A 245,226-nucleotide genomic window follows, 5' to 3' on the forward strand; every position below is an offset into this window, starting at 1 on the left:
GCACCTTGTGCAATCAGTTACTTTGGCACACGGTATCAGTCTTTACCAGTTTGATTCGGTAGTACTTTATACAAGTATAAGTAACTGTACAAGGTGTAGGACAAAGAAGAATCAGACCCATCAATTTAGATTAGGAGGCTATAAAGGAACAAAACTATAATTAATCAGGGAGTTATGAAAATAAGGGGTGGTTATTCACTGATCTTCAACTCTGTGTCTATAGCATCACTAAACCAGAACCATCCTCACCAGCACACAGAATACGCAGTTGCATAGAGCACCCAAAAATTTGGGGTACCACTGAGTCTTAATGTCAACCCATCTACCTCTTCCTATTATGTGACTTAGTTTCCTCTGGAAAGAGGATCTAGTTAACTTAAAAGTGAAAAAGCCTGCCAGACCTATTAGCAGAATGTCGGACCTTTGAAAAAGCCATTCAAGTAGTATTGAAGCCATTTATCCCCAGGTATATACTGTTGGTTTCTGAGTGTACTGTGTTAGTCTACATGACTTTAGTTTAAAATTTGCTTTAAACATGTTTCATTAATGCATTGCTGAAGATTACAAAAATCACAACTCTTAAAAAATAGTCTCCTCTACGCCAGCCGCCACTGGGCACAGGGGCACTAGTTTAATAGTACTGTGTAGGACCCCATAAATCCTAAGGATGGCCCTGACAACAAATGCCATAACAACCAGAGACACCCTTTTTAGAAAATGTGTGCGCACCATGTATAGCTATGAGATGAAGGGATTCCACACTAATTCTGGAAAGCAGGGGATCACCACCCCAAACATCCACTCACCCTTGTTTTATACAGCCGGTCCCCGAGTTGCGAACAGTTGACTTATGACCATTCGCATTTACGACTGAAGCTGTCATAAATGGTGGACCCCGAGTTACGAACGTGATCCGTGCTTACAAACAGCGCAGTCACGTGTAACTCTATGGGGTCTGACTTACGAACAAACCGAGTTATGACCAATTGCTTGGTCCATAACCGGTTCATAAGTTGAGGCGAGGCTGTACTAGAAGGGATTAAGTACATGTCTACACCACATGAATACAGAAGAGCTGTTTGCCTGATGGGTGTGTATATAAGGTTTCACAATAGAGAAGAGAAGAAGGAAGAAGCCAGAATCCTGAAATAATAGTAGGGATTGGTCCCTTGCCACTTCAGCCTGAAAACCTTTTCCCTGTCCCCTAGGGACTTTGGCTGAAGGAGGCTCTCTCTGTTCCAGCCTTAAAGAATCAGGCTGGATCAGTGGTCCCCAACCATTTGAGGTTGCCAGGTGCTAGGGGGTGTGGCCGTTCGCCCGCTGGGCGCCAGAGGGCGGGGATGCTTGCGCGCCCGGGGGCGGGGCCCCCCCATAGCCGCACGCCCGGTGCCGGGGCTCCCCCCAAGTGCAGAGCGCGGGCGGCCAATCCGTAGCGCTCCCGGGGCTGGCGCTCACCGTGCGCTATGCGCCCGGGGCCGGCTCCGGCACCATGCCTGCGCCACGTGCCCGGGGCCAGGCCAGCCCCAAGCACTTGGCAGGCAAATACAAATGCCCCTGCAGGCACCATGGCACCCACGGGCACCGTGTTGGGGACCACTGAGCTGGATTGTTCAGTTATGTTTGTTTAAGGTGTTCAAAATCTCTTGCTTATCTTACTGCTGCTTCAACCTGTCATCTAGTAATAAATGCTAAAAGGCAGACAGGGCTTCCAAAACAGCAAAGGTATAACAGTTTCTAGTGTTCATTATAGGAGCAGATTCACTACTTAGATCAGAAGCTGACTGTTTAAGCTGAAGCAGAAATGTAATGAACATTTCTCTAAAGTTTATGTGCAGATTTTCCAGATTGCTAAACACATGCTGTGTTTTATAACCCTGGTTTGTATCGAGACAGAACTGTAATTTAAAATAGATGGTTCTGTATTCTTCATGCCCCTTTCAAATACAAACTCTTCCTTCATTTGTATCTGAAAGTATTCTTTTTGTACTGTTTTGCCACTTGTGAAGGATTTATCCTGGATATGCAGTGTGGGACTGTTCTTAAAGCTTTTTTAAAGTAAAAATACATAAAACTATAATTGAATGAAACTGTTGTGACCAGTGCTCTGCACATGGTAAGTTTTCTAAATGATAGCTCTGATTCCATTTAATGTATTCATCCCAAGGGAATCTCTTTACAATGGAAATAGATGTAATCATCTCAAACTCACTCAATTAGCCGTAAGTGCTGATTAAACTTACAGTACCATAGCTGTGATTAATGAATGAATTAATAAAGCCATGGTTAATTAATTCCATGCATAATTAAAATTTCATTAAACTAAAGATGCTGTTATTGTTGCATTGATGTGCAGTTTGAATATCCATATAGACTGCAGCTAGCTTTTGTACGTATGTGTCTTTGTTTGTTCTCCCACTGACTTGTGTGTGTTAAGGTTCATGTGAAACCGGACTAATACTTCATCAGGGAGAGAAATGGGTATGTGGGGGCCTTCCTCCTCCTCAAACTTCCCATCAAAGGTTCACTTATACTTTTCCAGCTAGCTCCTATGGTGGGGTGGGAGGGCACTAGTCATACCCTATCCCAACACATGGCAAGCATATACAGCCAGCTGTAAGGAGACTGTGCTGCACCCTCTCGCATTGAATGGGCCCATGTTGCCTGGGTACTGAAAATATTCATGGCCTGGGGCCCAACTTAAGCAAAGTTCAGAGCTGGGTCTCTCCCCAAACCCCACCTGCTGCTTCCATGCACTCACATGCTGTCCCTCGGCAATTTAAAATGACATGGAGCTAAGGCAACCACCACCACCGGCAGCTCAACAGGTGGCTTCCGGCTGCTTGCTCTACACAGCTGCTGGCATATCCCTGTGGCCCTTGGGGGAGGGGTATCTGGCAGCAGCTCCAAGGTGCGAGGCACCAGGAGGTCTCTGCATACTGCTGCTTGCAGGAACAGCCTCCAGCCTGAGAGACCCTACAGACAATAGGAAGCTGTGTGGGCCATGCCTGCAAGTGGCAGTGCATGGAGACCCCTTGGTGCCCCTCGTCTAGGAGCTGCTGCCAGTGGGGGTGCCCCAGGTAAGTGCTGTACCCCTACTGTCTCCAAACTCCCTCCTGCACCCCACCTCCATCCACACCCATTCAGCCCCCAAACTCCCTTCTGGAACCTGCAACCTTCACCCCCACACCAGTCCAGAGCCTGCACCCAGTGCTCAGACTCCTTCCCAGAGCCTGCGCACCAGATTCCCTTCCACATCTCCTCCTACCCTCTGCCCCAGCCCAAAGTCTGCACCCAAATTCCCTCCCAGAGCCTGCATCTCTCCTGCACTAAGCTTCTTCCCAGAGCCACAGGCAGATGTGGGGGACAGTAAGGGAGGGTGTGGGCTCCAGGAGTTCTGGGCACCACCAAAACTTTTGCAAATCTGTCACCCCTGCTTGCATGCGGTACACTGGTGCTGCTGCCTAGTGGGGAGTTGATGTACTTTCCTGGCCCCTTGAGTGGTTTCACTCCACACTGCCCCAGCAGTCTTCCTCTTTCCTTTAAGAGAAGACTAGAGCTCATGTGCAGCTGCTGAGGCCAGAATTTCACCCTGAGATGTGGAAGGCGAACTAGCCTTTGCAAGATACAACTTAATATGATCTAAATCACATCACTCTGTCTGGTGTCCATATGTTCTAGGGGCACTTCCTGCTCACTAAATCATTAACCAGTTAGCTTTCATCCCCACATGCGCTGCATAGCTTAGGGCTCTACTACAGGAAAGTATCTCCAGTTTTTGGCCTAACAGGTTTAATTATCTCTGCTTTGTTTTCTTTCAAGTGGAATGTTCTCCCATTGTTTATTACAGTAAATTCCAGAGGCAGTTGAGTCATTGACTGTATTTCCTTTTGTTTAGGGGCTAAATGACGTTGGGTCATAATGTTGCTTTTCCTGCCTCTCACCAAATAACTCCTACGGCTGACTGGAGTAATGCGTGCCCTGTCAATTTGACATTCACTGGGAATATGTTGACTTATAAGCTATTCATGGCACTGATAAGGATCTTTAACTGTTTCAAATACAAATTGACAGCTACGTTGCTCTTTAACAATGTCGCCAGTATACTGAAGTCACCTCTACTGCACTGCACACTCTGAATTGAGGGATCTTGAAAGAGTGTGATATAACAGTTGATGGGAAAGGAGACCAAGGGCAGGAATACTGGTTAGAAACACCGGAGCAGAGCCAAACATCCTAATAAAGCTACCCAGGCCAAAAGTTGTTAGCACTGTTCTATGGTCCATGGCCAAAAATCTTCAAACTGGGAGCTGAAAATGAGGCTATGACAGCTGTATTTGGAGCTTCTTAATAGAAATGGCCTACTTATCAAACTTGCTGTGCACCTGCAACTCCCATGCACTTTGGAAAGTAGTCCACTTCCAGTTTGGTGTCTGAATATGGTTTTAAGCACTTTGTACAATGTGGCTTCTCTAGCTGTTTTCCCTGTGTACTGTTAAAGTCAGTGTTGTTATAATCACTGGTGTGTGTCACTTCCTTCTGGGTTTGTACGTAGCAGTACTGCCACCTCCCTCAGCCCTACTTACAGTATGAGGATAATATGTTCCCATTCCCAAGACTTGTCTTCTGCTAGAAGCTGTTCCGATGACCTTTTTTATATGATCTCACATGCAAAGCAGATGGGGTTGTAAATAATTTGGCTCTTCGGGGGGGGAAACCCACTAGGTCTGTGGAAGTCTGGATGATACATGAAGAGTTTGCACTCTTTTCTGTCAATACTGAGCCCCTGTGCTGCTAGACAAATCTCCTTTTTGGCTAGGTGTACAACTGAGGTCCTGGAAATTGGTTGTCACTACATTTCTTGCTGCATTTTTCCTAAAGGTAGGAGTATTAGCCCAATTTTCCTTACTGAATCTCAGTTGGGGCACATCTATGCAGGAGGCTTAACTCAAAATAAATTACACAAATTGAGCTACATCAATTGTGTGGCTTATTTCAAAATTTGGAAGGTCTACAAAGCACCTATTTCGAAATAGAGCACTCTTCCTCCAACTTCCCTTACTCCTCCTGCAATGATGGTTACAGGAGTCAGAGTAAGAAGTTCTCCAGCTTGAAAGTATTTCGACATTATTTCAAAATAACTGCCTGCCTGAAATAACACATTAGTTATTTCAAAATAATGTTGCTGTGTCATACCCTTGGGGAAATGCATTTTACCTATTTAAATTTCCCCCTGTACTTTCAGTGGCACTAGGCATTCCTCCCTTCTTGTGTGTCTGGGGTTAGTGAATGCTGTTAACCCATTGTTCCATTTCAGTATCCAGGAGCCTACATCAACGGCAGGTGAAGTGAATTCTATAAAATCAGACTGTGAATCCCATACTTATACTAGGGAGCAATTTTTCATACCATTAATTCTATTGCCTTCATGTGGAGGCCTCATGTGAGTAACTGCTCTCAATCTATCCCATAGTTTATAAACCATTTTGAGGTCCTCTTCGATGAAACATGCTCTGCAAGAATAAGACGAGCAGTAAGGATCTTGTCATATTTTCCATTCTATCTTTAAATATCTCTCCCTGCAACAGTGCTTCCACAAATTCAGTCACCATATCATTACACAATGATCACCAAGTTAATCTAAAATAGAGCAGTGAAGCAGGGCTCAAAGCAAAATCTTCTTGGCCTTTGCATGTTAATGATGGATTTGAAGATTACACACACACTGTGTTGATATAACCAAGAGCACTTGGGGAGCAATCAGTGCATTAACTGAGAAGTGTGCAGTAAAGTTTACTTATTCCTTGAAACGGTGCTGAACATATCTTTGCTTGAGTGAATGCACCTTCTACCCCCACTGGTCATTTTTCATCATGTCATTTGGATATACATACATGTGTTTTTAATGCGATACTAATCCCTGAGCTGCAGTGAAATGATTAAACCTTCACCCCAGAATGCCTAGTTAGTACATATGTGGTTCCTGTGATATTAAAGGACCAGTCTTCATGGTAAATATGAATGCTTCCTACCTGAGCATAAACAAATACAAAATGCAGCTACCTTTCCCTGCAAATAGATATTATACATATAGTTAATGTGGATTGCTCCAGCCTGAAATTACTCTGTTTATCAAACGGTTTTAAGAATAAATGCTTTGCAATTTGCAGCTTTGGTTAATGCAGCCCAAGTTATGAATTGCACATGAGTGAAACACATTCTTCTTTGACTTGGCTCTGTTTAGTCACTGATGTGGTCTGTGCAGACATATACACATTATCTCAGAGAGCATGGGTTTATGCATTCAACTTAATGGGAATTCTAAAACCCTGTATTCTATGATGAGCATAATCTATCCTCATTCCTGGCATGGAATTCCTGTTGATATCAACAGCCGTTTTGTAGAAAGAGTTAATATCTACTGATTGCCTAAGAATTGCACACTCATATAGTCTGCACAGAGGGTACGTCTAGACTACCGCGTTTTGTCGACGGAAGTTTTGTCGACAGATACTGTCGACAAAACTTCCGTCGACAAAGAGCGTCCAGACACATTCAGTTCTGTCGACAAAGCAAGCTGCTTTGTCGACAGAACTCCGTAGTCTGGACGCAATGTTACAGGCAATAACACCTTCTGTCGACAGAGTTCTGTCGACAGAAGGTGTTATGCCTCGTAAAATGAGGTATACCAGTGTCGACAAAACTGCTGAGTTCTGTCGATGTTATGTCGACAGAACTCAGCGGTAGTGTAGACGCTGGTATAGTTTTGTCGACAAAAGTCCACTTTTGTCGACAAAACTAGGTAGTCTAGACACACCCAAAAATACCCAGTAATACGTCTTCCCCTGTCCTCTAATGCACATGCCCCACCACCTGTTTTGGCTCATCTATAAGTTATTTCTTGTGTGCTTGAGTGGGAGTTCTTTGGGGCAGGGACTGTTTTGTTATGAATGCCATAATTCAGGACAACTGTAGCTGTATTTGTCTTTTTGGTCCAGCAAGGACACCCACACTCAGGCTTCTCTCACCTTTCTTTGGTGGATACATCTGTCTCTCTCCCTCCTAACAAGGGTATTACTGAACTTGATGGTTCTGTTCTTATACACATTGTTACTCCCCAGCAAAACACAAAGACACTACCGATAATTCTACAATATTACAAAAATATTAGCATTTTAATATAGCAAACTCCTAAGATACTTAAATTAATCCGAATTAAGTTTAACTTAATTACTTATGGTTTGTTCAGGGCTTTGCAAGAAATTGCCATATCTGTCACAAACAGTACTTAGTACAATGGATCCCTGACTTGATTAGGATTCTAGGTGCTACTGTAATCACCACCAGGCACATATGAACCTGGGACTTCTGAAATGGAGTATAGGAGCCGCTATGCTCTGAGCTAAAAGCCAGTTGGCTCCCAGCCCGTGCGGTAGAAGTCTCTTGGTCTTAACTGTGGCTGTGGTCTTGGTACCACTGCATGGTAACCACACTAGGGCTATATCTACACTGTAGACTTCTTGTGCAAGAACAACTGTTCTTGCGCAAAAACTTGCCGGGTGTCTACACTGCATGCGCATTCTTGCGCAAGTAAATTTACAGTACAGCATCAGAAAACAGGGCTTCTTCTGGAAGAGTTTATTCCTCTCCCCACAAGGAATAAGCTCTCTAGCACAAGAGCTCTTCCACAAAAAGGCAGTGTAGACAGGCAACATGAATTTCTTGCGCAAGAAACCCCTATGGATGGTGTGCCCTGGAGGGCAGCGACACAGACTAGGGGCTGCTCTTGGGCACCCTGCCTCCTCACCTAGGACAGGTGGAGGGTCTGGGGCTTCCCTCAGCTGCCTAGGTGGCATAGAAATAAGTACAGAGAAAAATAATTGGTTCAATGTTCTAAAATGTGGCTATCTTAAAATTATCCCCTTATAAAAAATTGTTTGGTTCTGAATTAATAACCTTGTTACTTGTGACTGTAGTTTTGGAGCCAGTAGTTCAGGTGAGTGCATGTTGACAGCTGCAGCTGCTGTACACATAATATATCGTTATTCCAGAGAGCTCTGCCTAGTGAAAATATTGTAATAGCTGAGACATGAGGTGTTTGTTTGTTTGTTTTTAAAACAATATCTAGTGTTAAGCGTGGAAAATTGGGAGTCCGGACTCTTCAGTTCTGTAACTAGCAGTGATACATGATTGTGCTTAACTGTTGGCAATTCACTCAGCCTCTGTATATTTCACTGTACCCATGTATAAACTGGGGGAAGGAGAGGTGCTCAGGCTCAGCTCCACACAGGAAGTAAGGGTTTAGGGCAGTAGCTCTGCACGGGAGGAATATGCTCAGTGCTCATCCTACCACAGCCCCTGCATCTATCCTGGTCCAACCAGGCCAGGGAATGAGGCCTCAAGGGTGAAGAGGACAAGAAGCACATTGGAGTTTGGGGAGGGAAGAGAGATGGAGAGTGGAGGAGGGGTTCTAGCTTGCAGGGGAAATGGGGGGATGTGGTAATCCATCACTGATCCTGATTTACACCAGCTAAGGATCTGGCCCCATTCTGAGACATGGCATGGCTGTAATAAAACTTTGAGAGTATTTATTTTTTAGCTTCTCCCTTTCTCCTTCAGTGGCAACCTCCAGCAATTGTATTTCTTGCAAGATTCATAGTGAGTGAGAATATAGTCCTTTTTAAGCCTTGATTGTGCATGTGCTTAAATGCTCTCCTGAATCCGGGCCACTCCTACCAAATTTAATTTCAACTGCGATACTTAAAACCACAGAAATGTGTGTCTCTAGATACTATTCCTTAACATAACTTTGATTCTGGCTAAGTAAAGTAGCTCTGCGAGATGTGTTATGTTAAAAAATACAACAACTTTTTACTGGGTTAAACTAATATTTTGTAATTCATTCTTAATATTCAATAAAGCTCTGCGCAAACAATTCGTCCCACAGGAGGAATAGATGCCAGATGTCAAACACATTTGCTTCTGATACCAGAGTTCATGACCTTTTATGTCTGTTAATGTGATGCCATGGAAATTATTTTTAAAAAGGATTGCAGGGTCAGGTGTTCGTATGGGCAGTTTTCAATTATATAATAATCTTTCCTGGAACAGGTCTTTCCTGTTTTCTTCCTAAGCATTGAAATATTGGGAACAATTGTAACCTTTCTATTGAACAGAGTCCAACTGTACTATGATGCACACTGAAATAAAGACAAAGTCAAAGACATCTCAGGTTTCCAAACTTTCCTCCTATGAAGTGTAGATTGCCACCTCCTACTCGGTTCTCCTTTCTCCTTCCTTAGTGATCGTAAATTGTAGCACTACTTCAGAAGTGAGATGATAAAGTGTCATAAAAAAAACCTGAACCCAACTTGGATTATTTTTAGAGCATGTTTTATAGCTTTTCATAAAAGTTTTCATGCTATCACTGAAGGCAAGGAATTGCAACATTAAGACAAAACAAACCACCCCAAAGACATAGATAACCAAGACTGCTGAATGGGGAAAAGCAGAGTGAAGAAACTGCTCCAAACAATACTGGTGTATCTTACTATTTAATTTGGTGCTCTGCACTCTCTAGAGACTCATCAGATAGATTTATATAGATAATGGATTAGATGTGTGTTTCAAAAGCATTGTAATATTGAATATCTGGCTGCCAGTGCAAATAGTAACTATTAATCTCAGCGAAAAATATCAGGAAAGTATAAAGTACATGTCAGAAATTTATGAAAAAAGGAAACTCAAATGTAATAGCCACTGGTTTCATTATACTGAGCAGTTATAATTCAGAGTATGGCCCGCACCCTGTGCTAGGGAGAAAAGGTTTTAACTCTCAATGGGCAGAGAAGACAAGCCAGCGGTCTGTTAAACTGCATAGTTTACACTGGCGTGGAAAAGGCAGAATCCTGCAGAGATTATTCTTCATTAGGACAGGAAAGGTGAAGGGACACAGTTTGAGGTTCCTTCCAATGAGAACTCAAGAGACAGAATCTGACTGAAGAAGTTTTTATGAAATTGAAACTGGCTGCAGAGGTTGGCTGAAAGGAAGGTATATTAACTCCTTATTGGCTCTGGCTGAGAAGAATTTATGTTCTGTTATATAAAGACGTTGCCTGCAGGGTACTTTTCTCTTGCAGAAGGCTATGGATAAGACAGTCAGCTATCTTTAATGGCAAGCATGGACTTGGGACAGGTGCCCATTGCTGTGTATTCCCATAGAGCTCTAGTTTTAAATCCTGAAAGCTGGACAAGGAACAAAAGCTGATAGTTGTCGGCTGACTATGGCAGAACATATAGGAGTGTAGTTGGTTTAATACACATCATCAGTGCGACATCTTAAATATCTCTTGGAGCTCAAATATTTCAGGTACATTAGCTTTTCAGATACTGTATTTTAATATGGCCACAGGTGACTTGTGATAACACTCATTGTGCACCACCCTCATAGGCCCCCACAAAAATGTTAATTGTTAAATGGGGTGCCCCCATTTGTCCCCTCGCTCTCCTGGGTGGCACTCTCTGCATCCCTTCCCCTACAGGAACCAGTCATCTATGCATATGGCTAAATATAACTATATACAAAGGAGGTAAGCCACACTAATAGGTGGGGGAATTCTATCTTAGGAAACAGTGACTCAGAGATTTGGGGCCCATGGTGGACATGAACATGATCTCCCAGCGTGAGCCTGGTATGCATAAAGAGAAGAAATCTTGGGTAAACAGAAAAGTTATTTTAGCTCACTATGGGTACGTCTACACTAGCTGGCTAGTTTGAGCTAGGTAGGGTAATGAGGGCAAGCGGAGTTGCAAATGAAGCCCGGGATTTAAATATCCCGGGCTTCATTTGCATGATCCCAGGTGACGCCATTTTTAAATCTCCCTTAGTCTGAACTCCGTGCCCACGGCTACACACAGCACGGAGTAGGTAGTTCGAATGAAAGAGCCTTGTGGAATGAGGAGTAACGTTAGTTCGAATTAGGATCTTTAATTCGAACTACCTGTCTGGGCTGCATGTAGCTGTGGGCACGGAGTTTGGACTAAAGGGGATTTAAAAATGACGGCGCCCGGCAACATGCAAATGAAGCCCGGGATATTTAAATCCCGGGCTTCATTTGCAACTCCGCTTGCCCTCATTACCCTACCTAGCTCGAACTAACGAGCTAGTGTAGACATACCCTATTTAGCACTGGTGTGGCCACTCTTGGAATACTACCTCTTGTTCTGATGTCAACAGTTCAATAAGGATGTCGATAAATTGGAGATGGTTCAGAGAAGACCCTCTTGAGCACTAAAAGATTAGAAAACATGCCTTACAGCAGGACTACTCAACACACAGTCTGTAGGCCGCATGCAGCCTGCAGCCCATTTGTTTGCAGCCCACAGTGTGTTTTGGGTTTATGCTGGGCTCAACATGTGGCCTGCAGGTGGGATCCTTTGAACATGGCCTCCACTGGGAATACACTCCACAATGGCGAGGCATCTTCCAGGCAGTGTGAGCACTGAAAGACACAAGTGGATGGGCTGGCCGGAACAGATGGGTACAGGGTATTGGCGTTTCTAGCCCGCAGGGAGGAAGTGCCAGGAGCTCTATGCCATTGTGGCAAGTGCTTTGTATTCATGCCCATCAGTGTGAAAGAAGCTATTTGAATATATTTACATATATATTTGCATGTATATGCAACCACACTTAAGTTGCAGCCCTCAGCATGTGCTGTATTATTGTGGCCCCCAGGGCTTCCAAAGTTGAGTAGCCCTGTCTTACAGTGATAGATTCAAGGAGCTCAATGTATTAAGCTCAATGGAGAAAGTCCATTGGCTTGACTACAGTGTCTAAGTACATATATACAGAAGTACTATCTAATAATAGCACAGGTGCCAATTCTGTGGGTGATCTGGGGCAGGAGCACCCCCGGAAAAAAATGTGCAGGTGGTGCATAGCACCCGCTGCCAGCCTACTCTCCCTTCTCTCATAGTGCCTTCCATCTACCAGTGGCCCCACTGATTATCTTCTCCTCTACCCTCCAGCCACCTACAATCAGTTGTTTCTCGGTGTGCAAGAGACGTTGGGAGGAAGGCGGAGAGCAGGGACTTAGGGAAGGGCTGAGGTGGGTGGGGCCTGGGGTGAAGCATCCTATGGGCCTAAAGAAGCCCGTGCCCATGAATAAGGGGCTCTTCAATGTATCTGACAAAGGAATAGGATGATCTAGACAATACTGGGTCCTGCCGTGAGGGAACCCTCGATGACCTCTCAAGGTCCCTTCCAGTCCTAATATTCTATGATTCTATGCTCCATCCAGTGTCTAGAAGTTAAAGCTATAGAAATTATGATGGAAAAAGGAAAAATGTTAATGGTGAGAGTAAATAACCATTGTAACTATTGTAATTCTTCATCACTGACCATTTTTAAATCAAGTTTGGTTAATTTTCTAAAAGATTTACTCTAGGAATTATTTTGGAAAAGGTCTTTGATATGTGTTTTACAGGTCAGACTAGATGCTCACAGTGATCTCTTCTGGCCTTGGAATATATGAAATAGCTACTCATCAGGAACATTAAAATATATGCTCAACCAAATCAGTTAAAGTGATGCCTTGAAAGATTTATTTGAATTAAGCTTCAAACAAACCCACATATTTTAGAAACAGTCGCAAATTACTACTAGGTAGTGTGCCCTCTGCTGGAGAAAATAAGAGCTGCTCAACCATGTGGCAGTTGGCTCTGTACTGGCGACAGACATGCTTTTGGGGTATGTCTAGACTTCAGAGTTTTTCCAGGATACCTCTGGATACTCTGCCACGTCCAGAGAACATGTCCGCTTTTTCGGAACAGTTTCTGAAAAAGCGGGCATGTTCTTTCAAAAGTCCTGTATTCCTCATTTTGTAAGGTATAAGGGCTCTTTCAGAAGAGGAGGCTTTTCCCACATTTGGCTCCAAGTAGATGGGCTAAATGTTGGGAAAGACTCTTCTGAAAAAAAAAGTAGAAAAAAGGTATGCAAATTGCATACTGCAAACTGAAGTTTCATGTGGCTCAACCAAATACCATGGTAACAGACATGATATTCTTAATTGGTATCAAATCTATGACATTATGAATTCTAAAATATTCTAGGACTTGAAGAACCTCAAAAGGCTTTTAGTATGAGCACTCAACATTTAGAGCCTTTTTTGAACTTTCCAAACTTGTAGACTATGTGGAATCGAGTGCTTTTTGTCTCTGTTATGAGTAGAATCCCTCAAGAATTTTGTCATTTTTAATTTGGGACTTGCCAGAACTGGAAGGGAGAAAGGAGAAGCGGGGGAAAGAGGAGACCTATATAAATACATGTAAACATTTTGGAATCTCACAAAACATTCAGTTAGCGATTGAGTCTAGAAATGAGCAAATGTTCCTGGGGAAATTTTGAACTGCTTCACTGTATAGATCAGTGATGGGCAACTTAGGCTAGTGAATGGCCCTCTATCTCAGTCGGCTGCAAGATGGTTGTAACCCACATTAGGGTAGTTTTGCTAACTGCATTTGCATGCCTAAAATTTGCAGGGTGTGCCAGTTGAATTGTAACAGCACTGTAATTAGCAGCAGAGGGAGCACATGGCTCTTACAGTCAATGTTGTGTGCAATCAACATGCACTGTATTTGTGTGCTCTTGCTTTACATGTGTATCACTTTAGAAATACCAGTAGGAAAAAAACTATGCAAACAGAAACCAGCAGAACCTGGCAACCCTCTGCATGGGCAATGGTAAACAAAATGAATTGTGGGCCTCACACAGAACCCCGATGGGCCACACATGGCCCTCAGGCCACAGGTTACCCACCAGTGGTAGATTGTGAATTATTTTATAGACTTAGGGGCTTTCTTTCATTATGTGCCTTCATAGTGCCTAGGACAAGGGGAGCTGTTTCCTGATAGAGGCCAGGCCTGGCCTTTGGACAAGGTGAGTGAGGTAGTTTTCTTGGGGTCTATGCATTCAGGGCCCCGCCCACCCGGCCGCTCACTCTCTGCCCTGACTGGGAGCCACGCAGCCGTGCGGCTCAGCCAAACACAATGTGCTGCCTTGGGCCCCCGCAAACTTTTTGGCTGAGCCTGAATGAGGCCTCTGGGCATTACAAAAATATAAATTAGGGGCAGGCAAGATACAGCCTGTGGGCCAGATGCAGCCAACCAAGCCTTTTAATCTGGCCCGTTGCCTGCCCCTGAAGCACAGAGCAGCTCCATGCCACTCAAAACATCTGGTTCCTCCCTCTGGCTCTCTGTGCCGTGCCAACAGGAGTTGAAAGATTGTACTGGGGCTGCATGCGAAGCCTCCCCACCCACTCTGGCAGTGCAGAGGGCCACATGGAACAGCTGGTCTGGGGCTGCTGGCAGGCAGGGAGCCTGCCTGAGGGTTCTATTGGATTGCTGGCTAGGAGCTGCTTAGGTAAGCACCTCCAGGCCGGAGCCTGCCTCTGGCATCCCACCCTCCTCTCACATCCCTGCACCCCTTCCTACATCTTGCTCCCAAGGTCAGAATCCTCTCCTGCAGTAAACCCCCTCCTGAACCCTGCATCCTTGTCCCCTATCCTAGGTCACAACCTCCTCCTTCACACACACTCCCTTTCAGACCCTCTCCTGCACCCCAGTTCCCTACCCTGAGCCCCGTTCTACACCCCGCCTCTGTCCCAGACACACACACCCCTAGAAAAGTGCAGTCCTTGATAACTTACCAAAATCTTGGCATGCCCCCCAACAAAAATTGTCTACCCCAATATAAATAATAACTCACCCCTCCCTAAATAGTCTCTTCTATAGAGGTTTTATTGCACCCACCATCATAGCATGAGGCCCAATCCAGATAATAGGGGCCTAACCCCAGTCCCAAAGAGTTCATTGCGAGGCTGCCACAGTCTTCAATGGGAGCTGGATAGCCACCACATGCCACAGTGAAGGGAAGTTAATTTAATTAAATTCGTTTCCTGCGTTTTGCCCCTTCTGAGAAATCCCATAAGCGGCCACTCCTGGGAAGAGCTGCGGTCAGCCCCGCAAACGGAAAATTACGAAGTGAACCAGCTCCCTCTTCTCCTAACAAGAGCGATCGATCACTAATGAAGAGGAACCGCTGCACCGCGGGAGGACACCTGCGATTTACAGCCGGCTGGCAGAGCAAGCTCGGAAAGTCCTGCGTTGGCCGCGGAGAGCTGTCAGGCGGCAAAACCAGAGGGAAAGGCGGCTGCAACCCTGGGCGGGTGAGTAACCCAGTGCCCGGGGAGACACACGAAGAGGGAAGAGCTGCAGCCCTGGGGCGCTTTCCGGGGTGGGCAGGTGGCGAGGGAAGCCCTGGCTGAAAATCTTAGCGGCAGCTGAGCACAGGAAGGGCCGGGAGGGGCTCTAGCTGGGAAGCAACCGCACTGAGCCTGCAGGTGGCTGGGGCAAGGTCCAGGAGCTGCGTGCCTAGAGCCAGCTGCCTAACGGGGAGGAGCTTTGCAGGAGAGGCTGGGGACAGACGCTGGGCAGCGAGGCTAGAGCCAGCTGCGTGCAGGGGAGGGGGCACCAGGAGCCAGCTGGGCCCGGGACAAACCCTGGGGAGATCTCGTGGTTAGAGCCCTGTGTGTGGAGGGCGGGGACGGGAGCCAGCGGTGTGGGGCAGGCGGGGGAGGAGGAGGAGAGGAGCCAGCGGTTTGGGGCGGGACTGGGCGAGCGGCTGGGGAGGGCAGGTGCAAGCGCCCTCCGCTCTGCAGCATGGGGAGGCAGCCTGGCACCCCGCTGCCAAGGGCGCTGTCCAGCCAGCGGAAGCCCCGTGCCCAGTGAGGAGGGGCGACGTTGGCGGTGAGTGTCCCACATCAGCCTGGCCCCTGCGCCCCGGGGAGGAGTCAGCTGTCTCCAGCGGGGCTGCTCCCGGCGCCGGCCCTGAGAGGAGGATGAGGAGCCGCGCTGCCCAGGGCAGGCTGCCGAGGTAACCAGCCCGTTCCCAGCGGCTGCGCACCAGGGTGGGCGCTATCGGACGGGCTCTGAGCCCGGGCCGGGGGTTCCTGCAGGGCGGAGCCTCTCTTGGGGTTTCTTGGTGAAGTGGCTTCGGAGGCTTTAGCCTCCCACTGCGGGCTCTGCCGCGCCCAGCCTCGCCGGCGTGTTACAGCGGTGCTGCGGCTGCGCTGCTCGGACACATCCCGGCTGCGAACCGGGCAGGTGCGCTCGTCCAAACACCCCTTCGGCCCTTCAGCGTTAGTGACTGTCCTGGGCAGTGAGGCTAGAGCCGGCCCTGTTGCGTTAGGAGCTGTGATGCTGCCTGAGGGTCCCATTGGATTGCTCTCTCTGGCGAAGGGCGGGAGAGAGTTGGCCAGGGCGCTGTCTAGCGGGTAAAGCACTTTGCCTGACGGAGTGTCAGCAGCCCCCACGGTCACTGCTGGGCTCGGGAAACAAGAGTTCGTGCCTCCCCCATCCTTTTGTGCAATCGCCACTCTGAAGGCTAAAGTATAGCTCCGCAGTTTCACCAGAACTGCGCTGTGGTGTGGTCCACGCACCCACTCTGTCGCAGCACTGTGCTCTGGCATTCGCGCTGGCTCAGGCCGTTGCAGCCAGTGGGACCTAAGAGCGACTAGGGATAGAGTTACAAGAAACTGTTGGAGAAAGAGCTTGGCCTGAGTCAGCTAACAATAACTATTTGGTTTGTTGGTATTTAAACATGTCCCTATTAAGAGCTGACTGAGGTGTGCGCTGACATCCTGGTGCACACACTAATGAAGATGGAAAAATCTTAGAATGCAAATTATAATTCTGTCTTGGGATATACAAGGTTCCCGTAAAGGTAAAGCAAACAGGTGCCCTGATCCTGCTTACCTTTACCTGCTTGAGTCCTCTCATACATAAAGTTAGACATACAGAAGTGTTTGCAGGATTATAGCATTAATTTTAATAACAGACTCTTTATCACTTTTGCTTATGGGATCATTTGTGTAATTTCAACCGGCAAAATGTCAATTGTTAAAGTTGGCAATAATGAACAGCCTGTTCATAAGAGGTGCTGAGTATCCACAACTTCCATTGATGTGAGCTGAAGGTCAAATTGAGTCAGTGGAACTCTGCAAGGTGGAGCTTTTGTTCTTGTTACAATAATATTAGTTTTGAATTGACAGTGTCCCATTGAGAATTTGCTCTCAACAGCTTTCCTCTGGCTGCAAACAGCCAAGAATGGAGGTGGATGATAGAAGTGGTTACTACATTCAGCTACAGAATAATTAACTTTGCATTAATTATGTGATCATCCATATATTCAGAACTCTTTCACCAAAACAATTACTAAATCATCATTATTGAATGTATCTGTTTGTCTCAAAATAATTTATGTAAACCAAGACTCATTATGATCAAAATGTAATTGGGCATTGTTCATTCTTAAGCTCAGACAAGGAGTAGTGTAGCTAACAATCACTTGCAGAGGAACTCTGTATCGAACTGATGGCTTAAGATCACCATAAATAAAAGTAAAGTATAGTCAACTGAGGTATCCTTCCCTTACGTGGCAGAACATATCTCATACATACTTATTCTGCTCTTCTAGCCCTGATCTATTAAATTCCTAGTGTCATCTGTGAATTAGAAGTATCTATAAAAACATCCCATTCTAAAGCCAGGTTGTACTTTTGCTAATGAATTCTGTATGCTTGGGTGGTGTGTTCACGCACTAATCATTACAATAGCACTGTAAAAACAAAGATTAATTGTAATTAAGCTCATGTTGTAACTGACTTTAAGCATTAGGCATGCTGCCATACTTGAAAGCAGCATGTTTCACTAGTCAAGAATGAAAGGGCAAATAACGTGGCACTGAATCTCCTTCAACTTAAACTGGTATAAATTGGCAGAAACTCCACTGAAATCAATTGAGTTGTAACAATGAGAACTAGGCCTTGGACTTTCCTCACTAACAATTCTAGTAACCAATAGTGCAAGAAGTTTGTGTTTAAAGATGTTCATTGCTGCACTCTGGCTTAAACTGACAATAATACTCTTTTAAACTTTGACTTTGCTTAGTAGATTGAAATAAACAATGTCATCTTAATCAGTGGGTTTTGTCTGACCATCAACAAAACCTCTCATTACTTTTTTAAGCGTTTATTTAATTTTGCAACCTAGATAACAGTATTTACATCAAGCTGCTACATTTCTTGAGATGCCTTAAATTAGTAGATATCCCCACTCTAATCTTCCTCAGACAAATCTTTAACTCCCCCAGCACAGAATTGGAAACTGCTCATTTTGAAGTCAATGCTCACAACTCTCACTACCATCAGAGAGCAGGTCTGACTGTGTTAAATCTTGTTATCCTCCCAGTGAATAGCATACTCAATTTCCTTTGCAGCCTAGTGACTGCTCCAATGAACAAGCTCCCCCACAACCATCTAGAAAGTGAAAAAACTGTTAATGATAACAGATGCTAATTTTTACATATATAGCAAACAACATCCTTGTTAGTATGCACAGTGACACTTAGAGACCCTAGTCAGGGACTAGGGCCATGTAATGAATTCTGAATACATTTTATGTAAATATGAGAGGCCATGTGACATTGGATGTGAATAAGAATCTGCTTATGGATTTCCTTCCTGATCCTGCAAACAGTTATGCACATGGATTTAACTTTACTCATAGGAGGTTTACTCAAAGGTTCACTAGTGACTATAACATGAATGTAAGTCTGTGTAGGACTGGTTCATAAACTGGGAGGAAAATAAGATGCTGGATTTGGTTACACCCTATCTGTATTCATAACTCCTAGCTATGTTAGTTGGCTCATCAGAACATACAAAATTAGCTAGAGCACATCTCTTCTGCTTAGTATGTGTGTTTGTCTGCTTATCATCACTGCTAGGTTTTATCATAAGTCAAAGCTTAAAAAAACCCTCAGATCACTTCCACTGTAAATGCTGATGGCTTATCTTCCCTCTGCATTGCACCCTTGACTTGTTCTGAAATTCTGTACTCTAGTGAAAATGGGAATTTTTTTACTAGCTCCAGTGACATCTCCAAGTTCATTTCTGTGAGCTGTCCATCAATACACCAAAAATAACTTGTGTGTCTTAAAACTGAAGAGATCTGGGTTCTATTCGGTGGTCTGCTTAGTGTAAAGCTTAAGAGGCACCTTAGAGCAGTGGTCACCAGCCAGTACATCAGATCTACTGGTAGACCTTAGAGCCTCTGACAGGTGATCTTGATGGGTTTGGACAAGAGGCTATCAAGTGCAGCACTTTAGCTGCCCCTCCTACCACTGCTGCACACCTCCTGCCCTTTGTGTTGGTGCTGCCCCTCCCCAGGAGCCTCCTGCTTGAGGTACAGAGCAGGGAAGGGAGAGCAGTGGCACTGATGTCAGGATGCTCCCTCTCCCTCCTTGTGTTCTATCTCCACACAATGGAGGTACAACAGGGCTTGGGATGGAGGGAGTTTTCTGGCTGCTTTTGAGATTGGTGCAGGGCCAAGGCAGGGATGAGCCTGCTTTATCCTCACTGCACCCCCCCCCCCCAGGTGTCACCTTAGGTAAGCAGTGTCCAGCTGGAACCAGCCCCAGTCATGAACCCTCTCCTGGCTCCCAAGCCCCTGCCTTAACCCTGAGCCCTTTGGACCCAAACTCCCTTACAGAGCCTGTGCCCTGAAACCCCTCCTGCACTCTGATTGTCTGCCCCAGGCTTAGCTCAGAGCCCCTCTCACACTCCAAATCCCTTAGCCCAAGACCAGAGCCTGTGCCCCTGCCTGGTGTAAGGGAAGGAGAATGGGGGAGGAAGGGAGGACGGAGTGAGCAGGGGCAGGGCCTTGGAAAAGGGGCATTAAGGGAGGTGGGGCAAGGGTATTTGGGTATGAGGTAGATCCTGGATTGCACTTAAATTCAAAAAGTGATCTTGTGCTTAAAAAGGTTGGAGACCACTGCCTTAGAGTCTAACAGATTAATTCAAGCATAATCTTTTGTAGGTAAAACCCACTTCATCAGATGAATTGGAGTGGAGTTTATAGAGTCATGAGTGTATATATAAGGACAACAAAAGAAAGGGTGCTTGTGTAAATGAGGCTAATCAAGTCAGGGTGGAAATGGCTCACTCACAGCAGTTGATGTTGAAATGTGGCTATCAAGAGAGGAGAAATTGCATTTGTAATATGTTAACTAGTTAAGATCTTTATTCAGTTCTAAATTGATAGTATTGAATTTGTAAATTAATTCCAGTTCAGCTGTCTCCCTTTATAATCTGGTTTTGGAATGATTTTGTAGAAGGATGGCTACTTTTAAATCTATTAATGAATGTGTCCAGGGAGGTTAAAATGTTGCCTTATAGGTTTATATATGTTACCATTCCTGATATCTGATTTGTTTCCATTTATCTTTTGGGATAGAGACTGTTTGGTTTGGCCAATATATATAAGGCAGAGGGGCATTGGTATGTTACTAAGGGACAAATATTCCAAGCTGGGCCCTCCAGTCTAGTCTGAGACATCAAAGTGATGTCTTCTGCTTGCAATATCCTCTCCTGGTTATAGTCTTTGTACGGTGCTTACAAATAGCTCCAGTTCTTCAAGTATCTAAGGCTTAGCAGGATAGTTGATGGTTCATTTCTCAAACTACTCTTCTCCTTCATGTAAAAAGAAGAGACTTCTGCATCCTAAACCATCTTGGAATCACAAATTTAGAATGTTAGATAATGTAAATCCTTTATACTCCTTATAAAGTAACCATTGATTATGATAAATAGTATCAATGTCTTGGGTTAGAAAGGATGAAGCCTCTCCTCTTGGACATACTGCTTCATTTTCACTGAAAGCACATTCTTATTCTTACAAGTTTCATTCTCAGAACTTTCTTTCATTGTCAGCCCACAAGATCTGAATCAAATGCTAATGCCATCCAATATAATAGATTCATTCATTTGCATTAACCACCTCCACAACTTATTTCACTGTACTTTCTTGTCCAGGTCAGTGGCCACAAACTTGTTCCTGGAAGCTGAAGATATCAGTACAATAATTGCAGTGGTACTTGCCTAATGCTGGGTTAGGCACATAGATATAGTACCTCTAACAGCTATTACATGTGCTAGTCCTGAGGGGGGTTCCCAGTATATTAAAAAATAAATTTTAAGCTTGCATTGCACTACTGTATAATATCACTTCATTTATATTGGAGCTAATATTTCATGTGAAATTGGCTCACTTCTGGATATTATGCATTTTGGCCCCTTTAAAATTATATTAATCATCTAGTGCCTTGGATTATGACAGCATTTAAGAACTGCAGGTGCAAATACAAAGTGACTTGGAAACAAGCAAACAGCTGCTCACCCAACTCACTGGAGGCTCCTCTTGCTGCAATGTTTCCCTCCAAGGGACTTTCTTAAATATCTTAGTTTAAGATGCTCTTTCACTTTATTCAGTTACTTTTTGCATCTCCAAAGCATGCTGGCCTAGCATCGGGGGAAGGTTACCTCCTTTCTTGTGACTACTGAGGAGTGGGATGGGGTCAAAGTGGACAGTTGTCATTTGGGGCCATGTCGTAGGAACAACTGCCAAAAGTTTCCTTCCTTCTTCTCTAAGGGATGTCTTAAGAGCTGAGGCAATTGTTCCTACAGCTGCCAACAGTTCAAAGGCATGTTTGCTGCTCCATATTATCTTTGGGGAAGGAGCCAGCAATACCTGCAGTTTTACTTTGTTCCTTATTACTTTGCTGGTGGTCTGTCCCTCAACTCTGTGCACAGATATATTGATTGCGGTGAGTGGGTAAGGCATCTTTCTCAGCTTTCAAGATCTGTGCCTGATGAAGCAGCTGCTAAAGCCACAGAAGCTAATGCAAGATTACACAAGTGCGTGTCCTGCAGAGTTCAGTTAAAGGCCTCTATGGGGGGGGGGGGGGGGGAGATGTGTGCATAGATTTTTATAGGGGCAGAGACATCTGAACAAATTGCTTTTGGCCAAGCCTGGCAGTCAAGTGGTGTCAACTATTCTGCTGCAGGCAAAGTCCCATTCCATGGCAACTGCAGTGGTTCAGCATACCTATAGTCCCAGAAGCGTGTGAAGTGAATAGTGGAACCACAGTGAACTGCAGTTCAGTTATCAATAAGCCAGCTTTCTGGGAGGGGAGGGGGCTTGTCTGCACATAGATGTTACATCAGAGTAACTTCAATTTGCCTCACAGCACCTTGTATCCACATGCATGTATTTTTTAAAAAAGTTAAGAATTCTTCATCAGAGCCTGCAGCAAGTAATCCCCCTTGGAACACGAGAAACTTTACTGTCACATGAGGTTCATTCACTTTAAGGTACATGTAGTCCCTCTCCTAACTGTTTCACTGTCAGAAGTGTGTGCAATGCTATACCGTGCAGTTTTGTCATACTTGAATCAGCCTGCCTGTGTGCCCGTCACTACTCCAAGTGTTACTTAATCAGGTGTATGTATCCTCTCTCTGTTAAACGCTAGCACTCAGCCAGATATGCCCCTCATGGATACCAGGTAGTTGTGAGTTCACACAACCAATTTACCAGTTATATCAGCTGCCCCTGCTTCCATGTAGACCTTTGCAAAGCTCCTGGAACTGATGCCCCTCTTTGCAGAGCTGCGTGTTCAGTCCTGTCTGGAGAAGTCCTCAAATGCAGACCTCTCCTTGATGTATTTTGAGCAAATGAAGTTGAAGGGACATTTCTGGAGGTGGTGCTAGTGCTGATGCAAAGCCAAGTACGCTGCACAAGGGAAAGGATCTCTGGTAATGTTCCTGCACAAGGGAACGGATCCGTGGTAATGTTCCTACTGCCTATCCATCGCATTAGTATTTGGACTGCATTTTTCAAAGGGATGCCACAATGCCATTATATGCAAATGTTGTGATGAAAGCTTTTTGAAAAGCAACCACAATCCACAAAAGATGCTTTTTGACTGCCCTAAAACTAAGAGGATCCAAGAAGGAGACTTTTCTTTCCCCATGGCAGGCAAGAACTGTATTCCAACAGAAAGGACAATGAAAATATAAGTACAGTAATACAATTTTATATGTGCATGTATATCACTACATAGGTGAGGATGCACTTAAAATAGTATATATTATTTTTATTTAGAGGCTCCTCATAATTTGAGGCTCTAAACTGTAGCTTACTTAGCTTGTGCATAAATTTGGCATTAACTTGTCACCTGCTGAAAAATAGACAAACCTCAGGGAAAAAGGCAAAAGGAAGTGTTCAAAAGATGAATGCTTGCAGCCCGCCAGAGGGCTGGAAAGGCCAGAAATGTGGAAGGAATGCCTTTCTGGAGCACACTTGGGGTATGTCTACACTACCCTCCTAGTTCGAACTAGGAGGGTAATGTAGGCATACTGCACTTGCAAATGAAGCCCGGGATTTGAATTTCCCGGGCTTCATTTGCATAAGCGGGGAGCCGCCATTTTTAAAACCCCGCTGGTTCGAACCCCGTGCAGCGCGGCTACATGGGGCACGAACTAGGTAGCTCGAACTAGGCTTCCTAGTACGAACTACCGTTACTCCTCACTTCACGAGGAGTAACGGTAGTTCGAACTAGGAATCCTAGTTCGAACTACCTAGTTCGTGCCCCGTGTAGCCGCGCTGCACGGGGTTCGAACCAGCAGGGTTTTAAAAATGGCGGCTCCCCGCTTATGCAAATGAAGCCCGGGAAATTCAAATCCTGGGCTTCATTTGCAAGTGCGGTATGCCTACATTACCCTCCTAGTTCGAACTAGCGGGGTAGTGTAGACATACCCTCAGATGCTCAAAAGGGAGCGTGTGGTGCTGAAAAATAAGATGCAGACAAGGCAGAGGTAATAAATGCAGTGCAGCACATTCGGTTACAAAGGTCAAGTACAGTGCCTGATCCTATCACTGTCCTGCAAGCTATGGGGACCATGTCAAACTGGGACCACCTTTTAATCCACCACATTTCAGGCTTTTCCATCCCCCTTGGAGGTAATGGCTTACAATGCCCTATATACGGTAGTGTGTTAGCACTCTACACTTTGAGCATGCCACAGTTCCATTGGTTGTGGGTTTGTACTATGTTCTTGGGGGGGTGGGGAGGGGTTTTTTTGGGAGGAGGGGTTTGTAAACTCAACCATGGTTATCTGTTATCTATGAAATTTGCAAATTGACTTTTGGTGTAACTCTGCTGAAAGTTTTGAGGAATAGTTCTCCACATCAGTCACACATTGCTGTCTGACTGACAATACACATGCACCAGCTCAATCACCGAGCATATCTTTCATGCTGCAAGATGCCAATTCAAAAATAGACCTTGAAAAATACAGATGCCAGGAAAGGCACAATGGGAGTTAGCTTGACACTACATCCCAGAATTCTTGTTAGTCTTAGTGAGCATTCCGCAATGCACTGTGAGAGTACCACTGTACACACCGAGTGGCAAAATGTGGTAATCATTGGCTATCTACCGACAATACTTCATAGGTAACTTGATGCAGGACTGACTGTATGAAATTATTTGACCTATATTATAATAAAGGGTAAATTTAGATTATGATTATGTCCCTTTTGGCCTTAAAGCCATGATTCTATTTTAAGAGAGGGTGCTCCTTGTTATAATTGGGAAGTATTCTGGAGAAGAAAGTCTGGTGTCTGACAGAGAGGTCACTCCCCTGCTCCCCAAGTTTCAAGCAGAGGAATCACCAGTGGAAACATGATGGGTGGGCTGTATGCTGGCTAAGAAGATAAACAGAATGGTGGACATGTTGAGGTGATCAAAGCTTTGTCCTGATGTGCAAATGGGAAATGCAGCTGCTTTCTAGCCCCAGATAGCATGCCATTTTATGCTTCATATTTAAATAGGAATTTTTAAACTCTGCTATGCGGCCTGGCTCTTGCTATATTTAAAAGGCAGAGCTGCTGCAGTGGGGGGTAGGTCTGGCACCTGGTGTGAACCGGGACTGAGCAACCATGGCTCGTGCTAGGTTCCTGACCTACCCCTGCTGCAAATCTGTCCCCTCTCCCTTCCACACAGTGGAGGCTTTTAAGTCAGCTCTCCCCAACACCTACTCCCCCTCTTGCAGCATCTGATACAGAGGAAGTAAGGCTGGGTAGGGGAAAAGCGAATAGTCAGTAGTGACTCATGCTTAGGCTTATCAGATAGTCAGCTACTCAACTAGTCATTTACATCCCTAGTCCAAAGTTGCAATATTCAAGGGGCAAATGGCCAGCTGGCATAAATGCTCCCAGGACCAATGAAGTCAGTGGAGCTATGAGCACTTACGTCAGCCGAGTGTTTGCTCCTGGATGGTAAGCACTATTCCTCCAGATTATTTTGCTGAATGCTTCTTAGAATGGTGTCCTGACAAAATATCTGCAGTGATTCTGTAATGTACTTGTGGAATGGAGGTCTGAGAACAAGTTTTATGTATTTCAGGCTAGAAAGAAATCACATAACTGTTTTGGCCTGACTTCTAAATGTAATCCTGTGGGAAATTGCAGTATGGCAAATCGGATCAGAATATGTATGAACACCTGTCTGTTTCCAAGGATGCAATGATCTTACCAAATAAACAAGCTGTCCAAGTTCTAATATTTTAGAACAATATATTTTGCATCATGGGACAATAACAGATCTGACATTTCTTTAGACCACTTCCAGCCTGAATATTTATACTACATTCAGTTATTTCCAATCCTGTTTAATGAGCTGTTGAAAATATCGGCTTCCCTGTCCAAACATTTGTATCTCATTTCTTGCAATTATTCAGAAAGCATCTGGCAGTAATGTCTTTGATATCCAGTTTAACTGATTTGAACTCAATTACAATTTCTGTCTGAGCTGGAAAACCTTAAGGTAAATATCTTCTGTCTAAATTAAAATAGCAGCAATTTTAAGTCTCTGGATTGTGTGTGTTAAAATATATTCTTTCAGATTGTTTTCTATGCTGTTAGGAGAATAATTGGACTTTCCCATTCAGTTTTGTAGAGGACTATCACTGAGTTATATCTGATCATCCAAAGGTTGGATGGTTGGCGAAGATTGATGTTAAGATGTGCTGGGAGAAAAGGTTGGGCTCTGTAAATAAGGCACTGGACAGTGCTCAGGATAGCTGGGTTGAGTTTCTTCTCTGCTATAGTCTTTTTTGGTGTGACCTTGGGCAAGTCACTTAATTTCTGTTCCTCACCAGTATATTTGGGAGAGCACTTTTTTCCCCCTCCATCTTCTTCATTTTGTCTATTTTTACTGTAAGCTCTTCGCAGAAGGGAATCTCTGTTTACAGACCTAACAAAATGGGGCTCTCGCGTCAGTGATTGGAAGGTAAAGCAGAGCAGAATTTGTGAGGCTGACAAAGGCTTTCTTTGGTGCAGTGGGAAACATCAGTCTCCCATGTGTACTTAAAATGTGTATTTGCTATTTTATAGGTATTTGTTTTCATTGGGGCTAAATACAGATTGCCCCTCATTTTTATGTAAGCACAGCAGTGACACTACTAGAAATTTGTAACCAGATCTGAGCAAAGGGTTCTCAGAATCCTTCCTTTAGAGCCAATATCTCTAAATCATACAGAATTTGATGATAGTTAGAACCTATAGGAAAAATCCTATTCTACTCCCCAGCAGGATGTTTTTTTTAAAATAATCAGTGTAAAGGTTGAACCTCTCTCGTCTGGGACTCCCTAGTTCAGCAACATCCATAGTCTGGCAGGACCACAGATGTTGCTAGACCAGAGAGCTCCGGCCGCAATGGTTGAGAGCATCTGGGAGCAGAGCCAGTCTGGTCCGCATCAGAGTGCAGGGGCTGTGACTTGGGGGTAGAGAGGCCCAGAAGCAGCTGTTGCCTTACGCAAGTCCTGGGAATCCTGGGAACAGCTGTTCCTGCTTAACATGCAGGGCTAGAGTTGGGGAACCCGGGGAGCAGCTGCCCCTGCCATGCAGGGCTGGGGTCAGGGAGAAAAGCCCCAGGAGTGGGCTGGGGGCAGCAGACTTAGGCAGGTGAGCCACAGGAAGTCAGGCCTCTGGGTTCTTCAGAGCAGCAGCAAGGAGGGGAGTCACTCTAGACCCCGAATGTCTGACTTTCTCTGGTCCAGCAAATTCTCTTGTTTGGGACCACTCTGGTATGAGGGTGCCAGTGACTAGGGAGGGTCAACCTGTATACAACAGAACTTCAATATTGCCAATTTTAAGAGAAACAAAACCATGAGTCAGAACCTTCTAATATTGAGAACCCACCCCCATACACACACACAACCCCCCCCTCAGGATTTACAAACACAGCTCTTCCTCATGTGCCTAGGCCTGAAAATTGTGGGATAAAATATAGGGTTGCCAGGTGTCCGGTATTGACCCGGATAGTCTGGTATTTTCGCCTCCTGACGGATTAAAAAAAAATCAGAAAATACCGGACACCTAAAATGTCCAGTATTTTTTTTCTTTTTCCCTGCCAGGAGGCGAAAATACCAGACACCTGGCAACCCTTCCATACTCAGCAACCGGGTGAGTCCCAGGGCCTCTCCCGGACACCCCTCCTCCCCCCGCACCCTCTCCCCAAGCCCTTCCTCCTCCCCACTTACTTCATTCTGCAGGGGAGCTCTCTTCCCACACAGAGTAAGAAAACAATATGGCTGCTGGCAAAAAACCCCAAAGGCCTTAAAGGGGCCATTCTGTGGTGGTTTTTTTTTTGTTTTTTTGTTTTTTGGTTTTGGGTTTTTTTTAAACTACTGTTGCGGGGGAGGGTGTTTGGTATTTTTGGTTAAACCATCTGGCAACCCAAATAAAAGGAGCTACTCACATGATCACAATACCTGTTCCTGCAGGTGCCAAAATACTAGGACTTGCAATCAGTTCACAGCATTGGCTACCCTCAATCTAGGAGAGCTGAACTCCCATCAGATTTATATCACTGTTCTCTGCCTCCTATACCTCCTTGCACCCCATTCCTCTGCGATTCCATGGTCACCACCCTTGGTTCTCTCCATATTGCTTTCAGTCTCTACTATTCTTCACAGCGCTGGTGTCCTGTCTAGCCCTATAAACTCTGGAGTGGCAGACATAGGTGCTGGAACTAGGATGAGAGGGGTGCTGCAGCACACCTGGTTTGAAGGTGTTTCCATTGTATACAGGATTTACAGTTTGGTTCAATGGCTCTCCATACTCCGACTGTAAACATTTTCTCAGCACCCTTGGTAAGAGCCATTTTGCCTGCAGGCGTGGCTTCAGTCTCCTTAAAAACAGTGCAAGGTCTCAGCCAATTTTACCTCTGGGAGCCTCTCTTTCATGTGCACATAGACTATAGGGAAGTGTCAGACGTTTTGTTGTTCTCAGTCCCATGGGCAGCAACATAAAATATTTTCAATTTTAAGTAAGAGAGGATTCATGACTTAGCAGCTTTTGATCAGGTTTTCAGGAGAGAACATGCCAGAATTGCTAGAGTCCTGATAAGTGTGAGAATTGGCAATGCTACAATCTGTTAAACTAATCTCTATCCCACATAACTTTTTTACCATTAGATGCATAAAGTCAATGGCAGTTATGTGGCTAATCCTATATGACTCTGAAAATGTGGGAGTGAAAAGGTAAATGTGCTCAGGACTGGTAGACTAAATCATTTAGAATAATTTAACTGCTACTCCGTTTCTAAAGTGGAAACATGGGGCTTTAACATCTGAATGAGTCTGAAACCTTTTGCTGTACTCGATAGTTTGTTCATGGTTAGTTTTAAAAGTAGTTTTTAGAAAGAGTATCTGTGTAATTCAGGTTCCATGTCAGACACGCCAAGCAACATAAGCTGGAGCCATGTTTTAAATGATCAGTCCATCAGCAAGGTTCAACATGCTTCTGTAATGTGCTTGTGGCATAAGCAGAGGCTTCAGAATTGCATTCAGAACATGCCACTATCACTTTGTTCCTTAACACACAAAGTGCTAGAACAGGCATAGCTTTTAGTTAGTTACCCATTTGCTCTGGGAACTTTTTTTCTAAAAAGTCTAATTTAAGCTAATGCTATGACGTAGCCGCTAAGTTCATGTCTATATACTCAGCAGCTCACTGCTGATATTTCTATGCCAGTAAAACATTAATGTGTACACAGCACTATCTCGGCATGTTTGTTTCTGTACAGTAGATGATGAATTACACTTACACACCTACAGAATGGAAATGTGTGGCTGGTCACACACTGGCCTTGACTTCCTGTTTTCACTAATCAAATAATAAGATCACAGTTGGTTTTAACTTTAACAGGATATGGCCTGCTTTTATTATTTAAAACAAAAAAAGTCTGCTTAAGATACAGAAATAAGTTACTACTATTAGTGTAAAATCTGCTACAACAATGTCTATGCTCTTCTCTTCCCTGGGAAGGGATGAAAAGCAAATAATTTGTCATTGGGCTGATGAATAGTGCATAAGTATTTCTCTAGCACAGTGAGCCCTATTCAGTAATGTTAGGGGTATGAGTTACTAAATCTGCTCGGTCATGTAGTGAACTGTTTCTGGTACATTTTTTGTGGAAAATTAGTTTTCCTGCCCTTAGAAGCCTGGGGAAATTTCTGGAGACCAAAAATCTTTCAGTGTTGGTGATAAATTCAAACCAGTCATTCTGAGATAGAGAATGCTGTTGCACCTAAGAAAACTGACAAGTTGTAGATACTATTGTTACAGAGGTTAGGACAAAATTAATAACTATTACAAGCCCAGTTGAAATACTGTGGGGGAAAAAAAGTAAATATTTAACTCCAGCTGTGTACTGACTAAAAACTGGGAAGGAAAATCAGTAAACTCTAATTACACAATGCTTAGCTAACAGGTTGCATGTGCCTGAAGAGAAGGGATAGTCCAGTGGATTTAATGTTACATTGCATCTCACTTCCCTTCATCAGCCATATAAGCAATTAAATTCTTACACGTTTTTAATCAATACTCTGATAAGAAGTGTCCCTCTTTTAGAATGGAATATTAAACCACAGTCTTGTTTGATTATCCTTGAAAGTTAAAGATCCCATAACAACTTTTGCAAAGGAACAGGATGTTTTCTAGTTTCCTGGGTAGCATTCTGCTTTGCAGTTAAACACACCCATATTTCAGACTGCCAATAATGGTGCCATGTTTGACTATATAATCACAGGGCTACTTTTGGATTTTAACTTTTGGCCCACAGTGAGATCTTGAGCATGCCATGTAATAGATAAATAAATTAGAGGAAGTCGTGGTCTCCTCTCCATTGATAAAGAAAACTACAGTCCTTCAGAGGAACACTGCTACCCCTCAGAATCCTTCAGAAAAGTTAAAGTAAATTAAAATTTTCATAGGCTCTTGCAGAAAAAGGGGGTTTTGTGCAAAAAAGAAAACGTCCACACCGCTTATTTTTGCACAAAAACGGATTGGCAGAAAATATACAAATGAGATTGCAACTCATGCAAATGAGTCCTGCTTTAGCATATTTTTTTCAGAAAAAACTCGTAGTGTAGATGTAGGCTTTTTGTTAATTCTATTAACAATTAGCAATAAAGGCACTAGATCAGTGTGGGGGGCTCCCTAAATGCCTTTTTCCCATGCCAAAAATAGCCCAAACAAAAACCAAACTCATTTAAAGCACATATGGAAGTCTTTATACTGGAGCATGAAAACTATCAGCATAATTTTCTGTGACAGAGATAACCAAGTAACCACAGGTCTGAGTTTTTTTGTATAACTCCCATCTTTCCTCTTTGTTGTCTTTCTTACCCTTTCTGCTCATATTGATGTTCTGTTTGGTCTCATATTGTAGTTCCAAAGGGAGGCAATGGTGTCTTCATTATGTTCTGTAAAGGACCTCACATTTGAGATGTGCATAAATATTATGGCAGCTAGATTGTTTTTGGATGGGAGGCTGTGCAGCTGTTTGTCTCTCTGAAAAGTATAAAGGAGACCTTTAAATATGAAGCCAGTTATTACTGTTATAAGGTACTTTAAATGTTCACCAGGGGTTATAGGCCTGCATTGATTCCTCTCCTCTTAGTTTTCTAGAAGATGTCAGCAATCTCTGCTCTTCTGTGTGTGAGGAGGACACAATCGTATATGAAATAGGTCTTTCATTCTATACATAAACAACTGAAAGAGTAGTTCCACGGGAAAAATACTTTTTGTATCATTCATGAATATCATATGTTAAAGTGTAAAACATGGAATTTGATGTAAAACATGGAATTTGATGTATGTTTGTGGAAAATTAGACTATAGGGCTGTGTGAACAAAAGAAGTTGGAGGAAAAATAAACAACTTGTAACTCGCTTTACTAACGCTAATGAGCTCTATGGAGCCAAGTGGCTCATATAAATGTGAGGCAAGCATTAGCACTCTTAAAAGGAAGAATTTTGTTTATCTTCACTGACTTTGCCTTAGAAACACAATCTTTTGATTTTTTTTTCTCCACCTCCATGTTTTATCTAGAAGAAAAACTAGCTAAAATAAGATAAACCTCATAGTGCTTATCCTGCTTCCGTTGAAGTCAATAGTGTTGACTTCAGGACATGATGTAGCAGTCTTAAAATAATGGTGTTAGAATTTAATTTCTGCTGTTGATGTGTGGTGTATATGTTTTCAAGATTCATTTCAGCACTGGAGCCTTGCCTATGTTGAAATAATAGAAGCTATGGCAAAAGAATGCATAAAGAACTGCTGCAAAGGGTGTTTCTACGTGGAGAAGGAAAAGAATGACTGTGAGTTCCACACTATAATAATAAGCATGCAGGTTAATAGCTTTTATATTGAAGATTAATTAACAATAATACTTCCTGGCAATCAAATATAAAATCATCAACTTCTTTTGAATCTGTTTAGAGCACCCAAAATTCTTATTATAGTCTTATTTTCAAAATTAGCATTATTAATCAGGAACTGAAAATGACAGTTATCCAAACTCTGGTGCTTGTTGTATTTGGTTCTGGAATACTGGCAAAAACAAACAAAAAAACAGTTTACTTTCTGGAAGCTTGTAATCCCAGCTTTCAGTAGGTATAATGTATTAATCACAGATGCTTATTACAGTAAAGTTTGGGTAGCAAACTGGTTTGGATCAGTACAAATGCTTTCCATAATGAGTGCACTTTCCAAGTACTGGTCCTATTTGCAATGAGGGTAAGGAAACCCTGTGAAATGTTGATCCTGTTAAACACACGACATCTATTCAGACTCTTGTCCAAGATTGAGTGCACTTACTACTTTACTTTATTTTAACAGTTTCCATGGAGAAGGAATCTGAAGCCAAAAGCAAAACAAGCATTGTGGAGAAACCTCCATTGTCTGCTGTGTCAGTGAAGCGTCAAGTGGGCTGTTCCGAAGATTATCTCCTTGCCAAGCTGCCATCAGATGGCAGGGAGGTCCCGTTTGTGGTCCCTCAGTTTAAATTAACTTACATACAACCCCAAAATCTTGGCAGTTTATCACATGTTGGGGAAATTCAAGGTAAATTTAAAAATCACAATTGTGAAATAGCACCAATAAAAAAACTGCAGAAAAAGGACAGGATTTCATTAGATACGTTAATTAGCTATGTGCCTAACCAATGTAAATCAGACCACTCTCCGGATGTTAGTTTGCATTCCAATGCTTCCCAGCATCACTGCCAAACCAAAGTTTTTGAAGGTATATTCATAGATTTTGGTTTTGAACAATCTCTGTTTCTAATGTTTATGCTATTTTTATTCTGGCATTCTAGCAAACTGAAGAGTTTTGGATGTTTTTCAGGTTTCCCCCATTGTTAGTAAAAATTCATGCATTTAAAAATTAGGTAATACTTAATATATCGGTCCCAGAACTGCTGTTCAGCTCTCATTTGGGGAAACCAAAGATGCTAAATGTGTCTTCTGTAAATATTCATGGCCGATTTTGAGCTTAAGAATTTTTCTAGAAGCCCATACTTCTGCCTTTACTTCAGTCACTGTTCCCTTGACAGCCACAAGAGCGGCTGTGACGAACACTTTCAATGGAACCCACTCATTCTGCAAGATGAGAAATGCTCAAAGTGGACAAAGCCCCCAAGTCTCAATCAGAATAGAGGAGGACACCTAGGGGAAAACAAGCGACCAGCAAAAAAAGCAATGTGAACAGTTGGTTTTGTAAGGTCTTGGAGTCCAGAAAAGGCCATAAAGCAGCCAAACAGCCCACAAAGAAGAAATGGGGTGCTGTGACCCACTGGCAACATGGAACATTGCCACTGAATCACCCCTGTAAGCTGTGTGCCACTTATGTTAAAGGCAAAATGTATTTCTTAGGAAGATTTATTGCGTTTAGAGAAATAGGCTGCAGTTCTTCCTTCACTAAATTTTACTAAAGCACTAGTACTGTTAGACTTCGTGGTTTTCAGACGGTTGGTTAACAGCCCAAATTGTGCTTTTAGTGCAACACCATTTTCTGTATGTGTGATTGTGTATCTTCTTTAAATAGGACATGCTTTCAGAATTGCTGTTTGCCTCTTTGCTGATTGTGTTCTGGTAAATTTTCTTTGCAAGGCTTGTAACAGTTTATCCATGATTTTACGTGACAAACTAGGCTAGCACAAAAAAGTCTGCGTTTCTAACTCCGTGGCTCTACACTTGTGGCTTCATGCACAAGAATGGCTGTTCTTGCGCAATAATCCACAGTGCATCCACACTGCCCACCTGCTCCTGCGCAAGACGATGTACAGTACAGCGTGGTAAGAGATGGCTTCTTGTAAGAAAAGAGCGTAGCTCTTGTGCAAGAGCTCTTGCCAAGACAGCTTCCACTTGTAAGAAAAGAGCATAGCTCTTGCACAAGAAGCACAAGTGTAGACGCTTTCTAGCTATTTTAGCTATAGAATTTTATTGTGCAAGAACCCCTGCCGCGCATCCACACTGCCATGGACACTCTTGTGCAAAAGCACATCTCATACGTGGCAGCGTGGACATGTTCTTGCGCAGGACTCCTTGCGCAAGTTCTTGTGCAAGGAGCCACCGGTGTAGACATAGCCCGTGTGTTTAATATTAGCATAACGTTCCTCTAAATGGCAGACTGCTCTTAATGGAATTAACTTCACTTTCTGTGCTTCCATCACACTTGAATTCCTGATACTAGGACCTTAATATTGTACCTGAACTCCTTAAAAGGAAAGGAAAAACAAAAGTAGGGCAGCTATGTTGTAATGGACTAAACATCCAGCTGAGAGGCAAGCTTTCTATGGTCTATGATTCGGCCAACAATTTGAATGACCTTGACCAAGTCATTTTATCTCTCTGTGCTGATAGGTATCCTATGGAAATTAAGCAAAGCGTACACATAGCCACAGGCTACATTATCTGTCCTTCCTAGATCCCCCTTGAAGTTGCTGGGGTTACTATAACCAAGTGGGCTGCCACTCTGAGATATAGCCAATGTGGAAGCACAGGTTCTCTGCACATGCTGGTCAGTTTTCTGTGAACATTTGTTTTGCTCAGTCTTTGGAACTATCTATGTATAAATCACATTCAGTTTTTATCAAAGAACTCCAAAGTATGTGTGTGTGACTCAACGTACAATTTCATTTTTGTGCCACTAATTTCTAAGAGTGCTGAAATCTAATAGAACTTGTTAGTTTTTCCTCAACAAGTAGCAAAGTGTCCTTTGCCTGAAAGGCACGTTGTCTGCTTTATGAACCATAGCGATACATTCATTAACTGCTAAGACTCTGACACGTGGTTTATGTTCTGCTTCACAGGCTTGGCCAGTGTCTCTATTCGTGACAGGAAAGCAGAACTTTCCAATATATACCAGCAAGGACCCCATGGTGATACAGTGTACAATCCATTCTATAGGCAGCAGCATATTTCACCAGATTTGACTAGACGCTTCCCAGAAAAATCAGATGTGAGGTTGTATGGATCAGGTAAGAGCTGATCCCATTGTATTTCTCTCCTCTGATTAAAATGCTTAAATGCAGAAGGATCACTCACTGGGAATATAGAAGGTATGTATGAATACCACAATTCTTACACTGTGGTCTGTTGACCACAGAACTAGCTGGTCTATGTGGTCCTGCTCCTTGTTCCCAACTTCTCTGCTTAAAAGACCCCCCCCCCCATATGTGATCTTTGGTCCACACTAAGAAAATATTTTGATACTTAGTCTTAATATCCATAAATCTGTGCAGGGATCAGTAGTGCCTGATCTCACTTAAGCAAAAGATTGAAGACAATATATTGGAGCAACTTCAGCTTTCAAGCCTGCTAGTGCTCTTAATCAATGCTGTAGTCCTGAAACCTTGTCTTTTTCACCAATAAATGATGCCAACAATGAGGATTTCCAGCTATCCAGGAGACCCTACCCATCCTCTCAAATGAGGACCTTGCTATGGTGACATCATGCCTTTGTCTCCCGCCAGTTAAACTATTGCAACTTGACTTTCCTAAAAATAAATGTAGATGCAACATAAAAACGGCATTATTTATGAATTTTAGATACTTTTCCCTTGTAAGGTTTCTGCCATCTTTCATAATCTAGCTGGTAATCTTCTAAGGCTACTGTGCTGCACTGGGGCGGATATAGGGCAGGGCGAGTGGGGCGGCCGCTCCGGGCCCTGCGCTTCAAGAAGCCCCATGCATGTGCCGTGGTGCCACCGCGCATGCACCATGTCAAAAGGGGGACGCCGTGAAATTGTGCTGCCCTGGGCCCCGCAAAATCGTCATCTGCCCCGGTGCTACAGCATGTAGAAGTGTCTCTATTGCATGCATATGATCTTATTACTAGAGTTGGCTTAAAAATGTAAGGGCGGGGGGAAATATTTTTGAAATTTTTCACTTCATGGGGTTAAAAATAAACAGTATTGAAATATAGGTTAATCCAAATTTTGCATTTTGAAAGCCTGATATTACCTGGTGTTTCTCAGGTCCTTCAGGGCAGGGGGCTGCAAGGCATTGGGGGCAGTACTTTAGGGCAGGTGCTTGGGGATGTGGAGGGCTCAGGACGGGGCTGGGGATGTGAGGGGTGAAAGCATTGTGGGGCTTAGGATAGGGGGTGGGGAGTGTAGGAGTCAGGGCATGGAATGGGAAGTGCAAGAGGCAAGGCAGAAGATGTAGGGTTCAGAGGAAGAGATGGGGGGAGGGCTTAGGGAGAGAGACTCAAGCCAAAGGGCTGAGGGCAGAGGTCTAGGAAGTTGGGGGTGGGGGATTACTGGCAGTGTTCCCTCTAAGATGCCCAGCAGCACAGCTTCACAGGTGATAGTGCCTCTGATTGGGTAGGGCTGATTAATCACCTGTGACGCTGTGCTGCTGCAGTTTAGAGGGAACACTGGTTACTGGGGCTGCCCGTGGTGGTGAGGCTGGCTGTGCTCCAAGGCAGCTCCTTCCGGGGGGGTTGGGGCTACACTGCCCTTGTGGTCTCTCATAAGGGAGGGGCTGGGGCTGTGCTGCCTGGTTCCCCCAGTGGCTCTCTTCCTTCTTCCCCCCTTGCCACCCCCGTCCAGCTCTGGTGTTTACCTGGGCTGGTTGCTGGCAAAGTGAAGACCCCCAGCCCTAGCTGGCCACTCTCTTCCCAGTGTAGCTGCCCTCCCCTGCCCCACCAGGGTCCCTCTGCCGTAGGACTGTCCCCCATGCTTGCTGCCCCTTGTGGTCATATTGGAGCATAATTGTCCCAACTGTTTATGGAAAACAATTGAAATCCTGGTATATCCCATTTTCCTGGTACAACCAAACCCTGACTTTGCTTTAAGTTAGGATTAGAGGAAGCTGCCTACCAAATTTGGTTGTCCTAGCTCTTACTGTTTAGAAGGCGTTCTTGAACAAATGGACTCACAGATGGACAGACAGACAGATGCACAAACTCTCGAAAATATATATATAAATAAAATGAGAGATTTTAAAAAGTGGTTACCAATTTTTTTGAATATTTTTGGTTTTAGAAAAAGCCACTCGTCAGTCCACTCGTTTGAAAAATGTCAACCAGCTGTACTAGAAACCTACTACAAATATGCCATTTTCAAAATGTCCAACTGATTTATAATCCTTTTCTTCAACTAAAAGAATAAACAAACGGATAAATTTTCCAATAGTCTGAGTTCCTTTGTTTTGCATATGGATTATATTTCTGTAAATACCATTTCACCTTTTATTAAATCAAGTTATGGGCTTGCCTCAGCTCATTTTGCTTCATTACATCAAAACTGTGTTTCCAGAGTTTGCATGTTTTTTTTGTAATCCAGTTAGGGTTGCCAATTTTCTAATGCCAGAAAATGGAACACTCCTTACCCTACCCCCACTCACTCCATTCCCCCTTGCCTCTGTTGCTTGCTCTCCTCCACCCTCCCATGCTCATTTTCACTGCAAAGCCTAGGCATATACACATCTGCAGAAACCGATTCCCACATCTACATGCAGATACACACATGCATTCATGTGCACGCATCTAACATGCACTAGCATACATACTTCCACATTATTTAATATTATAATTGTTGTTTCAAGCCTAGAAAACCCAACTAAGATTAGGGCCCCAGGGCGGAAAGTGCTGGACACACACACAAAGAATCCCCAACAAAGAGCTTATAATGCAGCTATACAAAGGAGGGAAAAGATGTAGGATACATTGGCTCTTTCAGCAAATACTAGTAATCAACACTCACTTTTTAAGAAATAATAGATTTCTTTTAAAGTTCTTTTATCTTTTAAAAATTCATTATGAAATGAGTACATACACATTTTGTCATCAATTTTTGTGCGCAGGCCAGCAAAAGGAACAAAAGTCAGGCTGCAAATTTTGTTCACAAAGGTATACACGTGTGGCAGTACATTCACCTAATAGGCACATATTGGCCTACACAGAGACACGTTTTTTTCATACACTTTCCAGGGACAGCTTAACTCACCCAACTGGTGGGGAGCTTAGCTGGGTGGAAAAGATAGGGGTGGGAGAGAGGATGGAGAAGGAAAGTGGCCAAGGATAAGACCTGGGTGAAGGTGTGAGGGGGCAGTGAAGAGTGAGGAGGGAGATGTGAGGAATATGTAGAGTGGATGAGCGAGCAGGGGGAGGCAGAAGGCTATTGGTGCATGAGGATGTGGAAGGCACGCAGGGACAATGGGAGTGAATGGGGTGCAGGGCTGTTGGCTGTGAGGGTTGGAGGGTGGGAGCTCTGAGAGCTGGTGAGGATGGGAGGGAGAGTGCTATAAGACACATGGAGGCAGGGCAGAATGGGAACTGGTTCTAGGGATTGGGACGGGAAGGGATGCAGTGATGGGGGATGAGGTTGAGTGCAGCCTTGTTCCCAGCACTTGGAGACGGGTATTGTGACAGGGTCAGGTCAGAGGCTTACAAAAGAGTGCTAGAAGGAAAGTATGTGAGCCTTAGACTAACTAGGTCTCTGTTCCTTGGGTAAACTGGCAGGGGCTGGCCTAGAATCAGCAGGAACTTTCTGGAAGCACTCTGAAGCAATCAGGGCAGTTAGAACACCTGGAGTTCATTAGGAGCTTTCCAGAGCAAAGGGAATCAGGCTAATTAGACTTACCTGGGCCAATCAAGAACCAGTTAAGACTAGTTTAAAAGGGCTCCTCTTCTGTTAGGTGGCATGCAAGGAAGAGGGAAGGAAGGAGCCAAAGTGCTGAGAGTGAGGGGAGTTTGGCTGAGAGCTAGGAGCTGCAAGGCAGGAAGAGAGTGGTGGAGGATCAGGTACCAGAGGAAAGGCACTGGGAGGGATCATTTGGGGAAGTAGCCCAGGGAAGTAGTTGCAAGATGGGCAGTAGAACAAACCTGCTATCTTAGGGTCCCTGGGCCAGAACCTGGAGTAGTGGTTGTGCCCAGGTTCCCCCCAACCTTTCCCATGCCCATACAGAGTCCCTCCTGGATAGGGAGTCTGGGATTAGAGAGGGGGTTTCACTCCCATATTATGGACTAGCCTGGGATGAGTATGGCTCAGTATGCCATGAACCCTGCCTCTAGTAAAAAGGAGGAGGCCATGTGGTGGACACATTGTGCCTCTGAGACTGAAGGTTACTGGCCAGGACCCATGGGCACAGCCAGAGCTCTGTCACAGTATATGCATACATTGTGCCAGTGATGGGATGACAGGCACACAACAATTCACCACAGTGCATGCACCAGAGCTTGAGTCCAGGAGGAGTGTGAGGAAAAGAGTGCCAGGCAGCAGGGAGACAAGAGTGCACCACACAAACCCTCAACAGCTGCCTGGTAAGCACTTGCAAGTTGCATGAGTTCTTCCCTTGTCCTGCATAGGAGCTGTGCCTAAGAGCACGGGGTGGAGCATGCATCACGCCGGCCACCCTTAGAAGCTGGACATACCAGTTGTTGCCTAACCCTGCCAGCTCTGCTGTGTGGTGTAGCAACCAAATAATCAATGGCCTGGACAGCTGCACTGACCAGACCCACCAGGATTCCTGTTTGACCAGATGTTCCAGTTCAAAACCGGGCACTTGGTCACCCTAAATCTAGTATTTCTGCATAAGCTGCTGTAAACCGACCAGAAGCCCTGTTGCTCTTTTGCAAAGAAAGATAGATAATTTGGAAGTGGTCTCAGATCCACAAATGATCACTGAATGCTCTTCTTGCTTTTCCCTCCTTCTTTCAAGTCAGAACTTTGCCTCTTTCTCCCTCTCAGGAAGAGCATTATGCTGTGATGACAGTTCATACTAACAAAATTATTTTCTTTTGGGGGTAGTGAGAAGGCAATTGAAAATGATAACATCTAAATTCTCATTGTGCCCTCCTTTTGAACTGTGAATAATGAATGTCCCTTGACTACAGATCACTTAGTAAGGAAAGCATTGCAGTGCGGCAAGTGGCCTTCTAATAGGTTTAAAATTGGAGATGAGTCAGCATGGCGGAGTTAGAGGTCTATTGAAAACTGGTGTTGGGAGGGAGTTGAAAAGCTTCTGTAAACAGTGACAGTAACTCACCAATATGAAGATGTATTTTCTGTTCTCAATATTGTAGTGTTTGGCTGGTGCCCAGCCTCTTTCACTGCTTCTGGGGAAACAAGGATTCCAGGCGCGATAAGTACTTCAACCATCTCTAGCTAGCCAGGAGATTCTGCCCTTCCCCTCAAATGAGGACCTTGCTATTGTGATAGAGAACAATTTGTCACCTCCTCGTTAGCTATTACAACTTGATCTATCTGAAGTTAAATATAGACGCAACATGAAAACTGCCCTAGACAGCAGTCTGCCCATTTAGCAAGAAAAGTTGTTGATCAATTACCTTACTTCTTCTCTTTGGCACTATGGCCTCTAGACTGACTTTATCACTCTAATTCTAATCTACAAAACTCACTAGGAGCTGGATGTTGTGACCAGTTTCCTACCTGTGACTCAGCAACACAATTATGATAGGCGTGCTGCTGCAAGCACAAGGGTAAGACCCCTGGGTGCAGAAAATTAATAATTCCTGGTGAAGAAACCCTAGTGGAAAACCTTATCTAAGGAGGTCAACCTGAACCCAAATCTGAACCGAATTTGAAGAGAAGACCCATGTCTTTGCTAAAGCACTCCATAAGCAATGCCACTTCTTGCCATTCAGAAGAGAGAAGTGCACGAAGAAATAAGGAGGCAAAGGGGAAGTCTGTTTGATATTTGGCGCACAGATTTTTCTAAAGCATCTATCAATTTCCCTTTTTCTGGTTACATGTGTCATTCCGTGTATTACAGTTTGATCTTATAAAATATGCAGGATGAGTGCAATGCAGCAGAGTTAACTTAGCTGCTGAAACCTTAATTCTTGCTCTTCCTTACTACTTGCACTGAACTGTGCACCCCTGTCATGCACGTAATCTGACTGGTTTTGCTGCACACCTAATGGCTTCTTGAACTTCATAGTTAGAAAGCAAACCTGCAAAAATGTCTGAAAATTCTCATTTGCTTATTCCTCTTTCTTAGTGATTTATTCTTAAATTATAAATAGAGCTGGTCATCCTTTTTTCAAATTCTCAACCAGCAATGGGCTTTTTTCACCCTAAAACAAAACTAATAAATCACTGATACAATGAAAACTCCATGTTCATTAACTCTCTTTAGTAAAAATGCTGATTTAGAAACAAAACTAAAGGGAGCTTGATCTTACGTTTTCAAAATGAAAACAATGTTTCAATTTTTCGTGATTCCTCCCACTCCCAGGTATGTTTAATTCTAAATCTCATATTAGTGAACAGTCTCTTATGGTTTATTTTTTAACTTGTTCAGCAAAAACCACAGTCATGTCTGTCCCCCTTTTCAAGTTCATACCTGCATCTAACCTAGATGCTGTTGTCCATCAAAGTGTATTATTGTATGTTGTAATAAATAGCACAACAAAAATTGTTTTTCATGTCCTTTTCAATCAGTGTGACAAACCTGTAGTTAATGTATTTAAAAATGCAGTGATTTGGATATGGCTCTGGCATGCGTGTGCTCTACCATGCAGAATAGCCACATGCATCTAAATAGTTACAAATGGTTTTAAACCCATATTTGGTGTGGGACTGGGTGAAAGAAGCAAGTTTTGGGATGGACAAACATCTGGTTACTGTAACTTGGTTTTGAATCCAGTTTTATGAAGACCTACTTTCTCTTTTTTCCTGCCAGCTCAACTGTTAGTCATTTCAGCTGCTCAGAGTAAATATGTTTGTCCCTTTCTGTTTCAGTTTGTGATTTAAGGAGTAGTACACTTCCTGGGTCATCTGGTTTAAGTCATTCTTTGTTTGATCTCTCAAATCCTCCCCACCGTGTCATTCAGGTGAGTTCTTATAATAATTTATGACACACCCAGAACTCATTTTCTTTTGTGTACCAGTGTGATACCATCACATTTCACATTTTAAGAGCCGATCTGATGTGCAGTGGAAGAAGTTCAAAACTGTAAAAAATTTCACTTGGTTCTTTCCTAATCTCCCTCCCCCCATCATGCCTTCCCCACAGCATAGTGGGGAAACTTGAGTCAATTGGTTCGGAAAAGTATAAGTACTTGTGGTTCCTTGTCTTGCATATCCCTTGCCAAATATAAAACTGCACAGGGGGTTAGTTTGTCATCAGTGCAATGGAAATGAAAACCTTGCTAACTCATGACAAATCTTCATGCGTCAATGGGGGAAAATCAATGCCTACTGGCACTGCATTTTATGTTCGTTCCCAGCTCCAAGGAATCCCAGACTGTCAGCTCCATGGGGTTAGTAATGAATGAGAACTTCAATTTACATCCTCTCAGTTATCAGCGTGTCCCACCTTTTTACAATCCGAACTCTCCTGGCTCTGTCACACTCACGACTCTCTGACTAAAGAGGCATTTTCTTTGCAGAGATATGATTCCGTCTCCAGCGTACCCAGCAGTACCTCCTCGAAGAAGGATTCACAAGGCAGTAACAAGAGCCTGGGTAAGAGGTGCTTTTTTAGTTTAGCAATGAAACACAGTGAAGTCCAATGTACATTAAACTGCGTTACTGCAGACAGGTGATTTTATGGAGTGGTATTGAGAAGCAAATCCATTGGTAGCTAGTTTGTAATGTGCAATGTAAGATGCTGTGATGGGGCAGCCCCGCCCCGCACTCAAGCCCAGGGAAACCACCTGGTGCCAGGGGCGGAGAGGGCCCCACCCACACAGCCCTACTGGGCACGCTCCAAGGGGAGCATAGGTATAAAAGGCTGCTGGCCTGCTGAGGAGGGGCAGACTGCGGCCCGAGGTGGAGGGAGCACCCAACTGCCGAGGAGGGAGTCAACGGGATGGCTGAACGCGCCGCTGCCAGGCCCAAGCCGGGCCCGACTCCAACGAAGGAGCCGCCAGCCGACACCCCGGGACCCAGGCACCGAGCCGGACACTGCCAACCCCGACGCTGACTGGGGAAGTGCCGCTACAGCCACCCAACCAACGCCGACTGGTGGGGCCGCGACGGGCCGGGGGCAGGAGGTAGGAAGTGACCCAGGGCAGGGAGCTGGAAAAGCCCCTGAGAGCTCGGTGCGTTGCGGGGAGGAACCCCCGCTGAGCCAGTGGTGGGAGCCACCCGCCACTGATAGGGCCCTGGGTCGGGGCCCCCCTACCCCTCCTGCCCAGAACCCCGGCGAGTGGGAAACTCAGCCAGAGGACTAGGCTGCAGAGCAGGCATCCGGAGGACTAGCCCAGGAGGCCGTATTTCCCCTAGGAGAGGGGCATTGTACTTTGGGGGCTAGGCCCACGTGGGCCGAACTATGCCCCGGATGGGGGTGGCAACCCCAAACCCAGGGGGAGCCCCCCGACACATACCTACTTATCTTGGGCTTCCATCTGCAGCTTTTCTATTGAAAAAGATGGAACATGGGATTTTTAAGACCACCTTAGTGACCTAAGGTCTGGAGATGCTGTAATTGCAGCTTGTGTGATTCAAGTTAGCTACATCACTGCACGGCGATGCAAGGTTTCAGTGTGGGCTAGCCCTCTGAGTAATTACCCGGAATTGCGGGCTTGCTCGTAGAGCCCATGCTTCCTGCCCCAGGATCTGCGCTAGCTAAACTCAGATATGTCAACTCAAGCTGGGGTCACACCCAGTAATTACAATATAGACCTACCCATAGGAGGACAAGCTTCAATGCTCTGGAAAATCCCACCATGAGTTAACTAGCTAGTTAATTAGGATATTGGTCAATTTGTGGGAGAGCAGAAAAGGGGAAGTATCTCAGTGATAGTTCTGGTCCTTTCTCTTCCTTTCCTAATGGAGAAGCTTGCAATCCAATACCACTATTATTGTTGAGACCTATTAGTAGAATATTGCATACAGTTCTAGTATAAACATTTTTTAAAAGGTTGAAAACTTAGAGAGTGCAGAAAAGAGTCATAAAAATTATTTGAAGATTAGATAAAATGACTTTATAGTGAGATACTTAGAACCCAATTTGTTTATCTAAAAGACTGAGAGGTGACTTAATTATAGTGTATAAGTAATGCTATAATTTTGTTACGGGCTGTAGAAGTCACAGATTCTGTGGCTTCCAGAGACCTCCATGACTTCAGCCCCAAGGTGGTGCCCTGCCTCAGCTCCTTAACCACAGTGGTGGACCTCAGAGCTCCAACAGCAATGGGTGCTGAAGCCTTCTCCCTTCCCGTTTTATCTCAGATACATTTATTAAAAGTCACTAACAGGTCATGGGTTTATGTGACTTTGTCTTTATTACCTGTGACTTGTCCATGACTCTTTACTACGTATATCTGTGACAAATCTTAGCCTTATGTAGAAGTGCGTTTATGGGGACAAAATACCAGCTACTAAAATGGCTCTTTACTCTAGCAGAGAGAGGCATCACAAGAGTCAATGGCTGAAAGCAAAAGCCATACAAAATCAAGTTAGAAAAAAGACACGCATTTAACAGTGAAAGTGGTTAACCACTAGTGGAATCTCCATCTCTTGATGGCTTCAAATCAATACTGGACCTATTTCTAGAGGATATGTTTTAATTAAATATACATTATTAGTCTTAGTGCAGGGCAACTGGATGAAATTTAATACCCTGTAATTCACAGAGGGTCAATTTGAAGATCTGTTGGGCCCTCAGCCTTAAAATCAGAGCTGAAATATTTCAAACTCAGTTTGAGAGAGCTTTAAATTACAGGCAGTCCCCGGGTTACGTACAAGATAGGGACTGTAGGTTTGTTCTTAAGTTGGATTTGTATGTAAGTCGGAACTGGTACATATTGTAGGAGAAACTCTAGCCAAACATTTCTCCAGAGCTCAGTTTTATTCTCTCACACCTCACTTCCCTCAGTCCTTTATTCTCAAGCTGAGGTGTCTGCTGAGAAAAGCCGCTCCGCGTCTCCCTGGTCTGCTGGGGAGTAGGGGGTGCTAGCTTCGCGGCTCCCTGGTCTGCTGGGGGGAAGCAGCTAGTGCGGGGTTGCCTTACCCCATTTGTAAGTAGGGATCCGATGTAAGTCGGATCCATGTAACCCGGGGACTGCCTGTATGCTAGTCAAAAACTGAACAGTATCCTGGCTTTTCAGAATGATCTCCAAAATATTGGAAGGCTTTTAAACAGCTTTTTTGGCTTTTTCCCCAGATACCATTACATTATCAGGGGATGAACGAGACTTTGGACGAATGAATGTGAAACTGTGTTATGTTCCTTCTGCAGAACAGATCTGGATCACAGTCTTGCATGTAAGAGAATATTGCTTAGCTAAATAATGGATTCAAGTGGAGACTTTATTGTACTTAGTTTTACAGAAGCAAGAAGTCCAACCTAGCTGAGAGAACTGATGATACTTCAGTCTAGAGACCATCTGTATCTCAATATATGCCCTTACTTTGGCCTAACTGTGATATACCTTTCATTGCTTCTTTCAAGATGTTGCCTATTGAATTTTTATTGTTTTAATCACTAATGAATGTCTGTCATGCTTTGTAGTATGACTGCTTTTGGAATAAGGTACTGTTCACTCTGTACAAGAGTGGCAGAATCAGGCCCTATATGATAGTTTTGCACTTGAAATAAGATGCAGTGAAGTAATGTTGAATTGTGCCAATATGTCAGTGACAAAACCGTAATACCATTACACAATATTTTGAGTTGTAACTTCTTGTGGCTTTTCTGTTTGCATAAATTTACACAATTCCATGAACTGTAAGTGGTTTTGTGGTAGTAGAATTTTGAATAGCAAGGGATCCTGTGACGCTTGAAAGGAACAATATACACTGCATTGGGGCATTTTCCTACTATTGGAATATCATGTAATTCACTAAAGTTTCCTAAGTAACTGTTCCACCCTGCTGCAGAAATGGATTCTCTTGTACTCAAAAATTAAGCTCTGAAATGACATGGACATCACACTATCTCTGATTTACCTTAAAAATATTCTTAAAATGTTTTCCTTACATCATACAGTAAACAAAAATACATACTTTTGTGTTAGCCTAAAGGTAGGGACTCGCGCTCTCTAACATGACTCTCTTTTCAATATTGTAGTGCAAAGATCTGAGCTGGCCGTCCAGTTGTGGAGAAAATCCTTATATTACCGTCAAAGGAATTCTCACATTGCCTAAGCCGGTGCATTTCAAATCTTCAGCCAAAGAAGGTTCCAGTGTAAGTGGTGGTAGGGAAAAACATCTTTTTTTTTTTTTTTCTGCAAACAAAAATTATTTTGACCCTGTTTCTATTTAATTCATTTTCTCTTGCACCATGTTTTCCATAAGAATTCTTAGTGTCAGGACATTATTATTGGTTTCTAAGAAGTTAAAAAGGGGACACATCTTGTTTATCTCACCAATCCTTTCCTTCGTCCTTTGCAGGTATAGAACATCATGAAAGAGCAGAATTTTTGTGGTCCTGCTCCATTGGAGATGGAGAGTTAGTTGACAGGGGACTAGATCATAAGTGCCTTTTTCTGCAACAGTTCAGAGGGGAGGTCAGGGGAGGTGAAGGCACCTGGCCAGTGGGTGTAGTTGTTACATATGTCTAGTATTGAAAGTAATTTAATTTTTTTACAAGTAGTATCCTATTCAGCTCTTTAAGTAGCTCCCTGCTTGCTTTTGCTGCAGTTCAGCCAACTCCTGCCAGAGCTGTGCATCTGTGTGTAACCACTTACTTTCATGTCTTGCATATATCCACTGGCTAAGATCCCTGGTAACTGCCTTGGAGTATGTACACAGTTCTCACATTGGCTCTGGCTTAGGGAGGAAAGTGGAGGCTTCTGGGGTAATATGGGGGAGCAAGGCATGAAGAGTCGTGTGCCCCCTCAAATGCAGTGGGGAAGGGACAAGGGGTCAGCAGGCAGAGCTGTCCCATCCATTGGGTAGTTCGAGGCAATCATCAAGAGCCCTATGAGGGTCCAGTGGGCCAGTGTGGCACTTGGCACTGGCAGTAGAGATTGGCTATGGGGAGGGGGCTTTTGGGAAGGGGTGGAACCGACTCCCGCGCTCTTTGGCAACGGGAAATGGAGCGACGTCGCTGGCAGCTGGGTTGCTCTGCTTCCCACCACCATCGGTGGGAGTTGCATTGTGAGGGGAACACCTGCTGCTGTTGCCAGGTGCTCTGCCAGACCCCCAGGCCACATCACTTGAGGGGGCTGGATGGAATGAGAGTGGGGCTAGGGCAGGAAGAAGCGGGGCCTGGGGTCAAAGAGGGTTGTCCTGGGCTCCACACCCTCCTAGTGATGGTCCTTCCTTGGGCTAGATGTGGAATAGGGAGGAGTCGTGGGGGGGGGGAGAAGGGGGGAGGCTGTCACATGACTGGTACTGCCTTGTGTTACTCCCCAGCAATTGCATATGAAGGCTTCAGTTCATCTTCATCTCTGCACAGTCCCTGTGCAAACCTGTTAACTCTGCTTCTATATTAAGAAGAAGAATCGGGCCGTAAGTGTGATAATTAACAGTGCACTTTGGAAAATATAAACTATATTTGGGGGGAAGTGGATGGGCAAGACATGATTATCTTTGTAGGTAGTTTTGTCATAGTTGTATCAGTCCTAGGATATTAGAGGGAGAAGGTGAGTGAGTAAATAGCTTTTATTTAGTCCTGGGGGAATTCTGCTCCATTGTGCAAGCACAGAATTCGTGTGTTCCACAGATTTCTTTGTTTCCTCAGGTAGAAATGACTTTTGATGGAAGAGAAGGAAAACTGCAGGAATAGTCATGTACCCTTCATTGGCAATGCAGGCAGGGCCCAGAGCAGTTTGGTTTTGGTGCCCAGAGCAGTTAGTGATGTAAATCACCATGGGGTAGGGAGGAAGAGGAGGAGGGAAAAGGCTGGGCGGGGTGGGGTGTGTGTGAGAGAGAGAGACATTTTGTCTCTTGCTTGCTATTGTGGCATTCTCTACATGAGAGAGGCAGGTATGGGGCAAGGTCTATCCACACACACAAAGCAGAATGTAGCAGCCTGACTGTTTAGTGAATTTTTCCCAAAAGTATAAAGCAGGTGTAAACGTTTTTAAAGGGTCCTTTGCATTGCCAGAGTGGTGTAAAGGAGCCTTCTTGTAAAAGACTCTGTGGCCTTAAAAATGCTTATGGTGCTTTAGTGATTAGAACTGGTCCACATTTTGGAATGGAAAAATATCCTATCAAAATATGTTCCATGTCCTGTTTGCTACTGACCTTTCTGCAGATGCTCAGTAGCCAATATAAATTGAATTTGATTCCCCAGCACTCACTTGCTCTTTAGTTGCTTACAAAGTAACACTGAGCATATGGTGTCATATATTTGTTGACTAATAATTATCAGTAAAAGATCATATGTTACTTTTAGGCAAAAGGGGGTTGCAGATTTCCTCCTATGCTCCCCACTCCCATTCATTATTGTTAGGCATTTGATATGGTCTCGCATGATGTTCTTCTCAATAAACTAGGCAAATGCAACTTAGATGGGGCTACTATAAGGTGGGTACATAGCTGGCTGGATAACCGTTCTCAGAGAATAGTTATTAACGGTTCACAATCATGCTGGAAGAGCATAACAAGTGGGGTTCTGCAGGGGTCTGTTTTGGAACCGGTTCCATTCAATATCTTCTTCAACAATTTAGATGTTGGCATAGAGAGTACGCTTATTAAGTTTGCAAATGATACCAGGCTGGGAGGATTGCAAGTACTTTGGAGGATAGGGTCATAATTCAAAATCATCTGAACAAACTAGAGAAATGGGCTGAGGTAAATAGGATGAAGTTTAATAAAGACAAATTCAGAGTACTCCACTTCGGTAGGAACAGAATGGGAGATGACTATGTAGGAAGGAACACTGCACAAAACGATCTACAAGTCATAGTGGACCGCAAGCTAAATGAGTCAACAGTGTGACGCTGTCGCAAAAAAAGCAAACAAGGTTCTGGGGTGTATTAACTGGAGTGTTGTGAGCAAAACATGAGAAGTCATTCTTCTGGTCTACTCTGTGCTGATTAGGCCTCAGTTGGAGTATTGTGTCCAGCTCTGGGCACCACATTTCAAGAAAGATGTGGAGAAATTGGAGAAGGTCCAGAGAAGAGCAACGAGAATGATTAAAGATCTAGAGAACACGACCTATGAAGGAAGGCTGAAAGAATTGGACTTTAGTTTGGGAAAGAGAAGTCTGAGAGGGGACATGATAGCAGTTTTCAGATATCTAAAAGGGTGTCATAAGGAGGAGGGAGAAAACTTGTTCATCTTGGCCTCTGAGGATAGGACAAGAAGCAAAGAGCTTAAACTGCAGCAAGAGAGGTTTAGATTGGAAGTTAGGAAAAACTTCCTAGCTGTCAGGGTGGTTAAACACTGGAATAAGTTGCTTAGGGAGGTTGTGGTATTTCCGTCTCTGGAGATAATTAAGAACAGGTTAGGTAGTCCTCTATCTGGGATGGTCTAGATGGTGCTGGATCCTGCCGTGAGGGCAGGGGACTGGACTCGATGACCCCTTGAGGTCACTTCCAGTTCTAGTGTTCTATGATTCTGTGATTCTCCATCCATTGCATTGTAGTTAAAAACATTATCAAAGTAATTGAAACTGATGTGAATGTATTGTTAGTTTGATAAATATGCATAGTTTTCAAATATTGTGGTCAACATTTTTAATTTTTGACACAGAATTCCCCCAGGAGTATTTTATTGGACCAGCTTCTGTTGGTGAGAGAGACAAGTTCAAAGGAACCCTGTACAACACTTAAGATGAGCCTTGGAACTTAAATTAAAAAATCTTCTAGATGCTAACAATCATGGACTGAACAGGGACACAGGATTTAGGGCTTATTACAGCCATCTACTGTATTACCCACTAGAAACTCCCTCATCTCCATCTGCTTTTCTGCTCCCTTGCTTTCTCCCTTATGACTGGAGGTGTGAATAGTCCCTTGATATGTATGAACTACTTTGTTAAACAACCTGTTCCACCTTTTGTGTATCTGGGACGCTCGGAGTACTTTTCCCAGAGCTCAAGAAGAGTTCTGTATAGTTCAAAAACTTGCCTCTCTTACAATGACTATCTTTGGTGATATTTTATTATTAAAATTGGACATACTTCTTTGTACAAACATGAATTGGGAAGTGGATCGTTTGATCCCTTAATTTTTACTGTGTATTTCTAAAGCTTGGGGGTCCTACTGGCTGACTAATGACTGAACATCTACTTCAGTAAGGAGGGTTTCTTTTTTCTTTGAGGGTTACATGAGAATAGAGACAGGTGTAGATTCACCTTGCTTGTGCAAAGGGGTAGAAATCTTAAAGTAAGGGGCCTACCTTATGGAAGCCAATTCCCACTGACCTCTGTGAGAGCACAATGATACGGTACAGTGTAGAGGCCAACTGAGAATAGATCTCCACTATACAGGGCAATGGATAGGCAGAGTAGTAGATAACCCCTGTCCCAAAGGACTCTTGGCCTACAAGAAAAGGCCAGACACCTGGAAGAAGCCAGAGGTGTAACACAGAAGCTAAGGAATGGTTTGAAAACTTCCATGTTGGTATCACCATTTATTTGTTTTGTTTTGTTGCATTTTTGGGAGTTAGCTATAAAGAAAGTCACCACAGATGGTAAAGATAGGTGGGACAGAGAAAAGAGAATGGCGGGCAGGCAGAGGTGAGGCTGAAGTGAAATAATGAAAGAGATGGGTGGAAGCAGACAGCCAATCAGCACAGGGCAGAGAATGTCCTGACTGAGAACTTTGTAAACCTTTATCTGCTCTGCCAAAAAAGGCGTGTGTTTACCATGAGATGAAATTCTAGGAAACAAAAACTCTTTGGTTTACAGTGAGTCTTTGTGCATGTGTTTTATTTCAGAGTTTCACATGATTGATCTCTCACATTCCAATCCTTGCCTAGTTACACTGCAGAAAAGAGTCTAGAGAGTTGTCACTACTAGGATTTTACACAAGATAGTTAGTCCATGATAGTTATCTAGCTGTAAAAATACACTTTTTTTTATCCATTGAAGACACGGGCCAAGTCTACACTTAAAACATTAAGTAATGCTGCAGCAGCACTTTAATGTGAAAGTATGACCATGACTCCAGCCCTGGGAGACGGCTCTCCCAGTGCTCCAGGTAAACTGCCTAAATGAGCAGAGTAGCTAACAGTGCTGAGAGCCCCCATGTACACTGGTGCTTTACAGCATTGTAACTTGCTGCACTTAGGTGGCAGGGAGGAGGGTTTCCACAGCTCTCAGCCAGAAAGGTGCGGTGCAGTGTAGTACAGTGGCAGTGCAGACATGGCCACAGCCTAAGAATATTTCCAGTTATACCTACTGTAGGACTTAACCTATGTTTTCTGGGTTTCATGCTGTATAGGGCTTTTCATTGTTTTGACTGTTTTGTACTGCTCTATTACATATGTGTATTTTCTTCCAGGACATTGAATTCATGGAAACGTTTGTGTTTACTATCAAACTGCAAATTCTGCAGACTGTAAAACTAGTGTTTAAAATACAAACTCAGGCTCCCCGGAAGAAAACAATTGGAGAGTGTGCCCTGCCACTACGAGAACTCAATGCACAGGAATCAGATTATTGGTTGGATATAATGCCTCCGTCCAAAGTTTCAGTAAGTGACAGATCACTAGTTATATACCATATACCGTGGTTGCTACTGTTATCACATACACTAGAAAGAGAGATGAAAAGTCAAATAACAAGTGTAAGATTAATTCTGGAAATTGGAGTGTTATACTAAATATTTTCCACCAGTTTGTATTTGTCCCCCCCAAAAAACCCCCCAAAAAACAAACCCTTTACAACAGAACACTTTTTATAACTAAACTCCTGAAATTCAGCTTCTTGTGGGGTGCAGCGCTGCAACCAGCTGTTGGAAAGCACACCACACTCTGGCAACTGGGGAAATTTATTGTTCATGCAAAGTAGACAGGGCCTGAATTGTTATGGATTAAAAGTACTAAGTAGTATTAGTAATTACTTGCTCCATTTTGATGTTTTGACCATGTAAATGGTATGTATTCAAACTACGTGCTTTGGAGCAATAACTCAGGCAGTTAACTGAGCAATAAACAGCAGCTGGTGGCTCAGTGTTACAGGAAAGAATAATAAAACCTGTGTTAATTTATAGGCCTGATTAAATCAGAAACTACAATAAAGCTATCCTTTGAGAAATGTAATAAAAGGTTTGTTTTACTTATTGCTATTACAAAGCCCAGTGTGGTGACATACCCACAGCATGACAGTTGTTACAGAATTGTGTGTCACAACAATAGAGTCATCTTAATTTTCATTGTGGGGAGTTCCCCCAAATATATCTCTGATGTGAAAATGTGCCCACATGCTCATATTTTTTATAAATCAAATTTTAGTTAATACATTTGGAAGCAAACTACATCTGAATAAATCAGTAATGTTCCTTTGTAAATGATACTTGTAGTTTGCCAAATGTAGATGTTGTTGAATAACCATAAATGCTTCTCATTCATCACCTGAAGCTATAATCCTCTGTGTGACACTAGACAGCATTACATAACTAATGGTAGGATTCAGATGAATTCTTAAATACAAACTAACTCATAAAGAGCCAGCTCCTGAGGTTTTGCATTTCAGGAAGAATTCTGTGGCAGTTTGCCTGGTTAAAAGTCTAAATTTTGCTTCCAGATTTTGTTCATGAAGTTCCATCCTAATACTTGAAAATAGGGGGTGAGATACTGGAAATAATGTATAATCATTCATTACCATTATTTTTATAGAGCTTGCTAAGACACAGCAACAGGTCTCAAAATTTGTCCTGACCATTTCACTTGTGCAGTGTTTGTTAAACTCAGACGTCTTATTATATTTACACTATATTTGTTTATGGAACAAATACATTTTACATAAAAAAGCTCAAAGCCCATAAACACATTGGGTAAGAGTCAGGGTATTCATGGTATAAAGTATTGTATATCTGTCTATACCTCAGCATTCAGAAATTTGGCATCTGTTTATTTAAATATCTGTATAAGTAAATTAATGTTTCTTGAGTGTTTATATGCAACTTAATCCAGACAATAAAGCAAAATTCTTCTTTTTATAGGTGTGCAATGCAGAACTTCAAATAGGAGTCTGTTTTCAAGCTATAAACAGCAGGATTCAGTTACAGATTCTTGAAGCCCAAAGCCTCCCAAGCTCATCCACACCACTCTCTTTAAGTACGTACGTCAGCTGTCTCATACCTCCTGTCTAGAAGTATTTGTAACAGGTAGAGTACTGCTTGAACAGCTGGCAATTTATAGCATTCCGCACAAACCTCAGGTTAATATTAAATAGCACAGTAGATTTCCATTGCCAAGATTTGTTTCCTTAGATGTCAGGCTAGATTAAATGTTTGGTTTGATTCTATGTTTGGGCTTTTCTCTTCTCCTAATATTAACATGCAAGAGCATTAGCCTGCCCTTACGATTTGGATGCTATGTTAATCTTTTCAACATTATTGAATATATTAGGCATGTCTGTTTTTTAATGAAAGCTATTGTATGGATCTTGTAATGTTTAAGTAAAGGAACACATTTGGCTCAGCTTTTAAGTAATTATTAGACTATTAACTACACACATGAACCTTGTCAGGATTTAGTGGGCTAACCTCTCTGTGTCACATTTTTCCTTTATCCTAGATTTCTTTGTGAAGGTTTCAATGTTTAGTACAGAAGGGTTGGTTTATAAGAAAAAGACTCGTCTACTGAAGCCCACCAATGGCCGAGTGAAGTGGGGAGAAACTATGATTTTTCCAGTCAGTCAGAATGAACAAGGAATTAATTTTCTTATCAAACTCTACAGCAGGACCTCAGTAAGAAGAAAACACTTCCTGGGACAGGTTAGTTTTTGTTGTTCCCCCAACCACTGGTAACTATCATGAAATCCAGAGGTTAAAAATCTACTTAATATGAGCTAAATAGCAATCCTGTCAAGCCCTTCACTAAAGTAAATGCTCTTCATATTTTTGAATTGTATGTTGAATGAAATGGTTGACACTCAGAGATTAAACAGCTAGTACCAGCTTTGGGCCCTGTTCTACAATGATGTGAGCATCTCCTGAGTGGTGCTGAGCTCCTACAAGGCCCATGCAGAGGTAGTTGAGGGTGCTTATTGCCCTTCAGAAGGCACTTAATACCTCACAACACTATTGATTATTCCCTCCCCTTCTTACCCTGTAGAATCCCACCCTGTGAAATACCAGTCTTGTGCTCTCTCTCATGCACACATACATACAAACTCCTCCTTGTGGAATACCTAACCAACTAAGGCTTTGTCTACCTTACTACTTTAGTCAGTAAAACATTTGTCAGTCAAAGGTGCGAGGAAAAAAATCCTCCTGATCCATGAATGTTTCACTAATGAAAGTGCTGGTATGGACAGCGCTATGGCAACTGGAAATGCTCTCCTGCCAATAAAGCTACCATTGATGTTAGGAGTGAGTTAATTATGCAGCAGGAGCATAAGTGACATGTGGGACACAAAGGGGCCCCCCTCAAACCATGGGTAAGAGGGCTGACCAGCAATCAACAGGGAGAGTAGCGGGGAGATACACCTCTCCCCTCGCTCTTCCTGGCAACAGCAAAGCAAGTGGTGCCCTCCTTCACCAGTCTCCTCTGGGCAGGACAGCTCTCTTCTGTTAGCATAATGTCTATGCAGGAGATCTTACCACAGTGCAGGTGCAACTGTACAGCTGTGCTACTGTAAGGTCTGTAGTGTAGACAATAACTTAGACTGTCTGAAGTTAAACTAATGAAACATTCACAGGAGCTCCGCAACTCTGAATAGCCTCTACAAAAAAAAAAAGGGTATATCAGCTTGCAGTGCTCTCACATGTATGCATAGAAGGAAATGTCAGGAGCTTAAATGACTGCCTTCCCTCCCTTCCCCTACAATTCAGAATATTAAATGTTACCTTTGTTTCCTTTTCAAGTCCCTGAAAGGGAAGCAGGAAATTCAGAAATCTATTGCAGTGGTTGTTGAAACTAGCACAGTTTAGAGTACACGAGACTTAATCAGAGTTCCATGGTTATCTTGATCCTCCATAATTGTTTGTTTGTTAGATAAAATGCTTGAGTGGAATGCACAGTATTTTATTTTATGCTGGTGATTTCCTTTACATCATCTTGAAAGTACTGGGTGGCCACATTTATTTTACTAGTGAAGAGTTTAGTTTTTTAAAATCTCCCCTCCCAACTTCCTGTCTATTCCCTCCTCCCTTCTTGCTTTAATGCCCAACTGGTCAGGCCTGATAATCCACTTCCAGTGCTATCTGACTTTTAGAACCCAAATTATCTATTTGAGAGCTTTGCTACCTTTATAATGTCCCTCTGAAGTACCATGCAATTTACATAGTAAACATGTAACTTACCATTGTATCGGTACACCTTGTTTTTATGACATTTGAAACTTACACAGTTACTGGAGTGCTGTATATGCTATCAAGGCCATATCTTAGCTTGAGTAAGATGAATTCCCCAGGCTGGACAGAGCAGAATTCCACACCTGTGCTGGATCTCATTGTGATCCTGTCAGTAAAACTATATTTTTTTTAAAAAAAGGGCCGGAGGATAGACACATCCTTTTTAGCTATTTTAATTTGGGATAAATAATATCTTGGGCATGATACTGCAGTTCTCAAGCTTTGTCACTTTGTCTTGATTTGCAGAGCTGTTCTCAATATCTTATTTTTTTCCTAAAAAAAAAAAATGCACCACCTCTGCTGTTTAGAATTGATGTGGGAAGGCTTGTTTATACTTAAACGGACACTGCTATATAACACAGGCGACATGAAACATGGCCACAGAAAAAAATGATTTGCAAACAATTGGCTGTAGAGCTGAAAAAAGATGACTATAGCTGAAGCCAATAGCTTCATTTTTTTTTTTTTTTGAGATTGTGGTGTTTAATTGGATGGCATTCTAAGACAAAGCTTAGACTGTGCATATTGTAGGCATGTCTTTGATCATAAGCATGACTATTTTAATGCAGAAAGGAGTTATTTTGTGATATTAGGTATACAAAGGACCTAATCCTGTAGTCTCCTGGGTTGTGAAATTCCCACTAACTGTCCTGAGAGCCAACATTGTGTATGCATGGTGTATTTTAACAACAATTATAGTGTAATCCATTGGGATTTGTATTAGATGGATTAGTCCTCTGAAGCATGGAACAAAGAATGAAAAGTTTTATCTGTTTTATCCCAATAACTTTAGTTAATAGAAACTCTTTGTGCATATGGAAGGGAGATCATTAAACAGAAACTTCCTCCTTTGCGCTGCTCTTCATTTCCTTGTTCTGTACCAGCTGTCTGTTACTTGAACACTGCTGATAACTGATTTTTCTTGCGTGACTATACGTGGTATGGGCACATTCCTTCACTTGTTATTCTGGCCACTTCCCCTGGAATGGTCTCCTAGAATGTGTGTTGACTACTCATGATAAGCAATTTGTTCCACCAAGGGCTGTCCCTACCAATACACAAAACCTGCAGCCACATGGGGTACCACAATTTTGTGGTGCCCTATGCAGCTAAATGCAGGACAATGTAGCACTTTAAAGACTAACAAGATGGTTTATTAGATGATGAGCTTTCGTGGGCCAGACCCACTTCCTCGGATCAAATTTCTATCACTATGCAGCTAGATTCTGCATATGGGCTCCAGTGGCCACAGCTTCTCCCTCCAACTTCCCCTCACCCCTGGTAGTCTCAGCACCAGCCCAGCAGCCCTCAGCCCTGTGTCTCAGGTGGGCTTCCCCCAGGTGGGCTGTTTCAAGCCCCTGTTCACCAGGTGATGCAAGTGACACAAGCATTGGCCGGAGGACTCAAGGAAAAGAGGGTGGCCCTGCAATTAGCAGCTGGAGAGAAGCAGTGGTTTCTCCTACAAAGCACTGCTTTTCTGCAGCTGGCTGTGCAGCCGCCCACTGCTCCTCTTGAGTCCTCCAGCTCACAGTCACACTTCTGTGGGGGTGAGCCCCCCTTCCTGCCCTGCTCCAGAGTAGCTAACTCTCCTGGATGAGATGGACCAGATGCCATTGTAACAAACTGTGTCCAGTCCATCCACTCTGGGCGAATTGGCAACCCTAGCTTTTTGCCTCTGAAACAACCACTCCTCCTTTCATGGTGCTGGTCCTGGGCTATGTAGGGTATCAGCATTGTTAGGGATGGCCCTGGTTCCACCTTGTGTTTAGTTATGATTTGCTGAGTTCCTTTCCCAGACCTGGAGCAAAGCCCAAACCTTGTGTGTCTCTCCTCAATAGAAGTCTGTCCAATACAAGATATTATATCACCCATTCTGTCATTCAGGCAAGAAGTCCACTAAGGTCAAGGAAATGCACAATTAGGGCATATCTGATTTTTTTTTTTTTTTAAACTGTGAATTTGAAATGCATCATGCAAGTACTGTAGAGCCACCCGCAGTCTAAAGTTCTGAGACTCCTCCTGAGCGTTGACTTGTAGCACCCGTGGAATTCAGAGATAGCAAATGGTGCTTAACTGGCAGTTTGTTGCAAAGTAGAAATATGTATGTTGTTCCCTGTGATTCCACCACACTCTAGTCACTCTCTCTGAGGCAGAAATTGAACTCTGTTCTTATACCCTGTGTTCCCAGCCCTCAGGTTGGACCATACAAACTTTGACAGAATTTTGTTATACTCTGCAGATACATGCTAGCTTTCATTATATGCATGCACAATCACTGGTCAGAAGTAATGCTAGGGGATTGCCTGAGGCTGCTAGTAACGTAATCTCTGACAACTCAGCTATTGCTTTTGTTTCTTACCACAGGTCTGGCTAAGCTCTAATAGCAGTAGTAATGAAGCAGCAAATCAGTGGAGAGATGCAATTATAAACCCTGAAAAGGTTACCATTAAATGGCATAACATTAATCCATCCTGAAGATGTCAGAGATGAATTCAGAGCTGATATGGACTTGATACAAGAAACTCCACACTCTTAAAATGAATTAATCAGATAAGAGGGAAAAATACAGCCTACTTCAATGCTTGTTTCAGGAAGTCTGGACTTGTATCTCATAACTGTTAACGCACAAAAGCCAAAAAGAAAAGGGATCAGAGCTACAGAATACCCTGGTAAAATACTGGTATGACAACAGGTCGGAATTAGTGAAACTGTACACCTGAAGTAAAAAGCCACCTTGAAAAGTGAACTGTTGTTGATTATTTTCCAAGCAGGATTAGTTGTTAATCTTTATGTAAATTAAAGCTTATTTTAAAGATGGGGTGAGGGAACTGAGTTCATGCCCTTTTGCAATTTATACCTCTTTATAGAAGTCTGAAAAGGGGTTGCACATGTGTTTTTGGTTTTGGCCTTTTCCCAAAAGTTTTCTTTCTGAACTTATTTAGTTACAGTAGAAACTCAGTTCTCCTCTTCCCCGGATGTGTCTGCGGATGACTGGAGAACTGGCAAAATTATGATCACTTTGACACCAAACAAATGAAACTGGACTGAAAGGAAAAATGTTAGTTATGAAGTCTGACTAAGCATTTTTGTAAGTAACTGCTAAATAAATAGAAGAAAAGATGCCTTTATTAAAGTTGCAACATCTCACTTCCATTTAAGGGTTGAGAGTACTCTATTCCTCCTGAGACCTGCACGAAAACAGGGAAATACAAACATGGTATTCCTGATTATTTCAAATAGAAAACAATTTAAAAAATAAAACATTGTTCTCTGGTGTGGGCCTATATGTGAAGTCTTTAGTAGGGCAGGCTCACACTGAAGGCAGGCGGCCACTAATATTCAAGGTATTTCCATTTTGGAGCCCCTCCATTAAAATTGAGGGGTCATATGAGCGTTGACTGTATTTGAACATCTCTATGAAAGAGCAAACTTCATGGGGTAGAGTCTCAGCTGAAGCCAAGGAGCGCATAGCACTGCCAAGGAGTGGGATGCTGGGATCACCCCAAATAGTAATTAGAGGCCAAAAACTGCTCTACCCTGTGTTAACTAGTAGCAGTCAGCCAGGGATAGCTGCCAGGAATGGATTATCTCTTCTTTCAGTTGCCTCTGCTGTTCTGACACAGGGAGTGGAATGGCACTGTAAAAGTTACTATGGCTACTCAGTGTCATCCAATGATCTCCCTATGGGCTGGATCTGTTGGCTGCTTTGTGTCCATGGAATGGGGCAAAATGGCCAGAACAAGACCTGGGATTGGGACCAGTATTAGCGGATACATGTGTCCATTTGTATTTTTTAAAACCTAGACCACTTCCTCCTATCTAATAAAAAATGTGGTAGCTTACTTACATTTTATTAAAACCAGACTAACGTACTGTGGAATGAGCAAAGATTTACTGATATAGAAGTGCTTATTGAATATTCAATAAAGAATGCAGTACACTGTAGTACTCAGGTTTTATTTGAGGCAGGCCAAAAGTGAGACTACATTTTAATAGTTATAAGAAACTGAAACAGATTGAGAGAGATTGTTGCAAATGGTACCAATATTTATTTATTTTTGTGGTGCCATCTTGGCATGCCATTGCTAAATCTAGCTTCTTTTTCATTCCATATCTTCAAGTACCTGTTTATTCAGAACAACAGTAATTTTACTTTGGTCTTTAATCCAAAAATAAGATGCATGTCTAATATATAGACATCTAAATTCCACAAACTTTTTTGCTCTCTGGTAATTATTGGAATGTGTTTAAAAAAAAAAAACACCACCTTTCACTTCTCTCACCATTTCATTCTACAATATTAATACAGATCGCACAGATACTGTCTGCTTACTCTAAATAAATAACCAATAAGGAATAGGTAAAATCATTTTGTCTAAATTCAATCCTACTCACCCATGATGAGTTTTCACATTTGGATTGGAATGAGTGTGCTTTTGGAATGAGAGTGGAGGGAGGGGGGAGAGAGGCGCGCACTGGCTGTGTGAAGGAACAACTGAGGGGACAGAAAAAATTCTAGTGGAAAAACATATATCTTACTGATAGTCCTGTAATGTTTAACAGTTTGATGCAGGGAAGGTTCATGAAATGTCTTTCTATTTTTTTGACTGGCTATATTGTTGGCTGAAACTTTCCAGCTTTTAACAAATTTTCATTGACATTTTGACCAAAAATATAGGAGAGGGAGAAATGCAATGAGGTATGTGTGTGTTTCACCTGCTATAGAAAACGGAAACAAGATTGTAATATTTTATCCATGGATTCTCAGAGTTAGGAAACAAAAATGTAATCCTGCTCCCATTGATGTCAATTACAAAATTGCTATGGAGCCCAACTCATCGTAGGCTATACTGATTTACATCAGATGAATTTGGCCAGCTGATTTTTAATGAGAACAGGATTTGGCCTTTACAGAAAAAGCAGTGATCTATTTTAATATGTCCAAAGTATCTCCTTTCATGAAAACAGCAGTATTGTAAAACAGCATTGTTGTTTACATCTGTTGCTTCCTACAGTCCTGGTCAGCACTGCTAATAGGCGGAGGGAAAGTGAAGGGCAAGAAACTATTCATTACAAAGTCTTCTCTAAAGAGAAGAATTAGTAGCATTTAAAATTACTTAAGCTTGTCTTCTGACACTGAGCCTTGTTTAAAATATAGCTGGTCATGTTCTCTTATATATTGACATTTTAGTATATGTTTAACATCTATTCTAGATACATCGGTAATAAATAAAAATGTGTGTTTACAACTAATTTTGTTGTTGGTTGTGGTTTTTATAATGTTTACCTGGTCCTCTTCCTTGAGTACAATTCTGACTTTTTTTTTCTACGACACTCCTTTTCAACTTAGTAATTGGTGAGGTGGTTGAGTTCTTTTTAACTTAAAAAAGTGTATTCTATTAAAACTGGGGTTGTGTGTGGTCTCTGAATTTGAGCAGGTGCTCAGCTATCACAGCAGTTGTGTAAATGCCTATGCAGAACATACTGACCTCCCTTAGCTCAATCTAAAAGATCCAGAACTTTCAAGAGCTATGTTTATGGCTCTTTGTGCCATTATGTAGAAGTCACATGTCTTCCTACCTACTAAGAATATACAACAGAGCAGTGCACTCCACTGTGGAATGTTACTTCTCTGAAGTCACATAACCGTCATGGAGCAGAGGTTTTACAATATCAACTGTGCAGAACTGACTTGGCAAGACTCAGAAATTAACTAAAATACCTCTATCTCTTGCCAACACAATTTATTTACTAGGTCCTCAACAGCTTTCAGATCCTTAGCATACAGAACAAAGATCTAGGACTGGTTTAAAAAAAACCCAAAAAACAAATTGTTGGTTGGATTTAAAAAAAACAACAACACCTGAGCACCCACAGTTCTAATTGAACTTAATTGGAGCTAGAAGATTCAGCAGCCCTGACATTCACAATCAATCCCCTATATACCAAATTGTTTCTAGATGAAGCTTCACTATGCTGTGAACTATTTTATGCATTTCCATTCAGCAATGCTTTTTTCTGCTCTGTTCTTCATAAGTGGAAACTAGAAGATTTTAGCAATGTTACACATGTATTCTTGTGGTTTCTTCATCCATTGTAGAACTGTCCACTCTATTAGCTTTGAGAACAAAAGGCCAGGGTGCAAAAATAATGATCAGATTCCCTTTTGTAGCATAGGGTAAAGAGGACTCTCTGCAAGTTTCTTGAAAGCAAAATGTTCAGAGAGAGGTATCTGGGGGAGAGAGAGAGAGAGAGAGAGAGAGAAAAAAAAATCAGTTTTTCCCCTGCCTAACCTGGGGGGCCTCACTTGAGTGCAATATTAAAGGACTATTTGTTTGGGCTGTTTAAAAGGTCTATTTAAAATTTGACCTTAATCTCTCATCATTGTCAAGATGGTCTAGAAAATATGACCAATGCAAATTCCCTAACATCACAAGGAATTGAAGGCACCATGATTCCTTTGCAGGAGGTTGATTGGTGAATGGGAAGAGGAGGAAGGGATGAAAGGCCTCTCTCTTTCTCTCTCTCTCGCATTTCTGCATAAAATAGGCCAGTTGAATTGGAAGTGTACCCTCAAGAATTGTTAACCTAGTTTATCCAGGTAGGAGAGCTCCTTACCCAAGGCAAGCCAGAGAGTACAGGATGAGCCACTAAACAACACTGTTGATGGTCTCCAAGAACTGCTACCAGGTAAGGGAGTTGCTGATAGGAGATTCCATGAGGTATTGATAATGGGAAAGAAAACAATGGGTTGAAAGGTATGGAAACAGGTTTGGGGTAAGAGGGACTGATGGATTTGGAAGTATGGGGTTGATTTCTATTGTTGGAGAAGAGTGGAACTGATTGGATACTTGGAGAGTGGAGAAGTATTTTACACAGGGAACAGAACACTCTGAAATGGAGTTTTTGAGACAGACCTCTTTTAAAATGAAGCAAAAAAGTTAGCAAATTGTTGAATTGTAAATGCCTATAATTCAGTTGTCAGATGGTGATAATTAAGACAAGGTCCTTGGAGCAGATGCGGCAGCTAATTCATGATAAATCACGAATCAGCTGGGAGGTGGCTGGTGAGGGACTCCACCAGTAAAATAGACTAAATGGGAAGTCTGTTTTAGGGAGGCAGCAGGGGGTTGGGAAATCAAGGATTAAGTGTGTGGAGGCAGGATCATGAGAGAGAATCTGCATGGAAAGGTTCAATATGCACTATGAAAGTTGAGCAAAATTTTGGTGCTTCTGGATCTGACCTAGATCCTGAATTTCCTCCCACTGAAGTTAACGATAAAACTACTATTGATTTCAGTGTAAGCAGAATTTAGCTCTCTTCATTCAGACATGGCCTCAAAAGCATTCAAAAGTTATTCCGATGTTAATGAGAGCTCAGCTGAACACTGAGGTAATCTCTCTCTCTCTCTCTCTCTCTCATTTATTTATACACACACATGTACACGTGTTGAGCTTCCGAAAGCTTTGGCTATTTGCAGCAATTTGCTATGAAAGAGCTACTGGGGCTCAAGCAATTTTTTTTTTAACCTTAACATCTGATGCTGAATGCCTTGAAGTGCTGGGATTATGAATGGCCAACCCTAGAAGTGCTGGAACTTACCCTTGGCACAAATGGAAGCATTGCTTTTCCAGGAGACAATTTCTTTTGCATAGGACTTAGAACATAATACCTAATGGGTTTTTAATAAATCCTCTTCCTCAGCTTGTGTTGTATATTGTAAAGAAGTTAAGGTGAACATAGCCAGTTGCTGAGAGCTATGTGTAAGAGATGAGGGTTCTGGAACAATTATTAGTGTGTTGTGGAGAGCCATTGAACCAAACTGAAAACTCTCTATATAAAGGGAACCACTTCAAGCCAGGGGGCGTGGAAGCACCCCTACCCTTCCCCACACCACTAGTTCGAGCACCTATGGTAAGGGACCCTGCTTCTTATCTCAAAGATCCTTTTCTTCAAGAGCTGGTAGTTGCAATGCTATCAAGATTGTGTGAGATGCTGACCCCATTGAAGTTGATCACAAATCTCTCTCTGATTTCAATGGGGCCAGGTTTTCACGAGGCATAAGGGAGTGGTCGACAAAGGCTTCCCTTGTCAACTGATCTGCGTCTTGACTTGTGCGTTGTGCCGATAATCAGCTGAGCTGTCACGGCGTGGCAGCCATTTTTATTTTAATGAAGCCGGGGATATTTAAATCCCCCGCTTCATTGACTGTCGGGTAGCCTATTTTACATGCCTCTGTCGGCAGAGGCATGTAATCTAGACATACCCTAAGAGAAGAAAAGCCATCAGTCTGGGAGTGATTTTCTGAGCCCAATCAGTGAAGTTGCATGTACATTTGATGTCTACTTCTGACTACCAAAAAAAAAATGGAGACAGGAAAATGCATCAGAGACTTTTCTAAAGGGACAACCTAAAGAAATCACTCTTGTATGTTAACGTTTTTAAACTACCTTTGGTTACAACTAATATCCAAGCTTATCACTGAAAAGGCTGGAGAAAATATTTTTTATTTAAAAAACAAAGCAAAACCAGGCATCTTGCAGCACCTTAGGGGGGAGGGATAGCTCAGTGGTTTGAGCATTGGCCTGCTAAACACAGGGTTGTAAGCTCAAGCCTTGCAGAGGCCATTTAGGGATTTGGGGCAAAAATTCATCAGGGATGGTACTTGGTCCTGCTGTGAAGGCACAGGACTGGACTCAATGACCTTGCAAGGTCCTTTCCAGTTCTAGGAGATAGGCAATCTCCATTATTTTATAATTTATAAACCTTAGAGAGCACTACACATTTTTTTAAGTTACACATGAACATGGCTACCCCTGAGACTTCTTATTTGTTAGTTTATTTTGTGTATGTGGCAGAAGGTAGTGTATATAGTCACTTTCACCATTTCTCCTTTCATTTGTTTTTCTCTCCATCTTGTTTGAGAGAATCTGTTTTCAAAATGTAAGTGCGAAGACAATATTAGAGCATGTTGGAGGATACATCAGGGATTGGCTTAGGGACCGTTACAGCTAGAAGCATGAGTTTTCCCAGTGCCCATCTCTGTAGTCCAGCAATGGCACTTGCTCTCAGATGTCATCTGTTTCCTTTCTTAGATAGAGAAGAGTGTGTCTTCGTTCTCAGTGGGTTATCTCCAGGTATCCCTGATCAGTTTCCTGGCCTTCATTGTTCTCTTGCCAGCAAAAAAGCATCTGCCTTGGCTGATCTGTTTCATTTCTCTCTTCAGAGATGGTAGGCAGCATGATTGCCACAGTTACAAGATACCATACATTGTTTCCTATGCATGCCTATTTTATTAAGGTAAAAGCACTACAAAAGAAACATACTGAAAACCATAAAAGAGCCTACTCACGTGCTAATGAACTTATCAGAGATCATCCCTTCCAACATACATACTAGAGGGTGCAGTCCTTCCAAATCCCACCCAAGGGTTTTCCTGTGATTTCATGTTTATCACACCCTTTTCTCAGAACAAGAAACCAGTCTTATGAGTGCCTCAGCCAGCCAAAGTCCTTCCAGATCTTCCCTAAGTATTGAGACCCTTTATGGACCTGAAGTACTTTTCATCTCCTGTGTTGGAAAGAAGGTCAGGTCCTGAGTCAGCTTAAATTTAGTCTATTTATTCAAAAGTCCTTTCTTTGTTTCTTGCTTCCTGGAGAATCTAGTTTGAATTTTTGAACAGTCTTTATGTAACAGGTGGTCAGTAGATAAAAGGTCTCCTTTAAAAGGCTGTTGATAGGTGCATAGGGGTTGCATTCCAACTCTCTCTCTTCTCCCCCCCCCACCTCCTCCCCATATTGTAAGAATTCCACTTCACACACACTGTCCCAAAAGACAGCTGTGTCTATGTTGCTGTCGTTTTGGGAAGTTTGCAATACTCCCCAGATATTACATGAATCCTTTCTTCCTCCAAAAATAGTTCCATATATCCCATAATAGTATATACACATGTACATTTTAATGGGATGGCTACCAAAATACATAAATTGCATTTAATAAGATTCAACTTACCTGACTAAGGTTTGTCCAGGAAATTGCCCTTCCTCACAGAGATAAGGAGCCATAGTTTGGTAGCTGTCACTATAGCAGACCCATATCATCTGTAGGTTAGGTATACAGGGACATGTTTACAAATGCACTGAAAAAGTATTATGTACCTTCTCTGCACAAAGGTCGTTCATCTAAAGGGTCTGAAATCCATAGTAGCTTTGCTCCCAGACACACATTCATTCCTGCTGTGGATGAGCAGAGAGATCTATATTATGCATTGACCAGTGGGCTACAAGTGCATAGCCTTGTCTTAACACAGGGGGTGTGTCTAGACTACAGAGTATTTTCGAAAAACTTCCCCCGTGTCTAGACTGCTGCCGTGTTCTTTTGAACATAAATTGAAAGAACCGTGGCAATTTTTTTGACTACAGAAAGCTTCATTTTATGAGGAATAGTGCCTTTTTTTCTAAAGTGCTCTTTTGAAAAAAGGTGCTATGAAATGCAAACTGTGCTTTTTTGAAAGAGAGTATCCAGACTGCCTGGGTGCTCTCTTTTGAAAAAAGCAGTTCGCTTTTTCTAAAGTACTGGCTGTAGTCTAGACGCTCTCTTTCGAAAGAGGCTTGTAGTCTAGACGTACCCTGGTAGCAGCAGAACAACTTAAATCATCTTGAAAGCAGACTTAGTTGAATGGGCATAGACACTTGCTTCAGCATACTTCCTCAGTTTAACAAGCGCTATAAACCAGATTTAAACATGGAGTTTCTTAAAAGTCTATGTAAAGTTGCACCAATTTAACTAAATCAGTTTATTTTAAACTTTTAGATGATCTAAAGGTAGAGTTGCAACTAGACCAGGCCCGTGAAAATGCATTTAACTCTCTAGATTTCAATTTGATGGTATTCCTTGAGGAAAAAAATTTAAGATTCTTATAAAAATGGGTGACTGTTGTGTTGATCTTAGAAGTGATATTCAGTTATCCCTTTAAATCAGTGGTCACCAACCAGTTGATCGGGATCTACCAATGGATTTTGGAGCCTCTGACAGGTGATCCTGAATGGTTTGGCCGGGAAGGTATCAAGTGCCTCCACTTCAGCTGCACCTCCCTCTACTGCTCTGCTGCTCCTGCCCAGAGCCTCAGTGCTGCCCCTTGGGAACCTCCTGTTTGTTGTGCAGGGTGTGGGAGACAGAGACAGGGGGCATTGATGTTGCTCTGTCCCGCTCCCTTGTACCCCATCTTCAAAGAGTGAGGAGGGCGGGTCCTCGGTGAAGGGGTGGGGCAGGTGCAGGGACTCATAGAGGGGGTGGGCCAGGGGTATTTGTGTATGAGGTAGATCCTGGACTGACTTAAATTCAAAAAATGATCTTGTGCTTAAAAAGGTTGGAAACCACTGCTCTAAGCTGTGTGGCAGCATGGCTTCACAGGTGATTAATCAACCCTGCCCAGTCAGCAGCTCAGGGCTGAGTGCATAGGGCTGACTGAGTGGGTGGGCTGATTAACCTCCTGGGAAGCTGTGCTCCTGCACAGTTTAGAACTGTGGTTCTCAACTGGTGGTCCATGGTGACTTTTTTGGTGGTCCACAGGAACATTGTCCAAAGTCACACAGCATGAGCAGGCACCGCCGTTAGGCTGTTTTATGCCGTGTTCACAAGTAGCCAACGATACTTTCCAGAGGTGGACAGGACAAGGGATGGATTCTTTCATCAGGAATCCATTTACAACAGATGTTAATAGTGTTCCAGAGGATCTACAGGAGGAATTCTTGGATCTGAGAAATGATTTTGCAGCTCAAGATGTGTACCAGCAGTCTTTCATAAAGAGATTTTGGGCCAGCGTGATCGGGAGTTACCCAAATCTATCAGCACACGCAGTCAGATTTTTTTTTTTGCCATTTGCATCAACTTATATGTGTGAGACTGGATTTTCATGTTTGTTGCACATTAAGTCCAAACAGAGGAATCAGCTTGCAGTAGAAAGCAATATTCATTGTGCATTATCAAGTACCACTCCAAACACTGAAAAGCTTGTCAGTGAGAAGAGAATCCAAAAATCTGTTAGTAAGAAATACATTTCAAACCAAAATGTTCGTTGTCTACTCATTTCTATTGTGTCAAAAAGGAAGTGGTCCATGAAAAGTTTTTGATTGGCCTGATGGTTCGTGGACTGAAACGAGTTGAGAACCACTGGCTTAGAAGGACTCATAATATATTATTTTAAAACCCTCAACTCTTTAAGTTATCATATTTTGTGTATTTAGGGCAATAATAGTTGGTAATGTTCTGCTCTGGAAAATCCATTCAATAATACCAGCTCCTTTGTTTGCTGGCAAGACACATGTATTTAACAAGGTAATTTCCGAACATTAAAATAAATACACATGCTGTGCAACTTGACATTGTCTGACACACATCTTTAGCTCTGTGTTATGAGTTTGTTTTGCAACTAGAATATACAGTTGACTATAAACTGAGACCAAGGTTTCCTCCTAGTTGGGTTTTTTTCTGGCAAAATTTGCATTGCATAGTTACTTAGGGCAAGTTTGTGGAAAGCCTGTCCACTGTGATTTATACTGAGTTACCTTCCTTGTTTTTCCAGCTTCTGCAGTTATATTACAGCACAATGTAAATACGGCCTTGTACATACTCTGATGTTTGGAAAAAGCCATTGCTAAGAGCAGCACTGTGTTCTACAAACATTGCTTCAGATGGCTTACATTCTTTTACCTAGCTTATACTGAGACCCCAGTCTGTCTCTCATCAAAAACCTTTACAAAACTTTCATTGCGTTCAAAGGCTATTTTAGGTATCACAGCATCATTAATATAACTTCTCACATAAAATAACATTTCTCCCATATTTTTATATAAATAGGACTGTAAAAAGGCTTCTGTTTTCAATTCTATTTCTATAGAAGTAGATCAGCTATATAATTTTACAGACAATGACCATGTTAAATACCTGCTCAAACTCCATTTCAGTGCAGGCTTAGATCCCAACAGTCCACAGACAAATGCCTTGTGTGTGAATTTTAAACATCCCAGTAATGCTGCTTTCACCCTTTTCATTGAGAGAACATTACACATCCCCGTAGCTGTCTTTCTGGTGCTACATCTAGACTGCAGGCTTCTTTTGAAAGAAGCTTTTCCAGAAGAGATCTTCAGAAAAAAAAAACTTCTTCTGAAAGAGAGCACTCACACTGCCAAAGCACATCAAAAAAACAGTTAATTTATCTGCAGAAAGATAGCATCCACACTGAATGGACGCTATCTCACGTTTAAGCTGTGATTACTATGGACACAGTGGCCACCAGGACACCTGTGCTTTTTCCTCTTTCCTCTTCCAAAAGAACTACCTCTTCCCCATCCACACATGCCTTTTTCTGAAAAAGCTCTTTCGGAAAAAGGCTTCTTCCTCATAGAAAGAGGATTACTGATGCTGGAAGAACCCCTCTGTTCTTTCTATTTTCTTTTGAAAGAACATGTTTGCAGTGTGGACAACCGTTTTCTGAAAAAACTCTACTGTAGACCTACCCTGTAGACCTATCCTGAGTGTGAGTTAAAGCCTATTGACTCAGTTGGACTTTCCACTGACTTCAGTGGCCTTTGGATTAGGTCCATTTTACCTACATTTTCTCATTGCTTCTACAAGCTATGTAATCACTTTCCTTGCTTTAAATTATTTGTAGACTTTTGTGCACATTCCTCCACTTCCTACCCCCTTTCTCTGTATATCACTTTGTAACCAAGCTGTTGTGCATATTTAAATCTCCATTTTTTCATCTAGCAATCTCATCAGTCCTTGATCAATTCTGTTACTCTGTTCTGAATTTCCACTATTTGGTCAATATCTTTGCAGATTTGGGGAGCTGAGGAGCAGCTGGTCTCTATGGCATTTTCCTTTAGAGTCCAGCCTGAGCTCCAGTGTCAAACCTTAAAGTCAGAGCTGCAGTGACCAGCAATAATCTATCCTGTGTACCTGCAAATCTCTCTCTTCCATAGGGTCTATTTTTTTCTGCTACTGACAATAGGAATCCAGGATAGCTTGATTTCCAAGACCCATGTTGCCATACTAAAAGGGAGAGCTAAAGGAACTGAGCTGAGGCCTATAGGCAGTTGTTTGTGTTCCGTACAGCAATGTCTCCAAATCCACATGCTTTTTGGCTGCTTTCTAATTTGGAAGGTAGAACTCCTGACACGTGCTGAGGGATGAGCAAGAGGAGCTCTTATGATATTTCCAGGAATCTACATAAGGAAGTCCACGTAGGAGTAACATGTGACTCATAGATTTCTGTGCAGTGAGAATTCAAAGCATGAAATGCATCGGGACTACTTATATTAAAAGTATTCTAGGAATCCAACTTTTCCTGATTTAGACAGTGTTTATCACCAGCTATGACAAAGAAATGAACTTTGTCCTGCTAATTTGTAGCACTAAGGAAATATTTCATATCGTTCCCCAAAACAGACATGGAATCAGTGACATGGGAACAAAACAAACCTAGTTGCTTTCTCATCTTTCTTGTCCTACGTGTGCATGCACACGCACACATGCACACAATGCAGGGTAGGGAAATTAGTGCAGGAACAAGTCTATTTTATTGCAGTGAGTTAATGTTGGTGTCTTTAGCTGTTTATTTAGGAACTTTTGGTAATTTCTCAGCTTTAAATGCCACAGTCTTCCTAACACAGGCGATTCATGGTAGCACCCAGAACGTTTTGTGCCCCTGTGAGATGGGGTAAGTCTCCCCCACACTAAGCCAGAAGTGGTAGACTCCCCTCTGAGGGCCAGAGAGGCCACACCCCCAGTAGCCTGCTGGGCATGCTCCCACTGCTCAGGTATAAAAGAGGGCTACTCAGGGCAGATGGGGCTGACCACTGGAGAGGAAGGATCCCAGGCAGGAGCTCCTGGGCAGCTCCTGCAACCAGAGTGTCAGGAGCAGCTGCCCCTGGAGCAGCAGCAGGCGCCGTAGCAGTTGTAGCCACCTCCGCAGCAGCACCAGGCACCACAGCAGACACAGTGACAACGCCGGGCAAGGGAGTCGCCAGACTGGGAGTGACCACCGGAGCCACACGTGGAGGACAGTGCGGTGCACCGGTAGGGGTAGGAAGTGGCCCAGGGCAAACGATTGTCCTTCAGGAGCTCGGCGTGTTCTGGCAAGCATCCCCACCGAGCAGGCACCGAGAGCATTCGCTGCCAACAGGGCCCTGGGCTGGGACCCAGCAGAGTGGGAGGGCCCGGGTCCCCCTACAGCTCCACCAAACCGTAAACCAGCTACCTAAATTTAGAGGAAGCTTACATGGCAAATAGGCCGTAAGCCTGTTTGCACCCGGAGGGAATGAAACTGGGTCTGTGACTAGGCCTGAGGGGCCGTAATTACCTTAACGGGTACACTAGGCGTATGACTAGGTCCCAAGGGCCGTAAATAGCCTAATAGGGGCTGTTCTGTTGTGGTGTTTTAGACGCTGCTTGTAATTATTAGAACTGGGAGCATTGGCTGTTGGGAGTCTGGAAGCACAGGAAACAGGAAGGAGGGGGGAGAAGATTGGCATGGGCTGAGTGAGAGCTACTGAGGGATGCAGCAGCTTTGTAAAGAGGCTCCACTTTTGGTAAATAAAGTCCTGTTGAAGTTTGTTACTACCTTGCTTGCATGATACAACATCTGTGTGGGGGAGCAACGAGGGGCGCCCTGGCATTAGGGCACCCCTGTGACACCCTGCCAAATTGTGGACTGCTAAATGAAATGCTTCCTTATGCCCCCTTTCTGTTCCTCTGGGTAGCCTTCCCTGCACCTCCCTTTCCCCACCCCCCCTCCTTGCAGGTACCAGTTACCTAAGTTTGATGCTTCAGTTTGAGGCTTTCCTTGGCACCTATAAAACAAATAAAAATGACAGATGATATCACTTTCTACTCTTAATTAGACTGGACTGAATTAGCTGAATATGAATATTCAGTGGGGTTAGAAGCTAGGATACATTCTTCCAGAGTCTTGCTGATTGTACCATCTATTTTATAAGGGCCAGTGGGCAGAAATATCGATACTGTAACCCTTACTACACTTCTTATGCATCGATCTCAAAGCATTTTACCGAGAGAGATGTGTCATTATCTAATCTTATATTAAGGATGAGGAAGTGCCTAAAATACCTATGAACTTCAAATCTAACATGACAAGTTTTCTACTTTTCTCATAAAAATAACTCCTCTGAGATGTTCTCAAATCTTAATAAAATGTGGGGTGTTAATTTGTGTTGGCTTGCAAGAAATACTTGATAAATTTGGTTAGGTAATGACCAATGGAAGCATTCACAAGAATGGCACCATCACAATGCCCATGTATATTCTGATCTGATATGAACATCTTTTAAAGTCCACAGTTAGCCAGGAGTGATAACTTTTTTCTTTGCGCGCCACCTATGTCACATGTAACTCAGTGAACTGAAGGTAAAAAGTGCAGGATAAACCAGTCCTCTCCAGTCTAGCATGTATCTATATTAAAAGACAGCTGCAGACAGAATTCAGTGCTGAAGTGGTCTTTGTTTTTGGCACTCTCCAACTGACAGTCCATCTTCTGCTATGCTCCTTTCCTCTGTAATCCTTAGTCTGTGGAAACCAACCCTTGACTAATTAAGAGTTTAACTTGGAATTTCAAGTTATACAAGACAAAATCTTAACTTTTTACAACAGCTTCAAGACTTAGCTTGGGATCAGAACAGAACATCAGACATTCTATCTGCACTATCTGTATAGCTTGAGGCAATAGTTTGTTTTTAGAGCACTCAGCATGCACTTCACTGGGATCTGGCGCACAAAAAAAAAAAAAGGCCTGGGACACATCTTTTACAACAAGACCTTTCTCAAGGTGCCTGATGGTGGATTGAAGTAAGTTTGCAATAAGAAACTAGACTGACTTAAAAATCAAGTTTTTAAATGCAACACATATAGATATTGGTAATCCTGGATGGTGATGTTTCAACACGTTCTTGACATTATGATGAAATACTCCTAGTTTTCAACAGCAAGCTGATACATCTTTGTAAACAGGGGAATGCCTCAAAGTTCCTATGAAAGAAGAACATGTGAAATGGGATAGTGGCGCACTTTCAAAGGTTTGCAAAGTCATGAAAAAATGCGGATAAGCACATTATCCTTCTCAATGTACAGATGAAGAAATTGAATCTAGGAGACATTAAATGACTTTCCCAAGCTCTCTTATTAAGTTGGGCCACATCCGCTCATGGGATGAGGAGGGAGGGAGGCAGTTGACCTGGGACTTGGTGATTTTTTTTCAAATGGGCTTGGAGTTTGAACCCTTGGCCCTTTAAATTACCCCTGGAGCCCTAGGAAGAGTGCTCCAGGCAGTACTGGGGGCTGGGTGGGAGGGTAGGAGTGCGGCACAGTCTGGGTGGTGCTGAGGTCTGGCTGCCTCAACCACACCCCTTCTGCTCAAGGTTTCTGGGAGCATGTCCCCAAACCTTGCACAGGGGCCCAGCAAATCTGTCAGCCCCCCTGTGTCAGGCTGCTGTTGAGAATAAAGCTTCTGTCTACTGAGGTACAATCCAGTCTCTAGGCTTAGAGACGAATGAGTTCTCAAATCGGAGAAATAACAGTTTTCAGTTGCAAAGTAAAAACCATGTGTATACCAATGAATGCATGAGTCGCCATTCCTTTATGCATCTAGGCTGCATTAGAAGCTCTGAAATGGGTATTATGGAATGAAAGTGCAGCTTCAAACTTCTAAGTAGCAATGAGGAAGGAGATTGATGCTGATTATTCTTTTTCTTTCCCCTTTCTCACGAAGCTCCATGTACTATCCAATCTGGATATTTTAAATAGTGGTAGTTAGAATATGGTTTTATGATCACTTCATAAATCCAGTTCGCTTTTCTTAACTTGCTGAACAAGATTTCTTGAAATTGTTTTGAGGGGAGGGGCATATTGTAACATTTTAATGGGATACTTTGATGATCAAACTTCTGTCAAAAGAAATTTTATGTCAATGAGCTGTGGGTAAGTAACAAAAAATACCTGGGTTTTATTCTTGGCTCTGTTCTACTTTCTGTGACTTTATGGAAACCACTGAATTTTTGTGCCTTAGATCTCTGTGTGTAAAATAGAACTAATTCATTCTGGACTCTCAATGATGTTGAGGCTAAATTCATTGAGAAGTGCATGGATAAATGCTATAGAAAATGTTACCAATAAATACATTTGGAATTACAGTAAATATTATACTGTATTAGTGTATTTGTACTATTTTAAATTTGTTTTGAAGTCCTAACCTGTTAAAGAACACTTGAGATCATTCAAACTGGAAGATTGTAAATTTTCCCCTTGCTATTTATACTGTTTGTTAAATTTTTGAATTTCTCTGAGCTCAATAGACCAGTCAACTTTACACCTGAGTGAATTTCAGTTTTATTCGTACATTAACAGTGTTGCAATGTTTGAGCTCTTAGATGTGACATTCCCCAAGGTACAATCTGGACTGTTGAACAGCTCCTCAACTCTCCAGTCTGGGAGCACCTTTTACAGTGCTTGGCTGCCAGCCACTCTTGGCCTCTAGCATGCAAAACCACTCCCAGCTGAATAAGTGCTTCTAACCAACCACTCCTGATATATATATTATAGAGCGACACCAGCAAATTCCGAGTCCCAGACTTGTTCCCAGAAATGTGTATTTTTGTATTGCCCAGCTTTTTCCATCCATTCAGGCCAAGCTCAGAGCAAGTCCATCATTTCATTAGAAAAAAAGGGTATTCGCAAACTCCATTTCTCAAATGGAGGTTCCCAAGCACTTCAATCTAAACAAAATGGCTTAAATAAACCAATGGAACAAATGTATTTACTACAGATAGATTTTTAAATGATTATATGTGATAAGACATAAAAGTCAGAATTGTTTCAAAAAAATAAAATGTAAAACACAAACTAATACCTAACTTATCAATATCTAAGTGAATTCAAAGTGAAGATTTCTCTCTCTATGGGTTACAGAACTCTAGTTGGATCTTTCAACCAGGACCACTCTCCCAGTTCAATTATTCATTATTTTTCAAACACTGATGTTGTAAATAGGGATGACAGGAGAGAGGTGACTTGTTTTCTCTGTTTTACCTTCTTACAGCATTTCTTTTCTTTAATAATCCTCTCCAGCTGTGGTTCAAGGGTCAGCAATTCTGTAGGCCAAGATGTAAATTTTGCACCCACACCCTTTCTGCTCAACCTTGCTAAGGTGATGGCTAACCTTTTGTCTCTGAGGAACTGGTCTGTGCCTGCTTTGCTGACCATATTTCAATATCATACAGTAAAATCTACTAACTTTACATAGTGTTCCTACTCGCATTTTTCTAGTAATGCTCCGTAGATTGAGTTTTCTGATGATACTTCCCAAGGTATACTTTGTACAAAATGTACCATGGTCTTGCAAAAGTGGCGAATGTAAGGGAATTGTGTATGATACAGGTGCATGTTTATTTGTTCAATAACTGTTTCATAGGGTTTTTTTTAAAAAAAAATTCCAATCACGGGTAGGTTTTGTGTAAGTTTCTTCCAAAACCTATGTTGGATTCAATTAGACATTTCACTGGTCATTTAACTGCAATGAGCCAAATTAAGTATGACACGAGCATGAGTAATGCCTGTCAGAAGCTGGGGAAGCCTATGCTGTGTGGCCTCACGCCTTTTTTTTTTTTTTTTTTTTTTGCCTGGAAGGCCCTCTGCTGTCCTGCCCTTCCCCTTTGGTCCCATACCAGGCTGGCTGGCTGGCTGCTCCTCTTCAGAGAATCATGCTGGCTAGGAATTGGGCATAGGGCTAGGGTGGCTACAGCTGACAAGGGAGAGACCTCAGGTGGCTGGGGCTGCTGGAGCCATGTAGCTCAGTGCTTGGATATTAGTGGTTCCTGGGGCTGTCTCCCTTATGCTCCCTTTGATTTGGGGGGACCAAGCACTGTCCACCAGTGATCAGATGTCTGGAGAGCTGTGTACCACCCACCTGGAACACTAGGGGGAGGTCTGGCAGCTGCAAGGGTGTGTGCACTCTGGGCTCAATCGGGGGTGGGGGTGGAGACTAGCCACCCCAATCCAATGGGTCATCTGCCATCCGTGGATGTAAGATTGGTCAGATGTGAAGCTGGATATTAGTCTATTTTGATGATGTGACTTGGTTAAACCTTGTCATGGGTTCAGTTAAACCACACTGAAACTGATGGATGTGAATGTGTGCTTCATTTAAGACATCTATAAGAGACAAAAGCATAATGGAGTCTGCCCAGAGATTTGCACTGCTGGGCAGAGGGGCTTAGCTGAGTGTTTGTATGGCTAGGTGGAACAGACTCTGCACAAGGAATGATGCCTAGTGACAGAGAGAGCGTGTAGAGATAAAATCAAGCAGAGACAGCCTGAAAGCAAAGCATCATGGCCCTTAACTTAAAACTTAGATCAATCTAGCTATGTCACTCAGTGTTGTCTAGCCTCATAGTGTTAAGTCAACCTAATTCCAGGTGTAGATGCAGCTGAAGGATAGAAGAACATGCAGGGTGAATAACTGGACTACAGGTCTATTTAAACCATATTCCTTTCAAAATGCAGCAATATTTCCAAATCTATCTATTAATAAGCTAATCTTATTGCTGAAATCTATAGTACGGATGTAGGAAAGCAAAGAGGAAAACAGTAAAACACTAAATCTATGGAGCATCATGTTTAAAACTCCTTTGCAGTGGACCTTAATTTTCTTCACCTGCCTTTACCCTACCTAATTTTGTGCTGCTCATCATTCTCCCACCTAGCATGTGTTTCTTCTATGTAGTTAGCAAAATAGTACTTCACAACATGAGGAAAAAAATCAATATTAGAGGGATACCTCTTAGCCAGAACCTAAATGATTTTAATGTGTAATAAAGCATCACAGCTTGGTTTAATAAGGAAGGACTTCACCTTTGTCAGAGATTCCATGAGACTGTTGGTTTCAGAAGCCCAACCCAATATGTTCTATTTGCAGCAATTTTCCCAGTTTCCTTTACAGATGGGACACACTAGAGTAGTAGATTGACATTACTACATTGTTCGAGGATATAAAAAATCCACATGGTAAAGTTAAGCCAATTTTAATCTGTGTAGTCTGTGCTAGATGGATGGAAGATTTCTTTGGTGCTAAACTCTTGAAGGTGGATTACCTCAGAATAATTCATTATTGCAAATGTTCTTTGTTCTACTCTTTCTCCCTTGCTTCTTTCCAGATCTTGGTACTACAAAATACACTGGGGAGTCTGTATAGCTTGCTATAAATATTTGAAGGGAACAGATCCAATGTTTAAAAGCCTACCTGATCATATATAAAGGAGCACTTCAACAGGAAAAGAAAAGCAAAACTGCAACCCTTAAATACTTTGTGTTAATGAGGTACAATGTAATGGGATCTTCAGATCTATAACTCAGGCCATTCACTGAGGTATCTAATGGATTTAGGTGCCTAAAATTAGGTACTTAATTTTAAACAGTGGTTTAGGAGACTAGTATAAGGCCATATTGTCTAATTTGCAGGAAATTCTTTACCACTTTCCTATAAAAGTTACATGATTTTATCAAATGCTATTTTAAATAGGTTTGGCTATTCTTGCCTTGATGTTCACCACATAAATTAGTTTGAAACGCTGAAAAAGACACACAAAACAGGAAAGAACTTGAAAAATACATCATATGAATTTAAAAAGCTATAGATATTGTAAATGTAAACCTTTTGGCTAGGTCTACACTGCACTGTTTTGTGCAAGAAATATGCAAATGAGGCAACATGTGAAATATCGACATGCCTAATTTGCATAAATAATGAGCTGCCGCTTTTTGCACAAAACCCCCTCTTGTGCAAGAGCCCTTCTTCCACTTTTTTCAGGAAGAATGGCTCTTGCACAAAAAGTGGATGCTCATTAATTATGCAAATGAGGCGCGGTGATATTCCACGCTTCGCCTCCTTTGCATATTTCTTGTGCAAAACAGCACAGTGTAGACATAGACCTAGGGAAGAATTTAAACTAGAAATTCTGGAAGCCTGAGGTCTTCATATGGTATATCGATGTAGGGTGGAATGCAGATATTGGCCTTAGCTATGCACATTAAAATAAAGGCAACACTAAGTCCATCTGTGATTGCCGTTCACAAATGAAAGTGTCACCTCAAACGTATCTGCTCCTAACTTCGCTCACCTCTCTATTCTGTTACAATATAGTATTTAAACAGCTCAGCAATACAAATGTGTTGGTTTTACCTGAATGACACCAAAAAAGCTCACTAATAAGGAATAAAACCTATAAAATCCTCCCTTTGGGAATTTACATTCTGCTCAATACAAGTAATTATCAGTCTGTTAAATAACTTTAACACTACTATTACTGTAGCACAGTGTTTCTCAAACTGTGCTCCGTAGAGCCCGAAGGCTCTGCGAAACATCTCCAGGGGCTCCGCGAGGTTGACAAACTGGAAACATCAATAGATACAACACATACAATCAGTGGATCGCTGTGGCTCCACAAACATTTTCATGCATGTAAATGGCTCTGGAGACCAAAAAGTTTGAGAACCGCTGCTGTAACACAAAGATGTTGAGTATGCAAGACTCATGATATGGTTTTGGCCCACAAGAGAGGTTTAGCTTTGCATCACCAAAGAAACGGGTGAAAGTTTAAAATTGATCTCTATTGAATTTCTTATTTTGGGCCCTATCCTATCTTCCTTGTCACCCCTCCTCCCTCCCTGATTTCAGAGGGAGTTTGAGGTGTGCAGAAAATGCATTTTGGGCCCCTTTTGCATTAATATGCATGTACAAAGAGCTAGTGAACATTTTGGAAAGGATTTATTGAACGTCACTTTGAACTTGCTTTGGAAGCTTTTGTATTTATTTCCACTGACTCTGTCCATCCTCATCTGCTTAGCTGATGATAAAGATCTTTAATAAGAGGATAATTGTGTCTACAGTAAAGCTGCTGTGGTATGCAACTGAAGGGGGATTTGTTCCAGCAGCATGAGTTTTATTTCCCGGCTGCTTCCTAGAGACATCCAGGACTGCATAGAAACCAGTGAGAATGCTTTCATTTTTTCCCCCTTTGAGAGCATGTCTCCGGCTATACTACTATCATTTTCTTTGTATTCAACAGCAGGAATCTGAAATCTCTAGTGCTATGCATATCTGTGGGGATTGCAACTATTTAATCATGGAGACAGGTTAAGTTCCTAATGTACAACACAATAAAAACAACTGCTCTGAATTCAGAGCGGAAGTGAGAAAAATACAAGTTGTTTTAGTATGCTGAATTGGTGGTAAGTTTAAATCTGGCTTATTAAAATTCCAAGTGTGATTCTTGGGTAATGTATTATCTGAAATGTTAAGGTTTTGGAACATTTTCATTAAGGGACTTTCAAAAAAGAGTTTGTGTTGAAATGTGTTTTTATTGTACTTTTGGTAACACAGAGAAGAAAACTCTGGAAGCCCCATGGCACAATGGTATTGAGCAATTAATGCCTAATATTTATTGTTTCCTTTTCAATCTTGCTTAAATGTGTTTTTTGAAATTTAAAAACATTGTTGACCTAGTCTATATGTCTGTTTTATATATATCTTTTAGGACCTGATATTATGATCTTTGTTTCAGGTAAAATCTTCCACTGACTCAAATGGGACACATCGTTCACTGCCCCAGCTCGAAGGGGTGCAGGTCTAGGCCTAAAGTGTCGCTGTGTTTACTCAAGTACGATGATACTTTTATTGCACCTTTATGACATAAGAAAACCTTTTTCCTTTACAGAGCTTCCTGATGGCACACGAGGTTTTCTGAAAAGACATAATCTCGGTTAGTTATGTAATATAGTGCAATCTAGTGCCAGCTCTTTGTTTAAAAAGGGTGTGAAATGATTTGACCAATGAGAAGGTGATGCCAAATGTTAACTGCAATGTCATTCAAGCTCCTGCCTCATGAATAATCCCGGATCCTCTCACAGATGTACAGTACACTTGGAACTCTTATCAACCTCAACATATGAAACCAGCCATAAAATCACATAACTCCTTTTTATAGTTAGTTACTACACTATATAAGAGTTCATTTTTTTTCCCTACATGAACCATGAATGAAAAGAACTTTTTAGCAGACATTTAATACTAATCAAATTGCTTTAAATCCATTCTGGACAAATTCCAACTTCAATAATTATGTTTTGCCATTGTAAATTTCTCCTACTACAGGCAGTCCCCGGGTTACGTACAAGATAGGGACTGTAGGTTTGTTCTTAAGTTGAATTTGTATGTAAGTCGGAACTGGTACATATTGTAGGGGAAACTCTAGCCAAACATTTCTCCAGAGCTCAGTTTTATTCTCCCATACCTCACTTCCCTTAGTCCTTTATTCTCAAGCTGAGGTGTCTGCTGAGAAAAGCCGCTCTGCGTCTCCCTGGTCTGCTCAGGGGGAGGCACTAGCTTCGCGTCTCCCTGGTCTGCTGGGGGGAAGCAGCTAGTGCGGGGTTGCCTCACCCGTTTGTAAGTAGGGATCCGATGTAAGTCGGATCCATGTAACCCGGGGACTGCCTGTATTTCATTTTGGTATTACAAACTTCATTTCCCATTTTAAGCTATTGTAGGGTGCTGCTACATAACTGTGACCCACATTGGGGTGGCTGTATTTCATTAGTTGTCAAAGTTATTCCCATATGTCCCTTTCTTTGAGTAAAAGATTGTAAAGAGCTTTGGTTGTGCTTTACCCATGCAAATTTTTCTAGCAAGGCAACAGCTGAGAGGCTTTTTGCAGGATGAAAATGAGTACTGATTAGTCAAGAGATTTTGGCTAAAAATCTTATTTTCTAATAGTTAAGTGTGCTCTTCTTTTGCATGCTCATATTTATTTAGGTTAAAATATAAATGGGCCAAACCTGCTCTTAGTTACATTGGTGTCTCTCTACTAAGCTCACTGAAGTATGACTGAGTGAATTTGGCACAATGAACAAACTTCAGGTTTTTGTAAGTGTTTGTGCACATATGGAGTGAGTACTTTTTTTTAGCAATTTTTAAGATGAAAAGCACCAGGTGAAGGCAAGAAAACAGTACTGATTTTAGAGGCTATACTTCTGTATTATCCATCTTGTCAGGGGCTGGTATTTTTAATGTAAAGTTTAAATATGAACAAGAAAAGGGATTTAATGAAACATTGAGTGTAACTATAGCTGCTTTTTTAAATAGCTGGCTTAGAGCTCAGGGTAGTGTCCTTCTATGAATACAAGTACTGCCTTCACTATTCAGTGGTTATGAATCATTGAGAGTTGTCAGTATGCTCAGCTATGTAGAATTCAGAGGAAGAGGGCCCTTGTTGAAAGAGATGTCATTTTGTAGCACCATCATTTTTAAATCCGATTTATAACAAAATGACATTTTTAAGATGGGAAAATATAATATAGGTGTGAATTAGTGAAACCATTGTCCCCTGCTACAACAGGTAAACATGCTTCAAAGAAGACTTAGGTTTATCCTGTAACTTCTGTGTTTACACACACACGTACCCTTCTTTAGTGCATTGCGCATGTAGGACACTGTAGAATACTCTGTTATGAACCTCTTTGTATTTATAAAACAAAGTTATAGATAGGGCTGTTTTTTTCCCCTATCATTAAGGTTGGTTGCTTCCCATTATAAGACCTTGTTCTCAGTTGCTTATAATTTTTGGTAACTTTTTGTGGGCTGGTCTAAAACTTTCTTTGCTGGGTGTTTGCATCAGGCTGAATTTATTTTGGAATACTTCAGCCAAACAGTTGAGCTGGTTACAAGAAGAAGGCCAGGAAAAAATATATTTTGTTCATATTACAAAAAATGGAGACCTTTTATCTGAAATGCTATAGGCCCTCTGATTTAGAGCAAGGACTTGATGGGAGAGACCATTGAATCCTGGACATGCCTTCTGCCATCCTCCCAAAACATAAATCCCAATTTGGACAAGATATAAGCTTTTGAAAAATTATAGTTTGGATATGCCTAGACACTTTTTACCTTTTTAACAGCCTAATATTTCCAGAGTACATCTTTTCTGCCCCATCCCTTCTGCTGATCTCACAACACATGAACAATTGATTATGCTCCAGATCAGGGCACCAAAGACAAAGCCGGACTTTCTCTTTAGATACTGCTACCAGCTGCTCCAGACAAGGAGGAGCCAGGCACTGGAACTGAGATTAAGCAGCCTGTTGGCCCTGAGCTCTCAGGGTGTGTCTGCACTGAACCATAGCTCAAAATAAGATACACAATTTGAACGATGCAAATTGCATATCTTATTTTGATCTTATTTCAAAATAGCTTATTTCATATTTGGCGCTGTCTTTGCAGTGCCAAATCTCGAAATAACCCACTATTCCAAAATGTCCCTTATTCCTCGTGGAATGAGGTTTACAGGAATGTCGGAATAGTGAGCCCATTATATTTTGAAATAACAGGCTTGCTGTGAGGATGCGGGATAGCTATTTTAGGATATTCCAGTATCCTGAAATGGCATTGCTGTGTAGACATAGCCTCAGTGATGCACTACCCCTGCTGGCTGGACCCCCACCAGCATCATAGAGGAGGAAGTCGTTCACTTCAAATGCCAAAAGTCAGACCAAAGGGGAAGGAAGGAATTCAATTTAGATAGAAAAGGAGTCTGAGATGGGACTGAAAGGAGAGGAAGAGATATGGTTGACAATTTTAGTTGGACCTATTCCTGGAGGTTCATGATCTGACACAATCTTTAATTAAGGAGTAAGTCCTGGAGACTGCAGGACTACCTGAAAGAATTGGTAATCTTAGGGAAAGAAACTGACTGACAGTTGGAGGGAGAAAACTGGTTCTGGCTGGTCAGGGAGACTGGAATCAGGAATTAGTGGGAAGGAAAAGTAGGGTGGGCAGCTAGTCAGAAATGGAATTGGCTGGACAAAAAGACTGGTATTGGAGAAGGGAGAACAAGAGACTGGATGGAGGAGATTAGGGTAGACTGGGACAGGACGCTGTTGGGGGTGGGGGGACAGACAAACCTAAGACAGGGGCAATAGGAGGGGATAGAATAAAAAGGGTCAGAATTGGACAGTCCTGCTGATAAGGGAGGGGAAGAAAAGGTATAGTTGCCCTGGGACCTGGCGATTCAAAGGCTGGCATCCCAGGCCCTTTTAATTGCCACCAGAGTGTTGTCCTATATGCTCTGTGCAGCTCTTGGTGGTGAGGAAGACTGGCTGCTCCCAGTCCAGCCCCTTCCACCTGAGCCCCCACCCCTTCCAGAAGCATGGAGCCAGCCCTCCCTCCTTGTCTAGGAACCTGCAGTGGCTGTCAGCTCCCCTGAAATTGAGAGACATGGACAAAAAATCTGTGTTTAATTAAAGCATACTCTCACTAGATCCTGGGGTGGGACCCAAGATGTCAGAGTCATTCCTCTGTTACGAGCAAATATCTGTGAAACACAGTGGCAAAATGTGTATCCCATCCTCTATTAGTGTGGATCCACACAGAGGAAGACAACCATTCTAGCTGCCTTTTTTTCCCTTTGCTCAAAATCTCAGCAGAAGTCTGTGCCTTGGATCTAAAGAGTTGAACCCAGCTGATGAGCCATGTAAGTGTCAATAAGATGCTACTTGATGGAATTCCTGTGTTTTTCAGTTTGCTATTATAGAAATTGAATTGTTTCACAGGAAAGAAATGTTAAAAGAACATGAAGGTTGAAAATTCAAGTACTAAAAAGTTAGGAAATACTGTACAAGAATTGAGATTGCCCATGTGCATTATATCTACTTCAGTTATGTGATATACTATTTTCCCCCACAGATCCCCCACCTCCTTCAGTACACAAGGCAGACCTGCTTTAGGGATGGATCAAGTTTGTGTAGTGAAGTCACTGTTGTTTGAACCCTTGCTTTATTTATTGTGTAAGATGGAAGCTGTGTAGTGAACAAGTCAGGAGATGCAGAAAGAAGAAAATATGGTCTCATAGTTAAGGCAGTCGAATGCTGCTCTGGAAAATTGGATTCTAACCTTGACTCTGCCACACTGTACCTGTGTGATGCTAGCTAAGTCCCTTAAATCAGACATTTTCAGAGGTGGTCATTAACTGTATGTTCCTCATTTTATGTGTGTTTCACTTTATACTGGGGGGGGGGGGGGGAGAGGGAGGAGCTCATTTGCAGGAGTGCTGAGCACTACTTAACCAGTTTCTAGGTGTGTGACATTAGGAACCCAAAATTTGTGAGTGCCTAATTTCTTTGTTCTTCCAGTCCTCAAGAGGACACCTGAAAGGACCTAAAAGAAAAGAACTCTAATGAGGGGAGAAGCTGTTAGACCCGTCAGGAAAAAGAACATCTCTGACCTGAAGAACTTTGCCTGAAATTAGAACTAGGGTGAGAAACAGATTTTGTAATCATTTCTCCAAGCCTGTGTTTATACTGCAGGGTTTTTTCGAAAAAAGTAGCCTTTTTTCTAAAAAACTTCACCTGCGTCTAGACTACAGCCGCGTTCTTTCGAAATTAAATCGAAAGAATGCGGCTTTTCTTTCGATGATGGTACTCCTCATTTCCTGAGGAATAACACCTTTTTTCAAAAGTGCTCTTTTGAAAAAAGGCACTATGTAATGCAAACTGTGCTTTTTCAAAAGAGAGCATCCAGATTGCCTGGGTGCTCTCTTTTGAAAAAGCAGCTTGCTTTTTCGAAAGTACTGATTGTAGTCTAGATGCTCTTTTTCAAAAGAAGCTCTTTCCAAAGTATCTTTCGAAAAAGCCTCTTTCGAAAGAGGCTTGCAGTCTAGACGTAGCCTTAGTGTATTAGGCTTAGCTGGTGTGTTTTTGTTTGTTTTAATTTAGTAACTTACTTTGATCTGGCTCTCACTATTTGCAACCACTTGACTCCCACTTTTTATACTTAATAAAATCACTTTACTATCAAACCCAGTGTAAATTGTTACCGGAGGGGGAGAGGGATGACAAGAGCTGTGCATATTTCTGTCATTGATAAAGAGCAAACTTTATGATTTTTTTCTCTGTGTAAAACTTTCATATGGAGTAATATGGATTTATTGGAGGGGTGGGGGAAGGTTAGTCCTATTTGGGGATGTGCTTCTGAGTGCTATAAAGTCCCTATAACTGAGACCTCCCAGAGCTGAGCTGCTTTCTATGTTTGTGTGACTCTGCTGGGGGCTGTTATCCCAACTCTGTGCCTTTGCTGTGGGTCACCAGAGCTTCTGGCTCAACAGCACAGATGGGCTGGCTCAGTGATACAATCAGCCCATAAGATGACAGTCTCAAGGTGATCTTTGTGATCCAACCTGTCACCGTGATCATGTAATTAAAGACCATAATGTGCATATGCACAAGAGAGTGAATTAAAGTTTCAAGGTAATGTTAATTCTGACATTTCCTAACTTTTGAGTGATTGACTTTTCAACCTTAATGTTTTCAACATAGCATTTCATGTATTATATGAATGTGCAGACTATATATGTGTGTAAAATATATAAAGCTCAAGAATTTCAAAAGTTGTTAGTGATTTTTTTAGTCTCAATTTTGATTTTTTTTTCCAGAGCATAGGTGTTCAGCTCTTTCTGTATCACAGACCCCTTTAAAGTGCCAGATCATCTCAAATAAGCACCCAAAGTCATTCTTTAGCATATTTGGATTTGTTTAACCTTAACTCTGTATTGATCATGTTTGATTTTGTTATAATTACATAATTGTAATGATTTTTACCCTAAATTATTGGTCTATTTGCTCAATATACCAGTATCTTAATGTTTTTTTTGGGGGGGGGACTATAATTGCTTGGGTTGGTGGTAAGTTGTCTGTTGAAAGTTTTTTCCATCAGAAAATGGGCTTTTTGACTAAATCCAAACTTTTTGTGAAAGTTGTCTTTTTGTGGAAAATTTCAACTTTTAATTGAATAACCAAATGGCCCAAAGCTGAAATGTATTTGATTTCTGGCCAAAACTTGAACCTTTTCTATTTGGAAATGCCAATGTAATATCTTATGGAAGTTGTTCATCACTCTCCTCAAATGAATTGGATTTCCCAGCCAGAGTACGTTTCCCATGATACATGTCAGTAGATCAGGAAGATGGGAGACTGCAGCGTATCTTGGCAGATGTAGCATAGCTAAGGAGGCTTAGAGAGGAGAATGGGGACATGAGTTATCTGAACTACAACTCCCATGAAGCACCATGATAACCTATCCAAAAATTCTCCATTGGTGGGTAGGATTTCTAGCCACCCCTACAAATCGCTGTGGAAATACTGAAAATAATTGTATCTCCCTTGCTGTCTCTCATCCCACTAGCTTTACTCTTTCTTTATCTATTGTTTTCTCTGATGTTGTAAATGGCCTTCATTTGTATGTTTTAATGTTTTGGTTGAAAGGAAATCCCTTGTAAAGTGTTAGCATTGAGGGTACTAAGCACTTTCAGGAATGATGCCTCCAACTGACAGTTTAAATACTTGAAAAAACCTACTGATGAGAGTTTGATACTTTTGATTATTTAAATTGCTACCTAAATTCTAAGCAATGTACAAACATTATCTAATCCTCAGAACATTCATTTTTGACTGGTAAACAAATAGTCTTGCCCTCATTTTATGCTATCCTCTTCATCTACCAGACTTTCACACTCAACATCTGGTTTCATTTGGGAAGAACAAACTTATGGTAACCACTAGAGTAACTTGACTCTGATACAAACAATAATTCATGACAGAACATCTGCCTCAGAGAGACTCCCCACACTTGATGATGGATGTTTATTGGGACTTAATATATCTTTTAATATATTTCCTCCTAAGTGTTATTTAATCTCTCCCAAAGTATTTCATAGACCTAATTCTCCCATTCTCCAAATATTAGGTTTTCTGATTTTGGAGAGGGATTTACAAGTATATCCATTACGAAACAGCAAAACCAGGACCAAGATCCCCTCTACCAGAAGCAAACTGGAGCTATATTTTGCAAAGAGAACATAAGAATGACCAGACTGATTAGGCCAATGGTCCATCTACCTTGGTATCTTCCAACAGTGGCCAATGCCATATTCTTCAGAGGGAATGAACCAAACAGGGCAATCATCAAGTGAGCCGTCACCCATTCCCATCTTCTAGCAAACAGATACTAGGAGGACTTCAAAATCTGCATTCTGGTAAGATGCAATACAAATTCTACTGCAGCATTTAAATTTTAAAAATGGGAATTTTAAAATTGTATACAAAAATGAATAAAGTCACAGGGATGTCAGTCATTTAGATAAGGGATTCCGCACCATGCAAGGAGCAGTTTGGGCTAGAGATAGGCACACTTGATGCATACAGCTAATAAAATGAATGCTTGTTCCCAAGACATGTTTCTTGCTGCAATGTTTGTGGATCAGCAGCTTTTATGTTGCTGAGAGAATGACCTTTTGTTTTTTTAGGTCTCAGCATTTAATTTTACTTATTATACTGGCCTGCACTTCCCCAAGTTTTGTCGTCTGCCCTCTTTGGAGACCATTGCATTTAATTTTTTTTTCCAAGACATTTTTTAGTTTTGCTTCTCTGACCAGCCACTTCTGACATATCCACCATCAATTCACGTGACTGGCATGCCTAGAACTATCTTCCCAGCACAACCATTCTCCTCCGCCTTCTCCAAGTTCTTTCTTGAAATATACTTCTTCAATGAAGCTTTCTAAAACTATAGCCATAAATGTAAAACAAACACTTCCCCTGCTTTCCCTGTTGTAACGGAGGCTCAAGATGTGGGAACTAAGTTAGCCAAGCAGCTGCATAGACCTATTGTCTTCACTCTCCTCCTCTACACACACCGTATTCTGGTTGCCTGCTCATGGAGTATCTGTCTTACTAGTGTAACACTGAAATGTTTTTATTGTCATAGTACCCAGATGTCTGATTAGGAACGCTAGTGTTTCCTGCTCCTCACCCCACCTTAACCACATATAGAAAAGATGGTTCCTGCTGACAGCCTAAGTCCTGTCCTATATATAAGACTGTCTGTTGAAACGTTTGACTTCTAGGGAGGAAGAGGAAAAGTTGTACTCTACTGCTGTATAGTGGCTGCTGTGAAAAGGAATAGCGACCAAGGGTCACACTTCACTGCTGAGATTATAAAACAGCTCTGCATAGCACTTGGTGTTTGACAACATTTCCACATTGGAGGACATCCACAGTTGTCGGGACTGGTGGAGCGTTCCAATCGTGTCCTAAAAACTGCTTTGAGAAAAGTTGTAGAAACTTCAGGCAAGCAGTGGGATGTACATCTCCCATTAATCCTAATGGCAATCAGATAGACTGTAGGAGCACATAGTTATACGCCCTACAAAGTCCTCTTTGGCCGACCGATGAGAACACCGGAGATTTGGTGGGTCAAAGGATGGGTGCCACCAGATGGCTTCCAACCTCGGATAAAAACTTCCGAATAGAATCATAGAATAATAGGACTGGAAGGGACCTCAAGAGGTCATCGAGTCCAGCCCCCCGCCCTCAAGGCAGGACCAAGCTCCGTCTACACCATCCCTGACAGATGTCTATCCAACCTGTTCTTAAATATCTCCAGAGAGGGAGATTCCACCACCTCCCTTGGCAATTTATTCCAATATTTGACCACCCTGACAGTTAGGAATTTTTTCCTAATGTCCAATCTAAACCTCCCCTGCTGCACTTTAAGCCCATTACTCCTTGTCCTGTCCTCAGAAACCAAGAGGAACAAATTTTCTCCTTCCTACTTGTGACACCCTTTTAGATATTTGAAAACCGCTATCATGTCCCCCCTTAATCTTCTTTTTTCCAAACTAAACAAGCCCAGTTCATGAAGCCTGGCTTCATAGGTCATGTTTTAGGAATACCTAAAACAGTTATTGGAAACGTTAAGTCAAATCCAACAATCAGTGGCTGTAACCTTAAAGAGTAATATTCAAGAGATGGATAAGAGATTGGCGGAAGAGCTGAAATTCCACGAGTGGAGTGTCGGTGATAAAGTTCTCTACCGACACTTCAATGAGAAGAGTCACCCCTTATCTCCAAGAAGGATGGGGCCTTGTTATATTATTAATAAAGATGGCCCGATGGTGTATCAAATTGAAATACCAACTAAAAAGAACCGAAAGATCGCAAAGTGGTTCCATTTGAGTCAACTTAAAGAATGGAAAGGAAACTAAATAAGAACTTAGTAGAACAAATAGATAGATAGGAGGGGTAGGAAGAACATTGAAATAATAACATCTGGAAAAGAAGGAAATTAAGAGATGGTGAAGAATGAACATTAATGACTTTGTTCTTATTTTTGTCTTTGTCTAGGATTGATCAACAAAAACATCATCTTTTATATAATATGTGTACTTACTGTAGTGGGAGTAAGGAATAGTGTTTCTAGTCCTGTCCCTGTACGGACACTTGAGACTCACAAGGGTGACCAGGATTAGAATGGGCAGATTTGGGCAGACATGTGTTCAAACAAAAGGACGGCTCGACTATCGGGGCATACTTTAAAGGCCTAACCTTTATTCAGGACGAATTATGGCACTGTCGCGTGGGCGATCGTCCTTTGAATGAGTGGGATATAAGACCCTTGCCCAAAGAGGTTTATGAATGGATGGTTCCACGTATGTTCGTTTGGACACAGGCTGAGTCACGAGATCCAATTTATAATCAAGAGGTGATCTCTTCTAAGACCTATATGCCTCAATTATCCATTAGCAAACGTTGGGAGATCAAATTACCTATTTTCCGCAGCCAACTGATTACGATTCTAGTTAAACAACACCAGAATTTTTGCCATCTCGTTATTCGAGATGAGCTGGAGGGAAACATCCTATTGTATTTTGTCATAGATAGAGATGATAGTAAAAAGAACGGCCTTAGTATAAATGGTTGGCTGAAGATGGAAATATATTCCAGCGTGTCCAAAAAGTGCATGTGGATATTTGTTAATCCCCATCTATGTGTTAATGAGTATATGGCGCATACTCCATCAGTTGAGCATAATAGGCGATGTTTGACCAATTGCCAATTATTAGTCCCTCGATGGACGGGCTCAATCTGTGTTTATTTGGATGTTTTATACTATCCAATAATAAAACCAGGACAAGTGATGTGGGTGATTTAAGTTTTATCATGACCACCATGTTACGGAGACTATTCCAGTTAAGGTTGTATCTCCTATAGGGGTTATACAATCTATACCCTTAAGCTGCACTGAAAATCAGAATCCGAATAGAGTAAGCACATTTGTGGCTTCTCCGAGTTGCAAGTTAGAACCGCAACCAGCTCGTTATGTATGTACAGGATTGTTCGTAGACAATATTACCGAGTCCGGTACCTGGACAGTGCTAGGAGTTTTTGGAGCAAAATTTCCGGTAAAAATCCTAGTAGCCGAACAACCTGAGAAACTTGAGATTGGACCATATGTTGTGAAAACAAATATGGCACGGCAAGTGTTGATCGAGCCAAAATATCAAGTAAAGTGGGTGCACATACCACTTGTGACCACCACTGTTGATATCAACAAACAGTGTGAGCCTTTCATAGAACCATTATTACAAGGCTGGGAGAAATGGTTATGGTCAATCATCCCCTCTAAACAACCTAATAGAAAGAGGCGAGACATAGTGGCAAAAGTTCTGGGTGGAGTTAGTCCTGGCTTAGGCATTGCATCAGTCATCGATAATGCTTGCCTAGCTAAGAATTTAGCAAAATTAACTTCAGGGACTGAAGATCTAGTCCATCCCCTCGAAGAGTCATTATTGGGCTTGGATAAAGTCCAAGTAAAATTGACCGATTTATTACCAACATGGGCACATTATCAGGAAGAAGATCATCTCCGGATGTTAAAGGGAATGCAGGTTTTGGTTAACGAAACTACATTGGCCTTAGCCTGTGTACAGGTGCAAAATATGCTTTTAGAATTATCGCACGACATTATCCACGATGCACTGGCAGGCACCCTTCCTATAGAAATAGCGGCCCTAATTAGTAAATTATCCACACCTTTTGAGAGGGAAAATCAGGACGTGTGGAATGTTTTGCATTCCGAATATGATCCCAGACGCAATGTTTTGCATATAGTAATACTGACAGTCTTAAGTGCACAAAAAGACATCGTATATCCAATTGTTACACTAGGCATGTTTATTAATGGCTCAGTGATGATGCTTATTACTAACAGAGCCTGGGCCTATCAAAATCAAGAAGATGTAGTAAACATGCAAGCATGCATAGCACAAAATCATTTAGGATATGTGTGCACAACCAGTCTGTGGAATCAAGGCCATTTATGTCTAAATGAGGCCGAAGGAGAATGCAATTATGAATTGCACCTGACACCTCTGGGTAATAACCATTCTGTAGTGGTCCAAATAGATCAACATTGCATATGCATACGGAGTTTGTGTCCTGTGTTTACTGTGAATAAATTTTACACAGTAGTCATGCCCAATTTTACTAACTTGTGTCTCTGTAAAGTTTTTGAGATACGTGGGTGTGATGTAAATGTTAAGTTAATCAACGCTGAGTACGAGGACATTACCGTACGTTATGCCATAATTGACATTATAACACCGGTGTCATTGGGTCCCAACATTGACTCCATAAAAGCAATGATGGTCCATCCAGATTTGACAAGCATTATAAAAAGCATTAAAAACATCAGTGAATGGGTTCATATAGTAGTTCAACATGCAGCTGACGATATCATCCACATTGATAAACGAATTCATGTTACACCTACTTGGTGGACCAAATTATTTGGTGACATTTTTGGAGATCTGTCAACCATCAATGTAAAATCAGTACTAACTAACCCATTGGGCCTGTTGTATATCTACATAGCTGTCCTAACCTTGCTTACATTACTGTTATCTTGTTATGTGTGTTGCCCACGTCCGCGTATAAGAGATGAAATATTTGCATTTAATTCTGCCATGTAAGTTGATGAACATCTTCTGTTTCCACCTCAGTTGTCCATCAAGGAGGGGAAATGTAATGCAGAATTACTATGTAACATCAATGTCCATGTGTTATAAATGTAACAGACAGTTATGTAGCAACCACATGCTTTAAATGTAACTGTAACCAACCCAAAGAGTCTGAAAATGTAATATCCTGTACAGTGGACTTGTGAATATCTAAGGACTAGTGTGTAAATTCATTGTTAATATATATTAAAACACATGATATAGGTATAATATAGTCTTATTTCAAAATGGCTTCTCCGACTCCATTTTGAAATGGTAAAATTCTCTTGGCACCCATTAAGAACCCAGGTTATGTCACGTCCAACAGGTATGTCTGTTAGAGTTTAATATAATAATATGCATACCTGTTAGGATTTGAATATTTATAAATATGTATGAGCTATTTGTGTTCTCATCTATCAGCCAATCAATTTAAACATATGCAAATAGAGCATCATTGGAGAGCCAATCAGTTCAAACCTTGAGAACTTATGAATATTCATTAGCCTATGCTATTTAAGTCTCTGCCACGCAGCAGTTGTTGTTGCATCGGGTCTTTCTAGCGTTGGGTCTAGGTTAGCATAGGTCTGTTCTTGTATGCTTGTATATGCTTTCAGTCTTAGTCCTAGATACTGACGAATGAATGTATTTATTTAATTCTAGACTGATGAAACTGGGCGGAAGGCCTGTAGTTTCACCAATATTCCCCATAGGGTAGTTTAGTTAGATTAGGATTAGTATAGGGTAGACATCGTCGTCGTGTCTGTCCGTCAGGCTGCGTCGGTACGAGTAATTCGGCCGTCTTCGAGTCTGTTCGGCGGGTGCGTCGCGATTTAGGTTAGGTTTTATTTAGAGTAGTTAGGGTAGAAACAGAGTCTACAATCGCCTGATCCTGTTGCTCCGAAGTGCGAGAAGAGAGGTTGAGGCCAGACAATTCGCAGAAGGTGAATCTACCGCCGTCGCACTCAACCTGTGCTTCATGGGATCATCTTGGTTATTCCTCGCCCGAGGCTTTCCATTAGCCAGAGGCTTGAGGTCGCCAAGCACCGGATCATCTGCCGAGGGACGCCTAGCTGTTCCTCGCCTGAGACCCTAAGGGACCAAAGGTCGCTAGCATCACCACCGTTGCCCTTGCACCACCAGACTTTGTAAGTAGGTTTAGGAACCTTGGAGGGACTGCCCCTCCAATGTTCATGTAGTATAGAAAGGGGACTGCCCCCCTATTTTATTCGAGGTATATGTTTGTTAAATTTAATATGTAAAATATAGTCTTGTGGTCTAAATTTAGTTATTGTTGAGTTTTTATTTACTGCAACCTGTCTCTGAGATAGACAATCTCCAGGTGATTAGACACTGGTGGACATCCCGCACCTGAAATACCATCCCGAAGCGGATGCGTACAGTTACTAGGTAACTGTCCAGAGAGCTACTCCTAGTAGTTCCTCTGAATCTGTTAAGCAACAGGTAACAGGCAATCATTTGTGAGACTTCTCTAATCTTGGCCAATTTATGTAGCTGGTGATAGCCTTGCTTACTGTTTAGTTCTTCACTGTTGTTTTGTGATGCCACTTTTTTATACCCACAGCTTGTTTCTGTTTGTGCTCTCCTTGTGCCTTCCTGGCATAGGATGGGATGAAAAGCCACCAGATTCATTTATTTGAGTTCTCACAGTGATGTTGTGGGCATCTTTACAGAAAGGTGGCATGTTTAGAGGAAAAATGTTAGAGACTGTGTTTACATTTCACTTTTAAAGGTTCTCATTTGACATGAGGTACAAGAAATCACTCTGAAGTCAGTAACTTTCATAAGCAAATCAGGAAATACAACACCTCGTACCAAGTTTCTAAAAAGTCATTAGTACTCTTTCTCTCTCCTTTTTTTGTGTACTGGGGAGGGGATGCTTTTCAAAATTGATTTAATTCTTTAGAGATTCCAGTCCCAAACTAATTCTAGGTGTCCCTTCTTCCCAGTGAGAAATTTTACTTCTTGAATTCATGAGTCTCATGGATCAGAGTAAGGGGCTTTGAATGGGCAGAGAGAATAGGGTCAAGAGAGATATATGTGGTGAATTTTGTCTCAAGTTTTTAGCTGTCTCTGTCATGCTGTGTCTGTTTTAATTATAACAGGAAAGAAATAAGTACTGGCCTGGGGCAGGAGCATTGTGTGTAACAGGATAAGAACCAATGTATATGTAAGCAGGGGAAATGGTCCCACTATTGTGGAGAACTTTCCTGGCTCCTACACTATCCCGGTGAAATGGGCTAGTGAAAGGATATGAGTCTCCACTCCCACTTCCTTTTCTCAGAGACCTCTCTGACCTCAAGGGCTTCCCTTCCACTCTCCTGCATGGCACAGTATCTCTGGATGCACAGTATCTCTGGAATGTAAGGACAGTTCTCAGTCTGTTCCATGTAGGTCGCAGGCCTCCTCCTCAGGCCCTGGCTGTGCTGCAGAAATGCTGCAGATCAGACACTTGCTTTGGGTAGCAGGACCCTTCTCCCTCCCCCAGCAGTAGCCTTCTACAGTTGGGGTTAAGATCCCTCTTGAAATCTGGCCTGCAAGGTCTCTTGGCTGGTGGAGTCCCCCTGCACTGGGTCTCTACCCAGGGTCCCCCTGATCTCTCCTGCTGCTGACTGCACCCAGCTCCAGCATGCTCCAGCCCCAGCCCCACTCTCTGCTGTACTACTGCCAGTTCCTGGGCTGCTTCTCTGACCCGTCTGGCTCTGTGGCTGCAGCCCCGCTCCCAACATGGCTGTGCTTCTGCGCTGTGTCTTTGGCTCTCTCTGGACTCAGCTCCCCTCCCCAACTCAGCTCAGGCACATGTTGTCTCCTTAGCTCAGCCCTACTCAGTCTGACCTAAACAAAAACTCAGCTCACATTGGAGCACGGAGGACGGGACTTCCCCTAGACCTCTCACTCCCTCATTGGCCTGCCCGCCCTGGCAATCAGGCTGATGTGGCATGCTGGTCCCTTCCCATTGTTCCTGGGGGCTGACACACTCAGGATCCTGATTTCTCATATACCTTCATTTTGATAGTAGGAGCTAACTAGGAGTTTTAGTAAGGGGCCAACAGACCCCTTACATGTAGGTTAGCCTGTACTCTCTCAGACTCAGTAATAAAGACATTAATTAAGACAGCCCTGTGGATAAGTATGTGTATCTAGGGGCCCCGGGGATCTGCATTACAGTTCTCACTGGCAGGGATTTCTGAGCCCTGTGCCTGCTGCTTGTTGGAGCACCTGAGCCGCCACTCAGAAGTCTGAAAGGACAGTTGGACAGGCCAACTGCCATCCTTCAGAACTCTGAAGCTGGTTCCGGGTTAAGGATCTGCTGATTGGCCGCTGCGGAAGATAGGCACAAGAGCACAGCCAAGCAGATGGGGAAGGAATGGTGAAGAGACCAGCGTGGTATTGGGGTCTGTTTTGCTTGCTGTGTTAGAGCTGTCCTCAGAGGAAATACAGTGTCTAGAAAACACAACAACCAACAATAAAGTGAGCCAACTGGTGACAGCATAAAGAGAAAAAAAAATCAAGACAAAAAAGGGAACTATCAAGAGTTAAGAAATCATGATCATTCAGTGCTTTGTATTTAGAGAACATCTTCTACTCCAGGGGCTCAAAGTGGTTATAAATATTAGTTATCACAATGCCCGCGTGATTTCCCATTCTACAGTGAGGAAAACTGAGGCACAGAGAGATGTAGTGATCACAAAGCTAGTCATAAGAACGGCCATACTAGGTCAGACCAATGGTCCATCCAGCCCAGTATCCTGTCTTGCTGACAGTAGCCAATACCATGTCCTAGAGGGAGGGAACACAACAGGTAATCCTCATGTGATCCTTCCTTTGTCACCCACCTCCAGAGAAAGAGGCTAGGGACACTATTCCTACCCATCCTGGCTATTAGCCATTGAGGGACCTAACCTAGTCAGTGGCAAAAGTTAAACATAGACTCTAACTACCAATTACCACTGCCTGTTCTACAGCAATATCTCTACAAGAAAGAACTGCATTGTGAAACATTACAGGATGGGCAGCATAATCCACATTATAAGGAAAAGTATAACTTACAGAAGCTAAGCGATTTGTCAAGAAACCAGTGGTGGATCAGGGAGTAAAAGCCAAAAGTCCTACAAGTCTTCAGCATGAATTTTTTTGTAAAATGGCCTATTTATATAGAACTAGTAGAATTATTGTTCTTATTCGGGGATGTCCCTGTGGGTGCTCCACTATGGGGTGCTGGGTTTGCCCCGGAAAGCCCAGCACCCCCCATAGTGGAGCACCCGCGGGGACACCACCTCGAAGAACAACAGTTACTGCACCGGAGGTGAGTAACTTCGCTTTTCATAATACATTGCTAGATTATAAAATGTTTTTTGTTTTCTTTAAACAGATGGACTCACTTGTTTTATATATTGCATTTGGAGCCATTTTAAAGATGCCTAATCTGTCTTCAGGAATCACTTATAATGTGCAAGGCAAGTTGTAATTTAGTTCTATCAGAGTACTTTCAAAGATGTTAACTTGCTGGTAGTCAATTTACCTCAGGGCTACTCAACACGCGGCCCATGGGCTGCTTGCAGCCTGTTTGTTTGTGGCCTGTGCTGGGGTATGGGTTTATGCGGGGCTCAACACACAGCCCACTAGTGGGATCCTTTGAACATGGCATCCACTGGGAACATGCTCCACAATGGCGAGTCAATATAATGGTCTTCTGTTGATATGCATTTTAGTAGTTAAATTCCTGGACTGTCATTGCTCATTAAGGGTATGTCTACAGTGCAAGCTTATTTCAGAAAAAGCCATTCTGGAAAATATCTTCCAGAACAGCTTATTTCAAAATAAAGCATCCACATTCCAGGGAAGCCTCCAAATTAGGCCAAGGCACGCTCCCTTAATGTGGATGTTCTATCTCAGTTTAGAGCCCCAGGAGGCACTGGGGAGGAATAACTAAGAATGGCTCTTGTGGGGAGCTATTTCAACATAGCAGCAGTGGAGCATCCACACACACTCTCTTCCAAAAGAGCTTTTTCAGAAGAGGCATTATTCCTTGTGGAACGAGGCTTACCAATGCTGGAAAAAGCCCTCTTTTATTTTGATTTTCTTTCGAAATAGCACAGTTGATGTGTGGACACTAGTATTGTTTTTCTGGAATAACGGCCATTATTCCGGAATAACAGTGCAATGTAGATACACCCTAAAAGTACTGTCATATGGATGGAAATTGATTAAATATTGCATTTTATTAATATCAGCAGAACTGACTTAAATTGGGCCTGTGTGTTTTGTAGTCTTGCCTTAATCTTTGTATTCTTGCCTGTCAGTATGAAAGAAGTCCATTTGCAACCACACTTAAGTTGCGGCCCATGGCATGCACTGAGTATCACTGTGGCCCCTGGAGCTTCCAAAGTTAAGTAGTTCTGGTTTACATGGTGTGTAGTTATGGACTCACATTCAGAAATTCAAAATGATCATATTGAAACTAGTAGCATGCTACTCTTAATTTTTTTTTTTTTTTTTGAGACTCATGTTCCCATGATGACATACAAAGCACTACATTGCATCATGCAGTGAGGTAGAGTTACATTTTTATACATATTGGGCAAAACCATTCCTTTGCTCTGTCCTTTTGATCTCTTTCCCATGGTCCCCACTACAGCATTTGAGCACCTTATAAAAATTCTATAATACCAGAACTCGTAACTAACACTGAATGCCCAGACACTGACACAGGGGAGATGCTTTCTTCTACTTTCAACTTGCTAGAAGTCCATTCCTTGAAAATGAAGACTTGGCAACAGAAATCCATACATTTGCCATGGCCAGTCTAATTACTGTAACAGTGCACCCAGAGCTCAAGGTAGAAGTAATACAGACACTCCCACTTCTGCAGAATGAAGTAGCCTGTCTTTGTCAGTCAAACAAACCATTGAGATCACAGGGCAGATTTCATCATTCCCTTCTCCCTCCCAATTTGTTTTCAATGCCAATTTCTAGGCTTTGGCATTGTGTTACAAAGTCATCAATGGATCACAACCCAATATTGTTATGAAATATCCAATGATCCACAATAGCCTGTGTGGCAAGGGCCCCTCTTCTCCAAGCCACTACTGGGGTTTTGCAGCGGGTCTCAGTGGTAGGGAGCCCAAGCCAGGGGCCCACAGGCTCCCTCCCCTGCTGCCTTTACCTAATGCTGGTCCAACTTGTTCTCTCCTTTTCTTCCTCTCTGCCTCTCCACCACCTTCCTTTCGTCCTCTCACTCCTCTCCCTAGCCTCCAACTGATGAGGCTTTTAAAGGCCCTCAGAGAGTCAGCAGAGAAGTCAGCTGGCCCCAATTTGCCTGAGCCAGCTCCCTCCCAGCTGCACCTAATTGTGCTGCAGTTCTCTGCTTTTCTAACAGGAGTTTTTCCCTTTTGGGCTGCCTTTTCGCCTCTCTGCAGCAGCTCCCTGGCCTGACCCTGTCACACATCCCCCCCCTCTGCTCAACCCCATGGGGTTGGGTTACTTGGGTCGGACAACAATGCACCCTTGACAACCCGTCTGCATTCCCATGCTGGGTCCCTGATCTGTGTTGCACACGGAAGTGGAAGGGCTGCAGGGACAGGAACCATCGGGTAACCCTCGCATTTCTGTCCTTGTTTCGGTGCATCCACTGCAGAGGCGCATGATCGGTGACCAGGGTAAACTTCCGCCCGAGAAGGTAGTAGCGAAGGCTTTCCATGGCCCACTTTACTGCAAGACATTCTCTTTCTACCACGGCATAATTTTGTTCCCTCGGCAGAAGCTTCCTGCTGAGGTACAGGATTGGGTGCTCCTCTTCTCCCACCATTTGAGACAATACAGCTCCCAGTCCTACTTCGGAGGCATCCGTCTGCAAGATAAACTCCTTCTTAAAATCAGGGGCTATGAGAACTGGATTGCCACAGAGGGCATTCTTGAGATCTTTAAAAGCTTCTTCCGTTTCCATGGTCCACTTTACAATGTCGGGACCACGTGCTCTAGTCAGGTTGGTCAGAGGGCAGGCCCTGGAGGCAAAGTTGGGGATGAACCTGCGGTAATACCCCACCAACCCTAAGAACGCCCTGACCTGCTTTTTCCGGGTTGGTCGGGGCCAATTCTGTATTGCATCCACTTTGTTGAGCTGGGGCCTCACTACCCCCCTTCCCACAATATACCCAAGATATTTGGCCTCGGCCAGTCCAATTGTACACTTTGCGGGGTTCGCCGTAAGTCCTGCTCTTCTTAATGTCTCCAATACTGCCTCTACTTTTTCAATGTGTGTGTCCCAGTTAGGACTGTGGACCACAACATCGTCCAAATAGGCAGCTGCGTACTTGGCATGAGGCCGCAACAGCTTGTCCATGAGCCTTTGAAACGTTGCAGGAGCCCCATGCAAACCAAAAGGGAGGACTGTGTACTGAAAGAGACCCTCCGGAGTTGAAAAGGCTGTCTTTTCTTTGGCCCCTGGTGCTAAGGGGATCTGCCAGTAACCCTTAGTCAAATCGAGGGTGGATAGAAATCGGGCCTTGCCCAGTTGGTCAATGAGTTCATCCACCCTTGGCATGGGATAGGCATCAAATTTGGATACTTCGTTTAATTTTCGAAAGTCATTGCAAAAGCGCCGGCTTCCATCTGGCTTGGGCACCATAACAATAGGGCTAGACCACTGGCTATGGGACTCTTCAATGACTCCGAGCTTCAGCATTTTCTCCACTTCAGCTTGGACCTCTTTTCGTTTTGCCTCAGGTATCCGGTATGGCTTAACGTGCACCTTCACCCCGGGGTCTGTGATGATGTCATGGTAAACCTCCGTAGTTCTACCCGGTTCTGTCGAAAACACATCCTGATTCCTCTCAATCATGTCGGCTGCTTCAGCCTGTTGGTCTGGGGTCAGTTCGGGAGATATTCCCACCTGCCTTGGTGGGTTTTCCCCTTGGGGTGGTGGCCCCAGCACAACCAAGGCCACTTCTCTGTCTCGCCAGGGTTTTAGCAGGTTGACATGATATACCTGCTCAGGCTTTCGCCGGCCAGGCTGGCGAACCTTATAGTTTACCTCTCCCACTGCTTCTATTATTTCATATGGCCCCTGCCATTGGGCTAGGAGCTTACTCTCCGCTGTCGGCACTAGCACCATCACCCGGTCTCCCACCTGGAACTTCCGGGCGGTTGCTCGCCGGTTGTAATAGACCTGTTGGGCTTCCTGTGCCTTTTCTAGGTGCTCCCGCACTATGGGGGTGACTCTGGCTATCCTGTCCCTCATTTGGAGCACATGATCAACTACATTTCTCCCCAGGTTAGGCTGTTCCTCCCAGGCTTCCTTAGCAAGGTCTAGTATGCCCCGTGGGTTACGCCCATACAAAAGTTCAAACGGGGAGAAGCCAGTCGACGCTTGGGGAACCTCCCTTACTGCAAACATGAGGTAGGGTAGTAGCATATCCCAATCTTTGCCATCCCGGCTTACCACTTTCTTGAGCATACTTTTTAGTGTCCTGTTAAACCGTTCAACTAGACCATCGGTTTGAGGATGGTATACCGAGGTCCGCAGGGCCCGTATGCGGAGCAAGGTACACAAGTCTTTCATAAGCTTGGACACAAAGGGGGTCCCTTGGTCCGTTAGGATTTCTTTAGGAATCCCTACCCTAGAAAATATTTGAATTAGTTCCTTAGCGATGGTCTTGGATAGGGTGTTGCGTAGGGGCACTGCCTCTGGGTATCGAGTAGCATAGTCCACTACAACTAGTATGCTCTGATGGCCCCGGGCAGACTTCTCTAGTGGGCCAACTATGTCCATAGCGATCCGTTCAAAGGGGATTTCAATTATTGGTAGGGGTACTAATGGGGCCCTCAGGTGTGGTCGGGGCCCATGTAGTTGGCACTCCGGGCAGGAAGCACAATACCTCTGGACTTCTACATAGATCCCAGGCCAAAAGAACCTCCGAAGAATGCGGTCCAGGGTCTTATCCACCCCTAGATGTCCTCCAAATAGATGACTGTGTGCCAATTCCAGTATTGCCCTCTGGTGCTTCCGGGGTACCAAGAGTTGCTCCACCTCTTGGCCCTGTATATGAACTACCCTATAAAGAAGATCCCCCTTGATTATATAGAAGGGCCCCGTGCCCTTGTTCCTCCCCTCCACTGGGACCCCATTAACTTCAACCACCTCCTTACGGATATTCTGATACAGTGGATCATTGGCTTGGTCCTGCCCAAAGGTCTCCCTTGGGGATTTCACCTGCTCAGGCTCCAGGGAACCTAGCCCCCTTTCCTCCCTTGATGAGCTGGGCCCTGCTTCAGGCTCATCCTGTCCTGGGGCTTCGGCTCTAGTAGTTGGGTAGGCCTCCCCTTCTACCCGTGTCTGTTTCCGACCTTGGGTCAAGATCATGGTCCCCAATTTCTTTGAGGCCCTCCTCTCCCGTCGGGTTTTCCGGGGCTCCCCAGGCACCGAGAACAGGTCCTGGGAGAACTCATGGAAGGCTGGGAGGGAGCTATCCTCCTCCTCCCAGTCCCGTGGTAGTAGGTCACTAAACCTGGGGAAGTCTCGCCCAATGACCACCGGGTAGGGGAGCCTTGGGACCACCCCCACGGTTACCTCTGTAACCCGCCCTTGTACTTCTATTTCCACAGGGATGGTGGGGTAATAACTAGTATCCCCATGTACACAAGATACTCCAGTGTACTTGGCTCGAGTCAGCTGATTTTGCCCCACTAGCTTCCCTGAGACCAATGTAACCGCACTCCCGGAATCTACTAAGGCAGTGGTTTCTACCCCATTCATTTTCACGGGCTGGGTATACTGATGGGGGCCCACTGCTACCCCTACGAGGTTAACTAGAACACTTTGTAGGTTCCCCAGGTCACATTGCATAGGTTCGTCTATGTTAGGGCACTGAACCGCAATATGCCCTATCTCCCCACAGGCATAACACCTATAACCTGGGCGGGACAGCCCCTTTCGTTTTGGGCTGTTGGGTCTTGATCCCTGGCCCTCTCCTGTCCAGACCCCAAGGTCTCTTGCCCGTCCCGGCCTCTCTTCCGCCTCTTTTCTTCCTGTCTGGACTCGGTCGGAAACTTCAGGGGCACGGGTCCTTGGGAGGAAGGTGGACCTTCTGCTCTGCTGCACCTCGACTCTGGGGCTGCGGGAAAGTCCCTTAGCTGTCAATCGCCTCTCAACGAGAGCCACCAGTTCATCAAATGTCGTGGGGTCATTCTGGCCCACCCATTCCCGAAGGTCTGGGGGTAAACCCCTCATGTACCGATCAAGAACGATCACCTCGATAATCTTGTCGGGGTTGTGGATGTCGGGCCGCAGCCACTTCCGGGCCAGATGAACCAGATCAAACAACTGAGTTCTGGGGCCCTGGTCATCTCGATATCGCCAATTGTGAAATCTCTGGGCTCTCACTGCGACCGTGACCCCAGCCCGTGCCAGGATCTCTGCTTTCAGCTGGGGGTAGTCGGATGCAGCTTCCTCTGCCATGTCAAGGTATGCCTTCTGGGCTTCCCCGCTCAGAAAAGGGGCTAGAATGCTGGCCCACTGAGCTTGAGGCCAGGCCTCCCGCAAAGCTGTCCTTTCGAAGGCCAAGAGGTAGGCCTCAACCTCATCGTCTTTTGTCATTTTCTGTAAGTAGAAATTGGCCCGCAAGGGTCGAACCCCATCTTGATCACGTACCTGGACTGTCAGGGCTTTCAGCTGGGTCACCACCTCCTGCAGGGTGGCCCTGTCCTGGGCTACTTGACTCATCAACAACTGGTTGGTTTCTTGTTGGAGCCGCACCGACTCCTGCTGGGCAGCTGCTTGCACCCGAGTAGCCTCTTGTTGAGCCGCCGTGGCCTGCACCAGTGCTTTTACCAGGTCCTCCATGGGTACTTTGCTTTGCGAGGGGCCAACTTAGCTAGATTTGGGTTGCTGTGAGACCTCACAGCCAAAGATCCCACTCCTGGCACCACGTGTGGCAAGGGCCCCTCTTCTCCAAGCCACTACTGGGGTTTTGCAGCGGGTCTCAGTGGTAGGGAGCCCAAGCCAGGGGCCCACAGGCTCCCTCCCCTGCTGCCTTTACCTAATGCTGGTCCAACTTGTTCTCTCCTTTTCTTCCTCTCTGCCTCTCCACCACCTTCCTGTCGTCCTCTCACTCCTCTCCCTAGCCTCCAACTGATGAGGCTTTTAAAGGCCCTCAGAGAGTCAGCAGAGAAGTCAGCTGGCCCCAATTTGCCTGAGCCAGCTCCCTCCCAGCTGCACCTAATTGTGCTGCAGTTCTCTGCTTTTCTAACAGGAGTTTTTCCCTTTTGGGCTGCCTTTTCGCCTCTCTGCAGCAGCTCCCTGGCCTGACCCTGTCACACCTGAGACAATTATATTCTGCAGGAAGAAGACAGACAATGCCCACAAGACTGGCTAGTAAGAGATTCCAAATAGTGGTTGGTTGGGTTCTGAGACTATTTCCTGTTTGCTCATTATAACAGAAAAGTTTTTGCAGAAAGATGCATCTGCCAAAGTCCTTTCAAAGCATTAAGACTTTGGTTCAGTTCAGTTACTTCTGGTATTTCATTCAAAAGCAGTGCTCTTGCACTCTTTCACATACAGCCAAACCAAGCAGAGTTCCCAGAGTGACAGAATAGACACAATATGAAGGTCTGTTATGGGCAAAAATATGAAGCTTTAATTTACCATGTTCATCAAGATGGAGATGTGTAAAAGTCGAATGCTGTAGATTTTTTTCTAATTCATACCAGAAAATCAGAAGACACTCTGGAATTTGTCAGAAACTAGAGCCTTAAATTGCTTTTAATTGGGGTTACCATGTTTCTCTATGCGGAATACGTGACATCTGATAAAATTGATCACTTACTCAAATGAGTTCAAAGGCTGTCAATCAGAAGTATGTAGTTGGAGTCTTTGTTTGTAGTTGGAGTCTTCTTACCTTTAATGTTTGCCAAGGGAATGGTGGCACACATACTCCTGTGCACCCTCATAGGGTTGAGGGTGACTGATCTGACCCAACCCTCTCTGTCCAGTGCTCTCCACCCTCCATGCCTGGCTAGGGCCCCAGGATGGACCCACCTCTTCTGGTACCTGGTACTGCATCTTCTCAAGGCAACATGTGGGGGATCATGCTGCTTTGCCTGATCACTAGCCTTACACACGCATCCTCACCATCAGCCGCTGGACAACCCTCCCCATAGCACCACCACTGGTGGATGGGTGAATGGTAAGCATGGATCTGGCCAGCAGTAGGACCCACCAATACTGATGGAAGGGGAGAGACCGAAAATATGGAACAATTTGCCCTCTTCTTTTAAAAGGGCATGAAGTCTTTCATATGGGGCTGTAGCTTTAAAATGGAGCTTCTGGTCACTCTACTTTTAATTATCAGGGTTAATGGGGTTACAGTGTTATGATGGACCACAATCTAAATGACCCTAGGTGGGTGCTTAACTCAAAATAAGCTACTCAAATTGAGCTATATCAATTGTGTAGCTTATTTTTGAATTGGGAGCATCTACACAGCACTTATTTTGAAACAGAGCATTCTTCATCCGACTTCCATTACTCCTTGAAATAATGTTACTGTGTAGATGTACCCTGTGAGTCAACAATGTAATACTGTACTACTAGCAGGACTCTCTTGTATGCAGATGAAAGTAATAATTCTTCTACTCTATTCAGCACTGATAAGGCCTCAACTGGAGTATTGTGTCCAATTCTGTTTTTAAACACAGGATGGGCAAACACTTATGGACTAAATCACCTATTGAGGTACTTTCCAGCTCTACATCTCTATAACTCTGTGGTCAGGTCCCTGATAGATGAGTGTACTTATTTTTTTAATAACGTGCTTGCTAATTTTCCTTATTCTTTAGTACAAATTAATACATTATCCTTTTCCTTTCCAAAATTAATATTTAGTTTTAGCAGACATTTCTGCAAAGGATATTTCAAACATTAGACTATATTTTTTTGTCTCTTTCAGTGAAGGAGAATTCAAGTTTCTCTTGCTATACTGAACCATTAGATGATACAGGCACAAAGCCCAAAGTCATTAAATTGTACCTTGGTTCACAAAATTTGGTAAGTTCCCAATTAAGCTTTATATTTGTGATTGTTCACTGTGTATAGATAAAACTACATCACTGTGGTTTACTATTTTAATTCAGGATCGTGAATTAATTCCTCTTCATAGTTGAAAGTGTTACCTATGTGTAAATTTGTCATGTATAATAAAGACTTTAATTAAAAATGAAGCTTCAGAGGGGTAGCCAAGTTAGCCTGTAACAGGAAAAACTTAAACAACAAATAGTCTAGTAGCACCTTAAAGACTAACAAAGCATGTAGATGGTATCATGAGCTTTTGTGGGCACAACCCACTTTTTCAGATAACAGGAGTTTTTCAGATGAAGTAATTTTCATTAGCTTGAACAATGACCTCAAGGTAACAAATTAGATTTGAGAGTTGACCTATGACATTGGAGAGTATGGTGATTTGACATAATTCAAAACGATAATTTTCTCTACATTTGCTTTGAATTACTACTTTAACCTAACATCTCTATGACCAAACAATTTGGAAATTGTTCATGTGCCCATATGTCATTCAAATACTTTTATTAATAGATATATTTAACAATAGACAGGAATTGCCCCAGGTAGCTATCCCCTTTCTACGGCTATACATACTAGATAGATGTAGAAGCAAATTTTAGTCACAAACATGATACTAAAAATGGTTCATTGGTATATTGAACATAACGTATATTTGGTCTGATGCACTTTTATATCATAATATGCATTTTCTACTTTTGCAGCTGCAAAAGCTACTTAGCCAAAGTTTGATATGCACAATCAATTTCAATTAATTAAGCCACCATCTAACTTGTGGGGTGTTTGATTAAGCCTGTGGGGTGTTTGATTATTTTTGGTAATTGCAGCAAGTTGGAGAAAGACAAGTGTTTCTGTGCTAAAAGTCTGTGGATTTTTTCTTCCTCAAAGAAAATCAGCTGTCATCTATATAATGTAAACCAGGAGGATACTTTGGAGAACAGAAAAAAGCTTCTACTGTTATATACCTCATTAGGGCTTGCTCCCAGCATTCAGATCTTCAACAGTACCTATTCTGGGATCTTCTACTTCAGAATGAAACTGGTAACATTTTGTTCTTTTTCAGTGCATGTTTGATAAACAGTAATTTGGTAAGCATTGGACAGTATATGAAAGCAATTTTAGCCCGCTCCTCTAACTTAACCTTTATCCCTTCATACCAGGCAGTTAGATTACCTTTGGATTTCTGTCAGAATTAGAGATCAATGCAAAAGAATTGCATTTAAATAAGGTTTTGTCCAATTTAATCCCTTCGTGCCTATTTTTTTATAGTTCACAAATGAAGCAGGGAGAAGTGGTGGCAGCAGCTATTTCTGATGTATCAGATATAGGATTTGGAGAAGTAAGGACTGGACTATCAGAGTTAGGTAGAGAGAGAGGACACCAAATAGGGAGGCATGCACAGAGGCAGAGCAGCTGACAGACTTTTCCAGGTTTCTGGGCAAGATGGGGGGTCAGCTCCATGCATCTGGAAAGAGCTGGGCCTTAGGCAAAGGGACAGGGCTGGGGCTAGCTTCCCCTAACCAGTCCTTCAGTGCTGCCTGAAGTGCTTCGACCGGGCTGCCAGTGGCAATTTAAAGCACCTAGAGGATCTCCAGATGCCACCACTGCTGCAGTAGTGGTGGTGGTAGGGGCCAGGAGACCCAGGCTCTTGTAAATCACTGGGTCCCAGGGAATCTGCCCCTTCCTCCCTTGCCATCAGTGAGCCTGAGCAGAGGAATGGCAGACAAAGAAGCAACATTCAGGAACAACTAAGGATGTTAAAATGTGATTATCTGCCTAATTGATTCATCAGTAAGTACTGCTCTACAGAACCATAGCAGGGGTAGCTCCAGGAGACTACTCGAGCTGGGACTGAGCAGTCCTGGCTCATGCCAGCTCTGGAGCCACCCATGCTGCAGCTCTGCATTTTAAATGTAGTAACAACCCAGCCACTCTAACTATATTTAAAATGCAGAGGCGCAGAAATCAGCATGAGCTCGGACTGCTCAGGAGTGTTTGCCATGAACAGGCGCTGGTGTGGGACCCCTGCAGACAGGGACTGCTGCACAGCAGCATCCCCTATCCCTCCCCCAAGAGGCAGCAGGGATGGCAGGTGGCACCCTAGAGACTTTTAAGCTGGCTCCCCTCAGCACTGGTTCCTACAGCGTTCTTGTCCATTTCAAAAGCAGAAGCACCCGCAGTGGGAACCGGCATGAGTTTCCTCACTGTGCCTCTGCTTCCCCTAGCCCCTTTGGAGACGGTGTTGGGGGGAAACCTGCTTAAAGCCGGTTCCTCCCAGCACTGGCTCCTGCTCCCTCTTCCCCAGCTGCCTCTCTCTGATAGAGGCAGCAAGGGGGGAGGAGCAACTTGTCGAGTGGCTACTCGACTATCTGATAAACGTTTGCTTATCAGATAGTCGACTAGTCACTTGCATCCCTAGGAGAAACTAGAAAAGCTACAGGCCAGCAGGTCAGAACACTAGCGAGCTAAAAACCAGTTCAGAAGGAAATGCACTGTCTTGGGATCTGGATGGTGCGACGGAGCCTTATCTGCACAGAGAAAGGAAGTGCTGCAACCTTTCAAAGTTTCAAGCTGGTCTGAATGTACTATTTTAATGGTGAGCAGGAATTAAAGAGTTAAGCCCAGGACAAAGAGAAATTCATATTCCTGATGAATTTAGCAAAGCTTTTGATAGTCACCCACAATATTCTTGCCAGCAAGTTAAGGAAGTATGGATTGAATAAATGGACTGTAAGTTGGATAGAAAGCTGGCTAGACTTTCAGGCCCAACGGGTAGTGATTAATGGCTCAATGTCAGGTTGGTGGTCTGTTTCTAGCAAAATGCACCAAGGATCTGTTCTTGGACCGGTTTTGTTCAACATCTTTATTAATGACCTGGATGAGGGGATGGATTGCACCCTCAGCAAGTATGCAGATGACACTAAGCTAGAGGGAGAGATAGATACACTGGACGGCAGGAATAGGGTCCAGAGTGACCTTGACAGATTAGAGGATTGGGCCAAAAGAAATCTGATGAGGTTCAACAAGGACAAGTGCAGAGTCCTGCACTTGAGAAGGAAGAATCCCAAACATTGTTACAGGCTGAGGACTGAATGGCTGAGTAGCAGTTCTGCAGAAAAGGACCTGGGGCTTACAGTGGATGAGAAGCTGGATATGAGTCAACAATGTGCCCTTGTAGCCAAGAAGGAGAATGGCATATTAGGTTGCATTAAGAGGAGCGTTACCAGCAGATCTAGAGAAGTGATTATTCCCCTTTATTCGGCTCTTGTGAGGCCACATCTGGAGTATTGTGTCCAGTTCTGGGCCCTGCACCATAGAAAAGATGTGGACACGTTGGAGAGAGTCCAGCGGAGGGTGACCAAAATGATTAGGGGACTGGAGCACATGACCTATGAGGAGAGACTGAGGGATTTGGGTTTGTTTAGTCTTCAGAAGAGAAGAGTGAGGGGGGGATTTGATAGCAGCCTTCGACTTGCTGAAGGGAGGGTCCAGAGAGGATGGGGAGAGGCTGTTCTCAGTAGTGACAGATGACAGAACAAGGAGCAATGGTCTCAAGTTACAGTGGGGGAGGTCTAGGTTGGATATTAGGAAAAACGATTTCACTATAAGGGTGGTGAAGTACTGAAATGGGCTACCTAGGGAGGTGGTGGAATCTCCATCCCTAGAGGGTTTTAAGTCTCATCTTGACAAAGCCCTGGCTGGGTTGATTTAGTTGGGATTGGTCTGCTATGATTCTATGATGCCACCCTTATTCCCACACTTTGTTCAGGCTGTGCCGGCATATCAGAACAGTGGGTTACAAGCCAGAATAAGTATGACATAATCTTATGTCTTCCATTTTGAGACCTGAGTTGATGATGGAGTCTGAATCGTGCTAGTCCTGCTCTGGCTGCCTATTCGAGCCATCCCTAGAGTTTTAACTGAGGCCTTATCCACTCACACAAGTTGTACTGCTGCACAGTAACTGTACTGGTATATGCAAAAGTCTTTGTGACCTCCTGAAGGAGGGCCTGTTGTCATACTATAACCTGTCCCAGTAAGGCAAAAGGGAATTCTCCAGGCCTGCTTACTAAAGCTGCAGGGAAGAATCCAGTCAGAATCCAGCATGCTCAAATAAAAGGAGCTGCAGGACTTAACAGGCCAGTTTCTGGCTGGGAACAGAGGGTTGGGAAAAGATGCTCCTTTTTGGCCAACGAAACTTGACTGGATGCATCTACTAAAAGTGATGGAGAGAAAGAACTTGAGAACTTTAACCTTGTAGAAACAGATGAAGACAAAAAGACCAAGTAAGAAGAGGTCAAAGGAAAATAGCTGCAGCTAAGTAAAGGAGGCCATGTGGGGCTACTATGGATAGGTTCCCTGGGAGGGAACCTGGAGCAGTGATTGTGCCTGGGTTCCCCAGCTGGCAAAGTATCCTAAGGCCTAAGGGAACTAGGCTCCTTTAGAAGCCCAAGAAGGGGGCTGGATTTAAAGGGTCCTGAGATGAGGCTAAAGACCCCTGTGAAGGCAGGCAGTTTAATGAATTCTTTGCTGCCGCAAAAGTTGGGGCTTTTGAATGTGGGACTTTGGCCCAACAAGGTCGGCAACCTACATGGGGTGCCAAGATCAGGAAAAGGTTATAATACCATGCCCAGCCACCAGGACTCTCTCAGGAAAGGAGTGTCTCTCTTATCGCATTATAGTTAAAGCAGGGGTGGGCAATAATTTTTGCAAAGGGGCCACTCCAAGAATTGGTAAGTGGTCACAGGCCATACTTTTCTGCTATATTAATACAAGTTCTTGGATGGAGTTTGGGTACACAAAGGAGCTCTGTGCAGAGAACTGGGGTGAAAGGTCTGGAAGGAGATTATGGGTGCAGGAGGGGTTCTAATCTGGTGCAGAAGTTCAGGAGGGGGTCTAGGGTCTGAGATGGGGTTTGGATGCAGGAAGGGGATGGTGGTGACGTGGGGAAGGGGGTTGGGTGCAGGAGGGGATGTTAGGTGCAGGCTTTGTCTGGGAGGGGGTAGTAGGTGAAGGCTCTGGCTTTTGCACTCACAAGCACTGTCTCTGCAGCTCCCATTGGCCAATTTCCAGCCAACAGAAGTTTGTGAGGATAGTGCTGAGGGCAGGGACAGCGCATGGAGACCCACTGCCCTCCTCCTGCCAAGGGTCACGAATGCAAAGACACACTTGTTTTGCAGCCAACTGCTGTGAGTGACATGTTGGACCATGGCAGGCAGGCAGCTTGCCTGATCTCCCCACCGAGCCATTAGCAAACTGGAGGGTTATAGCGGACCAAATTGAAATGTCTGGTGGGCCAGATTTAGCTCGCCCCGAGTTAAAGTGGTATAATTCCCCCCACTGTTAGATGCTGTTATACCAGTATGAAAGTGTTTTATCTGGGAATAATTTTATTTCTGTACAGGAAATAAAATTATTTATACTCCTATAAATTACCTTTGTCTATATAACTGTATCATAGTAGGGGTTGATACAATTATATTATTTTAAAAAATCACACCACCTAAATGATCACACTGGAAGAATCTTTGAATTTTACATGAGACTATAATTTTTATTTTGAGTTCCGGGGGTGAGGGTGCTTCAGAGGCAGCCGCATCAGGCACTAGCTGTAAAAAGCAGTGGGCAGTTTGTCACTTTTGAGCAATCTCTGACTGATAAAGAGCATGCACTTTAAGGGAGCTGTTGCATCCTACATTCTTCATCAGAAAGAACTGGGTTAGTGTGATACCAAGATTCAATGAGGTGGAAGCAAAAGTTAAATAGCTCCCAGATATGAGCTAAATATTTTCTGGTGTATCACCATTAACTTCACTCTGATGTAAGCTCAGGGTAAGCCTGCCATACAGTCAAAGGATGTGACTGTGGCTTTAGCTGATTTACTCAAGCTAGTTTTAATTAGGGTGACCAGATGTCCTGATTTTATAGGGACACTCCTGATATTCTGGGATATTTCATATATAGTTGTGCATTATTCCCCTCCGCCCTCCCCCCAGTCTCATCCCAATTTTTCACATTTGCTATCTGGTCTTCCTAGTTTTATTTTTGCTAACTTGGATACTGGAGCAGTAAAGCCATAGCAATGTATGCTTCAGCATCTGGAACCCAGGCTTGCTCTGCCATGGTTTCACTATAAGGAATGGAATCTTGTTTATTTTTTTCAATTACTTTTATGCAGCATCCACATCCAGATATAAAGTGTGCATTGTAATGAACAAATACCATGAAAGAGAGACTCTGACAGTAGCTTGTGTGATTGCATTGCTTCTGTTTCATCATAGATGGATTTAACCCAATGTTTTTGTGCTCTTTGAAAATATTGGGGGCGGGGGAGAAAAATAAAATATATGATTTAAAATCAGACAAATAAAATATTCCATTGGTATTTTTAAATAAAAGGGAAAGAATCAGTCAACCTGGACTATTGATATTCCAAGAAGAAACATTACATATAATACAGGTAAAAACTATATTTTAATTGCATATATATCACTGTCTGCATGTTTTCCCTCAACTTCAACTGAAGTTTTCCTATTCTTAATTTCATCCTTTATTACTAGGTTTACGTCTTTGTACTAGCCTATGTAATTCCTTTTAGTTCTTGGCCTCTCTCATAAATGAGAAGTTCATGTCCCTGTACAGTAATCTCTTACCCATTCTGTAAATAGTTAGCCTTGTTAATCTTTCCCTACATATCTAATAATTTTGATTTTCTTCACCTTCAATTTAATGTCTTTTGATATTGAGTTGAGTACCTTCAGCTATCATTGAAATTTATTCAGAATTGCATATCGCTTAATAAATCAGGCCAGACTTCGTTAGGTACCCAATTTTAGGCACTTATCTTTTAATATACTTTGCCAATGACTGTTCCTTGCTTGAGATTTCTTGTTTTTGTAATCAAACTTACTCTGGTTTATTGTTTTGGAAATTCCTGTTTGTTGTCCTGTCACCTGTTTCTTATGGAATTAGTGCTTTCCATGTTCATTCCCTGCCTTGCATATCGGTCTTTCACATTGTTTTGTTTCCTCTGTATTGGTTTTCATTTTCTCAGTCTGAATCTTATGCGATGTCTTCCTTTTTAACATAGCTAGATAGTTCTCTGTTGTGACTGGTATTCACACTTCCTTCCAAACTTGTTAATGTCACTATTTGATTTGCTTCCACTTCCACTTGCTTAATAAAGATGTGAAATAAACCCATGTCATACTAGATATCCCCACCGCATTATACACTACATATTAGCAGTTACCTAGTTGGTGGTCCTTCAGCTCTTTTTCACGGTGTGCAGCAATGTTTCTATCTAAGACAGTGCAGATAAATATTTTGACTAGGAATCAGTGATAGGCAGTATCTTTTTAGCTCTTTAAAAATCCAAATAGACTACATCTTTTTCTCTATATTATGTTACCTTATTACGTGAAATGTGGCAAAATGAAACCACATAATGAATGATTTTTGGACCAGATCCTGATGCATGTTACTCAATTTTTATTAAGCACTTATTTAAGAGATCTTCCATTGACTTCAGTAAGAATTTTGGCTGAATGAGGGCTTCAGAATTGCTTGGTTCTTTTACAGACAAGAAAATTAAGGGAAGTTATTCACTTTGGATAGATTAAAGTAATGGGAAAACCTCTATATGAAGGGAGACTGAAATATGAAAAAGAACCTTTTTGTGTGAATCATTTTTCTGTTTTGTTTTTATAAGGCTCTAACCATTGTCAATGTTGTATTCACTTCATGTTCAACTAGATATTGCTCCAATAGAGGAATGGTTTGTAAGATTCACCATGCATCATGGATTAAATATGTTTGCTACTGAAGGAACATTACTGGATGTTCTGAGGGGTAAGAATCATTCAGAAACACAGAATTATTTAGAACAAAAAACTGTTAAGATGAGTTAAAGATAATATTGGTCCAAGTTAAGATTACCCTTAAATCTAAACATTTTAAGATATGGAAATGTACTGCCAAGGCATGCAAATAACCTTAACTCTGCTCTATAGTGGAACCATTATGGAAATTTTAAAAAAAATCTTTAAAAATCGATCTCTTCTAGTCTTGGGCTACAAATGCTAAAATAATTTATTAATCATATTCATATAGTTATTGTACAATATTTCTACAGGACAGAGTTTATCTAAAAAGTTCTGTGGAAAGATACATCAAAATGATGAATACTCCTTTTTCAGTTAATTTTATGAAAAACTATGTACCTTACCAATTCCTTGATCAAATCAGTTGATTGGAGGAGCTGGCAGTGCTGTCCATATTTCCTATGGAAAAAACTCCTGCTTTCAGTTGCTTATAAAACTGTGTGAAACTTCAGCTTTTTGGGCTGAAGTTTACCGTGATTCATGCTGATTTTTTTTCCTAGCCAAGACAGCTGACCTGTTTCTAAAAATAAGGCTGGGAAGAAAATATGTTTTTTCCAAAATTTAAAAAAAAATCAAATGATCTATCACTCTTTGATTTGGAACAGGGACTTAACATTTGGCCTTTTTGTCAGGCCAATCCCCTTGCTTTTTCCAGTCCCTGTGAAAAATCGACCCAAATTTGGCCAAGTGTCAAAGTGCCTCCATCACTACCTGGTGAACCTCACTGGCTGGCTAGTTCACCTGGTTTCACAGTCACAAAAGCATACCATGCTGTTCATCTTTCATCAAGGTGTGAATTTATTTGGCTACAGTGGGACATTCTAAGATTGGACAGGAAGTTGGGGTAGAGAAAGTAGGAATTAATGAGGGAGGAATGAGGAAAGGGGATACAGTTTTGAGAAGGAGCTGGGATGTAGGAAGAGAAATGAGACTAACTAGATGGTAGCTAAGACAAGGAGCAAGAGACTGGGTGAAGATCATGGAGATGGAGATTAGAACTGAGAGTTACACTGGAGGAGGGTAAACTGATTGCATAAGGAGTCTGGATGGAACAGCTGTGGCTTGATTGGTAAGGAATTTGTGGAGACAGGAATTGGGGTGCAGAAAATGGGAACTGGGACTGGCTAGAAAATGAGGCAGGATCAGCATGTGGGGAAAAAATAGTATATGAGCATGTAATTAAGACTGTCATACTGCATATACACCAGGAGGATGAAATAAGGTTGTACAGGCAACCTTAATTATGGTATTTCCTAACTCTTGAATGTTGACTTTGCAACCTTAGTAATCTTTTAACATTGTTTTATGAGTGTAATTTTATTTTAAGCGGCAGTATGTACAGGCAGTCCCCGGGTTACGTACAAGATAGGGACTGTAGGTTTGTTCTTAAGTTGAATCTGTATGTAAGTCGGAACTGGCGTCCAGATTCAGCCGCTACTGAAACTGACCGCCAGTTCTGACTTACATACAGATTCAACTTAAGAACCCCAAGTCAGCTGCTGCTGAAATTGATCAGCGGCTGATTCCAGGAAGCCCGGGGCAGAGCAACTGTGCCTTGGGTTTCCTGTAGTCAGCGCTGGTCAGTTTCAGCAGCGGCTGACTTGGGGATGCCTGGGACAGAGCAGCTGGGGTGCTGCTGGGTTGCTCCAGTAGCGCCGCTCCTCGGCGCTACTGGACCAACCCAGCAGCACCCCAGCTGCTCTGCCCCAGGCGTCCCCAAGTCAGCCACTCCTGAAACTGACCAGCAGCGGCTGAATCAGGACGCCTGGGGCAGAGCTGCTGGGGTGCTGCCGGGTTGGTCCAGTAGTGCCCAGAGCGGCGCTGCGGGACCAACCGGCAGCGCCCCAGCTGCTCTGCCCCACGGTCCACAACAAAAGCCTGGTCTGCTGGGGGGGGGCACACTAGCTGGGCCCCCCCCCCCAGCAGACCAGGGACAGGGGGAGCAAAGCCGCAGCGGCGGGGTGCCGCGCCTCTGAGGCTTTGCTCTGGCGTGGGACCCCGCCGCGGCTGCGGCTTTGCTTGCTGTGCCCCTGGTCTGCTGGGGACCGTCTCCAGCAGACCAGGGACACTGCGAGCAAACCTGCCGCGGCTGCGGCTTTGCTCCCGGTGCCCCTGGTCTGCTGGAGACGGTCCCCAGCAGACCAGGGGCGCCGGGAGCTGCTTTTCTCGCCCCGGAGTTCGAGGTGGCGGACCGCTGCCTGCGAGCTCCGGGGCAAGAAAGCCCCATTCGTACCTTCGTAAGTGCGGATCCAACATAAGTTGGATCCGCGTAAGTCGGGGACTGCCTGTACAGTTTTCATAAGCTGCATGCAAATGTATTTTCTTATTACATATTGTTTTTCATGTACAGGTTGGACCTCTTTGGTCTGGCACCCTCAGGGAGGGAGGAGGGCTTTTGCCAGAACAGGGGAGGTCATTTCTGGCCCCTCTGCTGCTGGCCCAATTTTGTGTCCTGCTAGGCTACCTCGCTCCCCCCAGCAGCCCAACGTACCAGGCTTCCCAGCTCCTGCCCCTCATCCCCTCCCCACACTCCCATCAGCGCTATACACCAGATTCCTGGCAGCCCAGCTGGGTCATGTGCCAGACTCCCACCCCCACATTGCACCAGGATTCTGTTATCCTACAATAACCAGGGGCCTGATGGACCACAGACATTGCTGGACTAGAGTGTCCCAGTTTATAGAGGTGCAACCTGTACCTAGCATATTTTTGTTGTTTAGTGACACCCTTTATTTTACACTTGGTCTACACCTAATATAATATATGGAGATATACCATCTCATAGAGCTGGAAGGGACCTTGAGAGGTCATTGAGTCCAGTCCCCTGCCCTCACAGCAGGACTAAGTACCATCCCTGACATATTTGCCCCAGATTCCTATATGGCCCCCCCAAGGATTGAGCTCACAATTCTGGATTTAGCAGGCCAGTGCTCAAACCACTGAGCTATCCCTCACTCTAAAACTTAAACAATTACCAATCTGTGTCACTGGGCGGGGGAAGTGAATAAAAATTCTTCAGTCAACCTTCCGCTGAAGGAACTGTATTTACCATAGGAATGGGGGAAATACTTTCTGTCACTGTAACAAGTGTCTATGCTATAGCAGCACAGCTTCAGTGTCAGAGCCCTGCCACTGTTAGGGTATGTCTAGACTACATGGCTCCGTCGACGGAGCCATGTAGATTTGTTTTTTTGGCAAAGGCAAATGAAGCCGCGATTTAAATGATCGCGGCTTCATTTAAATTTACATGGCTGCCGCGCTGAGCCGACAAAAAGCTGATCAGCTGTTTGTCCGCTCAGCGTGCTAGTCTGGACGCTCCCCTGCCGACATCAAAGCCCTTTGTCGGCAGCCCCGGGAAACCTCATCCCACGAGGAATAACGGGGCTGCCGACAAAGGGCTTTGATGTCGGCAGGGGAGTGTCCAGACTAGCGTGCTGAGCGGACAAACAGCTGATCAGCTGTTTGTCAGATCAGCGCGGCAGCCATGTAAATTTAAATGAAGCCACGATCATTTAAATCGTGGCTTCATTTGCCTTTGCCTACAACCCTCATCTACATGGCTCCATCGATGGAGCCATGTAGTCTAGACACAGCCTTAGTGTCTGTAATGTAGACATGCCCGATCATATGCACTTGGCCATGTGCACGTTCTTCCTCTATTGTTTCTTTTTTGGTGTACTTAGCCTCTCATAATAAATTATATTTGTCTTCTTTTTATCCATGGAATGTAAAAGTGATAAGAATAGTTAAATAAACATGCAATGTATTTATGCTTTGGATAATTTTAACCTCTAGACTTTTTTTTTCCACAGAGCCTCTTCTTCAATGGCGTCTTGGCAAACCAATGCAGTCTGCTCAAATTAATGCTCTAATACCTTATGTAATAAATATCACAGTGTCAAAATGCCCCTGTGCTAATGATGTGGCGGTAATTGCTCTCATATGTAATGAAACAGTGCATGGTAAGTTGCATATCTGTATGTTTGAATATATGCACCAGAAATCTGAAGACCAGTGCAAAATAATGTACATTGAATCAAACAGTTTGTACTATTCACATACTCTCTCAGGTTATGAAAAGATAGAAGTTCTTGCATTGCCAGCTTATATAAACATCTGTATCTTCCTTTCATAAATTAGAGATGCTATCCCCCAGCCCAATGCATCATGCATCTAGACAGATGCTAATCATCATTTGGTTTCAGAGAAATAATTCCCATTATGATAGTGTTGCAAACTTTGTTGATTTATGAACATTTTAAAGCTTCCATTAAAGAAGCCAGAAGTGAACCCTTGCTGGAGATGGAAAATGTAGCAGGATTTGTCTTAGTATGGCCTTCTATTATTAAATGTCTTATTGGTCCTGGCAAACCTGTTCATATTTAGAAAATGAGCATGGTGAAATTGGCTTTAATATCTCAGGTTGACTAGGACTGAGATGCAAATAATAGTGAACACTGCCATCTAATGGCAGACAATGAATATTGGAAAGTTTAAAAACCATCACAAACTTGCTTAACATAAAATTAAAAAAATAATAAACAAACAAGAAATATTTAGTAGCTTACTGTTGTTTAGCGATATCTGTCAGAAAAAGCAGAAAAGCTTCTGTGTAATCTGATCTGTCACCTCATAGGAGGAACTGCCAAACCAATATTAATCCATTTTATAGATGGGCAAAATGGGTTGGTTTGTTTATTATTTACATAGCACCACTGATACCAGAGGTGCTTTATAGATATGTAAAATGATAAATTCCAAGATCCAAAGAGTTTAGAATCCAAATTAACAAAATAAAGGCAGGACAGGAGGGAAGGGAAACAGAAAAGCAAAATGATGGAGCAATTGTTTTTAAATTGTCTTAGTTCACTTCTTGAGATGCGTGAGTGTTCTAAGCCTGAGTCATCTTTGAGCCTGCATGTTCTGAGCCTCACAAGTCATCTGAGATTATTATGACAGGACCAACCACCTCAAATTCACGGAACTAGACTTGATGACCTCTCAAGGTTCCTTCCAGTTCTAGTATTCTGTGATTCTATAATTATCTGTGAGTCCTGTGTGTCCAGCTAATCCATGAGGAAAGGTGTAATTAGGTGATTACGAAGCAAGTATAGAGGCTGCTAATGAAAGCAGTCATTCCCATCTGTTCAGCATCACTACTTTGTTGGGGATATTCCCAATTGCCTGGCAGTTCTGACAGACTGCTCCACAGAATATCTTACTGTCCCTGTATAAAACTATGGTACGTCCACATCTTGAATACTGTGTACAGATGTGGTCTCCTCACCTCAAAAAAGATATTTTGGCCTTGGAAAGGGTTCAGAAAAGGGCAACTAAAATGATTAGGGGTTTGGAACTGGTCCCATATGAGGAGAGGTTAAAGCGACTGGGACTTTTCAGTTTAGAAAAAAGGAGACGAGGGGGAATATGATAGAGGTATATAAAATCATGTGGAGAGGGCAGATCAAGAAAAGTTATTTATTAGTTCCCATAATAGAAGAACTAGAGGACACCAAATGAAATTAATAGGTAGCAGGTTTAGAACTAATAAAAGAAAGTTCTTCTTCACACAGCGTGTAGTCAACCTGTGGAACTCCTTGCCAGAGGAGGCTGTGAAGGCTAGGACTATAACAGAGTTTAAAGAGAAGCTAGATAATTTCATGAAGGTTAGGTCTATAAAAGGCTATTAGCCAGGGGATAGAAATGGTGTCCCTGGCCTCTGTTTGTCAGAGGCTGGAGAAGGATGGCTGGAGACAAATCATTTATTCATTGTCTTTGGTCCACCCTCTGTGGGGCACCTGGTGCTGGCCACTGTCGGCAGACAGGCTACTGGGCTAGATGGACCTTTGGTCTGACCCAGTACGGCCATTCTTATGTTCTTATGTAGTATGCTTCTTTTTAATAAAATGGGCTTGAATCCTGAAATTTACTCACTTTGACTCCATTGGTATTCAAATCAAACTTCTGTTGACATACATAGCAGTTTTGACTGAGACTTTGTGATGGAGTTCATTTGCTTAACCCATAATATGGAGTAGATGAAAGGATTATGAAGAGAGGTATGAGAAGAGAGATGGCTGAAAGACTTGCAGAAATAAATGCATTCTGAGTTGGAGGAAGGTGACTTTGCAAGATCAAGTAGATCAAGTAATCTAGGAAGAAGCATGGAAACAAGTGATAGCAGATTAGAGGTGGTTCTTCGCTTTGTCTACGCATATTCCACTGTTGGTTTTTAAGATGAATTATTTTGGCCTCCAGTGTCTGTTGGCGCTATACGTCCACCTTATAAGGTTGTAGCGTCTTTAAACTATGGTCACCATAGATGCTTTTGTGTTTAAGGGAAGGGCACATCACAGCAGAGATGTCGGCTCATGTTCAGGAACAACCAAAGAATCAGGGAAGCTCAGCTACAACTTTTTCTGATGCAGAGATAAGTTCATCCTTCATCTGGTCCTGCCTTGAGGGCGGGGGGCTAGACTCGATGACCTCTTGAGGTCCCTTCCAGTCCTATGATTCTATGATCTGATCATACATATTGGTTTTCCAGAACAGAAACATCTGAGCACCTGCCATCTCTTCCACAGATGTTTCTCAGCACAAGCACATTAGAGACTTACTTACTTTCTCTAGTAAAACATTGGATGGCAGTGGGAAGAAGGAGCGTATAGGGAGAGAAGACTGAGATCTCCTTCTCTGAGTCCTTCCACTTTTAAAGCCCAGGAATCTTCCTGAGCACCAGAGGCCAAGGACAGCTCAAGACACAAAAGGGTTTGATTAAGAAAAAACAGAAAGCATATAAGGAGTGGAAGATGGGAGGGACCAGCAAAAAAAGCTACCTTATTGAGGTTAGAGCTTGTAGGGACAAAGTGAAAGAGGCTAAAAGTCATGTAGAGTTGGACCTTGCAAAGAGAATTAAAATCAATAGTAAAAGGTTTTATAGCCATATAAATAGGAAAAAAACAAAAAAAAAAGTGGGACCGCTAATTACTGAGGATGGAGTGGAGGTTAAGGATAATCTAGGCATGGCCCAATATCTAAACAAATACTTTGCTTCAATCTTTAATGAGGCTAACGAACAGCTTAGGGATAATGGTAACATAACAAATGGGAATAAGGATATGGAGGTAGATATTACCATATCCGAGGTAAATGCCAAACTTGAACGGCTTAATGGGAGTAAATTGGGGGGCCCAGATAATCTTCATCCAGGAATATTAAAGGAACTGGCACATGAAATTGAAAGTCCATTAGCAAAATTTTTTAATAAATCTCTAAACTCAGAGGTTGTACCATTTGACTGGAGAATTGCTAATATAGTTCCTATTTTTAAGAAAGGGAAAAAAAGCAACCCGGGTAACTATAGGCCTGTTAGTTTGACATCTGTAGTATTCAAGGTCTTGGAAAAATTTTTGAAGAAGTAGTTAGGGACATTGAGGTTAATGGCAATTGTGACAAATTACAACATGGTTTTACAAAAGGTAGATCGTGCCGAACTAACCTGATCTCCTTTTTTGATAAAGTAACAGATTTTTTAGATAAAGAAAATGCAGTGGATCTAATCTACTTTGATTTTAGTAAGGCATTTGATACTGTACCACATGGGGAATTAGTGGTTAAATTGGAAAAGATGGGGATCAATATGATAATTGAGAGGTGAATAAGCAACTGGTTAAAGGGGAGACTACAGCAGGTCATACTGAAAGGTGAACTGTCAGGTTGGAGGAAGGTTACTAGCGGAGTTCCTCAGGGATCAGTTTTGGGACCAATCTTATTTAATCTTTTTATTACTGACCTTGGCACCAAAAGTGGGCGTGTCCTAATAAAGTTTGCGGATGACACAAAGTTGGTAGGTATTGCCAATTCAGAAAAGATAGGGATATCATACAGGAAGATCTGGATGATCTTGTAAATTGGAGTGATAGCAATAGGATGAAATTTAATAATGAAAAATGTAATGTTATGCAGTTAGGGATTAACAACAAGAATTTTAGTTATAAGCTGGGGACACATCAGTTGGAAGTAACGGAAGAGGAGAAGGACCTCGGAGTCCTGGTTGATCATAGGATGACTATGAGCCGCCATTGTGACATGGCCGTGAAAAAGGCTAATATGTTCTTGGGATGCTATAGGCAAGGTATTTCCAGTAGGGATAAGGAGGTGTTAGTGCCGTTATACAAGGCATTGGTGAGACCTCATTTGGAATACTGTGTGCAGTTATGGTCTCCCATGTTTAATAAGGATGAATTCAAACTGGAACAGGTACAAAGAAGGGCCACTAGGATGATCCGAGGAATGGAAAACCTGTCTTATGAAAGGAGACTCAAGGAGCTTGGCTTGTTTACCTTAACCAAAAGAAGGCTGAGGGGAGACATGACTGCTCTCTTTAAATATATCAGAGGGATAAATACCAGGGAGGGAAAGGAATTATTTAAACTCAATACCAATGTGGACACAAGAACAAATGGATATAAGATGGCTATCAGGAAGCTTAGACTTGAAATTAAATGAAGGTTTCTAACCATTAGAGGAGTGAAGTTCTGGAACAGCCTTCCAAGGGAAGTAGTGGGTGCAAAAGACCTATCTGGCTTCAAGATTAAGCTAGATGGGTTTATGAAGGGGATGGTTTGATGAGATAACATGATCTTGGTAACTAATTGACCTTTCACTATCAGTGGTAAATAGGCTAATGGAGGGATGATAGGAGTTACTATAGAGAACTTTTCCTGGGTATCTGTCTGGTAAGTCTTGCCCACATGCTCAGGGTTCAGCTGATCGCCATATCTGGGGTTGAGAAGGAATTTTCCTCCGGGGTAGATTGGCAGAGGCCCTGGACGTTTTTCACCTTCCTCTGTAGCATGGGGCACGGATCACTGCTGGAGGATTCTCTGCATCTTGGGGTCTTTAAATCATTTGAGGACTTCAATATCTGAGATATAGGTGAGAGGATTATTCCAGGAGATTCTGTGGATTGTGCAGGGGGTCAGACTAGATGATCATAATAGTCCTTTCTGACCTGAAAGTCTATGGGCCTATGAGTCTGAGTGCTCAGACACCATTCATGATCTCTAACCCCTCATCTCTGGCACTGCAGAGACCACCTGGTAATGACTGCTCTGTGCTAAGACTTCTGGTACTGAAGTCCCCAGTATTGACTCTCTTTGCAGTATCTACTCAGTACTTGACAGCTTGCTTATCATAAGCACGGTCATATTCAGTACCAAAGATTTACTTAGCATCCAAAGATTTAATTCTTCTTAGCAGTGGGCTCCCCATTGTTAGCAGTGGTACAGTCACTCTGCCACTACTGGCAACTGTCCCAACTGTGGCACCCAGTGCATCCTCTGCAAACTAAAACACATTCTGTGGTGGCTCCAAGCATACCTACTGGTACTGTTCTGCCTCTTAAAGAGGAGTATTCTTTTTCCTTTCTAGCTCTGATGGCAGCAGAGACCTAGCTTCACTAGCTAGATCATTTAGGTCAAGGTATTTGTGCCCATTCACCCCAGGAGAGGATCTAGAGCTGACTCCTATTACCATAAGCATTGGTATAGACACCACTCCATGGTGCCTTCTGCCTTGGCTTACCAAGGCCCCTTATGCTTATAAGTATCCCTGGCCATATTGAGGGTTTGTGCCGAATACCTTGAACAAGATTTGAATCAGCTGCCCAATCCAGGGCTAGACCCTTCCATTATGCACCTCAAAAGGAGCATATACCAACAGCCAATCTTATGCTTTCATCACCCAATCTCACTGTTTGAACTTCAGATGAGGTAATTGCCCCCAGATGAGAGGTGATCTCACTTGCTATGTGGAGGTCCTGTGGTTCCATTCACCACTGACCCCCCATGTGCAAGTACAAGTTACAGTTGAGAACTTCCCATTTAAAGGGTGTGATGTCTTCAACACTAAAGACTCACAAGGCCTTGCATTTCCTAAGGACTCACACAGACAATACCAAGATCCTAAAGGGATTTATACTCTTGCTCCCAGATGAAAACATTGCAATGTCAATTTGACCCACAATAGAAGCAGCCTGAACCAGCAAGGAAACCTCAGAAGTTTCCCAAAGTGAAATCTCCTGTTTGACTTGCAGTGGTGACTCACTAGCCTCTATCAACATCAAGACAGAATATTTTCCTCTGTCTGGAAAATGTTTGTTTCAATTTTGTGGGTCATGTAAATAATAGAGGTGATGTTGCAAAGTGACTCACCAGCTAGCGCATTTCCTTTGCTAGTGCACTGCAGGGATTTCTTTCTCTCTTTAGTCCTGCCCATGTGTTACCAGATTGATTGGTGGTCTTTGTTGTGTAGATTGGCTGTCTGACATTTGATCTCAGCCTTTTTGTAGTAAACTCAGATTTTCATCTGTAGTCCCAGGACCTCACACTATGTCAACAGCCCAGGTCCAGGCCCAGTAGTTCTTGCACCTTTTGTTTGATGTTTCATAGGTTGACTGGCCCCTTAAGGCATTTTAAGCTTAGTTTTGCCAGTGATAAGAAGGCTGTCTCCCTGCTGAGTAGGATGACAAAGCAGACGAGGTTTTTTTCGGCATCCCTGTAAACCTCATTCTACGAGGAACAAGGGCTGTTCTGAAAGAGGGTTTTTTTCTGGCATTTGGCCCCTTGTAGGTGGGCCAAATATTGGAAAAGTCTCTTTCAGAAGAAAAGCAGAAAAAGATATGCAAATTGTGAACCGTGATTTGCGTATATTTTTTCGACTTCTCTTTATAATGTAGACATGGTCTTAATCCCAGCTACAGGGGATCAGAGAGAGGACTGTTTAAACAGATCTGTGAACTCAGTCTAAGGGGAGAGAGGAGCAATGAGAGTTCCTGCTCTGAGAGGCTGGAAAGAACCTCAGAGGTTCTTGTAAGAAGACCTCTGAGGTCCATGGACTCTGGCAAAGTCCATGGGAAAATGAGGCATTGGTGGAATCCTTCTGGGGAAAAAACAACATAGAAGGAATTTTGCAGGGGCTTTGGGTAGGCGCAAAAGCAGAAAATTTTAAAATAGCACAAGAGGGACAGAAGGATTATTTGTCTGGGTGTATTTGGTCTTATGGTTGAACCTTTGTTGTCAGAGGAGATAGAACTTTTAAGTTATGTGGCTGGTTGGTGAAAATCCAGACAGAGATCCCCATGGGGTCAAGGAAGTGGCCTCCAAAAGGTGTTAGAGATGAAGTCTGCTAAAGTGTAGTAACCTGGCACCCAGGGAGTGCTACAACAATAAGAGCAAGTGCTTACAATGGTCTTCACACTACAGCCCCACTAAAACAAAAGACAGAACTATGTAGCACTTTAAAGACTAACAAGATGGCTTACTAGGTGATGAGCTTTCATGGCCAAACCCACTTCCTCAGATCAATATGTGGAAGAAAATCAGCACAACCATATATACCAAAGTGATACAATCAAAAAAAATGAACACGTGAAATTGACAAATCAAATTTTAGAACAGAGTGGGGGTGAGGGGGGAAGGTTAGTTTCTGTGAGGTAATGACATAGGGGTGATAATAGGGGAAGTTTCTGTGAGGTAATGACATTAGGGGTGATAATTGGGGAAGCTATCTTTGTAATGGGTGAAATGATTAGAGTCTTTGTTTAAACCCATACATAAAGTGTCAAATTTAAGCACGAATGACAATTCTGAAGCTTCTCGTTGAAGTCTGGAGTTCAAGTCTCTTTGAAACAATATGCATGTTTTAAGGTCTTTGAGGGAATGGGCAGTCTGGCTGAAATGGCAGGCAACTGCTTTCTCTTTGTGAGAGAGTCTTATGTCTGTTTTGTGTGCATTGATTCTTTGGCAAAGTGTCTGAGAAGTTTGTCCAATGTACATAGCAGACGGACACTTTAGGCACATGGTGGCATAAATTATATTTCTGGATGAACAGGAATATGTGTTCTTGATCTTATAACTCACTTGGTTAGGTCCAATAATGGTGTCAGCAGAGTAAATATGTGGACAAAGCTGGCACCGGGGTTTGTTGCAAGGGAAAGTTCCCAGCACCTCAAATTCTTAGGTGCCTGTGACGGGGCGAGGCAGCCCCGCACTGAACCTACAGGGCCCCCACAGCCCTACCGAGCATGCCCGGGCTGCAGCAGGGCTATAAAAGCCTGGGCCAGGACTCAGTATGGGGAGACAGCCGAAGGAGAAGGACTGGAGAAGGGAGCTCTCCCTCAGCGGTTGCCAGGGACTCCGGGAGAGGCCGGAAGGAAGGCGGAGGTGAGTTGGTGCCACCCGGAGACTGCCTGCCGAGGGGACGCCGGCCTGGAGATCGCAGCCAGCTGGGCAAGTCCAGGGGAAGGAAGCCCAGGAATCCAGGTAGGAAGTGGCCCAGGGCAGGAGCGGGAGCCGCCCCTCCTGGCCCGAGAACCTCGGCGCATTTCGGCTGGATAGCCCCACCGAGGGAGTGACCCGGTACCTGGTCGCTCACAGGGCCCTGGGCTGGGACCCGGTGGAGTAGGGTGGGCCCGGGTCCCCCTACCTGGGGTGTGCCCCCGCTACAACGATAAACTGCTTTGTGGACTCGGCCTTGCTTAAAGGGCCAGTTATAAACTGCTTTGTGGACTCAGGCCGGAGGGCCTTAGCCCTGCTTAAAGGGCCAGCTGTAAACTGTCTTACAAGGGTGTTGGGGACCCAGGCAGGTGGGGCCCACCACTGTGCCCTCCTGGACGCCAGGGTGGTGAGAGCACTCTTCCGCAGAACCAGGTTTCTGTCCATAGTGGAGCTGGTCTCCGAGTTAACCTGGTTCCCCATCACGACCACCCGGGTCTGCTCGAGGCTGCTGGGACATATGATGGCATGTACGTATGTGGTACACATGGCAGCACGTATGCTCGAATGAAGCTCAGGCCTCTTCAAGCCTGGTTGGCAAGTGCATTCAACCAGTCCAGGGGTCTCTGGGACATGGTTTTCACAGTGCCTCCAGAGGTAATAGCTTCCTTACAATGGTGGACCCAGGAGGCGGTGGTGTGCAGCGGGGTTCCGTTCACTGCACCTCCTACCTCGCTTACACTGGTCACAGATGCTTCAGACCTGGGTTGGGGAGCACACCTGGCTGTCACAGAACCCAGGGTTTGTGGTCCCCTGCAGAGTGGGCTCTGCACATAAATGTCCGGGAGCTCAGGGCAGTCAGGAGAGCCTGCGAGACTTTCCTGTCGAAGCTCTCTCGCCGCTCTGTCCTAGTCCGCCTGGACAACACGGCAGCTGTGTTTTACCTCAACAGGCAGGGGGGAGCCCGGTCGCCTCCCCTCTGCTGTGAGGCTCTATGCCTCTGGGACCTGTGCATAGCGCACAACATAGTTTTGCAGGCAGAGTACCTGGCAGGGTGCAAAACTTGCTGGCCGATGCTCTGAGCAGGTCCTTGGGAGCCACAAATGGTCTCTCAAGGATTCGGCCCTTCGTCAGGTCTTCCACAGGTGGGGTTGTCCCCTAGTAGACCTGTTTGCCTCGGCACGCAACACCAAGTGCTGGAGTTACTGCTCCCTGTTGGGGCTGGGGGAACACTCCAGGGGGGATTCCATGACTGTGCCATGGCCGGTGGGCATCCTCTATGCTTTCCCTCCATTTCCCCTAATTCCCAGGGTTCTGACCAGGGTCAAGACCTTCAGGTCCACGGTCATCCTGATTGCCCCTCGGTGGCCCAGGCAGTTCTGGTTCCCTATCCTAGTGGATATGCTCAGCGAGGAGCTTATAATGCTCCCGACAGTTCAGGATCTCCTGACCCAGCCTTGGGACGGGGGCCTCATGGTTCACCCGAATCTCAGCTCTCTCCACCTGATGGCCTGGTTTATCCGTGGCTGACCCAACCGGAAAGGGAATGTTCCCAGGAGGTACAGATGGTGCTCCTAAGCAGTAGGAAATCATCTACCAGGTGGTCATACTCAGCCAAGTGGCGGCGGTTCTCGTCTTGGGTGTCCAGAAGGGGAGTGCACCCATCCTGTGCACCTGTCCCGTCCATTCTGGACTACCTTTTTGAGCTTAGATCCGGTGGCCTCTCTGCCTCCTCTATCAAAGTCCATGTGGCATCTCTCTCCGCCTTCCATGTTGGTTCGTCAGGAGTCTCTCTGTTTTCTGACCTTGTGGTCAAAAGGTTCCTTAAGGGTTTGGACAAGTTGTATCCCTCAGTTAGACCCCCTCTCCCCGCTTGGGACCTTAACCTCGTCTTGTCTAGACTTGTGGCCCCCCCACTTTGAGCCGCTGGCCATGTGTTCTTTGAAGCACCTCTCTATGAAAGTTACATTCATTGTGGCCATTATGTCAGCACACAGGGTCTCTGAGCCGAGGGCGTTAACTGTAAACCCACCCTACCTAGTGTTCTCAGACAATAATGTGAGGCTCCGCCCTCATCCGACCTTTCTCCCCAAGGTGGTATCACCGTTCCATTTGTCCCAAGAAATTTACCTTCCAGTTTTCTTTCCAAAGCCCCATGCCTCCCTTAAGGAGCAAGTACTCCATTCCCTGGATGCTAGACGTGCGCTAGCTTTTTATATTGATAGGACTAAACCCTTTCACAAATCTACACAATTGTTTATTGCTGTCACTGACAGAATGAAAGGGCTCCCCATATCGACCCAGAGATTGTCCAGTTGGGTCGCAAGGTGTATCAGGGAGTGTTATGCCTTGGCCAGTGAGGTCCCGCCCCGGGTTATAGCACATTTCACCAGGGCGCAGGTGTCCTCTGTAGCTTTTGGGGCACATGTTCCAATCACTGAAATCTGCAGGGCGGCCACGTGGCTGTCGCTCCATACCTTTATGGTGCACTATGCGCTGGCACAGCAGGCTAGAGAGGACGCAGGGTTGGGATCTGCGGTCCTCAGCTCCGTATTGTAAATGTTTGTTTTATCTGTACCACATTGCACTTTTCTACAGTTTTTTTGCATTTGGTTAGTTGAATAAATTTTTTGGGGTTGTTCAACTTTCATAAACTTCTCTTTCTAAGTGCTCTGACCCCTCCTCCTGGAAGTGGGGTTGGCTTGGAAGTCACCGAATTCGAATGGACATGAGCAACCATTTGTAGAAGAAAAGAATGGTTACTTACCTGTAACAGTTGTTCTTTGAGATGTGTTGCTCATGTCCATTCGATTGCCCCCCCCCATCTCCCCTTCGTCGGAGCGTCCAGAAAGAAGGAACTGAGGTGGGGGAGCCCCGCCATGGCGGCACCATTCCAGGGGGTGCCCTGCCGGTGCTACGAGTACCGCTAGGGAAAATGCTCCAGAAGATGTGGTGCACGCAGTGAGCACACCTAGTTCGAATGGACATGAGCAACACATCTCGAAGAACAACAGTTACAGGTAAGTAACGGTTCTTTTTGCCTTGGTATCAAGTTCTTGTCCCAGTTAACAAAGCAAAGGAGACTAAACTAACAGAAATGAGTTACAGGAACAGCTCCTCTGTCTAGCCAAGATCCTTTTGCTCTCTGTGCTCATAGGGAACCTAGGCTAAGGTAGCTTGTCTCTTTCTTATGCTCTTTTGTGGGAGCTGAGGATTAGAGGTCTGTTTACCTCAAGCTTCTGAATTGGGTTTGTTTTTTTAAGGCTCCTCTTCAAGGCTCCCTTTACCTAAACCTGCTTTTTCACTGCTCCTTGCTGGTGCAGGGTTTATGCATCAATCCAGTTGCAGACCTTCCTCTACCCTTCCTCCCTCACCTTTCCTTTCCTCATTCAAGTATCCTTCTTATGACAGCATGGAATTTCAAGAGGTGCATTCACTTCTCACTCTTGCAGCAGTTGTGGAAATGTCTCAAGACTACAGGGGAAGGGATTTTAATCTCATTTTTATATTTCTATAAAAAAAGTTTACTCTGGTCCCAAGGCAATCAAACCCTTTATTCAAAAGCTCAAGTTCAGAATAGTGTCTCTTGCCTCTACCTCATCTCTAGATCAGATCAGTTAGTACATTGCTCTTGATCTTCAAGATGCCTATTTTCATATCACGATTCACCCAGCCCTCTGAACATATACAAGGTCCAAGTGGACAGTTGCCATAACTAGAGTACATACAGCGTCACCCAGAATTTTCACGGAATGTCATGTGTTAGTGACAACTTTCCTCAGAAATCTAGAAATTAGTGTCCCCATGCCTGGATGACTGGATTATTCAGAGGAAATTATGCCAACAAATTGCAAATGCCAGTCAGCAAACTTCATGTATGTTTTGCCTGAGAATAGACAAAGACAAATCAATACTGACTGAGAAAAATAGATTTCATAGACTGTACTCCACAACAGTAGTGGCTTATTTACCATCAGATTCCAAGCCATTCTAGACCTATGTTACCATCTCATACCAGGACATCAGTAAGAACTTGCTTCAGACTGCTAGACCACGTGGCTTCCGGAATCTTCATGGTGTGGCATGCCAGATTTCCCCAGCAATGCATGCAGGGATGATTGAAGTCTATATATCAGCCAGACAAACATCAAATGGACATGCCACACACATTCCACGAGTCCTGCCATCATTTAAAATGGTGGATGAACCCAATAAGCTTCTGTAGTGGGATTCTGGTCTCCCTCCTGTTCCATCAAAGACCGGTGATGGATGCCTCCATCTTTGTATCAAGAGCCCTTCTGGTTGACTACATATACAGGGTTTATGGACTTCTCAGCAAAAGAGGTCTCCACATAAATTTCCTGGAATTAAGAACCACTTGACAAGAATGGTCTGTTTTTTCCTTTCAATCCTCAAGAGTCTTATAAAAGTCATGAAAGACAATATTTTATATAAACTAGCAATTGTGGAGCAAGATCCACTGATTATATCTGTGACGGGGCGCGCCGCCCCCACACCCCGTCCGGCGGCCCGCCCCGCACTCAGCCCGCGATCGCGCTGTCCCTCCTGGGCGCCACCCAGGGAGCGCGGCGGCACTGCGAGGCCTGTTCCCTGGCCGCGGCCCGGATAACGGGCGGCGCGGCGGAGGCGGGGCTACGTCCGGACAGCAACGTAGGGCGGGGGTGGAGCCTCGGCGACGTGACGGCTGACGTCACCGGGCACGCGCGCACGGCGGGGGCGGAGCCTGGTGACGTGGCGCATTGCGTCACCCGGGCCGGACGCCGGCGGGGAATTCAAAAGGGGGAGGGAGCAGAAGGAAAGGGGGAGAGCACGGAGGAGCAAGGAGGAGAGGAGGGAGACGGAGAGCGAGTGAAGGAGGAAGGAGCGGACAAGGAGGAGAGAGCGGAGGCGGGAGAAAGAGCGGAGGAGGAGAGGAGAGGGGAACAGAGGAGGAAGGAGGCACAGGGCACTGGAGGAGAGGCACGCAGCACGAGGAGGAGGGGAGCGGAGGAGCACAAGCGGTGAGAGGGACGTCAAAAGGGGGGCAAACAGATTCACGGCGGGGAGCAGGACGGGCTCCCGCGTTACAATATCAAAAACCTTCACTACTTTGGAACTCCCTCAGTTACTAGGAAATCACCACAAGGGAATGCATCTATCAGGAATACACACAACATGATCACATATTGCCTCAGCAGACAGTGTAGACAACCACAAGTACTCCACAGAGGACAATGTGATTTGAAATAAATGATGTTCTCTTCATCCTTTTGCTACCAGAGAGAACAGGAATTATCGTCACTTCTTCTCCAGATGAGGGTCATAGCCTGGGATCTATTTCAGAAGAATTTCTGATCCCATTCTACATATTCTCCCAAATTCCATTAAAACTAAGAATTTTCAGGAAGCTCAAGCTGGACTCAGTCAAGATAATCACTGTTCCCAAGCAGTTTTGGTACTCAAAAACCTCTCCATCTAAATGCTGATATGCTTACTTTTACTGTCAAACCTAATTTTCAGAATTTTAGCCAAATCCTGCCTACCAATCCACTATTTTGCGGCACGGATGTTAGGTGGTTGACATCATCGGCACTTGTTTGTTGGAAGCCCCAAATAACCTCTTCTATAGTATAAACGATTTTGCAAGGCAATCATGTTCTGCTAAGTGAAAGATTTATAAAATGGGCCTGTCGGGGTTAATTTTCACCTTTCAGGACTCAGATTTTAGACTACCTTCTGGAATTAAAAAGTTCAGGACTATTGGTGAGCTTATTAAGAGTTTGTCTTGCAGCTATTTCAGTGCTCCACCTTCCAGTTGATGGAAATGTTTAATTCTATCACCGCTTCATGACTAGGTTCTTAAAGTGGCTTATGAGGGTCTACCCTTAAAGAACCTATCCTTCTCTGGAATGTAAATATAGTCTTAGCAGGGCTGATGGAATCTCCATCTGAACTTACAGCCACTTGCTCCCTGCTTCATCTTCCTGTTAAATCTAATTTCCAGGTAGCAGTAATATCAAGTAAGAGGATGGGGGGGAATTGCAAGTTGTAATGGCAGGCCATCATGTACAGCTTTTCATAAGGATAAGACATCATTAGGACTTCACCCAAAAATTCTACCAACAGTGATCTGTGATTTCCATTTAAGTCAGGTTATTCACCTTCCAATATTCTTTACAAAACTATATTTGAAAAAAGGTAAGGTGAAACTGTATGCATTAAGTGGCCTCTTATTCTACATAGATAGATCTAGGTTACTCGGCCAGACTATACATAGAGCATAGAGATAGAGTTAAGAACCATGTCTTTTCTGCTCCAAAACCCTCAAACTGGAATTTGGTCTGTATCAAACCTGGCTATGAGTTGGCTTCTGTAATCCCACCATTAAGGGTCATAGCCTACTCAGAGCACAAGCAACTTCTGTTGCCTCTCTGAGCAACAGACCAATCATAGACATCAGTTCACATGATTATCAGTTCACATTCACCCAACCCTGTTCTGTCATGGAGGCATTGAACTCTGATGCAGACTTTGGCAGAGCTCTACTACAGTCATTATTTAGGTTGTATCCTACCTTTTAGAATTTAGATCACTCCTGAGTCACTAGCAATGGAATATCTACAGTAAAATTCCAATAGTCCAGCATCCAATAGTCTGGCACTCCTGATAGTCCAGCATCAAAATGTCAAGAGCCTAGTGAGTGAGCTTCAGCAAAAAATGAGTCACAAGGTAACAGCAGCAGCAGCTGCTGAACTGAGCAAAAAGGGTAGAAAAGGCTTTAAAAAACTAAAACATTGCAGTATACTGTATACAGTATGTACAATAAAAAGGGTTAAGAACACTTTATATACAGTATATAATGTATACAGTGTATATATATAACCATTTTATAGTACCTCCTGATAGTCCAGCATATCTGATAATCCGGCATCACCTAAATCCCATAGGTTCCGGATTATCGGAAGTCTACTGTATAAAGAAACAATTGCTTACCCTACTGTAGCTGTGGGTTTTCAATATGTGCCCATATACATAATTAGATTAAAAACACTCCACAGTCTGCCTCAACTTCACCTCCATACTCTGTGCTATTCAGTCTGTGAACATCAAGATTCCATGGGGCAAAGGATCTGAGGTGGCTGGGGCAGCTCCATTCTTCACTCACTCAGAGGCCATAAAATCACAAAGTGTACAGGCCTCCAGCAGACATTGCTGGCCAAAAGCATCCATCTAGAGTGCTCTTGATGCATGTGCTCAAAAAGTGAAATGTATATGGACAACACATCTTGAAGAACCACCACTAATGTAGGGTGAATAACCTTTTATTTCATAAGGTAGCAAAGTCTGAAACTTCTCCCACAACTAAAACAAAACTACTTCTTTACAATTTTTTCTTTTTAAAAATTTCTGTTTTCTGTTCTGTCCAAAAACCAGGAAATGAGGAAAAATGGAAATCTCATGACCATGATCATTAATATCACAGCATTACAGAGTCAGATGATATACTGGAATGCCAAGAAAAGCCAGTTTTATTAAGATTTGCACATTTTTTTCAGAGTTTGTGGTAGCAAGAACATCATCTGAATCTTTTTGCAGTTTGTTAGTTACTAAATTCAATGAAATCACAACAGAGTTTCAATACATACTGAGACCCAGGGCTGGATTAAGCAGGGGGCTAGCCGGGCAGCCGCCCGGGGTGCCAACCTATGGGGGGTGCCTGTTTGAAGTGGTAAGTGGTGCCACGCGCCTGGGGACGGGGCCGCGCATGCGCCGCACACCCGCTGCCCAGAGCGCAAGTATGGCTCGGCCCAGTACTGCTGAGACCTCTGATATGTCTATTGTAGTTCTTCCAAGCTTTCATTTCAAACACTGATACTGGTCAAACTCAGCTGAGGAAAAACCCAATCCCATGAAAGTGAATGGTAAAAATGACTTCTATGGGGTCAGGCACTCAGGGTTTCATGACAAACTCAATGCATACATCTTTCACTCTTTTTAGTTACACCCTTCCTTCTCTTTTTATCTCTCTGCTGAATGATTACCTCATCCCATTAAAATCCCTTCTGAGCCTTTCAACAATAACCTTTCAAAACAAGATGTGGTTAGTTAAAATCAAGAAAGAAATCTTCACCACTTAAAGTCTGGACTTTGATATGATCAGATGCGTTGAGCACAAACGGTGTTCAATAAATAATAATCATAGCTGAGTCTACGTTCCTAAAAAGTCTACAGATCCTTAAAATGAGTTCTAGTCTCAATTTCAAATAAAATATGGGTCTTGTTTATGGTTTCATATAAAACTATATGGCACTGATTGATTTAGAAAGTCAACATCTGCACCTGCTTGTGGTTTTCCAAACATTGTATACAAACAGGTAGAAATTGGCAGTTTCATCTTAGCTTCATTTTTTATTTTGGGGTTTAAGAACCAATATTCAAATAAGTCTCAGAATAAAATGCATCAAAACCAAACACAATGTTTTGATGAATCCCTGTAAACCAAGATGTCGCACACTGATATCTTAGCCAGATCTTAGAGTCCTTACTCAGTTCTCATTCATCTATAAGTTACATTGAAGGTTCTTTATTGAAATGATCAATAGAAGACTGCATTTCCAAGCCTGCAGTCAATCCTTTGAAGTCTGTGGGTGTTCTTCCAGAGTGAAGAGTATAAAATTTGGCCTTCTATGATTGTACCAAAAGATATTTTTACAAAACAAGTGTGATATTAATTGTGAAATCTGCATTCAGATGGTCTTTTTCCTTTCATTGCTACATCAATCTTGATTTTATTTTATTTGTAGGAATTTATTTAGGAGTTACCGATTCTGGATTTATATCTCGAGATACAGTGTGGTTCAATACGACAAAAAGCCTGTGTAGTGTCCTAGACTATGGTAATTCCTTTTTGTCAATAATTTAACAAACAGTTTTCTTGGGACATTATTACACAGTCATGTGACAGATTCCAGAGTGCATTTGGGCTGAGGTTGACAGAACTCTGCTGGTGGGATACCCTGACCTAATTCTAGACACATTTGCTCCCCTTGAGATCAGTAGAGATCATCTTGAATTACATGAAAATTTAGTTCATGTGTATAGAATTGTCAATAATAAAGCTAAAAATTTATAGATAATATTCTTTAATATTAAAATGTACAGATCCATAGGCATGCATAGAGAAGGAAGGGCTGCTTAGATCAGTGGCAAGAAATGGAACCTAATTTGAAACAGTCTTGGTACCTTGCTTGACAACATTCTCCATCCAGATAAGAGAACAAGTAAATATCACAGATAGTGCATTGAACTTTGTCCGAGAGATGGAGCACCCGTCAGATTTATCAAGCCCCTGCACAAGGTGGGGGGTGGGGGAATATGAGCTCTGGGAATGGGCAGGGCCTCAGGTGAAAGTGTCAGGGCTGAGGGCAGCCAGCCTTCAGAGCTTCCCAGGGTGCACCATGTGATGCCCTGGCAGCAATTTAAAGGGCCCAGGGCTCCATCCACCACTGTTTCTCTGGCAGCAATGGCTGGGAGCCTTTTTGACTTGCCAAACCCTGGGACAGCTTCCCATTTTGCTCCCTCCCCGTCAGGAGGCCTCTGAGAGAAAAGGACATTAGAGTTGCCATAGTGGTCCCAACTGGCTAAATGGAGTAGGACATATCTCTATCCTTTGTTAGATGATGAGTGCTGAGCTGAACTAGGAAGCTGCTAAAGAACCCATGCTATAACTTGGAAGGCAAAAGAAATAATCAGGTCTTATGCAAAAGAGAAAGATGAGTACTTTGAAGCTATTTTGAACCAGCAAAAACACAGCCCTAATTCCACTGTCCCAACCCCATTGGCCTTATTTTCAGGGTTGGGCTGGCCTGCTAAATGGCATTAGTATTACACATGACTGTAAAAATGTCCCATTATTAATTTATATGCTGAATTCAGAAAGAAGTCAAGCATAATGATACACACAAATGTTCTGATTGGCTAAGTCAGTGGTTTCCAACCTTTTTGAGCATATGGACCCCTTTTCAATCTATTAAAATTTCATGGACCTCCCCCCCCCCACACACACCTCCCGGAATGATCTGTTTTTGCTAGCCAACTAAACCCTTCCCACCACTCTAATAGCTTTTGAATGGTTACAATGGGGTGACATTAAAAAAGAAAAAAATAAGTGACTAACTCAACTTCAGCGTGGGCTAAGAGACATGCAGACTGCAGGGCATGGAGTTTCTCAGGTCTCATTGGCTGCTGCTTTCTTGCACTGCTTCCTCAGCTCCTGGCCCCTGCATTCCCTGCCCAACCATGGAGCAAGGGGGCTCTCATGGCCAATGGGAGCTCTGGAGCTGCCAACTCCTCAAGGGCAGAACCTCGGGAGTGCGGAGGGGAGGGGGCCAGCAGCCGTGCGCACTGGGTCGTGGCTTGCTTTTGATCCTGTTTCCTGACACTAAAGCTAGGTCTACACTACACCCCTTTGTCAGCAGAGGGATGTAAATAAAGCACATCGAAAGTGCAAATGAAGTGGGGATTTAAATATCCTGCGCTTCATTTGCATAATCACGTTCTGGCACTGTTTCAAACAAGCGCCATTTCGAAACTGAAACCACGGTTTAGACATGGTTCTGCCAACAGCGGGGTGATTTTTGAACAGATCCTGTACTCCTCAATAAACAAAGAGTACAGGATCTGTCAAAAAATCACCCCGCTGTCGGCAGAACCATGTCTAAACCGCGGTTTCAGTTTCAAAATGGCGCTGTTCAAAACAGCGCCAGAACATGATTATGCAAATGAAGCGCAGGATATTTAAACCCCCGCTTCATTTGCACTTTTGATATGCTTTATTTACATCCCTCTGCCAACAGAGGGGTATAGTATAGACCTAGCCTAAGGAGTGAGGGGGAAGTGCTTGCATACCGTGCATGCCTTTCACACACCAGCCAGGCATGAGGCATGCACAGCATGCACATGCTTTCCCCATGCTTCCTTAGCTTCCAGAGAACAGGATCAAAAGCAAGCTGCATCCTGGTGCACACAGCTGCTGCTCACTTCCGTGCTATAGGAGGTGTGGGAGAAGAAAAGAAAAGAATTAGGCCCACCATGGTTGTGCCCGATCCTTACTTCTAAAAACTTTCCATGGACCCCCTGCAGTGTCCTCGTGGATCACAAGTCGGGAACCATTGGGCTAAGTGATTCTTTGGCTTGTGCATAGAATATAGTAATGACAGATGTATGAATGAATATAACAAATGAAGCAGTGATGCTGTTTTTTCCCTTTTTCCATAAGATTGTGCTGGCCTGTCACTTGTGAATATAATCTTAACAAATCATCGGTTAATAATCCTCACCACGCTGGGCCTTTTTATTAGTCAAGATCTGCGCTATCCAACAGGAAGAATTTTAAAAGTATGTTAGTTTGCTTAAAAATTAAGTAACTTCTAAAGCCATATTTGCAAATTAAATAACTTCACAATTGTTCAGACTTTTAAGAGAAGTCATGGAAATATAGTAAAGGAGATTTTAACTTGTGTTACTAGGGGGGTTACTTTGAGATTAGAAATAAAGAAAGATATAGGACAGGAAATTCAACTGTCCCAAACTATTACTCTTCAAATTAAATGTTATCTTATCATAAAAAAGTTGTGAGAAATGTAGCATGCTTAATCCTGCTCCTTCTAACTATTATATCAATAAAATGTAATACTAAAAGAGATCTTTTGGGTAATCTAATTTAAACTATTCCTACAAGAAGTTCCCTTTCTCTACTAGTCTGAAGCCAGTGGTCCCTACTCTCTAACTGGAGTGGGCCAACTCCCTATTCTTTGTTAGTGAGTGCTGAGCTGAACTAGGAAACTGCTAAAGTGTCCATTCTATAACCTGGAAGGCAAAAGGAATAATAAGTTCTTATGTAAAGAAAGATATATGGGTATTTTGAATAGGGATGTTGGATATCAGGTAATAGAATAGTTGAGTAACTGCATGAATTCTTATCCATTACTTGACTATTCTGTAGTCCCCTGGGGTGGGACCGGAAGTCTTTGTGCTCCATGGCCCCTCTCCCGGGGAGCCCCCTGCCACCCTGTGCTGCTGCCCCTGTATCAGAAGCAGCGGCAGGGGGTGCCAGGCGGGAGCTGGTTCGCAAGTGGAGCCAGTTTAAAAACTGGCTCCTTGCACAAACTGGCTCCCTGCAGCCCTGCACTACTGCCCCGTGGACCTCCTGCAGACAGGAGCTGCTGCTGGGGACCAGCCTCTGTCCATGGTGGACTCAGGCTTGCTGCGGATAGAGGCAGCTTCCTCTAATCACAGGGAGCTCAGACCCACCCACCCACCCCCAATGGGCAGGGGCTGCTACTGGAGCAGCCTCTGGACAGAGGCCGCTCCATGGGAGGTGAAACAGCCTCTGTCCTTGGGGACCTTGGGCCTGCCATGGACAGAGGCTGTTACATGGCAGCCTCCCTTGATAGAGGCAGCAGTATGGAGTGGGAGGTAAGCGGGCACTGTAGAGCTGGTGCTGGGGAGAACCAGCTGTTAAGCCAGCTCCCCCCAACAGCGGGTCCTGCTTCCCCCCTTGCTGCCTCTTTGGAATGCGCGTCGTCAACAAGATTAACCGACAAACCTAGGCTTATTGGTTAATCGTATAGTAGACTACATGTCGACGTCCCTAATTTTGAAGCTGAAGCAGCAAAAGCGTAGTCCTAATTCCATGCTCTTTATCCAGTTGGCCTTATTTTCACACTTGCCAATTTGTATGTTCTGATATCCACATATGAAAGGGTGGACCAGAGTTGCTTTTCCATAATAGCAAAAGGATTGGATTCTTGTTAGCAAATAATTGGCTGTGCCACAAGTACTTGTGGCAAGGCCAATTCATTTGATCAGCTGTAGTGGTACATGGAAGGTTGGTTCATCACTTAGAACTCGATTCTACAAGATGCTGAGCCCTTTGGCCTTTATCCAGCAAAGCAAAGCATCTAAGTGCATGCTAGTTAACAAGCTGCTGTCTCTTTCCCACAGATATAGTCTAGTCAATCTTTGAAATGTGTTCTTTTGACATGCATCCCCAGATAAAACACTTCTCCCCATTGTTCATTTTCCAGCATGCTTCTTTCCCATTGACTTCACAGGTCTCTGACCTGGAATGAGCATGTAGCTTCCTCTGTGTTTGCATCACCATGCTTAATTTCTACCTGAGACAGGGATAGGTGACTAGGCATGCTTCATCTGGCAAAAAACCCATTTGTCAACTCTGCTTGTTACAGACTTTAAATATATTTTCAGTATGTATCCAGAACTTCTTATACAGTATCAATACATGTATTTCAAAATGATATTATTGATGAGTGTTTCACTGACTTTGATTTAATACTTTAAGTGACACGACTAATGGGTAAATACCATGAAAGCAGTGTTTTGGGTATAGGAAGTGCATCAGGCTTGATAGGAGTTATTGTTAGGCTTTGTCTACCCTGCAGGGTTTTTGCACAAGAAGCTTTTTGTGGAAGAGATCTTCCACAAAATCATCTTGCGCAAAAGAGCGTCCACACCTCAAAAGCGCATCGCAAAAGCGATGTGCTTTTGCGCAATAGAGCGTTCACACTGAATGGATGCTCTACTTAGAGGAGTAACATTAGTTCAAACCAAGGGGTTTGGTTCTATCTATCGGCATGCACTTTCACTTTCAAATCAGCTGGCATTTGGAGTAATGCACCGGTGAGATCATGCTAATGAAGCGCAGGATATTTAAATTCCCGCTTCATTGACTATTTCGAATGCCTGCATTTGCATCCCTAGTTTGAACTAGGGTACAAGTGTAGACATACCCTTACAGAATAGAGAACTCTGTCAGTTGGCATGGAGGTTTCTGAGGGTCACACACTCACTAAATGGTAATTTTGTCTGAGCAAGGATTTATGAAGATGTAAGGATTTGGCCTGATATGGTTACTAACTTATCTTGTTTTAAAGCTCAAAGTATGTATCACTAGCCAAATTTTGCCCTTATTTACATATAATCAAATGAATAGTGATCTGTATGGGTATAGCGGCGAACTGAATTTGGCTGTATGTGCTTCTATAAATTTACAAAATGAAGTTGAGACTAAAATTAGACTCACTGTAATTGAAATATGTATATAATTAAAACCTTCTAATTATAAGTTGTCAAAACAAATCCCACAAACTTTTAAATAATTTTTACTGAACATGCTTCTACAACTTGTTACTGCAGACTGGAGAGCCAGTGATTTTTCAGTCAGTTTATATTGGTGATAGGCCTGAATCAAAGCCTTGGAATCAAATGTCTCAACAACTTGAAGTTCCAAAGCAAATTAGGATCTAAACCCTGGAGCTCAAATCATCTGTCATTTCTGTTAATCATGTCACATTTAATGATGGAGTGATAAGAAAACATTTCTTAGTTGTTAATGCCTGGATGGAGAAATTGAATATGCTTAAAATTATTGTTCATGGTTTGCCAAGAAATGCCCTCCCTTATTGGTAATTTTAATGTGTATATTACACACACAAAAAAACTATGCTAAATTAACATTATTAAGGTTGCAAAGTCAAGCTTTCAACATTTAGTAAATTTCAAAATTAAGGTTGTGTATACAACCTTAATTTCATCCCCTGGTGCATGTAATTACATGATTGCATACTAGATTTACTAATGTTTGCTTTTTTTCCCCCCCAGTTCAACAAACCTAGCTTCTGTGGCTTTGAAAGGGTGAGAGACTTTGGAAAAGCAGTCGTCTTAACTTTCTGTTTCTTTTTCATGTTCACAAAGTAAGATCACTTCACACCAGTGAAATTAGTATTTTTAAAAACCCACAGAAGTACTTTAAGTTTCTGGGTTAAAACACCACAATTGCCTAACCGTTCACAAAAACATTTTAAGTTAAATCAGGCTATAAAAAATAATATTGCACCTGATTGAAACTTCAAAGGGAATTATACGCAAGCACAATTTACTTTCTCACAGTTTATTGTGGACACTGAAAAGCATTATCAAGGGATCTTTTAATGACTACCATTTATCATGGCTTGGGTTTCATATATCAGAAAAATTACACCTTCTACAGCTTTGTGTTCAGGTCTTACTGAGTCCTGACTTGGAGATTCATGAGGTGGCTGTATTTCCAACTCATCTTTCTCCATCAAGTTGTATTTACACCTATCTATGCTATTGATCAAGCCCAACCCCCCTGTAACCTATAGTGTCTTTGAAGGATTCTTTAATGTAAATGAACCTATTATTCATGTACAGAAAAGTTATCACCAGGGGATTTAATTATTTTAATTATGCATTTTCCTCTTTCTCATAGGATGATTATTTCAGAGCAAATGTATGGTATAATGTTCAGTGTCTAGCTAACAAAGAGAGCTATGAAGGTGAGAATTTCAGATATGAAAATGTGTAAATCTATGAAACCGGGCAGGAGAAAAGGAAAAAATATAGTAAATCATAGTTATTAATTGAATTGTGTTCAGGTTAATCTCTTAACCTGGGATTTTCATGGAGACCTAAGGGAGTTAGGTAGCCATATCCCATGGAATTTGGGCACCAGACTATCTTTTGGAAATCCTAACCTTTAACTATAAAGTGTCTTCAGTTGCAGGGCTAATCCTTCTGCCACCTTGACAAAGGGCACCACAATGCTGTCAACAGTTGTGCATGCACATTTTTGTGTTAATTTTTTTCCATTGAGGGATTTGAACAATTTTTTTTTCCTTTTGGGGTTGCTGGTCTCCCTAGGATATAAAAGGCCTCTCTCTTGTCAAGAGGCTCATTCTGTTACTGCACTCATTGCTTGGGAGAATGTCTCATGCCCAGCAAGTGTAAAATCCATTTTTATTTTTAGAGAAAATCCCATAAAAACAGGGAAATGAAATAAAGTTAACTTATGATGGACTGAGTTGTAAAACTGGTTTTGGATCAAAGTACAGAAAAAGCCCTTTACGGGGATCCTCTGTCTGTAAGTGCTCGGTTGTCCTTGAGATCGTGGTGATTGAAAGCTTCCAAGAGAGAAACAGCTACAAAATGGAGCAGGGTATAGGCAGTCTGGCCTAGCAGTCATAGTTGGGCTACAATCCACAAGTGTCAGGGATAATAGGGACCATGAATCAGAGGAATTGCTAGAGTCAGGTTCATTAGGGAACAGTTAAAGATCAAAGTAAGGTCAGGTTCTTCTTCAAGGAGTGTCCCTGTGGGTGCTCCACCTTAGGTGCTTCAGCGCTGCTGAGCTCGAGGTCAGAGATTTGTGACAGCAGTACCCTTGGCCAGCCACGTGCCTGGTAACCCATGTGTGTGTTCTGAGATGGCTGCTGCACAAGCGCAGCCAGCTCCCCTAGTCCTTCTCTACCTCTGTCAGCTGTGGTCGCTGATCAGCAGTCTCCCTTCAACCTCATCCTTTACCTATCACCTACATAGAATTTATCTCAGAAATCCTTCCTAATTGATTTATCCTCTTTACTCTCTTAAAAAAAAAAAAAGATGCATCGCCAGACAAGCTCGAGAAGCCACCATCTAAGCCTGCACATTGCCGGTTCTCTAGGCTATGCTGGGCTCACCTGGATTTAAAGGTGTATGAGCTGCAGGCTATACTTTTCAATTTCTGATGGGCACGTTGCCCAAAGCTTACAGCCAAATCTAGGAGATCGAGGGAGCTACAGCTCAAAATGCTGCAAATAGAGAAAAAAGCTCAGTCAGAATCTGACTTAGAGCAATCCACTCCTTCAGACAAATATCACCTGGGACAGAGTCGGAAGTAATGGTGCATACAGAGTCAAGCCCTAGGGACTGTGAAAACAACAAAAATAAGAAACGGCCCTATTCTTCCTCTGGGACTGACTCCTCATTGAGGAAGCGTGCTCCCCACAAAAATGCCACAACAGCAACCCCACAAATGGGGTCTGACAAGAAGCAGGCAACTGGGACCAACAAGGAAAAAAGTTAGTCTATAAGTTGCCACAGGACTCCTCGTCGCTTTTTAAGGAAAAAAGATGGAACCCAAAGCACTCACAGCATTCCTCACAGAAGCTGCAAGAGGCAAAACGCAAAGCCTCAGAAGCGGCACTGGGCCCTTTGCTACCTGTACCCTATTATATTTTGTTTTAAAAGATTCCACAACTATTTGTTTCATCTACAGAGAGATCACTGGGACTACCCATATCAAAGCAGAGATTATCAAAATGGATATCTGGTTGCATAAAACTGGCATATACCCTAGAACAGAGAGAGGCACCACATGTGATCTCACTCAACAGGAGCCATGGCAGCCACAACAGCATTCCGACATGGGGTGCCTACAGAACACACATGCAGGGCCACCACATGGGCATCAATGCATATTTTTATGCAACATTATGCAATCAAAACATTTGTTGAGGCTGATACAAGATTTGAATAAACAATATTGTCCATCACAGATCCTCAGCAGCCGAAGCTCCTGCCTCCTAATAAGAATACTGTTTCATAGTCACCTAAGGTGGAGCACCCATGGGGACACTCCTCGAAAAAGAAGGGAAGGTTACTCACCTTGTGCAATAACTGGAGTTCCTAGAGATGGTTGTCCCCATGGGTGCTCCACTACCAACCCTCCTCCCCTCTGCTTTGGGTACAACACACCCAGGTCTGAGAAGGAACTGAGGAAGAAGGGGGGAAGCTGCACATGCACAGCTGCCTCCTCAGAACGAACACACACACACACACACACACACACACACACACACACACACACACACACACACACACACACAGCTTCCCATGCACATGGCCGGCCAGGAGTACTGCTGTCACAAATCTCCAACCTCAGTGGCGCTGAGTGGCGCTGAAGCACCTACGGTGGAACACACACAGGGACAACCATCTCAAAGAAGAACTCCAGTTACTGCTCAAGATTAGTAACCTTCCCATCAGAGACAGAACCAGGCAGGAAATAGGAGGCAGGAAAAGAGGTCAGAGTCAGGCCAGAGTCAGAGACTGGAGGTCAGAGGTAATACCAGGCTGCAGTCAGGGTCAAAATCAGGCTGGAATTCCTGAGGTGTGCATAACTCTGAAGTTCTACTGTACATGTATCTTTTCTTAGACCCACCTCCCCTCCTATACTCTTCATCAAGGAGAAATGAAAGAAACAATTGTCCAAAAATTGCTCCTCATGTATTTATCTGCCTTTTAGCAGTGCTTTGTGACCTTTCAACCATTTCCAGTTCTCACCAGGTGTAATGAAAATGTAGCTAGGAAATTATCTGGTGTTGCAACAGAGAAGTTTTCACTTTTTCAATTTATATCTTTTTCTGGTTATCCTTTGACTGAAAAATATTTTAGGCATGAAAAGTTATTTCTTTATTTTACTACTCTAATCTTCAGATTTTGAAGAATTCTCCTGAGATGGTCTGCCACTTAAAGGCTTCCTATCTCTCCATGGATGCTAACCTCAGATCCGAGCAGCCTTACTAGGAGCTTCCTCAACCAAAGATGTTATTTGATCCAAATCCAGAAGGGGAATTTCAAATGGTGGAAGAGAATACAGTGTTACTTATCTAGACTTTGGCGGGATGGAAAATTAGGTGGACATTGAACCTTGCAGATAACCCAAGGAAAGGGTTTCTATAGGATTGGATGTGATGTGACACATATTACAGAGATAATTCCTTTTCCACCTTTCCAACCTGCCTAAATCCAAATCAGCTGATATAGGTCCTCTCTCTGTGTGATGACCTGTGTGTGTGTGTGTGTGTGTGTGTGTGTGTGTGTGTGTAAGTAAAATGTATAGCTATAGATAGGCAGATATGTTTTATAAACTGATAAGATTTTATTTTAAAGTGTTGACTATGTTAGGTATTTGGGTGTTTTGAAAAAATGACCCCAATTCTGAGAAATTTGTCCCATCAAAATAAAACAATATTGGTCTTTTTGCAAAACTATATTACAGCTATTTCTGATTTCCTATGCTTTAGAAACACAGATGTTCACTTGCAGATAATTCCTTTTCTTTTTTTTTCCTCTAGAGGATTACATTAGCATTTCATTCAACAAAGATAAGACATTAAGTCAGGTAAGGTAATGCAGTAAACCAGGTAAGATTTGCATTGGTTGATTGATTGTAACTGCAGTACTAATGCAATATTATTCCCACTGATATATTCTCCATTTTACTTCTTATTTGTTTGCCATTTTTTGTCTGAACAAGTAGTCTTGATGCCATAGCTCATTAGTAAAAAGTTGGCACACTACATGTTCCCCAGTTAATTTCCTAGCTTTAAATCTGTTTACCAAATTAATATCTAATTAACATTTAGCTCATACTATGACCCTGATGATACTTCCATTGGGTCATACTGGTGGCCCCAGAACCAATATGATCCCACTGAAGTCATTAAGTTCCACTTGAGCACAAAGAATAGTAATAGAGATGTAGCCATGTTGGTCTGGTCTTGCTGAAACAAAAGACAGGACTTACAAGATGGTTTATTAGGTGATGAGCTTTCATGGGCCACAATTTGATCTGAGGAAGTGGGCCTGGCCCACGAAAGCTCATCACCTAATAAACCATCTTGTTAGTCTTTAAAGTGCTGCATAGTCCTATCTTTTGTTTGGGCACAAAAGGCTGTCTATGTGGATCTGGTTTCAGGTAAAAGGGCCTAAAGTTACAATTGTTTACTTGAGCCACTTCCTTAATATACCAGGAAAATTCTCATTAACTTCTATTTACTGAATAGTTCCCTTTGTCCATATCACAAATCCAACATAGAAGTTGGCTTGGTTCCAACAGGTTGTTAGTTTCTGCTCAAAAGAAGAAATCCAGGATCAGAATAAAACTGAATTGGTCTTGCTGAAGGGATTTGTGTGAAGGCTTGTGTAGTTTTATTAAGTTTTATGCTCACAGGAATTCCATTGACATGAAACGAGCTGAGCCAGATTACACTAGCTGAGCATCTGGTTCTCCATTTTGTTCTGAAACCAGGCTTATGATACACTACATACAAAGCCATTCAGACTTTAACCATATTGAGTATCTAACCACATATTTTTTTCCCTCTTAGGAATCTACCTGTTTCTATAGTAATGATCCATACAAAAACTGGCACAGTTGCTTGCCCTATAAATTTCATGGTGGAAAGACAATTTCTAGCCGAGTAGTAGCATTTCTTGTTGACTATCAGCAGAACACTGGAGTAGGTCTTATAACTCTTCAGGTACAGTATGAAATTCCAAGCACAATCTCAGCCATTTACAACATCTGAATTTTAATTTATAATTTAAATTAATTAAATTGCCCATCCTTCCATGCTGTTCTATCCAAGACAATATCTTATGGAAAGAAGGATGCCAAACCGTGTCAGTGAGTGTTAAAGGAAGGAAACTGAATCTTAAGAGAGCTGAGTTCTATCATTAACTTTTTCACTGGTTTGCTTTTTGGGCAAGTCACTTCAGCTTTCTTTGCAGTAGCTTCCCCATCTGTAAAATGAGGATAATAAAAATGTATTCATCTCCCCTATGCAGAAATCCAGAGCAAGGCCTGTGTGGAAGTAGTGCATTGGCTTAGTGATGGCTTAGTGATGAATTTCACCCTAGTGTTTGCAGACACTTTTTGAAATCTTTGAATGGAATGTTCTACAGAAGTGCAAAGTAGTGATGATCTATTTCTCTCTTAGTTCTGAATATAAACCCAGGATTGACTTGCACTGAAAAAGGTTATCTGCAAATGGCTCTTTATCAGCAACTATATTTCCAGGAATAGCAAATATTTAATTGCCATTCACAGGATGTCTTGCAGCACAGTTGGAAACAAACACTGCATTCCTGGCTCTCAGTCCTCTGCTTTATTCAAGCCTCTTCCCCCTATTCAGGACTTACATTTTCATCTTTTCTAAATGCCCCAAAATTCTTACCCTTCGATTATGAGAAATTAGTGAATGCTTCTATTACACTAGGTAGTAAAAAGCAAAATGCCCAGTTACACGATAATGTGCAGATTGCTCTCTGAGTTCTGTGTATTACTGTCACCAGTCAGACAAATTCACACGACTTAAATGTGCTGTACGTTATTTCTCTTATAATGTTCTGCATGCTTGTGGTTAAATGACTCTGTGAATGGCTCTGTCTATGGCTAATAACTTTTTCTCTTTAGAATAAAGCAATGGTCTCAGTGTACAAGATAACAAACCACAAACTGAAGAAGCAAACAAAATTTCCTGTATTCTGGTTTCCAGACCCTAACTTTGTGCCTTTTGGAATGTTTTTTCACCCAGGAAGTCACTTCCTCTATGTTTATGGAAACCAGGTGTGTATCTATGGGAATAATATGGAAGTGCACTATGATTTTAATGATCATTTTTAGGAATGAAAGATCTAGCTGTGTTCCTGTTGAAGAAATGTTTGTTAAACGCCTATCAGCTTCAGCAGGAGCAAGATGAAAATGGGAAACTATGTCATGCAGCTGAGGTGAGGACTTTGTCCAGGGCCAGAGTTAAAGGGCACACCTCACGTCTGTCATGCTGGTGGACTCTCCTTTTTCTCCCCAGCTGGGGCTTCTAATTTCGCTCCCAAAGTCTGTCTGCTCCTTCCCTCTACACCAGTGTTTCTTAAACTTCTTGAGACCACGGAACACCAAACAATAATATTTTTTTATGTGGAACACCTATGAAAATTTTCTTGAAAAAAAATTATTGTCAGACAAAAAAAGACCAAAAAAAAAGAGGTCGCGGCACACCTGCGAGTTGTTCACGGAACACCAGGGTTCCACGGAACATAGTTTAAGAAACACTGCTATAGACCCCTCGTAGGAATCTTATTGGCAGGGCAGCATAGTTCAATAGTTACCACGTGACCCACTTGTCTCAGTCTCTACCTCGCCACTTTTGGCAAGGCCACACAGTTCAGTAGTTCCCACGTGATCCTATAGTCAGAGTCTATTCGTGGGGGAGTAGGTAAGGGAAAGGTTTACATCTCCCTGCAGGGGGATCCACTGGACATCACCCTAGGGCCCTATTAGTGGCTTGTTCTAGCTACTGAGACAGCAGGGAAATTCCACTGCAACACGCTGACTCTCCAATGGTGGCTCACTCAGGATATGACTACGCTACAGAGTTTTGTTGGAAAAACAGCCGTTTTTCCAACAAAACTTGAGGAACATCCACACTGCAATTGCATTCTTTCGATAGTAAATCAAAAGAACAGAGAGTTTTTTCCAACTTTGGTAATCCTCATTCTACGAGGAAGAAACCTTTTTCTGAAAGAGCTCTTTGGGAAAAAAGTGTGTGTGGACGGGGAGGAGAGGGTTTTTTTTTTTTTTTTGAAAGAAGAAGCCTTCAGGAAATAGCACAGGTGCCCTGGAGGCCACTCCATACAAAGTAATCACAGCTCTATAGTTCCTGTCTCCTGGCCCCTCTTCAAGCTGCAGGTACCCCAGACAAGTCTTGTGGCAGGAAGCTGGCCAGAAAGCAGCACTTCACCATGTGGCTTTCCCTGCCACAGGCCTGCTCACTGATGGCTGAGCCTCCTGGCCCATGCAGGGAGCAGCTCCGGGGGTCCCAGGACCCACCCAGGGGGATGAAGAGGTGCCAGGGGGACGAAGAGGTGTGGGAGATCCAGTCCCTCCTCGAACTGTGGGGCAAGGAGGAGATATTACAGGATCCCCAGGCCAAGTGCAGAAATGCAGACATTAATGGCTGGATGGCCAACTCCCTGCCTGAGCACTGACACCCAACCTGGACCTTGGAACAGGTCAAGAGTAAGGTCAAGGAGCTCCTCCAGGAATATGTCTGGGCCAGAGAGTACAGCTCGCACTCAGGGGCAAGACCCCACACCTTCCCCCATTACAAGGAGCTACACAAGATTCTGGGGGGTGGGGAAATGTCTTCCCCACCCATCTTCATGGGGCAGGAGGACCAAGGCCAGCTGGCCATGGCAGAGGAGGAGACGGGCACCATGACCGTCTCCCTTGAGCCAGTGCTTGTGAGCCAGGATGTCTCCCAGGCCTCCTCAGAAGCCTGGGAGGGATCTTCAGGTGAGTGGTCTCACTTTGTCACACATACAGGGCAGGAGAGGTGGGTGCACAGGATGCAGGGGGTGAGTGTTGCTCAGGCTGGACATCATGCTGTCTGTGTACGTGCAACCATGTGCTGCGTTACTGTGCAGCACATGGACATAGCAGGCAGCCCCTGAGTATGGGTGGGATCCTGCCCCCAGGCTCAGAGGAGGTCACACACATCCTGCCATGGAGAGGGGGCCCTCTCAGCACCTGCCATGGCTGGAAGCAGGCTAGCCACAAGCGCACAGGCACGACCCCCCCCAAAGACCAAGGAGTGCCACACACAGCACATGAGCATGCCTGCACATGCAAAGCAGCAGCCACTCCCACAGACAGCACTGCCAGCTGCACCTTTGTGTGCGGACCCCAGGGAGGACCAGGCTGCTCCCACCTCCTCTGCCACCTATTGGGGATCCCATTGTGGTCAGACACTTCCCTTTGCTGCTTGTTTGTGGGCCGGGAGTGGGGAATGAGCAGCATGGTCCTCTGGGCACGTTGGGGCCCCTGTAAGGAGGCATGGCCCACTGGGGAGGCCACACATGGCCTTGCACCTGGGACATCCCCCTTCTCTGGGCCGCGGACTGTTGGCCACTGCTCACAGAGGAGGGCATGGCCTCAGGGACAGTGTCTGCATGGATGACTGATTGCCTCTCCCTCTGGTGTGTTCCCCACAAACGGACCTGCCAGGACTGAGGAGTGAGCCATACCACCGCAGCCACCTGCCAGAGCCTGGGGGACCCAAAGGTGTGCCAGGGTTGATGAAGACCTGATGCACCAGCACATCAGTGTCCTTTGCGACATCCACCAGATCCTGATGTACAAGATCCACACAGACGTGTAGAGGCGGGACCGCGCTTGAGACCAGCTGATGCAGCGATGTGACAACATGTGTGCCATCATGTCCTGCATGATGGCAGACCCACCTGATGCCTCTGCTCCTGGCTTCCCTCCTCCTGCCCCCCATGCTATGCCCATTCCCCATCCGCTTGCCCTCCCTGTTATGCCTCTGCTCCCTCCCCAAGTGATGCCCAAGTCCCCTGCAGACTCTCAATGTGAGCGAGCCATCCTCCACTGCCTCTGGGACTCACACAGCTCGCTCACTCACTAAAGAGCTCCACAAGCCAGCTAGACAGTTGCAGAGAGTGAGTGTAGGGGACAGACTGAGCACCTCTGGCACGCTGCCGAAGCACCCAGTTGAGAAGACAGGCTAGGGCTGCAGTGCTTCAGCCCCGAGCCTTGCCCGCCCCAAAGATCTGATGCTGGCTCCTTACAAAGGGCCGCAGGCAGAATCAGCACCGGCAACGGCTCTAACGGCTGCTCTGTAGCCGGTAATGGCGGCTCCGGCACCGGCTTATGTGGCGCATGCACAGACGACCATGGCCTTGCTGGCTCCTATAGCTGCGGTGCCGGCAGCTGTAGTCACACTCTCCATGGTGACGCAAGCAACAGCACCAGCACCAGCACCACAGGCAAGCATTGGCACCACGCAGCTCTCTCCACTGGCACAGCCTCCTCCAGCACCAGTACAGCTGTCAGCTCCTGCGGCACCACTGATTCACCCGCATAGCAGCTGTTCTATTGGGGCTGTTTCATTGCTGTCCATTCCACTTCAAACGGCACCGTCTTCCCCTCTTAACTCTTTGGTGCCAGCTAAGGCACAACATAAATCACAATGTGTTCAGACACCTTCCCCCACACCAAACGGAGCTGTGTTCTCTCTGGGACCCTGGTCACTGGCTTGGGCAACCATCACGCTCCTCATTATGCCTCCACCAGAGATCATTACCATAGGTCACCTCGTCGTTCACCATCATGGCGTTATTACCGACGTCACTATTCTCACTATTCTCGATCTCCATCTTGTTATTCTGATAGATCTATTTCACCAAGATCCTCAAGGACCCGCAGGATATTCACGTCGATACAAGGCATCCAGAGGATACTCTCCAAGACGTTCCCCAACTCACCATCAGAGATCTGACCATTATTATGACAACCATCTTTCCTCCCATAGTAGGCGATACCCGCATTCATGATCTCCACAGTCCAGTTGCCCAGTGTCTCCACTTCATGTACCCTCTCCTTCAGCTCCACTAACACCTGCGGAGGACATTACCTCAGCTTCTAACCACAGTGAACATGAGGATAATCACACCCCGAACAGGAAACCACGGAGCCCTGATTCTCCAGCCAACCATTCATCATCATCGCCGGACAACGCAGTCTTCCCTGGAGAGCTATCTCCCACGGAAGACCATAAGCAATTTCAAGAGCTCTTTAAGAGGGTTGCTCAATTTCAGGGCATTCAAACTACAGATGTACAGCAAAAACAACACCCTTTGCTGAAGAACTTACAACCTTCACAAAAGTCGATTCTGGCACTCCCCTTCGATGAGGCTATTTTGGAGATTGCCAGTGATATCTGGCAGACTCCATCCGCTTCCTTACCAACCAATAAAAGGTCGGATAAAAAATATTTTATAAATCAGAAGGGTACAGACTTCTTGTTCACTCACTCCCAGTCTAATTGTCTCCTCATGGATGCCGCACAACAGAGATCCAAGACGACGCAAACTAAAAACACCAAAAGCGACAAAGAGGCTAAATGCTTGGACATTTTAGGCAGGAAAGTATAGTCTTCTGCCACCTCAGCTCTTTGAATGTGTAATTATGCATCTCCCCTCGCAAATCATGATTTTGACAATTATTCAAAATTAGTCCCTCTTCTAGAACATTTACCGGACTCTAAGCATCAAATCTTAAAGGTAGTAATACAGGAGGGCTACGCAATAACTCAAACAGCGTTGAAGATTTCTCTGGACACAGCCAATGCAGCAGCTAGAGCCACAGCTTCTGCTGTAGTCATGCGTTGTGCGTCCTGGTTACATCAAGCTGCTGCCCCTAAAGATCTACTAAACAAGGTAGAAGACTTACCTTTTGATCATCAGTCTCTGTTTGCTCAATCCACCTATCAGGTGTTCCACTCAGGCAAAGACTCCTGCATGACGTTGAGAATGCTGGGGATGTACACGCCTCCATATAAGTACAAGAGATATATGCCCAATAACAAACAGAGACTTTTCTCTTACGCGACATTCTGTACCAAACCATACGAGCAGCAGAGACCAAAACAACGCCAACAGAAATGAAGACAACAACCTAACAAGGTGCCCAGCCACCAGTAGGGGCGGCAGCAAAGTTGACATGTCGGTTGAGGGACTGCGCATCACCCCTTTGACGGAGGCTCTACACAATCCGCAAGCTTTATTCCATCATCGGCTGAGGCCTTATCAACAAAGTTGGTCTCTGATTTCCACTGACCACTGGGTCAACGACATAGTCTCTTCAGGATATGCCATTCCTTTCAACCCAATCCCTCCCCACTCCCACCCTCCCCATCCCTTTTCAGGGACCCCTCTCATGAGACTCTTCTACATCAAGAGGTTTCTCGACTACTTACCATAGGGGCAGTGGAGAGGGTACCCATTCTGTTCTGAGGGAGAGGCTTTTACTCTCTGTACTTCTTCACCCAGAAGAAGTCAGGTGGTTGGAGACCTATCCTGGACCTACGTCGACTCCGCACATAAACTTCCTTGAGTTGCGAGCTGTACTCAATGCCTGCAGGCACTTCCTCCACATGATCCGAGGTCTTACGGTTCACGTTCTCACCGACAATATATGCACGGTTTATTATATCAACAGTCAAGGCAGTGCATGCTCATGCCCCCTTTGCGCGGAGGCTATATGTCTGTGGAACTGGGCAATTGGGCACGGTATAACCCTGACTGCATCATACCTTCCCGGCATGGACAATGTCATCGCCGACACCCTCAGCAGACACTTTCTTCCCCAACACGAATGGGAGTCACACAACGAAGTTGTTCGCAACCTTTTCCATCTCTGGGAGTTCCCGAGTATAGACTTCTTTGCCACCCATCACAACAGAAAGTGTCATCGTTATTGCTCGCAAGCGGGCGTCGGCATGAATTCCTTGGGGGATACCTTCCTACTCAACTGGAGTTGTCACCATTTGCTCTACACTTTTCCTCCGCTTCCTCTCATTCCAAGGGCGCTGGAGAAGATAACATTGGAGGGCGCAACAGTGATTTTCATAGCTCCCTTTTGGCCCCAACAGACTTGGCTGACTCAATTGTCGAGAATGTTCATGGCTCAGCCATGACGACTACCAAGGCTGTCCAATTTACTCTCTCAACAGCACGGTGCGATGGTTCTTCCAGACATCGACCGCATGCACCTGACGGCATGGCTCCTAGCTGGCTCCAACCGCCAGAGATGACCTGCTCTCAGGCAGAGAGACATGTGTTGATAAACAGCAGGTGCCTAATCACTCGCAAGACCTACTTCTACAAATGGTATTGGTTCCAATCTTAGTGTGTAGCGAGGAACTTTGACCCTCTGTCCTTACCTGTTCAGCAGGTCCTTGATTACATTCTCTACCTAAGGATGGCTGCCAGAGTCAGCATTCTATCCTTATCTCAGTATGGAGGTGAGAGGCAAAGGCAGCATCTAATTACAGCTCTCGCCTTGTCAGGCCACAGACTTAGCCTGACTCTTGCTCTCTTGTTAACAAGACCAAGATGGCTGCACACAAATTCCGTTATTCCCTTTTCCTGCTTCCACAATATCCAAAGCCACATTCTTCACCAGAAGATTCATGTCTACATATGCTTGATGTCAGGCAAGCGCTGGCCTTTTATCTGGACAGAGTGCATGTTTTTAGGAAGTCTCAGCGTCGTCTTATAGCCACGGCGGAGCGTTCGAAAGGCCAACGGCTCTCCACACAATGTATTTCCAACTTAATCATCTCTTGCATCACACATTGTTATGCCCTACGGCACGAACCTTTACTGAGACGGCCTCATGCCCATTCCACCAGAGGCATGGTCGCATCCATTGCTTACCTTAAAGGTTTGCCCTTGCAGGACATATGCCGTGCAGCAACTTGGTCATCTGCTCTTACCTTTGCCAGACACTATGCCCTCGCGAAAATATTGAAGAACAATTCAGCAGTGGCACAGGCAGTTCTGGCCACAGCATAGAGACCATAAGTCCGAAGCACACTGATAGCATTGGACCACTGCTGTGTACTCACCTCGAATGGAGCACCCTCGGGGACACTAGTCGATGAAGAAGAGAGAGTTACTCACCTTGTGCAGTAATGTCTGTTCTTCGAGATGTGTGTCCCCGTGGGTGCTCCATGACCCACTCTCCTCCCTGCTTCAGAGCCTCTGTTTTTATCTTTCAGATGCTCCCAGTTTGGAGGAAACTGACAAGCCGGCCCATGCTCAGCTGTAACAGCGCAAACGGCGCGAGACAGCAGGAGCTCATTCGCGAGCCGGAAGGGCTACTGCTAAGGAAGATTCTCCGTTTACAGCACCGGGACAAGCCCAGCACCTTGAATGGAGCACCCACGGGGACACACATCTTGAAAAACAGATGTTACTGCACAAGGTGAGTAACTCTCTCTGCCTGATTCTGCAGCCCTTGCTCCTGCTAAACAGGGTCTGTGAATGGTCTCATTTAAATCAAGTGTGACTTTGTGAAGTGAGGTACTTCTTAGTTTAAGTAGGGTAAGCCTTTAATTCAGGTATGGTGGAGGAGAATTCTCAAGTGAGTTCTAGTTAATTATGAACACATTTTAGTCACAATGAAACTTTGTTTGCCAAGTAGGGATTATTTTCTAAAAAACACCAAGTTGTAGATTTTGGGACAGCTTGATATTTCTGTAATACTTACCTATGTATGTAATCAAATGCATTGCATTTTTATAACTGTGAGGCTACATTTGTATTTACTTTGATTATTTCCAGCAAATGCTAATTTGAAAAAGATTGTCTGTATAATATCCTATGAACAAACTGTGAATGCGGGCAGAAGTTCAACTGTCACAACTGTTTTTTTTCCATAGGTTTGGTTTTCTGATGATGGAGGCAACACTTTTATGTTGTTAATCACTCTGGAGAATGAAATAATTATAAAAACAAATATGTGTGTTTATAGTCAATCAATTGCATTTGTGACAGACAAGGAAAGCATCTTCTTTGCTAAAGCAGGTGAGGAATTCAGAGTTAGTTCTGTAGTGGTCAGGAACTGACCCAGGGCAACTGCTTTTCTAACCATTCTCCATGAAAAATATTTCAAGAGAGTTCTTTGTTACCATTAGTTTGAAGTACCTTGGCTGAAGGGATACAAGAAATATTTTAAACAGATACAAAAAATAATACATCCAGTTCATACCTACCATTAAGTTCTGAATGCACTTTCATTTGGTTGGAAAAGCTCTTTGTATTGTGGCAACAGGAGTAACATCAAAGCCATCCTTACCTGTACGCAGTTGCATAGGACACCTGAAAATTTGGGGCATCACTGGGTCTTAATGTCCACCCATCTGCCTCTTCCTATCTCTGCTCTGTGGCTCTGCTTCCTCTGGAGAGGATCTAGTTAACTTAAAAGTGAAAAAGGCTGCAAGACCTGTGGAAGAGCCATTCAAGTGGTAATGAAGCCACTTAACAGGCATTTGTCAACCCCTGTCAGTTTCTGAATTTACTGTGTTAGTCTAAAGAACCTTAATTTAAATTTTGATTTAAAATATTTCATTAGTAGTGTGTTGCTGAAGATTATAAAATCACAACTCTAAAAACTTATCATCCCACTCCAGCTGCCATTGGCCAGTTTTATAGTACTGAGTAGGGCCCCATAAATCTTAAAGATGGCCCTGATTAACATACACATCTAAACTGCAAAGCGGACAATCTGATTGGGCTGAGCATCAATAATACACACATTATTGAAGTCGGTGCGAATTTTGTTATTGACTTCACAAATTGCAGGGCTTGGGCCTGAGACTTGCCTGAGCTTTGGGCCTTTGAGACAGCAGTGTGGTTGTATGCATAGATCCCCTGTCCCACACAGAGCGTCATGATGATAAAGAACACAAAGGCTGACTACAGTGCTCAGTACTAGGGATGGTAAATTGCAGGTAATCGGCTAATTGAGTAGTTGATGGAATTTCCATGAACTATATAAAACTACACAATTATTCAATAAAATGGAAACAATAAAGTCGTAGTGGGGGTGTGACGGGGCGGACAGGCCCCGCACTAACGAGCAGGAGGTAGCTCAGGCCCAGCTGGCAGAGAAGGCCCCGCCCCTCCGACCCTGCTGGGCATGCTCCCAACAGCGGCCGGGTATAAAGGCAGGAGGAGCCCAGCAGGCGGGGAGGCCCCAGGGAGAAGGAGGAGACCAGGCCGGACCGGAGTTCTTGCAGTTGCTGGGTCCAGAGTCGTCGCCCGCGCTGAACCGGGACACGGAGAAAGCAGCCGCTGGCCCTGAGTGGCAGGAGCGCGCCCTCAACCCCGACAGGTACTGCCTGAGAGGCGAAGGGGCCCGGGGGGAACCAGGGCGTGGTAGGAAGCAGCCCAGGGCAAGGGATACAAAGTTTGGCTCGGCGTGTATCGGCCGGATCCCCCGCCAAGCCGGCAGGAGCCATAGACCCTGCCTAAAGGGCCCTGGGCTGGGACCCGGTGGAGAGGGAGGGCCCGGGTCCCCCTACCACCCGTTTTCCCCTACCCTGGACAAACAGACCCCGGGCCAGGGGAGGCTTCGCAGAGCAACTAGGCCTCTGCTACCGTATATGCCCTGATAGAAGGGCCGAGACTTTTGTGGTGGGACTTTGCTACCATATATGCCCTGATAGAAGGGCCGAGACTTTCGTGTTGAGACTCTGCTACCGTGCATACCCTAATAGAAGGGCCGGGGCCTGGGCCTAGGGACTCTGGAGTACCGTATAGGCCCGGTCGGAGGGGGCCGAGCCCCTGGACGGGGGCGTACCCCTTGACAACATGGTGGAGAATGTGGGCATACCACCCCTGAACCTAGGGGAGGAACGGTGGGGTGAATGCCCCAACCGGGCGGAGAGCGAAACGGAGGTGGTGAGATGGATAGAAAAGGCGGCTGAGAGGCAGAGGGGGCAACTCCTGCAGCTGAGCCGGGCGTTGCAGCAGTGGGTAGCGCAACAACTGGAGCAACAAGGGCAGCTGCTCCAGGAGCTAAAGGAAGGGTTACTAGCCTCCCAGGCGCGGAGTCTGCAGGCGGAGACAACCGAGGCCAGTGGATACGCCCAGGTACCGACTGTAGGGCACAGGGCCCGGGAAAATGGGCCGGCAAAGGCCGTAGTGGAGGTACGGGTAGAAGGGACTCTCGTCAGAGCCCTGATAGACTCCGGGTGTAGCCAGACCATGGTACAGGAGAGCCTGGTAAAGAGCCCCGAACCCGCAGGGGGGCCAGTCCTGTTACAGTGTGTGCACGGGGATATAAAGGCCTACCCGACGGCCTGGGTGAGGGTTGCGGATGCCTGCGAGGAGAGGATTTGTCGGGTAGGGTTGGCCCCACAGCTGGCGTATCCGGTAATATTGGGGCGAGATTGGCCTGGTCTCCGCAGGTTGGTCCAAGAGTGGGCCCAGCAGGACCCTCCCGAAACCGGAAGAAGGCCTCGCACAGGGACGGTGGTGGCCCAAGGTGAGAACCCCGAACCCGAGGACGAACCGGGAGTTAGGGCCGGGACGTCGGGCTCAGCAGAAACCCCAACCCCGCCCATAGAGGAGGAAGAGACGGAGTGGCTAGACGCCCGGGGAGACTTTATGCGAGACCAGAGAGAGGACTTAACGTTGAGCCGAGCCTGGGAACAAATCCAGGAGGCTGAGGACAAAGAGTTCGGAGGCGAACGGGGTCAGCAAGGACCGAGGTTTGAGGTCCGAAACGACAGGCTTTACCGAGTGGCCCTAGACCCGCAGACGGGCGAGGAATCCGTGCAGCTCCTCGTCCCCGCCAGGTACCGAAAGGGGGTACTGCGATTGGGCCATGCCAGTCCCTGGGCAGGACATCTGGGCCGTGAGAAAACGCTGCAGCGGGTGGCCCAGAGGTTCTTTTGGCCCGGGATCCATCGGGAGGTGAGGGAGTTCTGCGAATCCTGCCCCGAATGTCAGCGCACCAACCCAAAGGGGGTACCCAAGGCCCCCCTGGTGGCTCTACCAGTGGTAGGGGTCCCCTTTGAGCGGATCGGGTTGGACTTGGTGGGGCCCCTCGAGAAGGCTAGCTCGGGGTGCCAATATATCCTCGTTATAGTGGACTATGCCACCCGGTATCCCGAGGCAGTGCCCTTACGGAACACCACCGCCGCTACTATAGCCGCGGAACTCCTGGAGGTATTCTCTAGAGTGGGGATACCGAAAGAGATACTGACTGATCAGGGCACCAATGTCTCGTCCAAACTGATGGCCGAGCTGTGCCGGTTGTTAAACATCCACGCACTACGGACGACCGTATACCATCCCCAAACAGACGGACTGGTGGAACGTTTTAATCGGACATTGAAATCAATGCTCCGCAAATTTGTAGAAGAGGACCCCCGGGGGTGGGACAAGATGTTGCCAGCCTTACTCTTCGCGGTGCGGGAGGTACCGCAGGCCTCTACGGGGTTCTCCCCTTTTGAACTCCTATATGGGCGACAACCTCGGGGGATCCTTGACCTCCTGAGAGAGGATTGGGAGGGGCAGGAGTCCCGGGTGATGGGAACGGTCCCCTACGTGCTGCAATTGAGGGAGCGCTTGCAGAAGTTAGGCGAGTTCGCTCGAACTAACCTTTTACAGGCTCAAGAAACTCAAGCCAGATACTACGACCGAGGGACAAAACTACGGACGTTTGAGCCGGGCGACCGGGTGCTCCTTCTTTTACCCTCGCAAGAGTCCAAGTTACTAGCCAAATGGCAGGGGCCGTTTGAGGTGGTACGCCGAGTGGGGCCTGTCGATTACGAGGTGAGGTTAACGGGGAGGAAGAAGGGACTACAGATATACCATGTAAACTTACTAAAAAAATGGAAAGTGCAGGAAGGACTCGTGATCAATCCCTCCCCACCTGATGAAGACTTGGGGCCTTCGGCCGCCGACCCACCCCCGGATCAACCGGCCACTCTGGGGGAAGAACTGAGCCCGGGCCAAAAAGACGAGCTATCCCGCTTGGTCCAGAAATACGCCCACGTCTTATCTTCCCAGCCAGGCCGGACCAGAGGGATAAGCCATCATATAAGCACCCTACCAGGCCAACGGGTTCGGGACCAACACCGTCCGCTACCTCGGAAGATGTGGGGGCTGGTGGAAAGAGAACTCCAGGCGATGCTGGAGATGGGAGTGATTGAGGAATCTCGCAGCGAGTGGCGCAGCCCCATCGTGCTTGTCCCAAAACCCGACGGGACGATGCGCTTCTGTATTGATTTCCGGAAGGTCAATGCCATCTCAAGATTTGATGCTTACCCCATGCCACGCGTGGATGAGTTACTCGAGAGGCTGGGAAAAGCGCGGTACCTCTCCACCCTAGACCTAACCAAGGGTTATTGGCAAATCCCGTTGACCCCGACCTCCAAGGAAAAGACTGCCTTCCCCACCCCGTTCGGGCTGTACCAGTTCATCACAATGCCCTTCGGCCTCCACGGGGCGGCCGCCACCTTCCAGCGTTTAGTAGACCGGTTATTACGCCCTCACCAGCTATACGCCACCGCGTACATAGATGATATAGTCGTCTACAGCCAAACGTGGCCGGAGCACCTTCAACATCTGGAAGCAGTATTAAAAGCCCTCGAGGACGCGAACCTCACGGCAAACCCCGGGAAATGCCACTTGGGACGAAGGGAGGTGACTTATCTGGGATACACGGTGGGGAGGGGGACGTTGAGACCCTTAGTCGACAAGGTACAAGCCCTCCAGGAGTGGAAGAGGCCGACAACGAAGAAGCAGATTCGGCAATTTCTGGGACTGGCAGGTTACTACCGCCGATTCATACCGGACTTCTCAACATTGGCGACACCACTGTCGGACCTGACTCGGAATTCCATGCCGACAAAGGTACAATGGACACCAGAATGTGAAGAGGCTTTCCACGCATTGAAACAACGACTAGTAAAAGAGCCCGTGTTGTTCCCCCCAGACTTTGCTAAAGACTTTATCCTCCAGACGGACGCCTCTGAGAGAGGACTAGGAGCCGTGCTAGCCCAAGAAGTGGACGGCGAAGAGCATCCGGTGCTCTATATGAGCCGGAAGCTTTTTCCCCGGGAGCAGAGATATTCCACGATTGAAAAAGAGGCGCTGGCCGTAAAGTGGGCCACAGATGCACTCCGGTATTACCTGTTAGGTAGCCACTTCCGACTGGTCACGGACCACGCCCCTCTGAGATGGCTACATAGTATGAAAGACACGAATCCTCGGATAATGCGATGGTATTTGTCACTGCAACCATACGATTTTGAAGTGGCCCACCGCCCGGGTAAGACTCATATGAATGCTGATTTCTTTTCCCGATTAGGAGAAGAAGAAACCTGGGCAAAACAGACGGTAACTACCCATTTAAGGGGGGAGGCGTGTGACGGGGCGGACAGGCCCCGCACTAACGAGCAGGAGGTAGCTCAGGCCCAGCTGGCAGAGAAGGCCCCGCCCCTCCGACCCTGCTGGGCATGCTCCCAACAGCGGCCGGGTATAAAGGCAGGAGGAGCCCAGCAGGCGGGGAGGCCCCAGGGAGAAGGAGGAGACCAGGCCGGACCGGAGTTCTTGCAGTTGCTGGGTCCAGAGTCGTCGCCCGCGCTGAACCGGGACACGGAGAAAGCAGCCGCTGGCCCTGAGTGGCAGGAGCGCGCCCTCAACCCCGACAGGTACTGCCTGAGAGGCGAAGGGGCCCGGGGGGAACCAGGGCGTGGTAGGAAGCAGCCCAGGGCAAGGGATACAAAGTTTGGCTCGGCGTGTATCGGCCGGATCCCCCGCCAAGCCGGCAGGAGCCATAGACCCTGCCTAAAGGGCCCTGGGCTGGGACCCGGTGGAGAGGGAGGGCCCGGGTCCCCCTACCACCCGTTTTCCCCTACCCTGGACAAACAGACCCCGGGCCAGGGGAGGCTTCGCAGAGCAACTAGGCCTCTGCTACCGTATATGCCCTGATAGAAGGGCCGAGACTTTTGTGGTGGGACTTTGCTACCATATATGCCCTGATAGAAGGGCCGAGACTTTCGTGTTGAGACTCTGCTACCGTGCATACCCTAATAGAAGGGCCGGGGCCTGGGCCTAGGGACTCTGGAGTACCGTATAGGCCCGGTCGGAGGGGGCCGAGCCTCTGGACGGGGGCGTACCCCTTGACAGGGGGGAACAGCATGAGCTGGGAATCAGCTGTTCCAGCTCATTCCCGGTCCCCCCACCTGGCTCTTAATACATTTAAAAAGCAGAGACACAGTGGCGAAGGGGAGGACTGGGAGTAAGCCCAAGAATTGGCTGATTCCTGGCTTGCGCCAGTCCCCCACTACACCTTTGCTTCTTTTGCCTACTCGAGGCAGCACTGGGGGGAACCAGCTTTTAAGCACTGGGGGGAACCAGCTCCTGCTCTCCCCCTTGCTGTCTCTCTCTGATAGAGGCAGCAAAGGGGGGAAGTGATTAGTCAAGTCACTACTCAATGACCTGATAATCATATGTTATCGGGTAGTCAACTAGTCGCTTACATCCCTACTCAGTACAGGATTCAGGACCTTAAATAGTATGTGCTATAGGAGATAATCATTCAGTTACATTTGATTGTGATTTTGTTCTAAATATTTTTTTATTTATTAGCTTACTATAAGCTTGTTTCTCAGATTTTTAAAAAAGTATCATCCTGAGTCATCACAGCTTCCTCAGAAACCAGCAGTACCCTTCTACTTTATTGCAATAAACCTAAACTCACTATGCTACCAAGTTTTGTTTGTGCATATGGTCCATTTTCAATATAGTGTCTTATATTCTTTCTTTGTAGGTTTAGAAAGATATGCCCGGCTTACAACATCAGCATTCCATGTTTTCAATTTATACTATGACCACTTGGGGTCTTTAAACATAATTTCTCTGAATAAATCGGTCTCTGATAGTCTGGAAATAAGCCTGCTTGATGTTATCACCCTAGTACAGGTTAGCTGTATAATGAAATTATCAAATTGGTTTAGGATACATTTATCCCATCTCCTTCCTCCCCAGGCACAAAGTTCAAGTTTTGTACTAGGAGGTGGAGGGAATCCACCCTCATCCCTTGGATGAGCTGCAAGGCTGCTATACTTCCACCATTTCTGTGTTTCTAGTCCATGACCTGGAATAAGTCATAATCTGTTCTTTGCTTTTATGATGAGTACAAGTCAGTGTGTCTCCAGTAGTCAATTTCCACATTCCACCTCAAACAACATTGTCTGGCCATCCTATATAGGGTCAGCACAGGTTTGCATAGGCCTTTCCTTGCTAATAGATGGTGCAATGATGTACTTGAATGGGGCAGAGGACTTTGAGTATGCTCTTGACATATGAGTGGATTTTACCTTAAATGGAAGAGAGCTAAATCACCCAACTCACATACATAGCCCTGTCAAATTCATGGCTATGAAAAATGCGTCATGGATAATTAAATAAGGCCTTCCCCTGTGAAATACAGTCTTTTACCTTGTACTATACAGGTTTCATGTGGGAGACCTGCATTTCTCAAATTAGGGGCCCTGAGCCAAAAGGAAGTTGCAGAGGGTTGTGAGATTATTTTGGGGGCAGCGCTGAAGGCATGCAGAAGTAAGGGTAGAAATACTTTGCAGGAGCACTTACGATACGATATTGACACTCTTATTTCTGCACTGTAGCTGGTAGAAGCTCTGCCTTCAGAGATTCAGGGAGCAGCCATTGCTTTCCAGCTGCCTAGGTCTGAAGGCAGCATCGCTGCCAGCAAGAGTACAGAATTAAAAGTAGCAGTGCTGCAAACTATCAGCCCCAGGATAATTCTGACTCCCCCAACTCTTTTTGGGTCAGGATGCCTACAATTACAACTCTGTGAAATTTCAGATTTAAATAGCTGAAATAATGAAATTTACCATTTTAAAGATCCTAGTAATGTGAAATTGACCAAAACAGACCATGAATTTAAGGCCTTATATATACTGGGTACTAGTAAATTTCATTTCTTTTTATATTTTATATAATACCGAAAGAAATGGGTTAAGAACTGTGAGGAAATTAACTTTCCTTCATAATAATAAAAAAGAAAGGCATGATGCAGGAATATGAAGGGGGAGGTTAAATGGAGTTATTCACTCATAGGTAAAATCGTGGCCAATGAGGCTACGTCTAGACTACAAGCTTCTTGCACAAGATGCTTTTTTTGGAAGAGATCTTCTGAAAAAACTCTGCACAATAGGGAGTCCACACTCAGGGGCAGCCCTAGACTAGCTGCCAGCAACTGGCGCCCTAGGCGAACCATGCAATCGGTGCCTCCCCCTCCCCCAAGGGCAGATATCAACTGAGGGTTTTGGTTCTGTGCTGGGGAGAGGGGGGCTGGGGATGGAGTTCTATTGGCTGGGGGCCGAGGGGCTGGGGATGGAGTTCTGGGGCTAGGGGCCAGGGGGTTGGGGGTTGGAGGCCTGGGCTTTGGGGATGGAGTTGGAGTTCGGGGGCTAGGGGCCGGGGGACAGGGGGCTGGGGATGGAGTTCTAGGGATGGAGTTCGGGGGCTGGGGGCCGGGGAGAGGGAACAGGGTGCTAGTCAGGGGAGAGAGTCCCCTGCACCTGCCTCCTCCTAAACCCCCCCCCCCAGAGAGAAGCTGGCATGCGCCTCTCCCGGGGTGACCCCCCCCTGCAGCCCAGAGGAAACCCCCCCACATTCCTCCTCCCCCGGGGCTGCCCCCTCACTCCTGCAGCACAGGGGAAACCCTCCCCCGGGGCTGACCCTCCCCCCCTCGCAGCACAGGGGAAACTTCCCCCCTGCGCTGCCTCTCCCAGGACTTATTCCCCTCCTGGCCGCAGGGAAACCGTGCTCCAGGTAAGGCACCGGAAAGGGAATGGGAAATGGAAGGGGCAGGGTTTGGAATTTGGCGCCCCATGCAACTTGGTGCCCTAGGTAGCTGCCTAGTTTGCCTATAGGCACGGGCTGCCTCTGTCCACACTGCAAAAGCACATCGAAAAAGCGCTATCTCATATGTAAACAGTGATTGCTATGGACAGAATGGCCACCAGCGCATCTGTGTTTTTTCCTCTTTCCCCTTCTTCCGAAAAAACTTCCTCTTCCCTGTCCACACATGCCTGTTGCGAAAGAGTTCTTTTGCAAAAAGGCTTCTTCCTTGCAGAATGAGGATTACCAATTGTGCAAAAAGCCATCTGTTCTTTTGATTTACTGTCAAAAGAACACACTTACAGAGTGGACATAACTCAGGTTTTGTGGGGAAAACGGCCATTCTTCTGAAAAAAAAACCTCTGTAGTCTAGACATAGCCTGAGTCTATCGGACTAAGTGATGTTGCCAATCAAAAAAAAAAAAAATCAATTGCAAAGATTCCAGGAAATTTGATCCTGTTCCATAGTTGCTAATAATAATACTGTAATAATAATACAGAAAGAAGTTGATACCTATTAAATCAAATGGAAAACAAGTAATTTTCCAATAATGCAGTTCTTGTACTTATTGGGAGGGGGGCAGTTCTTGCTATTAAAAAAATCACTGAACTAAAAATATTTGTGTTGCCATTTAAAAACATTTGCAAATCTCAATGCTGCAATTTTATATTTACTTAGCAAAGGACATAACTTCTGTACCAGAAACACCATTCTGTTAAGCTTGACTACTGTTGCCTTTTTCATGGTGATCTCAATCATATATATAGTAGCCCAATGTCTGAGAGTCTGTAATGCTAAAATGCTGGCTGTTCCCTCTGAGCTGCGCTGTTGCTGAAATGCTGGCTGTTCCTCTGGGCGGCCCGTGCTGCACCCAAACAGCTGCTTGCGCCGCTTGCTCCCCCACGGCGGCCCAGCTGAATGGCGCAGAAGTCAGCTGAGCGCCACGGCAGGAGTGGAAGAGGGGCGGGGTGGTGACATACATGGCCAGGGGGGTGGGGCCTGGCCATGTATGTCACCGCCCTGCCCCCTTTTGCCTCCCGCCATGGCACTCGGCTGACTTCTGCGCCACTTAGCTGGGCCGCCATATGGGAGCAAGTGGCGCAAATGACTGCTTGGGCTCCGCACTCCCCATGCAGTACGGGGAGTGCGGAGCCCAAACAGACCCTTGGGGGGGGGGGGAGGGAAGAAAGAGAGAGAGAGAGTGAGAGAGAGACCGGAGGTTCAGGAGAGAAGACCGTTGTAGAGGAGAGACCTGAAAATCCTCTTTTATGATGGGCTAATTGGCTAGTATCTAGAGAGTTCTGCAGGTGTTAGAAAATATTTGTAATATTGTATGGAAAGGTGACAGATTATCTGAAATATCGTAATTTCACTTATTTGTCTTTGATCAGTTTTCAAGGCATCACTACAATTATATATGTTATTGAGTTTAAGCAAAGAAGAATAAAAAGGAAAAGGCTAATCCCATACATTTTTCCATTATTCTAGGAGGATGACATAGGTTTTGATAGCCCATTGTCTCCACAGTATATCACTGAAGAACAAGTAGTATTTTTTGAACATATTCCATTGAATGGAAAATCAAGAAGTATCCAAAAGTCAAGATTTCATGAGCTGCACAAAGGGAAACTGTTAAAATATCGGTAAATAGATGGGCTCTTGATACATTATAACTATCAAAGAGTATTCAATATTTTCATGCTTTAATCATTTAAAAGGACACTGTCAAATTCCTTTTTTCATACTTTGTTTTTTATTATAATGTTTTAAATACCATTTTAAAAGAATTTGGAAACATTGGGCAAAGAGTTGCCTTCAGTCACACTTCTCAAACACATTGGCTTCAATAGAGTAGTCTGGATATAACCAAAGGCAGATTTCAGTTGACTATAGTGTCTTCTGTCAATGATTACTTTTTTCCATTCTGAAAAGGATGGGTCCAGTATTGGTGTGCTGAAAGCAAAGTTTGCACTGAAGTCTAATAGATGCTCACTAGACTTCAGAATTTGTTTTTTTGTTTTTTTGTTTTTGTTTTTTTTGCCAGATGGCTAAGAGTAAACATTGAAAATTTGACTCACTTGCCCTCTAATTGTTGCCAGTGTTTTTCCAGTGGACAATCTGTCTTGGTAAAATGGTACTCAGAAGGAGAGTCGTAAGTGGTGTTTACTAGGAGACCATTGAGTCCAATAAGATTTTCAGTGGGAATTTTATTTGATTTACAACTGTACAGGTTGTACCTCCCTAGTCCTGCACTCTGTGGTCCGGCTGTGGTTCAGCATGATTTTAGTTAGACTGGTGTCCACTTATTATGTGGTGGCCAAATTTCCTACAGTCCCAGAAAGTTTGTTTACAGTCACCAATCCTGGTTCTCGGTGTTCTATGCTGTTATTTAGCTCTAATTTATCTCTAAATGTTTTCTAAAAGCCCAAAAAGCAATGGAGGTGTTGAAATACTGATTAATAATGATAATATTGATATTTTGGAGTCCAGCAAATTCCCTGGTTTGGCACTGGTCAGGTCCTGAGGGTGCCAGGCTAAAGAGGTTCAACCTGTAGTATTTACCCCTTTCATGTGTTGGAATATTTTAATGGAGCTTGGATTGATGACAGCTTCTTCCTTGTGTGTACTGACATGGGTTGAATCACCACAGCACTGGTGAGGAGGGCTTTTCGGTAGCTGTGGTAGAGATAGCTGAGTACATATAATATTTTGTTTTGATCTAGTTCCTCTATTGCTTGTGGTTATTTTTGGTTTTTAATTTTGTAAATGAATACTCCTGAAAATGTCCTAATACTGCTCTGCCAGTTTATATCAACCCTGCTTCTCCAGCCCAATGGCTTATTTGCACAGTAGCAGACAGTCATAACCTAATTATGGGTTGACTTTGTGTTGAATGTGAATGTCTACTAGAGCATTTAGTATCATTAAAGACAGTTTCATGATAGTATCATTAAATGATATCAATGATAATATCATTAAAGAGGTTTCTCTGTCTAATGGGCTAAAATCTTACCTTCTGATTGCTGTGTGAAGTGTATCATGACAGTCCAAGTGAACAATAACCTGAAACAAACCATCACCACTACTTCTTCGAGACTGTCCCTGTGAGTGCTCCACTTTAGGTGTTTGGGCACCTCAGTATGCCCGGATGGAAGATTTCTATAGCAGTGCTTGTGTATAGCCTGTTTGCATGTGTGCAGCAATGTTCATGCACCAGGCAGCCAACGTGCATGCGCAAACACCCATCCCCTCAGTTCCTTCTCTGCTTCCTCCGGCACTGGTTGGAACCTGCTGTGCGCTCCGCATTGAGCTCCTCAATTAGCTAGATAGCCTTTTTACTTTACCTTTTAGTCAGAATTAGCCTTTTAAAACCTTTTCCTTCGCTCTGCATACAAAAAAAGATTTTTTTTTCATGTGACTAAGGGGTTAACTATACCTAAGCCAGGTAGAGTTGGCCAATAGGAATGTAGGTAGGAATTTCAAACTGGGACAAAGGAATTTTGGATTACTCCCTTCTTTGTTCCTGGGCAGTTTCTCTCCAGCTACTGAGGGAGACAGACAGAATGTCTCCCTCCAAAAAAAGACTCTTCTGTAAGTAGGATAAAGTTTAGATAAATCTATTAGGTTTTATTGTTTTATGGTTTGGGAAATGGGATCTGATGTCTTGCATTTAAAATGGGTTTTTCTCTCTTTTGGGCCCATGGTGGAATTCCCCATGAGTATATTACTTTGTGACTTTACCATCTAGTCATTATGCTTGCAACAAGAATATTGTGGTGATAATAAAAGTTCTTTCTCTTTTCTTTTTATTAACTTGGTATTGGTTAATTTTTGTGTCTTGGTTTGTACTTTAAGGGTGAGATTTCCCAAGTGATCTCTCCCCTGATTTTCTTATCATTAGTTGGGTGGTGGCAGCGGTTGTTAAGATTTTGGAGGGAAGTTTTTTTACCAAAGCCTGGAAAGATAAGGTTTTGGGGTACTTTTGCAGGCCCCCACTTCTGCATTCATCATGCCAGAATGGGGAAGGAGCCGTGACAATGTCGGAACCATGAATAAGCGGAGGCTCACTGCCTGACACTTTCCACTTGCGGGGATCGCCCTACATTGGCTCTCCCCTCCGTGCTATTAATGATTTTACTGGTTTTTATTATTTTTACTGTTTTATTCTTTTACTCTTTTAATCTTTAACCACCTGAGGAGATCCTCCCCAGAGTTTTCCTCAGGACACCTCCTCCCCCTCAGGCACGGCCAGTGCGCCCAATGTCACCTATTTGCCATTTGTATATTTCCTGCCCGGATGGGCATTTGCTTATCTCTACTGCCTGAGGGGGGAACACGCAGTACCTCAGGGCTTTTTTCACAGAGCCCTGACTCCACAGCAAATACTCCATGCGCAAGGCAACTATTTCACTTCAGTAGCAATCTGACTAGACTTAATCTTTGGATTTTTCCTGCATCCCCACTTACACTCTCTCAGCGGTTATGTCAGACAAAGTGGGGGCACCTGCCTCAGCTGTGAGCTCTGCAACCTCTAAAAAAAATCTGAGAGGATAAATGCAGATACTAGCAGGGAGTCGCCTTCACCCAAAACAGGGTTATCCCACAATTCCAAGCCAGTTCTGTCCCCTGTGAGGGTTCTGGGCAACAGCTTGCCAGGGATTAAATCACTCACTGCACCCTGAGGGTCCCAAGACCTGGCTTCAATGCTGAAACAGGCTAGCAAGCCTAAGCCCCTTGCTGCACAAAAGCTCAACACAGCTATGGCACTGCCCACGCAGACCCTGCATGCTGCCACTTATAAAAATAGGGGGTCTACTAAAGCCCCACGTTCGGCTCTGTCAATGTGCATGCCTACCCTGCAGCCTGGCAAGGCAAAAGGCTCACAGACACAGTACACTCTGCCACCTATGCCTCAAACCTATTCTTTTATATCTATGGAGCAGCTAAAGGTTACCTCGGTACCCATTACTCCACTTTACTCCACTCTCCAACACTTGCCAGGTTCTCTCCAGGAACAGGAATATAGCTGTTCCTGCACCTCCTTATATAGCAAGGAGGAAGCTGTGTCTTTTTCAAATGCTGCCTCACCCAGACATTCCTCCCATAGGAGGAGGCCACCTCTGCCACAATCAATGATGCCTCAGTGGCACCCCAGCCAGTGGCTACTGCCCCTCATGACTATGCCTCTTGCTTGGCTCAACTGGGACCCATGGGCATCTCTCAGAACGCAGCAGCAACAATCCCATCATGCTGCTCAAACTCACACAAGAAACACTTCGGTGACCTCCCTAGATGTATCTTGGGATCAAACTGATTCCATTCATTCTTTTAGTGATGATGACTCCAATGATTCATCACACACACCAACCCAGTTCTCCTCCTCTTTTCCAGAGGATGCACTCATGCCACCACCTCCTTCAGCAGGCATTGATTCCAGGGCTTTTCAGGACCTTTTTAAAAGGACGGCTGATGCATTAGAAATTTCATTAACGACCCAGCCAGACACCCAACATAAACTCTCCGGCATACTGCAAGCTACACCATCAGTAAAATTAGTGCTACCCATGGATCCTGCCCTCATGGATCCTGCTAAACACTTGTGGCAAATACCAGCTACCATATTGCCAGTGGGCAAAAAGACTTACAGAAAATATTGTTTCCTCACAGGATGCGGAGTTTCTCTTCACACACCCTCCCGCCACTTCCCTCTTAGTTGATGCTGCCAACCAGAGGGCCTAACATACTTTACCAAAATCCATTCCCCCTGATAAGGAGTGGAAACGACTTGATCTCATGGGGAGAAAAGCCTACTCGTCTGCCTCCTTCCAGCTGCGCATCTCGAATTATACAGCTATGCTGGCAAAATATATACACATTTTTTAACAGATATCCATTTTTATTAAATACATTCCAGAACAAAAAAAAAAAGAGCAATTTTAAGCCAGCACAAATGAGGGTTCCCTAATAGCCAGGACAGCCTTACAGGCCTCCCTTGACTCTGCTGACACTGCCGCTCGTTCCCTTGCAGCCGCGGTAGTGATGAGGAGAGCATCCTGGCTTTCAAAAAGAGGTGCAGACAAGGGTCGAGGACCTCCCATTTGAGGGCCCAAAGCTTTTCGTGGAGTCCACCAACACTTTGTTGCACTCCCTGAAAGATTCCCGAGCCACCCTTCGCACACTGGGCATACAGATTCCTGTGCGAAAATGTAAACAAAATAAGGGCCATACCCAGAGATATAGATCTGCCTTCTTTACTCTCCACAAAGGCAGTATGACCAAAGAAAGCAACAATGCCACAACAGGAAGCAACAATCTGCCAAGCAGCCAACCACATCCCAGCCCTCTAATGCTAGACAAACATTTTGAAGTTCAGGTCAGGAGTCGTCAAACTTGTCCCTCTCCTTCCATCCTTTATGGCACTCCGATATCCACACATTGCCTAGCACCATTCTATCACTACTGGTGCCTCATAATATCCAACAAGAGGGTGTTGGACATAATAAAAAACTGGTACTGCATACCATTCCTGTCCCTTCCAAAACCCCTCCCACCCACCTCGTCCCTCTTCAGGGACCCATCTCATGAGACTATCCTATGCCACCGGATTGATCGCCTGCTCTCCATCAAGCAGTGCAACATGTTCCCCAGTACTGCAACACTGGCTTTTATTCATGGTATTTCCTCATGGAAAAGAAATCAGTAGGATGGAGGCCAATCTTAGACTTCAGAGGCCTCAACAGGTATGTCCTTTCCCAATGCTTCCATGTGGTTCCCTTCTCCACCATTATTCCCTCCCTCAACAGAGATGACTGGTTGGCAACTTCAGCCTCCAGGATGTGTATTTCCATATGCATATCCAGCTTGTGCACAGGAAAAACCTCAGGGCTGGCCCACAACATTTTGGTACCTGAGGCGGGGAGCTCAAATTACACCCCCATACTCCCTCGCTTGGGCCAAAACTTTGGAAGGTCTCAGTTCTGCCTTCTTCCTGTTCTACTCCTCTCATGGTATTGCAGAGAGAGTACTTATGCACCAGCAGCAGACACAATTTTCTACACTCTGGGTTCTAGTGGTGCCACCTCATGGTAAGGCCAGCCCTGACTCAATCAGAGCCACGGCTGCATCAACCACATATATCCAGGGCATCCCCCTGTTAGATATTTGTAGATCAACTACCTGGTCATCCACCCATACTTTCGCAACCCACTACGCACTCGACACATACCCCTCTAGGTGAACCCGATTCAGCCACTGCATCCTAACAGCTGTCCATAAAGACACTATGCTGACCAAAGCACCCACCTCCAGCGGACACACTGCTTCATAGTCACCTAAGGTTGAGCATCCAAAGGGACAGCCTCAAAGAAGAAGAAAGGGTTACTCACCCTCTGCTGTAACTGAAGTTCTTCGGGATGGGTGTCCCTATTGGTGCTCCACCACTCTCCCTTCCTCCCTTCTGCTTTGGGATTCCTCTCACGTGCCTACCAGGGCAGAGAAGTAACTGAGGGGACTGGGGTTCGCACATGCACATCGGCTGCCTGGAGCATGAACATTGCAGGCCATGCGTTAACAAGCTATACACAATCACTGCTATAGAAATCTTCCAGTCAGGCACACTGAGGTGCCCAAACACCTAAGGTGGAGCACTCATAGGGACACCCATATCAACGAACTTCAGTTACTGCAGAGGGTGAGTAACCCCCTCATCTCGGTGCTTGTCTCAGTAGTTGGGCAAAGGACTATATAGGTAATCCAAACAACTGTCAATCAATAGTTGTTTTAAATGTGCGTTGAGCTCTGCAGTAAAGTAAGTTTCCCACTCTACCCTTGCTGGATCACCTGTCTTCAGAAATAACTCAGAAATCATCAGTACAGCCTTTTTCACCCCTCTGTCTCACTTTGCATCTGGATTAATTTTGTTCAGCTGCAGCTTTATGACACACCAGGAATTTACTTGAAGCATTGTCCACATTATGGAATTTTAAGAAAAATTCCTATCATTTCTAAGATGCATTCAGCTGCAGTGTTGCAGGTGCCACTGGGAATGTTTCTCTGGCTTTGGCAGCATTTTTAGCACCACAGATGTTAAAAAAACCATGGTGATTGAAAACATCTACCATTGTAAGAGAGCCCCTGTGCTACATTCACCAGAGGCAGGAACCTAGTAGAGTAGGTACAGACTGGCGTGGCTGCTTTTGTAGTCCGTGGGCTGAAATAACAACATTAGAGGGGCTGCACTGAAGCTTCATGGCCTGCCTGCAGGCTAGAAGTAAATTCTATCTCAGAAACACGCATCCAACATTGCACACAGTCTAATAGTTCTGGCTTTGTGTTAGAGACTCTACTCTAATACACCTACTCTAATGCACCTTGACAAGCATGCCAGTTCATGAAAGAATATCCATTCAGGAGCGGTGGTTAAACATATGCTTAACTCCATACTTATGCTGAAATCCTGTTGAAGTCCATTAGATTTACTTATTAAGTACTGTTGTGAATAGAGATGGACTTAAGTATATACAAATTCTTTAATTAGCAAATTGTCTAATGTAATAATAAATATGTGCTTCCTGCCCATATAGGCCAAAAGGATCAGGTACAATAGTTAATGTTTTCCGTCATGAATATCCTCCACAATTTTTAGCGTCTGTCATCGTAGACATTCAGGAGAGGTTTCCCTTTTATTCTGAAAGCAACAACGCTTTTATATATACATCTTTAAGTATTTTGAAGATGTCAAACACCACCTCAGTTAAGCTTCAGCTTATTCTTGAAGGTAAGTTACAGATATGGTTGATTAGTGTAGTAATGAGGATTTTGTTTTGGAAAATCTTGTGTGACCTTTTTTTCAAAAAAATCCCTCATTCTAGTTGTCTGAGTGCACACTATTTTAAACTTGCAAAGAAAGGAATTCACATTTCAGTGGGGTTGCTTCTCCTAAAGTGTAAAATTGAATTTATTTTCTCTTTCTGCCTATGCAGGTATTTGAAATCCTTCTCTGAGTGCTTGCCTTTGCTTTGACAAGCAAGTAAGTACTGAGCACCAGGCAAGGGGTCAGTTCTGAAGAGTTATTCAGCACTGGCTAAATTAATTATTCTATTACTAGTACCCACTACTTCTTTCCATGACACCAGCACCAGATAGGTTGATTACACCCCCAGGGTTTTCCCAGTACTAAAAGAACTGAAATCCTTTCTTTTGTCAGGAGACATGCACCTGGTAATATGAGTTGCAAGACTGGCATCAAAACCAACTGAATCTCTAGTATTGACCAAAGCTTAGACCTTACCACAAATTACTCCACTTTCTACTGTATGCCTATTTTTGAATTTGATGTCTCCTAACATAGTCATAACATAGAGAACACACCACCTAATTTTCCTAGGAGTCCCTCCTCAGAATATCAATCAGAAAAGGTATCTCAGATGTTCTTCTTCGAGCAGTGTCCCGTGGGTGCTCCACTTTAGGTGTCGGGCTTGTCCCGGCGCTGCAGATCAGAGAACTTTACTAGTCGTAGTCTGCCGGACCATGCATGCGCAAAGCGCGGCTTGTGCCTTTTCGCGCTGTTTGCGTTCGCGCGGTCCGGCTCCCGCCAGTTCCTCCTGACCGTCCTCGGCTGCGGATGGAATACCGTTTCTCCTCAAACTCTGTCAGAGTGAGAGAGAGGAAGAACTCACTAGATTTAGTTAGATTAGTTCATAGTTAGTTCTTTCCAGTTAATATAGTCGTAGTTGTTCTAGTTTTAAAATATATATATATATATATATATATATATATATATATATATATATATTCCTCATGCTATCTGTAAATAGTTTGTCCCCTGACTCCAGTCAGAGGAACACAGAGGCGACCATGCCAGGATCACCTGGATTTAAAAAGTGCAGCTCATGCCGGGAAGCAATGCCTGCCTCCAACGGTCACGCTCTCTGCATCAGGTGTCTGGGTGAGGGACACATACCCCAGAAGTGCCCTCATTGCTCCAAACTCACCGCGAGAGTGAGGAAGGACAGGGACATGAGGCTCAAAATGCTCCTCTTCGACAGGGTATTACAGCCACAAGATGGGGCAACTCCCGTATCGCTTCCTGTCCCCTTAGCCAAGCTGTCCCCAAAGAAGGTGAAGAAAAGACCATCGCCTTCTCATTCCCTTCCCCCGATGTGTGTTAGCATGGGGGACAAACCGGGCACCTCGGGTGTGCATGGCCCTTCTAAGGCAAAGCACTGCCGCAGCATTTCGGCTCCGCAGCCCGCAACTATTCCAGCACCTAAGTTATCGTCGGCACCGAAGCCTTCCCCAGCGCCGATGGCGCATGCGGCACCGAGCTCACCCTCCGCACCGCCTACAACTGCTCTTATGGCACTGACTTCCACGGCGGCACCGAACGAACCTCTGGCAATGTTGTAGCTTTATCAATTAGTTATTGAAACTCTCAACCTAGAAAGAGCTCTACTTAGGGATGGTAATTTGATCCTTATAATACTTGAGTCCCCTGTTTTGAGCCCTTAGTAAGATTCTCTTTCCTACATTTGTCAGTGAAGACATCTTTTCTAGACGCTACCATATCAGCTAGGATAAAATAGTATTCAAATTCTACCTTAATTAGGACATTCAATTACTGATATTTTAGTCTAAATCTCATGCCAATCTTGAATAACTTAGATTTCTTCTTAGAGACATCCCTGGGGGTGCTCCACAGCAGGTGTTGTTGCGCCCCCGCACCACAGAGCAGATTCTTCCTAGCATTGGAGGTCACAGCACCATCTGGCACTACTGTGCATGCGCAGTACTATCCCCTCAGTTTCTTCATACCATCCACAGCTCAAGATGGACCTCTGCAGTGCTCTTTGTTCATCAATAGTTCTCAGTAGATAAGTAGATTAATTAACTCCAAGTTGTTCTCCCTAGTTGTTTGCCAAGTTCTTCTCAGGGGGGGAAAAAATGCTGTTCGTTCGTTCGGGGTGAAGGGTTCTCCAGGTTTTAAACATAGCACAGACTGCAACTAGGCAATACTGGCCTCAGATGGCCACATAAATGTGTCAAGTGTCTTGGTGACTCCCACGTTCAGCGGGACTGCCCATACTATGCTAACATTAAGGTGCAAACGCGGAGAGACAGAGATCTCCATTTAAAAATGCTTATGATTGAGAAGGGCAAACTCCCTTCCTCAGACCCGGACTCTCAGCAGATGGCCAATGATAAGGGGGTCAAATCCAAGAAATCCCTGAAGAAATGTGACACCTCTCTGCCACAAGACTTGCAGTCGCCTAAACGGCGTTTGACCAACAGTATTGGCTGGGCTCTCCACAAATGTGCCTCACATGGTGACCATATGGAGGCTACACGCCATTAAGTGCCTGCCTCACAGAACTCAGCACTGAGTACGACACCGAACAGCGAAGCAGCTGAAATCACTGTGCTGAGAGTGTGAACCATGGCACCACAACAGCTGATGGCACACAGAATATTGTCACCATCCTGCAATTGCAGACGAAGGCAAATACTCACGCTCTGAGCTCTGCACCTGGAATACCACAGGTGCCGGGGCCAAGTGCGACCCCTCTAGCCTCGGTGCCATTTACTCCTACTACTAGCTACCAGAATCAGAGAGACCTTGTAGTCTCCTCAACTTTTAACTCTTCATTTTTAAGCACCGACAATCTGTCTTACTCAGAACCATCCAAATGGTGATGACGATGAGGAACCAAGGGTTTTCTCGTCCCAGCTGTCGCCATGCACAGAAACATCAGGACATTGATCCCATGCTGACTTTGCCCAGACTACCAGTGTGGGCATGGCCCGGTAGGTTCCATACCCATGGATGCCACCACCCATGCCTTATCCACCTCAATGGCAATATTGGAGACCATGACCTCAACATCACAAAAAGAGGCTATCTAAGACAAAGCACTTTCTCCCCTGTCCCAATCCCCTCTAATATAGAGGGAACAAAATGAAATTGATGAACTGCAGTCCACTGACTTAGGTCCAGATGCATCATTAGACACAAACTCACCATCTGTGACTGACCAGCCTATCATGCCACCACCCTCGGCAACCACTGAAGACTTCACCCCTTTCCAGGAACTTTTTAAGAGAGTTACAGCTGACCTAAACATTGCAATCGAGGATGTGCAGGACACACAACACAAGCTTACCATAATCCTGCAGGCTATGCCTTCCTCAAAAATTGCCCTGCCTATCAACTCAGCCATCATGGAACCTGCCAAAATTGTTTGGAAACCCCCTGCCTCAATTCCTCCCACCTGAAACAGGCAGACCACAAGTATTATGTTTCCCCAAAGGGGTCAGAGTTTTTATTTACTCATCCTCCACCAAAATCCTTGGTAGTCGACGTGGCTTAGCAAAGAAATAAATAGTAGCAAAACTGTTCCGTGCCATCAGACAGATAATAAAGGATTTTACTCTCAGTAAAAAGGTTTGCACCTCACCCACATTACAACTAAGAGTGGCCAATTATGCTGCACTCCTTAGCAAATACGATTTTAACAGTTACACAAAGTTTAATCTTTTTGTTGATGATATAACACAGGTGAAAAAAACACAGTTTAGAGAGGTCATTGTGGAGGGCCATGCAATATCAAGGACAGCCCTTCAAGCTGCCCTAGATACAGCGGCAACAGCCATGGCAGTTGTCACGAGACAGGCTTCATGGTTCAATTCCTCTGCCTTCCCTTGAGAAATCTAGTCGTCTGTGGAAGTTATACTGCTTGAGGGTGAAAAGTTCTTTTCATATAAAACCCACTCCATCCCTTTTTAGGAACCCCTCTCACAGTAAGAAGTAGATCACCTTCTACAATTGGGTGCTATAGAACCCCAGGTTTTATTCTCATTACTTCCTCACTCAGAAAAAAACTGGAGGTTGGCATCCAATTCTGGATTTGAGGGCCCTAAACAAATTAGTAAAGAAGCAAAAGCTCAAAATGGTTACATTATCCACCATTAACTCATCTCTGGAGTTCAGTGACAGGTTTTCATCTCTCGACTTACAAGACACATATTTTCATGTGTCTGTTTGACCTACTCGTAGACGGCTTCTCCATTTCACCCTAGGTACACAGCACTACCGATATACGGTACTACCCTTCAGACTTTCCATGGCACTGAGGGTTTTCTCCAAAATGTTAGCAGTGGTTTCAGCCCACCTCTGAAAACAGGACATTACCATACATACGTACCTCAACTATTGCCTTATCAAGGCAAGAACTCAAGACGAATCCTATCACTGCACCCATCTAGTTCAACAGTGCTTCCAATCACTGGGACTCTTAATCAACAAGAAGTCAGTCCTTACATCGACTCAATCAATACAATTTATTGGGATGTACCTCAACTCTACCTCAGTCATTTCCTCTCTGCCTCCCAACAGATCCTAAGGATCTGCGAGCTAGTCCAATCGCTCCACAGAATGCCATGCGTCACAGTCCATAACTGTTTAGAACTCCTTGGACACGTGGCGTCCTGCAACCCTATGGTCCTCAATGCCCATCTATTCATGAAGTGCCTCCAGGGATGGCTCAGATCAAATTACAAACCCAACCTCCATTCCCTGACCAAAACATTGTCAATTCCCAACACAGTAAAAAGTTCAATACTATAGTGGACAAAGCTGTACAACTTATGCAGAGGCATACCCTTTCACACCGCAGAATCCTCAATGGTCATCACTACAGACACTTCCATCACAGGCTGGGAAGCACACATGAGACACCTTACAACCCAGGGCCGATAGACTTCAGCAGAGAGGATGCTACATATCAATGTCCTCAAGCTCAGGGCTGTTCAGCTCACATGGCAACATTTCCTACCTCACATCACTGGAAGACACATCAAGATATATACTGACAATATGGCCTGTATGTTTTTTAAAAACAGACAAGGCGGGGCATGATCCCATGCCCTATGCACGGAAGCCATAGCACTTTGGAACTGGTGCCTTACTCATGGCATCTCCATAAGTGCATGTCATCTCCCTGGCATCCTAAATACCACAGCCGATGCCCTAAACAGACCTTACCACAAGATCACGAGTGGCAAATCGACCATTCAGTTCTAGTAGAGATATTTGCACAGACCTATTCACCACAGAACAAACAAAAATTGCCCACTTTATTGCTCCAGGGTGGGCATGGAAAAGCATTCACTCAGAGACACTCTTATCCTCAAGTGGGATGATCACCTACTCTATGCATTCCCTCCCTTTCCCTTCCTCAACAGGGTACTCATCAAAATACAAAAGGAGAAAGTGAGGGTTATCCTAACAATACCTTTTAGGCCCTGGCAACCGTGGTTCCTCCTCCCTCCCCCCATACAGAATGACCTTACATACTCCAATCACATTCCTACACAACCTGAGGATACTATTCCAACCAGAAACCGAAGCTCCCCATCCTCAATTTCTCACTGTTCACCTCGAGGCATGCTACCTCAGTGGTTCACAGGCATAGAATTACAGTGTTTAGACCTGGTTCAGGATGTGCTCCTCCACAGCAGGGCCCCTGCAATGTGGAAGACATACAGTAACAAATGGCCTTTTTTTGTACATTGGGCTGCTTCCCACAACATATTGCCAGAGGATGCGCCCCCCCCTACCTTGAATACTTTAATGCTTACTGCATCTCAAGAAATCCTACTTTTCCATGAACTCAATGAGGGTATGTCTACACTACAGCCTTATTTCGAAATAAACTATTTCAAAATAGTTAATTCGAAAAAACTTATTTCGAAATAACGCATCTACACACAAAATGCATTTTGAAATAGCATTTTGCTATTTTGAAATAGTGCGTCCATACTGAGTAGACGCTGAATCACATTTAAGGTCGTCCAGAACTAGGTCCTGCAGGGCATCAGGTCAGGAGTTACTTTGTGTGGCTGCTGCCTAAGGCTCTCTGAGACCTGTGCTTAAAGAGACCCCTCTCCCTCCTCCAGGACAGCTGGTTCTCAGGTTTCCCTGCTTGCTTGCCTACCTCAATGAGGGACAGCAAAGCATTTTGTCTGTGTGCTCTGGTTTCTCTCACTCGGGACACCACAGCACTCTGCAACATAGAGCCAAAGCTGCCCCTGGGCACACTGGTGCTTCTCTTGGATGCGTTGCTGCACTTTCTGCAGGCTGCCAGCCAGGAGGTCCATTGGGGGGCTGTCAGGATGCAGGAGGCCCTGCGAGAGAGCTTCCACCATGAGAAGCACTAACAGTCTCCCTGGTCTGCCCCACTGGGGGCTTATGCCTCATTCCTCCCTCATGTCCTTCCACTTACCCCCCCCCTTCCAGATGTAAAATAAAATACACGTATTTTCATGAACACAAACTATCTTTATTTAACAAAACTGGGAAAGAGGGGAATGAGGGCTCAGGGCCCAGGGTTGGGGCTCTTGCTGGACCAACTTGATTTTCATGCAGACCTGCTCCTGGGTTCACATGTAGCCTTTGGTGGCCAGGCTGGCAGCAATCCTGCCGTAGACGGCCGCGTTCCTCCATCTAGTGCAGAGATCATGGATGTTGGGGGCATCCCCCACAAACCTGAATAAGGTCCATGATCTCCACCCTGGACCAGGAAGGCACCTGCCTTTTCCAGGCCCTGGCAGGCTCCTGGGAGCTGGCAGACTGCTCCTGGGGAGCAGTGGAGGGCTGGCAGCCAGTGACTTGCTGGCTCATGTTTTGGAGCCACTGGGTCAGGGGCAGTGACTGCTGGCTCAGGGCTGGCAGGCTTGGAGCTGGCACAGGCACTGTAGCCAGAGTCTACTCCTTTAAGGGCTCTGGGGAGGGGGGAGGGAGAGGAGTGTTCTTCATTGAAGCTGGAGTGGCCCCCAGGGCACCTTGGGAAGGCTGGAGGCTTCCTATTTCAAAATAAGTGTCTACCCAGCACTTATTTCGAAATAGCTATTTCAAATTTGGCATTATTCCTCATAGAATGAGGTTTACCAAATTCGAAATAAGGTCTCAGCTATTTTGAATTTATTTCCAAGTAGCAGTTTGGCTGTGTAGACACTAGGAAAGTTATTTCAAAATAATGGCTGTTATTTCAAAATAACTTTGCTGTGTAGACATACCCTTAGAGTACATCTTGCAGCAATAACAATGTTCTACGTGACCGTTGACAACACCATGGTCATCACATATCCCATTACCAAACGCTTTCTCAAAGACCTACAGGCGTTATATCCTGACATTGCTGCCCCACAGGCACTGTGGGACCTATATCTGATACTACCTGTGCTCACAAAACCTCCATTTGAACCTACGGCCACATGTTCCCTTCTCCACTTAACACTCAAAACGGCATTCTTAGTTGCAATAACGTCAGCATGATGGGTGAGAGAGATGGCTGACATAATGGCAGACCCACATTTCACCATCTTTTTAAAGGACAAAGTCTCTCTACGGACACATCTGAAGTTTTTACCTAATGTACGATTCACTTCCACCTTAATTAAACAATACACTTTCCTGTATTTTTTCCCAAGCCTCTTGTCAATTCCTTTGAGGCACAGATGTACACGCTTGATATCCGCAGGGTGCTTTCCTTCTACCTCCATGGAATGAGACCCGTTAGACAGTTCCCAAGACTTTTCGTCTCCATTGCAGAGCATAGCAAGGGGCATCAGATATCCTCTCAAAGGTTATCCCATTGGATCTCTGACTGCATCACAATGTGCTACAATTTGAATCATTTATCACCATCTACCTCCATCTGTGCACACTCCAAAGAGTGGTTGCTCCTTCGGTCGCTTACTTGAGGAAGTATCAGAGGGGTAGCCATGTTAGTCTGGATCTGCAAAAGCGACAAGGAGTTCTGTAGCACCTTTTATAGACTAACAGATGTATTGGAGCAGAAGCTTTCATGGGCAAAGACCCACTTCATCAGATGCATGTAGTGGAAATATCCAGAGGCAGGTATAAATATGCAGACCAGAATCAAGCTAGAGATAACGAGGTTAATTCAATCAGGGAGGATGAGGCCCACTTCTAGCAGCTGATCTGGAGGTTGTAGATCACATCCTGGACAATGATCCCTCACTTTCACAGGCGTTGGGAGGCAGGCCAGTCCTCGCCCATGGACAACCCACCAACCTGAAGCATATTCTCACCAGCAACTATACACTGCACCATAGTAACTCGAACTCAGGAACCAATCCATGCAACAAACCTCGGTGCCAACTCTGCCCACATATCTACACCAGCGACACCATCACAGGACCTAACCAGATCAGCCACACCATCACTGGTTCATTCACCTGCACATCTACCAATGTAATATGTGCCATCATATGCCAACAATGCCCCTCTGCTATATACATCGGCCAAACTGGACAGTCCCTACGTAAAAGAATAAATGGACACAAATCAGATATTAGGAATGGCAACATACAAAAACCTGTAGGAGAACCGTGTTATCTCTAGCCTGATTCTGGCCTGCATATTTATACCTGCCTCTGGATATTTCCACTACATGCATCTGATGAAGTGGGTCTTTGCCCACAAAAGCTTATGTTCTAATACATCTGGGTATGTCTACACTACCACCCTAGTTCGAACTAGGGTGGTAATGTAGGCAACCGGAGTTGCAAATGAAGCCCGGGATTTGAATTTTCCGGGCTTCATTTGCATAAAGCCGGGTGCCGCCATTTTTAAATGTCTGCTAGTGCGGACTCCGTGCCGCGCAGCTACACGCAGCACGGAGTCCGCACTAGCGGACATTTAAAAATGGCGGCACCCAGCTTTATGCAAATGAAGCCCGGGAAATTCAAATCCAGGGCTTCATTTGCAACTCCGGTTGCCTACATTACCACCCTAGTTCGAACTAGGGTGGTAGTGTAGACATGCCCTCTGTTAGTCTATAAGGTGCTACAGGACTCCTTGTCACTTTTACCTGAGGAAGTTTCCCATTGACGATATATGTGCTGCTGCTACATGGACATCCGAACAAACTTTTGCTAAGCACTATGCACTTTCTGCCAGCCTTCTTCACTCTACAGGAGTAGCAAAGGCCATACTGAAGACAATTTATCTTCCTGATCCAAAGTCCCTACTTCCATAAGACAAATTGCTTTGCAGTCACCTGCTGTGGAGCACCCCGAGGGCCATATCTCAAAGAAGAGGAGGAGATTACTCACCTTGGCTGTAACTGACATTCTTCGAGATGAGTGACTCTCGGGGTGCTCCACTATCTTCCCTTCCTCCTCTCTACTTTGGATCCCCACCCCAAAAAATCTTTTCAATCAGGCTGGGTTCCAGATAGAGAAGGAACTGAGAGAAGAATGGCCACACTTACATGGTCGCACCGGACGGCATCGTGCACCTCGCGCACCACACATGCGCAGTCTTCAATGCACTGCTAGGAAGAATCCACTGTGTGGCGCTGGGACTCACCAACACCTGCTGTGGAGCACCCCCATGGATACTTATCTCGAAGAACATCAGTTACAGCCAAAGTGAATAACCTCCTCTTCACACATTAGAGAATATTTGCCTTTTATCTCCAAAGGCTAAAGCCCTTACGGATCTCCTAGATGCTCTTTATCTCATTTGAAGAAAGGGGTCCCTGTTTCTACTCAGATTACTGAAGTGGGTTTCAGGGTGAATAAGAAAATGCTATATAATCATGACATTAGACCCCTCTCCCAAGACTATTCTAATACACCTGAATCTCTTTAATTAAACAATTTGTGGAAATAGGGTACACCAGGATTAAAGATTTTGCCAGGCCACAGAGGGTGTTGTGAGGCCTTGGGATGGGGCACTTACCTACTGCCCCACTCCCAGGGGCACACTTGGCTCTGTGCTCCCTGCCACTCCCAGGCATTGCTCCCCATGGCTATGGAAGCGATGGGAAAAGACTCAAGAGAAGCAGTTCTGTCCACTGCCAATCCCCCAGCTGGGGAAAAAGGGGAACAGCAGCATAGAGAGCCACTTCCTCCTCCATACCATGTGTGTTGCTGGATTAGGGACACACAGAGTACAGAGGTTTAAGTGTAGTTAGTGATGTTTCTAGTTAATATGATTTAGAAGTTTAATTTAAAACTTTCTAGTTGCACTTTAAAGCTATCAACTTTTAAATTCCATCTGCTTTCTCTGATGCTTCATTACTTAGATATCTGCCTTCCATAGAAAAGTTGGAGTGACAATTATAAGTTTAGTATTACTTAACATTTATATTGTAGTAGCACCTAATTTATGCTAGGCACTGTATAAATACAAAATCAATTATTGTCTCTGCCTCAAAGTGTTTGCTGTTTAGGGCCAAATCCTTTAACCTGGAGAATTCAGGACCCATGTAGCATGAAAGTGTGTAAATATATGGAAGAGGGGAAGCAGGAGCAGCTCTGAGATGGGAAATGTTAAGAACCAACCTCCAATTTGGAAGAAGATGACTCTCCTTTTGCTGGCCACAGAAGCACCATTCCAGATGGTGCCAGCAATTGATGCAGAGGAGAGGTTGTTGCCTGATCTAGGTTACTTATGAATTTCCAGTTACCATCTTTAGGGTTAACAGGTCATTTGTCCCAGGATCAGGCAAATTATTCTATGTTTGGGAACCCTAAGATGCATAGTTACAACACTCACACTATAGGAACTCTTGTATATTTTCAAATATAGTTTATTCATACATTTAACAAAGTCACAAACTCCCCAAGTTCATAAGATAAATAGGGAATGTACATTTATATTTCCATACCATATACTCATACCATTCCTTCTAGAACAACCCAACGTGTTAGCCATCATCTTCCTCATCACCTTTGCCTTCCCTACCATCCGTTGTCATTACTCTGGCATCTCCTAAGGACTACATCTCCTGCTTCTACTGCCCCTAGGTTGAGATTCCACTTTTACATGTTACACAGATGTTGTTATGTTTGATACGTATTCAGTAAGGGAAGTTTCCTTTTCTCCTAATTTGTATTTCCTCATCTTACTGATGGGGAAGTGTTATTTTTTTTATGGCTCAGTATATCATTGGTTTCATCTTATCTCAACTTATCATATATTCGTTACCATGGCACATTTGTGATTGTCTATCACATTTGTTATTTCTGTCCTACTCATTATGCATTCTAGTCTGAACCGGTTATTTCAGGTTTTTGTAAGTAATGATGTACCTGCTAAATTTGAGGGTATTCCTGGAAGTCCCTCTATCCTGTTTCTATCCAGGTAAAAGGTCCCAAACATATGCACGTCGTCTTTTCTATCTGGGTGAAAGGTCGCAGCCAAAAATACTAACTTTGCCTTAGCTCAACATTCAGGGCGTGCCTGCAAATCCCCATTGTAGCTTATTATAATAAACATATAATAAAAACCATAAGAAAATAATAAAGCTATATATCTATAGGCAAGCAAGCAGTTTAGCAATATAAGCTACAGGGTCCACAGAGAAGTGAGCATCACAGTTTTTCTCTTTCACAGCAGCATAGGAAGAGCCATCAGAGGTACACGAGCCTGGCATGGTACCAAGCACTATTATGATCCTGCTGGTTTTCCTGTGTCTGCCAGTACCAATAGCATTTGTTGCAGTATTGGCACCACCAGGATGAGGCAACCCCTAGCAGTCCTGAGATAATGTCAGTATGGTGTGGTGCCACAATTGTGGAAGGAATTTTTTCTGACTTTGGACTTGATAGAACTCACCTAGGTGCCAGAATCAATAGTGCCATCGTCTGTGATCTCAAAGCACAGGAGTACTTAATGTTAGCTTGCTCTCTTCTCTTATCCCCATGCCTCACTGACTTCAGTTCTAATGACTTTTCCTGCTGCTTATGCCTCTTGAACACTGGGGATTGTGAATGCTGGTGGGACTCAGATGTGGTAGGAGGTCCACTCCTTTTATTAAATACCCAAGAGTGGAATGCACATGTAAATATATACCCATTATTTAACAATGAAATCCAAACTGTATTTTAACAAAATTTGAAACCATTTTCTCTTCTTTTGTTGTTATTTCTAAGAAATATTCATATTTAATGCTTATATTACATAGAGCACATCTAGACTGCCCATAGCTTTCGAAATAAGATATGCAAATTTGGCACGAATTTGCATATCTTCTTCCAATTCCGTTTTTGGAAGAGTGTTTTTTTTTTAAAAAAAATGCAGTCTAGACGTGGTTCTTTCAGAAAAAAAACCCTTTTTTGAAAGAACCCTTCTTCCTAAAAAAAATGAGGTGTATAGGGTTCTTTTGAAAAAGAGGGGTTTTTTTCGAAAGAACTGTGTCTAGACTGCTTTTTTTTTTCTTTCAAAAAAACTCTTCCAAAAATGGGATTGGAAGAAGATATGCAAATTTGTGCCAAATTTGCATATCTTCTTTCGAAAGCTGTGGGCAGTCTAGACGTGCCAATAGTGTTCTGATGCCCCATAGTGCTAGACGATATATAAACACATGAAACCATCTAAGCCTTGAAGATCTAAGGAGACAAGTGATGTATATAGAGTGGCGGGTGAGAGTGTTGCAAGCCCAAATGTACTAAGAATTTTGTTTGCAGATTTCCTCATTTTTCTTTTAGCCTAACCTAATTAACAATATTCCAACTACCATTAACATATTTCAAAAAACCATTGTATTCTAAAACCCAGTTTTCACTCCCAGGGCCATCCTCACCCATATACAGAATATGCAGCTGTGTAGGGAACCCAGAATTGTTGGGGCACTACTGGATCTTAATGTCCACCCTCCTGCCTCTTCCTATCCTAGTTCTGTAGCTCTGCTTCCTCTGGACAGTATCTAATTAACTTAAAAGTAAAAAAGCCTGATAAACCTATTAACAGAACAGTGAACATGTGAAAGAGCCATTCAAGTGCCACTTAACAGGCATTTGCCAACTCCAAGTATTTACTGTCAGATTCTGAATGTACAGTGTTAGTCAGGAACTTCGTTTAAATTTTGCTTTGAAAATTTTTCATTATTGTGTTACTGCAGATCTCTAAAAATCATCATCCCACCCAGGGAGCTATCAGGCATAGGAGCACCATTTTAATAGTATTGTGTATGATCCCATAAATCCTGAGGGCCCTTTGAGTGTCAGAGGGGTAGCCATGTTAGTCTGTACCTAAAAAAAATTTTTTTAAACACGAATTTAAGAAAATGTATTGCAGTTGTAACTAACACAAATGTTTGAAAATGAGTATGTGGTTATATTCCTAAACTATTACCTCTGAGCATTCTTTACTGAAATTATGAGCTATATTCTCACACCATGATTCACACTGAGTAATATGTTAGGGCTCAATTTGCATGTTGTCATTCCAGTGGAGTAATATGGTAGGGCTCAATTTGCATGAGGATGCCATAATGGACTAGAAAGTGTAATTTATTCTCTATTCTTAATTTAGATGATGAGTGGAAGAATTTTTCTCTTTCAAAACTTGATGAATTTAATTCTTCTTATATTGAGAAGACTGTGGTGATTCCTGGCTTTAGCAGCTTCCTGATTGTCAAAATTCTGAACACACTGAGTGCTTTGGCAGATGCTACGATGCCCGAGAGAGTCCCTTTCAACAAAACCTTTCCTTCAGGCACATGGTTTGTGTATGACTTTGGCACTACGAATGGAAGAAAATGGAAGATTATAGTAAACACTTGTAAATACTGGGTACAAGAGCTTGGTAATCAACCACTGAATGCCATTAAGTACCTGGATCTTACCCAAACCTACAATTTTAAATTCAGAGTAACCCCTGTTAATACAGGTGAGACATTTTGAATTTCATTTTTAATTCTTCAACTTTGTCATCTATACACAAAACATAAAATTGCTGTGAATTTTACAAATTGCTGGTTCAGGTGAATTTTACATGATAATGGCCACAGATAATGATACTAATTTCAATTACATGTAAATTTGGAGTAGCTCTAGTGAAGACAATGTCCTATGTTTCAAGCCTCTGCCATTTACTGGAATTAACAACTGAAATTGTGCATGTTTGCTTTCGGACAAAAAGGACATTTTGAACCCTATATTTTCTTCCTCCACACTCCCCTCACATCCAAAGCCGAGAACCTTAGAATGGCCATTGTAATCTTTACAAAATTTTGACAAGTGCTTTTTCTTTGCACTCATAACTGGATTAATTTAAAATTTCAAGGCATGATCCAGATTTCATTAAATCAATGGGATTCTTTGAGGTATGTTTTTTATTTTGTTGTGGTTGAAGAATAGCCACTTTTAAATCTTTTACTGAGTGTCTAGGAAGATGGAAGTGTTCTCCCACTGGTTTTTGTATGTTACAATTCTTGCTGTCTGATTTGTATTCATTTATAGAGTCTGTGGAGCTACAGTTCATTGCAAACTTGACACTATTAATCTGGGTTTGAATAGGGACTGGGAATGGCTGGCTCACTACAAAAGCAGTTTTCCCTGTTTTAGTATTCACATCTTCTGATTTACTGTTAGGGTGGATGTGGACCACTCCCAACTGAATTGGCCTAGTTAGTACTGTTCATCCAATTGAAGGTAACTCCCTTTTTTCACATGCTAGTATATTTCTGCCTGCCTCTGTAATTTCCACTCCCTGCACCTGATGAAATGGGTCTTTGCTAACAAAAGCTTAAATCATAGAGTCATAGAATACTAGGACTGAAGGGACCTTGAGAGGTCATCGAGTCCAGTCCTCTGCCCTCAGGGCAGGACCAAGTACTGTCTAGACCATCCCTGATAGACATTTATCTAACCTACTCTTAAATATCTCCAATGATGGAGATTCCACAACCACCCTGGGCAATTTATTCCAGTGTTTAACTACCCTGACAGTTAGGAACTTTTTCCTAACGTCCAACCTAAACCTCCCTTGCTGCAGTTTAATCCCATTGCTTCTTGTTCTATCCTCAGAGGCCAAGATGAACAAGTTTTCTCCCTCCTCCTTATGGCACCCTTTTAGATACCTGAAAACTGCTATCATGTCCCCCCTAAATCTTCCCTTTTCCAAACTAAACAAGTCCAATTCTTTCAGCCTTCCTTCATAGGTCATGTTCTCTAGACCTTTAATCATTCTTGTTGCTCTTCTCCAGACCCTCTCCAATTTCTCCACATCTGTCTTGAAATGCGGTGCCCAGAACTGGACACAATACTCCAACTGAGACCTAACCAGCGCAGAGTAGAGCGGAAGAATGACGTCTCATGTCTTGCTCACAATGCACCTGTTAATGAATCCCAGAATCATGTTTGCTTTTTTTGCAACAGCATCACACTGTTGACTCATATTTAGCTTGTGGTCCACTATAACCCCTAAATCCCTTTCTGCCGTACTCCTTCCTGGACAGTCGCTTCCCATTCTGTATGAGTGAAACTGATTGTTCCTTCCTAAGTGGAGCACTTTGCATTTGTCTTTATTAAACTTCATCCTGTTTACCTCAGACCATTTCTCCAATTTGTGCAGATCATTTTGAATTATGACCTTATCCTCCAAAGCAGTTGCAACCCCTCACAGCTGGGTATCATCTGAAAATTTAAGCGTACTTTCAATGCCAATATCTAAATCGTTGATGAAGATATTGAACAGAGGCAGTCCCAAAACAGACCGCTGTGGAACCCCATTTGTTATACCTTTCCAGCAGGATTGAGAACCATTAATTACTACTCTCTGAGTATGGTTATCCAGCCAGTTATGCACCCACCTTATAGTAGCCCCATCTAAGTTGTATTTGCCTAGTTTATTGATAAGTATATCATGCGAGACTGTATACCACATCCACAGCTTCTCCCTTATCCACAAGACTCATTATCCTATCCTATCAAAGAAAGCTATCAGATTTGTTTGACATGATTTGTTCTTTACAAATTCATGCTGACTGTTCCCTATCACCTTACCACCGACAAGTATTTGCAGATGATTTCCTTAATTACTTGCTCCATTATCTTCCCTGGCACAGAAGTTAAACTAACTGGTCTGTAGTATCCTGGGTTGTTCTTGTTTCCCTTTTTATAGATGGGCACTATATTTGCCCTTTTCCAGTCCTCTGGAATCTCTCCTGTCTCCCATGATTTTCCAAAGATGATAGCTAGAGGCTCAGATACCTCCTCTATCAGCTCCTTGAGTATTCTAGGATGCATTTCATGAGGCCCTGGTGACTTGCAGGCATCTAACTTTTCTAAGTGATTTTTAACTTGTTCTTTTTTTATTTTATCTTATAAACCTACTTCCTCCCCACTAGCATTCACTATGTTAGGCATTTCTTCATCAGACTTCTCAGTGAAGACCGAAACAAAGAAGTCATTAAACATCTCTGCCATTTCCAAGTTTCCTGTTACTGTTTCACCCTCCTCACTGACCAGTGGGCTTACCCTGTCCTTGGTCTTCCTCTTGCTTCTAATGTATTTATAAAAAGTCTTCCCGTTTTCCTTTATTCCTGTAGCTAGTTTAAGCTCATTTTGTGCCTTTGCCTTTCTAATCTTGCCCTTGCATTCCTATGTTGTTTACCTATATTCATCCTTTGTAATTTGTCCTAGTTTCCATTTTTTATAGGACTCCTTTTTTATTTTTAGATCATGCAAGATCTCGTGGTTAAACCAAGGCGGTCTTTTGCCATATTTTCTATCTTTCTTACGCAGTGGAATAGCTTGCTTTTGGGCCCTTAATAATGTCCCTTTGAAAAACTGCCAACTCTCCTCAGTTGTTTTTCCCCTCCATCTTGATTCCCATGGGACCTTACCAAAATCCGCCTTCCTGAAATCAATTGTCTCTATTTTGCTGTTCTCCCTTCTACCCTTCCTTGGAATTGTGAACTCTATGATTTCATGATCACTTTCACCCAAGCTGCCTTCCACTTTCAAATTCTCAACCAGTTCCTCCCTCTTTGTTAAAATCAAATCTAGAACACCTTCCCCCGGTAGCTTTTTCAACCTTCTGAAATAACAAGTTGTCTCCAATGCAGTCCAAGAACTTATTGGATAGTCTGTGCCTTGAGGGTACGAGGCTTCTCCTCCCCTGTTTTAGGGGGTGATTCCTTATCTCCTGTATCAAGAAGAGCATAATGGTTTCCTAGTATCACGGTGGGAGGGTTCAGAGCAGGGGTGGAGCATTGCCTGCTGCCAGAAGTAACCAGCTGCCAGTGTCCACCCTGAGCCGTCTCCTCCTCCACCAGTGATGTGTCTGCAGTCTTGTGTACTGGGACAGTTACCTCAGCTGCCTCCACATGAGCACTGTCCAGGACTTGCTCATAGATTCGGATGCTCCTCAACGTAACCACCTCCTCCTGTAGCTCTCCCACCTGCTGCCTGAGAGATTCCACCAGCAGGCACCTTTCACATTGAATGGTCCCCCCAGCCTGGATATCAGTAAGTGGGAATTGCAAGCCACAGTCCCTGAAAAACCACACCAGGATCTGGGTAGAGGCATCCATGCTCAGATGCTCTGTCTGGCTACAGGTACAGGTGGACGAGACAGAAGCACAGGTGTTGCGGGTCTTCCTGACCATTGTAGGCCTCTCACTGTCAGACTCCCTATTAAATTCCCCTGTCTGCAGCCCCCTGTCCATTTTGCTCTCCTGGTCTCTCTGGCTCTGGCTTTTAAAGCTTGCTTGCTTAGGTCAGGCCTGCCCCCTTGTGAGTCACACAGAGGAAGGCTGACCAGAGGCAATCAAGGGAACAAAGGTCAGGCACTCAGTCCCAACTGCCACAACAGCTGAAACTGAAACTGAAGTCACCTGAAATCAGAATCAAAATTAAAATTCAAACAGTCGAGCAAACTCACTCCACCAACAGCTAGTACTCTCACTGTCACCTGGTAGCTTGTTCAGCAGCGGGATCTCTTGTTCTCCCTCTTAAACTCCCCTGTCTGTAGCCCCCTGTCTGCCTCGCTCCCCTGGTTGCTCTGCCTCTGGCTTTTAAAGCCTGCTTGCCCAGGTCAGGCCTGCCCCCTTATGCCCAAATAAATGTATTAGTCTTTAAGGTGCCACACGACTCCTCCCTTTTCCATTTTTTAATGTAACACTACAGTATGGGTACTTTTACCACATCTGTGTTAATCTCCAGTGTCATCAGGCCAGACTACTCCCCATTGCCAAAATATATGCTGCTTGTTCATTTTCTTGCAAAGAGGTTTACTTTAACAGAAGCCAGCAAATAAACAGAAAAAACATTTTAACTCAGTCCTTCCTTTCAGGCTGCTGTCTGGCAGGTTCTCAGGGTATGTCTACACTACCCCGCTAGTTCGAACTAGCGGGGTAATGTATGCATACCGCACTTGCTAATGAAGCCCGGGATTTGAATTTCCCGGGCTTCATTAGCATAAGCGGGGAGCCGCCATTTTTAAATCCCCGCTGCTTCGAACCCCGTGTAGCGCGGCTACACGGGGCTCGAACTAGGTAGTTCGGACTAGGGTCCTATTCCGAACTACCGTTACTCTTCGTGAAACGAGGTGTACCGGTAGTTCGGAATAGGCACCCTAGTCCGAACTACCTAGTTCGAGCCCCGTGTAGCTGCGCTACACGGGGTTCGAAGCAGCGGGGATTTAAAAATGGCGGCTCCCCGCTTATGCTAATGAAGCCCGGGAAATTCAAATCCCGGGCTTCATTAGCAAGTGCGGTATGCATACATTACCCTCCTAGTTCGAACTAGGAGGGTAGTGTAGACATACCCTCAGTTCTGAACAGCCTCTGGGCTAACACTCTCTGAGCACAAACCCCACTTTGTTTTAGAGGATCTACCACAGACGTTAGCCGTATTCCAGTGCTGCTCTCCCTCCCTAGGCATAGCCTGTCTCAATCAATCCCTTCTCTTCCTGCCCACTACTAATCTTTTAGGTAGAGAAGTCACTCAGTCCTCTTCAACTGGCTGCATTGCACACACATGCTTTATCTAAGGGAACGGGGCCTAGTCTATCCACAGTGACCTGGTGATGCTCAGTAAGAACCGAAGAAAATTAACCTTTTGGGAGACTGTTAGAAAATCAGTGTCGGTACTTACAGACTTGGTCCTGCATACACTTATACACGGGGCTCGCCAAGTGGCAGCGAGCCCCTCTTGCCAGCCATGCAGTTCAGCACGCTGCGCATGCACATGCACTAATTGCGCTGCACGGCTGTGCCAGCTTGTAATCTACTTGCCACGTGTGAGTAGATTACACTAATTGTTGAGCCCTGCTTATGCACATGAAGTAGCTTCAGGCTTATGAAGAGTTTCCTTGACTTCAGTGAGTGACCTCACATATATAAAATTACTCACATGTGTAAATGTTTGCAGGATCAAGCCATTAACAAGATAATTATCAGAAGCCCTGGAATAGATCTCTTTCATACCTGCCAATGTAAATGAATAGAGTTGCCCAGATGTATTTGACAGGAGAATTTGACCCTATAGTTGCAATTCAATTCCAGATTCGAAAATTTTAAACACATGGTAGTATGGTTGATGGTGTACAAAATAATAACAAGCATAGTACCTAGGAAAGGATTTCACATCCTAAATTATGGGTACAAAACAGTTCAGACACATCCAGTGAGATTTTCTAAAGCACTCAGAGATAAATACAGATCCTATGTGAAACTTAATGAGAGTTGTGAGGAGTCCTGTGGCACCTTTTAGACTAGCTGAAGTGTTGGAGCATAAGCTTTCGTGGGCAAAGACCCACTTCGTCAGATTAATGAGAGTTGTGCTCCTAAATTCCTTAGGTACTTTTGAAAATCCCATCATAGTGCAAAATATTTCCAAAGGATGGCCAAGTTTCAAAATGATGCAGAGTTCTTCTTCCTCTTTTCACATAGACACACATACTTGCTTTGATGGATTAATGTTAGGAAGCTTTGTGGCAGAATTCTGTTTCAAAGAAATGAATGAAGAATGATCATTTGGAGAATAACAAGCAACATGATATTCTAAGTATGTAAGGTGGTATGGAAAAAGGTGCAAAGGCCAGAGTGAATGAAGAATTCAAAAGCTGCATTGCTGAGGGTAACAAGTGGTGAGAAATAAGAGCTGAGATAAAGGCCAGCATTGAGTTGTGCAGAGCACTGAGAATGAGAGGGAGAAGCTAGATTGTAAGAGGAAGTCTGATTGAAAGACGATGGGTGGGATGTGATTGAGCGGTGAGATGGGAAGATTATTTTAACAGCATTAAAATTTGCACTAATCTGTGTGAGGATATATTACAGGTCAACTAATCTGTTTGATCAAACTAAGAAGTGGCTACTAACGTTCAGAAAGAGGCCATACAGAGGTGGAAGAAGGAAAAAAACTTCTTTCCTGTTCCCTCTATACATAGACTCAAATCTTTTCCCTTTAAGTAGAGAATTAGGTTAACACCTCTGAGTTCAAACTTAATTGTTCCTTGCTTGAGTTTTTCTATACTAAGGAGCACATGCTTCCAAGTAATTATTATCTTCATTTCTGTGCTTAATTTCACAGCCTATCCAGTCTTTCACATGCCACTAATGAAGCTTGTAGTTGGAAATCCATCCCTATTTAAAGTGAAGACAAAAGATTATTGGGATGACACTGATAGTTACACGATGGAATTCTCTGTCACTAACAATTTTTACAAAAAAGTAAGAGCAGACCAGTAGTGAGTAACAAACTGGCTCCTACCTTTTATTTTTTATTTAGCAGAGCTTTGATAAAGGGGGCAAAGCAGATGATTATTTTGTGAGAGAATTCATACTTATTTAGTGACTGGGTCATGTAGAATATCTTTATTAAAGGACTTTGCTATGCAACCATTTTCCCCATCTGATCAGCATTTTGTGAATATCTATTACCTGTTGACTCTATTAAGGTTGCCAATTTTCTGACTGAACAAAACCAGGAACCCTTTTCCTACTCCTTCTCTGAGGTCCCACTTCATCCCCTTCCCTCTAGGGCTCACTTTCCCTGACCCTCACTCAATTTCTCATTTTCACCAAACTAAAGAGGGTCCCATTTCAACCAAATGTTCAACTGAAAACCGGACACCTAGCCACCCTAAAAAGTTACTCTAGTTTCACCTATGAAATGAGTACAACTCATGTGTGCAAGTTTATGTACATGTGTGTGTGTGTGTGTACATGTAAATACACATACATATATAATAATCCTGAGCTATACTCAGATATATATTTCAAGAGCAGTATCCCTTTTCTCTTGTTTCTGTTTTCCTTTGCATCTCTACTCTCAGTGTTATTTATTGTTCATTTATATTATTCATTATCATTGCAGTTTATTTTCTAACTTCCTCAGAACAGAGACCTTGTTATCCTAGTTGTCTGTATGTGGGTCTATATAAGCATATTGCCTATGAAGTGTAATAAGTTAATGGAGATCAAATGTAGGCTCTGAGATGGATTAGTATTATGTTACTGTTCCATGCCAGAGCACTAAATCTTAAATTCATGATGGGAGAGTCACCCACCAGATTTCACCTTGAAAGTTACTTTTATTTTTTCCTTTTCGTATGTTTGGTGTTGGGGTAAAGGCAATATTTGTCAGGTAATACAGAACAGATCAGGAGAAAAATGACCATTTGGAAAATTTTTCTTTTTATTCTTTCTGTTCATGTTGACACACAGACCTTTCTGCTGTGGGCTTTTTCACAATCATGACAAATGCACATAAAATAATATTAGTATAAGCAGGGCTCAACAAATTATGCAAAACCCTACTTGCCAGACAAAAAAGGGACTCGCCACCTCCACCCTGGCTTGTTTGGGTGTACCACTGTGGCACCCAAGTTATTTATAAATATATTATAAACCTCTACCTTTTCCCTCTGCTGCCATGTTTCCTCCCCTTGCTCCATCAGCTCCCCTGGAGCCTGCTGCCCCCCAATCCCTCACCGTCCTCTGCTGTCCTGACTCCTGCCCTTCTCACTGCCCTCAGCCTTCCTGAGATCTGTCCCCCTCCACCAGCCCTTCTCTCCCCACTGTGCCCACTCCTCCAGTAGCCCCACTCTTATCGTGTGAGCTACCCCTCCTTATTCCCTCTCCTAACACCTCCCTCTATGCACCTGCCCTGCCTCTCTCCTCTGGTCCTTCCCCTGCAGGTGTCTGCCCTTCTGTTTCACCCCCAGAATCCCCTGGCACTTACACTTTCCTGGTGCCTCCCTCTTCCCTCACTGCCCCTGCCCCCGCCCCCTTTTCCCTCTTTTTCCCTGATGCCCACCCCGTCACCACCCTCTGCCCCCATTCCCCTCATGCCTCTGTGCCCTCACACATGCCTTGCTCCATCCCCACCTTCCTCATGCCCACCCTTTCTTTCAAGCCTTCTCCCAGCACCTCCCCCTCCTCCCTCTAGCCCCCAATGCCCTTCCCCTCTCCTCTCCCAGCATCACCCTGTCCCCCCTCTCACTGACACCTCCCCTCCTGCCCTTTTCCTCATTGTCTTTACTTGGCCCCCTGGGATTTGTCTCTCCTACACCCCTGTCCCTTGGTGCCTTCCCCTTTCTTCTCCTGACCTGCCCCCCTCCCCTCCCATCAGCACAAGCCCCTTGCCCTATTTTCCCCCTTCCATTCCCCTCCCCTACCTGGCTTCTGCCTTCCAGTTTGTGGGGCTGCCGGAGCCTTTTTGAATCTGGCGGTCACCAGCCATGACTACATCAATGACATCTTCATGATATGGACCCACGGGAAAGAAACCCTTGAAGAATTCCACAGGAATTTCAACAACTTCTGCCTCACCATCAAACTCAGTCTGGATCAGTCCACACGAGAAATCCACTTCCTTGATACTACACTACTATTAAATGATGTACAAATTTCCACCACCCTATCCCGGAAACCTACCAACCACTACACTTACCTTCATGCTTCTAGCTTCCATCCCAGACACATTTCCCAATCTATTGTATACAGCCAAGCCCAATGATACAACTGTATTTTCTCCATTCCCACAGACAGAGACAAACAACTACAGGATCTATATAGAGCATTCTTAAAACTGAAATACCTTCCTGGAGAAGTGAAAAAACAGATCAACAGAGCCAAAACAGTACCCAGACATGAACTACTTCAAGACAGGCCCGGAAGAGAAAACAACAGAATTCCACTTGTTATCAACTACAGTCCACAGCTTAAACCCCTCCAACGCATTATCAACAATCTACAACTTATCCTGGAAAATGACCCCTCACTCTGAGAGGCCTTGGGGGAAAAGCCAATTCTCGCTTACAGACAACTCGCTAGCCTCAAACAAATTCTTTCCAGTAACCGCGCAACACACCTCCATCATAATCATCCAGGAACTCACCCCTGCAATCAGCCCTGGTGCCAACTCTGCCCACATGTCTATACAAGCGATTTCATCACTGGACCCAATGACATCAGCCACCAAATCAGAGGATCTTTTAACTGACATTCACTAATGTGATCTATGTCAGCAATGCCTCACTGCAATGTATATTGGCCAAACTGGACAGTCTCTACGGGAAAGAATTAATGGAAACAAATCAGATATCTGAAAAGGTAATAACCTGTTGGACAACACTTTAATCTTCCTGGACTCTCATTAATGGATCGCCAAGTCGCCGTTTTGTTTCAGACCAATTCCACATGCCAAATACATAGAGAAGGATTGAAACTTAACTTCATTCACAAGTTCAATTCTTATGCTGATGGTCTGAACCAGGATATAGGGTGGCTTGCACACTATCTTCAACTTTTTAATGACTTAACCAACCAAAAAAACCAATGGAGATGGCAATGGTTCTTGACAGCCTCTTGTAACTATTTGAACTATCTATTCACTGTCTCTTTTTTTTCTTCCTCCCCTCCTCTTCTTCCTTCTTCTTCCTTCTTCTTCCCTCTCCCCTCCCTCCTTCCCTTATTTATTCTTGGATCTGGTCTTATTATACTCTGGTAATCTGAAGAAGTGGGTTGTGCCCACGAGAGCTCACGATACCATCTACACGTTTTGTTAGTCTTTAAGGTGCTAGTAGACTGTTGTTTTTTAAGTTTTTCCTGTTACAGGCTAACTTGGCTACCCCTCTGAAGCACATTAATTCTGTTAATCATAACATCCTCTCTTTTATCATGTCATAATTCTTAACTCACCCTCTCATCCAAAATGTCCTAGTTAAAAAAAATGGCCTTTACAGAATGAACAGAAAATTAACAAGCATGGACTGTGATAGATAAAGTGAGAGAGTGAATTCCTGAGTCAAGGATGCTTCACACACACCCCTTCCCATCTAAAACAAGTGGCTCTAGTATCCCATCACAACCACAGTCCTATTACATGTGGAAAGAGGCAGATGTTGTGATATTTAAGCACATAAAAATACAGGCAGTCCCCGGGTTACGTACAAGATAGGGACTGTAGGTTTGTTCTTAAGTTGAATCTGTATGTAAGTCGGAACTGGCGTCCAGCCGCTGCTGAAACTGACCGCCAGTTCTGACTTACATACAGAATCAACTTAAGAACCCCAAGCATCCCCAAGTCAGCTGCTGCTGAAACTGATCAGCAGCTGATTCCAGGAAGCCCGGGGCAGAGCAATTCTGCCTCGGGCTTCCTGTAGTCAGCGCTGGTCAGTTTCAGTAGCGGCTAAATCAGGACGCCTGGGGAGAGCAGCTGGGGTGCTGCTGGGTTGCTCCAGTAGCGCCGCTCCTCGGCGCTACTGAACCAACCCAGCAGCACCCCATCTGCTCTGCCCCAGGCGTCCTGATTCAGCCGCTGCTGAAATTGACCAGCAGCGGCTGAATCAGGACCAGAGCAGCTGGGGTGCTGCTGGGTTGGTCCAGTAGCGCCCAGAGCTGCGCTGCGGGACCAACCGGCAGCGCCCCAGCTGCTCTGCCACAGGCGTCCTGAGAAAAGCCTAGTCTGCTGGGGGGGGGGCGTACTAGCTGCGCCCCCTCCGCCACCCCAGCAGACCAGGAAGACGCGGGCGGCGGACCAAGACGCACCGCGGTCCCGCCGCCTGGGTCCTCCGCGGCTTTGCTCCCAGTCTCCCTGGTCTGCTGGAGACCAGCAGACCAGGGAGACAGGGAGCAAAGCCTCTGAGGACGCCGGCAGCGGGACAGCCGCGGGGCGTCTGGGCTGTCCCGCTGCTGGCTTCCCCCGCAGCTTTGCAAAGCCTCGGGGAAGCCGGCAGTGGGGCAGCCCAGGCGCGCCTGAGCTGCCTCGCTGCCCGAGCCCCTCCGCGGCTTTGCAAAGCCTCGGGGAAGCCGGCAGTGGGGCAGCCCAGGTGCGCCTGAGCTGCCTCGCTGCCCGAGCCCCTCCGCGGCTTTGCAAAGCCTCGGGGAAGCCAGCAGCGGAGCAGCCCAGGCGTGCCTGTGCTGCCCCGCTGCCCGAGCCCCTCCGCGGCTTTGCTCCGCGTCTTTCTGGTCTGCAGACCAGGGGAACGCGGAGAAAGCCCCGTAGTACACGGGTGGCAGGACCGCGAGGTCCCACAGTCCGTGTACTCCGGGGCAGCCCCATTCGTAACTGCGTATCCGACCTAAGTCGGATCCACGTAAGTCAGGGACTGCCTGTATTGCAGTTATGAACTAAACTGTGGGGGTATGTCTACACTACCCCGCTAGTTCGAACTAGCGGGGTAATGTAGGCATACCGCACTTGCTAATGAAGCCCGGGATTTGAATTTCCCGGGCTTCATTAGCATAAGCGGGGAGCCGCCATTTTTAAATCCCCGCTGCTTCGAACCCCGTGTAGCGCGGCTACACGGGGCTCGAACTAGGTAGTTCGGACTAGGGTGCCTATTCCGAACTACCGGTACACCTCGTTTCACGAGGAGTACCGGTAGTTCGGAATAGGACCCTAGTCCGAACTACCTAGTTCGAGCCCCGTGTAGCCGCGCTACACGGGGTTCGAAGCAGCGGGGATTTAAAAATGGCGGCTCCCCGCTTATGCTAATGAAGCCCGGGAAATTCAAATCCCGGGCTTCATTAGCAAGTGCGGTTGCCTACATTACCCCGCTAGTTCGAACTAGCGGGGTAGTGTAGACATACCCTGAGAGAGTCTCAGAGGGGTAGCCGTGTTAGTTTGTTACTGAAAACACTTAAAAAAACTTTCATCTGAAGAAGTGGGTTGTGCTCACGAAAGCTCATGATACAATCTACATTTTTGGTTACTCTCTAAGGTGCTGCAGGATAATTCATTGTTTTTAAACTGTGAGAATTGAGTACAAGTTCATAAACTGTCACAGTATGCTATATAACTATATTGATTGGAAAGGTACAAAAGAGATATGGACTGTTCTGACAAAAAGGCCTAGTGATCTAGGAACTTAAATATAATCAAGGTAACCAAGAGAAGTGTGAGATTGGAAATCAATGAATCAAAAGTGATGTGTCAGAAATTAGTCCTGTTGGACAAAACAATGAAGGGATGGGCTATTTCACCCATCATCCTTTTAGGTTCTTCTCTCTCTCTCTCTCACACGCACACACACACACACACACACACACACACAAAGGGTATGTCTACACTATAGCATTAATTAGAGTTAACGTAATTCAAAATAGTTAATTTGAATTAAGATAATTCGAAATAACACATCTATACACAAAAACTATTTCAAAATAGCATTTTGCTATTTTGAAATAGCACGTCCACTCTGAGTGGACCCTGAACTGAAGTTAAGGCTGGCCAGAACCAGTGCCAGCAGGGCATCAGGTTAGGACTTAGTGTGTGGGGCTGCTGCCTGAGGCTAACTGAGCTCCGTGCTGAAAGGGACCCTACCCCTTCCCGGACAGACAGTTCTCAGGGTTCCCCACTTGCTTGTCTACCTCGATGAGGGACAGCAAAGCATCCCTGTTTTGGAGTGCCCTGAGTGCCCTCATTCGGGACACCCTGGGCATGCCGGTGCGTCTCATGGGGTTGTTGCCATCAGCCCAGCTGCACTTGCTGAAGGCTGCCATCCACAGGCTCCATTGGGTGGCTGTCAGGATCCAGGAAGCCCTGCGGGAGAGCGTCCACCCCAAGGACCCCTCAGAGCTCAGTGCTCCCCATCGGGGGCTCATGCCCCATTCTTCCCTCACATCCTTCCACTTATCCCTCCCTAACCACCCTTTCTGATGTCAAAGAAAAGCCATGTATGTTCAAAAATAGAAACTGGGTTTATTGAACAAAACTGGGGTGGGGGTGATGAACCTCTGGGGAGACTGGGAAAAGTAGGTGGGAGAGGGGAAAAGAGAGGGTGAGAGAGGGGAGGGGAAAACCTGGGAGGAGGGAGCTGGAAGGGGAAGCAAGGATAAGAAGGGGGAGGGAAGCTCAGGGCCCAGGGTTGGGGGTTTTGCCGGACCAACTTGGTTTTCATGCAAACCTGCTCCTGGGTTCACATGTAGCCTCTGGTGGCCAGGCTGGCAGCTATCCTGCCATAAATGGCTGTGTTCCTCCATCTAGTGCAGAGATTATGGACGTTGGGGGCATCCCCCCCAAACCTGAATAAGGTCCATGATCTCCACCCTGAACCAGGAAGGCGCCCGCCTTCTCCAGCCCCTGTCAGGCTCCTGAGAGCTGGCAGACTGCTCCTGGGGAGCGGTGGAGGGCTGGCTGCCAGTGGCTTGCTGGCTCATGTTTTGAGGCCACTGGGTCAGGGGCCCCGGTGGCCACTGCTGGCTCTGGGCTGGCAGGCTTAGAGCTGGCACAGGCACTGTGGCCAGGGTCTGCCCCTTTAATGGCCCCGGGGCTGGAGGAGAGGAGAGTAAGTTTTCCTGGTTGTGCCCAGAGTGGTCACCAGGACTCCCTGGGAAGGGCTGGCGGCCCTCTATTTCAAATTAAGTGTCTACACAGCACATAATTCAAAATAGCTATTTCTAATTTGGCATTACTCATCATAGAATGAGGTTTACCAAACTCAAATTAAGTGCTTTGCTATTTCGAATTACATTTGAAATAGCGGTTTGCATGTATAGACACTATTAAAGTTAATTTGAAATAACAACTGTTATTTTGAAATAACTTTGTAGTGTAGACATACCCAAAAACTGGGAGAAGGGGGATTCAGTTGGATGGACATGAACACAATAATTACTGACTAAAATGTGAAGAAGTGAGCTTTCACCATCATGGGTGCTATCTCTACCATTTTCTGGACTACTGGAATGCAGCATGACACCATTGCGATTTTGTCAATCTGATCCTGAGAGATGTTCTGACCAGAGAGAGGTACCCAGATGACAACCACTTCCACCATCTTTGGCTAAATCCTATTTTTTTAAAATCTCTCTCCTTTTTAGTCTGTTTAATAAGAATTTGGTTTGCCAGTTGGGATGATATATTTTTGCAACATTGCTATAAGCTGTGACCAGATATGCAGATAAAAGCAATATCCTAAATTGATGGAACAAGTATGCCAGGTCTCCGAGTCACTTTAGCAGAGTAGTTGCAAATAAGATTCAACATCTTTGCTACGATTTTCTCTTCCTCTTGTGTGTTTTTGTGGTTTTGTCTCCTAGGCTCCTGGCACCCCTGGCAGGCTAGATCCCTCATGACTCCTGCACAAACCCCCCAGCAGTCCGCCCCCGCCATCTCCACCTCCTACCACCTGGCTTCCCCCTCCCCCCCCGCAGCTCGTGGACCCCCCCAGCAGACCATATCCCTGCCTCTGCATGTCACCTGTGCCCCGCACCCCCATAGGTCCAGCACAGCTCCTACTCCCTCCTCTCAGATAACCAGAATTTTTAAGTTACCGGCACGCCCTAATCCCCATGCGTGCCAGATAACACAGGTTTTACTGTAAATATTTTACATTTCAAATGCTTTAACTTTTTTCCCTTCTGTTTCTGTATCTTTAATAAAAGGTTAGAAAGGATTTGGAATGTTTTTGGCCTGGTACTAAGCAGGCTGATCTGATAGCTCTCTTAACCAAATCCCAAACTTTGTTTAATTTTGAACAGTGAGTGGTTCATGTTAACTACTTTGACTTGTGACCCTATATATTCCATCTAATGTAATACATAAGTCTCCAGATAAATGGTAGCAAGTCATATAGGTTAAAGATATCCCCTGGTACCCAACCCAGCAAGCCAGTCAGAGCAAATTATGAAGCACTCTGTGTATGACAGCATAGACCAGGCATGTCAAACTGGTATCTGGAGGGCCGCATGCAGCCCCATAAAATTTTTTTGCGGCCCGCCAGTACATTTTGAGAAAGACTGAAGTGCGGCCCACTGGCCGCTCGGCTCACATGGCGGAGTGCAGGGTATGTTGGTTGGACACTCTGCGCAGGGTGCCACAAAGACCACTCAAAGTCGGCTGGCTGGGCAGCTCTGTGCATAGCCCCCAGCTGGGCAGCTCTGTGCACGGACCCCAGTATGTGCTCATGTAAGGGGACTGTTACCCCTTACTAAAACTCTGTGGGAGTTTTTGGTTTGCCAGCTCGCAGTATCTGAAGGGGAAGAGTTCATGAGACTGACTGACCCCAGAGACAATGGAAAGCAGCCAACACTCCAGCTCAGCCTGATTGACAGGTTGGACAGGCCAGTGAGGAAGGGGAGAGGCCAGGCCCCGTCCTCCCTGTGAGCTGGGATTGTTCTGGCTCTCTCTCTGAACAAACAAGCTGTGTGCAGAAGAGGTCCTGCAAAGACAGAGAGCTGAAAGAGCAGTACAAGCTGTATGAAGAAGTCCTGAAGCGACAGAACCAGACACAGACAGGCCAGGAGTACAAGCTGTGTGGAGAGACTGTCTTGTGACAGCAGAGCCAGGCATACACAGCACAGGGAGTGCAGACCCTGTGTTGAGCAGCAGACTGGCAGTGCTCAGAGAGCCAAAAGGAACAGAGAAGCAACACAAGGAGCTGGAACTGGCCAAGCAGCACAGCCTGCAGCTGGATGTGGTGAGCACCTGGGACCAGCAAAGTGTGGGGAAAGGCTCTGGACTGGGAGAGGGGTCTGGCCACTTCGAGCTTGAGACTGTGTGGTCACTACCAGAGCTAGCGTGTCCTGCCTGTAGCCCCCCTGCAGCATATCCAGGGCCTCTAAGAAAGAGACTGTGGACTGTCCTTACACTCTGCAAACTGCTGTTTTGATGTCCCTGTGCTACAGAGCAGGGCTGTGTGTTCTCATTTAACCATTCTCATTTTTCCTTATTCTTTTCTCTTTAATCAGTTGTTGTTTAATAAATTGTATTTGCTTTGAACCTTATGAAGTGATCACTGGGCCAAGAAGGCCTGCAGTGTAAAGAGAGCACCTCGGAATGGGGACACACCCTAACTCCTGCCCCTAGTGACTACAAGGTCAGGGATTAAGCCCCAGGAAACCTGGACCCAGCCTTGTTGGGGTTTCAAGAGCTCTGCTACTCAGGAGAGTGGAAGGGGAGCCCTCAGGATCAGGGAGCCGTGGGGTAAAGGAAGTGGGAGCGGGGACTCAGATCCTTTCGCTGGTTCATTTCACCGGGGTGTATAGAAGCCAAGAAAGTTCCCCACAATAGCGGGATCACTCCCCCGCTTACACTCACAGCTGGCCAGCCACTCTGTGCATGGCCCCCCCAGCATATGGTCACAGCCGGCCAGCCACTCTGTGCATGCCCCTTCCCCTCCCGCATGTGCTCACAGGGTCTAAGGAAGTGTGGCAGCAGCAGCAACGCGACAACGGCGGTTCTAGAACCCAGGCTTTAGGTTGGGGCAGGAGGGCTGAGGGGTGCCTGCCTCTGGGGGAGGCATTAGGTAGTGGGGGCCTGGAAATCCTTGGCTCTGGGGGAAGGGAGAGGCATTAGGTTGGGGGGAGCTGGAAGTCCTTGGCTCTGGGGAGGGGCTGGAAGGCCTCTGGAATCCTCTTGGGAGGCTCTGGGGGAGGGGAGGCATTGGACCACAGTTCTTTAGCTCTTCCCCTTGTGCAAACATACAATTAAGTGTTATTTATATGATGTCACATACTGTTTCTCAAATAATATGATAGCATACAGTTTTTTTTCTACTGAATGGAATGGAATCAAGAATACTGAAATATAGACACATGCAAGGATCTGATTTGTGGTTCCCAGTTTAATTTTCATATGTCCTGAGTTTTAAGTATCTAACTGTGCTGTGTTAATATTTGTCATGATTTCCTTCAAATGTAGGCATTGCCAAATCAGCCAGTCGGACCCTGTAGTCTAGTCCAGTATTCCAGGTACAAAAGTGGCCAGTACAAGATGTGTCACAGGATGGGGTGGGAGTATGTTCGCATATGTCCACAAGAAACTACAGTGAACAGTTATCCCCAGATAGGGAATGTTGTTTCTTCACTCCCATCATTTTATGGCTGGCTTAAGACCTGAAACATGAGTGGGTTTTAATGTGTTGTTTATCCTACCTATGGTATTTTAGATGTTCTCATTATCAATAAGCCTTTATCTTTTAAAAAAAAATCTTACAAACTTTTGACCTTACTGTTATTTAATGGCAGTGAGTTCCACAGATGAATTGGGTAAAAAAAGTTTCCTTTTATCAATTTTAAATTTGTTGTCTTTTAAGTACCGTATATACTCGAGTATAAGCCGAGTTTTTCAGCACAGTTTTTGTGCTGAAAAATGCCCCCCTCGGCTTATACTCGAGTCAGCCTCCTGCTCGCGGGCGGGCTCAGCGCGTCTCTGCCGCCGGCCGGGTCTAGACGCGTGAGCCCTGAGCTCCGGCCCCCCAGCCCCTGCCCTCCTGACCCTCTCAGCCCCCCTGTCCCCATGTCCCCCCGAGCCCCTGCCCTCCTGGCCCACCCAGTCCCTGCCCCCTCGGCCCCCCAGCCCCTCCCCTCCTGGCTCTCCTGGCCCCCCAGCCCCTGCCTGCCCAGCACCATGGGCCCTTGCCGCGTGGGAGGAAGGGCGTTTGGGGCCGTTCGCCATGACGCTCGGGTGCAGCGCTGAGCTCGGGAACAGCTGAGCTCGGGACCAGCCGCTGCTCCCTGCTCCCCCTCCCCTCCCCTCCCCTCCCGTGGTAAAATCCAGCCAGCACCGGCACCCGCTCCCCCCACTGGCTCATTGGCCCATCGATGCCCGGCTCTGGTCTCTCACAGCCCCCCCCCTCTGGCTCGTTTAGAGGGGGCTCGTTGGCAGGCGAGGGGGCCGGAACGTGGGGGCTGCGGGGCGGGGGCGGCGGGGGCTGAGCTGGTTGGGCCGAGCGTCTCTGATAGATACCGAGATTTTATTGGTATCTATCTTCATTTTTTACATTTACCAGTAGCTGCCTCATTTCCTACCCTAGGCTTATACTCAAGTCAATATTTTTTCCCAGTTCTTTGGGGTAAAATTAGGTGCCTCGGCTTATATTCGGGTTGGCTTATACTCGAGTATATACAGTAAATGTAAAAAGATATTCAATTAAGCCAGGTGAGGGTGACCAATTAATCTTTGTAATGGCATTACAATATTTTGTGTTATTTCCTTTCCTTATGCATTCAGTGAAATCCTTTCTTTTGGATTTCATTCTACCTCTTCCCCTTTTAACATTTATTACTCATTGAGCAAATGTTCTTTTTTTGTGTGTGTGAAGCTCGTCAAAAGGACAGGAAAATTGGGTCTGTCTGTCTTTGCAGCAGCTATGCTAATTACTCCCTTTTCACATTTTTCAAAGTGTTAATAATTCTGTTTTTTAAAATAGGGTTTCAACCATTGGTCCTGGTATTCAAGACCATGCTCCTTTTTTGTAATTCCAAGATCCATTCCTAGTGCTTTTAAGATAGAAACAATATTCACCATTCTCCAGTCCTCTAGGAAAGGATTTATTTTGATGAGATTGCTTAACTTCATTATTAGCTCATCTAGTTCATTCTGAAATTTCTTCCAAACACATGAATCAATTTATCTGCCCCTGTTGCTCTTAGATTTATCACTTTGTTCTAGCACCTCATCTTAAATACATCCACAGAAGTTGAGGAACAGTTTCTGTGGAAAGGAAATTACTTAGCTGCTTTGCAAAGTCTTTATTGTTTACTCTCTGCTAGTCTAGCAGACTTAGCAATGTCTCTCATAGACTTCCTGCTTCTTAGAAACAAATATTTTTGTAATGTTTTGGCTATTTGCTCATCATTTCCCACCTTGCAAACCTGATATCTCTCTTACATTTTTCCTCTCATTTCATTTTCTGCTCTATAGACTTAACTATAGACATTGTGTTTCTTTAAAGAAAATGCAGACTATTGTTTGCCAGGCTGAAGCAATTATTCTGAGATATGAGTCTCTCCCTTATTGTTTGGGACAGTTTGGGACAGGCCTGAATTTTTAGAACTAAAAAAACCCTATAATCCTCTTAAGTTAAAAAAAAAAAAGAGGAAACCATACCAGAGATCAAAAAGCCGGAGTGAAATTGTGCTAATTTACTTCTCAGTTCAGTTTAAGTTTAAAGAACTCACAAGACATAATAGGGCAGTAGTATTAAATTTAAAATATATAGTGAAGTGGTGTGTTTTTTTTAGTGTGAGAATGTGCTATGACTTTCTGACAAAGTACCTGTTTGTTTGTTTGTTTGTTTGTTTGTTTGTTTGTTTGTTTTTTGCTTGACAAATTGGGAATGGCCCTGTGGCCCTGAAAGCTATCAGTTTTAGTTTGTGTGGCCCTCAGTAGGCTTCAAGTTTGACATGCCTGGCATAGACCAATCCTGAACAAAACTGTATGCCCATAGGTCATTTTTTGCTTTATTTTCCATATAATACTATTTGTAATAGTATTCTGTCCGTTTTAGATATGCTCATTTATTTTTACTATTTGAACTTCCACAGGGTAAATCTTCAATAGCTGTCATTCTCTCAAAAGCATCACTTGTTTGTGATGTGTCAACAATTGTCATAACACTGAAGAGTGGTTGTTCGTACAGTAAATCAATGCACTACAGTTCTCCAATGTCAATCTCTGCTGAGAATTGGCTGCATGGGGACCCAGAAGATTCATATGGTTTCAAACTCTTAAAACAGTTGCCGGTAAGATAGCTAAGTAATCAACAAATGTATATCCAAAGGGAGTCAAGTTCAGCCTCCCATTTGTGCATCCACCTTTGTTGGAGACAATGATTCTACAAGCAAAAGTGAATTATGCTTATTTGCACATATAACTTGAGGAAATGAATAGACAAACTGGTGTCCACCTTTTGTAGGTTCATTTAGTCATGCACAAAAAATGAGTGTAAATTAAGAGATCAGGGATTGGAAGTTGGGTCAAAAAATGGTTAAACTTTGTTATAAACATGCCATCAAGTGGCAGCAGGGCACAGCGGGGCTGGGAAAGAGTGGCAGGGTGGAGCAGAGCAGGCTACCAAGATACTCCAGCTCCTGCAGCCATGCTGAGGGCGGGAAGTAGGCCCAACCATTGCTGCCGCCTTGCAGCATGCTCCCGTAATGTCCCACCTCATGTTGGAGGGAGGGAGTTTCAGCAAGGGGGCAGAGCAGGGGTGAAGTGGAGCATATGTAAGGCTTGGAGAGGTGGAGGGGGTGGAGCAGGTGTGGTAGAGGGCCTGTGGTGGAGAGTTGCCCCAGTTACAGGGCACTGAGGGGGCTTGCTCCAGGTTCTGCAACATCTAGGGATGGCCTTGCTTCTAACATTCCAATAATGCAAATCCTCTCAAGTAGATATTAATTCATTATTTCAAGATTTATTGTTTATTGATACTATTAACCTGACCATTGAATAGCTCTTTGTTAATATTTGTTGTCTTATACACAATACCAATTTATATGGCTGAATGATTCATGTTCTAACTTGGATTTTTAATCATGTGAAATGTTCTAGAGTAGACTTAAGATATCACAGACTTATCCAATATTAATTGTGTTTGAGATACAAAATATACAAATTTTTGCACATTATGTTAAATGCCTAAATAAGACAACCAAATCCCTTACTGAGATCAGCACTCAGTATGTCAAATGTGCATGCATATGTCAATTTGAACATTCAAGTATAGCATCTGAAGGTTCCATTTAGATGCCCATGTTAGAAAATTGAGTCTGCTTTGTTTTTAATGCATGTTATTAAACACGTAATCATTTTTATTACATTTCTATGTCCACTTTTGTCCCAAATGGAAAAGTATCTATTTCATTAGCCTCACAAGTATGAACAGGCTTGTTTTGTGCTTTCTGTGATTAAGACCATATATATTCCTTCTGCAAACTTATTCTAAGATTTAGAAACTCTAGCATGATCTTTTGACTACATATAAATGTGTATTTATTTCATATCCATTTGTCTTCTGTTATATTCTATATAGGTAAACTACAGGCCTCCATCTAAACTGGGAATAGCTGTTCCACTCACTGATAACTTTTATAATGCTGACCCCAGCAAACCTAGAATGAGAGATTATTTTTCAGGATCAAAAGTAAGTCTTCTGTAATCATTTCACTGCTGCTGAATGTTCTGGGATCATGAGGGTTTTCAATACTGTTCATTATGTACATTCTGTTCAGTTTTATATCAGTCACTTTAAATAACCAATGCTACAAAAGATCAAAAAGAGGCAAATTTCAGACTGGACAACTAGTGATATGCCAGGGTCATCTTTTTCATCTTGCTCAGGGTAAAAAATCTTCTTTCCTATATGCTGGATTTACAGCAGAGCCTATTGAGCCTTATAACACCACTGGCTTGCTGCAATGGAAGCTGCAGCAGTAAGTACAACTGTGGATTCTGCATCAACAGAGAGGAAGGACAGTGGAAACTGAATTGCAGTGGAACTGCTAGGGATTTTTTCAATAGGAAATATCAGTTACTCAGAAACGTATTAATTTTTTATTAAACTTTTGCGGGGAAATTTTTTCAGATCTAGGGTGGAAGTTCTGGTGAAAAATGAGGTGTCTGAAGGAAGAGACTCAACACAGAGCAGCCAGGTGATTGGGTCACTCATTTAGGATGTGGGAGTCCCTGGATCAAGTCACTACTCCATGTGCTTTGGAGCAGGGTGTGAACATGGGAGTCCCACATCCAGGGGTAAAAGCAACTTCAGTTTCTTTCAGGTGTTGTCATATCGCAGTTTCCCTTGGGGAGGGCTCAGACTCAGGGCATGAGGTTGTCTGAGAGCGGGGTGCAATACAACAGCATCAGTAAGAAATTTAAATGTGGGGTGAAATATGAGAGGCTCAGGGCAGGGCATTAGGGAGTGTGCCAGTGGGGAGGGCAAAACAGAGGGGAATATGAGGAGGTGCATGTCTAGGGTGCTCTAACTCAATGCCCTTTCCCTTCCGCAGAGCCAGGGACATAAATCTAGTGGGGCAGAGAGTAACACCCTGGGTCTCACCAGAGCCACGTACTTTTCCCTCCAGGCGCTGGGGCCTGTACGCAGAGCAGCTGTGAATGGTCCAAGTGTGCAGCTCCAACCATTCCACTGGAGGCATGTGCTGCCGCTCCCTCCCCAATCCCCTTTTCAGGGCAAAAAATCCCAGACATTTTTTGCCTTTTAAAAAATCGTTCAGATGGCGATTCAACATGTGAAAACAAAGACTTGTACAGGAAAAACTGGACATATGGTAACCCTACCCATGCCCCAGCACAGACCTTTCTCACCCCGGCCTCACTGCCTGGCTCCGCCGCTGCCTTGCCACGTCTCTCTCTACCCAGCTCTGCCACTGCCTTGCCACGTGCCTACCTGCCTGACTCCCCCTGCTGCCTCTTGCCACCCCAGACAGCTCCTGCGCATGTGCCAATCTGGCCTGGCACGGGGAGGTGCTGCTGCTAAAGCAGACACAGCTGCCATATCTGCCACCACCTTTTGCTGGGCCCCCTGAGCTGGCTGGCAGCTTCTGTGCACATGCCGATGCAGCCTGTCTCAGTGCCGCACGGCATGGCTCCTCTAATGGGCAGATGCTGCTGCTGTGGCAGATGTAGCAGGTGTGCTCAGCTGCCACCTCTTGCCGCTCCCCCCCCCCTCGGCCGGCTGGCCGGCAGCTCCTGCAAAGGTGGTTTGTCTCATAGCCACGCGGCTTGCTGCTCAGCGCTGCTGCTGGAGCCCCAGTGATGCAGCAGGCAGGCAGTCAGGGAAGCAGCTCAAGGTGTCATGTGCTGCATGCAAAGGGGCCACGGGCCATGTGTTGAATAGCTCTGCTATATGTTATATCTTGTTGTTTGCTGACAATATCAGCCCGTGCACATTTGGGCGAGCAATCAATGTAGAAGTCAAGACTCTCATCAGATATCTGAAAAGATAACACACAGAAACCTGTTGGAGAACATTATAGCTTGCCTGGCCACTCAGTAATGGATCTCAAAGTCACTGTATTATTTCAGGCCAATTCCACAAGCCAAATACACATGGAAACCTTGGAACTTAACTTCATTTACAGGTTTCATTCCTATCACAAATGTATAAATAAAGACATTGACTGGACAGCCCGCTATATTCCACATACTAATGACATAAAAAACCTAAACAATGGGTACTTAAGAACACTTTACAACTTCTGTATGAGTTTCATGTAGCATGGAGACTCTAATTGACTATTCTTCCCCCGCCCCCTTTTTTCTTCCGTCTTCTCCTCTTCCCTTCCCCTCTATTTATTTCGAAACTGGACCTTTATTAACTCCATTCATCTGAAGAAGTGAGTTGTGCCTACAAAAGCTCATGATACCATCTACGTGTTTTGTTAGTCTTTAAGGTGATGCAAGATTGTGTGTTGTTTTCTAATTTTTTCCAGTAACAGACTAACTCAGCTATTCCTCTGAAGTTCTTTGAGATATGGGTACAGATGTGTATTCCATGGCACATTCTCCATCCCTTCCTGTGCAAAGGAACTGAGGAAGGTCAGGGTAATTCCACCCTTAAATAGCATTGTGAGAGAGCCAGAAAGAGGCATACAAGCACAAAGTTCTGTGACTTTGGTTCACAGGAGTATATGCACATCTCACTGGAATACACATCTGCCCCTGCATCCTGAAGAACAGCTGTTGTGGCTGTTCCCCACTCTGGCATGATAAATGCAGAAGTGGGGGCCAGCAAGTGTACCCCAAAGCCTTATCTACCAGGCTTTGGTATAAAACTTCCCCCAAAATCTTAAAAACCTAGATCTTGGGAATAACTTCCGCTGCCACCACCCAAATGTTGATAAAGAAATCAGGGGGAAGATCATTTGGGAAATCTCACCCCTAAGATAAAAATCAAGGCACACAATTAACCACTTCCAGGTTAATAAAAAGAAAAGAAAGAACTTTTATTATTACAACAATATTCCTGTTGCAAACATAATGACTACATAGGGAGGTAACAAAATATACTCATGAAGAACTCCATGGGCCTAGAACTTAGTTACAAAGAAAAGCCAAAACATCTTTTAAGCAGTGCCAGATCTCAGATCCCATACCCAATCCTTAAAACAATAAAACCTAACAAAACTACCTAAACTTTACCCTACTTACAGAAAATGAAGAATGGTGTCTTGGAGAGAGAGAGAGACATGCTTGTCCCTCTCTGTAGCTGCAGAGAACTCTCTCCCAGAGACAAAAGGGAGAAAAGAAAACCCAAATTCCTTTGTCCCAGTTTGAAAATCCCACCTACATTCCTACTGGTCACTCCACCTGACTAGATGTAGTTAACCCCTTAATCCCCAGGCTGCTGGCTAACCCTCATAATCATGACAGTGGCACAAGTAATTAAGTCATTTTTTAAATGTTTCCAAAACAAAATGTTACAGCATTCCAATTTTATGAAAATTTTTTACTTTGTCCAGTGTGGAACAAAAAATAATTTCCCCAAACTCAAAAATAGTCACAAAATTGAAATTCATCATCCAGCCCTGTTCTAGTTTATATAATAACATGGAAGTCAAATGATAAGGTCAAGATACAATTAAATAGTCTTAAACGGTTGAATTAAATATTTTTGGAATATTGCATTTCAGGAAAATTATTTTGATTTTTCATTCTCATTTGGGATTGAACCATGTTTTGCAGACTCAGAATTTCCCACAAAATGGAAATTAAGAATTTTGATCTTCTCTATCTCTCAAATTGGTTTCTAGCAAATCACACATTTACAATTTTAAATCTTTCAAATAAGCACAGATAGGTAATTGCATTTGTTTCCTCGTTTCTTTCCTTTTTAAAAAATCTTGTTTTCAGAGGTTAGGTAAGAAAGTGAGGTAAACATTTTATGTCCTTTCTACAGAATTCTGGAGCCTACAAACAGTGTGCTAACAAGTCAACTCGAGCAGAATGCAACTGCAATGAAAATGAAAAACTTTCCTTTTTTGTTGCTTTCTCAGACTGCAAGGAAAAGGTGAGAACTGTAATGAAACAAGCTGGAAAATAATTATTCTTAAGACTGAATTCTGCCTTGAGCTATGTCTAGGCAACCCTACTGACATAGGTAAGAACTGTACGGATGAAACAGGTGCAGAATCTGACCCTGGAGATATCCTAGCTCACCATTGTAGGTATGTGAGGGTATGTCTACACTACAGCGCTAATTCGAACTAACTTAATTAATTCGAACTAAGCTAATTCGAACTAACGCGTCTAGAACTAAAAACTAGTTCGAATTAGCGTTTTGCTAATTTGAACTAGCATGTCCACATTAAGTGGACCCTGATCCGGGGTTAAGGATGGCTGGAAGCAGTGCTGGCAGGGCATCAGATGAGAACTTAGAGCGTGGAGCTGCTGTCTCAGGCTAGCCGAGGGCTGTGCTTAAAGGGACCCGACCCCCACCCCGGACAGACAGTTCTCAGGGGTACCCCGCTTGCAAAGCAGTCCTGGCTTGGATTGCCTGGAGTACCCACACTGGGCATATCACAGCACTCGGCCATCAGACCGGCTGCACTTGCCGCAGGCTGCCATCTGGGGAGAGGGAGCAATTGGGGGGCTGCAGGAGAGCTTCCACCCCCAGAAGCCCACAGAGCCACCCCAGTCCTCCCCATCGGGAGCTCGTACCCCATTCCTCCCTCACCTCCTTCTACTTATCCCTCCCTAGCCCCCCTTCCTGATGTTCAAAATAAAGGACAATTGTATTCAAAAATAGAATCTCTCTTTATTGAACAAACCTGGGGGAGACTGGGAAAAGGAGGTGGGAGAGGGGAAGAGAGAGGGTGGGAGAGGGGAGGGCAACTAAAATGATGAGGGGTTTGGAACAGGTCCCATATGAAGAGAGGCTAAAGAGACTGGGACTTTTCAGCTTAGAAAAGAGGAGATGGAGGGGGGATATGATAGAGGTCTATAAAAGCATGAGTGGGGTGGAGAGGGTGCATACAGAAAAGTTCTTCATTAGTTCCCATAATAGAAGGACTAGAGGACACCAAAGGAAAGGAATGGGTAGTAGGCTTCAAACTAGTAACAGAAAGTTCTTCTTCACAAAGCAAAGAGTCAACCTGTGGAACTCCTTGCTGCAGGAGGCTGTGAAGGCTACAACTAGAACAGAGTTTAAAGAGAAGTGAGATCAAGTCATGGAGGCTGGGTCCATGGAGTGGTATTAGCCAGGGGGTAGGAGTGGTGTCCCTGCCCAAAGTTTGTGGAAGGCTGGAGAGGGATGGCACGAGACAAATGGCTTGGTCACTGTCGTTGGTCCATCCCCTCCAGGGTCCCTAGGGTTGGCCGCTGTCGGCAGACAGGCTACTGGGCTAGATGGACCTTTGGTCTGATCCAGTACGGCCATCGTAAGCTCAGGGCTCAGGGTCGGGGGTCTCAGTGGACCACCTTGATTTTCATGCACACCTGCTCCTGGGTGGCCAGGCTGGCAGCTCTCCTGCCCTAGACAGCCACTTTCCTGTGCCTAGTGCGGAGGTTGTGGACGAGATCCACGATGTCCGCACTAGACCAGGCGGGTGCCCGTCTCTTGCGGTCCCGGGCAAGCTCCTGGGAGCCGCCAGCCTGGTCCCGGGAAGAGGGGGAGGGCTGGGGGGCATCGGGTGGCTGGCTCGAGCCATGCCAGGTGCAGGGTCTGCTGGCTGGGTGCTGGCAGGCTTGCACCTGGCACGGGCACCGTAGCCAGCCCTTGCCCCTTTAAGGGGTCCAGGGCCGGGAGGGGGGTATACGAGTTTCCCTGGTGTTGGCCAGAGTGGCCACCAGGGAAAGCTGGGGAGGGCTAGCCTCCCACTAGTTCGAATTAAGGGGCTACACACCCCTTAATTCGAACTAGTAAGTTCGAACTAGGCTTAGTCCTCATAGAATGAGGTTTACCTAGTTCGAACTAAGCGCTCCGCTAGTTCGAATTAAGTTCGAACTAGCGGAGCGCTTGTGCAGCGCCTATCAAAGTTAATTCGAACTAACGTCCGTTAGTTCGAATTAACTTTGTAGTGTAGACATACCCTAAGTGTGGAAGAGTTGACTCGCTGTTAACATTCCCCCACCTAGCTGGTCATGATGTCCTAGTGAGCCCCTATCAACAGTCATTCCAATTCCAGGGTGGTCTCATCTCACAATTCATCCTCTGGCTAAGTCACATTATAATTGCACCCCCTCTGGCATAACAAATGTACATGTCCAAAACTATTGTAATGCAAATTGTCCTTTTGCCCCTTCTTGGGTTATTATTTAGCTCTCTCTACAGGTTCCATCTTCTGCCCACCCTAGGCTAAATAGTGCTTGTGCTCCCCTTTCTCAGGGCTGGTTGGGGAAATCAAACCCATCTTTGACTCTGGGTTCCAGTGTAGAGTACTCTGTCTTGTGTAGTTATGTCTTCTTCAAACATGCTGCTTCAAACATGCTGCTATTTCCTTGGGCCACATCCTTCCCAGCAGTCTGTACTTAACACAACCATTCCTCTGTTTACTAGGCCTCCCTTTGCTCTTTTGGACCTTCCAGCTCTCCTCCTTTGTCTGCTTGAACAACACTCCTTCAGGACTCCTTTTTCTGTGCCACGCCACATTTCCTGGGCCCATCATGGGGATTAGTTCCATGCCTGTAGTTTTCTTCCATCTGCCTTTCCCAGAAAGAGTAAACTTCCTTTCTTTTCTTTCCTGGTTTCTCTATGTACAATCCTCCTCTGTAGCTTACACTTCCTCCTTTCATCAAGACCCCTCTTATGCCCAGCGTAGTCTAATAACAAACCAATTCTGAGAGGTCTTAGGTGCATCAGGATGGGCTTAACTGAGGTCTCAGACTCCTGTTAACCCTTGGTTCGCCTGTATGCGATAGACACTCCCACCTTAATGAGACTGAAATGTTTGTGTGAATTAAAGCAATGTAAACACAATCTTTCATTTTAAATCCCACTAAATATGCAACTTAAATTTTAGGCTTTGAGGATGAAGTATCCAGTTACAAAGCTTCCAGTCCAGTTCATGGTTGGCAGTGAGAATGGATATACACCACTGGTATCTCCTTTTTTTGTCACAGTCACAGAAGTTAACCATAGGACAAACTGGGAAGTTGCAGGTATGGATGGAGGATTTGCAGAAAGTTTCCTTTTGATAACAGACTAGGCTAGGAACAAATGTTAAAATTTGTGAGATTACTCTATAAATGACCATTTTTCTGCTGGAAGTTCACTTTTTTTCCTTTCTCACCAATTTTCTTAATGGATCCAGGTGAGGACTCCTGCTTAGATCCTGATGTATGTATCAAATCTGTCTCAGTGGTCAAGTAGGGCAACAGAGGGTTGTGATACTGAGCTTTGTTTGATTTCTCTCAGCTAAGACATTCCCTGTTAAAAAGACAAGGTAAAAGATGCAAAAGGAAAATATAAAACTCCAGCCAGGCTGGTTTGCTGGCTTTTTCTACTAATTTGCCATCAATTTAAATGGGAGCAGAATTCAATCTCCTAATATTTAAAAAGTCTTGTAGGACCTAACTGGACAGTCTCCTTCATAGGCCACTTGAAGACTATGGTAGTTTTTCTTTCATAGTGTGATATAGACCCAAACCAGCTGTCTGCCACTCACTAATGGAGGGAATACATGCTGGAGCTTGAGTGAATGGCTTTCTCTTCCCTGAGTAAAAAAAAAAGGCTAACCCTGAGTCCAGTATAATCAGGCAGGCACCGGGGTCAATTAGAACTTGCTAGAAGCAACAGGCTGATTAGTCATCTGCACCCAGTTAAGCCTACGGTGCTCCTTTAAAAGGGTTCCCCTAGTCAAGGAAGGGAGAAGGAATGGAGAGAAGGACAGGAAGGAAGAAGGGCCGTGGCCCTGATGAGCAGGTACTAAAGGAAAGGTGTTAGGAGGGACTGTTTGGGGAAGGGGCCGAGGGAAAAGCTGCCAGATTGAGAGAGGCAGTAACCCTGCCTGTTGCCTCTGCCTTAGGGTTCCTGGGCCGGAACCTGGAGTAGTGGGTGGGCCAGGGTTCCCACCAACCGTCCCACAACATCTCAACCTCTGCCTTGAAGGGAGATCAGGACTACAGAGGGCATTTTACCCCAAACTTCTGAACTAGCCTGTGATAAGTATGGCTCAGTAGGCTGTAGCTCCTACCTCTAGTAAAGAGAAAGAGGCCATGTGGAGGGCCACAGTGAGCCTCTGAGCTAACGCTATCTACCAGTAGTGCAAGACCCACAGGGAATAGCTGGAGCTTTCTCACAATAGATACTACAAGGTTGGCGCCACTGCAAATTCGGCCTGATAGAAGTCCATGACAAAATTCACATTGATGTCAATGAGACCAGGATTTAATCCATGGATCTTTACATTTAAAAATTATGCTAGCTGTTAAAGGCAGGGACCCTGATTTTATGTGTATTTGTAAAGTGCCTACTCCAATGGGTCCTGTTCCTGATTTGGTTTGCTGAGTACTATTGTATTTAAAAAGAATTAGCATAGTAATATCAGAACATAATTTGTCCAAATTAGTACCCAGAGTGTAATCAACATATATTCTGTACAGGCTAATTTATTACCATTTCTAAAAGAATTAAACTTCTGAGCCAAATCACCATGAAATCATTTGTTTGGGTCATATACTGTAGCAAAATACCTGGAAACCAGCTTGCTGTCTAAAAATGGCTTAAGCAAAGCTGCACATAAATAGTGTTCCTGCAAGAATATTATTCCCTTTCTCTTCTGTTATTTCTCTTATTTTCCTATCTTTGCTAGGATTTGTGGTTCTTATTTATTGGGGATCTGTAAATGTAAACTTCCTCAAGGCAGGAACCATGCTTTCTTCTTTGAGTAGTGTCCCCGTGGGTGCTCCACTACAGGTGTCGGGCTCGTCCCAGCACCGCAGTCCAGAGAGTTTTGCCAGCAGTAGCCCACGGTGGACTGTGCATGCGCAGAAGTCTCCACATGCCGTTTGCACCTTTTCTGTGTCGCGCCGTCCGAAGCGCCAGTTCCTCCTAACTGTCCACGGCTGCAGACAGAGTTGGGATGAGCTCCTGCTCTGCTCTGAGGAGAAATTAGAATTATAGTTACTCGTTCGTCCCAGTTTAGTCCCCTTCCTCATAGTTATAGTTAGTTAAGGTTACTGTTAGTACTTAGTTAGTATAGTTTAAAAAAAAAAGTTTTGTTCCTGTTCATTGGTTGCCGTTACCCATGAGCACATTTTAGTACTTGCCCAACAGACAACCTACACCATGCCCAGCTCTCCGGGCTCAAAAAATGTGCCTCATGTGGCGAAACTGTGCCGGCATCGGACGGCCACTCCTGATGCATCCACTGCTTGGAGGAAGGCCACATTCCCCAAAAGTCTGGCCATTGTTCGAAGCTGACTGTCAGGGCCAGGCGTGACACGGAGATGCTCCTGAAAATGTTACTTTTCAACAAGGTGCTTCAGCCGCCGCCAGTGGGACAACAAGCGGACGCCCCGATGCCGCGTAAGGCCCACAAAACTAAGAGCTCCACTCCATCACAGAGTGTAAGCGTGGGTGATGCACCGAGCACATCCAGGCTGGCCCCAAAGCATGGCGTGGCGAAACCGGTTAAGGCCCATAGTACATCGGCATCTAGCCTTTCTTATAGGTCGGCACCGGTGTCCCGTCCAGCACCGCGTCCTGAGTCGGCACCAGCAGCAGCACTGGCACCGAGAATTCATTCAGCACTGCCACCTGCCACGGCACCATCACGGCACTGAGACCTGAGCCTGCACCAAAAGCAGCATAGGGTGTCGCCCCTGCCTTACCAACGGCACCAAGGGCAGAGCCGGCACCGAGATCGGCACAGAGAAAGGCAGCACTGGAGTCCGCACCATGCGGCTCGGCACCGTGCGGCTCGGCACCAAGCACTGTGCGTGACAAGCCAGCACCGAGAGATTCACAGAACAATTCAGCACCGGAGCTAGAACCAGTACTGTCTGCAGAACCGGCGCAGCTTGCGCCATTGGAAGTGGGCACTTCACCACCTTCACCAGCCTCGCTGCCCAGATGACCATCCCTGGGCCAAGAGCAATCCAAGTCTGGATCTGTCATCTCAGTCCCCAGTAGTCCAGTCCCCGTGTCTCCACCGGCTACCACAATACCTACCAAAGCCCAGAGGAAAACCCAGCATGTGAGCACAACTTCGGCCAGCCCATTCAGGGCGGTGTTTTTGCCTGAGCCTTCGACCTCATCGCACCGATGGTAGACACTGATCGCCCTCTAGGCATTATTGGAGGTCCCCAAGATGATCCATTACATCTCCTTGTTATCACCATTCGTACTATTCCACATCCCTGTCTCACTATTCGCTGTGATTGCGTTCACCGATCTCTCCGGCTCATTCCATGAGGAGTAACAGTTAATTCGAACTAAGGAGTTAGTTCGAATTAACGTTTAACTGTTGCATCTAGCCGTGGGCAGTTAGTTCGGACTAAGGGGGATTTAAAAATGGTGGCGCACGGGAACATGCAAATGAAGCCCAGGATATTTAAATCCCGGGCTTCATTTGCAACTCCGCTTGCCCTCATTTGCCTACCTAGCTCAAACTAACTAGTGTAGACATACCCCCAGAGACACGTTCGAGGCCCTGGGGCTCATCATCAATATACCAAAGTCTTCCCTGATTCTGTCCCAGTCCCTAGAGTTCATTGGAGTGAGGCTGGACTCCAGGACTGCCACTGCATACCTACCTCTCGACAGATCCCAGGCCATACAGGACTTAGCAAATACCTTGCTTACCGCTCTGACAGTTTCCATCCTCACATGTCTGAAACTGTTGGGGCACATGGTGACCGCAACGTACGTAGTTCCTTCAGCATTGGCTCCTCATAATCTATATGCCAGGTACCAATGATACTTGCAGTCGTGTCAGGGACTCCCTAGCTTGGTGGCTCGACCCAAGCAATACATTGGCAGGTGTCCCCTTTCATGCTCAGACCCTGTCTCTTTAGATGACCACAGATGAATCTCTATTGGGCTGGGGGGCACATATGCACCATCATCAGGTTCAGGGACTATAGTCATATCACGAATCCCTCCTCCATATAAACTTTCTGGAGCTACGGGCAGTCTTCAATGCCTGCAGGCATTTCCTTCATGATGTGCAGAGGACCACAGTACAAATTCTTACTGAAAACATCTGCACGGTTTACTATATCAACCGGCAGGACGGTGCCAGATCCAGATCCCTATGTGCAGAGTCCATACGCCTTTGGAATTGGGCAATCCAACACCAAATTACACTCACAGCCACGTACCTTCCGAACAAGAGCAATGGCATTGCCGATGCTTTGAGCAGAACCTTCCATTTGCAACATAAATGGGAACTGTTCGACAAAGTAGTCCGCAGCCTATTCAACGCCTAGGGCTACCCGGACATGGACCTTTTCGCAACTTGACACAACAAAAAGTGCCGCCTTTACTGCTCGAGGGCAGGCACAGGCAGCGAGTCGCAGGGAGATGCCTTCCTCCTCGACTGGGGAGCACGACACCTACTATGCGCCTTCCCACTGATCCCACTGGTACCACGGGTGATAGCAAAGATTCTCATGGATGCTGCAATGGTGATATTGGTAGCACCCTTTTGGCCACAACAAACTTGGTTGCCTCAACTCATGCGGATGTCCTTAACTCAACCTCGGCGACTACCACAGTTGTGCCATTTACTTTCACAACAACACGGCACTCTCCTTCACCCAAGCATCAACCACCTACATCTCACAGCTTGGTTCCTAACTGGCTCCAAGGACCAGAGTTAGCCTGCTTACAAGCAGTCAGGAAGATACTGGTACACAGTAGACGTCAAACTACCCAGAAGACCTACCACTATAAATGGCGTCGCTTCCAAGCCTAGTGCCAGTCACTGAACGTGGATCCGCTACAAGTACCTATCCGTCGCATTCTGGATTACCTTCTTTACCTAAAATCACAAAATTTGTAAAATTCTTCGCTTAGGGTGCACTTGGCAGCAATCTCTGCCTTTCGTCCTCCAAAAGATGGCGCCTCAGTATTCGCGCATCCACTAATCAAAAGATTCATGAAAGGAATCACTAATTTCTACCCTCTGCACAAGCCCGTCCCGGAGCCGTGGGACCTAGGCCTTGTACTGGACACCCTAACCCATTCCCCCTTCGAACCGTTAGCAACTTGCGACCTAGTGACTCTCACTATGAAGGTTGCATTCCTGCTCGCCATCACGTCGGCTCGTCGTGTTAGTGAATTGGCAGCTCTCTCGGCTGACCCTGCGTATACATTTTTACTGAACAAGGAGTGATGTTACGGTGCCATCCCGCTTTCCTGCCAAAGGTTAATTCATCATTCCACATTAATGAACCTATTGCTCTTTCCACCTTTACCCAAAATCTCATTGCACTGTGGACCACGCACATTTACACACCCTGGATATTAGGAGAGCACTCGCTTTCTACTTGGACAAAACATGCTCCTTCTGAAAGTCCCAATGCCTCTTGCTGTCAGTTGTGAACCGCTCCAGAGGTCTTCAATTGTCTTTGCAGCGCATTTCATCTCACATCATGAACTGCATCACACGCTGCTACGTGGTCCATAATAAGCCGTTGCCCTCTAAACCGAAGGCACACTCGGCCAGGAGTATGGCCACCTTGACGGCTTTCCTCAAAGATGTTTCCCTGCGCAATATATGCCTCGCTGCTACTTGGTCTTCCACTTCAACCTTCACTAGACAGTATGCCCTTGATCATTCCATGGCTGCGGATACAGCGGTGGCTTGAGCAGTGCTTTCCTCTGTGCACAGATGACAAGTCCAAAGCACAACATGAGCTACTACTACTGCTTCATACTCAACTGTAGTGGAGCACCCACGGGGACACTACTAGAAGAAGAAAGGTTTACTCACCCTGTGCAGTAACTTCTTCTGGTTTTCGACATGTATGTCCCCGTGGGTGCTCCATGACCCGCCCTTCTCCCTGCTTCGGAACTCTTATGCTTATATCTTTCAGATGTTCTGGCTAGGAGGAATTGGCACTTCGGACCGCGCAATGCGGAAGAGGCGTAAACGGCATGTGGAGACTTCTGCACATGCACGGTCCACCATTGGCTATTCTGGCAAAACTCTCCAAACTGTGGTGCCGGGACAAGCCCGACACCTGTAGTGGAGCACCCTCGGGGACACATGTCTCAAAGAACAGAAGTTACTGCACAGGGTGAGTAACACTTTCTTTCTCTTTGTCAAGAACTATGAATACCTATGGATCAACAAAAATAATATTTTATTCATCAAAATTGATGCATCATATTATAAATAAAAAGGAATTGTGAGAAATATTGAGTGACTCAGCCTACATTCAGCTCACTAGCATTTCCTCTTGGTTGCCTGTAAAAATGTTTGTAAGAATCTCTCCAAATACTCTGTTGGAAGAATTGAGCTCTGGGTCATGTGACATGCAGGAATAGAGAGAGAGACTGCTCTGCACAGAGGGAGACATAATGGGAGAATACAAAAGGGTGGTGGAGAGAAGAGGCTTGGAGAGGTGAGAAGGGAGCAAGAGGAGATGCAGAAGGGAGTGGAGCTGGGTAGACCTAGCAAGTGAAGAGGAGTCTTGATGCAGAAAGAGGAGGCACTGGGAATGACATGAGCAGAGTGGCAAGGGAAGAAGGTGCTTTTAACAGTAGCATTTGGGCTTAACTGAAGGGAGCAAGAGAAGAGGCACAGAGGCCACAAAAGAGGGCTGCAGGGAACAGGGGTTAAGGGGCAAGGATGGAGAACAGAGATGATTTAATCGCCTAGATGACATGGGAGAGTAAAGACAGCATGGAGATTGCATGTCTGAGCAGTGAGTAAGTCAGGGTATGTCTACACTACAAAGTTAGTTCGAACTAACTTAGTTCGAATTAGTTAATTCGAACTAAGTTAGTTCGAACTAACGCATCTAGAACTAAAAACTAGTTCGAACTAGCGTTTTGCTAGTTCGAACTAGTAAGTCCACATTGAGTGGACTCTGAACAGGGCTTAAGGATGGCCGGAAGCAGTGCTGGCAGGGCATAAAAGGAGGACTTAGAGCATGGAGATGCTGTCTCAGGCTAGCCGAGGGCTGCGCTTAAAGGGTCCCGACCCCCACCCCGGACACACAGTTCTCAGGGGTGCCCCGCTTGCAAAGAAGTTCTGGCTTGGAGTGCCCTGAGTGCCCACACTGGGCACATCACACCACTCGGCCATCAGCCCGGCTGCACTTGCCGCAGGCTGCCATCTGGGGAGAGGGAGTAATTGGGGGGCTGCAGGAGAGCTTCCACCCTCAGAAGCCCACAGAGCCAGCCCAGTCCTCCCCATTGGGGGCTCGTACCCCATTCCTCCCTCACCTCCTTCCACTTACCCTTCCCTAGCCCCCCTTCTTATTGATGTACAAAATAAAGATAACGTTTCTTCCAACATTGACTCTGTCTTTATTGAAAAAAACTGGGGGAGACTGGGAAAAGGAGGTGGGAGAGGGGAAGAGAAAGGCTGGGAGAGGGGAGGGCAACTAACATGATCAGGGGTTGGGAACAGGTCCCAGATGAAGAAAGGCTACAGAGACTGGGACTGTTCAGCTTAGAAAAGAGGAGACGGAGGGGGGACAGGATAGAGGTCTCTAAAAGCAGGGGTTGGGTGGAGAGTGTGCATTCAGAAAAGTTCTTCCTGAGTTCCCATAAAGAAGGACTAGAGGACACCAAAGGAAAGGAATGGGTAGCAGGCTTGAAACTAGTAAGAGAAAGTTGTTGTTCTTGACAAAGCAAATAGTTAACCTGTGGAACTCCTTGCTGCAGGAGGCTGTGAAGGCTACAACTAGAACAGAGTTGAAAGGGAAGTGAGATCAAGTCATGGAGGTTGGGTCAATGGAGTCCTATTAGCCAGAGGGTAGGAGTGGTGTCCCTGCCCAAAGTTTGTGGAAGGCTGGAGAGGGATGGCACGAGACAAATGGCTTGGTCATTGTCTTCGGTCCATCCCCTCCAGGGTCCCTAGGGTTGGCCGCTGTTGGCAGACAGGCTACTGGGCTAGATGGACCTTTGGTCTGACCCAGTACGGCCATTGTAAGCTCAGGGCTCAGTGTCGGGGGTCTCAGTGGACCCCCTTGATTTTCATGCACACCTGGTCCTGGGTGGCCAGGCTGGCAGCTCTCCTGCCCTAGACGGCCACTTTCCTGTGCCTAGTGCGGAGATCGTGGACGAGGTCCACGATGTCCGCACTAGCCCAGGAAGGTGCCCGCCTCTTGCGGTCCAGGGCAAGCTCCCGGGAGCCGCCAGCCTGGTCCCGGCAAGAGGGGGTGGGCTGGGGGGCATCGGGTGGGTGGCTCTGTGCCGTGCCAGGTGCAGGGTCTGCTAGCTGGGTGCTGGCAGGCTTGCACCTGGCACGGGCACCGTAGCCAGCCCGTGCCCCTTTAAGGGGTCCGGGGCTGGGAGGGGGGCATAGAGTTTCCCTGGTGTTGGCCAGAGTGGCCACCAGGGAAACCTGGGGAGGGCTAGCCTCCCACTAGTTCGAACTAAAGGGCTACACAGCCCTTAGTTCGAACTAGCTAGTTCGAACTAGGCGTTAGTCCTCGTAAAATGAGGTTTACCTAGTTCGAACTAAGCGCTCCGCTAGTTCGATTCAAATTCGAACTAGCGGAGCGCTAGTGTAGCACCTATTAAAGTTAGTTCGAACTAACGTCCGTTAGTTCGAACTAACTTTGTAGTGTAGACATACCCTCAGGGACAGACAGGGGAGTAAGTGGGGGTCAAGGTAGTGAAAAGTGAAATGCATGTTATTTTCCTTTGTCTTCTGGCGGGTCTAGAGTGATGGGGAGAGTGAATTCCCTCAGGCCTGTAAAGCACTGTGATGTCTTCAGAACAGCTCTAGGAGGATGAGACATTCAGGTTCAAGGATGGAGACTGCATTCCTGTCCCTTTCACACCTGCTCTAGCAGACAGTCCTGCTGGGTCCTTAGTAATCACATAAGCTTTGGTTTGAAGGGTTCTGGTGCCACACCAACAATCAATTCCAACATTTCAGGGAATGCTCTAGCAGTCAGAGGGCAGAACCTTATTGATTTTTATGAAAATCAGAGAACCTGAAAGCTTGATTTCCACTGTGTAAGTGAGAGGAAAATCAACAGAGTTCCCATTTGGTGCTACAGGCAGAAGAATCTTTCTGGTAGTACATATGTCCCAGCATTTCAACATAATATGCTGCTCTTATTGGGTGTAGAGATGAGCCTATATAAGCAATAAAGTGTATAGTCCTCTAGTTTGAAGTTGTCATCTGTTGCAGCTGTCACAGTTTGGGGATAATTGCACATGTATTTCCCTTCCATGGTTCCTCGAGGACATCCACTTAAAGTTTCAGACTCTTAGCCATCACCTTGCTTATATGGAGACTAGTGCCTCTTTCTAGAGGTTTTAAGTCTGTACACAGCCCTGTCATCTACTGTGGTATCCCCAGCAGGCCAGACCACCTATTGGTCAGCATCTGGATTGTGCAGTCTGAGGTCAGTAACCATGTCTTTACCAGTGACCACATAGCTTTTTTGAAGTTTTTATTCTTTAGACAAAAGTATAATAAAGAAAACATACAAAAATCAATTAATAGATTTAAAGACTTACTAAACATTCCAAGTAGCATCTATCACACTCTTATGGGGGTCTAGTAAGACAGCATTTTTCCAACTTTACAGAAAGGGCTGGGGTTCTCTCTAGGATTCAACTGTCTGACCATTTTTTAATCAAACTGAAGACACACACAGCAGTCTTGATAAACTCAGCCCTACACCAGTATAAGTAAGTCACCCCAGTAGAGAGTTCTCTGGTGCTCTTTCCAGACTCTGAAACTGTAGTGATTATCCCCACTGTTCTGAGTTTCTGGAAGAGCTTCCCCCATGTAGCTGCATAAAATCTTTGGCTACAATGTTATATAAACATCTGTAAACTCAACACAATATGATCCCCAAAGATACTACAAGCAGTTGCAGTATCTGCCACAGCCACCTTAAAATATATTTCTTTGTTGCTTTTTGTAATATGGTATAATTGGAGTCCCCATTCTGCCTGTTTTTATGGATGCAGAGGCATTTTTCAAGGAAACATACATGGAAGCAAAAATTACCCTGATTATCCTGTCTCTATAATGTTCAGGAACTTGAGGATGGTGAGTGATCAAAACTGTATAAAGACTGGATCCTACAAGATTCTGAGTACCTCTCACAGTACTGAGTCCCTTTCTTCCATTTTTTAATAGAAGCTCATGGTACTTAGCACCTTGCAGGAAGCTTTCATCTCACAGGGCTAAAGAGGCTAAAAGTTCCTCTTCTCCTCTCTGTCCTTGAGTCCTAGAACCTACATTACCAACTACTCGTAATATAGAAATTGGAATTATTTAGAAATTGTGGTAGACAGAACAAAAACTTGAATTACTCTACTGTTTTACAGGTACCAAGGATACACCAGGCATGTTAAAAATGAGAGCATATTTAGCACATAAAATCAACAATACACTGTATAATCCAGAAACCTTGGCCTTAAACATATATGTAAGTTGTAGTTCAGATAAAAATAAACATTTTGGGCAGAAATGGCAAATGGGCATGAACTAAAAATACAAATCTGAGGAAGCTCTGATCTGAATCCAAACTTCCTTTCTCTATAAAACCCAGATCCAAGAACACCCATTGATACTTCAGAGCCATCTGTAATTTGGGTAAATTGTCTTTTATACCTTGTGATCATTACATATGTTTCCTTTAAAGGTGCTGATCCTTTAAATATTAAAGGAAACTTTTGGTAGTTATTTCATATATATAAGCCTTTTGAATATGTTATCAGTCTTGTTCAAGACCTTGCTGTCACTTATTTCACTAGTGTGTTGTACATTCAGTCATGGAGAGGTTCCCATGGAAAAAATACCAATTACATAATATGGCCATATTTAATCTCTCTATCTAATCAAATCATTTCCTGGTGAATCCATTTAGAGATGCCACTTGCTGAGAGCAATCTGCATTGAATGTTTTGTGGCAATGGAACCCATGTCCTCTGCCCCTTCAAAATGTAAAAAAACACTCTAATTTGTCCTGGCGTTCTGAATGTTCCCGGGCGCTGCCATTTTTAATTGCCCGGTAGTTCGAACTCCCTGCCCACGGCTACACGCGGGACAGGCTAGGTAGTTCAAACTAAAGCCCCTAATTCGGACTACCGTTACTCCTCCTGCAATGAGGAGTAATGGTAGTCCAAATTAGGGGCTTTAGTTCAAACTACCTAGCCTGTGCCGCTTGTACCCGCAGGCAGGGAATTTGAACTACGGGGCATTTAAAAATGGCGGCGCTCGGGAACATGCAAATAAAGCCAGGGATATTTTAATCCCGGGCTTCATTTGCAAGTTCGAATGACTACATTAGCCACTCTAGTTCGAACTAGGGTGGCTAGTGTAGACATACCCTTAGAGACAGATTATCAGCCCCTGATGGCCCCAATTTACCCCCTGCTTGACTGCAACTGCAAGCAAGATAGGTTTGTCTCTCACTAGCTGCTCTTACTTTGGCCAGCTTTGCATGCAAAACTGTTTTTGAGTCAATTCAGCAAATCAAGGTGTTTCTGTTCAAGAGGGCCTTAAGTATGTATTTTCTTTAATGAAACCAATTTTGTTCTGAAAACAGGTGATCCATCAATGCTGCTATTGTTTTGTTTTCACAGGGGTCTGAGCTTTTTCATTTCAGGGTAGCAACTATTCCTGGAGTCTCCTTTTGTAATCTGCTTGATGAATTTCAGGTACAGTAAATAGCCCATAATTTCAACAAATATCATTTAAAAATAATGATCACAGGATTGCAAATGAAAGATGCAGCTATCCCAGTAGCTATGCTTGCTAAACTCAGATTTACACATTTTGTATAACAGGGACACTGCCCCTACCTTCTGCCATTCACATAACTAGTTTTCCTCAGATGTGTCCAGAGTCCAACATTTCCACAGCAGTTTGTGGAAGTTGATGGATCTGGCAACTCTCCAAAACAGGTGTATAGGAATTGCAACAATGGGAGTTTAGGATGACCTAATTCTAAGTAAATTATCAGGAAGTGGTTACTGGCAATAAAAAGTGACTTGCAGCTCTCCTGCTGCTCTCCTGACTTTTAGTGGTCCTAAGCCAGACAAAGAAAGCAAGAATAAAATGCTAAGCTACTGTTTCTCTGCAGCAGGTCTGAGTCTCCTGCAGCCCTGTCCTAGCATCCTGGTCTGTGTGGTGTCCGGTCTACCTATTCCCAGAATTCAGATTTCAAAAGAGATTATAAAAGGAATGGGAAGTTAATGAATGCAAATTAATGCAATCTTTAGTCTTTCTACCACTTGCAGATGCCCACATCTGCAGAGAGCCTTCCAAGTGGAATGCTATCACTGAGGTTATGTCTACACTACAGAGTTTTTTCGGAAAAACAACCATTTTTCTGGAAAAAAAATTGAATTACATCCACACTGCAATTGCATTCTTTTGAAAGAAAATCAAAAGAACAAAACAACCATTTTTTTGACAATGGTAAACCTCTATGAGGAAGAAGCCTTTTTCCGAAAGAGCTCTTTCACAAAAAGGCGTGTGTGGATAGGGAACAGGGAGTTCTTTCAAAAGAAGAGGAAAGAGGAAAAAGCACCGATACCCTGGCAGTCACTGTGTCCATAGTAATCATACCTTAAATATGAGATAGCATCCACAGCGAATGGACGCTATCTTTCAAAAAAGCAGATCACTTTTTCAATGTGCTTTTGCTGTGTAGACGCTGTGTTTCTGAAGTTTTTTCAGAAGATCTCTTCCGGAAAAGCTTCTTCCAAAAGAAGCCTGCGGTCTAGACATAGCCTTTTTCTATGTGGAGTAAATAGGGTTGCCAGATGGTTTAACCAAAAATACCGAACACCTCCCCCCCTCCCCCCCAAAAAAAAACACCAGGGAAAAAATTCTGTTGAGGGAGGGAAAAAAGGGGGAGACCAAAGTTTTTGAGCCAAAAAAAAAAGGACCCCGAGAGTTATTAAGCAATAAATTAATTAATGAATTAAATTAAACAGTATTAAAACAGCATGGCCCCTTTAAATGAGTGCAGAGTCAAAATAGGGATAAGGAGAGGTTGAGCACTAAGACCCAGAGAAGGCATTGCTTCCCCTTGCTTGGGGTCTTTAGGCTTTTTGCTGGCAGCCATTTTGTTTTCTGGATCGAGCCAGAAAGCAGCTTCCCTGCAGAACTAAGTAAGCAGGAGGTTCGGTGGGGGAAGGAGGCCAGTTGCTGAGTGTGTCGTAGGGTTGCCAGGTGTCCGGTATTTTCACCGCCTGGCAGGGGAAAAAAAAACAGAAAATACCAGACATTTTAGGTGTCTGGTATTTTCTGAATTTTTTTACTGGACAATAGGTGAATACCGGACACCTGGTAACCCTAGGAATAGAAGAGCTGCACATGCAAAGGGTCCTATTTATGTGCCTATTTATTTTATGTTACTACTACTAACACTAATAATACTTGGCTGTGTCTAGACTGCATCCCTTTTCCATAAAAGGGATGCAAATTAGACATATTGCAATTGCAAATGAAGCGGGGATTTAAATCCCCCCTGATTCATTAGCATAAAAATGGCTGCCGCTTTTTTCCAGCTCGGAGCTTTGCTGGAAAAAAGCACCAGCCTAGACACGGAACTTTCGGAAAATAAAGCCTTTTCCGAAAGATCCCTTCTCCCTTATCACTTTAAGAGGGATAAGGGATCTTTCGGAAAAGGCTTTATTTTCCGAAAGATCCGCGTCTAGACTGGCGCTTTTTTCCAGCAAAGCTCTGAGCCGGAAAAAAGCGGCAGCCATTTTTATGTTAATGAAGCAGGGGGGATTTAAATCCCTGCTTCATTTGCAATTGCGATATGTCTAATTTGCATCCCTTTTATGGAAAAGGGATGCAGTCTAGACACAGCCCTTGAGTTCTTCTGTAGTGCTTATCCATAAATCTCAAAGTGTTTTAAGGTCAATATCATTATCCCCATTTTACAGATGAGCAACATTAGCACCTAGAGGCCGAAATCTAGATCCACTATGTTCAGTGATATATAGATCTATACAATAGTTGCATAATCCCTGCTTGTAGTCAAAGAAGACAAATGATCTATTAAGGTTGGGGAGACAGGAAAACACTAAAATGTATACCTCATTGCATGACCTGTTTATATTAGAACTTCAGCACTGTCAGAAAAATATTTACTGATTTAAAGATATTAGTCAAAATTAAAAATGGATTACTATTTATTTGGCACTTCTTCAGGTTGGCTCCTGCATTCTCTTCTAATTGGGGAAAGGCAGCCATAGCATTGTGAGCATCAGGAACCTTCTGAAGCACGTGCCCATGGATGTGCACCCTTATAGCAATGAATATTGGTACCTCAGGTCATGTAAAGAAGGTATAGCCCTTCTGCTGGTAGCAGTTGGCAGCCAGGAGGGCTGGGTTCAGTATCTAGGGGGTTCAGTCAACAATGTGACCAAACTGACTCAAGTCTCCAGCCAGTAAACTGGGAAAATTCCAACCTACCAACTGAGCACCTTTAGAGGCAATTCTTCCCCTCTTGCAAGCACTGAGTCAGAGATAGAAACAGTCTGTTTAATAACAGTAATCTAGCATCAACATCAACATATGGAAACACATAAACAAAGAAAACCCATAAGCAAGGTACCATCCGCAGGGCAGAGTCTTTTGCTTAAAGATCTTTAGTCCAACTCCCAACTCAAATAGTGTGGTTTCCCCTCACTTCAAACACCGCACTCACAATTCTGTCCAGTCAGTGCAGACCCAGAGTTTATAGGTACATTACCATGACATCTCCCTTCACTGAGCATGTGGCAATGCCACCTACATGCTGCCCCTGCCAGCTGGCCTGCCAACTGCCTGCTGCTGCTCCCACCGGACACCTGCCACCACTCACGCCGGCCACTCACGCTGGCTACCTGTCAGCTGCTCCCACCAGTTGCCTGCTGGCCGCTCCTGCCTGCTGCTCCCACCGGCCACTTGCCACTGCTTCTGTCGGCTGCTCCCGCTGGCCACTGCCTGCTGGCTGCTCGCCACTACTGTCCTTGTCATGGATTTTGCTCTGGACCAAACCTGGGCTATGTCTAGACTGCAAGCCTCTTTCGAAAGAGGCTCTTTCGAAAGATACTTTCGAAAGAGAGCGTCTAGACTGCACGTTGAACTTTCGAAAAAGCGGCTTGCTTTTTCAAAAGAAAGCATCCAGTGAGTCTGGATGCTCTCTTTCGAAGAAGCCCTATTTACATTGAAGAACGCCTTCTTTCGAAAGAGGAACTTTCGAAAGAAGGCGTTCTTCCTCGTGAAATGAGGTTTACCACCATCGAAAGAAAAGCCGCGTTCTTTCGATTTAATTTCGAAAGAACGTGGCTTGAGTCTGGACGCAGGGGAAGTTTTTTCGGAAAAAGGCTACTTTTCCCGAAAAAAACCCTGAGTCTGGACACAGCCCTAGTGATTTCAGCTTCTCAGTGATTTCAGCACTTGGCCCACAGCGCAGTCCAGCCAAAAGATTCCAGCATCCACTGGAATAATATTTTAAAATAATAAAGAGACTCCTTACGGAGTTTTAGTTCTATCATTAAACAGGAGCAGGGGGAGAGAAACAGGTTGAACCAGTCTTACGGCTAATGCCTGTAGTGCTTGCAGCTTGTTGGTTCAGAGTTCTGCTCTTCCCCCAAGTTCATCTGAGATTCTTTACACTGACAGTTTCTCTCCTTTAAACTGATTTAAACACAGTCTGACTTTTCTGCATTCCCAATAACTGCAAGCAATGGTGGTCATATCTTACAATTCATGCATTTAGGGTTAACACAGTTTGTGACTCTGCAACAGCCAAATTGGTTACAATAGGTAAAACACCATTCTAACAATTGAATATCTAGCAGGCCTAAGCAAACTCAGTGAATATAAATACACCCAGAATTCCTTTCCCATTCCAGCTTGCTGTAATGAAAACATTGATTCAGACCCCGCTTACAAGTGCAATGCTGTTGCACAATAAGTGACTATGATTCTGGGATGTATGAGCGGAAGTGGTGTAACTAGACAAGAGATAATTCATCTGCACTGCTGTGGGATGATAATGCTTCAGCTAGAGTATTTTGTCTAATGCTGGGTGCCACATTTCAGGAAAGATGTGGAGAAATTAGATGAAGTCCAGAGGAGAGTAAAAATGATTAAAGATCTGAGGAAAAACTGACAAAAATGAGTTTGTTTCCTCTGGAGAAGGGGAAGACTGAGCTGGGACATAACAGTTTTCAAATACAGGCAGTCCCCGGGTTACGTACAAGATAGGGACTGTAGGTTTGTTCTTAAGTTGAATCTGTATGTAAGTCGGAACTGGCATCCAGATTCAGCCAATGCTGAAACTGATCAGTTTCAACCGCGGCTGAATCTGGACACCAGTTCCAACTTACATACAGATTCAACTTAAGAACCCCAGGCGTCCCCAAGTCAGCTGCTGCTGAAACTGATTAGCAGCTGATTCCAGGAAGCCCGGGGCAGAGCAACTCTGCCTCGGGCTTCCTGTAGTCAGCCGCTGGTCAGTTTCAGCAGCGGCTGACTTGGGGACACCTGGGGCAGAGCAGCTCGGGTGCTGCTGGGTTGGTCCAGTAGCACGGCCGCTCCTCGGCGCTACTGGACCAACCCAGCAACACCCCAGCTGCTCTGCCCTAGGCGTCCTGATTCAGCCGCTGCTGAAACTGATCAGCAGCGGCTGAATCAGGACTCCTAGGGCAGAGCAGCTGGGGTGCTGCCGGGTTGGTCCAGTAGCGCCAAGGAGCGGTGCTGCGGGACCAACCGGCAGTGCCCCACCTGTTCTACCACAGGCCCCGGGCTTTGCTCCACGTCTCCCTGGTCTGCTGGGGGGGGGCACTAGCTGCGTCCCCCCCAGCAGACCAGGGAGACGTGGAGCAAAGCGGCGGAGGACCCGGGCCGGACCGCGGCGCTTCCAGATCAGTGCCACGGTCCGGCCCGGGTCCTCCGCGGCTTTGCTCAGCATCTCCCTGGTCTGCAGACCAGGGAGACGCTGAGCAAAGCCGCGGAGGACCCGGGCTGGACCCGCGGCGCTTCCAGATCAGCTGGAAGCGCCACGGGTCCGGCCCCGGGTCCTCCGCGGCTTTGCTCAGCGTCTCCCTGGTCTGCTGGCTCCCCCAGCAAACCAGGGAGATGGGGAGCAGCTTTTCTTGCCCCGGAAGAGGCGGGTGGTGGGACCAGGCGTCCCGCCGCTCCAGTTCTCTAGGGCAAGAAAATCCCCGTTCGTAACTGCGGATCCGACATAAGTCGGATCTCCGTAACTCGGGGACTGCCTGTACATAAAAGCAGGACAATGTAGCATGGGTCTGGCCCACGAAAGCTCATCATCTAATAAACCATCTTGTTAGTCTTTAAAGTGCTACATTGTCCTGCATTTTGCTTCAACTACCCCAGACTAACACGGCTACATTTCTATCACTATTCTACATGCAAGGCACTACATTTAGCCGTTTGGAATGGAAATCCATCAACCATATGAAGAAACTCGCACATGTACATAAAAGGTTATTTCAAGTAAGAGGGTGGAACAATGTTCTAGTTATTCTGTGATGATAGGAGAAAAAGTAATAGACTTAAATTTTAGCAAGGAGATTTGGGTTGCACCTTAGGAAAAATTTCCTTATTTTCAGAGTAGTTAAGTACTGGCACAAACTGCCAACGGGGGTTGTGGAATCTCTATCACTAGAAATTTTTAGCCAAATATCAATCAGGAACTGACTAGTTATTATTTAGTCTTGACTTGAAAGCAGGGTACTGGACTAGATAACCTCTCAAGCTCTCTTCATGTCCCATGCCTATGATTCCATAATATCTACAAAAAAAATTTATTTACACACATACATTCCCCCATATCCCCATTCCATCTTCTAACTATGTATCTGAGCTTTGAACATAGCTGTTCTGTGTTGGAATATTTGTTGTTGGTGTTGTGACAGAAGAGGGTCTAAGAGAGGGATGTGTAAGAAGAGATGGGAAGTTGTTTTATGGATTCACACAAGAAGGGCATTCCCAGTTTAAAGAACGAAGTAGAAGAGAGTGCATAGATGTCTGTCTGAAAGGCTCGAGTATAAGACATCAAAGCTGGCATTGCTGGAATAGCAGATGAGGCAGGGAGTAATGCAGCCAGAGACCAGAGCATATAGGCAGGAAGAGGGAAATCCATAACTAGTCTTGAAAGGGAGAATAAGAAAATTGAACTTGATTCAGTGTCTGTGTATTGGTGCTGAAACTAAGAGTATACTTACCTCTGTGTAGCTGGTCAAGATGAACCATAAGCTTAAGCAAAACTTCTAAAAGGCAGCTGATGATGAAGGAAGAGATAATGTAATATTTAGCCAAGAAAACTATTTTTCAGAGATGAATGTAAAGAAAAATTGTACTTGTTTAAAAAATGTCTTAAGAGATCTTAACAAACATTAATGAATTGATGAAAGGTTGAAAGCATAGAATTTTATGTAAAAGGATTGGGGGTTTTTAAAGTGTGAACTCTTATTTCACTGAAGCAATTGCTAGAACATATTTTCAGCCATAGCAAATTATATTCATTAAAGACATAACGTTTTTTAATGTAATATCTAAAATCAGTGTTTTCTCTACGGCTAGGTCTACACAGCATTTTGCATAACTTTTTCCAATTCTTTTGTTGGAAGAGGCTTTTCCAACATTTGGCCCATCTAGACTGGGCCAAATGTCAGGAAAAAACCCTCTTTCAGAAGCTCCCTTATTCCTTGTAGAATGAGGAATACAGGGGCTTCCGAAAGAGTGCGTTTGCTCTTCCACACAAAAAAAAAGCAGAAGAGCAAACACAGTTAATGGACGTGGAACAATTTTTCCAGAATACCCCTGGTATCCCAGAAAAACTGTGTAGTCTAGACATAAGAGTCCTGGGTATAACAAATGCAAAATAATCTTTCACAAAAAATGAAAAACTTATTCTTGGTTTAACTGTTTTTGTGAAGTCATGCCAGGAATGTATCAGCTCAGCAAACCTTCTATGAAGCCTATCATGGTTTGTTAATACATCAAAATAAAAATGTATGTGCATAATCTGAACTTGTATATAGTCCAGGGATCAGCAACCTACAGCATGCAAGCCAAATTTCACTGGCATGCAAGCCTCCCCATCGGATCCGTACGCCAACCATATGGGACTGTTCCCATTTCAAATACTCTGTCCTCGTGTCCCCATCAAGTAGTGAAATGTCCCAAAAAGCACTGCTGAACATTTCATTAGTTGATGGGGATGCTGGTTTGCAGGGAAGAAGCGACCAAGAAATAGCTCTGTGAGAAATAGCTCACGCGGTGTAGCAGCCACCTTCCTCCCACCCCCCTCCATTGGCGCTTTGCTGGTAGGTAGCCAGGCTGGCTTCTGGTGATGCGCATTTTCCAGCCATTCCATCACCCACTGCCCCATCACCGCACACCCATCCCCCGTGGAACTGCCTCAGGCCCCCAGCCCAGCTGCACCGCTTCCTCCTCCTCCAGGCCGCTTGTTGGTACAATGGCTACCACTGCCAGGGGTACCAAGAGGGTCCAAAGTAAAACCTGGTGGAGCTGCTCCTGGACCTCTGCACCTTGGAGCTGCTGCCTCAACCCCGTCAGGGGCCATGTGGAGCCCAGCTAGGGTACTGCGGCAAGGGCATGCTCAGGCTCGGCTGGTGCATTCTATGCACTGCCGCTCTGTCTCCCCCACTCTTCCCAACCCTGCTGGGGGAGTTGCACAAAGCTGGGTCTAGTGGGCAAGGTCAGGGCTTCTTCAGCCCACTATGTTGAGATACCCACTGCTTGGAGGAAGTTGGGGGCTGAACTCCCTCCCCCCTTCCCACCTCACTCTGGGAATGGCAGTGCACTGTCCGGAGCCTTTCCCTGCTGTAACAGGGTGTGAAGAAAGGTAAGCATCCCCCCTCATGCCCAGACCCTCTCACTCACTCCCCTCCCCTGCCAAGACTCTCCCTCTGCCAAAACTCTGAACCCCTCTCCCCCCACTAAGACTCTGAACCCGCAGCTTGCTCCAACACCCTCCCTTGCTCTTGTATCCTCCCTCCTGGACAGACTCTCTGCTCCAAGCCTCCTTCTGCACCCTCCCTTGTTCCTGTATGCCCCCCTGGCCAGACACCTTCCCCCACCCTGCTCTTGCATCCACTGTTGCTTCTGTACCCTCCATTCTGGCCACACACTGTTCCCCCCCTGCTCCTGCTCCCTAACCCCTTACTAGAAACCCCACTCCCAGCCTGCTTCTGCACCCTACCTCCCACCTAGACCTCACAACCTCTTTCCTTTCTGCACCCCACCTCCCTCCCAGATCCTGTACCCCATCCCTATCCCACACACTTGCAGCTCTGTGCCACACACTGAACCCCTCATTTTTTGTCTCTACCCCAGAGACAAAGGAGGTTCATAAAATCCATTAACTTTGGAACCCCAGAAAAGTAAATCTGGCCTATGGGAAACCCTGAATCTCAGTCCTCCCTGTCCTTTCCTCTTGCCTCATGGGTCTGGAGCACCAGAGGAGTGAGGTGTCTCAGTTGGGGCCACATCAGAGAGGGCTGGGGGGTTTTGAGGAGCTTTTTGCTTCTCACTTGTGTGGTCCCCAACTGATTTTTCTGTGGGTCAGTGACCCCAACCCAAGAAAAGTTGCTCACCCCTGCCATAAATAAAGAAAACATTGCAACCTTTTGTGTTGGACATAAATTAATATTTTACTTTATTTAAAATGAAGTTTGATGAACTAACATGAGAAAGTTAAAACGCTTAATCTGTTTAATAATTTAAATTAAACTGTTCTCCCTAACTGCAGCTGGTTCCAAAAATATGGTCACCATACCCAGCCTGCCCTTGCTCCTCTCCCCATCGTACCTCCTCTCCACAACACAGATCCATAAATAGAAGTGAATAAGTTAAATCTTGGCATGACACTTCTGAAAGGTTGCCAACCCCTGATATTGCCCAATATATTATGTCTGAACTGATTAGTTTGTCTAATTTATTCCCCAATATTGGTCCCATTGAAGCAATGGCAAAACTTCTGCTGATTTCAATGGAGCAGAACTGGGGCCTATGATTGTCAGCACACAATGACTAGAATCTCCTTTCTTCCCCCTTTGAGCACACTAACAGTATTAACAAATTATAAATAAGAAGAGTTCAAACTTAGATATAGTATTTTAGTCATTAATTATTGGACTAAGACTTTATAAGAATATGTTAAATGTTTTCTGTTGCAGATTTATGTTGATGATGCTCCTTTGGCCTTTCCAGGACAATATCTTGTTAGCACAGTAACAGCTGTGATTGTAGGAGGCATCATCTTTGTAGCATTTATTATGCAAATGTATGAAATAAACATATGGAAAAAAGTGAAAAGTAAAGTGAGAAAACAAAACAAAGTATCAGTATCTGAAACCTCAGCAGCTGCTACTTCTATTTCTTCCAGCAAAAGCACCTCTAGATGAAATACAAGGTTACAGCCAATAGCATGTTACGCCATCCACTTTTATTAAATCTATGTCTTACTTACATTTCCCAAGTAGTACCTTAAAAGTAATTTCCTATTTAGTATGGTTATGTTATCAGTCTTCCTTTACTGATATTTTTACATATTCAACTTTTCCATCAGAATTTGATTTCTTTGTAAATGTATGTATTAAAATCTGTAGCAAAATATATTCATTTACAAATTATTTTATTGGGATACTGTTTTCAAATATTATAAAGAACGTAGTTTGTTTGTACTCAGTAACACAAGTAAGAGTGTTACATCTAGCCATACTGATCTTCTCTTTATTGATTATCTTATGATTGTCTCTAACATCTTGCAGCAACAAAAAGCATTGTAACACTTACCTACATGCAGTCTTTATTTGTAACACAGTTCCTGAAAATTAATTTAGACAAATATTTGAGAGAATGTTTAAATGTTAAGTGAAATTTGTATAGAATAGTATTTTGTGTGATTAAATACTGCAGTGTGGTTCTAGTCAAAGCATAAATCACTTAAGCTTGTTGATTCTGGCTATTAAAAGGCAGACACATGACCAGACTTGGCTAGTCGGTTTTCTTCCAACCACTGGGTGGATGCACTTTCTGTGTGAATGCCTTGCATGCTGCAGCAGTGGCAGTTTACAGCACAATCCTGCCTGCTTGAGGTTTTTGTTGGTCCTTATTATCATGAGCACTAAACACATTCTCATCTCTTAAATCAGAAAAAATAAAACCCATGCATGCGTAGTAGGTGAATGAAGGTTCTTTCAAGATGCTTAACTAAAGTTAATTTTTCTTGAAAAGTCTCTCAGGCTTCTGACATTTCTACCTACTCAATAAAATCCATGTTGTGGTCTACCTATTTTTCTGCAGGGTCTTGAGCACTTCCACTTTAAATCTGGAACCTTGAAGGTTGAATATACTCTGCAATACAAAATTCAGTGGGTTTGAGTTTTAAAGGGGATTCATGGTAGGAGGAAAAAAAGCTGGATCTAACAACATAATTTAAAAATAGGAAGAAAGCAAGCTTTGGTTAGAAATGATTGGTGGGGTTGGTTGGTTTGTTTTTTTGACAAAATATTTTTTCCTGGGAAAATCCAATTTGTCAAAACCAAAACTGTGGAAACATAATGGTTTCAACATAACATTAGTCAAGGATAGAATTCCAATAGAGAGAGGTAGTTTCACATCCTGCCTCCATAATATCCGGTTGTTCAGTGATTAAGATAGTCGGGTTGTAGAAGATCTAAGTTCATATCCTTCCTCTGCCTGCTTCAAATTAGGGACTTGGATTAGGATCTCCCACACCCAAGTTGAGTACCTTGATCGCTGGATCATAGAGAAAATGTTCTCCCTTGTATGATTGCTTTCTCTTCTTCTCCCTGCTAACTTCTCCTTAATTAATTAATTAATTAATTAATTAATTAATTAATTAAATACAAAATGGAACATTTCCAGTTGGAGAGAAACTCAGACTATAGCTAAGTGATTAGGGCACTCTCTTGGGATGGTATTGGCTCACCTGGCATAAGCCAGCTGATCTGGGATAGTTATCTGCTATTCTAGGATGGGTCTGTCATGATTTTTTTGGTGGAAAAAATTTGAAAGGTCTCACTTTTATTCTGATATGAAACAAAAACAAATGTTGAAATCTTGAAATTTTTTACAAAATTGAATTCTTGTTTTTCAGCCAGCCCTACTTGGGATTTATGCCACAAAGAAGTGGGAGGTAAGACGAGGGAACTAGAAGGAACTGGTGTGAGAATACATGAAAGAGTTTAGAAGGGGGAGAAGCTAGTATATCTGATGGTGATGAGGGAGGTTAGGGCATGTTTTGTTACAGCAGAGCTGATTGTAATGCCTAATGTTATGGAAGTTCCATATATATATATCATACATTATTTTACATGGTAAGCTTTGTATGATTATCCAGTTTTGGGGGGGAAGTAAACTGTAAGTCTGAAAAATTCCTATATGCTTTCCTCAAAGATTTTCCATCACAGTACTGCACCTGGGAAATGTCAGGTGGCCTAGATTTGTCTTCATTGCATACCGAGCACAGGGACAATGGATAAAAATGTGAACATTATAGCCATATATAACACAACATCTCTTTCATGTTTGTTAGCTAGAAACACTACATGTTCTGTCTTTAGGATTATTTCAGTAATTTGTTGAAGACTGTTCTTAGATTTCTTGGGGTGGGAGAGAGCTCTCCCAGCACTGAGAACTAAAGCTGACACTTTACAGCTTTAATTTTCACCTCTTGGGGGGAGTATTTTTTCACACCCCTGAGTGAGGAACGTTTCAGGGCTGCAAGTGGCAGTGTAGACAAGTCCTAAGTTAATATATTAACAAAACCACAAAGATATGTAATTTTTTCTGTGTTTTTAATTCTGGTGCTGGTGAAAGTATCTAGTGCTTTCTGATCTCATGTCACTTTTCCCGTTCCTGTAGTAATCTTTTTAAAATTTGGATATTTATGACCTAGGGAGTGGGCATGGGAGAGGTAGGGAATTCTTTGCAGTGTTATGGCTGCAGTGATTTATGGAAATCAGTCATCTGCTTTTGTGAATTTTTGTACCCTAGGCCAAATCTGGAGAAAACACCCCCTTAATCATAGTCAAGGGACCAGAAACATTAAAAATGGCACATGGAACATAAAAGTGAAAAGAAAAAAACTTAAGGGAACTGTAAATGAAAAAAAATAATGGGTAAGGCTCCCTGGCCACTATGTACACATATTGTTGGTGAACTTATCTCCTTACCCTTTACCTCCTCATCTTCCCTGGGAGAGGCAGTTGGAAATTGTCTGGTGGGGGCAAACAGGGGTCCGGAGCAGCCCCTGTGTGGGGGGAACCTGGGGGCCCCACAGGCAGGGACTGTGCCAGTGTCCAGAACAGCCTCTTTCCATGGGGATTCCAGCCTGCTGTGGACAGGGGATGCTCCGGAGGGGTCCAGGAGCTGGCGGCAGCCCCAGTGTGACCTAACATTAGCCAGTTAACTGATTAATGGGAATTTACATCCCTAATGAGATGTACTGCAACTGCATTTTTGAAGTTACTGCAAAACTATCAAGTGTCCTCCGTTTCCACAAACCAGAATGACAATACTAAACTAACCATAACAATTACAGGACGGAGAAAACCATGTCACTAACCCTCACCACCACTGCTTGAAAGAAACATTGCCCAGGGAGGTCAATAGGGCTGGGCTATTTTATATGTAAAGCTACTGAGACATGTATATGTCAATATCATGATGGAAATGCCTATATTATGTAAGTAGTACCTAATAATAATTGCCAAATGACGCCACTTCCCAACCTTCATACAAAGGGCCTGATCCAACTTAAACTTTAAGCTAGGTTTGGGCCCAAAGCAATCTGTTGATATTACCCAAGAAGATCCAGTTAACATTGTCACCCTTCAAAAATATAAGGGACCAATCAGTAAAAGCCTCAGTGCAGGTAGAGGCAATCTTTGAAGAAAATTGACTTCTTCTGACATAAGAACTTTCTCTCATTGGCGTGGGGTCTTTAGCACAGGTTTCACTTTGTGTGTCAGAATAACTCAGACATGCATTCTCACAGCTAACTCCAATCAGGTCTAGGTAATGTGCACCTCAAAGACAGAAAAACAAATCCCTTGAAGCTGGAAAGTCAAAACACCTCACCTCTTCACAGAGCTCACAAAGGGCTTGTTTACCCAGACACACAAGTCACGACAACCTTCTCTGGAGCAAGACGATACATCCTGCCTCTCTGTGGATGTGTCAAGTGTTTTCACGTGGCATCTTAACACACTTTTCTAATTTCAACTGCCTGGATAAGGAAGACTCACAAAGAGTCTGTCCATCATTTACACCAGAGTGACACAGTGATGTCACCCCCATGGTAACAGACCTGATCTCTCTCTGGGCTCTTGTGGAGCAGCAGGGAGCCTGGGGCAGTCTCTTAGGGAAAGAGGCCGGGGTGCCTCTATTTCAGTGGTTCTCAAACTTTTTGTCCCATGGACCACCAGTTGCTAATGGAAACTCACCATTAATTACACAATTACGCCCAAGCCATTTTGCTAGTGCTGCAGCTAGGAAGAATGGTTTAATTTAAATTATTAAACAGATTAAGCATTTTAACTTTCTCATGTTAGTTTAGCAAATTTCATTTTAAATAAAGTAAAATACTAATTTATGTCCAACATAAAACGTTTTGATGTTTTCTTTATTTATGGCAGGGGTGGGCAAACTTTTTTGGGTTGGGGGCCACTGACGCACAGAAAAATCAGTTGGGGACCACGCCAGTGAGAAACAAAAAAACTCCCCAAACCTCCAACCCTCTCTGAGGTGGCCCCCAACAAAGACACCTCACTCCTCAGGCACTCTACAGGACAAAGGGAAGGGATGAGGAGCACTGAGGTTCAGGGCTTCCCATAGGCCAGATTTATTTTCTGGTGGATTTTATGGACCCCCCCCCCCACCTCCTTGGGTTCTGGTGTGGGAACAAAAATGTGTGTGTTCAATGTGTGTGGGACAGGGCTGCCAGTGAGTGTAGGATCTGGGAGGGAGGTGGAGTGCAGAATGGGGAGAGGTTGTAAAGTCTGGGTTGGAGGTAGGGTACAGAAGCTGGCTGGGAGTAGTGTGTGTGGCCAGGGGGAGGGAGCAGAAGCAAGGGAGGATTCAGTGTGTGGTCAGGAGGGAGAGTTCAGGAGTGGACTGGGACAGGGTGTCTGGCCAGGAGGAAGGATGCAGGAGGGTACTTGCGGTAGGGCTTGGACCTCTCGGGTCTGGCACCCTCGGACCTGATTGGCCCGAGACAAGAGATTTTTCTGAACCAGGGGAGGTCATTTCAGGTCCTGTGCTGCTGCCCCCACACTAGGCTTCCTGGTTCTCCTCACCCCTATAGCCCACCTGAGCCACATGCTGGTTCCCTGTGTCCCCCCCTTGCATCCCAGTTGAGCCATGCATCTGTTCCCTGCGCCTCCCCTACAGCCAACCTGAGTCCTGCACGGGTTCCCTGTGTGCCCCCACCCACCCAGCTGAGTCCCTCACTGGTTCCCTGCATCCCTCCTCGCAGCCCAGCTGAGTTGCACGCTGGTTCCTGGTGCCTATCCTGTAGCCCAGCTGAGCCCTGCACCGGTTCCCTCTGTCCTCCTCTCCCCTGCTGCCCTGCTGAGCCCCAGGTCCATTCCCTCCACCCTTCCTTGCAGCCCAGCTGAGCCCCGCATGGGTTCCCTGCATGCCCCCTCCTCATAACCAAGCTGAGCCCCACGCTGGTTCCCTCTGCTCCACCTCACAAATTACTTGCTTTCATATGCTCCCAACAGGCACCGCCTCCCACTGCTCCTATTGGCTGGAAAGCCTTCAGGAAGTGTCCCTGACTCCTATTTCCCCAGCTGAGGGATGGGGAGGGGAAACAGCAGTGCACAGCTGCTTCTAGCTGCGTTTGGAGTCTCAGTGCTTTTCAGGACTTTTTAGTGCTTCATGAGAACCCTGGGACAGGAGACTAAAAATCAGGACTGTCCCAGATTGTCAGTGTAGGTATAGAGTGGTGTTAATGTGGCCAGCATTTAACTGTACTGTAGTGTCAAGGAATTGGATCTCTTGTGTGGACTGGTCCAGGCTAAAGTTGATAGTGTGGTGGAAATTGTTGAAATCCCTGTGAAATTCTTCAAGGGTCTCCTTCCTGTGGGTCCATATGATGCAGATATCATCAATGTAGCATAAGTAGAGGAAGGGTGCTAGGAAATGAGAGCTGAGGAAACGCTGTTTACGGTCCGCTATAAAAATGTTGGCATATTGTGGGGCCATGCGGGTGCCAACAGCAGTGCCCCTGATATAACAATATAAGTTGTTTTTCTGTTATAAAATACTGCGTTTTTGTTATTCCTCTCCAGCTCATCTGTTGAAGCGGGTTTTGCCCACAAAAGCTCGTGATACCATATATATTTTTGTTAGTCTATAAGGTGCCCTACGACTACTTGTTTTTATAGTTACAGACTAACATGGCTACCCCTCTGAGACTTTTTAAAATCCAAAACAGTCATACTCCAGTCTCCACCTATCATCTCTTAATCACTACTGAGATGTCAACTCCTGCCTCTGAGCAGTTCGTGATGCTAGCCTCTATCAAATAAGCACCTTGGTACTTACTTCCTGTACTCCTTCCTTGGTACTTACTCACTGGTGTAGATATGTGGGCAGAGTTGGCATTGAGGTTTGTTGCTGGAATTGGTTACTGTGGTGTGGTGTATAGTTGCCGGTGAGAATTTGTAGATTACAATGCATAGGTGATCTTCCAGAAAACAACATCCTAGCCACCATGGATGTAGAGGCTCTCTACACAAACATCCCACATGCAGATGGAGTACAAGCTGTCAGGAACAGTATTCCTGATGATGCCACAGCACAACTGGTGGCTGAACTCTGTGAATTTATCCTCACACACAACTATTTCAGATTTGACGACAACATATACCTCCAGACCAGTCGCACTGCTATGGGCACCTGCATGGCCCCACAATACACCAACATTTTTATGGCTGACCTGGAACAACATTTCTTGAGCTCTCGTCCACTTACACCCCTTCTCTACCTACGCTACATCGATGACATCTTTATCATCTGGACCCATGGGAAGGAGACTCTGGAAGAATTTCACCATGATTTCAACAGCTTCCACCCCACCATCAACCTCAGCATGGACCAATCTACATGGGAGGTCCATTTCCTGGACACCATGGTACAAATAAGTGACGGTCACATCAATACCACCCTATACCGAAAACCTACCGACATCTATACTTACCTGCATGCCTCCAGTTTCCATCCCAGACACACCACACGATCCATTGTTTACAGCCAAGCACTGAGGTACAACCGCATATGCTCCAACCCCTCAGACAGAGACCTACACCTACAAGATCTTCAACAAGCATTCTGTAAACTGCGATACCCACACGAGGAAGTGAGGAGACAGATTGACAGAGACAGACGTGTACCCAGTAGCCTCCTGCTACGGGACAAGCCCAAGAAAGAAACCAACAGAACACCACTGGCCATCACCTACAGTCCCCAGCTAAAACCTCTCCAACGCATCATTAGTGATTTACAACCCATCCTGGACAATGATCCCTCGCTTTCACAGGCCTTGGGAGGTAGGCCGGTCCTTGTCCACAGACAACCCACCAACCTGAAGCATATTCTCACCAGCAACTACACACCGCACCATAATAACTCGAACTCAGGAACCAATCCTTGCAACAAACCTCGGTGCCAACTCTGCCCACATATATACACCAGCAACACCATCACAGGACCTAACCAGATCAGCCATACTGTCACTAGTACGTTGTCCTGCACGTAATATATGCCATCATACGCCAACAATGCCCCACTGCTCTATACATCAGCCAAACTGGACAGTCCCTACGTAAAAGAGTCAATGGACACAAATCTGATATTAGGAATGGCAACATACAAAAACCTGTAGGGGAACACTTCAATCTTCCTTGACACACAATTGCAGATCTAAAAGTAGCCATCCTACAGCAAAAAAACTTCAGGACCAGACTTCAAAGAGAAACTGCTGAGCTACAGTGATAGAGATGTAGCCGTGTTAGTCTGGGGTAGCTGAAGCAAAATGCAGGACAATGTAGCACTTTAAAGACTAACAAGATGGTTTATTAGATGATGAGCTTTCGTGGGCCAGACCCACTTCCTCAGATCAAATAGTGGAAGAAAGTAGTCACAACCATATATACCAAAGGATATAATTTAAAAAAATGAACACAAATGAAAAGGACAAATCAAATTTCAGAACAGAAGGGGAATGGGGGCGGGGAGAAGAAGGTAAATGTCTGTGAGCTAATGATATTAGAGGTGTGCTGCTGATCTGGAGGTATAAGTTGTTCTCAAACTGGAAATAATTGTGGGTGAGAACAAAGTTACATAGGTCTGCTATCAGATTGGCAGTGGTGTCCTCTGGGATAGTGTTTCTAATTGCTTGTAATCCGTCTTCATGTGGGATGTTGGTGTATAGAGCTTTTACGTCCATGATGGCAAGGATGGTGTTATCGGGGAGGTTATCGATGTTTTGTAGTTTAGTAAGTCAGTAGTATCTCAGAGATAGCTGGGGGCGGTGGTTGCGTAGAGCTTGAGAAGAGAATGTCTAGCCAACTACAAAAGCAGTTTCTCCTCTCTTAGGGTATGTCTACACTACAAAGTTAGTTCGAACTAACGGACATTAGTTCGAACTAACATTCATAGGCGATACACTAGCGCTCCGCTAGTTCGAATTTAAATCGAACTAGCAGAGCGCTTAGTTCGAACTAGGAAAACCTCATTTTACGAGGATTAAGCCTAGTTCGAACTTACTAGTTCGAATTAAGGGGTGTGTAGCCCCTTAATTCGAACTAGTGGGAGGCTAGCCCTCCCCAGCTTTCCCTGGTGGCCACTCTGGCCAACACCAGGGAAACTCGTCTGCCCCCCTCCCGGCCCCGGACCCCTTAAAGGGCACGGGCTGGCTATGGTGCCCGTGCCAGGTGCAAGCCTGCCAGCACCCAGCCAGCAGACCCTGCACCTGACACGGCACAGAGCCACCCACCCGATGTCCCCCAGCCCACCCCCTCTTCCCGGGACCAGGCTGGTGGCTCCCGGGAGCTTGCCCATGACCGCAAGAGGCGGGCACCTTCCTGGGCTAGTGCAGACATCGTGGACCTCATCCACGATCTCCGCACTAGGCACAGGAAAGTGGCCGGCTAGGGCAGGAGAGCTGCCAGCCTGGCCACCCAGGAGCAGGTGTGCATGAAAATCAAGGTGGTCCACTGAGACCCCCGACCCTGAGCCCTGAGCTTACGATGGCCGTACTGGGTCAGACCAAAGGTCCATCTAGCCCAGTAGCCTGTCTGCCGACAGCGGCCAACACTAGGGACCCTGGAGGGGATGGACCGAAGACAGTGACCAAGCCATTTGTCTCGTGCCATCCCTCTCAAGCCTTCCACAAACTTTGGGAAGGGACACCACTCCTACCCCCTGGCTAAGACTACTCCATGGACCCAACCTCCATGACTTGATCTCACTTCCCTTTAAACTCTGTTCTAGTTGTAGCCTTCACAGCCTCCTGCAGCAAGGAGTTCCACAGGTTAACTATTTGCTTTGTGAAGAACAACAACTTTCTCATACTAGTTTGAAGCCTGCTACCCATTCCTTTCCTTTGGTGTCCTCTAGTCCTTCTTTATGGGAACTCAGGAAGAACTTTTCTGAATGCACCCTCTCCACCCAACCCCTGCTTTTAGAGACCTCTATCCTGTCCCCCCTCCATCTCCTCTTTTCTAAGCTGAACAGTCCCAGTCTCTGTAGCCTCTCTTCATCTGGGACCTGTTCCCAACCCCTGATCATGTTAGTTGCCCTCCCCTCTCCCAGCCTTTCTCTTCCCCTCTCCCACCTCCTTTTCCCAGTCTCCCCCAGTTTTGTTCAATAAAGACAGAGTCAATGTTGGAAGAAACATTATCTTTATTTTGTACATCAGGAAGGGGGGCTAGGGAAGGGTAAGTGGAAGGAGGTGAGGGAGGAATGGGGTACGAGCCCCCGATGGGGAGGACTGCGGTGGCTCTGCGGGCTTCTGGGGGTGGAAGCTCTCCTGCAGCCCCCCAATTGCTCCCTCTCCCCAGATGGCAGCCTGCGGCAAGTGCAGCCGGTCTGATGGCCGAGTGCTGTGATGTGCCCAGTGTGGGCACTCCGGGCACTCCAAGCCAGGACTGGTTTTCAAGCGGGGAACTCCTGAGAACTGTCTGTCCGGTGTGGGGGTCGGGTCCTTTTAAGCGCAGCCCTCGGCTAGCCTGAGACAGCATCTCCACGCCTCTGATGCCCTGCTGGCACTGTTCAGGGTCCACTCAATGTGGACATGCTAGTTCGAATTAGCAAAACACTAATTCGAACTAGTTTTTAGTTCTAGACGCGTTAGTTCGAATTAGCTTAGTTCGAATTAACTAATTCGAATTAAGTTAGTTCGAACTAACTCTGTAGTGTAGACATACCCTTAGTGTTTACACCTCCAAATCAGCTGCCAGAAGTGGGTCTCATCCTGCCTGACTGAATTTACCTTGTTATCTCTAGCCTTACTCTTGATTGGTACTCTTTTCTTATGCTTGTATATTTATACCTGCCTCTGGAATTTCCACTACATGCATCTGATGATGTGGGTCTTTGCCCACGAAAGCTTATGCGCCGTCTCCAGCTTTCTCGCCCCGGAGCTCACAGGCAGCGATCAACCACCTCTACCTCCGGGGCGAGAAAAGCTGCTCCCGGTGCCCCTGGTCTGCTGGAGACCGTCTCCAGCAGACCAGGGGCACCGTGAGTGAAGCCGCAGCAGCGGCGGGTTCCCGCGCTTCTG

The 245,226-nt window shown here is 44.6% G+C and overlaps 2 protein-coding genes across 4 annotated transcripts; both read left to right on the plus strand.

The window, feature by feature from the left end:
• The first annotated feature begins 14,999 nt into the window (after positions 1–14,999).
• TC2N (tandem C2 domains, nuclear) lies at positions 15,000–60,393 on the plus strand. 3 transcript variants are annotated; one of them, XM_006133650.5, is made up of 12 exons: positions 15,000–15,221; positions 31,509–31,622; positions 32,143–32,367; positions 34,616–34,783; positions 41,516–41,607; positions 42,166–42,241; positions 44,886–44,986; positions 45,792–45,908; positions 51,121–51,312; positions 52,783–52,897; positions 53,360–53,559; positions 57,505–60,393. In XM_006133650.5, the coding sequence occupies exons 2-12, from the start codon at positions 31,556–31,558 to the stop codon at positions 57,613–57,615; spliced, it is 1,464 nt and encodes a 487-aa protein (XP_006133712.2). In that variant the 5' UTR covers positions 15,000–15,221; positions 31,509–31,555; the 3' UTR covers positions 57,616–60,393. The 3 variants fall into 3 exon arrangements, with proteins under 3 accessions (XP_006133712.2, XP_006133713.2, XP_006133711.2); XM_006133651.5 differs by lacking the exon at positions 15,000–15,221 and adding an exon at positions 15,475–15,801; XM_006133649.5 differs by lacking the exon at positions 15,000–15,221 and adding an exon at positions 15,477–15,928.
• A 34,048-nt stretch (positions 60,394–94,441) lies between these two features.
• On the plus strand, positions 94,442–235,376 carry CATSPERB (catsper channel auxiliary subunit beta). Its single transcript, XM_089778257.1, has 28 exons — positions 94,442–94,581; positions 95,483–95,567; positions 104,055–104,152; positions 105,071–105,223; positions 110,582–110,642; positions 111,938–112,033; positions 115,878–116,027; positions 133,145–133,237; positions 135,619–135,737; positions 139,023–139,055; positions 139,654–139,720; positions 143,339–143,385; positions 144,374–144,526; positions 145,462–145,614; positions 153,293–153,437; positions 160,201–160,352; positions 163,789–163,944; positions 165,334–165,404; positions 170,883–171,076; positions 184,646–185,002; positions 191,653–191,792; positions 204,840–205,037; positions 206,324–206,434; positions 210,209–210,319; positions 213,270–213,408; positions 223,727–223,827; positions 224,987–225,061; positions 234,584–235,376. Exons 2-28 carry the CDS (start codon positions 95,483–95,485, stop codon positions 234,809–234,811), a joined length of 3,486 nt encoding a protein of 1,161 aa, XP_089634383.1. The 5' UTR covers positions 94,442–94,581; the 3' UTR covers positions 234,812–235,376.
• The last annotated feature ends 9,850 nt before the right edge of the window (positions 235,377–245,226 follow it).

This window comes from Pelodiscus sinensis, chromosome 5 (genome assembly GCF_052426305.1).
Source record: "Pelodiscus sinensis isolate ZL-2025 chromosome 5, ASM5242630v1, whole genome shotgun sequence".
Taxonomy (NCBI): domain Eukaryota; kingdom Metazoa; phylum Chordata; order Testudines; family Trionychidae; genus Pelodiscus; species Pelodiscus sinensis.

Excerpts from the sequence above, each read along its gene's own strand:
- TC2N (XM_006133650.5), top strand. The coding sequence starts at position 31,556 with ATGGCAAAAGAATGCATAAAGAACTGCTGCAAAGGGTGTTTCTACGTG. Across the intron at positions 32,368-34,615 it reads ACATGTTGGGGAAATTCAAG|GCTTGGCCAGTGTCTCTATT; the intron begins GTAAATTTAAAA and ends TCTGCTTCACAG. Across the intron at positions 51,313-52,782 it reads TGCCTCCGTCCAAAGTTTCA|GTGTGCAATGCAGAACTTCA; the intron begins GTAAGTGACAGA and ends TTCTTTTTATAG.
- CATSPERB (XM_089778257.1), top strand. The coding sequence starts at position 95,483 with ATGGACTCACTTGTTTTATATATTGCATTTGGAGCCATTTTAAAGATG. Across the intron at positions 144,527-145,461 it reads TAGGTCTTATAACTCTTCAG|AATAAAGCAATGGTCTCAGT; the intron begins GTACAGTATGAA and ends TTTTCTCTTTAG. Across the intron at positions 210,320-213,269 it reads TCTCAGACTGCAAGGAAAAG|GCTTTGAGGATGAAGTATCC; the intron begins GTGAGAACTGTA and ends CTTAAATTTTAG.